Below are 288,358 nucleotides of genomic sequence, written 5' to 3'. Positions count from 1 at the left end.
GAAGGGAGCAGTTCCACCCAAGTCCCTCTGTCTTTCTAGTAACTAACTCTGGTGGGCAACAGTGCATATGCCCATAGAGAAGGCTCTGTGTGCCATCTTTGGCACATGTGTCATAGGTTTGCCATCATGGCTCTAGCTGTTATGGAAGTACTCTCTCCTATTTGTCTAACCACTCCTCTGTCTCTTTTGCTGGATCTTTATCCAACTTTCACCTGTTTACCATGAGAAACCCCAAAGGAAATCCAGAGCTATCTTTTCTTCTATGCTGTTTCACTTGGCAATCTCATCATTGCCCATGAATTCAATTATCATCACAAGGTAGATGATTCTCAGATCTCTTTGCCTCTCTCCTGACCTATGATCTCACATCTCTATCTGTCTTTTAAACATCTCAAATCAGATGTTCTATAAAGGTCTTAAATTCAAATGTCCCAATCTAAACTAATTTTTCTTTGTCCTAAATGCTCACTCTTCCAAATTTTCCTATTAATTTTGAAGGGAACAACAGCATACCAGACACCCATGCTTGCAACCTAATTGTCATCCTACTTTCCTTAATGCCAGTAACTACCCTCAGTATATATGTATGTGTGTATGTGTATATGAATATTATATTTTATTTATAAAATTATACTTAAAATATAAAATTATAATTTTAAAACTAAAATTTTACATTATACTTTAAAATGTAAAATTATAATTTTTAAAATATCATTTATAAAATAATGTTACTTAGCTATATTTAACATGGAGCATATAAACATAGTTTTGTATGTATATATTCATATTTATAGTTAGTATATAGTTATTTTTATATTTTCTTCATTAGATTGTGAGCTCCTTGAGGGCAGGGATTTTTTGGTTGCTTGTTTTTGTCATTCTCTCTATTCCCAAAATTTAGCACTATGTCTGACACATAGTCAGCACTTAATAAATACTTTTAAATTGACTGGTTGAATTAGATAATGATGAGCCTGACTTTCATTTTTAGTACTAGGAATCAGTATTATTATTGTTTATCATCACTATCTTGCATATTGAGAAGCCAGTTCTATTCTACTGCCTTAGTAAGGAATGTCACCTGCCCAAAGGACAAGTGTTAGATTCCCACATTACTTTTTGCTGCCTGGGAGAAGTGACTACTCCAGCAGCTGTTTTCAGAGAATTTAAGGCAGTAAATAGCCTCATTATGGATCACTTTAGCAAGACTACTAGCATGCCATTCCATTAGTCAGTTTCACATCAATTACCCATGTCGGTACAGTGGTTGGGGGGAATCTGACAGTGTCTTTTACTTTCTACAGCTGGTCTCATCCTGGGCTCTGAACATGAAACCCGGCTGGTAGCGAAGTTATTTGAAAACTACAACAGTGTGGTGAGGCCAGTGGAAGATCATCGGCAAGCAGTGCAGGTCACTGTGGGCCTGCAGCTTATTCAACTCATCAATGTGGTATGAGGCATGAATAACAGGAGTACTCACGTTTACTTTGAACATATCCTCAGACCCAGTTCACTGCCTCTTCTTCCCCTTTACCTTGCCCATTTCCCCTCCCAAAGTAATGTTGATTCCTTTTTTCTTAGGATGAAGTAAATCAAATTGTGACCACCAATGTTCGTCTGAAACAGGTAATCCAGAAAGCATTTAGATTATGATTGAGTCCAGCACATTCTTTTGGGTGCAAAGAAAATCAATTTGGAGAAAGATGATCAGTTGTAAGGAAATAGGAATCTGGCCCCCTACTTTTATATTACCTCTTTTGATCACTAAAGGATGAATTTTCCCACTGCTCTCTCTACATAGATACAGTAGCCTTGGAGCTGCTGCTACATCTTCTCTGGACCAATGCTTTAAATTGTAGCTATTCTTTAAGACTATAAAGGTGAGTTTATTTTTTCAATGTGGAAATTAATTCCTGTGTTGGATAACTCTTGGGGATCCTCTCATGATGTAATATTTTAGGCTTCTAAGAATTCTTTTGATTTCTAGCCCAGAAATATTAAGCTCCTCTCTAATTTTTTTTGGAAATGACAAATTCCCTGTCTGCAAGTTAGGGAACACTAACTGATATTATCCTGGGTCAGAAAAAAATAGACCATATTAAAGAGTCTCCTGGGAAAGAGATTCTCTGTCTTCATTCTAGGGACAAGTTGGGGATTTTCTCCTAATTCAAACCCATACTTTTATGTTGTCATTGTTGTTTTGAGTTGTTTTCAATCATGTCTCACTCTTCAAGATCCTATTTGGGGTTTTCTTGGCAAAGATATTAGAGTGGTTTGCCATTTTCTTCTCCACCTCATTTTATAGAGGCCAACAGGGTTAAGTGACTTGCTTAGGGTCTCATGGTTAGTGAGTATCTAGGTCAAATTTAAACTCATGTCTTTCCAACTCCAGGCCTAGAGCTCTATCCACTGTGCCACTAACTGGGTAACTTTTATGTTACTTCATTCCTATTTGTTGCTATTTAAGTTGACTGGTCAATGATTTGAGGTTTGTCTTCAGGACCTGCCAGGTCTTCAACAGGATAAATAATCACTCAACATTCTTTTCATCATGCTGTTTGCATGAAGAGAATATTCAGCTGATAGTCATTCTAAGTTCTTAAAGTGAAAACTGAATTCTTATTCGAACTCTTTCTTACAGAAGCACAATGTCTGAATGAAAAGTGGCCATCCATAGCTCTTGTCAGCATTAGATTCATTTATACTACTGTGAGCAGTGTTTCAACTGGCTAAATTTCTTCTTCTTTAGCAATGGATAGACTACAATTTAAAATGGAATCCAGAAGAATATGGTGGCTTGAAAAAAATTCACATTCCATCTGAAAATATCTGGCGCCCAGACCTTGTTCTCTATAACAAGTAAGCAAAATGGACAGACCAGAGATTGTTCTGTAGAATCCCAAAAGAAAGCCAAAATGCAAAGTCTGCATTTGGCTTTGCACCTGCTAGACTGCTCGGCAATGTTAACATTAAATAAATCTTAAAAAGAAAGGATGAAGTTACCATGCTGATTGCCATATGGTACATCATGTTATGAATAGTAACCCTGATTGGAGCCAAATTGAATCAGGGTTGGAGGGTGGGAGACATTTAATCCTGAAGAGCTACTGACGAGGTTATGGCAAATGTCCAAAGAACCCAAGCTCTATATATGTGAGTTCCTTGGAATTAAATGCCCTTTCTACCAAACAGGCCTGAACCAGGGCTGTTATTCATCACAGTCTACACATCATCCCAAGACATTTAGTGCTGTTGATTGCAAAGGATGCCAGAGTTAAACATCCATTCTGCTCCAAATGATGGACTTCATGTTGTGAAATGATAATGTGATTCTAGACATTCAGATATAATGATACATTCATTATCATATGCCCTTCATTTGTCACAAGACACTCATTTCAGAGAGCATCCCTGTTAGTCTGGAGCATTCAATGTCGGGCTCAAGGATGTAGAGTCTGCCATTATACCACAAAGGACTGGGAAGAGGAGACTGGGTATTGTGTCCTGCCTAGCAGGAAAAGTGGGAAGGGTCATCGCATCAAAAGATGCCCTTTAAAGCAGCCACTCCCCAAGTCTAACTTTCTACCACATATTTGCTTACTATCCCTGGATCCCAAGCTCAGCCAAATTACCTAATCATTTGTGTAACCTTTGGGGACAAATATGCTGAGATAGCAGGAGTATCTTAGGCAAAGTACTTTTTCCAGTAATAGTCAGAAAGAAGCCATTAAAATCCCATGGTGCTTTTGACAAGCTCGATAAACTAACTCAGGGAAAATACATACAGGAGGACATACTGATGTTTTCACAGGAAAAGAGAAGTTTAGCTTATCTAATACCTCTGCATGTATTGCTTCAGGAGCTACAGATGGGAGCTTCCCTCAGAGGTGACTAGCATTTCCAAAACCAGATGACAGTGAGACGTCTATGAGGGAAATACTAGAAGTCTTTTGACTTGTAAGCATGGAGATTTGGAGGCAGGCAGCAATATAACATTAAAGAATTTTTAGTCAAGTTATCAACAACAGCAATAAAAGCCAATGTTTAAATACCACTTAAGATTTTCAAAGTGACATATGTATGAATACTTATATTCAAATTCATTTGATGCTCACAAGAAACCCATAAGCTAGGCTCTATAATGATCTTCATCTTACAAATGAGGACATTGAGACTGACAGAAATTAAGTGACTTATCCAGGGTCATATGACAATAAGTGTCGAAGGCAGGATTTCAATTCCAACACTATCTCTTGAGCTATCTCGTGTATTGCACATCTTTTTTAATTCTTATGACTTCTGCACAAGAAAGAGATTTGGAGATTCCAAACTTTGAGAATCTTTTTTTATCATATGTTTTTCTTAACCATTCCTGAACCTGAAACCACATCATTTCACACTATAAAATCCATCATTTGAAGTACAGTGAATGTTTAACTCGGACATCCTTTACAAACTAAAATCTGTCTTTTTCTAGCCAACTCCTGATTAGCTATGTGAAATGGGCAAAAGGGAGCCCAGAGATGAATGATAACAAGCAGAAGCAGGGGGAAATTGCCCAAATCTCCAAAGCCTAGGGAGAGGGAAAGGGCCACAGATTGAATAAGTTTGTTGTCTATCTCTGCAACTTAATTTTAAAGAAAGAATCATTTGCTAATTTCTCATCACTATTCCTTTCTGTTCTCTTCTCATTCCTAGTGCCAATGGTGACTTTGCCATTGTCAAGTTCACCAAAGTGCTCTTGGACTACACCGGACACATCACGTGGACACCTCCAGCCATCTTTAAAAGCTACTGTGAAATCATAGTTACCCATTTTCCTTTTGACGAGCAGAACTGCAGCATGAAACTGGGCACATGGACCTATGACGGCACAGTGGTTGCCATTAATCCAGTAAGCAGTGGTTGGAACTGGTGAGATTAAAAACAGGGGATGAGGAAACATGATGCCATATTTTTTTAGCCAGGATCAAGGGGAAAATGCAAGGGTCTTTCACAAAATAGCCATCTCCCCACTGTCCCTTTTCCCACCAGCTCTGAATTACTATTAAACTTGGATAGAGGATCCTGAAGGTATCCTTTCCACTTAAGCCCCTGGAGCAGAGTCTTGTCTCCAGCTAAAGAATCAGTGGCTACATGACCATTAGAGAATCTTCATCACTTATTCCTATACCAATGGCATAACAACCCTTCCCACAAACAATATTCATGGATCTCTAGGACTACAGGTGCTTTTAAGTTCAACATGGAAGAGGTCATCCAAGTGCCATGGATTAATTTTTTAATGCCCAAATAGAGGATGAAGGTTGGACTCTATTGGCTATGTCCACCCTGACCCAATATAACACAAAGTTGACTAACTCCAGGGAGAGCTTTGTCTGTTAACTTATAATTACATGTAACCATGGGCCATTGTCAAAAATAATAGCACTGGGAACAACTGGGGGCTAGGAGAGCCAGGCCCAGAGATAGGAGGTCCTGGGTTCAAATCAGGCCTCAGATCCTTCCTAGCTGTCACTGGGCAAGTCATTTAACTATCCTTGCTAGCCATTACTACTCGTCTGTCTTGGAACCAATGCACAATATTGATTCTAAGATGGAAGGCAGGGTTGGTTTTGTTTTTTGTTTTTTTTTTAATATGGCACTGGATTTGGCATCTGACAAGCTGATTTCAAGTTCTGGCCTCTGACATTTTCTATCCATGTGATCCATGGAAAGCCATTTAATATTTTTGAGCCTCCATGAAATATTCATATGGAATAATACTTATGCTGCCTATTTCACAGGGTCATTATAACGAAAGCACTTTGTACACCTTAAACCACTATATAAAATGTGATCTGAAGCCCAGAGAAATTGAATGACCTGTTACATAGCTAATGAGAGGGAGAGCCAGGAGTAAAAGCTAGGCATCTTGCTGGTCAAGCCAGTGCTTCTTCCATTGGGCCATACTGCCTCTCCACTGGCTGTGACATATTGCCTCTATTCCTAGCTATTTTGTTGAGAAGCCTTCGTATTTCCTTTGCACCCTTCCAGGAGAATGACCGGCCTGATCTGAGCAACTTTATGGAGAGTGGTGAATGGGTGATTAAGGAATCGAGGGGCTGGAAACACTGGGTTTTTTATGCCTGTTGCCCTGACACCCCCTATCTGGATATCACTTACCATTTTGTGATGCAGCGTCTGCCTCTCTACTTCATTGTAAATGTCATTATTCCCTGCTTACTCTTCTCTTTCCTCACTGGCCTGGTATTCTACCTGCCTACAGATTCAGGTAGGTGCATCTGCTGAGTTTATTTCTGAATATGTTAATAGGTCTCCTGCTGTTATTTCAAGGGAAAGCAACCAAGAGTCATCCTACTGAGTAATATGCCAAAGAATGGTGCTCCTTGCCTTCCAGTGCTAACAAAGAAAGATAGATAGGTAGACACCAAATTTTCATCCCCCTCAGAAAGCATTAGGGCTTATTACAAACGAATACAGCATTGTTAAGGACAGACATGAAGAAGATGCAGACAAATGGGATGCTTATCAAATATGGAAAAGACAGGAAGCGGAGAAGGATGGCTAATGTGGTAGATGACGGAATTGGTATCCAAATAGATCTTGACAGGCTGGGACAATGTGCTGAATCTAATATGCCAAAACTTAATAGAGATAAATTGAAAATATAGCATTTGGTTCAAAAAGTCAGCCACGTAAGTATAGGATGGGGAAAGACATGGCTAAAACAGTTTGCATGAATAGGGCCCAGGGGCTTTAATGAACAAGTTTAATATGTCAGTGGTACTACAAGATAGTCGAAAAAATTAATGTGATCTGAGCCTAACAAAACAAGCAAAGTTTCCCAAATGAAGAAGACAATTCTGTATCCTGCCCTGGTTAGATAAAAAGAGTAGAAACAGTTCAGGCCACCAGATTCCAGGCAGGAAATCTCTGACTTTGATAATAAGTATTCTCACATACTCATCCCAGCTCTGGATCACCCTGCCTTCTCACTGACCTGTTTTCCTCCTACTCTCTTTTCTCAGTCTAGCCCCTGCCCTTTTCTTTTAGTCACTCATGGCAGTCCTGTGAGTGACAGGAAGAGGGGAAATGGAGAGAGCTAGGAGAGGAGACCACATAGAACATAGAAAGAAAATCCCACACATGAAAAAATAAATTAGTCTTTTTTTTAAACCCTACTCTCCATCTTAGAATCAATATTGTTTATTGGTTCCAAGGCAGAAGAATGGCAAGGACTAGGCAGTGGAGGTTAAGTGATCTGCCCAGGTTCACACAGTTAGGAAGTGTCTGAGGTCATATTTGAACCCAGGTGCTCTCATTTCTGGACCAGACTCTTTCAATCCACTGAGCCACCCAGCTGCCCCCAAATTAGTCTTTTTAAAGTGATGTTTTCACTCTCTTCTCCTCATCCCAGGTTACCAAACTCTTCCATTGCTAGGTTCCCTTGAAAAGTCTTCCTAAAAATGGCCTCAGTGATCTACAGCTTCATTGTCTCACCACACACCCTGAACAGCAGCCCTAATAGATCTATTTGCAGGAGCTAACATTCTTGCCCTTTATATCTGAGACAAATAAACCCACATACTCCCTAGCTGCCAGTTCTTTCCCACACTCTAGCATGGCCAACTCGCTTGGCCCCTACCAGGGAATCAAGCCAGAAATATATTCCACAGGGAAAAGAATGTGTGTGTGTGTGTGTGTCAGCAAGTGTGTATGCCAGACTGCTCACTACTTATCAGCAATTTATAACAGACAAGGAAAGATAAACATTTTTAAAAGGAAGTTTTTGTGAAAGGAAAACTTCAGATAAAGGACACTAGAAATTTACATACACTTACATATATATGTATATGTATATAATATGTATTTACATATTTGCATATGTGTCAAATATAGAATTCCCTCTAGAAATAATGTTGAGATATGGACTTGTGACCCTGATCAAAGGCCAATTTTTCACCAGAATAATGAGAAATGCCATTTTTAATGATTTTAATCAACTACTACTGGTATGTATGTATTCTTTGTGGCATTAAAATATAAAAAGTGTGTGTGTGTGTGTGTGTGTGTGTGTGTGTGTGTAACATTAGTTCAACTTCCAGGCTTCATCAACAATCACTTTAAGCATTTTCTTCACAGTAAGCCTAGAGGTCAGGAATTCTAATATTATTACTAATGAGAAACCTGAGGTTCACAGAGATTACATACTCCAGGAATGCTAGTACTACTGTCCACAAAAATATAAAATATATTAATATAAGACTTAAATTTGAGTCCTACTTAATTTAAGTACTCCTGGATTACTATTATCTATAATAATAACAATAATAATAATAATATTTATATAAGGCTTAAAATTAGATACTACTTAAATTGAGTAATCCTGGATTACTACTGTCTGTAATAATAATAACACATTTATATAGGTCTTAAAGGTTTACAAAGTACTTCATATATATTATCTCATAGCATTCATATATTATCTCATGACAAACTCAGAGAGGTAGCTTCTACAGGTATTATGATCTCCATTTTACAGATGAGAAAACTGAGGCTCAAAGAAGTGAAGGTATCTGTTACAGTCGCACAGCTGTTAAGTATCACAGGGAGGATTCAAAGTCAGTACACAATTCTTATTCTACTTATTTGGGATTCTTGCCTAATTTGTACTTCAAAAGGCCAAAAGATAAAAGCATACTTTGATTTAAGTTGTGGAATTAAAAAGACTTCTTTGAGAAGATTTAGTTATTGTAATTATTCTTCCAGGAGAAGGATTTAGTTATTATAATTATTCTTCAAGGAGAATTTTAGGATCATTTCTGGGTAGTACTTGGAGGTTGGTGCTTGTCTGCTCTGCCACCATCCCCTCGTTGTAAATGTCCCTGTAGCAAAGTCGAGCATTTGATGTTGTCTTTTGTTAAATCAGAAGACAACATAGCATGTATATCCTGTTTACAACTTAGTGCTTACATGAACAAAGCTTGGGAGAGAATGGGCACATGAAGCCATTCAGTTATCTTCTAGAGCCTGGTGTGGGACCATCAAGTCACATAGGTCATTGAGGACAAAAATGGTAAGTAAACTTGTCATCAGCATTGACTACTCCAAGTTGGACGAGGTGCGATGTACCACTAGACCAGGAGATTCAACCTCCCTGAGTTGCCTGCCATCTTATATTGTTCCAATGTAGCTGCATCTCAAACAAGTAAACCCATTCCCTTCCCTTCCCTGTACTCTCCCAGCAGGCCCTGGTCTCTGTTTATTAAGAAGGTGTTTCAAGACAATGGGATATCCTGTCTTGTGAAATTGGGGGCCTTCTCTTTTCAAGAAGCATGACAAAGGGTTCTGCCAACCCCATCCACTTTCCAAACACTCCAGAGCCAGTAGGAAAACAGGACAAGAAACATTTCAAGAACTCAACTGAAAACATGGGCTGGAAATTTCCAAGGATGTGGGCTGGGGTTTCTACATAAAGCACTAGTTAGTAATCAAATTCAATTGGATTAGAAGCAAGCCAGACACTTGAGAAAGATAACAATAACAGCTCATGCACACACACATACACAAATTCACATGAACCCACACAAACACAGAGCACAGTAACTATGTGAGCAAACATCTGCTGACTGCAAAAGCCCTAACATATATATATATAATTTTTGTTTTCTCTCTCTTAGTAATAATTCTAAGTCAAAAGGGCAAGGACTAGGCAATCAGGGTTAAATGACTTGCTCAGGGTTACAAAGCTGGGAAGTGTCTGAGACCAGATTTGAACTCAGGAAGAGTAGTCTTCCTGACTCAAACCTTTCAGCTCTACCCATTATGCCATCTACCTGACCTTTAAGTTGTATTTGAACTCAGGTCTCCTTGACTCCAGACCCAACACTGTATCCACTGCATCATCTAGCTGCCCTCATACCACCCTTAATATGCTCAAATTTTTTGCACTCATCAGCTAAGTAGAAATCTGCATGAATCAGGTCTAGTTAGTACTTGAATGGGAGGCCATCTGAGAATACTGGATACTGTAGACCAGTGATGGGGAACCTTTTAGAGACTGAGTGCCCAAACTGCAGCCCTCACACCATATAAGAGCCCCCTGCTTTAACCTAGACAGGGGAGGAAGGAAGTACTCCCATTGATCTGGTGGGCAGAAGGATGGGTAATGTGAGAAATGTCCTCAGGCATGTGTGGAGAGGGGTAAGGGAAGAGCCCTCTCCAGCACATGTGCCATAGGTTTGCCAACACAGCTATAGACTTAAGAGCAGTGGTTCTCAACCTTTCTAAAGCCATGACCCCGCAATACAGTTCCTCATGTTGCAGTGACCCCAAACCAAAAAATTATTTTGGTGGCTACTTCAAAACTGTAATTTTGCTACAGTTATGACTCGGAACGTAAATACCTGATATGCATTATGTATTCTCATTGCTACAAATTGAGAGGTTGAGAACTGCTGCTTAAGAGGGAGTCAGCATCCTTAGTGATTTAAAAACTGGCCTTAGCATCAAGAAGACCTAGATTCAAGCCTATATCTGCCCCATACTGGTTGGGTGACTTTAGGTATTCAGTTTAAATCTCAATGCCCACAGGTAACTCTCTTGAACTATAAGTTGCAGACAGGTACCAATTTGTACTGAGAGGGGGGAGTTTGTTTTTGTTTTTGTTTTTTATTTGGAAATTTTTATTTAATTAATTTAGAATATTTTTCCATGGTTACATGATTCACATTCTGTCCTTCCCCTCCTCCCACTGCTTTCCCATAGCCAATGAGCAATTCCACTGGGTTTTACATGTGTCATTGGTCAAGACCTATTTCCATTTTATTGATATTTACACTAGTCTGGTTGTTTAGAGTCTACATCCCCAATCATATTAGAGGGGAGTTTTTTTTTGCTGTGATTTCTCTACACAACGAAATTATAGTTCGGAAAAAAATAGAGAAAGAGACAGTTCTTTGTATGCATATACACATATAATATGTAAATATGGTATTTTATAGTTATGTTATTTATTTTATTTATCATATGTTATTATATAAAATATAATTTATTGTCTATACATGTATATACACACACATATACATGGGAAGTCAAGTTGATAGTCTTTCTGCTATGCTCAAGATTGGAATCTATTTTCTCAGAATTGGCTAGGCACTATGTTCATTTGCATACTGCCTATCTTAAGTGCCATAAATAATGAGAGAAGGAGCTATGGTTTCACCAGTGTGGGGAACTCCTATTATGGGAACTCCTTACAGCAACACAAATGGCAATCAATCTACAACTTGGTAGAAAAGTCCTAGAGTTTCACCTGAGGCACATGGAGGGTTAAGTGATTACCCCAGGGTCATACAACTTATCATTAGCATAAGGACCAATTAAAGCCAGGTCTCCCTGACTCCAAGCCCACCATTCTATCCAGTATACCAGATTATCTCTATCTTAATAGTATGGTATACATTAAATACAATGCAATTGTAATGACGTAATGGTCATAAGTATGAAGATGCAATGGTAGAGCACTACCAGGGCAGGTCACTGAAAGTGAAGAAGACCCCAGCTTTCCCTAGGCATCTGTGAAGAAGGCAGGCTAGGGGAAAAAATGCTATGGACAAAATAAATTAGGTAATTTCTTTTCTAAAACTGGCATTCATATAGACCTCACTTCATAAAAGCATGAAAAAAACTAGTTCTCCAAGTCCCTTGTTGCCTTATGTCTTTGAAAGCCTTACACAGGTGCATTTGTAGTTCACCGGATCAGCCAAGCAAGAGTGTCACTCAAAGCTTAATGCTGGGCGGCTGAGTACTATGCTTATCAGCAACTTGTCATTAAATAGTTTTCCCTGGCATTATCCAAGAGAAGCAGTATATGAGCTCATGTAATTACTATAGACACACATCTGCTAGCTGCAAAAACCCCAAGGAATGAGGGAATAAAATGTTTCTAAGGAAGCAAGCAGGTCAAAGAAGAAGGTAGAAAAGGGGATTGTCTAATTAATTATATTCCAGTGGAAGGTACCAGGCAGGGAAGGTAAGAGAGCAAAGAGTTTGTAAAAAATATAAAGAGCCCAAGGAGCCCAGGAGGAAGGTCCCCACCAACTGGTGGGTTATCATCTTTCTGATCACCCATTAAGCATGTGTATCCCCTAGGGATCTATCTTGAGCCTTCTTTTTTGCTATCTTTTGACAACTCATCAACTCTCATAGCTTCAATTATGATTTCTTTGCTAATCACTCCTTTTGAAACTATTCAGTCAGCCCAAAATTTCCTTATTGAGGTGAATTCCTTAATGGCAGGGACTTCCATCCTCAACCACCAGCACAATGCCTGACCTGTAAGAAATACTTTTTAAATGTTCCAATAGAATTGATCATCTCCAGGACACTGTAGTATTTTCATTTCACTGGGCAGCTAAATGGTAAAGTGGGTAGCACACTGAGACTAGTCAGGAAGACCTGAATTTGAAATTTACCTCAAATATTTACTAGCTGTGTAACCCTGAATAAGAGAAAAAAATATATGTGCTAAAGGATGGTAGTATGTGGGATTTTTTTAAAGGGAAAAAAAGTGTATAGGGTTTAAAAAAAAACTTTTTTAACCTATGAAAAACTCTAAAGGAAGTTGTGGAAAGACAAACCCCTCCAAGGTAGACAAGAACATTTTTAAATTACCAATAAGGTCCAAAGATCTCCACTTATCCAGTATATAATTGTGGGGATATTTTTCATGTATGGGCTAGACTCAATAGATAATTTAGACCCTTTCCAATTATTAACATGTGTCATTTTGGGGGTGGCTCTACTAAAAACTAAGGATACACACAACTTCAGGGGTAGGGGAAAAGGAGGCCTTCTTGGCATGGTCAAATCATCATTTTGTCAAGCTCCTTCTTTATAACAATACTAACTGATAATAAGTTTATAATACTATATGATAATAATATAATAATACTAACTCAGTTATGCAAGAGTTTCTGCAAAATACTCAGAGATAGGTATTACATAGATTATTTTTCTTATTTTACAGATGAGGAAATTGAGGCTTAGAGAAGCTAAATAATTTGCCCAGGGTCACTGTAAATGTCCCATTCCCTTTCCATCTGTCCAAATTTATTCCAGATGTTTTGTTCCTGACTCCAACTGTTATTCTCTTTCCATTATATTACATTAGAGATCTGTGCTTCCTCTCCACATGTGGGATGAAAGAAACAGAATCACCATGATTATTTATTTTATTTCCAATTCCTTGATTTGCCCCAGTTTCCAAAGGAATAACTATTTTCATAGGTGAATTAGCACCCTAGCAAATTTTATAGTATCTTATTGGGAACAGGAGAAAAGCTCCACAAAGGAGGATGTTTGGGGGCCTCTAAACTAAAGATCATCTTGGTAAAGTTTTCCTTAGAGGTCCAAAACTTAAATATAGACCAATTTCATTGTCACTGTTCAGTTGTTTCAGCGGTGTCCAAATTTTCATGGCTCCATTTGGGGTATTCTTGACCAAGTTATGTGAGTGGTTTGCTATTTCCTTCTCCAGATGAGGAAATTAAGCAAACGTGGTTAAGTGACTTACCAAGGGTCAACCAGCTAGTAAGTATATGAGAATAGATTTAAATTCAGAAAGATGAGTCTTCTTGACTTTGGTCTGGCACATTCTCCACTGTGCCTCCTAGCTGCCCCACACCACTTACTATAGCCCTTAGTCAGAATGAACAAGTTAATTCATCTATAACCAAATGGTCTAAAGCCAATAATTTGGCAAATTGACCTAGATTCAACAGTCTTATAAAGGGGATGCTGTAGGGAAAGTACAAGAAAGTCAAATCAAGTTTTTCTTTGCATATGACAATTACCTGAGATCTGTGAAATCCTACTCTGAATCAATTTCTTCTTATGATTAAAATTTAAACTTCTGTGTCACACTATGTCTCTCTTTCATTTTTCTTTCAGGGGAAAAGATGACTCTGAGTATTTCTGTCTTACTTTCTTTGACTGTGTTCCTCTTGGTTATTGTGGAGCTGATCCCCTCCACTTCCAGTGCAGTGCCCTTGATAGGGAAATACATGTTGTTCACCATGGTATTTGTCATCGCATCAATCGTCATCACAGTGATAGTCATCAACACTCACCACCGTTCTCCAAGTACTCATGTCATGCCTGAATGGGTGAGGAAGGTGAGTGGAGTTGTTTCCAAATATCTTGTATTGAATATCAGAAGGATGTTCATTCATGATGGCGATCTGTAAGTCCAACATAATATTTCAAAGCTGATAGAATTCTGATATTAAAGAACCAAAAATTATTTCTTGGTTCATCTTTGTGAGAGCCTTTTTCACTTCTTTCTCAACATGCCTAAAACATGTAATATAGATCTCAGAGAGATAGAAAACATGAGTTGAAAATCCCACCTCAATTATAATCTTAAAGAATCTTTCTTATTAGAAATGATTAAATATCCCTTCTCCTCCTACCCACAAGTTGTGAAACTTTTAAAATAACTTTTTATTATCATATTCTTGGTAGAAACCAGTGAATTTCTGCTGAATGGGACCACCTGTTGAGTGATACAAATCAGGTCTAGGGTTGAGGCTAGAAGTAGGAAGAGGGGGCAGCTAGGTAGCTCAGTAGATTGAGAATCAGGCCTAGAGATGGGACGTCCTCGGTTCAAATCTGGCCTCAGACACTTCCCAGCTGTGTGACCCTGGGCAAGTCACTTGACCCCCATTGCTAGCCCTTACCACTCTTCTGCCTTGTATTGTCTCCAAGATGGAAGGTAAGGGTTTAAAAAAAAAAGAAGTAGGAAGAATTTCTCTATGAAAAGACAAGGAGGAAGTCTGCAGGGATCAGCATGGTGACAAGAAGTCAGGGGCTACCAGAGAATGGTTTTATATAGGAGGCCTCACAATGGAAGACAGTCAAAAATGTTAATTAAGGTTACAGGGAGTTTGGAAGTAGTGAACAGTTTGAACATGTAGATTTATTTCTACCTTGCCTAGATTTCCCCTTATATCTCTTCTACTTTCCATATCATGTAGATTTAACAGATGTTTCAGAAGAGTCAAATAAGATCATCTCTTTAAAGCACTTTGCCCACCTTAATGCACTATGGAAATGCCAGTTATTATTATTGTTGACATACAATATTTTAAAAGATATGGAGGAATTATGGAGTCATGGATAGCCTAGTGACATCAAACTAGAATAGAAACTGGGGCCATGGAACCATTTCTATGGACTGTATATTAACATAGAAAATCACATACTATCATTATTAATGTTCTATTGCATTTTTTATTCACTTGTTATTTTATTTATCATTATATGTTGTTTCTATTTTGATTTTTATGTATGTATTTGTTTACATATACATATACAACATTTATTGTCACATTTTTTATTTACTTATAATTTTATTTATTTATATGTCCCAACTACATTTTAATCTAGACCGTAGTATGGAGTGTTGCCAGCTGCACTGCTGCAGTGGACAATGTGTTTGCCACTTCTGGAATCAGACTTGAAACCAAGAGAAGCTAGATTAAGATCCTTCTCTACCACATCCTAGCTCTGAAATCACTTAACCTCACCGAGCTCTAAGCAACTCTCACAGAATATGTGAGCAAAATGGGAGCTAACCAGCATTGGGAAAGAGAATTTCATGACCCAAGAGTTCCCCAAACTGTTCATCACAGATCCCATCTTGATCTGTGCATATTGGACTAGATCTGTGATTTCATTGGTACAGGAAATTTCCAATAAGAAAAATCCCTCAGACTAGTGCTGGGTGGCACCTTCTCTGCAATTAGCCTTAGATGTTAGACTTTCAGCACCACCCAGCTAGACTGCAGCAGAAAAGAGACTTGAATTCAGATCCAGCCAACTCTCTAGCTCTTAAATAAACAAGATCTCTTTAAGCCCGTGTACAGGGGCAGCTAGGTAGCACAGTAGATAGAGAGCCAGATCTAGAGTCAGGAGGACATGGGTTCAAATCTGGCTTCAGATACCTCCTAGCTGTGTGACCTTGGGCAAGTTGCTTAACCCCATTGCCTAGCCCTTACCACTCTTCTGCCTTAAAATTGAAACTAAGAAAGAAGGTAAGGGTTTTAAAGGGCGTTATATTTCAATTTATTTCAATAATAACAATAATTAATAATAGCCAATGTTCTCACAATGCCTTAGGTGTATAAAGAGCTTTTATGTGTGTGTGTGTATGTGTGTATACATATATACATATATAAATAAAATTCTTTTGATTCTTCTATGATTTCTATTGGGGCTATATGACACCTTTTCCTCAAAGAGATCAAAATTCTCCTGGTGCCAAACCCTGCTGCTCATTTTAAACTGAAGCAGGAGAAAGAACCGAGAGAGAAGTGATTGAAATGCACCAAAGAATATGGGAAGACATTGGGGAGAAAGTTAAGGAGACCAGGAAACAGCCTATACAAACCTCAAGCAGAAGGTGAACAAGTCCAAGTCCCAGCAGGTATTCAGTATTCCAAGGAGAGTACTGAAGATTTTTAGGATACCCCAGGTCATTGCCACAGGCTGGACTGCATTCCAGGCCATCTGTCACTCTTAGACTTTATGATCCGTTCAGTTGTTTCAGTAGTGTCTGACTCTATGACTTCATTTGAGGTTTTCTTGGCAAAGGTACTAGAGTACTTTGGCAGTTCCTTCTCAGCTCATTTTACAGATGAGAGAACTGAGGCAAGCAGGATTGAATGCCATGCCCTGAGTCACACAGTTAGTGTCTGAAGCCCAGATTTGAACTCAGAAAGATGGGTCTGCCTGATTTCAAGCCTGACACTCTATCCACTGCAACACTAGCTGCCTCCAAGATTTCATTGCTTCTAACTATTTCCACCCTTCACGTTCCATTCTGTCCCAGAGGACCCTCAAGAAATGGGAGCAGCTTCCCTTATAGATGTGTCCCCATTCACATGACATTCAGGTGATATTTCATCTTGTGTGGTGTTTGTGGGGAGTGTTTCTAATACTGATGCTTTTCTTGCATCTTCCATGGGGCCATTACCATACAAAGCAACCAAGTGGAGGTGGAATTTACTTTGTTTTCCTTGTCTTAGAAATGCCCATGTTATATAAGATGGGGAAGATCTAAATCTGAATCTTTTACATGAAGGAATTTTAAAATGTGTTAAAAAAAAAAACAACTAAGCATCCTGGGGTTTTCTGACAGAACCACACCGTAATCCAAATGAATGATGTCTCTTTTTATGGCATATAAAGGGATTTTGTTGGAGTTGGGGTGCCAGAGTATTAAAATACTCTCTAGGAGATTTATATAGCATTTTTTCTCAATAAAAAGAAATGGGAGAAACCCAGTGGAAGTCTGAGTTAGCAGGTCTTTCCGCAGAACAGATTCCCTCCAGTGGCAAGCATATTAAATTGCAGAACATCATTGTTAACTCTGACATTCTGTTCGTCCCCAGAGTCATTTCAGAAGGGTCATTTCTGATACAATCTTTTAAAGAATATTTTTCCCCTTTTAGGTTTTCATTCACACCATCCCAAATGTCATGTTCTTTTCGACAATGAAACGTCCATCCAGAGAAAAACAGGAGAAGAAGATTTTTACTGAGGACATTGACATTTCTGAGATATCTGGGAAACCAGGACCCCAAACCATGGCCTTCCATTCTCCTCTCATCAAACATCCTGATGTGAAGAGTGCCATTGAGGGAGTCAAATACATTGCAGAAACCATGAAATCAGAGCAAGAATCTAATAATGTAAGAACTATAGTTTGAGAGTTTAAAAATGATTTATTTCTACTTAAGGATAGGTTTAGTGGGCAGGTTGGCTTTCAGGAATATAATAAAAAAAAATTCATCACATTTTTACATTTGTGAGCTCAAAAGCCATATATTAAAAGTCACACATTTGTGAGTCAGGGATAATAATTGTCAACTAATAATTTTTAAGTGCTTTGAAATCTCCAAATTAAATAAAAAGAGCTCTGCAAGAAGCATTAAATGATATGAGGTCTGCTAACTCACTGATCATAGGAAGACCAGATCAGTAATTATTTTAAAGATTTCCTATTCTAACACTTTCTTCCTCCATCATAGGCTGCTGAGGAGTGGAAGTTTGTGGCAATGGTCATGGATCACCTTCTCCTCGGTATCTTCATGCTGGTGTGTATTATTGGAACCCTGGCTGTGTTTGCTGGCCGGCTCATTGAGTTAAATCAGCAAGGATGAATATGAAAGCTGAGCTCTTCCAGCAGAGGTGGAAGGAGGAGATAGAAGAAAAGAAATTACCTAACTTCAAACACTCTCATTTACTTAATATTTCATTTATCTTTCCTTAACTCCCATTGTACCCAAACAGGAGAGTGAAAATTTTTCAATAAATGTACCTGGACCTTAAGAAGAAATTACAATTCCAGTTGGCATACTAAATCTCTCTGCTGAAGATATTCTTTTAGAGTTTAAAACACACACACACCAAGTTGAGAAATGGGAAAGGACTTTGCTTGTGACATTATTCAAAAAGCCAGTCTCTAATTGGCTGTCAGGTTCCTCATTTGTATAAATCAAATGTTTTGTATAAATGATCACAGTTCCATTTATATAAAACATTTGATTTACACAAAGCAATCCATAGTAGAAACCTATAAAGAAAAACTTCCCTGGGAAGGGTCAAGAATAGTTATGGAAGAAGGAAGCTATCAAAGTCCAGGGATTCAGACTTTCACTTTTTTGTCCTTTCCCATCCTCATAGGCTTAAAGCTGAACCCAGAAAAATCCTTACTGTTCCTCCAAAATCTCTGGTCTGGGTTTCATTGTACCTATTTTCTTTTCATTTAACGTACAGAAAATCAGGGCTAAAGAGTTTTGCTAAGGAATTAAGAGAAGAAATAGAAACAAACATAAAGGACAGAAAAACAGGATTTTTGCCCCTGACCTATGGCCAAGCCAATAGTCATTCATCAAGACTTTAAGTACTTATGTCCCAAGCTGTTGTGGTTCAGTCATTTTCAGTCACATTCAACTCTTCATGACCCAGTTTGTGATTTTATTGGAAAATATACTAGAGTGGTCTTCCATTTCCTTCTCCATCTCATTTTACAGATGAGGAATTAAAGCAGAGTTAAGTGGCTTGTCCAGGGTCACAGAACTAGTAAGTGTCTCAGGCCAGATTTGAACTCAGAAAGGTGAGTTTTCCTGACTTCAGGTATGGCACTCTATCCACTGTGCCCCTTTGGGTGTAGGAGATGTTCAAAGAGGACTAGTACCTAGGGTTGGTTGAGCCATTTTCAGGGCCATTCATCTGCCTTTGGTGTCTACCTTTCACCCCACTTGCCTATGGCTCCAAGAAGCTGTTGCAGGCCAGCAGCCATGTCCTAGTAAAACTATCTGGGCTAAACCAAGTTGAGAGTAATCTACAGGCCTCAGACCAGTCTGTGTTAAAGACAAGCAACACGTGCCAAGCACTGAGAATACAAATTCAAGCAACAAGAAAGGCAGAGTTTGTTCTCAAGGAGCTTCTTTTCTCTAATGGGAACAGTCAACACACCAATGGAAAGGGAAGGAGATTATGAGAAATACTTCCCAGGTGGGCATTTCAAGGCTGAAGTTCTTCTCCTGAAGTTGTAATATAACTATAATATGAGGACAAGGAGAGAATGGAGTCTTCCCTCCCTGCTGGGTCAGGACCAGAGTGAGGTAAAGATGGAGTTGAGTCAAATAAAGAGAGAGAAGATGGATTGTCTTCCCTCTCAGCTCTCCCTGACAACCCCCACTCTGATTGCCTTTCCAGACCTTAACTTCTCTTCCCTCGGAGACTTTGGCTAAACAGGCTTGATGCAGTTAGCTTCTTTCTCTCTGGAGAGAGGAATGTCACTTCCCTCCCCCCAACTTCAAATCTCTCTCTAGAGGTGATGGAGTCAGTCATTTGTTCTTATTAAAATTGTTTATTCTAAGGGAACAAGGCAAGGGATAGGGCAGATGAGTTAGGAATGTGACAGAAGGGAAGAGGGAGCAGGGGGGCCTAGGATCACTGAAACCCCTTCTCCTAAAAGTCTGGCTGATCAGGCTTTGTTGGTCTGACCCCCCTGGGGTCAGTTAGAAGAAGCCCTGGCTCTCTAACTGCTTTGGCAATTGTAACCAGTCCAGGACTTTAGGGATCTGGAGGAAATCTTTCTTCTAGTGAACAGCTTCCAGTTGAAGTCCTATTCCCTTAATTATCTTCTTGGGGTACTGGGTCAAGCTTTCACAGGAGGAGATGAGTGCTGGTTCAGAGATGCACCCAGTCCACCTTCCTGGTAGCTTCTCAGACAGAAGAATCTTTCCAACTATCCAGATCGGCTCACTTCCTCTCCTTTCCTCAGAATTCTCTCTCCTTCCTGCCCTTCCCCTGCTCCTGCAGGATTCTCCAGCTTGCCAGATCTGCTTCTCTCTTTTCTGATGGCAGATTAAGTCCAGTCCCTCTCTTGCAAAGTTTCTCAGTCTTGGTGGATACAGTCTAGAGGTTAATCTAGAAAAAAAAAATATTTAATATACCTTCCTAGTTCCACCTCAGGGAAGTACCTCTAGAATCCCATTTTTCAGTTTTATGCTAGTCCAGCATTTGATACCTATATAATAAATGCCACTTAATACTTAAACAGGAGGTAAAAAGATGGTCTTTTTGCCACAGTTTCCAAGAAGAGTCAGCAAATGATGGTGACAATGATGATAACAACTAATATTTGAGGAGCATTTTAGAATTTGTAAGGAACTTTAGGACAGCTAGGTTGCACAGTGGATAGTGTGCCAGGCCTGGAGGTAAGAAGATCTGACTGAGTTTAAATTTGGCCTCAGACACTTTTACTGTGTGGTCCTGGGAAAGTCATTTAACCCTGTTTGCTTCAGAGTTTCTTCATCTATAAAATGAGCTAAAGAAGGAAATGACAAACCACTTCATTATTTTTGCCAAGAAAACCCCACAAGGGATCACAAAGAGTCAAACGTGACTAAAAAATGACTGAACAACAACAAAGTTTGCAAAACATTGTATATATGGTGTCTCACAAGGTGAGTAGGAGAGGTATTATTCCCATTTACATGATGAAATGATTTGTGTCCACAGTAACACGTCAGTGTCAGGGGTGAGATTTAAACCCAAATTCCCCTGATTCCAGGGCTAGCACTCTCTTCTACCCCATAATGCCTTCTCTTGGGGAGGGAAGGGGAGGGCAAATGATAAAGGGCCTTGGAAGTCTATCAGATGGCTTTAGACAAGATTCAATAGAAAATATAGGAAGCTAATGAAGTTGGTGGGGCTAGAGAGTGACAGTGAGAGCAGTACTTAAAGAAAATTCATCTGGCAGGGGGCAACTGGGTGGCTCAGTGGATTGAGAGCCAGGCCTAGAGATGGGAGGTCCTGGGTTCAAATCTGGCACTTAACCTTGTTTGCCTCAGTTTCCTCATCTATAAAATGAGCTGGAGCGGGCAGCTGAGTGACTCAGTGGATTGAGAGCCAGGCCCAGAGATGGGAAGTCCTGGGTTCAAATATGGCCTCAGACACATCCCAGCTGTGTGACCCTGGGCAAGTCACTTAACTCCCATTGCCTAGCCCTTACCACTCTTCTGCCTTGAAACCAATATTGATTCCAAGACAGAAGGTAAGGGTTTAAAAAAAAAAATTCATCTGGCAGCAAGCATCATGTGGAGTAGTTTGGAGGGCAGAAAGACTAGAGGCAGGATACCAGCTACAATGCTGTCATAGTATCCTGGTAATTTTAAATGGCATCTTGGTGTTGTTGCTTCTAAAGGCCTGGCCCTCTGGCATTTCAAGGACTTCACTCACCTTTCAGCACCAATACTGAATTAAGTATAGACATCAAATTTTATTACCACTCCAGGAAAAGCCCAGGCGCTAAGCAAAAGCATTTCAGTGGAAACATTTAGAAAACCCTCCCATCTAACCATGGAATTCCATGAGGGAAGAAGGAATTTGTTAAAGGCATTGTGTGGCTCATAAATTAGAGAGGGCTGTATATTTTTGCATTAAGAAATTATGTTATGGACCAAAAAGTTAAACCTGGTCTTAATTTTCCAAAATGTTTACCACTCCTTCCTCCTTAGACTCATTTGAGTGTATGGGTTTTAATCCTGTCTTTGCCCTTCACTTTTTTCTTTTTCTTTTTTAACCTTTACTTTCTGTCTTAGTATCAATTCTAAAATAGAAGAGCAGTAAAGACTAGGCAAGCAAGGTTAAGTGACTTTCCCAGGGTCACACAGCTAAGAAATGTCTGAAATCAGATTGGAAACTATGTCCTCCTTATGCACTGTGCTACCTAGCTGCCATTTACTTTTTGTGTAAACTTGAACAAGTACCTTTACCTCTCAGCCTCAGATTCCACATGAATGGGAATGTAAATGTAAATGTCAAATGAAGGGACTAGAGAAAATCTCTGAGAAACCAAAAGCTTCTAAAGTCCCTCCCAACTCTACATCTATGATCCTGAAGTCCTATGTTGTTCCCAGTACTATTTTTCTAAAAGCAAAGAAAACACTTGGAAGTATTGCTTTTTTTTATTATTTATTATTTATTATTACTACATCAGGAAAATCAGTTACACATGCAGAAATAATAACTGAGTTGTTGGATGCTACCAAAAACCTAAACAGCTAGCAGTGATCCATTGTAGAAGTCATACTTGTGGCAGAGATTCAGTCTCTAAAGGAAATCATAGAGCTGATATAACTGCTAAGTTTGCAGCTGTGAACCTTAAAAATTCTCAGACCCTACTTCATAAGGTTGGATTGTGAACCTTAAAAAATTCCCAGACCCTACTTCATAAGGTTGGGTTAAGACCATTCCCCACTTTAAACAATGAAGTAACTTAGATCAGGAATGTGAGAACTCTACTTAGATCAGGAATGTGAGAACTCTACTTCACCATACTTAAGCATGCCTTAGGGGAAGATAAAGCTGTAAACTCTTTGCTGAACAATGAAAGTACTTAAACCCATACTTATAATAAGGCAAAAAGTTCTTAAGCTGTGCCAATTTTTAGAACTAATACAAAGGGGTGCTAAGTACCTATAAAGGTCAGGCAACTTGTGAACTTATAAGGAGCAAAGAGGTGAAAACTTACTCAGAGATTCTAGTCTACTCAGGTGTGAATTACTCAAAAGATTAGTCTACTCAGGTGTGAACTAAGAATGGTCTGTCCTTTGAAAAATGTCTACTGTGATTGGTAGATGTGAGAACTTAGGGGAGGAGACATAGGAGAAAATTCCCTTTAAATAGGAGCTCAGATACATTCACATTCAGATTCAGGATTGAGCTGGTGGAGGCAGCTGAGATGAAGCTGGCCTGGTGTCACTAGAATCCTTGCTTGGACAGATCTTGTGGTGAGTGATTAAGGACTGACTGATCTTTCTCTTAAGGCTTAGGCCTGGGTTGGCCAGGGCTACCCTGGGCCGGCCTATCTTTTTCTCATTATTTCCTTTTTCTCTCTTTCTCTCTTTCTTTAATTCCTCATTGTATTATTAATTAAATTCTCTATAAAACCCAGTTGACTTGAGTATATTCATAATTGGGAATATTTCCCTAGCAACCACCTTATATTTGATTTAAAACAAGACACTATCTTGAAACCATATTTTCTGCAGTCACAACTTACTCACCCACTCTTTTATCTACAACAATTTATATCTCCTACTATTTTAATCACTACAGTTTATGGCCTCAACTATTTTAACTCTTACACAGCCCAGAATGTTCAAGTATATGTAATGAATTTGTCAACTATTGAGTCTGATGATTTAGAAAGAGCTTATGTAGACTCAGAAATTCAGAAATGGAAGGAGAAATTCAGAACAAGAAAAGACCATGGAATATGGGTTGCAGACACTGGAAAACCGGTTACCAAAAGACTTATATACCTATTTGTGTCAAGCCATTCACACAAAAGGTAATTTTGGTACTCAAGCTGTAGTAGACTCTATAAAAAGGCAATGGGTAGCACCAGGAATAAGTACTGTTGCAAATAATATCTGTACACGTTGTTCTGTTTGCCAAAAATTCAATCAAGGTACATTCAGATAGAAAGGTTTGGGTGGTAGACCTTTGGCATATTGTCCATTTGAGAGTTTTGCAAATAGATTACATCAGCATGCCAAAAGCTAGAAGATACAAGTTTTATCTTCTAATTGTTGATAGATTAACAAAATGGCCTGAAGCTTTCCCATCTAATACTAATACAGCTAGCTTTGTGGTGAAAGTGTTACTTAAGGAAATTGTTCCTAGGTTTGATGTACCACTTACCATAGATTCTGATAAAGGATCTTATTTCCCACAAGATATCCTGAAAAGAGTCTATGAGAATCTAGGAATAACACCTAAATATCATGTTCCTTATCACCCACAAAGTTCAGGTCAAGTGGAACATGTGAATGGGGAACTCAAGACTATGGTGGGTAAAATTTGTCCCATAGCTTTGTTTTACCTGTGTACAAGACCAAGAGCAGACTTACATTTATCATCTTGTGAAATGCTCTTCAGACATGCTCTACTTCAGGCAAAAACTTGTAAGACAATTTATACATCTCTCTTAGGAGGAGATTGTCAACTTGCTTCTTATTTAAGTACATTACAAAAATGGCTTAGAGAACTGCATGATATGGAAGTATTGATCCAATCTGGTCCATTGGATTATTCTCTTCATAATTTTCAACCAGGTGATATGGTGTATGTGAAAAATTTTGCAAAAGCATCAGCAACTCAAGAGAGTTGGGTAAGTCCTTATACAATTGTGTTAGTTTTACCTTCTTCAGTGAAAGTATTAGGAAGAGATTCATGGTATCATTGCTCACATATTAAATTAGCTCATGGAATTGATAATGAAAATGTACAAATTATTGGAGAAGAAAATGAAGAAAAGGAGTTCTTGGAAAGCTGAGTTTCATTAGTCAACTAGAGTCTTCAGTCAAAAAGATCAGTAAGTGGGGCAACTGGGTAGCTCAGTGGATTGAGAACCAGGCCTAGAGATGGGAGGTCCTAGGTTCAAATCTGGCCTCAGACACTTCCCAGCTGTGTGACCCTGGGCAAGTCACTTGACCCCCATTGCCTAGCCCTTACCACTCTTCTGCCTTGGAGCCAATACACAGTATTCACTCCAAGACAGAAGGTAAGGGTTTCAAAAAAAAAAAAAAAGATCAGTAAGGAGAGGACCATTCCAGTGGAAGAGGATATTCAGATGGAAGAGGACATTGCAGATGAAGAGGAGGATTCAGAAAATTGATGGACATTGTACAAGGTCTGAAAGACATAAATATTAAGCAGATAAAGACTTTGAAGGGAATTTTCAATGAATAGGACCAAGTGATTAATGGACTAATGGTTCTAAGGAATTTGGGTAATGTAATATAACACGACATAACATATTCACATAAGCATTCATAAATACATTTTACTACCATGGATTTTGGAGAGGAAGAATTCTTCAAACAAGTTGAGAAGAGAAGGAATAATCTGAAGTTCTGCTAAGTACATTGCATGCAACAATAACACAACACTAGCACAACAGTAACACTGGCATAACACTAACAAAACAATATAACATAGCATGAATAACAACATAACAAAAACATGTACACAATAACATAAACATGGTTAGGATACATTGAATCACTAGTTGAATGAGTGACACAATGTATAGCTAGGTACTAACAAAGGTATAATTAGCTATAAAGTAGTTCGTTACCAACAAGACAATAGTTAGTTACTTAGTATAGTAATAGTATACATAGATGAGAAAAGTTTTAGGAAATTTTATTAAGATAGAAATACAGATAGATAGATTCGAGTTTAAGGTTGATAAGATAAGATACTGAACTACACTACAAAATACATTGCAATATACATAGCAACATACATTACATAGCACATGAAATATAATATCACATATCACACATAAATGTAAATATATTTAAATAGTGTATATTATAGTTAGGATTGTAAAATGTATTATAGTGTATGTATGTGTATATATGTAACATGTAAATCTGAAGTGTATATATGTATATGTGTATAGCATGTGTGTATATCATATGTATTGTGTATATGTGTAAAACATGTAAATGGATCACTTCTGTTTAATTTTCATCTATTGGTTAAATGTATTTTGTAAAAGTAAGTTTGATGGTTTGGTTTTATTTTTTTTTTAACTTATGCAATGTTGTATTTGTTATTATTTTCAAAAATTTTTGTCTAAGTTTGCTGTTTATGCATTGCAATAGTAGTAGAATTTCTGTATTAGTTGATAAGAGTAGTATTTTATGATTTTAATGTTTTGCATATATTTGTGTTTATCTTTTGATTTTGTGGTTGTTTGTTTTGCTTTTGTATATGTTTGATCTGTATTTTGAACTTTGTAATTGTTCATTGTATAATTCCCTTTTTCCTTTCCTTGATTAAATCCCTAGAATAGGATAGTATTAGATAGGATGAGATAATTGAATGTAGGTTGTTTATTATTTTGGGTCAAAATTTTAGTTTAAGGAAAATTTAAGAATGTTAAGTGCACAAATGCCAAAAGAGTGTTTTCAACACAATTTCATCTTTGTGCAAGGGGGCGGGGTGGGGACTGTTGTAAAGGATTAGCTTTGCAAAAAGCAAGAAGCAAAGAGATCCCACAGGGCAATGACAGGGCTCTCAGGAGGTGAAGAACTGAACATAGGCAGTTGCTGGCAATTGGTGGACTCTGGAGGAGTGAAAGGCTGCGTTTTCTCTAGCTGTCAGGATAACCCAGAGGGTAGCTGTCTGGTTTTCTGAGGTGGACCCAGAAAGTCATTGGTTCCTTCTTTCTTTGGCTGTCCTGATATTCTGCCTGTTTCTACTGCTGCTGGTACAGAAAAGTGATTTCTGCTTTTGCTGGTGACATCTTACTTGGATTGCTATTTGGATCAAAGAAAGGACTTCTGTGTTGTAAGATTTCTTTGGATCCTTTGTTCTTGCCTCTACCAATCCTTCCTTAACTTTAATTAATTAGTTAGTTTGGAATAATTATAGAAAGTTTAGGATTTTAATATCTGGTGTGGGTTAGAAGTAAGTTATTCCTTGATTCCCTTCCCTTCCTTTCTCCCTTTAGTTCAATAAACCTGTTATTTTATATATATATAGCTAGTTTGAACCCTTCTTTTAACCCACCCTGTAACAAGGCCCAGTTGAAATCCCACTTCCCCCTAAAAGCTTTCCCTAACTAATCCTGACTCATATTAGGCTCTTGCCTTCATAACTTCATTGAATAAAGGAATTATAGAGCTGGAAAACAGACCTTAAAAGCTGCTAGTCTAACCTTTACTTGAAACATTTATCTCATGGCATATCCTGTGACTTAATTATAGTCTTTCTTGCAAAGTTCTCTAATTGTTTCACGTTGGTAGCAACACTTAGTATTTAGCACTTTCAGGTTTGCAAAACTCTTTGCAAATATCATCTCATTTATTTCTCATACTGTGGCAAAATAAGCAAGACTTTAAAAAATAATTCAATGACATATGATTTCTTACTTATGCCTAATTTAAATGACCACAATTATCCTGTCTTGAAATTCTTCTAGAAATTTCATAGCTAAGGCCAAGAACAAAGGATACCAAGTATAGGGTGTTGGAACTTATTTCATCAGGTGAAAACAAATGAGTTTACATTAGTTAGCAAGAATAATCTGTTAAAATAGGAAATGATCAGATGCCTTGCTTCCTCTCTCTCCTTCCTCCTCCCTCTCCCACTGACCACCAGAGCAGTGATTTAGAGGGGCACCATTCCTTTCTTCAAATATTTAAAGAAATGTGGAGACGCTGGACTCGTTCTCCTTGTCTCCAAAAAGCAAAGCTAGAAACAAATGGACAAATCAAAACGGATACAGATTTCCTGCCTCAATATAAGAAAGAAACATCTAATAATTAGAGAATATTGTCTAAAGATGGAATGGTGAGCTATCTCTGAAGGTAAGGTGCTTTGGGGAACACTTGAGGCCTTCTAGTAGAGTTTGGGTAACTATTTGTGGAGTTGGAGGGAATTCACCCTAAGGAATTCCGGGAAAAGTAAAGAAACAGGAGCAACATGGCTTAGATAAGCGAGACAGGAGCGCCCTCTTGTGTTAAAGATTGATTACTGCAGCTGCCAATTTAAATGCCTCATTCCAACACACACACTCTCAAATCTGGAAGACACTCCTTGAATCATCTATATTGACACTAAACAGGAAATCCTCTCCGCAACACCTCTACCCAGTGGTCATCCAGATTTAGCTTGAAGACCTCTAGTCATGAGGTAAAGTCACCGTCTTTGGTGGTTGTTGTTAAATTGTTTCAGTTGTATAGGACTCTTCATGGCTCCACATGGGGTTTTCTTGGAAAAGATATTAGAGTAGCTTGCCACTTCCTTATCCAGCCCATTTTACATATGAGAAAATTGAGTCAAGGAGGGTTAAGTGACTTACCTAGGGTCACACAGCCAGTAAGTGTCTGAGGCTGAATTTAAACTCATGAAGATGGGTGTTCCTAATGCTAAGTCAAGTGCTCTAACCATTAGGCAACTTAACTGCTATGCCACTAGATTCCTATAATGGTTGCAAAATTTTTCCTTTATAAAAAGGGGAAAATTCATCTCTTGGTGACACCCATCTCATGTTCCATTAAAGAACCTCTGTGAACTGAATGAATTTTTTTCAAACAGATTTGAGTGAGAAATAGACATTTTAAATGGTCTTTTAGGGGGCAGCTGTGTGGCTCAGTGGATTGAGAGCCAGGCCTAGAGATGGGAGGTCCTGGGTTCAATTGTGACCTCAGATACTTCCTAACCAATACTTAGTATTGATTCTAAGATGAAAGGTATAAGGTTTAAAATGGTCTTTTATTTGGAACCACAATTTTATGATTCTTTTTAATGACTAAAGAATAATAACAATAGGGTCAGCTAGGTGGCCCAGCAGATAGAGTACCAGGCCTGGAGACAGAAGGTCCTGAGTTCAAATGTGGCCTCAGTTACTTCCTAGCTATGTGACCCTGGGCAAATCACTTAACCCCCATTGCCTAACACTTAGCATTCTTCTACCTTGGAATCAATATTTAGTATTGATTCTAAGACAGAAGGAAGGGTTGTTTGCTTGTTTTTTAAATAATGATAATAGTAATAATAAAAATACTTACTGTGTGCTAAGTGCTTTACACATTTATCTCATTTGATCATCACAACAACCCTGTGAAGTAAATATGGAAACTATCCACATAGTTAAAGAAACTGAGGCAAACAGAGATTTTGACTTGCTCAAAGTCACATAGCTAATTAGTGTCTAAGGTTACTTTTGAATGCAGGTCTTCTTGACTTCACACCTGTCTCCTTAACCACTGCATAACTCTGGCCCATTAAAAACTGCTTTTAATATAGCTTTTTATTCCGCAGAGCACACAAGCAGAGGTCATATATAGAATCTGTGGTCAGTTTTTCATTGCTGTCAGAATGCCCATTGAATCTTCCTTGTCAATTTCCTGTGGTGTAATGAGGAACTTTAGACATCCAAGGAGGGCAAGGTTAATTCTAGAATCTTGGGGACTAGGAGAGATCCTTTGATATATCACCTTCCATCCTGTCATGAAAAGAGATTAGATTTCTGAGGTCCTTCCTACTGGAGACATGGCAGGCACCTTATTGTTGATGACTCTATCAGAACAATTTGTCCCCACTCATTCTGCGTCCTGCCCTGACTGGTGATCTAAATCATTCATAGGATCAGAGCTTGTTAGAGCTGAAAGGGACTTCTCAGAGATCACCCAGTTGAATCTTTCCCCTTGGTTCTTTTATTTTACATACAAGAAAATAGTTTAAACTCTTAGAAGCCTTGATTTCTCTATTCTTTAGATGAGGAATTTGAGGGTCAGGACTAGATCACAGGTCTTGGTTAGGTTGCAAAATGAGTATTTTGCATCTGCTTTTTTAGATTCTAGGGTGAATCTTTTCTCTTTGGGCTTTAGATACATGTGGCAGCTCTTTCTAGTTACTGGAAGCTATAATGTATCATACTCCATAAGGTGGTAGGAGGATGGGCCTTCAAGAGCCATCCTGGGGAAGTGTACATTGAATTTCTTTGGCAACTTGTGGGGATTAGTGTGACTCTCCAAACTCATTCTCAATCATCCTCCATCAGATGCAGTGTCTGGTACACAATTTCCCTTTCTTTACAATCTCTCTTTGCTTCCTTTGAGGAAGGAATAATCATTGTTTCCAAGGTCAATTTCCGCCTACATCAGGGCTTAGCAATAGTGCAATACTAATAGTGTCAGGGTTGAACTCATTTGGAGGCAACAAATGTAACTATCCTACATGAGTAGGGATTCGGGGGACTCTGTAGAAAACATAGAGAAATACCATTTCCCACAAAATCCAACAAAGGTAATTTTGGAGATATTGTATCATCAAAAAATTCAGCATTTATTGATTGCCCACTGGGTATAAGGGCATCTTAGGGATGGATAGGATATATTCCTGCCTTCAAAAAGTTTCTAACAGATTAGAGATGATAACAAGTAAACAAATAAATACATTCTAGGTGGGTTTAGGTTTTTCATTTCTTCATTTTGGTTTGGTTTTATCCAGACTGATCATTTCATTGGTATAGGAAATTCTAGGTGAGTCAACTATGTCTACTGATAAAAATCAGCAATTGTCCTCCAATTTATAGACTTAAGTTGCCAGGAGCTACTGGAAATTTAAGGAGCTTGCCCAGGATCATATGCTGCTGACTCTGAAAGCAGAACTCTATCCATTACACCAACACTGTCTTTAATAATGTTAGATGTCATAGGGCAGCTAGGTTGGTCAGTGGATAGAGAGCCAGGCCTAAAACAGTTCTGAGTTCAAATCTAGCCTCAGACCATTCCTAGCTCTGGGACCCTGGGAAAGTCCTTTAAACCTCCCCCCTCCCCCTTTGCCTAGCCCTTATCTTCTATATTATATTATCTTCTGCCTTGGAACCCCTATTTAGTATTGATTCAAAGACAGAAAGTAAGGGTTTAAAAACTATTAGATGTCATATCCAATTGCATAGAATCTATATAAGCATTAAGGTGTGAGAATTACTAGGAAAAAGAAATAAAGGAATGAGGAGGTGGTATCTAATATAGGTCTTAATGGTTAGAATAGTTAGAGAAGTAAACAACATACATTCTAAGCAGAGTAAAGATAGGAACAATTTGAGCAAAACTCCTGAGTAGAAAAGATTAGGACAAAGTCTGGAATCCAATTGGGCTGGAATATAAATTATACAAAGGGAAGTAATGTTAGTTGAAATTGGAAAAGTAAAGGAGACATTAGCAAAGGCCTTGGGACTAAAATCCATTATGCAAAGCCCTTTGCAATCTGGCTCCTTAGTTCTTATCCAGAGTCTTACAGGCCTTCCCTAAATATATATCTCCTTGCTCTTCCTCCATCACCTGACTCAGTTTCTGGCTAGCCTCCAGGGCTGGAATTCTCTCCCTCCTCATCTCTGCCTATAGCTTCCTTGATTTTCTTCAAGTCCCCCCTATGTTCTGAAACAACTCTGAGGTATCACCTCACACCTAGCAGATTGGCTAACATGACAGCAAAGGAAAGTAATGAATGCTGGAGGGGATGTGGCAAAGTCGGGACATTAATTCATTGCTGGTGGAGTTGTGAATTGATCCAACCATTCTGGAGGGCAATTTGGAACTATGCCCAAAGGATGATAAAAGACTGAGTGCCCTTTGATCCAGCCATAGCACTGCTGGGTTTGTACCCCAAAGAGATAATAAGGAAAAAGACTTGTACAAGAATATTCATAGCTGCACTCTTTGTGGTGGCCAAAAATTGGAAAATGAGGGGATGCCCTTCAATTGGAGAATGGCTGAACAAATTGTGGTATATGTTGGTGATGGAATACTATTGTGCTCAAAGGAATAATCAAGTGAAGGAATTCCATGGAGTCTGGAACAACATCCAGGAAGTGATGCAGAGTGAAAGGAGCAGAACCAGGAAAACATTGTACACAGAGACTGATACACTGTGGTACAATCGAACGTAATGGACTTCTCCATTAGTGGCAATGCAGTGTCCCTCAACAATCTGCAGGAATCTAAAAAACACTATCCACAAGCAGAGGATAAACTGTGGGAGTAAAAACACCGATGAAAAGCAACTGCTTGACTACAGGGGTGGAGGGGATATGACTGAGGAGAGACTCTAAATGAACACTCCAATGCAAATACCAACAACACGGAAATGGGTTGGAGTCAAAAACACATGTGATACCCAGTGTAATCATGTGTCAGCTATGGGGGTGGGGGGAGGAAAAGAAAATGATCTTTGTTTCCAATGAATAATGTTTGGAAATGACCAAATAAAATGTTTATTAAAAAAATAAAATAAAATCCTAGGTTCTACCTAGGAGTAGCGCCATCTCTCTGTTATTATTCCCTAGTTATTCTGTATATAGCTTGTTTATACCTAGTGGTTTTCATGTTATCTCCCATTAGACTGTGAGCTTCTGGACATCACAGACTATCTTTTGCATATCTTTCCATCCCCAGTACTTAGCACAATTCCTGGCACATAGTAGGTGCTTAATAAATAATTATTGACTTAGTAAGAGCCTGTACTTTACTGTCAGAGACTGCAAGAAACCTGTATTATCTACACTTCAAAATACAGCATTGGAATAGGACTTTAGAAGAAAGCACTTTCAAAATCTCAAACAGACATGGCCCTTGCCTTTCTACCATGGATTTATGTTCAGGTGATAAGGAATGTTTTGAAACAGCCTCTTAATCATCAGAGAATAGAGTACTAGAATTTAAAACCTTGCAGAGACCTACTCTATTACCTACTCTAACCCCATCAGGGGATATCCAATTAGTTAGAGGAAAAGTCATTACTAGAATATCTAATGTCTCCTGACTCCAAATCAAATAGAGTAATATGTGTTGGGGTGACTCTTGTGTGCAAGACACTCTATTATAACAGGGTAACAGAAAAATAAAGTAGAGTAGCAATGAAGCATCCTTCTAGTCCTCCATTCTCCTCCACAATGCACTTCTTTTCCTTCCCTCTTTTTCTTTTATATGGTCAACTTTCTATGTATAACTGCTATTCAAATGTGTCTCTTAAAAGTCACAAATTATAAGGTTTTGTTTCCTTATTTAATGTTGCTGGGTTCTTTTCATTTTAATATATTGTTTAATCCATATACATTTAAAGTTATGAGTTTGGTTTATATTTTCCTTCATTTACCTCTAGTATTGATTTTTTAAGTTATTATTTTTCCCTTTTCTACTTTAAACACAGTACTTTGTCTTTTAAAATACTTTAATTTCATTAAGGTGACCCTATTCCTACAGGCTCTTTTTCCCTCATCACCAAGTTTCCACTCTCCTATTAATTACCCTTTTCCTTTTGGAAAAGATTTTTTTGGATAAGTTTTTGCTTATTATTAGCTCTTGTTCTCTAATTTTATCTGATTATTTAAGTTTCCCCCTCTATTTTCCCTTTTGATTCAATAGAATAATCTTCCTTTCTTCCCCTTCAACTTGTCCTGTTCAATAGTTTTTAAATTTCTATTTTTGCACCCCTTTCTAGAGACAATTTTTCTCCCTCCTTCTCTTCACTCCCATATGTCTAAACTAAACCCTCATTCTTTATCTTATGGCTCCTATACCTCTATCTAGTCCCTCTCTATACTCTACATTCCTTATGGAATAAAAATTCTGAGGTACCCATCATAGGCTCTACCCTCTATGCAGTTTCTGCCTCTGCCATATAGAGCTCACTACCTTTTCTCATTTTCTCATATCAATTTCTACAAATGTCTGTCACTGCACGACAAAGGAGGATGTTGCCTCATGGCAAAACCCACACATGTACACATTCCCAATTATGCAACACACCACTGACCTTTGCCCTCCCTCTGGTCACCTACCTCTTCCCCATTTGTCTCAAAATCTTTCTAAGTCTCACTTCCCAGAAGTACCCATTGCCCCAAGGAGCTCTGACTCTCCTCTCCTGAAGTAGTCTCTAAGTATGAAATCCACATAAATAACACCTGGCACAAAGACCTCATCTCCCTTAATAGAACATCTCTCTTCATCTATAGGAGCAGTCATCAGTAGCATATGTTCTCACCACCAAAACAAGGCCTCTCTCTTTCCCCCACCTTCCCAATCTCAGTTCCCACCTCTTCACATATTTCGCTTTAGGCACTCTTCTACCTGAGAGACCACAGGAGAAAAATTCCTCATATTGCTGCTATCCTTCTACTTGACCAGGATATATCTTCTTATATCCTATTGTCTATCTTCTATCTTATTCTTCCTTTCTCTCCTTCCCATGTACCCTTCCATTTTGTAATTTAGCCCCACAAAAAGTGATTCATCTGTAAACAGCATTCCATAATGCTGTAGACCTGCCTCTCTACCATTATATCCATTAAAAATTGACTTCCACCTTTGCCCAATCTCCTGCTATACATTTAGGAGAAGTCTCTTTAATAGTCTCTCCACTATCTGTTGGTGTTGGTTGTGTTGTCTTTGGCTGCTGTATTCATGTACTTCTCCTGTGTTTCTGTTATGTGAAGAGCTCAAGAAGCAAATTATATCTTTAGGTCTGGTTTTCTTTCTAAGAATATTTCAAATTCTTCTTTATCATTAAATGTCCATCTTTTCTCATTTATAGTTAAGCTTAGATTTGCAGAATTGATCACCATGAACTGCATCCTAAACTCAATTACTCTTAACATATTATTCTGTTCCCTCTGGTATTTTATAGTACATACAGACTGATGTTATGCTATTCAAATTTATATTTATAACCTTTATATTTGAGACCCTTTCTCCTGTTTGCTTGCAGAATTCATGTTTCTCAATGGAATTGTGAAGTTTAACTGTGGTGTGTGTCTTAGAGTTTGCAACCTGGGAATTTTTAATAGAGGCAAATGATGCATTTTTTAGACTGACACTTTGGTTTCTGGGATTAGAAGGTCTAGCCAATTTTCTTGTATTATTTTTGCACTGATATTTAGTTTCTTGGACTGATGTTCTTTTGGAGAACCAATAATCTTTAAAGTTGTCTTTGTGCTTCTTATCTTTAAGATCATTATATTTTGTTCATATGGACAAAATGTTTTCTTTTACTGTTATTGATTTCTTGCTTCTCTTCTTCAATATTGTCCTTCACTTTTATGTATTTGAATTTTCAAACATTTATTCTCTCTCTCTCTCTTTTTTTTGTGAGACTGATCACTACTGGTTCAAATTTTTCTATCCTGCCAATTATTTTTGTTATATAGGCCATAAATTCTACTCTCTTAATTCTCACTTCTCTTTTAAACAACTTGGGAATAGTTCCACATAGTTCCATGCTCTACTCAAAATCCATAGGGTCCTCTGTCTCATCAAGTGTTCAGATATTTTTCTTCATCTTTCAAATAGGTATCTGAACTCATTTATAAGATCTAGAAACCATATTTCCTCCTGTTATTAATGTCTTCCCTATTAATTTATCTGCTTGTGCTCAACATCTTTAAATTTTCTTCCTCCTAAGATCTTTGGAAATTTCAGTCTTTTTTATCCTTATTTTCCCCTATTGCTCACTTTATGACTCCATCCTCTCTGATGGTGGGGATTTTTTAGACTTGATCCCAAGATATGTCAGTATCTGTCCAAGCTGGACAATTTGTAACTCATTAGCCAAGTGAGAACTGAATTGGCCTTAGCTGAATGCTGGGGTTTTTCATATAGGCTTAGTGGAATTGCCATATAGCCCCTCATACATGGAGTCCTTTGTCATTCTCTCAGGTCTCTGGCCCAGAAAGAGTCCTGGACAAATTTCATGGCACTTGGAAGATATGGAGAGATGGGGAGAGAAAGGAAGTTTGACCTTAATTACATGTTGAGCTCTGTTCTTCCACTCTCCTGAAAAACTCTGCTGTAGCACAGAATTCTGGGATAAGACTGGCTTCTATGGCCTTGGCAAATTTCTGCAGTGAGGCACTTGGATATCCAGATGCTGGAAAGGTGAGAGGGGAGAGAGTGTATGGGATTAAATTTTGTCACAAGCCCATGGGTCAGAACAGCTAGTATAACATTATTTCTGGGAATATGGCAGACAATATGGGAAAGGATACTGAGAGGAGGGATGCAAAATTGGGACATTAATACTACTGATAGAGTTGTGAATTGGTCCAACCATTCTGGAGAGCAACTTGGAACTGTGCCCAAAGGGCACTAAAAGGATGCCTGCCGTTTGACCTAGCCATAGCACTGTTGAGTTTGTATCCCAAAGAGATAATAGGGAAAAAGACTTGTACAAAAATATTTATAGCCATGCTCTTTGTGGTAGGAAAAATTGGAAAATAAGAGGGTGTCCATTGCTTGGGGAATGACTGAACAAATTGTGGTATATGTTGGTGATGGAATACTATTGTGCTCAAAGGAATAATAAAGTGGAGGAATTCCATGGGAACTAGAACAACCTCCAGGAATTGACTCAGAGTGAAAGGAGCAGAACCAGGAGAACATTGTACAGAGGCTGATATATTATGGCACAATCAACCGTGATAGACTTCTCTACTAGTAGCAAAGCAAGGATTCAAGACAATCCAGAGGAACTTGTGAGAAATAACACTATCCACATTCAGAGGAAGAAGTGTAGGAACAGAAATGCTGAAGAAATACATATAATTGATCACATGATTCATTGGGATGTAATTAGGGTTTTGATGTTAAAAGATCACTCTATTGCAAATATGAATAGCATGGAAATAGATTTTGAACACTGATACATGTATAACCCAGTGGAACTGCTTGTCAGCTCTGGGAGGGGGGAGGAAAGAGCAAGGGGTAATTGTGAATCATTTAACCATGGAAAAATATTCTAAATTTTAAAAAATAATAATAATAATTAAAAGGTTCACCGTCACTGACCTATAGCCACTGAACAAGTTGTGGCATATAATTATAATGGATACTATTGTGCCATAAGAAATGATGAACAGGATGATGTCAGAATAACCTAGAAAGACTTACATGAACTTATGTAAAGTGAAGTAAGAAGAACCAGGAGAACAATGTACATAGTAGCATCAATACTGTACAATGTTCAACTACGAATAACTTAACTATAATCAGCAATGCAAGGATCCAGGACAACCCCAAGAGACTCACAATGAAAAAGGCTGTCCATCGCCATAAAAGGAACTGATGGAGTATGAAGGTATATCAAAAGTTTTCCATTTTTTACTTTATTTCCTTCATGAATTTTTTTCTTAATGTGTGATATGTCTTCTTCCAAAACATGATGAATGTTGAAATATGTATTGCATAATAGCACATATATAATTTATGTCATATTGCTTGCCACCTAGGGGAGGGAATCGGGGAGGGAAGGAGGGAGAGAATTGGATCAAAAAATGTCAGAAAATAAATGTTAAAAATTGTTTCTGTATGCAATTGTGGGGGGGGGGGTGAACTAACAATTTTTAAAAAGGAAATTTTTTTAATGACCTATGGCTGGCTGGGTCGCTCAGTAGATTAAGAGCCAGTCCCAGAGATGGGAGGTCCTGGGTTCAAATCCAACCTCAGACACTTCTTAGCTGTGAGATCCTGGGCAATGTGAATTTTAAAACTACTCCACCCTACTCAGACCTTACTTTAGAAGATTTGATTTAGCTATTTCCTGATTTATACCAATGGAGATACTTGATCTAACAAAATCAGGTCTTGGGAACTCTACATTGCTCCACCTTACTTAGTTTAACGAGGTCAGGAATGTCTGCACCCATACTCAAAGATTAAATATCTAAGAAGATGGCCTTCAACAGACATGTGCAGAAACACCTGACAAACCCCTGGGCTGTCCTAAGTCAAGCTAAGCTAGCACTGGTACAGATGAGATGCAGGAAAGTGACATAAAACCATCTATATAGGGCATGTCACTTCCTCTCTTCAGCCTCTTTCCCCGGAGTTCCTACATCTTGGCATGGTGGGAGCTATTTGTCTGGGTTTTGGCGGTAAGTTTGCCCTTGGGCTAATTCAGGTTCAGGCATCTTGGCTGAGCCCTCTTAGAGTTCAGGTTGATTCCTTCCTCCTTTATTCTCCAAAACTTTACCTTCCTAGAGCCTCTAATCTTCCCCCTAGCACTAACCAGGTGGGAGAATCCTACACCCTTTCCTTCTCCCTTCTTCTTAATTTCTTTCCACTATATTAATTAAATCACCATAAATTTCCAGCTGACTTGGGTATTTTTTTTATTTGGGATATCCATGGTGACCAAATAATTAATATAGTTAAGGTCACAAATGCTAAAATTATCCTTTACAGCAAGTCACTTAACCCCCATTACCTAGCCCTTACCACTTTTCTGCCTTAGAACCAATATACAGTACTGATTCTAAAATGGAGATAAGGGTTTTAAAAAATAAAATAAAATGAAATGAAATAAAATAAGTGACATATGGCTACCTCTTCCACCATTGTCTTTAGCACAGAAACACTACTTTTTCTGCTAAATAGTCAATAGTACCAGAATTCCTTCTTTAGGTAGTATGTCCCACTTCTTTTTTAAACATTTACCTTCTATCTTAAAATTTATTATTTTTATATATAAATTTATATATTTTATAAATATATATAAATATATATTATTTTATATATAATTACATATATTATATATAAAAATAAAAAATATATATAAATATATAAAATTTAAAAAAAATCTAAAAACTTAAAACTAAGTATTAGTTCCAAGGCAGAAGAGAGGTAAGGGCTAAGCAATGGAGGTTAAGTAAATTTTCCAGGGTCAAACTACTAAGAAGTGAGAAGTATCTGAAGTCAGAACCCAGGAGTTCTTATCTCTAGGGCTGGCTCTCTATCCATTGAGCCACCTAGCTGCCCTGTCTCACTTCTTCTTGCCCCACTTCTTAGTAAATATAAAACCTAGTTACTTGTCCTATTGTTAATTGCTTATTTAAAGGTGCACTTTAAGAGATTGTGGTATTAGGAAAAGAGCACTGACCTGAGGTTTAGGAAGACCTGGGTTTGAATCTCACCTCTGATGCTAGCTGCATGACCTTGGGCAAGTCTCTTAACCTCTCTGAATCTCAGTTTCCTCATCTGTAAAATGATCCAGTTGGACTTGATGACCTCTAAGGTACCTTTGCATTATGTATCAATAGCTCCATGAATCCTGCATCTCATACCTCCTAGTTATATGAACCTGGCCAATTCAACTTATTTTCAATTATTTCAACTTCATTTAAATTATTGCAATGATTTGATTTCTCCAAACCTCAGTTTCCTCATCTCTAAAATAGAAATAATAACACCAATATCATCTACCTCGTAGGGTTGCTATGAGGCTCAAAGGAAGTATAGACAAAAGGTATTTTGCAATGTTGAAGTATTACATAAATGTTATTTATTACTGCCTAGAGCTAAGCTTCTTTTTAGTGAGCACTTCATTAATATTTTTTATCCTAAATATCATTCTTCTATTCCTTCTTATTTCACTGCATCAATTCATATAAATCTCAAATTTCTTAGAATTCCTAATATTCATTTCTCACCAACCAGTTATATTCCATTATGTTCACATTCCACAGTTCAGTCATTCCCCAAGCAGCCGATACCTGCCTAGCTTCCATTTCTTTGCACTTACCAAAAGCATCTCATTTATTTGTCTAGGTATTGTTGCCTTTGTTTTATAAATAGGAAAACTGAAAAAGAGGAATTAGGTGACTTTCCAGAAGCCATAAAACAAGCCAGTGACAGAAATGGGACTAGAATTTGGACCTCCTAACTGAACATCCAGCATGATTTCCAATTCAACTTCCTTAACCCAGAGCAGGCAATCCTTGTAAGAGATTTATTCCACAGCACATATTACTAGGCAGTTCTGATGATGTCCTTTACCAATCCATCATTCTACCCCTCCAGGATTTGAACAGCTAACTTTTTTCACCTGTCTCCCTTTTCAAAGTTCATTATGTTTGGTGTGGTCCCTAGGGGAGATTCTGGATCTGCAAGTGTCTTGGAGATACAGTCAGAATCCTCCATTGATGATGGTATTCTCTATTGTAGGAGGCTTAGCTAGTCTTCACAATGAAAGATGATACTATCTAATTTAATCAACAAGGTTGGAGCCAGTTATGTCAAACATACTTCAATTGATTTGAACTTGGCAGGGGCTACAGAGAGAAATTTATCTGTGCAATGGATTGGAGGGAGGAGGCGGAAGATGATGAGGTGTGGTCTGAACAGCTTACAGACTATGCCTTTAAGATAGCTCCAGAGATCATAAATCATATGATTATCCTATTCTGACAAGTGAAAAAAGTAGTTTTCTGGACTATGGGAATAGGTTGCTCCCTTAACCTCCATTAAGAAATATTTTAAACATAGTGGCTCATATATGGGGTAGCCTATGATCTGACCACCTAGCTGCTCTGTCTCACTTCTGGGAGACCCACTCCTCTTCCCTTCTGACTGCTTCCCCACTATCAGCTATTTATTAAATCCTAAGCATCACAATTTTCAGAAATCCACTCCTTTGGAGAAAGACTTAGATGATATACAAATTTCTATGTAACTCTTGGGTTTGATGACTTGGTTTTGTGAGATGGAAATCACATTAAAAGACTGATATATATTAATTTAAGGTCGCCAAGGAATTCAGCTATGTAATTCCTAAATGAAAACTCAAGTCAGCAGTCAACCTTTTATGGAGTTTTTAATTTCAAACAGGAAGAAGAAAGGTATTAGAGAGAGAGAGAGAAAAAGAAAGAGAGAGAGAGAGAGAGAGAGAGAGAGAGAGAGAGAGAGAGAGAGAGAGAGAGAGAGAGAGAGAGAGAGAAAGGGGAGAGAAGGGAATAGGGCTTAAATACCCACTCTGCTTAGGCTGGGCCCAAGGCCCAAGGCCTTGGATAGCTGAGGCAAAGAAAAGAGATCAGTCCCTATCACTCACGTGACCAAAATGGAGAAACAGTCTGAGCGCCTCCACTCCAAAGCACCAGGCTCCCACTGCCTCCTTTCCTCCACACAGGAAGTCCCCAGACTCCTCAGCTGTCCTCTACCTCACTTCCTGTGTCTCCCCTGTGCCAATGGTGGCTCTAGCTTAACCCAGGACCGCCCAGAGGTCTGTCCCCTTTGCACATGTCTGTTGAAGGTCATATTCTCAAATAATTAAATCTTGAGCTTTGCTGCAGCCCTTCCTAAATCCTGTTACCCTGAGTAGGGTGGAGATTGTAGTTTCCAAGACCTGATTCTGTCATTCCAAGTATCTCCATTGTTATTGATCAGGAAATAGCCAAATCCCATCCTCTAAAGAATGGTTTGAACAGGGTTGAATAGTTTTGAAATTCACAGTTTCTCTTGGAACAAAACCCTTCTGTAAAATAATATACCTAACCTCAGATTTTTAGATCACCATTATAACCCTATTCATGCCATTATTTACCTTAGATACTAATAATCTGCTAAAGTCATTGGTTTCTAAGCCCCTCTACACTCACTACTGTCAACTACCAAAAAATAAGATGTTTCTTCCTCTAAAGTTTCTGGTTCAACTCATATGGCAGGTCTGATTGTTATGGGTGGAAAGGATCCCTTTGGGGTTCGGGAAGGATACCTTTTGCAAGAATGAAAGACTCCAAAACTTAGCTTAAAAACAAAAAGAGAAATTTATTAGTTTGGGGAGTAATGTTGAGAATGGCCAAGAGGATGGCAAGGTGGGACAACAAGATGGGGAGCAGTTCCTGGGAGGACAGCATGAAAGGAAAGGCTGTTCCTCCATGGGGACAGCATGGATAGAAAGGCTGTCCCCCAGATGACATCAGTTCTGGTGTTTATATACTCTTTAGATTCTATGTCCTGGCCTATGTCCCACAGCATCGGCTGTGGGAGAGGTGGTGGGAGGTTGGGGGGGGGGGGGGAAGGAAAAGAAAATGATCTTTGTTTCCAATGAATAATGTTTGGAAATGACCAAATGAAACAATATTAAAAAAAAGAAAAAAAAGAAAGAAATAGTTATGGCCAGGTAGTTAAGAGCTAAAATAAAAGGGGTTAAGATAGCAGGGAGGATAATAAAGTGGAGGAATTCCATGGAGACTGGAACAACATCCAGGAAGTGATGCAGAGTGAAAGGAGCAGAACCAGGAAAACATCGTATACAGAGACTGATACACTATGGTACAATCAAAGGTAATGGACTTCTCCATTAGTGGCAATGCAAAGTCCCTGAACAATCTGCAGGGATCTAAAAAACACTATCCACAAGCAGAGGATAAACTGTGGGAGTAAAAACACCGATGAAAAGCAACTGCTTGACTACAGGGGTGGAGGGGATATGACTGAGGAGAGACTCTAAATGAACACTCTAATGCAAATACAAACAACATGGAAATGGGTTTGAATCAAGGACACATGTGATACCCAGTGGAATCGCGCATCGGCTGTGGGAGAGGTGGTGGGAGGTGGGGGGGAGGAAAAGAAAATGATCTGTGTTTCCAATGAATAATGTTTGGAAATGATCAAATGAAATAATGTTTAAAAAAAGAAGATAACAGGGAGGGAAAGGCTGTGGGCACAGGGTCTTAGGGACATATCCTCAGTGAATGCCTGGGTCCTAGGTAGCTGGGAATCTGCTTGGAGATGTGAAGGATGTCCAGCGACTGCTTCCCCTGATGGGCAGCACAAGGGGAGAGTCATCCCCTAAGATAGAAGTATAGAACCCAGGACTAGGGGGAGAGAAACAAGTAAAATTAGTACAATAGCAATTGTCATTACACATTTGCATTTGGGTATCTTAACCAACAGACTTCTTCAGAAATCATCTTCTAACAGGAATAGCTCCCTTTAGGAAATCGAATTCCTGAGTTGTTTGCAAAGTTGGTATGTGATGTTTCTGTTAAAGAATATCCTTTTGCAAAGTACACATTAACTATAATATCTATAAACACTTGAGTAACAATATTTTACAGATGAATTTCTTTACTCCAGATGCTGGGGAAAATTCAGGAGAGCTTTGAGCTATTCCAAGCTCAAGATCCAAACTTCAATTAAGGCTGTAAATACAAGCCATCAATTAATAAACTTCACCTACTTCTCAAAGTATGTTCCTAACAATGTGAGAATGTTCAATCATTAACCTAATAGGTTGTTTGGGGAAATGGAAACTTTGATTTTCCAATTTGTATTATGTGCCGATTATGGGAATAGTCACGTAGGAAGAAGGCCCAGAAAGGGAAAATATCTCCTCATGTCACAAAGGACACAGTGAGTGGCTTCATGACAAAGGCTGTCACTGCCATTATTGTTTCACTCAAGGATCGGCAGCCTAGATGGTCAGGAAAACTCAGTCCAAAGTGAGCCTTGGGCTGCCTTCTCTATAACCATCCTAGGACTTTCTCTCTCCTTAGAGCACTTGCCACTGGATCCCAGAAGCCTTCTTTTTTCCTTAAAGGATAAGTCTCACCCATTACAGCTCAGAGAAATTCTGCTTATCAGCAGACCAGAAACAAATTGCCATACCCTCAAACAAGATTTTCTGACCATTTGCCCTCTCTCAGGATTCCTTAAAGCCTATGAGTCTACATTATAGCAATTATTCTTACATATTTTGGCAATAATTAATTTATCACAATTTAGTCATAAAACCTGAACAGGAATGTTGAATTCATTAGCTCTATAGTAATATACAAATCTGGGTTAGATCAAATCCTGACCTTAGGCCTTCTAAAGAACTAAGACAAGACCAGTCAGGAATCTCTCTAAGGAATTTTCAGAGAAATTCCAGAATTATTTGTGATTTTACAAAACTACATACATCAATTCTAGAAATTATCCCTAAGTTAAAGATCCAATTGTGAGAGCAAAACATCTATCTGTTCTCTTTAACCTTCCCTTCAAAACCCTCTGCTTAAAAAGGCAGAACACAACTTCCATTCTTCCTTCACAAATCTGCATACTCAAGCTTTATGGACTTTAGATCAAAGTCCCTCTTTCTTCTGAATTCAAACCCAATATACCTCTTCACCTTCTCTAACTTGCTTTTACCATCATAAGTCAAACAAACATTCTATTGGTATAACTTCAATTGCTAATCGGTAACCAAAAGAATTCTGATTTAAAGGATCATTGAAATACTGTATCTTTAGCATAGTATTCATTGGTTATGAGTTTCAGTTCATAGTACAAATTGGTAAACTGAGGTAACCACCGAGTATTGAACAAAGTCTATGGTAGATTCAGGTTTACAATGAGCTTTTGTTTACATCCAAACAATATTTAAAATACATGTTTCAGCAGCAACTCACATAACATTTCAAAAAAATTTCATAAAGCATTTAGTATTATAGGATCTAATTTAAATTTAGAGATTTGAAACCTTTTAAGGACTGTAAACCTTAAAGCAAGCCTTTTGACAAGCAGGCTGATTATCTATTTTCAAGACCAAGAAGTTAAATGTAATAATAAAGTTAGTCCAACTTTAATACACTGGGATGAAAACCATTGAGATGAAAACCATTTGATAATTTTAAACAAAAATCCATTTTTGGCAAGTTTAAACACTGCTAAAACCTATTTTACAAAATCAATCTGTGGCTTTTCTATACAAACTGAAATTTCACTGTCTGACAAAATTAAAATTAGGATGTTATTTTCTAAATCCATATAAATACATGATCACAATTTTGAAATAAAATACCAATAAATACTTCTAATAGACAAATTTAAGTATTATTTCCTTTTGGCTAGCAGACAGGGAAAGGAGATTTATCAGGTCTTTTTATCTCTCCCTGTTTACCTCAAAACAGAAGATAATTAATAGGTTGTTCTACAAGTTGAAAAAAACCTTAGTTTTAAAAATGAAAGACATTTAAAAATCCCCAAAATAGGGTTTTCTCACCAGTTGTCTCTTTGTTCAGAATCAACCCCCTTCCTCTCTGCAGTAGAGGAGACGGTAGATCCGATCAGTGAATTGATAAACTTCCCAGTTTCCTTCCCCATCTCATCAGCCTGGATTTCTTGGTGGGCCCTTGCCTTAAAATCCAAGTAAAGAGTAGAGTTTGGAGCCTGGGAGCCTGGTGAGGGAATAAATCTAAAAGGTAAGGAGCTTCTGTCCATAAAATATGTCCAATTGCCACCTGGAGTTAGAATTTAGGGTAACAAAAAGCCAATTTCCTCATCATTTGTTTTTGATGGTTCTCAGCTATTTAACATGAGAGAAAACAAACAAACAAACAAAAAATCCAACTGAATTTTCTCTCAGGCTGCTTAGGCTTGATCCCTTCCCAACAGGAGAGGCCTGCAAGCATGTTTCTCCCTTTGTCTTAATTGGGTTGGCTAGTCCCTATCTGGCTTGACCTCAGGCTGAAAAAAAAAATTGCTATGGATAGGCCATGCCTCTTGCTTACCAAGGATGTAACATGGCCAGTCAACATTACAAAAAGAAGTTGGCTGCTTTTTCTTTAGTGCCAATTTTTTCCAATTTTTAAGTATACACCCCAAAGAGGAATCTCGGGGTATGCTCTGTCTTTGTCCCATTTAGATACAGAAATGGCCAATTCCACACCGAAGAATCAACAACTGTGCGTCCACAGAGGTTGCCCAACCAAGAGCACTCAGTTTTAACACTGAGGCAAGCACTCAGTTGAACACCGAGGCGGCAAGACTTCCCACACAACTAGAACTAGTCTTCCAGTATAAGGCGGCGCCAACAGACAGACCCCAAACTCCAGCTGCCAGACTAATCTGAGGCCGATGGGAGAAAGAGCAGGAAAGAGTTCCCACAAAGATATTACCCAAAAAATGGGGATTTCAGGAGTCAAAGAAAAGGCTCCTTCCTACCTGAGAAGCTGTGTCCTCGTGGATGATCCAGAGTACAGGAGGAGCTTTCAGGAAAACCAAAAACGTTGGGCATCAAAATGTTATGGGGGTCAATGTGTACCCCCTGGGGTTTCACTCTTTCTTCTGGGTGCCAAAAGGTTTCTATGCAAACTGAAGTAAACAGAACCAGGAAAAAAAAAGTATAAATAATGACTAAAAATATAAACAAAAAGGAGAAAAAAACCCTAACCCAAACACTATGTAATTTTAATGACCAAGCTTTCCTCAAAAGATAAGAAGTTATACCTCTTTCCCTTCTTCACTGAGGTAGAAGGTGTGGGGAAAGAAGGAAAAAGAAGAAACAAACAATTATTAAGCACCTACTTGGCTCCAAGAGCAACTAAGCATCCCACTAGACAAAGTGCTGGGCCTGGAGTCAGGAAGACTCATCTCCCTGAGTTCAAATCTGGACTCAGCCACTTACTAGCTTGTGTGACCCTGGGCAAATCATTTACCCCTGTTTACTTCAGTTTCCTCCTTCATCAAATGACCTAGAAAAGGAAATGGCTAACCACTCTAGTATCTTCCCAGGAAAACACCAAATGGGATTGTGAAGAATCTGACACAATTAAAAAAACTCAACTAAATAACAACTTGGTTCCGAGCACTGTGCTAAGTGCCTAAATATATCATCTCATTTGATTCTCCCAATAACCCTGAAAGGTATGTAAACGTGTAATCTAGAAGTCCCCAAACTTGTAGCCTAGAAAGATTTAAACCAGAGACTTTTACCTAGTAGCACAAGAGTTCCTCCCTGAGGGAAAGTCCTACTTCAGTCTCACATTAACAATAGACTTTAAGGAAGTTTGAGTGGGAAAAGCTAATCCCTTCAGATTTTAGTTATCTCTCTTGTCCCAATGGTTTTTCCAAGGTGGCCTAGCCCTAGACTGGGCCCTTCCCTTTTGTGTCCATTGTAAAGCATCAGCCCCTCACACTTATTCCTGTCTGGAACTCTTCATTTTCCTTTATTAACATTGTAAAGTCAATCAGTTGTCCCCCTCATCCTCAGTCCCCATGTTTCACCTAGAAAGATACTTAAGCTCCCCAACTTTTATGACTCCTTGGAATTGTCCAATCTGTTATGGGGTTCAGAGGTGTACCCCTGGGGTTCGGGAAGGATACCTTTTGCAAGAATGCAAGACTCCAAAACTTAGCTTAAAAACAAAAAGAGAAATTTATTAGTTTAGGGAGTAATGTTGAGAATGGCCAGAAGGATAGCAAAGTGGAACAGCAAGATGGGGAGTAGTTCCTTGGGAGGACAGCATGGACGGAAAGGCTGTCCCCCAGATGACATCAGTTCTGGGGATTTTATACTCCTTACAACACATGCTATGTCATGGTGTGGACATGACCTAGAGTGTTAGTCCCTCAGGCATTTGGTGGGGTGAGGTGGTCATCTGACTGGGGTCTGTCTGGAGGCATAAAGATTCATCTTTGTCCATCTTAAATCTAGAGGACTATCAAAGAGGATAAACTTCTCAGGACCCTAGAGGGGTCATTGGGTGTTTCTAGGATGCAAAGGCAAGAGAGTTTCCCTGATAATAGTTCTCCTGGGTTTCTGGGGGTACAGTGCCCATGTCACAATCCAGTGCAGTTGGCTTTCCCAGGGGTCAGTGTCCAGAGAGACCAGAGTTCATTTCTCAGACTTTGCATAGGCATGTGGCACACAGCTCTGCGCCGAGGCTTACTATCGCACTGAACCCCTTTCCCTTGATTAAAGAATGGTTTTCTGACTGTTTAATAGTTCTGTGTTTTTCTAAGTCAACAGGTAGAAGCTACTCTTATCTCCATTTCACAATTGAGGAAATTGAAGCAAACCGAAATTAAAAGACTTTCCCAGGGTCACACAGATAGTGTTGGAGGCTAGATTTGAACTCAGGTTTACCTGACTCTAGATCCAACACTTTATCCACTACACCACTGTCAACATGGAAATGTAGAGATCCCCAGTTTATTTAGTTAGGAGGTAGAAAGGCCAGATTTTGACCTTGTCGCAGGAGAGGTTTCCCCCTGAGGGAAGGTCCTTCTTCACCAGACAATAAACATCCACTTCAGGTGGGGGGCAGATCCCATCCAAAGTCAAGTAGCTCTTGTCTCCAGAAGCCTTTCCCAGGATATCACACCCTCCTTACTGAGGATGGAACTCAGGACCTTCAGCTTGTGAGACTGATGCCTACTGAGCCAAAGTTGAAGTGGACCTTTATTGTCTGGTGAAGAGGGACCTTCCCTCAGGGGGAATCCTCTCATTCGACAAGTCAAAACCTGGGGTTTATACCCTTAAACTAAATAAACTGGGGATCTCTAGATTTCTATGTTGATACCACCTAGCTATAGAATGTTGAAGATATATAGATATAGATATGTAAGAAAGGAATTTGCAAAAGAGAGAAATCAGATCCAGTAGTGCAAGGAACATCTCATGCTGGGAAGGGGCAGAAAGGAAAAAACCCAAGATTCCAGTGAGAGAACAGAAGCTGTGAGAAATCAAAAAAACAAAAACAAAAACAAAAAAAAACTGCCATCTCACTCACCTCTCCAGCTGAGAGCTGGAGCTCCCTCTGGACATCAACTGCTTCCTAGTGTTATGGGATTCAGATGTGTACCCTGGGGTTTGGGAAGGATACCTTTTGCAAGAATGCAAGACTCCAAAACTTAGCTTAAAAACAAAAAGAGAAATTTATTAATTTAGAAAGTAATGTTGAGAATGGCCAGGAGGATAGCAAGGTGGGACAGCAAGATGGGGAGCTGTTCCCTGGGAGGACAACATGGATGGAAAAGGCTGTCCCCCAGATGACATCAGTTCTGGGGATTTTATACTCTTTACCATCTCTTTGTCCATCTTAAATCTAGAGGACTATCAAAGAGGATAAACATCTCAGGACCCTAGCTGGGGTCATTGGGTGTTTCTAAGTTCAGAGTCATGAGGATGCAAGGCAAGGGAGTTTCCCTGGTAATAGTTCATCTGGGTTTCTGAGGGTACAGTGCCCATGTCACTAGTGAACCCCTAAAATCTCTTACTCAGCTCAAATATTGTAGACTGGACTTTGAAAGAAGCCATCTACTGAGAAAATCATCTCCAAAGATTATTCTTCATCTCTCTCCCCAACTTGTTCTGAATTCCATTTTTCTAACTAGATTAGATCTAGAGCAGGGACAAACCAGTAGCTGACTAGAAGAGGGGTTGAGGCTGAGAGCTTGGACCCCTGAGATTTGGTGAGGGGAGAGGTCAGTCTGCCAGTCAATAGGGATTCCTGCTACCCACTTTCCAATACCTTCATCCTCCTTTACCTGAGTAATCCCAGTTAAAGTGTTAGTACTTAGTTCAGATCTGCCTAGTTTCTGACACTGAGGAAGGGGACTGAAGATTTGTGGGGAGCTATATCTCTCCTGAAAGAGAAGGGTTAGCTCAAACCCTAGGGATCCAACAGCTAGATCCTGTTGACTGGAAAAAAATAAAAACACAGAACTAGTCAAAATCACTCTTTAATCAAGGGAAAAAAGGACTTCAATAGTAGGACCTCCACACAGAGCTGCATTTCACACATGACCCCTGGGAGTGGCACCAAGCTAGAAGAGGAGTCCTCACAAATTGGAGCTAGAACCCATGACCCTGAGATCAAGAGTCTCACACCCTACCAACAGAGCTAGAGGGGCTAATGCTTTACAAAGGGCTCAAAAGGGAAAGACCCAGCCCAGGGTTGGGCCACCTTGGTAAAGGACTTTAGCCTCAAGGGAGAAACCATAGGGACAAAAGAGATATTAACATCTGATGGGATTAGCTATTTCCACCCAAACTACCAGGAGGTCTATTGTTAGCCTAGGACCAGTGAAATAGGATTTTCCCTCAGGGAGGAGCTCTCAGGTGACAAGGTCAAACCTGGGGTTCCTACCTCCAAACTAAATAAACTGGGGATGGCCAAATCCCTCCAAGCTGCAAGTGTGGGAACCTCTAGACTCCATGTTGACAATCCAAAGAGTAATCTTTTCCCCTGGGCTGAGGAGTAACCTCAGGTCTTAAGGGGAAGAAGTGGGGTACTGGACTGGCCATATAATACAGATGAATATATAAACCTTGTTTTGCATGATAATACATGTATAACTAAGATAAAACTTTTACCATCTCTGGGAAAGAGGAGGAAGACAATTGGGATCTTTCAGATCTTCAGAAAACTTATGTGGGAAATTGCTATTACATGTAATTGGTAAAATAAAATATATTTGCAAAAAAAAAAAATAAGAACCATGGATATATCATGTTAACTTCGAAATAACACAGAACTATTAAATAGTCAGAAAAAAACAAGTCTTTAATCAGGATAGGGACAGAACCTTTTCAGGGTGCAAACCTTGGACTCTGGGGATGTTATCCCTAGGGAGTGCCACCAAGCTAGATGATGACTCAGAGGAACAAAAGAATTTGGGGAACCTATATACCACTCTAGATGACCTGGGGGCTTAGGATGAGAGGGACAGTTGATTGACCTTACAATGGTAAGAAAGGAAAATGAGGAGTTCCAGACAGGAATGACAGAAAGAGGCAGATGCCCTGTTTGTTGGTTGTCTCTCGAACCAAGAATGACGATTGTCTTTGTGCGTTTTTGTGCACAAAGACACCTCATGAAGATTTAAGTGGAAAAGTCGATGCACAGAGACAGTCCCACTCTCTCTCGGTGTTGGAAGCCTGGGTCCAGTGGCACGAAAAGTCGTTACACCTGGAGACTTCTGTGCTCAATCACGCCCTAAGCACTCCTAGATGCATCGCCCTCTCAGCCATTGAACCTTCTTGTTGGTTTCTTCCCTCTGTTCAGCCAAAGCAGTCTTCACATGCTGGGTGAGCAAAGCCCTGGTTCACCAGGGGTCAAAGACCCGATGGCTACCCTCACAAGGTTTAGCCTGCCTGTCGAAGCCGTTGCCCGGGGTGTGGCCCCTGCCACATGCTAGCAGCTACTGGGAGCCACAAGTGAGAGCTGGGTGTCAGGTGAGGGTCAGTGGCTAGAGAGCCCTCCATACCAGAGATATTACCCCTCCCAGAGCACCCCATACACCCCAGGCAGATGCCCTACAATGGACACAAAAGGGAAAGACTCAGCCCAGGGCCTTGGTAATGGACCTTAGCCTAGGGGGAGAAACTCTTGGGATAAAAAGGATTAGCTGCTCCCACCCAAACTACCAGGATGTCCATTGTCTGGTGAAGTGGGACCTTCCCTCAGGGGGAAACTTCTCCTATGACAAGGTCAAAACCTGGGGTTTCCACCCTCAAACTAAATAAACTGGGGATTTCTATATTTCCATGTTGACAATGATCAGATTAAGTTCCTATGCTGGTTGATTGAATTAACCTGATTTTTTCCCCTCTTTTTCCCCTTGTTCTTTGTTACAAGGGATGGCTTTCTAGGTAGAGGATAAGGAAGAGATATATTCAGAAATGAAAGTTACAGGGACAAAGAGGTGGGTCAGTGGTTTGAGAGACAGGCCTAGAGATGGGAGCTCCTGGGTTCAAATGTGACCTCTGGCATTTACAGATTGTGTAATCATGGGCAAGTCACTTAATCCCAATTGCTAAACCAAACCATTGACTTGGTATTGATTTTAAGACAATGCAAAGGTTTAAATAAGAAGAAATGAAAGTTATATAAAAACAAAAAGTATTACATAGAAATTGTGCCTATCTCTCTTGCTTAGATGCTACTTGACCAAGTTATGAATATTTAAGTGCATGTCAGCTTTCTACATAAATCCATTCATTCCTTAATCAATATTGTTCTCTTGGTTCTCTCCAGTTAATATCCCCTGGTTTTTATGCTGACACCATATGCTTCTAACAGCAGCATCTAGGCAGCCTGGTTATTATTACTACACTGCAACTTCTGACCCTGTGAGTTATTTGATCTTGGATTTTTCCATCAGTATTTGTTTATATTTTCCATGAAAATTTTAAGGGTAAAATTCAGTTTTGCCTGTGATTTGTATCAATCAATCAATAAGCATAGATTAAGTTCCTATTATGTATCAAGTACTAGTTGCTAGGGATACAAATACAAAAGATGGACAGTCTTTGCCCTCAAGGAGCTTACATTCTAATGAGGGTATATAGGCTAATAAATAGAAAGTGCACAAAATAAATGTGGAGTGATTTGGGTTTATGTGGACACTAGCAGAGACAATCAGGAAAGCACTCTTGAAAAAAATGACATTTGATCAGATCCTTGAAAGGAGAGTATAAGAGACAGAGGCAGGAAAGGAATAACCTGTATGAGGAAGAATAAGACCAGTTTGGTTGAAAAGTAAAGTATATCTAGGTTGTACACTGAACTTGAAGTCAAGAGAATCTGAATTCAAACCCAGACTCAGACATTTACCACCTATGTGATGCTTATTCCTATTTGTCTCAGCTCCTCATCTATAAAATGCAGATACTCTGGAGAAGGAAATGTCCATGGGATCATGAAGAGCTGGACATGACAAAAATGATCCATCAACAACAAAAGGGCTTGAGGGGAAGACTTGCACATTCCGGAGGGAACCAGGATAAGTCCTATAAATGCATTAAAATGGATGTGGGGGAAATAGAATTATTGCAGCTCTAAGCATGCTGAGTTTGAGATGCCAGAGTTAGAGATGTCTGATAATTCAGATTTAGGAGTCACCTGCTTTAGAATGATAGTTGAAGCCCTGGGGGGCTGTCAAGATCATTAAAAGGGAGAATAAAAAGAGAAAGCCCATGACAGAGTCTTGAGGTAGGTGGAACATACATGATGATCTGTTAAGCAATTAAGAAATGATGGTCAGACAGGTAGAGAGAGAACCAATATAGAGGGGCATATATATCTATACATAGAGAGAGAGAAAGACATACAAAAAGACAGAGACAGGGAGAAACAGAGAAAAAAAAGGACAGAAAGGCAGAGAGAACCAATATTGAAAGGTAGAGAGAGAACTTGTATATATGGAGAGAGACAGAGAGAACCAATATAAAGAGGGAGAGAGACTCAATAAAGAGAGGTAGAGAACCAATATAGAGAGGTAGAGACCGTGTGTGTGTGTGTGTGTGTGTGTGTGTGTGTGCCCACGTGTATATAGAGAGACAGACAGACCCAATATAGAGAGGGGGAGAGAAAACCAATAAAGGGAAGGCAGAAGATCTAGAAGGAAGGATTGTTTAACAGTGTCTAAGAATACAGAGGTATCAAAAAGGGTGAAGCCTGCAAAAAGCCCACTGGATTCTAAGCTAAAGAGAACATCAATTACCTTGCCAAGAACAATTTTAGCAGTGGTGACAGAAGCCAGATTGCAAAAGGTTGAGAAGTGAGTCAGAGGTGAAAAAGAGGAGGTCAGAAATACAGAGGGCTTTCTGCAGGAATTCAGCTGTAAAGGGAAGGAAAGATTTAAGAACATAGCATCAAAGTATCCTGTGAAGGTGACAGTTCTGATAATAGATTTGCGTGTCACTTTGTCTCTCCCCTGGACTTCATCTTATCTCTCTATCCTTGTTCTTCTCTTAGGCTAATGGAGACCCAATTTAGGCCAATAAGGCCCAATGGTAGAGTAGGATGGAGGGAAATGAGCATTTATTTAAGCACCTACTATGTGTTCCTACTAAGTGCTTTTTACAAATACTTTATTTGATCCCCTGGGGTGTATGGGGTGCTCAGGGAGGGGTAGTATCTCTGGTATGGAGGGCTTGTCGTGCCCTCCTAGGGCAGATCTCCAGCCTCTGACCCTCACCTGACACCCAGCTCTCACTTATGGCTCCCAGTAGCTGCTAGCATGCGGCAGCGGCCACACCCCGGGCAACGGCTTCGACAGGCAGGCTAAACCTTGTGAGGGTAGCCATCAGGTAGTCGACCCCTGGTGAACCAGGGCTTTGCTCACCCAGCATGTGAAGACTGCTTTGGCTGAACAGAGGGAAGAAACCAACAAGAAGGTTCAACGGCTGAGATGGCGACGCAGCAAAGCACTGTGGAGTGCTCAGGGCGTGTTGGAGCACAAAAGAGAACACGGCCATCCAATGCAGCCGAGGAAGTCTCCAGGTGTAACGACTTTTCGTGCCACTGGACCCAGGCTTCCAACGCCGAGAGAGTGGGACTGTCTCTGTGCATCGACTTTTCCACTTAAATCTCCTTCACGCACAAGTGTTTTTTGTGCACACTCATCTATGCACCATGGATGAAAACGCACAAAGACAATCGTCATCCTCCCTTAACGAGAGACTACAACTATTTGATCCCGACATTTGTTTCAGTCATGGCAGACTCTTCCAGACCCTATTTGGGGTTTTCTTGGCAAAAATACTACAGTGGTTTGCCATTTCTTCTCAAGTTCATTTTGTAGTTGAGATAAATAAGGCAAATAGGATTAAGTGATTTATCCAAAGTCACACAGCTAGTAAGTGTTGTTTACATATTTGAACTTGGGTTTTCCTGACTCCAGAGTCATCACTCTGTCCCCATGCTACCTAGCTGCCCTAGGCCAGAGGTGCTATTATTGGCCCCATTTTACAACAGAGGCAAAATGCCTTGCCTAAGCTAGTAAATGTCTGAAGCTGAATTTGAACTCAGATCTTCCTAACTCAACTCGTTCATACCTTAAGCCCTATCTACTCCACAGCATCTAGGTGGCTGGTTTCTTTCAGTAGAAAGACAAGAAGAAGGAAAAAAATGGGGAAAAAAAAGAGAGACCTAAATAAGTCACAATTTAGATGTTTGATGTCTGAAAAGTATATTATAATAAATTAAACAAATAATTTATCCCTATTCATCTAAAATGGGATAAATCCACTGAATATTTATCAATCCAGTGAATGCAGTCTTTTTCTTAATTTAACTAGTTAAATTTAAACTAAACTTTTTTTTAATTTTTACTAGTTTTGAATTTTTAAAACCAGGGGAACCCAGGATCAAGTCCCACCATGGATATATACCTGGATAAGCCATTTGACTCTTTCTCTAATAGAGTTTTTTTCTCCAGAAGTTTTTTTCTACCAATGAAATCACAGAACCAATCCCTATCTCTAGGTTGGCACAAGCCAATTTTTCCATCCACTATTTGGCATTTTATCCTTTGCATGCCTAAGTGAAGAAGATATCTATTCATATATGTGCCAAAGTTTTCCCTGAGGATTAGTTAGATTACATGTATCATAATTAATAGGATTTTGCTGATTTCCCTTGTATTCTGATTTTTTTTTTTTTACATTCTGTTCTCAAGAAGCTTTTCAAAATAGTTTGTTGGTTCTGTAAAATCATTACTAATACTCTCATGGTCAGGCAGAGAATACTTTCCAGATGAATCTTATTTTAATATAGTCTTTATAGAAAGTCGTCTAAAATCCTCTAGCCCTCCAGAAGTATATTCAGGCCACAATATTTGCATCAGCCCAAGCCACAGTTATTAGCATTGCCTGCTGCCCTTCCCCCAAGTCCAAATCATTTTTGCCTCCCTCCCATCCTATTACTAAGCTAAGAGAACACCTGTAGCAGTAAAAGCTCTTAGGATTTCCCACAGAGGTTTCCAGTAAAGCTAAACCAAAAAGGCAAGGAAATGAGAGACAGACTATCAATTTGTTTTGGGGTGGGAGCCCACAGCCTGAAATCCATTAGGCTCACTCCAAAGCCTTGGGAGGAGCACTTTTATTGTTCTTCCAATTTTCAAGTATTCTCCAATAGTTGTTCAGTCCTGTCGAGTCTTTTTCACTCTGTTTGGACTTTTCTTGGCAAAGATCCTGGAAGGGATTGCCATTTCCTTCTTCAGCTCAGTTTACAGATGAGGAAACTAAGGCAAACAGATTAAGTGACTTGCCCAGCATTGCACAGCTAATAAATATCTGAGGCTGGCTTTGAATTCAGGAAAGTGAGTCTCCTGACTCCAGGTCTATAAGCTGAGCCACCTCACTGCCTTATTCTTCGATGGTAATGTTTTCTTTTTTGCTTGTTGGTCTGCTTCTTTAGTGTGTTTCAGGATCATTTGTTACCTTTAAATAATTAACAAAATTAAATTTACTTCTACAACAAGTGAGGGCTATCATTTATCTAGGCTTTAAGGTTTGTGAAATGCCTGGCACCTAAATTCCATCACTGGATTCTCACAACAACCCTGTGAAATAGAAGCTAAGGGAAAAAACTGAGACAAACACAGGCTAAATGGTTTTGCTTATCACACTGGTAATAAGGGTCAAAGATCTGAACTGACTTCTTTTTTTTTTTAAACCCTTACCTTCTGTCTTAGAATTAATACTATGTATTAGGTCTAAGGCAGAAGAGTGGTATGGGCTAGGCAATGAGGGTTAAGTGACTTGTCCAGGGTCACACAGCTGGGAAGTGTCAGGCCATATTTGAGCCCAGGATCTCCCATCTCTGGGCCTGGCTCTCAATCCACTGAGTCACTCAGTCCCCACTCCAGCTCATTTTATAGATGAGGAAACTGAGGCAAACAAGGTTAAGTGCCTTGCCCAAGGTCACATAGCTTTAAAGTATCTGGAGCCATATTTGAATTCAGGAACATGAGTCTTCCTGACTCCAGACCTGGCACTCTGTCCACTGTGCCACCTAGCAGCCTGTTCTAGATGTATCCTACCTATATTTATGACTCCCTCGTAGTCCATTGTCTTTGTCCACTCAAACCTGTTTGTATACATATTATTTTTCATAGATAGATAGCTAAGATAGTACAAGTCAAAAAGACCTGAGTTCAAGTCCAGTCTCAGACATTTAGTAACTATGTGCCTGGGCAAGTTACTTAACCTCTGTTTGCTTTGTTTTTCTCAACTGTAAAATGGGGAGGATAATAGTACCTACCTCCCAAGGTTGTTGTGAGAATCAAATGAAATAATATTTGGAAAACCCTTAGCACAGTGCCTAGTACATAGTAGGGTATTATATAGATGTTTATTATTCTCTAGTCACTCTTAAGACTATCTTTGTTCACATCATATCATCTCTAATCACATAGAAAGTCTCCATTTTTCTTTCTGTTTTTAATATTGGTCCTTCTGAATCACATTGATGTAATAATCCTAATGTTTAAGAACTCCACTTTGACACAGTCCTTCCAAACACAGAAAGGCTCCTGTCTCAAAGGAATGAACAAGCTTGTTTACAAAGACTCAAATCCCTCCCCACTGGGGATGGAGTGGCCCTTTGTCCTTAAAACAGTCACCAAACTTTAGAACTGAACAGGACAGGTCAAGAGTAAATATCTCCAAAGTAAATGAAGATTTTTTTTTCCCCTTCACCATATCTTTTAAAATAAAAGACAAACAAGAATTCAGGTAAGTTCCCTGGGATGCTTACTGAAAGAGCTTCTGGCCCACTGCAGGTTTAAATACTAGTCAGCTTATTCATGACCCAAATGCAAGATCTGGCATTCCTATAAGCCCCAAGGATTAGAGATCTTCTTTAGAGGATTTGGGACCTTAAACCAAAGATTGAATTAAACTCATTCTAAAAGAGTGGCTTCCCCTCCCTCCCCTACTTCACAGAAATTCCAAACCAGCTCCCCAGCTTTTTTTTATCCTGTTTTAAATGAAACAACATCATTATGCACTACTGGAGAGATCCCTCAGGCTTTGAGATTTGGCCTCCAAGCAAAAAAGCTACAAGTGAATAATAGGGACTTGGGTTAGACTAATAGATAATAAAACAATTCCTGGAGAAACTGTTGCTGAAGTAGCTAGAATTTACTCTCACAGAGGCCAAGCCAAAATGGAGCAAGATAGAAAGAAAGTGCAGAAAGCTCCCCTTTCTCACACCCCATTAAACAGACCTAGAAAATGCACCAAACTAGATCCCAAAGTGAGTCATTTTCCAGCCCAAGTAGGCCAAGGGAGACCATCAGCTTTGTCTCTCATTACCCAGTTCTAGGTCTCAGATCCCAGGACAGATCAAGGAGATCAATACCGAGGCATTCTGTTCCAGGGTAAGGAGCCCTTTTGGCCCCTTCTCTGACTACCTGCTAAAAAAAGAAGGAAGTTTAGCAACAAGCAGCAGACTGGTGAACCTTTTAGAGACTGTGTGCCCAAGCTGTACCTTCAAGCCACCTGTGAGCCCCACCCCCAATTACCCCAGACAGTGGAGAGAGGAAGTGCTCCCATTGGTCTGCTGGACAGAGGGTTGGGACATGCAAAAAACATCCTCAGGTGTGAGGGCACATAGGCCACATCTTAACCAACAGGCCTCTGGGAAGAGAGCAAGGTCTCAGGTCTAACCTAATCTGAAGCCTTGGGAGGAATAATCAGGGTGGGAATCCCAGATCAAAGGAATATTCTGTCAGTGTTCTCTCATTTTGAACCAAGACATCTGCCCAAAGGGCTGAATCCAGCAGTGTTTTACTATTGTTCAGACCATTGGGAGGGTGATCAGACTGTATACCCAGGACAAGAGCATTTTCGGAGCACTGAAGGTTTACAGGTCCCCAGCCCTACCTACCCCTGAGGACCTGAAATAAAACAATAATATCCAATCCTCTAAGAAGGCAACAATAACAGGACCAGCCCAGACTTCCCCTCCAACAGTGCACAGAGCCTGGCCTTCAAGTCCAAAGTCAAGAAGTAGACTGGAAGAACAAACAAAAGAATTCTACCATGAAACGATATATTTTTAAGTATATATAATACATATATTATATTTTACACGTACATTATTATCATTTTTTAAACACTTACCTTCTGTCACAATCAATAGCGCATATGCCCCAACACTGACCAGCACAAAGGAGACCATCGAGCAGTTCGACTCTGACCTGAGTGCCATCCTGCACTCAGTGCCCACAAATGACAAGCTGATACTACTGGGAGACTTCAACACCCGCGTTGTCCAGGACCATGAAAAATGGAAAGGAGTGCTCGGCAAATACGGCGTGGGCAAAATGAACAACGATGGCCTAATGCTACTCAGCAAATGCTCAGAGTTTGAACTCACCATCACGAACACTGTGTTCAGAATGGCGAACAAATATAAAACAACATGGATGCACCCAAGATCAAAACAGTGGCATCTCATTGACTACATCATTGTCTTCCGGCGAGACATCCAGGATGTAAAGATCACCAGAGCCATGAGAGGAGCTGAATGCTGGACAGACTACCGATTGGTTAGAGTGACTCTTCAAATGCGCATTGCGCCTCGCCATCCAAAATGCACCCAGACAGTTCGCGCATTTTACAACGTGAGTTGTCTTAGAGATCCATCTTATTTGCAAACATTCCAGTCCTGCCTGGACAACAAGCTGTCTGCCAAGGGACCACTCACTGGAAGCTCAACCGAGAAATGGAACCAGTTCAGAGACGCAGTGAAGGAAACATCAAAGGCAGTCCTAGGCCCCAAACAACGCAACCACCAGGACTAGTTTGAAGAGAACAACACTGCTATTGAAAACCTATTGAGCAAGAAGAACAAAGCCTTTATGGAGTGGCAAAATAACCCAAACTCTGCTCCTAAAAAGGACAGATTCAAGTCTCTCCAAGCCACAGTGCAGCGTGAGATCAGGAAGATGCAAGACCGATGGTGGGAAAAAAAGGCAGAAGAAATCCAGCGGTTTGCTGATATGAAAAACTACAAACAATTTTTCAGTGCCCTCAAGACTGTCTATGGGCCATTAAAACCCACCACCACTCCCTTGCTATCCTCTGACGGTGACACTCTCATAAAAGATAAAAAAGGCATCAGCAACAGGTGGAAAGAACACTTCAGTCAGCTTCTCAACCGACCCTCTTCAGTCGACCAAAGCGCCCTTGACCAGATCCCCTAAAACCGCTCCATTGAACAACTTGACGTCCCTCCTTCAATAGAGGAAGTCCAAAAAGCCATTAAACAAATGAATGCAGGCAAGGCACCCGGTAAAGACGGGATCCCAACCGAGGTGTACAAGGCCTTAAATGGAAAGGCTCTCCAGGCATTCCACATAGTTCTGACCAGCATATGGGAAGAGGAAGACATGCCCCCAGAACTCAGAGATGCCTCCATCGTAGCCCTATACAAGAACAAAGGCTCACGAGCAGCCTGTGACAACTACAGAGGCATCTCACTACTCTCCACTGCTGGAAAGATCCTTGCCCGTGTTATATTCAACAGACTCCTGTCATCTGTTTCAGAGCAGAACCTGCCTGAATCACAATGTGGCTTCCGACCAGATTGCAGCACCATCGACATGGTCTTCACGGTGAGGCAAATGCAGGAAAAACACCTTGAGCAGAACCTGAGTCTCTACATTGTCTTCATAGACCTGACAAAGGCGTTCGGCACAGTGAACAGGGACGCATTGTGGGTGATCCTCAGCAAGCTCGGTTGCCCAGCAAAATTCATCAAACTGATCCAGCTCTTTCATGTCGATATGACAGGGGAAGTCCTATCTGGTGGAGCAACTTCCAATCGCTTCAACATCTCCAATGGCGTGAAACAAGGCTGTGTCCTCGCTCTGGTACTATTCAACCTATTTTTCACCCAAGTATTACAACATGCTGTGATGGATCTAGACCTGGGCGTCTACACCAAATACTGACTGGATGGCTCACTATTCGACCTTCGCTGCCTGACTGCAAAAACAAAGACAACAGAGAGACTCATCCTGGAAGCTTTCTTCACAGATGACTGTGCTCTCATGGCCCACCAAGAAAATCATCTCCAAACCATTGTGGACAGGTTCTCTACCGCAACAAAACTGTTTGGCCTGACTATCAGCCTCAGCAAAACAGAGGTGCTGTTCCAACCTGCACCAGGAAGGACAACGAACCAGCCGTGCATTACAATCAACGGCACGCAGCTTTCTAACGTCAACACTTTCAAGTACCTGGGCAGCACCATCGCCAACGACGGGTCCCTAGACCACAAGATCAATGCTAGGATCCAAAAGGCCAGCCAGGCACTCGGGCGGCTGCACTGCAAAGTCCTCCAACACAGCGGTGTAAGCACTGTGACGAAGCTCAAAGTGTATAACGCAGTGGTCCTCAGCTTGCTCCTGTACGGTGTGAGACATGGACACTGTACCGGAAGCACATGAAACAGCTGGAGCAATTCCACCAACGCTCTCTCCAGTCAATCATGAGGATCCGATGGCAGGACAGAATCACCAACCAGGAAGTCCTCGACAGAGCCAACTCCACCAGCATTGAAGTCATGGTCCTAAAAACCCAGCTACGATGGTCTGGACACGTCATCCGCATGGACCCACAGCAAATACCAAGACAGGTATTCTGTGGTGAACTGTCAGCTGGACTCAGGAAACAAGGCCGACCAAAGAAAAGATTCAAGGATCAGCTAAAGTCAAACTTGAAGTGGGCTGGCATTACACCAAAGCAACTAGAACTTGCTGCCTCTGACAGAAGCAGCTGGCGAACCCACATTCACCATGCCGCCACCACCTTTGAAGATGAGCGACGTCGACGTCTTGCCGCTGCGTGTGAACGCGGACACCAGGCCACAACCGCACCTCCCGTAACAGCTGGAGTCCCATGCCCCATGTGCCACAAACTGTGTGCCTCAGCCTTTGGACTTCAAAGCCACATGAGGGTACACCATAGATGAAACTGCACAAAGACAATAGTCATTCTTGGTCACCAAGAGACTACCACTATACTATACTATACCTTCTGTCTTGAAATCAGTACTGTATATTGGTTCCAAGGCAGAAGAGTGGTAAGGGCTAGGCAATGGGGGTCAAGTGACTTGCCCAGGGTCACACAGCTGGAAAGTGTCTGAGTTCAGATTTGAAACCAGGACCTCCCATCTCTAGGCCTGGCTCTCAATCCACTGAGCTACCCAGCTGCCCCCTACACAGATATTATTTTTACACTATTGTATTATATACATATAAATAAATAAATAAATAAATATATATATATGTATATATATATATATAGTATTTGCTTCCCTAGATTCCTTCAAGTCTCAACTAAAATCCTTCTTCCTGAGATTATCTTCAATTTACTCAGTAGTATTACATCTTGTGTTTACAGAGTTATTTACACATTGTTTCTCCCATTAGATTGTGAGCTCCTTGAATGCAGGGGCTGTTTTTGCTTTTCTTTATATGCTCCAAACTTATCATAGTAGGAGGTTACTAAATGCTTATTGATGACTCTTAAATCTTTTCTTCTCTCTCTCTATCTCTGCCTCTCTCTCCATCTTTCTCTCTGAATTTTCATTGATTTCAAAAGTTCCTGTGGGTTCAATGGTCCTTTACCGTTTAATGCCAAATAACGTATAATCTCTTTCCTGAACTATAGTCCCTCATTATCAACTGACAGTTAGATATGCCACAGGTATCTCAAACTCTTATTTCCAAAACAGAATTCATCCTATCTTCCCCAAATGCCACTCTTTAAATTTTGTTATTTCTGTTGAGGGCACCACCATCTTTCTAATCACCTAAGGATGTCTAGTCACATCCTTGGATTCAACCTTAATTCTTCCTTCTCCTTCATCCCTCCTAACATCAGTTGCCAAGGCAGTCAATCAATAAACATTTATTAAGAAGCTACCAAATGCCAAGAATTCAGTGACGAGTTGGAGATACAAGGAAAGGTTAAAAGAAAGTACAAACCCATGAGGAGTTCCAAACAATGGGATAGACAACATGAAAATAACTATGTATAAACACTCTATATATAGATAAGTTGGAAATAATCAAGAACGAAGGCATTAGAAACAAGGGGTATTAGGAAAACTCTCTGGTGAAATTTTCCTCTACAACATGCCTTAAAGCATTTATTCCCTTTTTGTCACTCACAGAGCTTCTCCTCTAATTTAGGTCTTTCTTGCAAATTAGGGATCTATTTTCAAAGTTAGAAAATTTTGAAAGTAAGTTAAATTATATTTCTCACATCAAATTACTTTGAAGTATAAAAATTATCTAAAAAGTTTAGGAAATCATGACCCAGATCAAGAGATGAATATAAAACTGATTGAAGGTTTGTCAATATTATAAAACATATAATAGAAAAACAAAAAAAATTCATTACTTAATGGCTAACCTTGAATTTATTTATGTACATAGAATTAAAGAACCACATACAATGTAACCCAAAAGTCTTGGGAGCAGGTTTAAGATTTAATAGATTTTTGAGGACAAGATTTTGTATTTAGAGCTAGAAAGAAATTTACATCATAAAACTACAGAAATAGGAGGAACCTTAAGGACAATTTAGCCCAATTTTCTCACTAAACACTGAGAAAACTGAGGTCCCAAGGAGTTTAGGGTCTTAAGCAAGTTCACATAGGTTATAAATAGCAGCGTCAGAATTTAAGCCAAAGTTCTCTTAAATAGAAATACAGTTTTCATTCCACTATACCTCTGTGCCTGTATCTCTATAATGGAATGTAAAAGACTCTCAATTTTCATTCTGTGTCTATAGCATCTTATTAGAGTGCCCTTTACATAGTTGGAGTTTAATAAGTACTTACTGAATTGAATAAAAATGAATTAAATCTACTGTTGGTAAGTCTTTCTGCCCTCAGCTAGACAGTCCCTTAGTATTGAAGAAAGGCATGGAAGAAAGGAATACCAGGAAGAGGTTGTAAAGAAACCAACTCTTCAATCCTACTTATAGGAACAGATCAGTAGCCCCCACCCAAAAAAACAAACAAACAAACAAACAACAACAAAAAAAAACAAGGAAGGAAACCAAAGAAAGAGGGCAACTAAAGAACTTCAAAAGAGAAAATTTTCCCAGGTGAGAAAGAGGAAAGGATGAGGAAATTAACAAGCATCAGTGGTGACAGGGAATCCTTCAAGTGACAAAAAATAAAACAAACAAAAAAAAACCCACAAAATATTATGGACTAAAAGAGTTTACAAATAAGCTTTCAGAAACAGAAACATAATAAATTGGTTTAAATAGATAAAAGCAAAACCCAATACAAGACTCATTAAGTTGGAAAATAAATACATTAAAGGAAAGGAATAATCAGTGCCCTAAATAAAGAACTGATGTTTATAAGAAAAGAACTGGCATCTATAAGGAGAAATCTATTCTGTTTAAAAAAACAACAAAAACAGAACAAAATAAATAGATAAAAGTCATGGGGGAAAGTAATGTAAAATGTGAATTAAAAAATGGAATCAATGGGAAATAACCTTCTCAGACTTAAAGATCAGTCAACTGAATCAGCAGAAAATGTAGCAAAACAAGATCAAAGGAAAACTCAACTTGAAAAGGGTTTGCAAACCTTACAAAGATGACAGAACTGGAAGACAGAGCTTGAGGAGATAATCTAAGAGTCATTATATTACCTGAAACATATCAACAAAGAAAGACTAACCACTATTTTTCAAGAAATTGTTGAAGACCCAGTGGAATTGCGCGTGGGCTATGGGAGAGGTGGTGGGAGGGGGGGGAGGGAAGAAAAGAAAATGATCTTTGTTTCCAATGAATAATGTTTGGAAATGACCAAATAAAAATTAAAAAAAGAAAAGAAAAAGAAAATTAAAAAAAAAGAAATTGTTGAAGAACATTTCTCAGAAGTGAGATCAAAAGACAGACTATAATAGCTCAAATGGACTTCACAGGATGACCATAGAGAAGAACATGAATTTCAATTCAAGTAACCCTTTTGCTATCAAACTTCTTGTGATACTTGGGCAAATCATATCTTCCCTCTGGATCTGTTTATTCATCTGTAAAATGAGAAATTTTAACTAAAAAGATCTCTAAAGGTATTGCCAGATTGAAATCTATGATTCAAAATTACATGGATAAAGAGAAGATACTAAAAGTAAAAAACATCACTCAGTGGGGTGTCCCAATTTAAGTTATACAGGATTAGATAGCTATTATAAGAAAAATCTTAAAAGCTGGGAATATGACTAATAGAAAGTTAAGGAAATTAGACTTCTCAGAGTCAGAAATGATGTATAAAAACATCCAAAAAATTATTTTACTCTCTACAACATTTTCAGGTACTTCAACAAAACTAAAAAACATCTGGCTAAAATCTTTGATATTAGCAAATATGATAAATGCTAGTTATTATTATTACTATATACCAAGAAGTCTAGGCACAAATTTCCAGATAATTCTGGAGAGGTCACAATAGTCACAGATGATGTTATACATATCAGTGGTAAACATTAGGTTAAACTCAGGATCAATATATCAATAGAAAGATATTCAATATCAATATCAATAAACATTTATTAAATGCCCACTAAATGCCAATCATGCTAAGTGCTTGGGAAATAAAAACAGAAGGCAGTTCCTATCCTAAAGGAGCTAACAATCTAATAAGGATTGTGGTTTGATCCAATGTGCTTTCTCTAAATCTTTTGCTATTATCTGAATCCCAGAGAAGGAAAGTTGCCTGAAGGATCAGGATACCAAGTTATCTCTCCCACTAACTACACAACAATGCCCTCTCATTTTCCAAATATACATTTTTCTAATAATATCATTTATAATTAATTCTCCTGAATAATTTTTTATTGGAAACATGCTCTAGCCTTCTCAAACCCACTATCTGTCTCATCAGTACCCTTCAAGTGAATTGCAGCTTTGATTTTTTAGAAACATACTCTGATGGGATGATTTCAGAAAGAGCTGGGGTGATCTACATGAACTGATGCAGAGCAAAATAAGCAGAACTGGGAGAACATTGTACACCAAAACAGCAATATTGTGCCATAATAAACTGCTAAAGGCTTAGCTGCCCTCAGCAAAACAATGATCCAGGGCAATTTGGAAGGACTCATGAATAAGAATGCTGTTCACCTTCAGAGAAAGATTTGTTGGAGTCAGATGTAGATCAAAGCATATTATCATTCACATTAGCTTATTGATGGTTTTATTTGGGGGGTTTGGTTTAATAGAAGTATTATCTCACAACAATGACCAATATGGAATTATGTTTTGCAATATAATATGTGTATAAGCCAGATCAAATTGCTTACCATCTTCAAGAGGGGGAAAGGAAGGGAAGGGAGGGAGGGAGGGAGACAATTTGGATGTTATACTTTCAGAAAACATGTTGAAAATTTGTTATTACATGTAGTTGACAAAAAATATTTTTAAATGATGTTATAAAAAAAATGCATACTATAATGAACCAGCTCTACTTGCTGTCCATTCAAATGTACCCCAAAGCCTAAACAATAAATATTATTCATCTATTTGTTTTCCTGTGTGTATGATTAATTTCAATTCTTTGCAATGACTCTGGGTCCCATTTAGGAGGCTCTGCTATAATCAGAGGTCTTGATATAATCAGTCCAATGCCATATGCTAATAGGAACCTTTGAAAAACTTTGCTCATCTAAAGAAAAATTTCTCTTCTATGTTGATTATGTGCACAGTCTCCTCCATGACAGTAATTTACACCTTTTGCAAGCAAGTTTCCTTTTTGTGTGCTATGCTTAATATTTATAATCACAGAGTTAGTGAATAAAGTTATCTTTCAAGGAATCTTGTGCTATTTTAATATATACATTGGAGACACTTTATTAGAAGAGAAGTTTTATGGTGATACTTTTTTATAGATTCAACTTTTTATAATCAATTAAATAATTATTCGAGACAAAATGCTGATAAACCCAAAATAAAAAAATATTAAAATCTTTATTATGATCAAGTAGGATTTATACTAGGAATACAAAGATGGTTCAAAATTAGGAAAAGAAGCACAGTAAGTTCATATATTCTATGCATCTTTTAGTCAATTATATAACTATAAAGATGTGGTTGTTCCTTTTTAGTTTTTTCATAAACACATGATCCATCTTATCCAAAACATGAATGTGTTGGTATATTCATATTTTAAATTATTTTATTGATAAGTTACTATGTTGTTTTTCTAATAATTCCTACTGTAAATCCAACTTGATTATAATAACTATCATATATTCTTATTTCCTATTTGTTAGCATATTATTTAATATTCACATCATATCCCTGAATACAAAAGAGGTTGAAAATAAATAACAGATAAATAACCAAGAGAAAAAATATCATAAATACTGAAGGGAGGAGACTATATTCAGAAGAAGTTGGCCAGTTCTGTCAAATACCCCAAAAAAGACAAGAAGGAAGAAAATGGAAGGAAAAAGTCATTGAATGTAGTAATAAAGAGGTCACTGCTGATCTGAGATTGAGTAGTTTCAATCAAAAGGTAAAACAGAAACTAGACTGCAAAGGACTGAGAAATGAGTGGGATATGAGAAAGTGGAAGCAACAAATTTAGATATTTTTCTAGTAAGTTGACTAAGAGTCAAGATATAGTATGATAGTTTGAGAGGAGGGTAGGGCACATTTACATCTTTATTCTTCTTTGGCTCAAATAATCTGACATTCTTTCTCTAAAATATATTGAATTTAGTCAAATAAAAGTTAAGTGATAATGAGGTAGAACACTGGCCACTGAGGAGTCAATGATTAAGTAAAGAATAAAGAAGAGAGAATGGGTCCCACATGTATAGAAAGAGGCTCCATGTATGGCTTGAAGAGAGGCAGAATAGATATCTTTAGCCTTTTCTCCCCACCTGCCCACCCACCCAGGAGACTTTCATTCCTGCCAGGAAGATAAACAGGAAGTTGGGCCACTTTCTTGACCCCAAGGAGTACAGGACTAAAAGTATATCTATCCATTACCTAAATTTTGTTTGTATAGGGGGTATGATCTGGTTCCATTGAACTTCTGATCTCTTGGTCAGTTTGGAGAAAAGAGGATCCCAAGCCCTATATCTAAGGCTTGACCCAGTTTCCATCTAATACTATTCCACAATGAATACATATAGAAAATAATAAAGAAATATATATATATATATATATATATCCAAATCAGTAGCAAAACAAGTCAGAGAAGATATACATAGAGGAATATATACAAGACAAAACAGAGTAAAGGACCTCTCCCTTTGAGAGCCAGATAACAGCTCAACCAAAAGAATGTTCTAGATCTCACCCAAAGGGAAACTCCCCAAAGTCTCTAGGGTAGGAAACTGAGAACAAGGACATGGCCACCACATGCTCATCTCTTATTTTCCCAGAGTCTTTTCCTTCAGCAACCTGAAGTGGAGTTGGCTTTTCCATTTTTTCTTTCAAAGACAGAAAGCAAATCAAAGCTCTAAAAAGATTCGTACTTGGAGAGTTTCCAAAAGGTGACTAGAGAAGGTCTTCCCCTCACACAAGGTAGGGCATTCATTTCTACCAATAAGGAGAGTCTGATATGAATGGGCTTTGGGATAGGGGTACAAAAAAATTGAAAATTAGGAAAAGGAATGGAAAATGTAAGGTACAAATTCCAGAGGAAATGGGAGCATATGAAAATCCCATCAAATTTCCTTGAAGTTTTTAAAAAAGAAGTATAATTCAAAAAGAAGGTAATCATATGATGAGCATGAGGTAAGAGCCTATCTGCTCCATTGGTACCCACAAAATTTCAAAAGATCTAAGAAAAGTCCTCCAGGATGTCCTGTGAACTTCAAATGTATGAAAGAGTATGAACAACTTTGAGGTTTTTTTTTTTAAAACCCTTACCTTTCCTCTTAGAATCAATAATAGGCAGTGGGGGTTAAATGATTTGCCCAGGGTCACACAGCTAGGAAGTAACTGAGGCCAGCTTTGAACCTAGGATTTCCCATCTCTAGATCTGGTTCTCAATCCACTGTGCCACCTAGCTGCCCCCAAGATTTTATTCTTAGTGCTGTATCATTTTTAATTTCTAAATTATAATGCTCTGTTTCATGGGGCTCAGTAATTTTCAAGTCTCTTTCCTCATTGCTTTGTTCTGAAAATTCTAATAATGATCCCTTCCCCAGAGTCTAAAATTAGGATGAATGAGATTGTGAGTCACATTTTATCTAATAAACAAAAACTAATCTTGGCCAAATATGTCTAAGGGGAATCCTTGGACCCACCCCCCATTGCAGTGAATGAAGGTCACTCTTAATCAGGCATAACTTGACTTCTTCATCTAGACATTGGAATCCTGGAATTGGGCATGTGATTTTTGCATCATCATGAAGGAATCAGGGAGGGACAATAAATTACTGTCTACCTCCTCATTAGATATCCACCAATTAGTGATGTCTTGGGGACGGCCAAATAATGAGCTTTGAAATTATATTTAATGACTCAAAATGTCAAATGAATTTTTTATCACCATAAGAGATCATTGACTAATTAATTTATTGCTTATTGCTAGCCTCATCAATAAATTTATTTTCTTATCTGGAACCCAATTTATTGGAAATTTTGACTGTCATAGCAGTAAAGAATGAGAAGGCATGGATTGGTTTTGATCCATACCATTATAAAGAATCCCCACTAAAATATAAACATATATATAGCTATAGCTATAGATTTCAATCCCACCACCCCCTTGATGATCATAAATCTCTATGAAAGAAAAATACTTTTCATATCTTCTCATCTCTCCATGTCTAACATAGTGCTCCAAACATAGTAAATGCTTAAATATGTGTTCGTTAAATTAAATTCAGTTCATCTGGCATCTCAGTTTCTTAGTCTAATTCCCATAATCTCTATTTTATTCTATCTTACTTTACCAAAAGGGTCATAACACCTCAGACCTCACCAGCCTCTGCCTGCAAAATCCCAAACTCTGAAATTCTTCTGAGGTGATTATCTGCTTTTCATTCATGTTAGTAGTATCAGACTCTCATTGAGACCCCATTTGGGTTTTTCTTGGCAAAGATACTAGAGTAATTTGTTATTTCCTTCTCTAGCTGATTTTGCAGATGAGGCCAACAGGGTTAAGTGGCTTGCCCAGGGTTACACTCCACTAATAAAGGTCTAGGACTAGGTTTGGACTCAGGAAGATGAGACTTCCTGACTCCAGGCCTGGTACTCTATCCCCTATGCCACCTAGCTATCCTCTCTACCTTTCCATGACTCCATCTATGTTCCTTGAATTTCTTCTTTACCATCATATTGTCAGACATATTTTCCCCATTCATCTTTTTTCTAGTTTTATGTAAAGATCCACTCCTAGTCTACATCTAGGATCCTGCATTCCCTTATCAGTCTTGAAGCAGAGTAAACCATTTCAAAAAGGCACTGTAAAATAAATAAATAAATAGATGAATGAATGAATGAACAAACAAGCAGACAAATAAATAAACAAAAACAAAAAGGCACAGTATGGTCTACCTTTAAACCATCTCCTACATATTTTGTTGTTCTGTGACCTGCTAATTCTGGAACCACCCTCCTTCCTCATCTGCCTCTTCCCCTTCTATTTCCAATGACTTAAGGGTTGCTATATGAAAACCTATTAATATGCATAACATTCATGTATCAAACCTAACTGGGCCCTTGCTGCTGTATAGTAATTCTTAGTTCATTTCTGATGGACTCCCAACTGTTCTACAATTTTTCCCATCATCAAACTCCTAACTCTTATACATCTTTTCTCTCAACAAGAGACCTTACCTTCTCCAGAAGGTAAAATCCAGAAGATTGAAACCATCAGACCCAAATCTCATCTTTTCTTCACACAGTAAAATCTTTTCTAATTTCACTCATCCTTTTCTCCTTCCCTCCAGAATAAAAGGGCAGCCCTCTTCCTTATGCAAGTTAACCTCACTTGGGCCCCTGATCTCATCTCTCCTCATCTCTTCCATTACCTTGCATTATTCTTTCATATTTGGTCTCTTCTTTCTCTTTCACTGCCAATTCTTTTCCAATCAGTTTTCCACTTCCTTACCACCTGAGTTTAATCCCTCTTAAAATGGATTTCATCCCTACCTCACCACTGAAATTACTGTCTGTGATCCCAATAATGACCTTCCAAATGATCTAATCCAAAGGAACCTTTAATCAGCCCTTAGCTTAAAAAAAAAATAGTTTTGAAGCATCTCTTTTTTAATATTTTCTCCTTTCTTACCTTCCATGATGTTTTTCTTTCCTGGTTCTTCTGCCTTGCTGATTGCCTCTTCTCTGACTTCTTCACTAACTCTTTTCTTCATCACATCAGATAATAGCCAGAATCTCAGGGCTGGGTATCCCCTAAGGCTCTATTCTTGACTCTCTCCTCTCCTTTATCCTTCTATTCAGTGCTAAACTTCTAGAAAGAGTGGTCTTAAGAATCTTATCTACTTTCTGGTTTCAAGTATTCCCTGTTTATAACTATCACATCTAAATCTCCAGCTCCAACATCTGCCTTCAGCTATATTGTCACGTTACCTGTATATCCACTCAACATATCCAAAAATGGAACTCATAAGCATCTCAGAGAAAACACATACATACACAACTTGCCCTTCTTCCTTACTTTCTTGTTTCTATTAATGACACTATTATCCCATTATCTCCTTCAGTCATCTGGGTTCACTGAAAGTCTGGTAAACACGCATATTTCACTCTTCTCTCTCCCTCAGCCCCCATAGTTAATGAATTGTTCAATTCTGTTCATTGTACCTTCCCCAAATTTCTCTCATCTGTTCCCTTCTTTCTACTTTCCACTAACACCATCTTAGTTCAGACTTTCATCACCTCTTGCCTGTACTATTTTAATTGCCTTCTACCTGAGTTACCTGATTCTAGTCTCATCCTTCTTCAATTAGTCCTACCCTGAGTTATCAAAATAATCTTCCTAATGCATAGATCTGATTATATCACTCTTTATGCTTAAAAAAAATCAATATAACATTTTTCACTACAAAGCACTTGGAGTAAGAAGATCCTTTGGTTCAGATCTCAACTACACTGACTGTGGGACCCTGGGCAAGTCACTTAACCCCTCTGAAATCATTTTCCTTATTTGCAAAATGAGGATAATAGTTTATTGTAACTATTATCAAATGCCACATCAAAATACACTGCTTTTCCCATGTTTTTTTTTCCAATATGAAAACATCTATGTTTATTTTGGACAAGTTTTTATATGATATTTTTTTTCAAAAATAAAAATTTCATAATAAGATACTTTGGCTTACCTGATGCAATGGGCAAAACTCTTCACCTAGACACAGAGGCATGTGGAGTTCCTGCATTCCTGCCCTCAAATCCATACCCAAGTGAGGTGTGGTTGAAGAAGTCACTAGTGGTGTATTAATATAGGATGATAAAGTATAAGTTCCTTATCATGGCATTCAAAGCTAGCTCCAGCCCATTTTTCCAGATTTATTCCATCACACTTTGCTTTATACATATCTATATTTCAACTAAAATGGACTAATGGCTATTTCAGATCTCTTCCTGAAATCTCTTACTTCCCCATATTCCCTTTTCAATGATGAAAGGAAACACAGAGATCATGTAATCCATCCTCTTCATTTTAGAAATAAAGAAATTGATACAGTCTCCCTGCCTCCCTCTTCCCCTCTCACCCCAAGTTAAGTGACTTGCCACGTAGAAAGTGACAGAAAAAAGGATTTTACATCTATTTTCCTATCTCTGGATTTTGTGATATTTTAAACTATATTATTTCTTTCTAGAAAATTTTCCCTTCCTTCAAGACCTAGCTCTTCTGCCACTCTTCTAGGAACTTTTCACTAATCCTTCCTCCTTCTACCCATCTAAGAGATTCCAAGATCCCCAAGCTCTTTACACCTTTCTAATGCTCTAATGGACCTTCCATGTAAAATTGGAAGGGACTTTGAAGATCTAGTCCAACCTCCTCACTTTATAGATGAGGAAATGGAAGCCAACAGATATTAAATGATTTGCCCAGGGTTACACAGCTAGTACCTGAGATGAAATTTTACCCCAGGTCTTCCAGACTCCAAGCCCAGGGTCCAATCTTTATTGCCATAAGTAATAGGCATGTGCATATATGTCTTATCCCCCTATTGGACTATAAGTTCCATGAGGGGAGGACAGTGTTCTTGTCACCTTTAAACCTCAGCTCCTTGTGCCAGTAGGCACGCCATAAAAGTTTGTCGACTAAACAAGGAGAGAAGCTAACTCCAGTCGCCACAGTTGCAGCGGCAGCAAAAGCAGCAGCGGCAGCAAAAGCAGCAGCGGCCTGTTAAGTCCACATGTGGCAGGGCCGGTAGAGGGGGTGGGGGGTGGGGGTGTTTGGAGTGGGAGGGTTTACATCACAGCGAAGTTCCCGGATGGTCGTAGCCTCTGAGCTCGGAGAGCTTTTCCTGCCCGCCAGGGAGAAGTTTCCCAGAGAAAAATGCCCCGTGCGCTGCAGCTGCTGGGGAACAAGCAGGAGCCGCCGCCTGCAGCTGTGACCGCCGCCCTCATCCCGGGAGGGAGCAAACTAGGAAGATTCTAGGAGCGGAGCACCGCCGGGTAAGAGACCCGTCTTCTTCCTAGTCCAGTCCTTCTACCACCCCCCACCCCCAACCCCGACTTTCCGAATTAGACTCCTGCTCCGAAGGTTGGGCGAAGTGGGGGGGAGGGGGTTGGAGTTGGTAGGGAGGGTTGGATGAATATTTTTGTGCGCCTGTCAGCGAGTGAGTTTTGGGGATCAGGCTGAACCTGGCAACTTGGAGCTTACTTGAGTACAACAGCTGTCTCAGGGACCCTCTCCCTGGTCTACAAGGTACATCTGTAGAAGTGAATGCCCCGTTCCTTCCTTCGGGCTGGAAGGGGAGACTTTGGAAACGCTACTTTGGGGCTCAGTGTGAGTGGAAGAGAAGGAGATGGTGACGTGCGATGTAAAGGAGAAAAGAAAATAGTTCGAGATGTCGAAATAGCTCTTATTTGCTCCAAGAGTGGGGTACGTTGTATAACATCAGTCCCTCCCAGGCCCTGCTCTCCCAGATGTGTTCACAGTGGCTCCTTCATCCAGCTTTCACAAAGTGGCTAACTTTTTCCTTTGCCTGCCGTCAAGGCACTTTCTCCCGTGGCCTTGCCTTTTGATTCTTCCCTCGGGGCGGTCCGGGGCGCTCTAGACGAGAGGTGCTGGGAGATCTTAAAGAAAAGGTGACAGTGGTGCTGCCCTGGCGCCCCGGGACAAAGCGAGTTGACCAACCCTCCTCGGCTCCGCCTGACTTCAAGGATAATCTGGCGAGATTGCAAAAATCCAGTGCTGCTCTGTGCAGAGGCAAAACAAATCCTGAAGTAATCTGCACACTACCTGCACCAAAACGAGGAGAAAAGTTAAAAGTGACTTGTAGAGCATCCTCCTTACAACCCCCCTTTTTTAAAAAAATAATGAAACCACTGTTTTCCATTTTATAGACCACTAACATTTCACCTTCCCCAGTCTCTTTCTTAAATTGGACTCCTGCCTGCTTGAATGTCTCCTCCAAACATTCCCTCTTTACATCTGCTGGTATCCATGCATACATGTGTGCATATGGTCATTGACCTTAAAAACATTGCCAATTCCTACCCAGCACTTTTCAAAAATATAGGTATACTCTTCCCAGACTTCTTTTTGACCATTTGTTTCTCCAGTTCCTTATTCTTTCTTTTGCCCTTTTCTAATATCTTTTTTTAATGAAAAATAGGAGGACTTAAAGAAAGTTGTCAGTGCTCTCACCAGGAAAAGGAAATAAAGCTGACCCAGGCAGGAATTTGCCTGGTGGTCCAAATGCAGAACTGGCATTAGATTTGGAAACTTCTTAGTTTAACAAAGGGTGGGTCTGTCTGAAGACAAGCCCTGGACAACTGGTGATGGCCAGAGCCAGGCTAGTTCTGGGTACCCCTCTCTTGTTTCATTTTTGTCCCTTAGTCTTATACTGAGAGTCAAAGGGAAATAGTGGACAAAGTGCTGGACTTGGCAGCAGGAAGACCTGTGTTCAAACTTTGCTCCTGGGACTTATTAGCTGTGCAGTCATTGGCAAATTCCTTCTTCTCTAAGCTTCAGTCTTTTCATCTTTATCATATCTCCTGAACTCAGATAAATAAAGGCTGTAAAGTTGAGGTGTGGCAGAAATAGTAACCCACAGGATACTAAAGACATGGAAATTGTTCTTGTAGAAGCTCTAAAATGACAATTGTCAGGCTAGTATTGGCCTGTTTCATTTGACCATCAGTTAGGAGTGTGTGCCCTCTCCTACTTTAAAGTCACTTATCTTTACATTGTAATTGCTCCTTGTGGTTCACTTTCCAGGAACTGAATTATATGGCTCTAGATCTCAAGGTTTCCACATAAAATCTCCAGGTCACTGAAATGATCAATCTGATTCAACCTTCATTTCTGAATAAGTATTACTAGTGTTGAACAAGCTGGGCATTCATGAGACACCAGATCCACTTAACCACTGCTATGGTATATTTTAAGAGAATATGGACACTTTTCCTGTATCAATTTCTTTTTTTTTTTACCAGTTTCCTGAAGTACTACAATTTCAGTACAACAAAATAACTTTAGTCAAATTGTTGGCATCTTTCCCTACACAAAATGTCTGTTTCGTTGAGTCCAGAAAAGTTTTTACTGCAATTTATTTGCAAATGGCCTATGTGAAGTTTGTCCCCTCCTAGATCACTGCTTTATCATGGCAGTGGGGCTTGCAAAGCTCAATGAAACTATGAGCTATGCCATGTAGGGTTACCCAAAATGAACAAGTCCAAAAACAGGTGATGCCCTGCAGAAGGAAATAGCAAAGCACCCTAGTATCTTTGCCAAGAAAACCCTGTGGCCAGCATTAAAATGCTAAAAGATATGATATTGGAAGATAAACCCCTCTGATCAGAAGGGCCTAGTGTGTTGTGGTTTGTGAAGTTATGTCAAAACCACAAATATTACATTTTGGAGGTGGATGGAACAAAAGATATGATATTAAAAGTAGATATACTATTAAAATATAATGCAATAGATTTTTCCTGGGGCTCAATTCTCTTCCTGCCAGTAAGGTAGGCTCTTAGGCAAGTCCATAAGCTCTTTTGGTCCATTAGGAAACCATTTAATATAATGTGCTTAAACAGAAGAATAAGAAAGAAATAATAGCTAGTAGAAAGAGATGAGAGAAACCTGCTTGTTCTTGACATTTTTCATTTAGCTCTGGCCACAGATAGAATTACCATTCAGTAGTGAATCTGACCCTGTCCCTCACAGCTTTTCATATTCCAGGATGAAAATATTGCTGACCAAGACTACTCTTTTAGTGTGTGACTGGGGGGAAAAATTATGGCCTCTGTGCTGATATTCCACATTCCACACAGGTAAAAAGCACTCTGGCTTGTGGCAGTAGTAGCAGCAAGAATTCTTGCCGATTCAGCTGAATCTGTTGCTGTGTTTCTTTCCATTTGGAATCTTGGACTACTTGAAGCCTTTTGTCCAGCATTCAACAAGCTTTATTTAGCATGTGCTTTCAGGCCCAGTATTGGGTGGAAAACACAGAGATAAAGAAATTATCTCCATGCTCAAGGAGCTCATATTCTACTGGGATGAGGATTAATACATTTCTGTACATAAAGACATGCATTACAATTTGAGGAGAGAAACCAAACTAACAACTGAGATGATAATAAATTTAGAGCTTAAAGGATGCTTAGTGGTTATCTGGTACAACTGTCTTATTTTATAGGGGAGGAAAGAAAGGTCAAGAGAAATTAAATGACTTGCCCAACATCACACAGAAAACAAGTAGTAGGACTGGAATTTGAGCTTATGTGCTGTGATAAATAGATCACTTATTCCACTGTAGAGTTCCCCATTGGGAGTACCACCTGAATCTTGAAGATGGCTAAATACCATAAGTGACAAAATGAAGAAGGGATGTGTTCCCAGCATAGGGGTCAGCCTGAGCAAAGGCACAGAGATGAGAGATGGGAACAGAAAGTAGACCAGTGTGACTGGAACAAGGATATATAAAAGTATTTCTCTTACACTTATTACCTCCCATCAATTTTTTTTTAATGGCATATAAAAGTAAGGTAGCTAGGTGGCTCACTGGTTAGAGATCCACACCTAATGACAAGATGTCCTGGGTTCTAATCTGGCCTCAGACTGTATGAACCTGAGTGAGTCACTTAATCCCCATTGTCTAGTCCTTACTGCTCTTCTGCCTTAGAACCAATACAAAGTATTTATTCCAAGTTGGAAGGTAAGGGTTTGAAAAAAAAAAAGTATGTGTAAATATGAGCAAGAACATGTGAAATAGGTCTAGAAAAATAGTATTTAGTTACCCTGTGAAAGAATTTAAATGCCAAGGTAGAGAGTCTAATTTTACCTGTAAGGAGGGAAAGGGGTTTATTTTTTAAAGGGTTGGATTTATATTTTAAGAGTGTGGTCACCAGGAATTTAATTAATTCCAAAATAATTTCTCTCTGCTCCCCCCCATCCCTCCACCAGGGAGAGTTAGTTTCAGCTGACCTCGGCAAAGCCAAGGACCTGGGGAAGCCTCTCTAGAGAGGAGGTCTTTCCTGAGGCTGGTCTCTTTAGAGAAAAACCAGCAGTTGAGTCAGCCTTTCACTCACCACCTATAAGTCTAATCAGTAGATTCTTTATTAGCCTCACCAGAAAACAGGGTCTCGGGTTCAGGCAGCACTCTAAGGAATGAAGATTTCTTTTTTCTCTCACAGGAAGTAACAGCTCCTTTTAAAGACACTTCCTTTGCATCACTTCCTGTGTCTTCCCCTAATTTTACGTCTACCAATCACAGTTGATGCTCTGCTCTAGGACTGCCCAGAAGGCAGTCAGTTGATTCTGATTCTTTGCCCACCATTGCACATGTGGGTCACAGAGCTCCCCCACTCAAATGTGAATGGAGTGTTTATACCTTTGGTGATTAAATCTAAAATGGGTAGATCTTCATACTCAACTTTAAGTAAGGTGTTCTAAAAATAGATGGGTTACAATTTAATCTTCACAATCAGGGGAGAGTTAAGTATTTTCATTGTTATAATCAGGGGAGTGTTAAATTTAATCTTCACATATCCTTGAAGCAATAGGTTGTTGAAGATTCCCAAGTGGAGACATGGTGCTTTAGAAAGATTTTGGCAATCATATGGCAGACTGATTATAACTGGAAGCAGAGAGACCATGTAGAAGGTTATTGCAGTAGTAGGCTAGGTAAGAGGTAATAAGAACCTGACCTAGTGTGATGGCTTTGTGAGGGAAGAGATGGGAAGTGATGTGAGAGCTGTTAAGGAACTAAAATTGACTAGAGTTGGAAACTGATTGTATAGGAGTAGAGGAAGTGCTAAATGAAAGGAAAGAGATGACTTCAAGATTGGGACCTGGATGCCCGTAATAAAAATAGGGAAGCGGAAGGAAGGACAGATTGAGAGGGAAAGATAATGTTTTGTTTTGGACTTGTTGATTTTGAGATGTCTATGTGATAGCCAGATGGAGATCATCAGAAATTAGTATTATGTTAATAAAAATTGGAAAGGATCTTAAAAGTCATCTTATTTTACAGATAAGGAAATTAAGGTCTAAAGGGCCACTGTTCAACAGGCAGTTGATGAAGTAGACCTGCATCTCAGGAGAGAAATGAGGGTTGGCTCTATAAATTTGGGAGTTAATTAATTCCTAATTGCTGTGCATCTGGACAATCTCCCTGCTATTACTTCCCAGAAATCTAGAGTCTTACTCTGCTTGCTTATCTTGGCATGGAGGTAACTCCAAGTTCTCAAAGTCTAACCAGTAGAAATAAGTATTCACTGATTCTATTGGAGCTATAAAAGGCTTTGAGTACTGGCCAGCAAGATTGTGTGTCTGTTGTCTGAAGAGCATGTTCAATTTGCACAGGATTATCACCAGGGTGGTGTCAAGATGAGAAATTTTTCAGCCACAAGCAAGTCATAGAGGAGTTATAATCTGCTACTCTGAATGAAATCACAGGTCATTGATATCAATAGTATTTCAGTAATGTGTAGCTGTATTTATGGGTGCCACCAGACTCATGTCCTTGTGAGCAATTCTCACTCAAATCTCTGACTATGAACCAGGTCAAAGTAAAGATTGAGAGCTGACATGATAATGCTTATTCATTTATTCATTAGTTCATTCATTGGTTCATTTATTTAGCATCCATTATATGTAAGTTATACAAGGCATATACATGTGGAAAGAGAGACAGGGAGAGGGAAGTGGTAAGTGGAAATGGTGCCTGGGTTTTAAGACCCTTTTGGAGGCAGGGCCACAGGAATTAAATGTAATAAGCTAATATTAATCTTTTTTAAAATATTTTTTTAAATTTAATTAATTAATTTTGAATGTTTTTCCATTGTTATAACATTAACCTTTTAAAAAAGGAATGTGGCTAAAAAAGAGGGAAATGATATAAGACTCTATTTTAGTTTAATAATTATATTTTATAAATGACACACAAGTAACAACAAGCTGCTATGAGGTTATGCAAATAAGACATTTTAATAAAATATTGAATAAAGCTCACGATTAATTTCTTTTTTACTTCTCTGATAAATTAATCTTTAGAAGATTAACTTAATTTCTTCTCCTGATTAACTTTCTTCTTATATATTCAGTTATCTTCATCACATTTAATTAAATTATTCAAGCTCTTCCATCATCTGGGTTCTAGCCCAGCAGTCCAATTTTATTTTTCACTACTCTTTTAATTGCTCTATATTCCAAGCAAACTGGCTATTCATCCATTGCTGAGCACTGTCTTGTGCTTTTCTGCCTTGATTCTTGACATCCTTCCTATTTAAAATGTCCTTTCATATCTCCACCTTACAAAATCCTGTCTTACATGTCACAGCTTAGCCCATGTGGCCCTTTCTCCATGTTGTTGTTATTGTTGTTAAGTTGATTGGTTGTGTTGGATTCTTCATGACCCCATTTGATACTGGAACAGTTTGCCATCTCCTTCTCCAGCTCATTTTACAGATAAGGAAACTAAGGCAAACAGTGAATTGTCCAGAGGAACACAGCTAGTAAATATCTGAAGACAGATTTGAATTCAGATCCTCCTGACAACACAAGGACTTGCTGTTTCCCCAACTAGATCAACATAATCTCTGAATTCTCAGAACTATTAAAGGAAGGCATTGAAGTGTGGTGATGAGAGCTTTGTATTCAAAGTAAGTAGAGACCTGGTTTCAAATTATACCTCTGACAATTACTAACCATGTAACCTAGACAAAACACTTAAACTCTCTCTCAGTGATCTCATCAATTCTCATCATATCAGTTGTCATTTCAGCACAGATGATTCTCAGTTCTGTATTTCTAACTTACCTATCACAACTCATTAATACTTATTAAGTACTTGCTATTTGCAAGGCACTGTGTTATGTCCTGATTATACAAAGACAAAAAAATGAGAGTTCCTGCTTTCAAGGGGTTTTCATTGTGCCAATTTCTTGGGACTGAGTTTTCTAATCTGTAAATGAGGAGATTGTACTAGATGGCCTCCGAGATTCGTGCAAGCTGCAAATCTTTTATCCTATACCTTAGACACATTTTGAACCTTTCTCACCTCACTTGTTACAATTTAGTTTATATTTAAATTATTTTCATTTATGTTTTATCTTCTCTACTACTCATAAACTCCATGAGAACAAATGTTATTCTTAGTCTTCATTCACAACTTGCATCATAGTAGGCATCATAAAAGTGAACTGAATGAATAAAATTTACCTCTCCATTATAGTATCTAAAGGGAAAAAAGTCATCTTGAAGTATTTAGAGGATATGTGTGTGTGTGTGTGTGTGTGTGTGTGTGTGTGTGTGAGTGAGTGAGTGAGAGAGAGAGAGAAAGAGAGAGAGAGAGAGAGAGGGTTCTAAAGTGTAACATGCTTGGTCAAAGTGCTAGAAAAGCTATTTCAGACAAAAAGAGTTAAGGCAGCTAGGTGGCACAGTGGATAGAGTGCCAGGCATAGAGTTGGGAAGACCCAAGTTCGAATCTAGCCTCAGACATTTCCTAGCTGTGTGACTCTGAACAAGTTATTTAAACTCTCTTTGCCTCAGTTTCCCTATTTATTAAATGGAAATAATAATAGCATTGCCTTACCAGACTTGTTGTGAGACACAATAATTGGAAATCAATATCTGACTTATAGTAAGTTCTACCTAATTGTTGGTTAATATTATTAACATTATTATTCATATAACTTAAAGCATGTAGGTGGTGCATTGGCTAGAGTACTGGGCCTTGAGTCAGGAAAATATAAGTTCAAATCCAGTCTCATACACTTATAAACTGAATGACCCTGGGCAAATCACTTAGCCTCTGTATAGTTTCCAAAACTATAAAATGGGAATAATAATAGCACTTATCTTCTAGGAGTTGTGGAGATGATCAAATGAGATAATTTAAAAAAGCACTTAGCATAGTACCTGGCACATAGTAGGTATTATATAAATGCTTATTCTCTTCCATTTTCCATCCCCCTTTTCATATAAGTTGAAGTCAAAAGGCAACTGATTTTTCTATCTTCCTGTAAGATGATATAGCAAATGAGATAATATATATGACTGAAATTTTCTACATAAATATCAGTAACCTCTCAGCAATCATCACCATTAAGTAGATGTGTAGGTCCACCTAAGATGAGTCTTACTGTTGGGGAAGGAATAGTCAATGATAATGTTCACCCCAGGGGATAAGAGGAATACAGTAGGCACACAATCTAAACACGTCTATATTTGTTATCAGTGGTTTATTTTAGTAGGATTAAGGATAATAATACAAAACAGAGAAGTTTCTTCTTTAAATAGCTGAGATTAGAATGTTTAAAAGGGTTGAGTTTGATAGAGGTTCAAAAATAATATCTGATATTTGTACTCAACTCAGTTACAAATGTTTAAGAGAACTCTGAATATTTCATTTTTTTATTGTATCTTCAGCATCTAGTAAAGTGCCTGGTATACAGTAGACACAATAAATTGTGTTTGAGTAATTGATTTTTTATTCACTAACAATGAGTCTTCCCCAGTGTAGCAAGGGAAGGTAAAAGTAGCAAGAGTGTGATTGACAGGCCTAGATTCCAAGAGCTACTGGGTCAGGATTCTAAGCTGTTGAAAGGAGCAGGTTTCCAACCGTCAGTCTAGAGTCGAAAGTGAAGCCTGAAAGGTGAAGATTTGATCTCTCCTGAACTCTCCTGGACATCTTGCAAGCAGCCTCTTTGAATATCATCAAACAAGGCTGAGAGGAAATTCTCTATACCCTCTGGTGGACAGAGTGGAAACTTGGAGGAACCTCTCTTTCCAGGAACATCTAAGGACTAAGCTGGATTCCTGTATCTGACCCACCAAGGACTCTGTGTGTGAGAAATCTGGTTCCCTGTTGGACTTACCCATAGGAAACTTAGTTATTTAGTTTAGGGTAGTTAGATAGTGGGTTTAATAACTAGGATAAGTCAGATGCAACCCCTTCCCCTTATCCTCCCTTACCTTTCCCTTCTTTGTTAATAAATTCATTTTATTTATATGTGATTCTTCCTTTGTATATAACCTTCCTTTCCTTTTCCTAAAAATAATAATAATAACAGTTGACTGAGTTCAGGTAGGTTTAGGACTTAGAAATATAGATTTTATATAGAAAAAATAGTTAGAGAGCCAAGAGTCAGTTACAGGCTGGAAGATTCCATCTAACACTTAGCAAGTGGAACATTCCACAGGGGGGACCAGCAGAACTCTGAGACTCTAACTGAGCTGGGAGAGATATTTAGAGTTTAAATAACCTTCTGCCACTTGGTCTAAGCAGCCATATTGGATTTAAAAAAATTTTTTTCCATTTCTTTACTTATCTCAGGGTTCTGTGGTAGGCTCCTTCTCTTCTCTATCTCTACACTCTCTCTATGACCTCTTCTTCTTCTGTGGGTTTAATTGTCTTCTTTATATAAATGATTCCAAAATCTATATATCCAGACCGAATCTCTCCCCTGAGTTTCAGTCTGACATAACCAGTTGCCTATGGATATTTCAAAATGGATGTCCTAGAGATATCTAAAACTCAGAGTATCCAAAATCATTCCTCAATTCAATTTGTCCGTATTTCTGTCAAAGGTACCACTATTATTCCATTCTTCCAGGGTGTAACCTCAGTGTTAACCTATATTCTTTACTCTCCCTCATATTTAATCAGTTGCTGAATCTTAAAATTTCTACCTCTCCAGCATCTCTATTGCATCCAAACCCTTCTCTCCATTCACACTGCTATCATCTTAGTTCAGGGCCTTATCACCTGTCACTTAGATTATTGCAACAGTCTCCAAATTGGACTTCCTACCTCAAATCTCTTCCCCTACCACTCCCTCCTCCACATTCCTGCCAAAATGTTCTTCCTTTAGCACAGATATGACTATGTTACTCTCATACCTGATAAACTTTGGCAGCTCTTTGTTTGCATCTATTATCACATATAAATGCCTCTTTTTCACTTCGAAAGCCCCTACCTTAACCCATATTTCCAGCTTTGTTGTACATTATGCCTCCTCTTGCACTCTGGCCTTCTCTGTGATCTTCACATATATTTCTCTGTCTCTCTGTCTATCTCTGTCTCTGTCCATTTTTCCATCTGTCTGTCTGTCTGTGTCTCTCTCTCCTCATTTTCCTATCTTTGTATTGGCCATCTCCCATGAATGGAATGTGCTTCCTCCTTACCTGTGCCTCATAGAGCACTCCTCTTCCTCCCAGAAGCAATTTAGGTGTCTCCTTCCACAGGAAGCATTTCCTGGACTCCTTGACTGTTGGTGGCTTTCCTCTCAAAGGACTTCATACTTGGAATTGATTTGTATTTCTCTCCCTTATGTTTGTTCTTCACATGTATAAATGCATATGTTTACACATATAGATATAGACACATGCATAAGTATGTGTGTATATATAGTATATATATATATATAGATACATATATACCTTTATATATACTTGCTTTGCCTGCTAAACCATAGGCTTCCTATGAATAGAGTTTATTTTATTCATTGTAACTCCTAACACCTAGCCTGGAACATAGTACCAGTTTGTTTCAGTTGTTTTTCAGTCATGTCTAACTTTTCAGCACCCCATAAGGAAGAGGTACTAGAGTGGTTTGCCATTTCTTTCTCCATCTCATTTTAGAGATGAGGAAACTGAGACAAACAAGGTTACGTGACTTGCCTAGAGTTATGCAGCTAGTAAGTGTCATAGGTGAGATTTGAACTAAAGAACATGATTCTTCCTGTCTCCACTCTATCCACTGAATGGCCTAGCTGCCAGTTTAATAAATACTTATTAATTAATTAGGAATAATGTGTGATCTTAGACCTTTATGTTCTTTGCAGAGACTGTGAGGTATAGTAGAACTGGCATAGAACCTAGGATCTGACTCATAATAGCTTTGTGACACTAGGAAAAGTCTTTTAACCCTTCTGAACCTTAGATGAGATCATCTGTAAAATGGGAGGACTACTTCATTACCCAACTGAAAGAATTTTGAGGGAAATGCTTTGTGAAATGTGAACACTATAGAAATGTGAGTTGCCATGATTACAGCTGCCTACTGGACATTTTTTCTATGTTGGGAGTGGGAATCCTAGGTTTGGGCATATATGTGAAAAAATGAAAAATGAAGACCATGCCACCTGCGAGGCCTGTGGTATCCTTTAGGATTTATCCTACTAGGACTGTGGCAATCAGCTCACACTGTTAGCTGTCTCTACTAATGCCAAACGACCAGTCAATCCAATGAGTTCATTCAAAACAGCTGGTGTCAGACAAAGACAAAATAAACCTAATCAATTGTTTGGCACACCTCATAAGTCAAGCAGCCAGCTAGTTGAAGATTTCATTTTTGCTAAGGTATGTGCCCCAGCCCTAATTCTGTGATCTGCCAAACATTTTTGTATGAGCTTCAGAAGCTGATAAATTACTGGACAGTTACAAGCAACATAGGGGAAAGAGAAATGTAGCAGTTTCCCGGAATGATAATCTGCTAAAAGTGTTTCACATGTCAGAAAAAAATAGAAAGGAAACGATTTGATTCTTCAGGGATTAGTGAGCATTGTCCTTTGAGAGTCTTTCATTCCCTAGAGTCTGGATCCTGGGTCCTGAAAATCCCAGAGAAGGAACAAATAAATATGAAGAAAGTGGTGAGAAGTGACAAGAAAAAAGCTGGGCACCAACAGCATTCTAAAATAAGTCAAATGAATTAAAAAAGAGAGGGAAGAAAGATGGAGAGAGAGGGAGGGGGAGAGAGAGAGAGAAGCGGAGAGAAGGAAAAAGAGAGAGAGAGAATGGAAAGAGAGGGAGAGAGAAGGAGAGAGGGAGAGAGAGTCAGAGACAGAGAGACAGAGAGAGAGACAGAGAGAGAGAGAAGAGGCTGATTTTGACAAAAGCAGGAGCCCTGGCTATTTATTTTCCAAGGTTATAAATAATTAGTATGTTAACCACAGTAGTCTAGGATTAGAAGATGGTTGTTTAAATAGTGGAGATACAGTCTCACTTCAGTGAGATATAAGAAACATTAATTTCTTCAGCTGATAGGTCTTTAATAGCAAAGCCTGGAATTGGAGTACACAGGGTCTGCCAGTTGTTCAACTTACTAAGCAATTGTAATGGGTGATTTACAGATTCATTGATCCAGATTTATGTGGAAACAAAAAAAGAGGAGCAGAGCTGTACCAAGTTGAAAAACAGGTATAGACAGACACTGCACTCAGCATAATGCCTGGTACATAATAGTGCTTAATAATTGTTTATTGATTGACTGACTGACTGAATGGCAGGAAGGCTGAGATCACTTTCTAAGAAGCAATAAAATTCAGCAGCAGCAATTCTCTGTATAGGAAATTTTGAATGAGTTGGCTTTTAAGTCTCTGGTCCTTAGAAAATTCCACCAAAATTCTAATTATTGCATGGATAAAAGCTTGTAATTTCTAAAGGTTACAAATAGCAGAGGAGAACCAAGTATTAGCAACAATCCCTCCTAGATAGAGATGCTTCAGGTCTTGTTCTGTGTCATGCTGACTGTATGCCTCTCATCTGACAACAGTCATTCAGAAAGTAAACAGGTATGAAGCATCTAATGTGTGCTAGGCACTGTACTAGACACTAAGGATATAAAAAGAGACAAAAGACAGTGCCTGCCCTTAAGGAGTTCATGGTCTAACACTACCTGACAATCAGTCTAGCTAGTGCATGTAAAGAAGACTTGGCAACAGAGAATGGGCCACTAGGTGCTGAATTTTTTCACTGTTGATACCATCTAATAAATGTCTTCCCTAATATATGGAGGGGTTGTTATCTACATTTGAGTGGATAGAGAGAACACCAATACTAAGAAAATCATTTCTTTTTTATAAGTTTTTGAAGTTTCTCTTAAAGCATTTTTTAAAAAGTAACACAGCAACAAAACATTGAGGGAGAATAGAAAAAGTACTGGCTTTAGAGTCAAAGGACCTAGATTTAAACCTGCCTCTGATGCTTATTGCTAATAAGACCTTGGAGAAGTCACTTAAGATCTTAGGGCAATGATGGAAAACCTATGTCATGGGTGGCAAAGATGGCATGCAGAGCCCTCTCTATGGGCATGTAGCTGCCCTCCCCAGCCAACCCTCCCCACCCCAGCCCTCCAGAGTTCATTCAAGACAGAGGACTCATGGTGGAATTGCTCCCTTCCCCCTTTTCACTGTGCCTGAGGACATTTTTTCACATCATCTGCCCCTCGGCCCAGGAGTCCAAATGGGAGTACACAGTGAGTAAGGTGGGCTCACAGATGGCAGAGCTGGAGGAGAGCAGAGCACTCATGCCACTCCTCTCCTCCTCTCTATACTTGCTGCGGCCATTCCTCACTTCACCAATCCTTCCACCCAGCAGCCCAATGGGAGTGCTTTCTTCCTCTCTTGTGTGGGGTAAGGGGGGAGTGGGGAGTGCCTGGCACTTGGTGGGGGGAGGGGAGGGACATAGCATGTGGTCTGGAGGGGCAGGCATGGCACTCTGTCTGGGGGGTGGGGTGGGGGTAAGGCCAGCACTCTGTATCTAAAAAGTTTGCCATCATTGTCTTAGGACCTCAGATTTCTCATCTGTAAAATGGGGGTGTATGAACCAAGTGGCTTCTGAGAAACACCATCCAGCTCTAGACCTATTTTCCTATATATACTCTTGAGTTTCAAGTGTTGTGACTAGTGTCATTCATTAAGAGCACCTAAGGTTTAAAACAAATTCATCATATCAATTTTCAGATCTATGTTATTTTCCTTAATTTTCATAATTGCTCTTTTGTAGAAATCCTTGACAAGAAGAGGAGAAAGACTTATTTTATTTGAGGCTTATTGCTTTTAAATTTAAAAAAGTAATGGATGTCAAAGTCAGGGCTTATATTTCATGGTATTTATGCAAGATCCTGGAGCCAGAATTTTAAATTTTGGATTCAATATCATTTTCCCCTTCGATATGTGCTGTGAATTAGGAGAACTGGATGAGAAAGAAGAATCAAAATCAGAATTTCAGAGCTAGAAAGGAACTTGGAGGTCATTTAATCCAGTTTTTATGGAGGAAGAAACTGAGGTACAGACACTTAAAGTCACTTGATCAAGATTGTGCACCTAGTAAGTGGCAGAGTCAGAATTAGAGCTTGGGTCTCCTAATTCTCAGTCTAATGCTTTTTATACAGCACATGTTTCTTCTCAGCTGAAATTCCCCTATAAAAGATCAGCAAAAGAATGGTCATTTTTAAAAAGTCAGTCAAACATTAGCTTATCCAAAGTGTCTACTATGTGCCAGTCACTGTGCTAAGCACTTTAAAGTCACCCAATTCCTCTCTATAGGGATTTCTTTATGCACCAATTGTGCAGGACTATAATGAATCTGCAAGGTTTCAAAATACATATAATAATTAGGTTGCTTACCATCTCAGGGAATGAGGAGGGATGGGGATGGAGAGAGAAGAAAAGAACTCAAAGCTGGAATTCAAAAAAAATTTTAAAGGAATGTTAAAATTTGTTTTTAACATGTAATTGGGGGAAATAAAAATATATACATACATAAATGCATATATAATGAAGCAGTTTGAAGGTCCATTTAGAGCAAAAGTCAGCCTTTTTATTATTACATCCTCATTTCTTACAGACTTGGATACAAATTGAGCCCACCAATTCATTTGAGATGTGCAGCCTATAATAATTATCTTATATTTTGTTTTAAATGATTTGTTCCATCATAGGCACTAAACACTGTCAGTTTTCTGTGTTTCCCCTTTAGTAGGATGAATCATTCTCTGCCTTCTTTCCTCATTTTTCAAAGTATGGTCTATATGTTTTATTTTCCAGAACAGAAAAACTCAGAAAGAAAACCTATATTTAGAGTACAGAGAGTTTCAGTTTCATTTTAATATGTTAAAATGAAACAAAAGACATGTCTGTTTCATAGAAAAGAAAAAATTAAAACTTTTCAGTTCAATAAAAAAAATAATAAAAATTGTCTCTGGAAACCCTAATTATCCCTTAGGGAAAATGCTTCTTTGAGAACCAGAAATCTTGCTTAATATAAAGCATTCAGAGGAAAAATTAAGTACCAATTTTGGGGAGATTTTGAAGGAATGAAGTCTGCATTACTGAGTTCCCCTCTGGAATTCCAAATTCTACAAACAAGGGTCCTTTCAGAGCTTTAGTTATAAGTTATTCTGAATTAGTTAAAGAGGAGAAAGTGATTCATAGATGATAGGAATTTAACTCTCAAGTCTTCTTGATGGCTGTTGCCTTTATTCCCCTTGCTGATTTTGGAAGGAGGTAAGAGCAGCTGCCACCCTCCTTCCCCTTTTAGTTTAGCGGGTTCGTTGCCAAAATGCATTATTTGTATATGTCTAATCAAAAACAGCTGTGCCACCAGATTGGCTTCTGTGAGCATAAAATAGCAGAATCAGTCAGCCAAACTTCTTTTCTGTGGGTAGGTCTGTCCATCATTCTCCAGACTGGAAGAACAACTCAGCTTTGTAGCTCATTTGATACAGATGACACAATAATTTTGTTCAGAGAGCGGAAGTCAGAATAAGAAAATCCTGTAAGCTCTTGATAGGTGACATAATAATGCATTACGCCATTGTTAATGTGAGTATTTGAAAAATTAAGAAGCATATGAGAGAGACATTCTGATTTAGAAAGAACAGTTTGTCAGAGTAATACTCCCTAACAGCTGGGCCTGTTGAATGAGCCTAAATGTCTGGATAAAAGTCCCTTGGAAGATAAGTTTGGACATTATGCCAAATTGCCAGGGAAATAATAAGCTAGCAGACTCATGCTGTGAAATATGTCATGGGTTAGACATGCTAACTGACATGCCTGATGAGAGGAAGCTGACTAAATCTCAGCAAAGATACAAGTTCCCAAGTGAGGCTGATGCTCTCCTAGGCTGAACATATCTCATAGCTGGAATAGTAAGCACATCAGAGCAATGTGTCCTTGAGAGGAAAGCCTAAGGTTCTCTGGTACTGAATGATTTCATGTATTCCATCTCTGTTCATACTCAGATCATTTCTTTTTAAATGAGGGTTTCAGAGAGATCATAAGATTTACAGATGGAAGAGACCTGGGGAATCATAGTATCACTGATCATAAGTTTTAGAATTATAGGAGATTTCAGAGGCCAGCTAGTCTAGCCCTCTCATTTTACAGATTAGGAAACTAAGGCCCAGAGAGGTCAAGTAACTTGCTCAAGATCAGACGGGGAGCAAATGTCACAGATGTGCTGTAGTTCAATCCTCTTATTTTCTAGATAAGAAAATTTTCCATCACAGAGGTGAAGTGGCTTGCTTAAGATTACAAAGATAATAAGCAATAAAATCAAGATTCAGACCCAGATTTTCTTGCTCCAAATCCAAAATTCTTTCCTTTTGCTTCAGTGGTGATGTTTGGAGAAATCCCTAGTTTTCACTTCTAAAGTCTGGGTTAGGTCTGAGACCCCCAAATTTTTCCCCAATCACTAAAGAGGAACCAGAATGAACTCAATTTCTGAGAATGGCTTAATACCACGTCTTTGGTCTGAAGCTTGATCCCCCACCACTGCTAGTTCAATCAGCAGCATCATTGCAGTGAGCTTTGGTGGGATGTCCAAACTCCCCAGCAGCCCTCAAATGTAATGTAGACTTTAAAAAAAAACTGGACCACAAGGGTGGGTCTCTGACTGTGTTGTTAGCTTTGGATCTAAGTAATGAGCCTAAACCCTTTGCCAAAGTTGCCATCTTTTAAAATCAATTTCAAATTTCCTCCTTTTAAATTTTAAATTTAACTATCATTATAGCATAGTGTCAAAGAACTGGATTAGGTATCAGAAAATTTGGGATCTAGTCCATCTCTTCCATTTACTAGAGATATGATTTTGGGTAGAGTTGTGCCTCAGTTTCCTTATGCCCACAAAATAGTGATAATCATGTATAGACCTTTTCAAGGTGGCTATAAAGCCCAAGTAAGATTATATATATGAAAGAGATTTTAAAAGTAAAGCAATACTAACAGAAGGGAGAAAAAGATAGTATCTCTTAATAGGGCAGCTAGATGATGCAATGGATAAGAGTACTAGGTCCTGAGTCAGGATAGATCTGAGTTCAAATCCAGCCTCAGATACCTCCTCGCTATGTGATCCTGGACAAGTCACCTGTTTGCCTCAGTTTCCTCATCTGTAAAATGAGCTGGAGAAGGAAATGGCTAACCACTCCAGGATCTTTACCAAAAAATACCTAAACAGGGTCACAGAGTCAGACACAATTGAAAAACAACTAAACTGAGCCTTTAATAGCAGTGGAACCCTGGTAAGTCATTTAACTTCCCAGGGTTTCAGTTTTCTCATCTATAAAATAAAGGAGTTATACTAGATGTTTTCTGGGCTAGCCCTAAATATATGATCCTATGATATATAAGAATTGAGGGAGTATAAAAATGGGACATATATGGCATTTGGTTGGCATAAAGCCACAGTCTGAATTCAAGTAGTTTTTTCACCTTTTAATATTGTAGCTTATTAGTTACTAATGTTAGAAATCTTTATGATTTTTTTTCCTTGAAGCCATCTAGTACAAGAGTCTTTTTTTTCTTTAAAAACCCTTGCCTTCTCTCAATATTAATTCTAAGACAGAAGAGTGGCAAGGGTTGGGCAGTTGGGGTTAAGTGGCTCGTCTAGGATCACACAGGTAGGAAGTGTCTGGGGCCAAATTTGAATTCAGAACCTACCAATTCCAGGCCTGGTACTTCATTACTGTGACTTCATTACTGTACTATCTAGATGCCCCTAGAAAAAGAGTATTTAAAAATAACTCGCTGATATTTTTAGTTGGCTCCATGACAGGAGGGGATAACTAAGAGTTGCTGGACTTGAAGTCAGAAAGTCATACATTCAACACCTTTTTTTACTGTTTAACTGTCAGCATGACCTTGGGCAAGTCAACTTTTCTGGACTTCAGTTCTTTGTCATAATAGAATGAGAGCCACACAGAATACAAGAGTGATAGGTAGATTTTTATCACCATATGTACTCCCTAACAAATATATTACTTCCTTTTCTCCCCAACCCACCTGCCTGCTCCTGCTCTCCCTCTCCCTTTCTTGGTCTTTCTCTGTGTGTGTCTCTCTCTGTGGCTCTGTTTCTGACTCTGTCTCTCCCTCTCTCTGTGTCTCTTCTTTTCTCTCTCTCTCTCTCTCTCTCTATCTCTCTCTCTCTCTCTCTCTCTCTCTCTCACAAACACACACATATAGACACACAAATATACATCCCTTGATGTTTCTTCTCCCAAAACACACCTCTCTTCCACCTCTGTAAATCTTACAAGTAATTGCCAAATAATTAGCAAGTAATTGCTAAATCTAGCCTCAGATAATTTTTAGCTGTGTGACCCTGGGCAAGTCACTTAACCTTAATTGCCTAGTCCTTACTGCTCTACTACTTACTGCTTACTACAGTAAGTACTGTTTACTATAGAAGGTAAGGGGTTAAAAAAAACCTCATCTGTTCTGGAACAGATATATCTATCTATATGTTAGGGGAGGCAGCTGGCAACAAGGCCTTGCACTTAAAAATAGAGGCCTGGGGGCAGCTGGGTGGCTTAGTGGATTGAGAGTCAGGTCTAGAGATAAGAGGTCCTAGGTTCAAATGTGGCTTCAGATGCTTTCTAGCTGAGTGACCCTGGGCAAGTCACTTAACCCCCACTGCCTAGCCCTTACTGCATTTTTACCTTAGAACCAATACACAGTATTGATTCTAAGATGGAAGGTAAGGGTTTAAAAAATAATAATAATGATTTTTTTTTAAAAAAAGGAGAGGCCTAAGCTTTGCCTCTTAAAAAAGTTTATTTATTTGGTACATTAAAATACCCAGTTAGTTCCCTCCCTTACTCCTTCCTCATCCCCCATTAGAGAAGACAGCATTTGACAAAAAGAGGTATTTATATACAAAAATATATCTTACTTATCAGTTTCTTTAATGTAACAGTGGGCAAGTCCTCTGTTTTATGTAACTATGGACAATTTCTCTGTGAGTCTGCTTTCAAAGCCTCTTTGAGTGGGCAGCTCTTCTTGGGTGAGCTTCTCCCATCTTCTTCTGTGGGAGGTAGGGAGGCCAAGGGACCACCCAGATCATCCCAAAGCTCCAAGTCCTTCAGCCCTGAGCTCGTGTACCTGGGAGTGGCTCGAATGTGGATTCGGCAAAGCCATTGGCTGTGCTCCATCCAGTACACATGTCAGTATGCGTGAGCAGGAGGCTTATCCTCCTGAACGCTGCATGGGATGTCATCACATATATGCTTGTTCTTTAACTTCTTTTTTTCTTTTTTAGACCAAACTTGCAATTTCACTGGTATAGGAAGCTCCTCCTATCAATTCAGATTTGCAGCTGCTCTTCAAACTGAAGCCTTAGAGAGATGCTTGCTTAGTGACTTACTCCAGAGTCATGCCCTGGGCCTTGAATTCAAGCCTTCCTAACTCCTAGGCTTGTTCTCCATCCACTCCTTCATTAACCTGCTGCATAGGAAACACTACCATCCATCATCTTCCTTTGACCACCTAAGATACAAGGTTTTGCTCTTGGGTGGGAATCTTACAAAAAAAAATCTTCCTGCCCTTTTAATAATAGATTCTTTAGGTTAAAATCTGAAATCTGTTCAGTAACAGGTTAAAAGTCTCATGAGCAGGTATGGTAATAGGAGACAGGGAGGCCAAGGAAGCAAGATGTAAAGTTTGGTGAAGTTTTATCTTCTACAAGTTAATTCATAAACTGATTATTTGAGATTGGGATTCTATGCAGAGACATAGTACTATAAATAGCAATCATACTTCTTGTTCAATTGTGTGACTCCATTTATTGTTTTCTTGGCACAGATACTAGAGCAGTTTGCCATTTCCTTCTTCAGCTCGTTTGACAAATAAGAGAACTGAGGTAAACAGGATTAAGTGACCTGTCCAGGGTCCCACAGCTATTAAGTATCTGAGACTGGACTTGAACTCAGTTCCCTCCTGATTCCAGTCCCCACCTCCAGAGAGCCACCTAGCTGCCCAGGTTCACATTTAGGATAATAGACTTTAGAGTTCTGACATACTCTTGACCAATAGCTCTCGAACTTTTTGGTCTCAGGACCCCATTATATTCTTTAAAATTATTGAGGATCAGGGGGCAGCTAGGTGGCTCAGTGGATGGAGAGTCAGGCCTAGAGATGGGAGGTCCTGGGTGCAAATCTGGCCTCAGACCTTTCCTAGCTGTGTGACCCTGGGGAAGTCACTTACTCCCCATTGCCTAGTCCTTACCGCTCTTCTGCCTTGGAACCAATACAGAGTATTGATTCCAAGATGGAAGGTAAGGGTTTAAAAAAAAAATTATTGAAGATCTTCTAAAGAGCTTTTGTTTATGTGAGATGTGTATTGATATTTTTTTCATATTTGAAAGTAAAATGCCTTGTTATTATAAAAATAGTTCTGATCTCATAGACCCCTTGAAAGGGTTTTAGGGACCCCTAGTCCCCAGACTACCTTTGAGAATCACTACTCTAATCTAATCACTTTATCTGGAAGTACCCCAGAGAGACTGAGTGACTTATTTAAGGAATACTATTAGTAAGGAGTTACAGTAGCTTTTGAACTCAGGTCTACTATGAACCATATTTCTACCCTTATACTGTCGATATATAACAATGCCTCTGCTAACATTATTAATACATTGTAACCAATAGCATTTAGAGATCCTGCTGTAATCTCATTTGACCTCTCACCTATAAATATAATCTCGTTCCTGTAGAATGAACCCATTTAAATAATGTTTCACTTTATATCCTGTTTTGGAAGGTACAATGCACAACAGAGGATGTCTTGCAGTACTTATCACATTATAGAACATAATCACTCATAACATTGTTTCTATAGGACCAGTCTTTCTTTGTCCCATTTTGGATGCCACGAATACATTGTTCCCTGTCCTGCACCCTGCACATTCTCATCAGGAGAGGGAGGAAGAAGGGGAAGCTGGGAAGGAACTAGGACAGAGGGCCTTGGCATCTTCAGTGATGGGAAGGGGAAAGCAACATGGATGTCTCTGACAGAGAAAGAAGGTATGAGCATCAGGAGCATCAGGAAGTGCAAAAGGATGGGGAATCCCAGCTGTGATTGGAAAAAAAAAAAGGGAGAGTCTGGGATGGCCTCAGCCACAGAATCAAGGTGCTAAAATAGGGGTGGAGTTGAGGGCAGAAGCTACAGATCCTAGAGTATTTGGTCCTTTTAAGGGATGGTTGTAAATCAGACTGCCTTGACTCTCATATCTGGGCATGTGGATGTTATTCACATTGCAAAGGATTCCTCTAAATGGTTTGGTCCCTTGGTGCAGTTAAAGCTTTATTTTATGTGTTATTAATTACTAGACCGTGACTCTCTGAAGTGAGGTGTAGGAGATATTTTAAGGTGAAGGATTAAGGTCTATCACCAACTAAGTGTCACAGTGAATAGAGTGTTAGGTATGGAGTCAGGAAGACCTGGGTTCAAATACAGCCTCAGGCACTTACTACTCACTTAATCCTGGATGAGTCAATTAAACCTCTGTTTGCCTATTTTCTCATCTATAAAATGGCCAAGGTTGTTTTGAAGATCAAATGAGATCATTATAAAGTACTTAGCACTCTGTTTGGCCATAGTAAGTACAATATAAATATTAGCCATTATAATAATTATTATCAATAATTTGTTATTATAGTTCAGTCGTTTCAATTGTTTGTGACTCTTTTTGACACCATTTGGAATTTTCTTGGAAAAGACACTGGAATAACTTGCCATTTCCTCTCCAGTTTATTTTATGGATGAGGAAACAAAGATAAACAAGGTTAAATGATTTGCCCAAGGTCACATAGTGAGGCCAGATTTGAATTCAGGTGTTCCTGACTCCAGATCTGACACTTTGTCCACTGAGCCACCTACCAACCTCTTCTTTACATCCTCCTTTTCTTTTTTCTCTTTTTTAAAATTATAAGCTTATTTACTATATGAATTATTTTATTATGTCCCCATAATCTGTGGCTCCTCATTCTTGTCTTCATACTTCTTGTATGCATCTCTACCACTTCCACTAATCTCTTTTTCAAAAGAAGACCTCCCTCATAACAAAAAATGTTAGTCAAACAAAATAAAAGAATGTATTGGCCACATTTGGAAATGGATGTTTCATTCTGCCCATCCCCTCTTTTCTGAAAGACCTGAGGCACACTTCACAGTCAATTAAAGTCATGATTATAGTTGTCAGAATTCTGAAGTGTTTCAGAGTTGTTTCCCTTTACATTATATGAATTTGACATTTACATTAGGTAAATTGAGCTCCTTTCTTTCCACTCTATCATTTCATATCTGTCCTCCAACGATTTCATGAATTCTTCATTTTCATAATTCTTATAGTCCAAAATATTCCCTTATGTTTATATAACAAAAGTTACTCAGCTATCCTCCAACTGATGGCCACCCACTTTGTTTTCATTTTTTTGCTACAATGCAAAGTATTACTACAAATATTTTTGTGCATATGATGCTTTGACCTCTTTGGGGCATATGCCTAATACTGGTATTCTTAGGTCAAAGGCTCAGTACAGTTTAGTGACTTTTGGAGTATAACTCCAAACTTCTTCCAAATGATTGGACTAATTCACATGAACTTCCAAAGTAATTTTCCAGTTCTATCTCTAACACATTACCATTCAATAGTAAGCTTCTACGACAACAGAAGTCATCAGTAGTTGATTCCTGTCTCTGCTGCTGATAACAATTTTGAGACAAGTTCTAGTCCTATGTGACCTCGTTTTTATTCAATGAGATTATCCACCAGGATCTGTTCTGAAGTGCACAGTGCACATAATCTGTGGCTCCCATTCTTGTCTTCATGCTTCTTGTATACATGGCTTTCAAACTACCATATTATGTAACAGCCTTCCCATACAAAGATTTCGTCCATCATCAAGAGAGCATGTTTGGAGGCAGCTAGGTGGCTCAGTGGATAGAGCATGGTTGGAGTTGGGAGCACTTTAGTTCAAATGTGACCTCAAGCACTTCCTAGCTGTGTGACTCTGAGAAAGTCACTTAACCCATTTGCCTAACCCTAATCCTGTTTTAGCATTGTTATTAAGACAGAAAGTAAGGGTTTGAAAGAGAGACAGAAAGACAGAGAGACAGAGAGAATGAGAATGCTTTTTGAATTGTTTTTCTTCCCAGGTCCTACAATGAATTTGTGCTCATTCTTCTATATACTTTTATCTGTAACTTTCCCTAGTAACAGTTAGATGGTACAGTACATGTACTAGGCCTAAAGCTGGGAAGATCTCAGTTAAAGTCTGGCCTTATACACATATTAGCTGCATAATCTTGGACAAATCTCAACTTCTGTCTGCCTCAGTTCCCTTAACTGTAAAATGGGCTAAAAAATAAAATAAAATTGTAAAATAAGAGCACTGGGGTTGTTCTGAGGATCTAATGAAATTATATTTTATAAAGTAAAATTAGTACAATGCCTGGTACATAATAGACACTTAATAAATGTGGGTTTCCTTCCTACCTGCTTTTCCAGATATAATTTCTAAGAACCCTCTAGGACTTTCTGTAGAAATCTTCCCTCAAGAAATTTGGAACTATGCCCAAAGGGCGATAAAAGAATGTCTACCCTTTGATCCAGCCATAGCACTGCTGGGCTTGTACCCCAAAGAGATAATGGACAAAAAGACTTGTACAAAAATATTCATAGCTGCGCTCTTTGTGGTGGCCAAAAATTGGAAAACGAGGGGATGCCCTTCAATTGGGGAATGGCTGAACAAATTGTGGTATATGTTGGTGATGGAATACTATTGTGCTAAAAGGAATAATAAAGTGGAGGAATTCCATGGAGACTGGAACAACCTCCAGGAAGTGATGCAGAGCGAAAGGAGCAGAACCAGGAAAACATTATACACAGAGACTGATACATTGTGGTACAATCGAAGGTGATGGACTTCTCCGTTAGTATCAATGCAATTTCCCTGAACAATCTGCAGGGATCTAAAAAAAATACTACCCACAAGCAGAGGATAAACTGTAGGAGTAAAAACACCGATGAAAAGCAACTGCTTGACTACAGGTTTGGAGGAGATAAGACTGAGGAGAGACTCTAAATGAACACTATAATGCAAATTCCAACAACAGGGAAATGGGTTCGAGTCAAGAACACATGTGATAACCAGTGGAATCATGGGTCGGCTATGGAAGAGGGAAAGGCGAGGGGGGGGGGGGGGGGAGGAAAAGAAAATGATCTTTGTTTCCAGTGAATAATGTATGAAAATGACCAAATAAAATAATGTTAAAAAAAAAATCTTCCCTCAAACTCAGAAAAAAAGCACACTAAAACTAACATCTATATGCCACATCATTTTATAAGAGAAAAATGAACAAAATAGTTAAATTAGCCAAAAGGTTGAGAGCAATACCTATGTGGAAAATATGAGTTTTAATATAATCCTAAATTTTTAGAATTAGAAGGGACCTTTGAGTTAATTTGGCTCAGCTTTCTCATTTGACATGTGAAGAAATTGAAGCCCAGAGATGAGTAATGAATGTTCAAGGTCTCATGAGCTAGTGGCAGAGTTAGAGATAGGACTCAAATTTCTTGACCCTACATTCAGTCCACACTCTCTTACCCTTTTCTACATTAAATTTCCCCTCACCATGTGAGTGGTTGGATTTTACAAAGAAGAAATGACTAATTTATTGACAGTTTGTTTTAAAGTATTTTACCTTAAGGCAGTTAGAGGTTGCCCAGTGGTTAGAATACTGGGCTTAAAATTAGAAAGACTCATCTTCATGAATTCAAATCCAGCCTCAGACACTTAGTAGCTATTGCGGCCCTAGGCAAAATCACTTAACTATATTTGTCTTAGTTTACTCATCTGTAAAATGAGCTGGAGAAGGAAATGGAAAACCACTCTAGTATCTTTGCCAAGAAACCCCTCAAAATGGGGTCATGAAAAGTAGAATATGACTAAAACAACAATTTTATCTTAAATTACTCATTCATCTTCATTTTCTTAACATTTATTAAATCCCTACTATATTCTTAGTAAGTGGATGTGAGGCTGAGGAATTGAAGCCATCAGTCAAGCAAGATGAAGTAATACAAAACCCTTGCCCTCAAGGAACTTGCAATCTGGTTAGAGAAAGAAAACATACATTCAGATAACACAAACTGGCTTGTATAAAGCACATATATAAGGGCCAAGATGCTGAGACTTCTCATTACTGAAAGATCATTTTCAGGTGACGGAATTAGGGAAGACTTAAAGAAAGGGTCACTTCCTTGGATCCTTGAAGGAATGGAATGATTTCAATAGACAGAATTGAAAAGGTAAAGTCTTTAACTGCTTAAGCACAGTTATGGAGGCAGATGATAGAACTTGAGCCTTTGGCATACTCTAGCCCAAGATGATAAGATTTAGAAATAATTTACTCTAGTCTCCTTATTTTGCATATTGCACTTCTATGGTCTGCTTGAAATACAAAACAGTAAGATTTTCAGATTTTTAAGATAATAAGAAAATTTTCATTGACATTCATACCTCTAAAATTCAGGGAAAGAGAAGCAGTCTTAGCTTTCTGGGTGGACTTTTAAGAATTGAAATAGTTTTTTGTCCCATTCAGCCTCTCTTTCTGGATGGTCAAGTAAGTGGTCTCTTTATCTTTCAGTTGAAGGAATAAAAATGACTTCTTTGTCTGGTAGAAGTCAGTGGTCAGGAAAGAAGTAGGAAATGATTGTTTCCCCTTTATACATCAAAAATTCCTCTTATAAAGTCCAAAGCTGGGAGTAAGATGAGGCCATAGTTGAAAGGGAAAGGGAAGCAGGGCGGGGAAGGTCACCCAAGCAGGTACAACTTCCCACAAACCTTCTTTATCTTGCTTTGTGGTAAGAACTGTAAGAGATGTTATATGGGTACATACTAAATTGGAAATATCAGTTACTATTAGTTGCTATTAACTCAAGTTGGCAGATGGCACTGAATGTCGTAACTGTTAGTGAAAACTCTTCATCATGGCATGAAGTTAGAGGGTTTGGGTTCAAATCTTTTTTTTTTTGGCTTGGGTTCAAATCTTGACTCTGTCACTTACCACAGGTTACTTTAGGCAATTTACTACCTAACTCTCATCCTTATTTTACTCATCTGTAAAACAGAGAGTTAGGCAGGATGATTTTTTAAGTCTCTTCCACCTCTAGACATTTTGATCAGGGTAGGTAGGATACTTAGGATCCAATCTTGGCTATGCTACTTACTACCTACATGGATCATAATTATGGAATTGTAGATCTCAAGGCAGAGGAACCTAAGAGATCATCTAGTCCAACATTTATGAATGAGAAAACAAAAATTCAGAGGGATTAAATGCTCAAAGACACACACAGATAGTAAGTGACAGAGGTAGGATTTAAAATTATGACTCCCATGGGACTCCAAATCCAGCACACTTTCCCCCACAAAATAAGGGGACGGAACCAAGAATGGAAGCTTACCAACAGAAACCAAAACCTCTCCAACTCTCCTTTCATAATAAACACTCTTTAAAATAAGCTTCAAATAAAACAGAAATCCAAACTCAACAAGAAGAAGTAGTCATGGGACTCTTTTGCTGAACACAACTTGAAAGGTAGGCACAGAGAGTATCTTCATAGGATAAGGAAGATATGGATTGGCTGAACTCCCTCCCCCACCCACTATGATGAGAACTATGATAAGACCAGGCTATCTGTGTGAGCCCTAAGTAGAGGCTGAAGCCACAAAGGACCTCCTCTGACCCACCACTGGAGACAAAGAAGTCAGGAGTGGCAATCATGATCTCAGACAAAGCTAAAGTAAAAATAGATTCTATTAAAAGAGTTAAGAAAGGTAATTACATCTTGAAAAAAGGTACTATAAATAATAAAGAAATATCAGTACTCAATTTATATGCACTAAATGATATAGCATTCAGATTTTTAATAGAAAAAATAAAGGAGCTTAAGGAGGAAATAGATAGTAAAACCATACTAGTGGGGGACCTCAATCTTCCCCTATGAGAACTAGATGAATCAAACCAAAAAAAAAAACAAATAAGAAAGAAAAGGGGAAGTGAATGAAATGTTAGAAATATTAGAGTTAATAGATATCTGGAGAAAATTGAATAGGGATAAAAAGGAATATGCTTTCTTTTCAGCAGTACATGGTATATATACAAAGATCAACACTGTACTAGGGCCTAAAAACACAAACAAATGTAGAAAAGCAAAAATAATAAATGCAATTTTTTTCAGATCACAATGTGATAAAAACATTAACAAGTGTTCATGTAGAGGCAAATTTTAAATTAATTGGAAACTACATAATCTAATTCTTCAAAACTGGTAGGTAAAAGAACAAATCATAGAAACAATTACTGATTTCACTGAAGAGAATGATAGTGAGAAGACAGCATATCAAAATCTATGGGATTCAGCCAAAGCAGTTCTCGGGGAAAATTTATATCCCTGAGTTCCTATATCAACAAAATAGAGAGGGGGTGTACTTCTTCTCAAATTGGACATGCATCTTATAAAGCTAGAAAGAGAACAAATTAAAAATCCCCAGATAAAAACTAAATTGGAAATCCTAAAAACCAAAGGAAAAATTAATAAAAGTAAAAGTAAAAGAACTATTGAACTAAAAAACAAGATTAGGATCTGGTACTCTGAAAAAAAGAAACAAAACAGATAAAGTACTAGTTAATCTAATAAAAAAAAGAAAGAAGAGAATCAAATTAACAGTATCAAAAATGAAAGGGTGATCTCCCCTCTAATGAAGAGGAAATTAAGACAATTATTAAGAGCTATTTTTCCACCTATATATGGCAGTAAATATTACAATCTGGATGAAATGCGTGAATATTGACAAAAATATAAATGGCCTAGATTAACAAAAGAGGAAGTAGAATACTTTAATCCCCTCTCAGAAAAAGAAATTGAAAGAGCCATCAAGGAACTCCCCAAGAAAAAATCCCCAGATGCATTCACAAGTGAATTCTATCAAACATCTAAAAAACAACTAACCCCAATACTATACAGACTTTTTGACAAAATAAGCAAAGAAGGAATATTACCAAATTCTTTTTATGACACAAATATGTCACTGATGCCCAAGACAGGAAGACTAAAAACAGAGAAAAAAAAAACACAGACCAATCTCCTTAATGAACATAAATGCAAAAATCTTAAATAAAATACTAGCAAAGAGACTACAGCAAGTTATCACAAGGATTATTCACTAATACTAGGTGGGATTTATACCAGTAACTGTTAAAGTGATTTTCTTATTCTCTCCCTTTGTCTCTGAAGGATTTCCAAGTAGAAGGGAACTGAAAGGTGTCTGTGAGAGAGAGCTGAAGATTCCATTACATAAGAGATAAGATATATAAGAAAGGCTCAGTTGGAAAGGGCTTTTTCCTCAGGACTTAGAGAGAGCAGGAAGTCAATCTGGGTCTCTCTGAGTCAAGATCGACTGGCAATTTTTTACTACTGACAATTAGGTTAATGAAATGGATTTAAGGAGTTTGTAGGTGGTAGCTGTTTATTTATTAGCATAGGTAGTTAGTTAGTGAACAAATATCTAGGTAGTCAGTGTAGGTAGTTAGGCCTGGATTGCCAGGCAGAAGAACCTGTTCTGGAAGACAGAGTAGGTTTTTTTAGAAATTTTAGTTAGGATTAGGAATTTAGGTATAGTTATAAGATATTAGAGTAATAATCTCTCTTTCCTCCTTTCTATTTTTCTATCTGTACTTCTCAAATTAAACTGTTTTATCAAACTGCTCTCCTCACTTTTATCAAACTCCTCCCAAATTAACCCTTAACATAACACAAAGATGGTTTTAATATTAGGAAAACCATCTGCATAATTGACCATCTCAATAACCAAACCAATAGAAATCACATGATTATCTCAATATTTATAGTGGCAAAAAATTGGAAAATGATACTATTGTGCTGTATGGAATGATGTATGGATTTCTATATAAATTGGAAGAACCTTGATGAACTGTTGTGCAGTGAAATGAGCAGAACCAAGAGAACACTGTACACAGAAACAGAAACACTGTGTAATCAATGTAATCAACATTGATACTAATAGCAATGCTATACAGCAATACAGAACAATCCCAAGGGACTTATGAGAAAGTATTCTATCCACATCCAGAGAAAGAATTGTGGGAGTAGAAATGCAGAAGAAAAACATGATTTATCACTTGGCTCTATGGGGATATGATTGGGGGTTTTGGTTTTAAAAGACTACTCTATTACAAATATGAATAATATGGAAATAAGTTTTGAGCAGTAATACATGTATAACCCAGTGAATTGCTTGTCAGCTCCAGAAAGTGGGAGGGAAGAGGGGGAGGGAGAGAACATGAATCATGTAACCATGGAAAAATATTCTAAAAATTAACTTATTTTTAAAATTATATGTGGAAATTTAATTTAATTTAAAAGTCAATTTGCATTCATAAGTCAAGGCAATTGTTCTGGATATGTGGCATGAAGGACACAGTCTAGATTCAGCTAAGGCCAGGGTATTCCCTGAATATACTTGCCATCTATTCTCAATTCAACTGGATTGGTGAGAATTGGGACTCAGTCTAGAAAAGGCAAAAAGAAACCCCAGGGGAGCAGATAGGTAACTCAGTAGATAGAAAGCCAGCCCTGGAGACAGGAGGTTCTATGTTCAAATATTACCTCAGATACTTCCTAGCTGTGTGACCTTGGGCATGTCACTTAACCCCAGTTGCCTAACCCTAGCCCTTCTGCCTTGGAACTGCTGCTTAGTATGGATTCTAAGACAGAATCTGGTAAGGGTAAAAAGAAGACACCATCCTGAATATTAGAAATTCTCATTTACTTAATCCTATACCCTCTGTCCCAAAATGAATAGCTTCTTCTAACCTAAACCTGAGATTCTCATCATCTCACTCCTGAATTACTTATTATAAGGAAAAATCAAGTTAGACTCAAAATAGGATAAATTCTTGTGTCCATGAGGTGTTTTCCCCAGTAAGAAAAAATGCGATCCCTTTCTGAAGACAGGCCATAACTTTTCAAGGTTTCTTCTAGTCTAAGTTCCCTTCCCCTGCCAATTGAGATCTCATTTCTAAAATGTTTTTTTAAACTTCATTTTTTTAGTGTCATATATGATATCAGAACCCCAGAATGAATAGACTTTATAGATATACTTAAAGCAACTGAATTTTATTAGATTTTGTTCCCATTCTCCTATTTGAAAAGTTAATACATTGTTATTCCCAAAGTTAACCCAGTCTTTGAGGCCCAGTTGAGAATACATATATATCTGTTACTGATTGGCTTGGAACCAGTGGTTGAATATGGTATCTTAAAGAAAGTTTTCTTGCTCAGATGTGTCTGACTCTTTGGAATCCCATTTGGCGTTCTTTGGCAAAGATACTGGAGTGGTTTGCCATTTTCTTCTCCAGCTCATTTTACAGAGGAGGAAATTGAGGCAATAAGAGTTAAGGGATTTGCCCAGGGTCATACAGTTAGCAAGTGTCTCAGGCCAGATTTGAACTCTGGAAGATGAGTCTTCTTGACTCCATGCCTGGTGCTCTGTCCACTGAATCAGCTAGCAGCCCTTTAAAGCAGATAAGGCAAGTGAATATTGCCTCATTTGCTTTTCCATCTCTCCTGATGACAAACTGTTACTCCCTGTGGGGAAATTTTGGAAATAATGAATCTTCCATCAAGTTTACACTCCGTTCAAGATCAGTGTGATTCAGTATTAAATCACCCCTGTTTTCTTACAGTCTGTAAGAAAAGTGGGTGTTTGCAGCCCACTTTCAAACTGGATCTTTTTTTTCTTTTTTTTTTCAAACTGGATCTTAAATGGTATCTTTGTTCAAGTCCCAGACAGAACCAAGACTAAAGAGGCCATTGAAGATAAGAAGCAGTTCAGTGGCCCAGTAGTACTGGGCTGAGGTCTGAGCTCCTGGCATAATAAAATGAGCCCAGCATCCCTCAGGGGCCACCTTGGAGGCCAAATTCAAATAATTAATCTCTGTTGGGACTATTGAGGTCATCTAGGTGGCAATATACATAGAGTATTGGGCCTGGAGTGAGAAAGACTCATATTCATGAGCTCAAATCTATATACTTAGTAATTGTGTGACCCTAGGCAAAGGACTTAACACTGTTTGCCTCAGTTTCTTTATCTGCAAAATGAGCCTGGAGAAGGAAATGGAAAACTATTCCTGTATCTTTGCCCAAACAACAAACAAACAGACAGACAAACAAAAAACTCCAAATAGGGTCACAAAGAGTCCAGTATGAATGAAATGACTGAACAACAACAGGACTGCTGAACTTGCACCCTTCCACATCTCTACCTGCCTGTGTGTCTCTGTCCACTTGCCCAACTTGGATTTAGATTTAGTCCATCCGTACCTAAGGTCTACGTTTGAATAATAGAAAATGGGGATCCAGGTTGCTGCTCTACATTGAGGGGACTGATTTAGGAAGAGTACTCTCAAGCAAGGCTATTCCTCCCAAGTGGGATATCTGGACACCTGAAGCATCTTGTGCAATAATGGCCTCTCTCTTTTTTTAATTGACTCTTTTTGGGGGGCACACTGGAGGCATTCTCCCAGCCTTGGTTAATATAAAAGTAATAGGCAGAATACCTACTTGGAAAATAATCTGCTGTCCTCAAAAGGCTTCTTCATACACTGAGACCAAAAGAACAGTATGGTTGTTTTGTTTTGTTTTTAAAGGACATCTGATTAATCTAGCCTTTGGCCCCAGGGGAAGGAAGTACTGTGTGTAGAGAGCGTGAGAGAAGCCCAGTCTTTACCTGGATTATATATTTATTGTTCAGTAAATCAACAGAGAAACTAGACACCTAAGCCTACCAAGCAGGCTCTTTGGGGGCATTCTTTATTTTAAGAATTTGCATTCAGTTCAGACTTGATTAGATAAAGAACTGACTTGAATAGGACCAAAGATTTTGGGTGAGAGTAGCAGAGGCGTAGTGGAATACGGAAAACATTTTGTGAACGAAAATCATTTGCAAGGGGCAACTAGATAGCCCAGTGGATAGAGCACCAGATTTGGAGTTGGGAGGACCTGGGTTCAGACACTACCCAACTGTGCAATTCTGGGCAAGTCACTCAACCCCAGTTGCCTAACCCTTGCCATTCTTCTGTCTTAGAATTTAAGTAAATTAATTAAAAGGAATTAAAAGGAAAGAAGGAATAAAGGCTAGAAAACCACTTGCTCTGAAAAGGAGGAGAGAGAGAGAGAGAGAGAGAGAGAGAGAGAGAGAGAGAGAGAGAGAGAGAGAGAGAGAGAGAGAGAGAGAGAGAGAGAGAGAGAGGGAGAGAGGGAGAGAGAGAGAGAGAGAGAGAGAGAGAGAGAGAGAGAGAGAGAGAGAGAGAGGGGGGGGGGAGAGAGAGAGAGGAAGGGAGGGGAGAGAGAAGGAGGGAAGGAAGGAAGGAAGGAAGGAAGGAAGGAAGGAAGGAAGGAAGGAAGGAAGGAAGGAAGGAAGGAAGGAAGAGGGAGGGAGAAAGAAAGGAAGGAAGGAAGGAAGGAAGAGGGAGGGAGAAAGAAAGGAAGGAAGGAAGGAAGGAAGGAAGGAAGGAAGGAAGGAAGGAAGGAAGGAAGGAAGGAAGGAAGGAAGGAAGGAAGGAAGGAAGGAAGGAAGGAAGGAAGGAAGGAAGAAGAAGAAGAAAGAAAGAAAGAAAGAAAGAAAGAAAGAAAGAAAGAAAGAAAGAAAGAAAGAAAGAAAGAAAGAAAGAAAGAAAGAAAGAAAGAAAGAAAGAAAGAAAGAAAGAAAGAAAGAAAGAAAGAAAGAAAGAAAGAAAGAAAGAAAGAAAAGAAAAGAAAAGAAGGAAGGAAGAAACTATCAGAATCAAAATACTAAGTATCTGTTCCAAAAAAAGAGCAGTCAGTATGAGCTAGGCAATTAGGATTGAATGACTTGCCCAGGGTCACATAGCTAGGAAATGTCTAAGGCCAGATTTAAACCCAAGACTTCCCATCTCTAGGCCTGGCTCTCTATCCATTGAGTTGTCTACTTTCCCTCAAATCCCTCTTTTGACAGATGAGGAACTGGAGGTCCTACTAGAAAGGTTAATTGGCTTATCCAAAATAACAGCAAATAGCAGAGTCAGGTTTTGAACTAAGTCCTTTGATTCTGAATCTATCCATCTTCATCGGTCATTCTTTCCATACTACCAGGGGTGTGATAGCCCTATTTTCCTGGGATAGTCAGTTGTTAAATTGTTCTCATCAGCATTTATAACTCAAAAATCAGCAATTGATTAAAATTATAGCTTGCTTTATTGTTTGGTGATTATCTAGACTTTAAAAGGTATTAATGGAGTAAATTAAAAATGTGTGAGCAAACATCCATTGCCCCTACCCCACCCCACCCCCACCTGTTGGTTAAACATTTTACAGGCATATCTTCTTATTCTATGAACACTGCTTGAACTCAGCAGAAATCAGGAGAAAGCTCATAGAATGAAATCATCATCATACTAAAGGTCTGGAGACTATTGGGTAATTAATAATAATAATAACAATAATAGTGACAACAAGCCTCATAACTGTGACCTCTACTAAGCTTGATATTCTAAGATTCTTTTAGGAACAGATAAGCATGCTCTTCCCTAAAATAGCATCAACACAGCACTTTATTATCAGTCATCAAGTACATGTTTTCCTGTCAAGCATATGGAACCAATTTCTTTATTATCCAAGACTTAGAAACAGAAGGGTTCAGTGATGGTAAATGCAAAAGAAAAATATTTGTGTGTCTCCCTAGCATAGCTACTTCTGTATGGACCCTCTTATGATTTTCTTTTATATGTAGCTGGCTTATCTCAAGTTTACTTTCATTATACAGAGGTAGGGCAAAAAAGGAAGAAAAAATAAGTTTTTAGGTCTCTGTAGCCAGCTTGAAGCCAAGTAATGTTTTGATTACTTCTTCCTTATTTCTCATCTAGTTGCATGATTCTGGGACACCTCTGACTTGTCTACTATGTCCTTCATCATCCTTCATCTATGGTACTCCACCTCATCACTACCCTCCACCCCTCTGATTGAATGTTGGAGTCATGAACTCCCCAACCTCCATTTAAGGAAGGAGTTCACCCTAGAATATTTCATTCCTCACCCGGCTGCACTACTTTGGGGCATCTCCAACTTCATCTCTCTTCCCCTACTTCTTGATCTCCTTTTGGGTGTTTTCTTCTGCTGGTAGATTGTAAACTCCTTGAAGGTAGGGACTGTCTTTCTTTATTCATATTTGAATTCTAGCACTTTGTTCTAAGCACATAGCATGTGCTTACTATGTTTATAGACTACTTAGTTTTCCAGAACTGAAAGTAATTGATCTTAACCTACTGTCCTCATACAGAGGACTTAATTCTTTTCTGCCTCTAAGAAGCTGAGGGTCCTGTTAAGAGCAAGGAGGCCATGAGTTACTAGAAATGGTTTTCCTTGAACCTGATCCAGATCTTTCTCTGTGTCTTGTTAAAGATAGAAAATACACTGTAGAATATAGAATGCTCCTTTAGTCTCACTTGTGCCACTTGCCACCTGTAAGGAAGACCTGGATTAAAATCTTGCCTCTAAGGCTAACTTCAGCCACACATAGCTCATTTAACCAGAGTCCGGTTCACCAAATGGGGATAATATTACCAATGGTGCCTACTTCAGAGAGCTGTCCTGAAATACATAAGATCTTGCATGTATACAAAGTGCTTTTTAAATGATATAGTGTGTCACACAATTTTAAGTTTTAATAGCTACATAAAAGTCTGCTATTAATATTTTTTGTTGTTCAGTCTTATACAACTCTTTGTGACCCTATATGGGCTTTTCTTGGCAGAGATACTGGAGTTGTTTACAATTTCCTTCTCCAGCTCATTTTACAGATGAGGAAACTGAGGCAAACTGGGTTAAATGACTTGTCCAGGGTCATACAGTTAGTATCTGAATGCAGATTTGAACTTGGATCAGTCCAGACCCAGCACTCTATCCACTGAGCCCTCTAGGTGCCTTTATATATATTAGGGAACTTTTTACATCTTTCATCTGTAGGATTTTTAATAATAATTAAAAAAGAGGGTAAAGAAAAAAAAGTTCTTTCAAGTCAAGTGAGGAGAGCAAAGAGAGACAGAGACTCACACCTGCAACACTTTACCAAAAGCACAAGCTCTGAAAAAAGAGCCCCACAGCATAGGTCTCTGCCAGATTTATCTCCTAAGCATCCTTATGTAAAATGAGGACGGAACTTAAAAGGATGCTGGGAATGTAGCTCAGGTGTTACAAACTTTCCATCTGCACACATCAAAGACCAGTGTAAAGACAATTTGGTAAATATTTGTAAAGTGTTTCAAAGGTAAAAAGGCAGCTTCCTTTCTCTCTTTTATGGATACTTTCGTGAGAGTAATTTTGGTAGTGGTTAATTTTTTTGTTGTGGGTTTTTTTTTTGCAGGGAGGAAAGAGGGAAGGATAGAATGGTAATTTAGTTGGTAAGGGGACAGGTGGGTGGGGAGCTCCCCATTTGATTTGTTGTCTTAGAGAATCACTTAGGGCAACTTAGAAGTTGGCACTTAATTGTGGCAATACTTGAGCCCCCAGTCTTCTTGCCTGTCAGGCCAGGTTTCTATCTTCTCTGCCATGCTGCCTGTCTCCAAATTATTGAGCATTTCAAACACACGATCATGCCCTTAAATTCAAGAGATGGAAAAAAATTTATCTTGATTTTGAATGTTCCACCAAACTGTCTGTCCCTAGGTTCATTCCTCTCCATAGCTGCTGAATCAGAATTTTCTCTCCTTGCCTCCATATAGTTCTGAATATTCAAATCCACTTTACCTGATCTACTCTCCTACTTAAACCATTTGCATCTTGGGGAAAGATTCTCCCTGAAAGAGAGATGTTAATAAATAGATCCCGGAAGGGCAACTGAGTAACACAGTAGATAGAGCACCAGACATGGAGCTGGGAGGAACTGGATTCCAGTCTGGCCTCAGACTTCCTAACTGTGTGACCTTGGGCAAATCACTTAACCCCATTTGCTAGCCCTTGCCATTCTCTCTTAGAGTTGTTACTAGGATAGAAAATAAAGGTTTAAAATAGATTCTCTCTCCCCAATTTTGCTCTTTCTCCTCTCACTCCTAATCCTCCACTGCCCAACTAAACTCCCCTCTCTTTTAATCAAAGTAGTTCTTCCTAGAAATGAAACCTAATACTGATCTGACAGAGAAATATTTTCCAAACTTGTAAGTTTTTACCTTAATGTTCACAGAAAACCAGTGGATAACCCCTCCTAAATGTTTTCTGGAAAAATGTTCTTTGGACTTTCCAAATAAAAGATCACTAGGGAATAATCCTGAAATAGCTTCTTAAGAGAGACAACAGACATGTTTATTTCTGAAACTTTAATGCAGTCCTTTGAATCATGTCTCCTTAATTATTCCCTTCAGAAAGAATGATTTTCATTCTCTCTCTCTCTCACACACATATACACACACACACACTCTCACTTTCTCTCTTTCTCTTTTTCTCTCTCTCTTTTAAACCCTTACCTTGTCTTCAAATTGATACTAAGTGTTCAGAGCCAAAGAGAAGTAAGGGCAAGATAATTGGGGTTAAGTTACTTGGCCAGGGTCACACTTCTAGGCAGTGTCTAAGTCATATTTGAAACCAGGACCTTCTGACTTTAGGCCCTAGCTCTCAATCCACTGAGATGCCTACCAGCCCCCTTGACTTTCTCTTGATGTTTTGAAATTGCTGCAGAGGTGGGGGGGGAAAAACCCTCCTTTGTTCTCAGAACTTGGCTCCCATTACCTACAGAATAAATTTTAACTCCTTAGTGTGTCATTCAAGGCCTTCTGTTCCTTGGGCTTTATAATGCTCCCCAGGTGTCTCTCTCTTACCGTTCCCTTTCACATACTGAATGAATTAGCCAAACTGAACCACTTGCTATTTCTCTAAACATATGCTTATTTTCTCTAACCTCATTGCCTTTGCTTACACGGTATCTTTTACCTGAAATGCCTTTCTTCGACATCATTTCCTGTTGAAATTCTACCCATAATTCAAAACTCATGTCAAATACCACCTCTTTGATTAAGCCTTCTCTGAACCTACTTCAGTCAGAAATTACCTCCCTCCTTTGTGTTCCAGTAGCTCATTTTATCTTTTAATATCCCTTATCACATTCAGCTACATGTTATGGTTATTTTGTAGATGTCTTATCTTACCTACTAGACTAGGTTTTGTGGGGAGTAGAGCATGTGCCTTATTTATCTGATAGGTGCTCAAGAAAGGTTAATTGAAGGGAATTAAATTAGAGCCTTACCTCTCTTACAATTTCTTTTTTAAAGTATTCAAATTAATTCAATCTTCTTTTTAAATGTTTTGGACATTTTCATCAGTAACTTAGAAAAAGCCATAGGTAGCAAGCTTATCAAATTTACAGCTGGCACAGGGTTTGGAGGGATAACTTGCTCACCGAGTGACAGCATCACAATCCCAAAAGATCCCAATGGGCTGTGACTGCACCAAATTTAATAATGAAACTTGGTAGGGATAATTGTAAAGCTCTACATTTGAGGTGCACAAAAACTTCAAAAAGTACAAAATACACCAAAATACCAAAAATCAATTTCACAAATTCAAGAGGAGAGAGATGGTTCAATCACAGTTTATCTGTAGAAGATCTGGTAGATTTAGTGGAGACCAAGCTCATCATATAACAGGTGACATGACAGCCTAAAAAGTTGGTGCTGTGTTAGGTTACAATATAAGAAGTAAAATACAATGATCCTCCCATACTCTGCTCTTGTCAGACAACACCTGGAGAACTGTGTTTGGCTCTGAGTTTCCAGACAACCTGGAGAAGATCCAGAAGAGGGTCCCGAGGATGATGAAGGGCTTAAGAGATAATGACTACTGAGGATCATTTTAAGAAGTTGGGTGTACTATTTCTTTATTAATTTTTATAAACTCTTACCTTCTGTCTTAGAATCAATACTAAGTATCAGTTCTAAGGCAGATGACCATTATGGGCTAGGTAAATAGGGTAAGTGACTTTCCTAGAATCACACAGCTAGAAAGTGACAGATTTGAACACAAATTTTCTTAATTCCAGGCCTGGTTCTCTATCCACTGTTAACTGCCCTCAATTGGACATATTTAACCTGGAGTAGAGCAGACTTGGGCAGATACAAAAGCTGCCTTCAGTATATGAAAAAGAACCATCATTATAACCTCTGCTTGGTCCCAGAGAACAGAATTAAAATAAAAAAGGCAGACTTGGGATGCTATCTGAGAAAAGTTTCTAATAATTAGAGATATTTAAAAATAGAAAGGACTTCCTTTAGAGGTCTGAAGTTACCCCTTATTCGACGTATTCATGAAAAAGAAGGAAACAGTGACATTTATTAAATACTAAACACTATGCTAAGTGCTTCACAAACATTACCTTGTTTGAGGTAGGTATTATTATTATTCCCTTTTTACACAGAGAGAGACAGACTTGTTAAGTCAGTTCCTGAGGTTGGATTTGAACTTGGGTCTTTCAAACTCCAGGCCCAGCTCTCTTTATCCACTGGCTCTTTGCCATGAACACTTGTCAGGTATGTAGTAGGGGGTGTTGTGAGTTTGGTATAGATTAAATTAGGTAGCTTCTAAAGTTCCTTCCTCTTGAGAGTCTGTCTGTTGGGGGGAGAGGGAAAGAAAGAGCAGGAATGAGCAAACTTTACTATATTTAAATTTTATCATGGGTTTCTTCTTGGTTTTTATTGTTATTTTTCTGGACCGTTACCTTCTGTCTTTGTATTGATACTAAGTATTTGTTGATTCTAAGACAGAATCACAGTAAGGGCTATGCAATGGAGATTATGTAATTTCCCCAGAATCATACAGGTAGCAAGTATCTAAATGCAGATTTGAATCCGGGACTTCCCATCTCCATGTCTAGCTCTCTATCTACTTAGCCACCTAGCTGCACCTCTCATTAGTTATTAGAGGAATTAACTCTGAACTAAACTTTAGAATGAACTTTGCAACTCTCAGAACTCATCATTGAAGGTATTGATTTTAAATCCTATCTCTGCAGGACTCCTTGCTGGGAGCCATTCAGCCCTCTTCAAAGCAACTTAATAGACTTGGTCCCTGCCCATCAGGAGATGGCAATCTCAAACAGACAACTCTTACCCAGACAGAAGTGCAAATATGAAAGCATCTCCATGTAATTAGGCTGGTGTTAATTAATGTATTCATATGGAACTGCTTTGTGCCCAGGAAGGTAATAGTTCATTACCCTCCTAAGTGAGGTCACCATCTACTCCTTACCAGTCTCTTCCCTGTCTCTGATAAGTAGCTCCACAGGGAGACAGGGTCACCCTAGAATAATGACAACCTTACCCTATGGGAGCTAGAGATGGCATAGTTCCCAGAGAGCAGAATTGTTGCAGAGGTGGCATAAGAATATGGTTTCATCTTCCCACACTGCCCCTCCTCACCCCTCAACAGTCTTGGGTTGAATTCTTTTTCCAGGATGTTCAGAACTATTCTTTCCTATGCTAAGCATATTAGACTCTCTCACAACACACCATTTATTAAGATGAAAGAGAATGAACAGGGAGGACTAAACAGCCTCCACAGAGTAAACTGGTCTGATTCCCATAATTCCAGAACACTAGGCAAAGATTTCAGGGGACAATCAACTTCTACTACTCCTTCCTCCTTCTCTTTCTCAAAAAAGTACAAAATGTACTTCTTATCCTGTGGGTCACCATGCCCTCAGAGTACTTTTAGGATAGCCTGCTTCCCCACTGAAGAAGAAAGGATAGAACTCCACAGGTAGCAATCTTGCAATGATTTCACATTTACTTCTCTGTGTACATGAATCCTTCAGGGGGAGCTAAGTTCTTTGAGAATCATGGGATCCTAAATTCAGATCTAAGATCATCAGAAGTGATTAATTTGACTCCTTTCTTTTATGACAACTGTCTTTTTGTCTTTGTATTCCCAGCATCTAGCAGAGTACCCTAATATTTTTAGGTGAAATGATTTGAATTAATTAGCCATAATTAGTAAAGATTTTGCAAGTTAGTCTTTGGAATCCCTAATGACAGATGAGATGACTGGGATTTTGCCAACTACTTGAGTAGATGAAATCTAGGGGGCCTACTCCTGCCTCACACAGAATTCCTCCTCATCAGCTTTGCATGATACCATCTTCTCCAGCCATCACTACTCATCATCTCTCTTCCCCAGCCCTGGATCAGCACCCACAAGGGCCTCATCAATGTAGGTCCCCTCTCCCTGGGCCCATTTTCTACTCGACACTAGAGTTCAGAGGTAGAGGATTAGAGATTTGTTCACTGTGCCATAGGGTTCAGGCTTTACCTTCTCTAGTACCATGATGCACAATCTAGGAAAGCTCTGCATCCATTCTCTACTCAAATGGATTTGTTCTAGGAACAAGAATTCCTAGTTATGACTCTGTTCTCCATAGGCAAACAAGTAAGCTATATTCATTCTCTTATTTAAAATTGTGTAAAATCTTAGCATCCTATTACGAACTAGTATTTTCTTTCAATCTTTCTTGAAGCAGCTTAGGTATAGTAGATAGAGCACTGGATTTGGACTTAGAAAGAGCCATATTCAAATCCCACTTCAGATATGACCCAGGGAAAGCACTTAGCCTCTATTTTGCCTTAGTTTCCTCATCTGTAAATTACTACCTTTCAAGGTTGTTGAAGATTAAATAAGTTGACATTTGCAAACCTTACAGCTCTATATATACTAGCTGTTATTCTTACTCAGAATTTTTCAAGTCCCTTGAGGCATATTTTAAAATAGTTATCTTCTTACATACTTTGGGGTACACTCTCCTGTTCAGTAAACATCTCCTTTAAATAACTCATCCCCTTCACAAACACTACTGAACTTGTTGCCACACAAACAGGAAATAGATAACCAAGCCTTAAGTTTAAAAGTATGAAGATATAGATAATGGCTGTTTAGGGTCAAACAAAATATGAAATGGCATGTTCTGTTTTCTTCAGTTTTTTCTACTTATATTAAGACTGGGATTACATATATTTCAAGGAAATATATTCCTCATACAGCAACACACTATAGTGTTCTCCATTAGAATCAGACACTTTTGATAAGCACATGTGGATCTTGTCACTTTTTATTACAATTCTTTTTTTGTAACTTTTAATCAGGTAACCATGGTCCTTGCCATAGATACCCCACTACCTTGAAAGGGGCAATTACGGTATGACTTCTATAGTTTTCTTCCTCCCAATACTTTCTAGCATGTCCCCAGCCTACCCCCAGCACCTCTTATGTCACCCCCATGTACCGCCCTGTACTAATAGACCTCTTCCTAGGAGGAGAGAAAATGAAGAGTAAACTTCCCCACTTAGAAAGATGCAGTACTTTAGAGCTAAAAAGGGAATGTTACAATCCTCTTAGAATCATAGAACCCAAGCTAGAATCTTGTGCCACCTAGATCAAGGACTGTAACTGCTTTGGGCTTCAGTGTCTTCATCTGTAAAATGAGGAATTCCTTCTAGCAGTAGTGCTAGGATCCAAAATCACTAAATCCTCTCATCTAATCCAATCTCCTAATTTCATAAATAATGAAAATGAGGCTCAACAAAGTTAAATGATTTGACCAAAGTCCCATAGGTAGTAAATGGCAAAGTCAAGATTTGAACCCAAGGCCCTTGACCACTGATCTGCACCCTTATTATTCCTTTAGTCTTGGGATGGGAACAGGGTATAGGGACACAGGCAGAGTAGAACCTGTTCAAGGAGCATTCTAATCTCCTGGTCAGAATGATATCCATTATTTTGTTTTTGAAGAATAATCATTGACCCTTTATCACAGGTTTTGAAAGAGTTCAAGCTAAGTTTCATAGACTAGTGAGGCTTTGATTTTTATCTTAGAAGGTTTCAGTCCTTTAAGCCTAATAATCTAGACTTTGTCAAACCGTAATGAGTTTTTTTCTTATCTGTAAAAAATAAAAGATGTAACTAGCCAAATTTGTTACCTACTCTCATGAAGTGCATTTAATATTTAACATGTCTCCTAACTTACTTCAAGGTTTTGTTGTTGTTGTTTTGTTGTTGTTTTTAATGTTTAACTTCTGTCTTATCTATTTTAAGACAAAAGAGAAACAAGGACTAGGCTTGATTAAATTATCTTGTCCAGGATCACACAGCTAGGAAGTGTCTGAAGTCAGATTTGAATTCCAGGCCTGGCTCTCTGTCCACTGTGCTACCTAGCTGTCCCATGGGGAAAGTTTTAAATGCTACATTTAAAAAGAGTATTATATAGATTTCACCTACATAGGAGTGTCCAGAAAACCCAGACTATTTGCTTTTTGAAATTATTATAGTTGGGAGGATGTTCTTTTCACCTTTGTGGGAGAATGTAGATAATTTATTGAAGAAACTGTTATCATATAATCTACTTCTCTTTTCATAAAAGCTGGGTGACCTTGGGCGAGTCGCTGAATATTTTTAGAGCTTAGGTTCCTCATCTATAAAATGAGGGGGTTGACCTAGATGATCTCTGAAGTCCCTGCCAGGTTTAAATCTGAGATTTTTCCATTGTTCTTCAGTCATTTTTCAGACTTGTTCGACTCAGTGATCCCATCTGGGGTTTTCTTGGCCAAGATACTAGAGTGGTTTGCCATTTCCTTCTCCGGTTCATTTTGCAGATGAGAAAACTGAGGCAAACAGAGTAAAGTGACTTGCCGAAAAGTGTCTGAGATCTGATTTGAATTCAGATCTTCCTGACTCAAGACTCAGCACTCTATCCACTGTGCCACCTAACTACCCTTTCTAATTACTAGCAAATATGTAGCAAGACCAGAGAAATTGAGGAACCCATTTGTGTTTCTTCATTCTACAAATTATCGTGCTAATGTGTACTTCCAATTCTTTTTGTATCTTAAGATAAATTAGTTATAGCATAGGATTGTGTTAATATTTAACATGTCTCATAACTTTCTCCTGTGTGTCATCCCTTTCTCCTGTGGCACAGTATTATTATCTTGGGGTAAGTCAAAATATGTGGATGTCAGGACAGGGTTTGAAGTTGAAGAAGGAAAGGAGAGCAGCTAGTAAAGTACAAAGAAGCTGATGTTTGGTGATCCTGTCTAGTTCTTGAATTCCTAACTGGAGGTCATCAGAAAGAGTAAGCCTGTGCCAAGAGTTCTTAGATCCCTCAGAGGCCTGTGGGCAGATTTCAGGGTTGGGGAGACTGTAAAACTAGATGGGAAAAAATGCATCTTTATTTCAGTAGAATTGGTTTCTTTTATGATCCTATATATCTTATTTTGTACATTTAAAAACATTCTGAGAAGCAATCCATAGACTGTCCAAGGGGTCCATCAACACAAAAAAAAGGTTAAGAATTCTGAGCTAATACTAAAATCTGCCTTCTATTTCTAATTTAGGCAGAGAAGCGAAACTGTGTTCTGGAAGCTAAGATGTTTGTTATTGTTCAGTCATGTCTGACTCATCGTGACCCCATTTGGGGTTTTCTTGGCCAAGATGCTGAAGTGGTTCGCCATTTCCTTCTCTAGTTCTTTTGACAGATGAGAAAACTGAGGCAAACAGGGTTAAGTGGCTTGTCCAGAGTCATTCAACTAACATGTCTGAGGCCAGATTTGAACTAAGGAAGATGAGTCTTCCTGACTTTAGACCTGGCATGCCACCCCCTATGCCAACTAGCTGCCCCAAGATGCCATGGAATTCAGTACAAACAGCCATGTCTTCCCAAGCTGGAAAGGTTTCAAGTGGAGGCCCAGGGATAGACTCTCATCTAAAGATACCTCCCTCCAACTAAATTCTGAAGAATTTATCTTCATAAGGCTGACCATTGGATAATGGGTTTGAGGGGCTCTGTGTGTTTTTTCCCCATATAAAGACCATCCACCAAATCCTAGAAGCTTTGGAATTTGCATGACTGGAGTATGTACACAAAGCAATGAAACTGGAGATCATTTGAATTAATGAATAAAAAGAGTGAGCCAAGGGCTGTGGTATATGTGTTAATCCTGATTTAGCACCTACAGGACTGAAACAGTCCATCCGGGAAACCAAGTCCAACTGACAAAGTAGTCCCTACATCTCATATTCTCCATTTGCCCCAGATAATGCAGCCTCCACTTACTACTTGCAGCTGCCAAATTGCAGAGCTCTAAAAAGGAAATGGAAAGAACAGGGGTGATCCTGCCATGGGTGACTTGAGTTTCCATTCATGAGGTGAATATACTTTACTTAGAGACTATGCCATTCCATCCTTCAGTTGGCCTCCTCTGTGATGAGTTAAACAGACGTTAGTGGTGAGTTCTGAAACTTAAAATAAAAATTCAAATAGAAGGAGGCTCGCATTGGTAAATGTCTTGGAACCAAAGAAAAGAGCAGAGAATCAAAGTGATTATGAATATCAAAAGTGACTAATAAAAGATAGTGGTGTAGGTTCTATAGAATACGGGGAATGCTATAGAGTTAGAAATAGAATATAAGTTCTTTGAGGTCAAGGACTGTATTATTGTTGTCTTTCTATCCCCAGCACCTAGCATAGTGCCTTGCACACAACAAGCACTTAATAAATATGTTTGTGACTTGAAATTAATTGAATAAGAAAGACCCATCTCCCTGGGGGATAGACAGCATGGAGGGAAAGATAATCTAAAGGAAATTAAGAAATACTAGAGGGGCAACTAGGTGGTCCAGTGGATAGAGAACTATGCCTAGAAACAGAAGGTCACTTCCTCAGTCATTTCCTAGCTGTGTGGCCCTGGGCAAATCATTTAATACCAATTGTCTATCCCTTACTACTCTTTTGTCTTTGAACCAATACTAGTATTGATTCTGAGAGGAGATATAAGGGTTTAAAAACAGTTTTTAGTTTAAAAAATGAAATAAGAACAAATTAAAACCGGGAAAGGAAAATGGACAAGTTGAAGCATAAAATAAACAAATGGTGATTTGGGAGGGTAGGTGATTAAAGTTGTATTGTTTTGTTCTGATTCACTCTAAAATGTTTACTTCTTCATACCCCTTTTATAGCCTACTATCATGAAGTCAAGCCCCTTTGGCCTATAGATGAAGAAAATGAGGCCCAAAGACATAAAGGGAATTACTAGTTATCAAGAAAACCAAAAATATACCCAAAGTCTCTTGACTTCTGGGTCACTCTTCTTTCCTGAATCTATCAATCCATGGCTTCTTTTAAGTCCTAATAGCTACAGAAAGAAACAGAATCAGGATAAAATTCAAGAAAGAACCACCTGGATTATAAATTTGAGAGAACAAAGTGAAATTTGGGAGTGGAGTGGGTAGAAAGGTGGCAGGAAATTTGAAGTATAAACAGAATGAAGTGATGATCCTCTTAGATGGAATCAATCTAAGAAAATGAAAGCCAGACAAGGCAAATGAACTAACTGAGGGAAAAAATGGACAAAATAGTAAAAGATAAAGAGGAAGGAGAGGTGATGGAAAATTGTACGGTCTGTTCCATATCATTCTAAAATGTTTACTTATGCATGCCTCCCTTTATGGTCTGCCACTAAAAATAGAAAAGTGAAATTAGCATTCTTGCTGAGTGCCTCAGAGTAGAGAGAAGATCTACTAGAAAAAGGAAGGAAATAAACTGTAATCTTGAGTCCATGTTCTGTGGAAGAAGGGTAAGCAGGCAAATAAAGAAGAAAACAGAAATAAATAGTTACAATTTTTAAAAATAAGAATTTAAAATAGAATGTAGTATTGTTCATTCAAAGTGATTTGTCTGGCAGAGAAGTATCTGTGCCTCAAGACTCTAGAGCTGTCTGTATCCATGATCAATTTTTAATCAACATAAATGGTGTCATAAATTATACATGACAAAATAGCATAAAGTATTGCACAATGAAGGATAAATAATTTAAATGATTAAAAACTGTTTTGCTGTCATAGTTATGAAATGTGGGAACTATATTAGGAATTGGAATAGAATCTGAAAGAAGAGGTGTCATATTTGACATTGTGGAAAAAGAGCATTGAATTTGGAAAAGGGAGGGGGAACCTGGGTCCAGATCTCATTTCTGTTCATTTTTACCTTTGTGACCCTGGACAAGTCCCTTACTCACTGAGATCCTCAGTTCCAATTAAGTTAAGAGGTTTAGACTTGACGAACTCTAAGGCTTCTTCCAGCTCAAAAGCCTAAGATTAGTGAGGTTGGAACATATGGACTTAATTTTTCTCCTAACTTTGGCTTTCCTGCATTTTCTAGGAACCAAAATTTTTACCTGCATATACTGTTTCCCCAAGGGATGAATTATCAATTTGTGATTTTATGGATAGAGCCTGGAATCAAGTACTCTTTTCAGATGTCTACAAAAATCATATTATTTCTTGTGACTTTGGGGAATTCCTTTCCCTCCACAATCTGAGTCTTGCACCATGTTATCTCAGGAAAGAACATAAATGCCACAGTTTGCAATTTAGCACCTTCTTCTACTGTCTCCGCTCTGCATTGCCATTATCTCTATCCTCAGATATTTGTTTATAACTGTCACAAAGCTAGAAGTAGAGACCGTTGGAAGAGAAATCCAACAAAAACATGACCATATTCATACTCCCATACCTGATCTCATGAGGCAATAGTAATAAGACTTGTATTACACTATTTAGTATATACCCTAAGGAAGTCATTGATTTTTTTTTAATGACCCCATAGAGTAGAAACATATTAGGGGCAATGCAGTGATCCTGAACAATGCAGAGGGATCTACAAGAAAGAACACTATCCACATTCAGAGGAAAAAACTGTGGGAGTAAAAACACAGAAGAAAAACAACTGCTTGATCACATGGGTTGATGGGGATATGATTGGGGATGTAGAGATGTAGACCCTAGTGCAAATATTAATACTGTGGAAATAGGTTTTGATCAATGATACATGTAAAACCCAGTGGAATTGTGTGTTGGCTACCGGGGGGAGGGGGAAGAAGGGAGGGAAAGAACATGAATCATGGAATCATGGAAAAATATTCTAAATTAATTAATTAAATAAAAATTTTCAGTTAAAAAAAAAGACCCCATATACACCAACTTATCTATAGCAACAGTTTTTGTGGTAACAGAGGGGGAAAGTGTAAATCTATCAGTTGAGGACTCAATGCATTACTATATGTGAAAGTAGTGGAATTTTACTGTTTTGTTAGAAAAGACAAAAATGATGACTACAGAGAAGCATGGAAAGGGTTATATGAACTGATGCTAAGAGAAGTAAACAGGGTCAGGAAAAAAATATACACAATGATTACACCAGTGTAAATGGAAAGAACAATTAGAAAACAATTGAAAATATAGAATTACTAAGAAAAAGTTCAGCTCCAAAGAAGTTGCCATGGCAGCTTCATTATACTTTACACATGTGAAAATTTTCATATATTGTCATATTTTTATGTGCTAATCAATTTGCTGATTTCCCCCCCTCTTTTAATTTGTTATTTTTAAAAAGAAACATTATTTCTGCCTTAGAATTGATAGTAAGTAGTGTTTCCAGAACAGAAGAATGGTAAGGGCTAGACAATTGAGTTTAAGTGACTTGCTCAAGGTCACACAACTAGGAAATAGCAGAGGACAACTTTGAGCCTAGGTCCTCCCAAGTTTAGGCCTGCCTCTCTATCCAATCAGCCACCGAACTGTCCCAGTTTGTTGTTTGATGTTTTGTTTTGTTTTTCAATATTATAAGGGGTAGCCATCTCTGAGGGGAGGGAAGAATATAGAAGAAATTTAAGCAATGTCAAAAGAAAAATTATCAATGAAAATTATTCTTAAAAACAAGAAGTACTATAATATATCATATTCGATTATATCTCATATATACTAAATGTAGATTTTCTAAGTTCAAAAAAGCGTTCACAATTAGGCATCGGCTACATAGTAAATGCATTATTTATGTATCATCCATTATAATAGCTACCCATTGGTCTAAATAATTGGTTCAATAGGATTAAAAGTATCACTCATCATGTTTTTCTGATTTGTCTTTGGATTAATATCAATACTGCATAATTTGTATATGCTGACTGTACAACATATGATATGGGCTTAAACAGACTCGGCACCATTCTCTGTTAGCTAAACTTATACATTCACTAAGCACAAAAGAGTCACAGATAGTTTCTCCTATGATATCTCTTTTCTTTTTCCTTCAGTACCTATTTAGCAACCAACCACCATATGCTTTGCAGGAGTTCTAGGTGGATGACTTTTCACAATCCAATACAAAAACTCTTAAGTTGGGTAGCTGACATTTAAAAATTGAAAACCTATGTATATTATGTAGAAAGGTAACTTTTACTGGGTTTATTAGCATTCTACAAAGCACACAGGCTTATCAAATAGATGAAGACAAGGTACAGCAGGCACCTTAGGGGCAGTAAGGTCATACAGTGGGCCTGGAGTCAGGAAGACTTTTCTTCCTGAGTTCAAATCTGTACTCAGATACTTATTAGCTGTGTCCCTGGGCAAGTCACTTAGCTTGGTTTGCCTCAGTTTCCTCATTTGTAGAATGAGCTGGAGGAAGAAATAGTAAACCACTATAGCATCCCTAGCCACAAAAAAAAAAAAGCCCAAATAGAGTCACAAAGAGGTCGGAGCAGATTGAAAATGACTAAACAACAATAGGCACCTAGAAGTCCTGAAGATGAATAATACTGGGACTGACATTAGTCACTATGTTTTGTGTAAATTGGGGACACATGTCAAAATCATCATTCTAACTGATATTGAGGAAATGAATTCTAAATTCCCCTGCTCCCCATCAAGAGCGTTATCACTACTAAGAGGCATGATCAAAACACAAAACAGAAAAGAAATTTAGTCAAAGTTGATTAACCGCTTTAAATCCTTTCTTTTATAGTCAGGTTTATTTTTCATCCATGGAGACCAGCAGGGGAATCAGCACATTTATTGCACTGGAGGCAGGATACTAAGCACTGTACTAAGTGAACACTTCCTCTACTTTATAATTTATCTGAATAGATGTGTTTGATAGAAGTTTTTTAATGTTTTATTGATGTCTGTTTTTTATCACATTGTCATTTCCTTTTATACTTCCTTCCCAGCTGAACCATCTCATGTAACAAAGAAACACATTTAAGTAAGACCTACCAACAAAAAGATGTTGACTATCAATGTATGCAACATTTTACTCCTATATTCCTCACCTCTCTACTCACAGGAGGAGACTGGGTTCATTATCTTTTTTCTCCAAGAGTAAAATTGGTTATTATAATTAATCTGAGTTCTGCTGCCTTTTAGTGTTATTTTCATTGACATTATTCTTGTAATTATGCTTATTTTCCTCCTATTTCTGCTTTCTTCACTCTGCATCAGTTCATTCAGATCTTTCCATGTTTCTTTGAACTCTTCATCTTTGGTGTTATTTATGGCACAGTGACAACTCCATTATATTTACATATGACAATTTGTTTTGTAAAAATAGCAAGTTATAAAAATAAAATATTTAGATGGAGATACTGTTCTAATTTAAGTTCAAAACTGTTCAGGTACTTTTGCCAGATGTAATCAAAAGTATTCTCAGTAATGAAGTGAAGCTCAAAGGTGAACTTCTCTTCAGGGCCAGGTACAATGACGCTAAGGAGACTCTTATTATAAAAATAAAGCATTTATTGAAATATATAAGGATAAATAAAGGATTTCTAATTCTAAGGGATTCTAAATCCACCCAAATAAACTCCCAGGTCCCACAAGGAACCACTTCTCCTGTCTTTCACAGGTTAAACTAATCCTCCCTGATCTGACTAACCCAAATTTATACTATCTAAATAAAAACTACCGCTATTATCCTTCTAAATCTTTACTTTGCCTTCAAATGATAAAATAGCAAAGGCTGACTGATTAAGTCTCAGCAAGAATCAAGTTAAGACTCAGAGTCCAAAACAAACACCAGGTTTTTCTTTGGTCTTCTCAGAGTAAAACAATCTATAAAAGCCACAATAGATATTCAATAGTGTTCCCAAGTTGGGAAAGAAAGCACTGAGCTCCTTCAGATCTTTCCCTCAGACAGAGAGAGAGGCAAAGATGTTACCTCCTCCATCCCTGAGAGAGTCTCTGAGAGTGTGTCTCTGCCAACTTCCAGAGAGTAATTGACAAAGAAAAACAGTTATAACTCTCACATCTGAAATTAACATGCTCTCTTAGCTCTGCTTCAAACTCCAGTTCTTTTCTCAAACCAGCCACTTTACTTCTTATCTCTAAACTAATAAAATAATACTTATTTTCCAATATCATCCTTATAGTTCAAACATTCCTCAATCATTAGTTATCCATTTTATTTCCCAAAAGCGCTACTATGAATAATTTTATATATACAAAACATTTCTTTGTCTCTTTAACCTCCTTGAGGTATACAGCCTATAGTGTAATGACTGGGTCAAAAATTTTTAATAGTTTAGTAAGTTTTCTACCATTGTTTTCCAAAACAACTGGACTAATTCATAGTTCCAACAACAGGTATTAATGTGTTCATTAAGTGCCTCCTATATTGACTATTTCCATCTTTTATTATCTTTGCCATTTTAGGTTCTGAAATGAAACCTCAGTTATTTTCAACCTCATTTCTCTTATTAGTGCTTTGGAATATTTTTCACATGGTTATTAATTGCCTTGGGGAGTGTATATATGTATGAGAGTAGGGTACAGGTAAAGGTAGAGAACAGAAGGAAACAGGAAAGGAAGGAAGGAAGGAAGGAAGGAAGGAAGGAAGGAAGGAAGGAAGGAAGGAAGGAAGGAAGGAAGGAAGGAAGGAAGGAAGGAAGGAAGGAAGGAGAGAGAAAAATATGTTATTACTGTCATATAGTAATATTATTAATATATTTTATACATACATATACATATATATATATCTTAGACATTAGATACAAACCTTTATGTTGGGTAACTTTTAATTATTTCACTTAATTTCTCAGTTTCACCAGGGAGAAATACTAATTATTTTCCTATGCTTATTTTTTTGGAACATTGTGAAGATGAATTAGATAGTTTTTTTTTTTAATCCAAACATCACTTAAAATTTTTGAAGTAAAAGAACTACTACCCCCCCCAAAAAAAAAGCCTTATTATGATTACTATTTTTAGGTAGATGGATTATGACAGGAGTTTGACCCTTGGGCCAAATTCTTACATTTCCAGTCTTTGCCAAGCAATCAAATCATTTATAATCCTAGGGCAAGAGCTAGACATGACCTTAAAACTCATTCTTCTTCATTTTTGTCCCTCTAAAGATAAAGAAGCTGCAGTTCCTGGAGGCTGTAACTTAGATAAATATGTTCTTTCTTTTTGCTTTACATTTTTTATTGTTATCCTATTCCTTTTTTCTTTTTTACATTACTGTCATTTCTCATGGACCTTTCCTCTCAAGCAAAGCAAATCAGTATACTGGCCATGCAAAAATGTATGCCTCATTCTAAATCTCTTATCCACCACCTCTCAACTGAGAGGCAGGAGGCATGCTTCACTCTCCTTCACTCTCAATCTTCTGAAATCATAATAGGGCACCACACTAATCAGTTCTGAAGTCCTTTGTTTTCCTTTATATTATTGTACTATTTATATTAATTGTTCTTCTGGTTCTTATTTTGCTCGGTTTCTGTTCATATAAGTTTTCTCAAATTTCTCTGAATTTTTAATATGTCATTTCTTAGGGCACAATAATATTCATAAGATCAAGATCTGGATTTGGAAAAGATCTTAGAAGTCATCAAACATGTTCAAACCCTCATTTTACAGATAAAGAAATTGAGACAGAGAGAAGTTAAATGACTTGCTCAAGGTCATGTAACTAGAGTCTGAGGCTTGATTAGGATTCAGATATCTTTGATTCCAAAGTATTCATTTTCTCTGTTATACTACACAACTTTTCCATTCCATCATATTCATCTATGATTATATACAATTAATTCTAATTAACTATATACAATTGATCCAGCCATTCCCCAATTGTTGGGTGACATTGATAATTATGTTTTTAATATTCATATGAATTCATATGACTGCTTTTGGATCTTGGGAACCCTGGACTGTTCTTCTGAAATTCCAGTGGGTCAAAAATTCAGAGATGAGGTGAATTAGTAAAAATATTGAGCGGGTTTGGTTTGGGAAATTGGGTAAAAGAACTGGAGATCTTTCCCACCCATTAGGCCACCCAGTCTATAAAGCAGTATTGAATATCAGCTTCAGAAAGCAATGCCTGTCACACAGAACACCTTTATATAGACTTTCCATAATGTCCAGGCAAAGTGTTGGTCTCCTTCAACAGAATGGGGATATTGCTTGGGTAGTCACACTGGGCACTTTGCCCAGACATTTCTTAATTCACTACCTCTTGAGAATAATATTCAGGCATGGCCAAGCAGAGGTAAGGACACTGGCTCAGCTATGCACAAATATAGGATGCTTTGATTTCTGGAAGACTTCCCAGTCTGTTTGGATTCCTGTCTTTGTTTTTAGGATGCTTCTAGCAGGTGTACAGTATGTGTTGATAGCCAAATAGAAAACTGAACCAATAAAGGCAATCTTTAGGCATTTATCATTTAGGAGGCTGGTAGAAAACGGTTGGAATTAGAATCTTGGCAAAGCAAAAACTCCAGACAGTCAACCAGCTGCACTAAAGGATGTGCCCGTTGGGTAGAGAGATGTTTCTTCCATATCATCCCAACACATATACTTAATGGATCATCCTGAAATAAGTTCTAATTTTGAAAATTGGATCTTTGAAAAGAAATCTATGCCTTACTCTCCAGGACAGATTGGTAGAGTAGCAAACTGTCTTATTTTGAATAAAAATCAACATTTTCTATCTCAGAGCCCTATCTTGTGCTATGTAATGCACAGTGACCTAGTTATAAAGTGGTATGATGTTTTTAGGTTCAAGCTGATCTAGAATCATAGGTATTTCACCTAATAGCTTTCTATGCTCTCTTTTTGCCACTACAGCTCATCATGTTGTGATGTCAGCAGGTGAATAACCTCAGAAGTACTCTCTAGACTTCTTCTCCTCCCTGAGGCCAGAGCTACAGTTCTCATTTGTTGATATAAGTGCTGACAAAAGGCAAAGTACAAACCTTACCATCTTAGCAAAGGAGCCCAGTGAGCAATTTAGCTTACTTAACAGGGCAACAGAGTTTTCTAAGATGTATTGTGAGAGCAGGAAAAATCATAATTCTTTTACATTATGGATTAATGTAGTCAACTGAAGCATGGGAAAAGGACACAAGACAAAGGAAGCCATTAAGCCAACCCCAAGTGGGCCTAAGATAAGGATTCTTAATCTTCTTTGTGCCATGTCACTATTTAACAGTCAGGTAAAGTCAGTTCAGAATATGAGTTCAGAATATGAAATAAATTCAGAGTGATGTTTTAGATGCATAATAAATGCACAGGATTAAAAAAGAAACCCATTATATTGAAATAATTATAAAAATGTTCATTTATGAAAATTCACAGACCCTAGATTGAGAACCTCCTAGAATTATGCCTGTGTGGATGCAGTACAATTTATTTTATTGTCAATATCCCTGAAGACCAGATTTAACTTAAATCATAGGAGATCACAGGATCCACCTAGAGCTAAAAGTGACCTTTTGAGATCATCTAATCCAAACTCCTTATTTTACAGATGAACATATGACACCCAGACAGGTGAATGACATTTTCAATATGACACATATAAGAAAGTACTAGAAACAGGATTTGAACTCGGTGGTCATCCTACTACATATTGACTGTGTACATCTTCTTGCTCAAGAATCTGGCTTACCATTAATTTAGTTTGCAAAGAAAATTTTGTATACTACTTCATAGTTAATAGTAGTTAGATACAAATTATATTATCCATTGGTTCACCTATTTGTTAAATTTTTTTTTCATTTTCACCTAAGAAACCCCAAACTGGTTAATACAATCCAGACTTAAAGCATAGGCAGGAATTTCCCAAAATCCATATAAGAAAAGCAGGTGGCATTCAAGATAGTAATTGTAGCCAATTTATCTCAGCATTCTATTAGATCTGATCACTTTGTTGTTGTTCAGTCATTTCAGTCATGTCCAACTCTCTATGACTCCATTTAGGGTTTTCTTGGCAGAGATACTGGAGTGGTTTTCCATTTCCTTCTCCAGCTTTTTTTTACAGTGAACAAACGGGATGAAATGACTTGCCCAGGATCACATAGCTAGTTGTAGCATCCCAACTGCCTGATGCCACATTTGAACTCAGAAAGATGAATCTTCTTGACTCCAGGACTGACACTCTATCCACCATGCCACCCAGCTGCCCCAGATCTGATCCCTTACAATTTCACAGATTAGTGACATCAAGGACCCAAACTGCCAGAAATGTTAATATGCAGTTGCAGAAAAAATTGATGAATCAGATTTCAACAGACATATTTATATTATTAGGCACAGAGACATTTAGTTGTCCAGGTCTTTCATGGGTATAAATTGGTCCATAGTAGTAATTAGACACTGGGGATCTTGTTAACTTTTTCAGAACCATTAAGGTAATATAGAGCTGTGCAGTAATAATTTAGGTAAATAACACCCTTGTTTATAAAATTAATTCTCTTCCCCAAGGAACTAGCTTATTTCCAGAGGCAAATTGCATGTAGGGTGGAGTTAACAGAATAAGTTGAATAAAGAAGAGATAAATGACAAATGACAGGCAAGCTCACAGAAAATACAACTTGAATTTTTGCTCTAGGATTACTTATCCAATAGTTGAATCTTAAAAGATACTCTTGCATAAAAAGTTTGCCTTGCTTTCTAAAAAAGCATTTGATTCAGCAATCCTATTTCTCATCATCTATACATTGAAAGGGATAAGTGTGACAACTGGAGTCCCTTGGGTTCAATGAGATATGGCCCCCTTCATTCCTTTTCACTCATCACCCTCCAATAAATGGACTGCATCAAAATAAAACTAGCCAACAGAGAAGTAACATAAGATTTTGAAAAGAACAATGAACTTATGATCAAGAAAGACCTAGATTTTAATCCTCTCTCTGGCTCTTATAGCTTCATAACCATGAGCAAGTTATGTAGTTTTTGAGGCTCTCTTTCCTCATATGTGAGATGGAGATAATAATACCTATATATGAAATTTCTCAGGGATGTTATTAGGATCAAATGAGAAAAACATTAGAATTTTATAAATGTCAGCTATCGATTTTTAAAATAAAATTATGCATTTATCGGACTAGAATGATATAGTACTATGATAAACATTTGTGTGGTACTTAATATTTGTCAGGTATTGTGCTAAGTGCTTTACAAATATTTCTTTTGACACTCACAACAACTCCATGAGGTAGGTGTTATTATTATCTCCATTTTATAGATGAGAAAACTGAGACAAATGGAAATTAAGTGACTTGCCCTGGGTGATACAGCTAGTAAGTAAGTATCTGAGACTGCAATTGAACTTAGGTCTTCATGACTTCAAGTCTTATACCCAACTGTTCTACCTAGCTAAAAGGAAGACAGATTTTATTAAGAAAATAGGTAAAGGTGACTCCAGGCAAGTGAGTCACTTAACTGTGTCTGCTTAAAGTCTGAGAGAGAGGAGAGAGGAGAGAGAGAGAGAGAGAGAGAGAGAGAGAGAGAGAGAGAGAGAGAGAGAGAGAGAGAGAGAGAGATTTTTTGTATTCTCTTGGTTTTATTTGTATAGAGATAAAATAACTGAAGTGAATAGGAAATCTTTACTATGTATCACTATATAAGGAATATCTTCATTATGTGGGACTCACCATTTCTGATATTTTTCACTTCTACCCTTCGCTTTGACTCATATTCTTCCCCCTGCACCATGATGTTATTAAACTTTATACTACTGGTTGGTGGTTGTCCTTCTTGAAGAGGACCAAAATGGCATCACTGGTGGTGTCTTTTAACTCATGCGTAAATTGTATCTTGTACTTCCACAGTTTAATCCATGCCCTTAATCAAGTCTCCTAAGAGAAAGGAAACCATTATGCCACAATAGTGAGACTGAAGAAAAGGAAGAAAATATTTCACTGTTCACAGGTTGGGTACCCCAAAAGTGGGCACTTCTAGAAGATAGCATCTGTGGATGGCAAGAGTTTTTGTCCAAGCCTTCCCCAGTTCTGAATTTTTCTTATTGTTGAGAGCATTGACACCTCCCACATATGTATCTTGCATATACCAATTTATTTACATCCTATCTCCTTCCTACCCTACCCCTACCAAAGACAGAGGTTTGTCTTTCTTTATATCCCCAGTACTTAGTACAAGTCTTGATATATAGTCAACTCCTAATAAATGCTTATTGATTGACTCACCTTCTATGTCATTATTGTTTTTTAGTCCAAGCCTCCCAGAGTAGGATATCCTTCTAAAACCTGCCAGATGAGTGGTCATTCTTACTAAGACATGAATGTCTACAAATTCTGGTGTGCCTTCTAGAATAGACTTCTCTGCAATCTCTTAATCAATGCTTGTTGATTGACTGACCCACACTTCATATGTTATCTTTCAGAGACTGCAGAACCAAATTTTATACATAAGAAAACTGACTGAGAGGTATTTGATGACCTAGCCAAGATCGAATAGATCAACGTGATTCAAATCCCAGTCTTCTGCCTCAAAACCTAGTTTTCATTCTTCTGTGACACTCTACTTTCCCACCCCACCCCCTACAATTAGATCTTACTCTTCCACCCTTATTTTAATCAAGGACAGAGGTAGATGTGTGGAAGTAAGGCATTAATAATAGTAGCTTAACATTTCTTTATATAGACTTTGTTTGCTTTACAATATTATCTCATTTGATCCTCATAACAACTCTGAAAAGCAAGTGCTATTGTTGTCCCCATTTTATAGATGAAGACAAGTTAAATGACTTGTTTAGGTCACACAGGTATCTGAGGCCAGACTTGGCTTTGGGTCTTCCCACTTCAGGTTAAGTGCTCTATCCACTTCACCATATAAGTCACCATATTCCCATTAGATCTTATGGTGACCTTGTGCCAAAGAAGATTGACATAATGGGGCCTCTGGCTTACAGGACTCTTTCTTATGGATTCTTGGTTTTTGCTTCAATTTTTTTTTTAAGTGATTATCATAGGGGCAGCTACCTAGCTCAGTGAATTGAGAACTAGGGTGGTGACAGGAGATCTGGATTCAAATCTTGTCTCAAACACTTCCTAGCTATGTGACCCTGGGCAAGTCACTTAACCCCCATTGCCTGGTTCTTACCACTCTTCTGCCTTGGAACTAATATTCAGTGTTGATTCTAAAACAGAAAATAAGGGGGAGTTGTTTGTTTTATTTTTAACTCTAACCTTCCACCTTAGAATCAATATTATGTATTGGTTCTAAGACAGAAGAGTGGTAAGGGCTAAGCAATGGGGGTTAAGTGACTTGCCCAGGGTCAAACAGCTCAGAAGTATCTGAGATCAGATTTAAACCTAGGAACTCCCATCTCTGGGCCTGGCTCTCAATCCACTGAGCTACCTCCAAGATAAGGATTTTTAAAAAATAAATCAATAAAATAAAGTGATTACCATAGAATACTCTGCTTTTCAACAGTAGAACAAGTTCTTGACCTCATCAACTTCCCTTAAGTTTCTTTGAGACTCAGAAATGTTGTGTGGAATCTGCAGCAATATCGAAAAGTCTCCAGCATGACATAATGCTCTAAAATTTCCCCCCGGGTAAGTGGAGTAACAATTATTCAGGCTTCCAGTTGACCCTCATTTTGAAGTACTGAGAGCCAAGGGTGTGCCTCCCCAGAATTCTTTTGCAAATATCTTCTACATGATGTGCATGCGTTTTAAAAAAATCATTAATTTCCATCAAGGTCAGAAAAATTCTCTTAAAGTCATCTTCCCTTGAATTGTATGTTATAAACCAAGGATCCACATAAAATAAGCTGGGCTCTATCAGTAAGCCTAAATCACCAAGCAGGATGCTATTGCCATGCCTCTCCCCACCCCAACACACACACACACACACACACACACACACACACACACACACACACACGTCTTCTCCTGGTTGGCTTCCCAGCAGGGAGCCCTGAAAAGTTTCTTTGGGTGTCTGCTGCCACCATACATGCATGCATACATGTACACACATATGCACTTATGTACCAACACTGACCAATCTCTCAAGGACTTTACTGCCAACCTTTCCTACCTCCAGTAATATAAAGGTCTTTTGGAAATGCAAAGTATCTCCTTGGTAAAATCTCAGGGAATCCTTTTTCTCACTACACTGCTGCTACTATTTTGTTAGGCAATTTGGAATGATTATCTTGAGCTCTGCAGCAGGTCCAGTCACATTATTCTCAATCCAATTCTTTATGTAGTGCTTTTGGGGGTCAGTCTGTTTACATTCTTTGGCTCATCAAGTTAAGCAGTTAACTAATTCTATGCCACGACTCAAGAAGAATGCTGTAGGATATGGTGGAACATGTGCTCTCTTTTGTCCCATTTTCTTCCACCACCATGATGCAGCTGCTCATCACCTCATGCCTGATCTATTGAAATAGCCTATTGGTTGGGCTCCCTGCCTTTCCCCATTCCAGTCCATCTTCCACTTAGCTGTGAAATTAATCTTCCTAAAACCCCGGTCTAACCATATCATCCTCCCATTCAATCAAATCCAATGGCTCCCTGTTACTTCCAGGATCAAATATAAAATCCTGTTTGGCTTTGAAAGCCCTTTATAACCTGGCCTTTCCTTCCATATTACACCCCTCCAGAAAATCTCAAGTCCAGTGACACTGGCTTACTTGCTGTTCCTCACATCAGTTCCTTGCTTTTCCTTCAACTCCCAATTGTAGGCATTTTCTCTGGCTGTCCTTCATGCCTAGAAACTTCTTCCACTGTTCTGCCTCCTAGTTTCCCTGACTTGCTTCAAATTCTAGCTAAAATCACCAATCACCTTTCCCTGACCCCCTTAATGTTAGTGCCTCACCTCTCTATCTCCAAATTTTTGTATATCTGTCTTGTTTTTACATAGTTGTTTATATGTTCTCTTCCATCAGACTGTGCACTCCTTGAGAGCATCGGGGTATTTTTTTGTCTTTTTTTTCTATATCCCCATTGTTTAGCACATTACCTGGCATATAGCAAGAGTTTAAAAAAATTCTTATTGGTGGGGGACCCTTAGGTGAGATTGAGAGCCTGGCCTAGAAACAGGAAGTCCTAGGTTCAAATGTGGCTTCAAACACTTCCCAGCTGTGTGACCCTGGGCAAGTCACTTAACTCCCATTGTGTAGCCCTTACCACTCTTCTGCCTTGGAACCAATACACAGTGTTAATTCTAATATGGAAGGTTGTTTTTGTTTGTCTGTTTGTTTTGTTTTGTTTTTAACGCTTATGGGCTTGTTTTGGTTAGACTCTGGAGTTGAAAGATTCAGATTCCTTTCTTGATTTTACTACTGTCATGTGTAAACTTGGGCAGTCACTTAATGTATAAGGGCCTCAGTTCCTTTATCTGTAAAATAAGGAGGTTGAACTAAATGGATTTTGAATTCCCATAGCTCTGAACTGGTGAACCAATGGGATACAAAATGATTCTTAGTGGCTGAGGGTTGTGGAGAAAGATGTACTCAGATGCACGAGTAGTGAGTGTGAGACCACCTTACCATCCTGCCCCAAGGCAAAGTGGGCAATACAGTCAGTCTCCCATATATCTAAATTGTTGTGGTCATGGGACTCAGAGGAGTATTCCCTGGGGCTTTCCTAATTTGCCTTGGTCATTAAACCATCAGTTTCCCTTTATGCTCAGTTAACTAAAAACCCACTACAGCCCACTACTACTCTCTTTCCTTCTTCCTCCATCTCCTTCACTACTGCCTCTACAGATTCCCAAGGGAATAAATGAATGGGGATGGGCAGCATGCCTCTGCCACTAAGTTGCCAACACTTGTTCTTTCTCAGGCTAGAAGAAAGGAAATTGTTTCACAATTGTAGACGATAACATTGTATTGACCAAAATAACGAACTGGTAATTCTTCTTGACAGTCACAACCACTTTGACTTCACCAATTGGTAAGGTGTCTTTCCCTATGGTTCCATCTTTCTTTCATTAAGACAGGTTTCTATATTACATTTTTGGATGTGATTCCTTTTAAAGCATAAAGAAGCTGATTCAGATTTCCTCGAAGGTCTACCTGAATGTGAACTATTTTTCTAGTATGAACCTTACATACTGTGCTAGTAGTCACTTCAGGAAATGCAAGAGAACTATAAAACCTGCCCTCAAGTAGTTTATAGTCTTTGTGGGGAGCCAGGACATACATTCCCAGAAACAATTGGCAAATAGAACATGTAACAATAAAATGTTCAGCTGTGTAGCTAGAAATTCAAGCTTCTCACATTCAAAACATTGCCTCTCTAAAAAGCTTTATAGGTGGAGAGTTGGAAGGCACTTTGGGGAGCACATATTGAGTGTAATGTACTTTTTTTCCTGAATAGGTAAAGTGACTGGTACAGAGTCATACATAAGAAGTAGGACTGGGTTTTTATGGCAAGAAGGCTGAAGAGTTGGGAAGACCTAAGTTCAAATTTTTCTTATACTCACTAGCAGTATGATAATGAGTAAATCAAGTAACTTCTCTGAATTTCTGTTTCCTCATCAGGAAAAAGACAAGGTAGATGAACTTCAGTGTTGTAAAGGCAGCTAAGGGCATGGTGAATAGAATACCAGACCTGGAGTCAGGAAGACCTTGGTTCAAATCTGTTCTCAGATACTTACTAGCTGTATGATACTGGGCTAGTCACTGAATCATGTCTGCCTCAGTTTCCTCAACTGTAAATTAAGGATAATAATTGCGCCTACCTCTCAGAGTTATTGTGAGGATCAATGAGATATTGGTAAAGCACTTCTCGTGGTGCCTGGTGCATAGTGAGTGCTCTTCTCTTCCCTTCCCCCTCCAGATCTAATCAATGATCCTAAATATACATTCTTTACACTATACATGTGTATCAGGATACCTTCCTGATGGCAGATGTCTCTAGAGCATGATAAGCATCACAATGGCTTTTTCCCAGAAGGATTTAGAGAATGCATTGTTTGCAATAGCCAAGCTGCCTAGCTGGTTGTCATTAGTGTGTATTTGACCTATGTGTGAGAAGTGGGTATTCTGATATGGTAGAACAACTCACTCTGGCTCTCCAAGCAATCTTATGTAGATAGATGTCATCAAAATAATTGTGGGAGGCCAGAAGGATTGAGGAGACTGACCACAGAGGCCTGGATGGACCCATTTTGCTATGCTCCACCCTGTTTGATTGATTTTCTTAGACAAGGTCCATGTGATGTTTTGTTTCTAAGAAACATTCTTCCCAATCAGCAAATGATCATTTTAGTTCGCAACAAGAAGATAAAACTATTATCCTTCCATCAGAGTCCATTTGCAATCTCTCCATCTTATTATCAAAATCTCTCAATGCCCGGAAGAAAAGCAGCAAAATCTAAAATCAATAGAATGGTGAATTTAAAATAACTTTTTAAAAAATCCTTACCTTCTGGCTCAGGATCAATGTCGGGTATTAGTTCCAAAGCAGAACAGCAGTAAGGGCTAGGCTAGTGATAGGGAACCTTTTGGAGTCATAGTGCCAGGCCCAGCCCCTACCTCATCCCGCAGACCAAGTACCAGGAATGCCCTGCCCCGCTTCCCCCACCTTGCCCCACACAGATGAGGGAGAAAGCACTCCCACTGGGCTGCTAGGCAGAGGGGCAAATGATGTGAAAAAATATCATCAGATGTGGTGAAGAGGGGGAAGGGAGCAGCTCTACCAGAGTCCCTCTGCCTTTCTAGTAATGAACTCTGGGTGAGGAGAGGGAGGTTGCGTGCTCAGAGAGTGCTCTGTATGCCCTCTCTGGCACCCATGCCATAGGTTCACCATCACTGGGCTAGGCAATGGGGATTAAGTGACTTGCCCAGGGTCACACAGCTAGGAAGTATCTGAGGTCAAATTTGAACCCAGGATTTCCTATTTCTAGACTTGGCTCTCAATCCACTGAGCCTCCTCACTGCCTCTAAAGTAACTTTGTAAAAACCTTTCAATGATCAATTTTTAAAATCTGATTGGAATTGTTAGATTGGAACAAAGGTCTAGTTATGGGCAAAAAGTTATTGTTTTCTTTAGTGTTTGAAGTATGAAATATTTAAACAATGTTATTGCTTTTTTCCTTCTCTATTTTTCTTCATTACAAGAGACTTCTCTGGATAGAGGAGGAGAAGGCAAGGGAATATAAAACCAATAAATAAATAAAATTAATAGTAGTGGGGGAGGGGTTAGGAGTAACTTGTCAAAAATGCTGAATTTTGCCATTGATACACATGGGTAAATTTTGTAGGGAGATAAAAATTTTATCAGGCCAGTAGTTTTTTCCTTTTACCAGCTCTTCAAGACAAAAATGACTAAATGGACAAGATGCCAGGTTAAGAACTTTGAGGGAAAATTATAAAGCATTTTCTTAAAGCTTATAAAAATTCCACACAAGGCATAGTTTAAATGGAACAGATGTTGTAACTGCTTAGTGAAAAAATGTTCTGGGACAGTCTAACCCCTAATGCAATACTTTATTTTAAACATATTCATGTGGTGTCTTCACATACTTATACAGAACAAATGTTTGTTAAGCACCTTTATGGCTAACATAAGCAAGACACTTTATTTCCATTGCCCAACTATGGACCTTTGCACTCCATTCCTGGAGTGTACATTCATCCCTTAGAATTTCTGACTTCCTTTCTCATGTGTTATCTTCTCTAGAAAGATGTTTCTCATCTGCTTAGTCCTCTTGTTCTTTAAATTAATAAGTTTATACATCCAAATTAACAAGTTTATATGTATCCATTTATATGTTATGCCCACAAAGTCAAATATAAGCTTCCCGAGGACAGGACTCTTTCATTCTTTTTTAGAACCCCAGCATGGAGCCTACATTATCCCTTGACTTAGTAAATGCTTAATAGATATTTATTGGACTAGAGGGGAGGGATCTAGGTAGCTCAGTGAGTTGAGAACCAGGCCTAGAGATAGAAGGTCAGATACTTTCTAGTTGTATGACTCTGAGTGAGTCACTTAATTCTGATAGCCTAGCTCTTGCCTCTCCTCTCTTGTAGAATTCATATTTAAACAGAAGGTAAGGGTTTGTGTTTTTTTTAAAAGTGTTTTGGAATATTAGAAGGAAAGATCCTGAAAACTTTATAAAGGATTCCTATTTTTAGCTTTCCAGCCTCTCTGCTATTGTTGATCATGGGTTGGCAATGTTTATCATTAAATTACTTTTAAAGTATCATTCTACTTTTATTTTACATTATCCTGCTTTTAAAGTTAAAGAAAGTAAGGACAAGACTGATTTGATCATATTAACTAAAAGGATCAGAACTGATAGTTAAATTAAATCAGAAAATCAGCCATCATTGGTCAATTGTCAAATTGGTAAAACCAGTTCTATGTGGGTGTGTCCAAAGCCCAACACACAATAATTTCATTAAACTTCAAGGGGATTGACCTTTCATCCAGTGCTCAGTCTCTCTAGGCACATTTCTTAGGTCATGTTTTCCTATGGAAATATTCATTTGGGAACTTTTATTATTTTCAGACTTGAAATGGTTAAGCTCTGTTTATCTTTTAGAAACAAATATATGACAGAAACATACTTTTCTTCATTCTTGAGAGATGGACAACTACATATACATAATATCAGTTGAATTTTGCTAATTTTTTTCTTTGTAACAAAGGATTTGCTGCAAAGGAATCAATGGGGAAAATAAAGAGAAATTATTATATATTTTTTAAAAATCAATTAAACTAAAAAAAAACTAAACCGCCAGGGCATCCCAGACGAAAAACATAAATCAAAACAAAGCAATCTCTGGGGGTTTTGACCTAATTCAAAGTTGCTCAGAATTTTCTTCTCACCCTTGCACACCAGCCTTCAGTTCTGTGTAATACCGCTCTATAACCTAAAGGTTCAGTCTTGGACCCTCATGAGAATTAAAAGAAACCAAAGAAAAAGGGGAAAAGAGTCAAAAGAAGAGAAAAGCTTCTTACTTTCAGCATGCCTTCAGCTTTCTGCCAGTCCTACATGGTTAGAACTCAGAGTTTTGATGGAGGAGCAGAGTATGGTGAGGTGGGCAGAGGAAATGAGATATCTCAGTGCTGTGCAGAGAAATAGCCAGTCATGCTATCCAATATGGTTGAACAACTTGGGGGATATTCACTTGAAGGGGTCTTAGGTAGTACAATATATAAATAAGCTATAAGTCATAATATTGTATTCTTTGTACAGGGTATCCTAAAAATTTTGGTCAGTTTTCTCTTCTGTTGCTGTTCAGTTGTTTTGATCGTGTCTGAAACTTCATGTCCCCGTTTGGGATTTTCTTGGCAAAGATTCCAGAGTAGTTAGTTCCTTTCTCCAGTTCATTTTATAGTTCCTTATCCAGTTCATTTTGGAGGAGAACTGAGACAAAAAGGGTGAAGTGACTTGCCCAGGGTCACATAGCTGGTGAGTGTCTGAAGCCATTTGAATTCAGGTCTTCCTGGCTTTGCGGCTAATGATTTATCCACCACACCACCTAACTGCCCTGTTACTAAAATTTTAAAGGGTACTTGGACTTTTAGGACACCCTGAATTAACACTTATATAAGCAATCCAACCAAGCTAAGGAGCTATCCTATTATAGGGAGAAAAACGGTTGAAAGAGCAGTACACTATCATTTATTAGCTATAAGGCCTTGTACTTCTCTACAACACTTCATTTCTGATCTTCAGTTTCTTCTTCTGAAAAATGAAAAAGGTTGGGCAAGGTGTTCTTTAAGGGTCAGCTCTAACATTCTTTGATCTCCCTTTCTGGTCCCTCAGGTGCTCATCTCATACCTGGTTCAGCATTGCCTCTTCCTCCTTTTTGGTGCCAGTATTACCTATACTAATTCATTTTTATATAGTAAGTTAGGCTAGCAGAACACTTTACATAGATAATTTCATTTGGCTTCATGAGGGCAGTGTGAAAAGAGCCCTGGATTCAAAGTTTGAAGACTTGCCTAGGAATCCAGGTTCTAACACTTACTTGCTGTGTGCGGACATCATCACCTTCCTGAGTCCTAGACTCCCATTCTGTGCTCTTCCCGATTCCTCCAGAAGGGATAAGAAGATGCCAATCATCTTTAGCACTGTTCGCAAGGTGGGTAGGAGCAGATGCACAGGATAACAAATAAAGAACTACAAAAGAGAACAGGAGTACAGGATGTCATCAGAGAAATATGTTGCCAAAAAAGGCTGACCACTAGACAGCCTACAGTGTGCATCCCCCTGGTATCCTCAAAATGGCACAAAAGAGCAAGCAATGCCTCTCCATCAACAGACCACCCTCCACCACCACCCCACCGCCCCACCCCTGTTAACTTGCACTAGGATTGAATAAGAATCAGCCTGGATGGTTAGGTGAGGAGGGGTTGCAATCTGCATTGTTGGAGAGAATGCCCAGATCAGAAAGGTCACAGATCCATTTGAATATCTGTGTAATTAATATCTGTACAGTACCACTTTAGTGCGTTGTAAGAAAAGTCATTTGAAGGTGTTGTAAAAATGCAAATTACTATTATTTTTATTATTAGGATAGGTGTCATTACTAACCCAGAGGACACAATGGCACCCCTTCTCAGACAGGACAAACAGAGGAGAGATTGAGGGGACATTGGTCAGAGAATCAGGGAGTGTGGGGGAAGTGACTTCCAGGCATTTTAGTTCCAAGAGTTTAAGGGATACCAACTCATGAGCTGAGGTTTTGGGGTCCAGAGAAATTCTCCAGGGCAGTGCCATAGGGGTTGCCCTTCTATCTACACTGGAATCTTGAGTAGCTGGGGCTGTTCCATTTCTTCCTTAGCAATGCCTAGGGAGCAGGATCACCTGAGGGTCCCTAAGCTTTCCCCTGGAGGGATCTAGAACTGCCTCCTTCATTTGCCCATTGTCCAAGGTGTCCTAGACAGGCAGGCGGGGCTTCCCTGGGGGCCCTCTGAGGCTTTACCCCCTCCCTCTTCCTGTCTTCTCTCTGGTTCCCTTCTCCCCTCCCTCCCAGTTGAGGAGTGGCTTGCTTTGGTGAAACAGCCCCTGCCCTGGCTCATCTCTTTAACTATATTCCAGGAACATTATTACCTGGGGTGAACTGGAGAGAGGGAGAAGGGAACAAGTCAGGGCTCTAAAGACAGCAGGGAAGCCTTGAGTAAAGCTAGAAGAGACGATCTTATCTCATGCCTCTGGCCAGTTTGAGTGGCAAGCTGAGCAAGGTGCAGTGAGGAAGTGTAGTCACATGTAGCATTTACAGGAAACGGGCTACAAGAGAGGAGGGGAACCTTAGAACTTGGGGCTAGTCAACGGATTTAAAGCGACACAGGTCAGTGTTTTTCATTTTAAAAAATCAAACAACCGTTTGCTGCTTCTAATACCTAAAATGTCTGCTAACTTCCTCTCCTTAGCCTTCTTCTGTCTGCTGCTCAAGTGGGAAGTTTAATCTGGATCTGGATGGACCTGGTAGCCACAAGTTGTTAGAGGAACAAATGTGGCTCATTATTGTGAAAATGAAATTCTCAGAATCTCTTGCTTCCCTATTTAGAATTTCCAAGCTCTTTGAATCAGACATAAAACTTTAAAATGTTAAATAAGATTTCAAGTAACTTCATTTCTGTATGTGCCAGACACTGCCTTCCATTCCCAGCAAAACTTGACAAAGCATCTTGGCTCTATCTTCTCTACTAAGGGGGCATTTAGAGTTTAGATGATGCTAATGGATGTGGTGATACAGGAGATTTCATCCAGTATTAAAAGGCTTTTGGCTAGCATTTAATTCTAAAAGTACTTACCCACTACCAGAAGAAGATTCTAAAGTATATCTTTCTTCTTTCTTTTGCTCATATTTTTTCTCCCCTTCCTTTCTCCCTTACTGATTCTTGATGGGAAGGGAGGGAGAGATAAAAGGGGGGGAAGGGACAGCACAAAAACAAAATGAGGAAGTACTGGCTTTAAGTAAGGCTGCAAGCTAGAATAAGAAGAAAACATAATAATGTGCCAATTGACAGATGATAATAAGCATAGCATGTCGAAACTATGAGATCAGACCTTTATTAGAGTACTTTGGGGAGTCTTGGGCTCCACAATTTAGAGAGAGACTTGGAGAACTTGAAGAGGTTCAGAGGAGAGCCATGAGACTGACTAAGGGTAGGAAAATCAGACTTGAGAAAAGTTGGAAGGATGCAAGACTATTCAGCCTGGAGAAGAGAAAGATAAGGGGGCAATTTAATAATTATCTTCATATATACAAAGGTTTCGTACATTGTTGGGTGTGACCAGCTGGTTTTAGTCCCCTTTGAGAAGGAGCAAGAGGAAACTGGTTTAAATAGCCACGTGAGGAGGAATCTAGGTTAGATAGAAGAATTTCCTGACAATGACTGTAGAGAGGAAGAGAGACTGAGTGGCCTTTTGGAAGGTTTTTGAAAACAAGAAAGATTACTCATTTGGCTAGGATGCTTTGGGGGCAGCTGTAACCAAAGTTGAGGTGAAGAGAAGGAGAGCAAAGATAGATTTAGTCTAATTCTGTTCTAGTGCTCAGTATACTGTGATTTGATTGCATAGATAGGTAGGAAGGAAGGAAGAAAAGAGGGGAAAGAGAGAGAGAGGGAGAAAAGAGAGAGGCAGAAAGAAGAGAGGAAGAAAGGAAGGGAGGGAGGTGAAATGGGGGAAGGAAGGAAGGAAGGAAGGAAGGAAGGAAGGAAGGAAGGAAGGAAGGAAGGAAGGAGGGAGGGAGAAAGAAAAAAGAATTTGGGAGTAAGAGGGAGTGCTGGGGGGGGGGGGGGAAACACAGGATCCACATATTGTTTCTATTCCAATGATATAAAATAACCAGAACAGTAATGAAAGAGAAAGATCTTTGTTGCATGTTTCCTAATGGCAGCTCTTTGGATTGTCATAGTTTTTATTTTTATATTCTGCAAGAAAATAGAGCAACTTAAAGGAATAAAGCAGAATTCTGTTAATGGGAGAACTCAACTCAAGAACTGCATATGCAGAAATCTTGTTCTAGTTCTGTCAAAAGCATTCCCATAGTTTGATCCATGGGGGTGCAATGAGCAAACCCTTCATTGGTGGATAGTGCCCTTTACACAGATGGCTAGAGGAGAAACAGGACAGTGAATTGCTATGGGACTGCCTCTTGCTTCAAGATAGCTGCACTTTAGCCTGAGGGTGACTACATACAGCCCAGGGCTGTGGTTTGGCTTTCCTCAAAATAGAATTTTCTTCTTTTGTTCTTTTTGTTTTCCCCAGAGCTTTGTAGTTTTGCAACATTTGTGCTCTATTAATTTTAGCAGCTCAGGGACAGAAATGGCCTTTTATTGTCTTGCAATATTTTTAGGTAGGCAGTTGAGTCGTTTGTAAAAGTATATCTTTCTAAATGTCATTTCCATTTCTTTTGGCAGCCCATATCCCTCATTCCTTCCTCCTTCCTTTCCTCTCCCCATTCCTATTCATTCATTCAGCTGTTATTAGTGTATATGCAAGAAATTTTGCCAGGTCCTGAGGACAGGAAGACCAAAAATTAAAGTGTGTGTCCTTAAGTAGCTTAATTCTGCTAAAGAGAACACAAAATGTACACTAGGTATTGCAAAGTCATTAAAATAATTTCAAGAAGGGAATTTTACTGAGGGAGATCAGTAAAGGACTGCTTTAAGTGGGAGGTGGCACCTGAGCTGGACTCTGAAAGTGAAGCTACTGATTTTATGAAGTGAAGGTGAGGAGAAACACATTCCAGACATGGGGAATCATTAACGAACATAGAGGTGTGGAGGCTGATAACCAAAGACCTAGGGACCCATCCAGGCATCCTTTTATTTTCACCTCCTCCTTCCTGTCTCTGGTCCAATTGCCTTTAACTTGTTAATGCCTCTTTCAACCACCCTGGGCATCACTGAGGATGACCCAACTGGACAAGTCAGATGAAATTGTCAATAGCATATTCCTGTTAGGTAGGGTCATTCTGGGACTTGGACTGTTTTGGTGAAGCTCTCCAAGGATTCTGGTAGGGTCCTGGGCCAGGTGTTAGTACTTTGTGGAAATCCACATCTTTTCTATTGATCCTCTTTCTGTGGCTTTCTGTTTGTGCATTAGAAAGTTTAGGGAGCAAGGGGGCAGCTAGGCAGCACAGTGGATAGAGCACCAGCCCTAGAAGGACCTGGGTTCAAATTCAAGCCCAGATACTTCTTTGCTGCAGAACCAGGAAAATATTGTACATGGTAACAGCAATATTGTATGACTTTCAGTAATACAAAGATTCAAGACCATTTTGAGGGACCTAGGTCAAATTATGCTATTCACCTTGTCAACATGGAAATCTAGAGATCCCCAGTTCATTTAGTTGGGAGTTAGAAACCCCAGGTTTCAGCTTTGACATAGTAGGTAGTGAGTCAGTCTTGAGGCTGAGGCATAAGGTCTTGAGTTCGATCCTCAGAAGGAGGGTGTGATATACTGGGAAAGGCTTCTGGAGACAAAAGAGCTACTTGACTTTGGATGGGGTCTACCTCCCACCTGAAGTGGATTGTCTATTGTTAGCCCAAGACCAGTGAAGTAGGACCTTCCCTCAAGGAGAAAACTCTCCTGTGACAAGATCAAGACCTGGGGTTTCTACCTCCCAACTAAATAAACTGGGGATCTCTAAACTTCCATGTTCACAACCTCCAAAAAAGGAACTGTTGGAGTCAGAATGTAGATGAAAGCATATGATTTTTTACTTGTTTGTTTGGGTTTACGCTTGGGGGTTTTGGTTTTATAAGATAACTCAATTACAAGAATGGACAATATGGAAGTATGTTTTACATGATAATACATATATAACTCAGATGGAATCACCTGCAAGCTCTCAGAGGGGGAAGGGGAGGGCAGGAAATAAACTTGATCCTATAACTTAGGACAACTTGTTTGGAAATATGTAATTGGTAAAATCAAAATCAGATATTTCTTAGCTGTGTGACCATGGGCAAGTCACCTCATCCCAACTGCTGAGTTCTTCTTGCACCTTTGTCTTATAAGTGGGACTCAGAAAGTAAGAGTTTAAAAAAAAGAAAGAAAGTTTAAGAAGCAGGAACAGTTAGGTGGCACAGTTGATAGGGTGCCAGGCCTGGAATGGAGAGGACCTGGTTTCAAGTCTAGTTTCAGACACTTCTTAGTTGTGACCCTGGGCAAGTCACTTATCCTAGTTAATTAGCTCTTACCACTTTTCTGCCTTGGAACAAATACTTAAATGTTGATTCTAAGACAGAAATCAAGGATTTTTAAAAAAAGAAATAAAGAAGTATCTTTAGTCAAGACTCCTACAAATGGATGTTCATAATCTGAAGGAACTGGGGTCCAGAAAGACTTTTAGAAGAAGAGGAGATGACATAGAAAAGGACCAAAGTAGAAATAGATCAGGTGAGGAGGAGATGAGTTGCCCTAGAGCAGGGGAGGCATGCCAAACCCAGTAAAAGAGAAAAAGAGTAATTTTGCAATGTAATTTCGGGTGTGATTTTTGCAAAAATAATTGCAAATGGGAAGACTAGGAACAGAACCAGAACAAAACTGTAAAAAGAGGAAGACCTAAGTTCAAATCCAGCCTCAGACATCTACTAGCCATGTGACCTTGAATAAATCATTTAAGTCTGCCTTGTCTCCTCATCTGTAAAATGGAGATAATAGCATTTACCTCCCACTGTTGATGTAAGGATCAAATGAAATAATATTTCTCAGGTAGTTTCTAATTTTAAACTGCTCTCAAAATACTAACTGTTGTTAATTTTTATTATTAAAACAAAGATCAACACTGACAAAATTCACTGGAGTACTTTTGTGCCATAGTTCTTTCTTTTCATTCTTTTTCACAAGAGGATTAATGTAAGCAATGCAAGGTAAAAGTGGAATTCTCAGCTTACTAAATTCCCTAAGATCAACAAAAGGCTTATCTGGAATAACCCTAATTCTCCTGGGCCCTGAATTACAAGCATATTTGGTTCGCCATATCTTCTATCTTCTTCCTCAATTCCTTATTAAAACTAGTCAACAACTACCATGTTTGGGGCCATTATATATTTTAGGGAAGTAAAAGCAAACCATTTCAGTCTAAGGGAAAGAATATACAGTGCTGGGTGTAGCCTTTATAATGTAATCAATAGGTGGTCAGGAAGTCTTGAGGGCAGATTCTTTGATTAACTTCAAAGAAAAGGATGGTCTATTGAGGCATTTTTGGATTGAACACTGGGCCTAGAGTGAGGAAGACCTGAGTTCAAATCTAGTCTCAGATACTTTTTTTTTTAAACCCTTGCCTTCAGTCTTAGTATCAATAAAAAATTTTCAATCCTTACCTTATGCCTTAGAATTGATACTAAGTATGAGTTCCAAGACAGAAAAGCTGTAAAGGCTAGGCAATTGTGTTTAACTGACTAATCCAGGATCACACAGCAAGGAAGTATCTGAGGCCAGACTTGAACCTAGAACCTCCTGTCTCCAGGATTGGCCCTCTATCCACTGAGTCACCTAACTGCTTCCTTAGTATCAATTCTAAAACAGAAGAATGGCAAGGGCTAGGCAGTTGGAGTTAAATGATTTACAGAGGGTCACACAGCCTGGAACCCAGGTCCTCCTGACTCCAAGCTTAGCACTCTACCCATTGTGCTACCTAGCTGCCTCCAGCTTCAGACACTTATAAGCTGTGTGACCTGGGAAAGTCACTTAATTTCTATCTACCTCATTTTCCTAACCCGTAAAGTGGGGATAATACCTCACAAGGTACCTGTGAGGATAAAAGGAGATAATATTTGTAAAAAGCTTAGCACAGTACCTTGGGCACAATAGATACTTGACAAATGCTTTTATCCTTCCTTTACATATATCTACTATATTACAACTGACATTATAAATAGAGAGGCAGGATAGCCTAGTGAATAGAGAGATACCTTCAGGGCCAGAAAGATTGTGGTTCAAATCCTATTTCTGATATAATTGCTTTATGACTCTGGTCAAGTCATTTAATCCCTCAATGCTCTATGAAACTCTCTAAGACAATGAAGAACAGAGAAGGTTCCCACCTGCACCAGTAGAGAGGGCTCCTTCTTTTGGGTGCTACATATATTAATGAAACCACAGATCCAATACTTATTATTATCAATGTAGATAAAGCATAGGACTTGGAACTCTGGGAAACCTCTATTTGAATTCTGCCACAGATAATGCCTTACCTAGTGTGATCATATACAAGCCACTTAACTTCTTAGACAGTTTCCTCATCTTTAACAAAGGCTATAATATGAATATTACCTCCCTTGGCAAACCTGAATTACATATGATTCTTTTCTACCCTGAAGAATGGTAAATTCTTATGTGAACTGCACTTTCTCCTCTCTCCCTTATGGAAACAGTTGCTTTCTTCAAAGCCCAGCATATATACTTCCTATTTACTGTTGGAGCCACACCCCTCACTTATGTGTATCTCCATTACACTCAGGCCCCATAGTCTTGTTACACTGTGTACATGTTACATCCCCACAGTGGAAGGGAAGCTTCTTTGTCTCAGTTTTATTTTTATTTCATCATTGCTTTGCACATATAAAACATGTTCAAATGAGCTGTTTTCCTTTCACCCAATAATACCACTACTGGGTGGTCTCATGCCAAAGAGATCAGAGCCAGGGGGAAAGGACCTACTTGCACAAAAATATTTTTAGCAGCTCTTTGTGGTGGCCAAGAACTGGAAACTGAAGGAGTATCCATCAACTGACGACTGGATGAACAAGTTGTGGCATATGGTTGTAATGGAATACTATTGTGTCGTAAGAAATGATGAACAGTCTGAATTCAGAAAAACATGGAAAGATTTATGTGAACTTATGCAAAGTGAAGTGAGCAGAACCAGTAGAACAGTGTACACAGTAACAGAAATACGGTACCATAATCAACTCATGATAAAAAATGCAATCCAAAGCCAAAGAAAAAACTGTTTGAATCTAATTATAGATCAAAGCATGTTATCTTTCACATTTTTTTCATGATCTTTTACTGTATGTGTGATATGTGTTTTTTGTTATGGCACAGAGAATGTGGAAATATGTACTGCATGAAAGCATTGGTATAACCTCTATAACCAATCATTTGCTGCTTTGGGGTTGCAATAAAGGGGAATATGAAGGGAGAGTATCTGAATCACAAAATGCCAGAAAACAATTGTAAAAAATTGTTTCTATATGTAATTGGGGGGTAGGGGAGGTAAAAAAATTTTAAAGCAGTATTGAACCTTAAAACACTTTAGAAATGTGAGTTATTGTTATAGGTCATGATAAAAGGGAAATCGTTTTTAAAATAGTGTTGGTGTTTTTTAATGCTTCAATTGCCACCTCCCTAGCCTCAATGAAAGAGTATTCTCAACAATAGCTAGTTAAAGGACTATAGAAAGACAAGTTTTATTTTTTGTTTTTATTTTTTCTCATACTCTTTTTTTTTAAATCGCTTATGATTTATAAGCAGGCAAATTTTGTAGAATTTGGGGTGGTAGGAAAAGAAGACACAGATGCGGGTTCTGTTTTTGTTTATATAGAGCCACAGGTAAGAGTCACCTCCTTTTAAAACTAGCAAACCTCAGAAAACTTTCAAAAGGCCCTGGCTTGTTCTATATTCTGTTTACTGAATTCTTGAGAGGAATCCACACACCCTCCAACTAATATCTCACAGCTCTGCTTTATTAAAAAAAAACAAAAACAAAAACAGAAACATTGATGCTTCTGACTATAGAATTATTATGTGCTTATCTAATGCTTTCAAAATCTGTTTACGTTTTATCTAACAAAAGCCCTCAACAAAATCTTCAGGAAAGCTGTGTTTGTGTGCCCATTGTGAGTTGGGAGTAGTTAGCAGCAAATACTCACAAGGGTTCCCCCTTATTAGAGATTTTCAAACCAGGCTGGCTGACCAATTATAGGATGTGTTGTGAAAAGGATTTGTTTTCAGGTATGGCTTTGATCAGATAAGCTCTGAGAGTGCCTTCCCACTCCAAAGCTATTCTATGACTATCTTAGCAATTAGATACATACTATTATCCCTTTTGCTGTTTTCTTTTACAAACTAGATTTCCTCTCTGTTTATGTGTATGTCTAGGCTTTATTTTTGTACACATACATTTGTTTATACTTCATAGGATATATATCATACATTCTTTTTGGAGTTCTCATATTGCCATGGTTTATAATGTTGGAGAGTTTAAGAACAAAGGAATTCTTCTATGGGAAGGATGGGAGGGTTTTGTTTTGTTTTGTTTCGTTTTAGGGAAGGCTTTTCTAGATTCGTTTTTTTCCCTAACTGAGGTTACATCTTTGGTCCAGAAATTATTTTTTAGAAGAATGTTCCTGGTGTTCTCTTGATAACTGTAGAATGGTAGACTTCCATAATCTTTTCATTTAGAGGATTCATAAGTGATCTGACATTTTGGAAAAAAGGAATCACTGGTTTGTAGTCAGGTTGTTATTGTGACAATTTCTTTGTGCTCCATCTGTCAGCAGTTGTTGAATTTGTTTTTCTTCTTTGTTGACAATAGGGAACTGTCATGTGCAGTCCTGTCCCCTCATATCCTTCTACTGGGAAGTATGTTGTAAAAACAACTCATTAGTCTGCTGAGCAGAAAGGCAGAAGCAAACAGTTTAGGAGACAGGTTGGATTTGCTTTTTGTTAAAAGTGGATCCTAATACATAGGGTATTGAATCTGGAGTCAGGAAGACATGAATTCAAATTTGGCCTCAAACACTGTGTGACTGTGGGCAAGTCATTTAATCTATATTTGCCTCAGTTTCCTCAACTGGAAAGTGAGGGTGATAATAATAGCACATGTTATGGAGTTTTTCTAAGGATCAGATAAGATAATATTTGTAAAATGCTTAGCACAATGCCCGACACCTAGTAGATGTTTAATAAATACTTGCGCCCTTCTTCCCTTCCTTAAAAGGATTTTGCTTTGCTACAATGGTGTGACTTCTTTGAAGCATGGCATAGTGGATAGAAATCCAGAAAGCCCCAGACTAAAATTCTGCCTCAGATGTTTACCAGCTGTGTGACATTGAAACCTCTCTGGTCCTCTGTTTCTTCATCTATAAAATGAAGGGATTGAATTCATCAGCCTTTACCATCCCTTCCAATGCAAAATCTATGATCCTATGACTCCTAGCTCTGGAAATCTTCTAAAGGATTCTGTGTCAGTTACTAAATGAGCTTTCTTATTATACTCATGTCAAACCCCCAGGCATAGTATTTTGTAGTCTTGTTCAAAACAAATAAGTCAACTCTGTAATTTCTCCTAGAAAGGGTTTGTTCCACTCACTGTCTTTTCCACACCAAAATCTCTCTCCTTGGACACAAGTTCTCACTTTTTATGTATTATTCCTCTATTTTAGGATGTAAACTCCTTAGGAGCCAAAAATGTCTGGGTTTCTGTTTATATCCTTAAGATTAGCACTTGGCAAATAGTAAGTGTTAAATAAGTGTTTTTTCACTCTTTCAGATTATGCTTATATTTATTTCACAGTAACCTTTGAAGAATTTGACTAATTTTTATTAAATTTGGTTTACTACTAAGAGGTATTATGCCTCCAAAGTTTCATTTGGACATCATTCTTCCAATGGTAACTTACAAATGTTCCAGAAAGCATGTGTTTCTGAGGGAGGCCCATGGTTCATAGAATGGCTAATTAACTCCATTTGTATTATATTATGATTATATGATTATTATATTATGATATATGATTTTCAAGGCAGAAGAGCGGTAAGGGCTAGGCAATTGTGATTAAGCATCTTGTCCAGAGTCAAACAGGTAGGAAATGTCTTAATTACCATCTCACCTATTTATTTTCTAGCATAGGGCTTGGCACATAATGAGAATAATAAATGCTTTTTATTTTTTCCATTTATTTATCCATCCTACTCTATTCTTGTGTACCAAGGCTCAGGGCCTGCTAGTACTCAGAAGTCAGCCCTTCATCCTTGGGATTCCTGGAACACAATGCATGAACCACTCATTTGGCACCTTATATTGTTATTTATCATTTATGTACTTGTCCTGTCTCTCCAACTGAGATATTAACTCTCAGCCCCATCCAGTAGCAATAACATGTATTTGCGATGGTGACTTACCTCTGTAGCAATTACCAAACAACAAATTTGGAAAAGTTAGCTATATGAGAAATTGAAAGATAATGTTACCTGAAAATGAATCTTGAAGAAGCAACTAGCTAGCTCAGTGGATAGAGAGAATAGTCCTAGAGTTGGGAGGTCCTGGGTTCAAATATGGCCTCAGATACTTTCTAACTCTGTGACCCTGGGCAAGTCACAATCCCCATTGCCTAGCCCTTACCACTTTTCTGCCTTAGAACCAATATACAATATTGGTTCTAAATGGAAGGTTAAGGGTTAAGAAAAAAAAAGAAAAAAGAAAAGGAATCTAGGTACAGGAGGAAAAAAAGCTGGCTTTCTAATTTCATTAAGGTGTCATCAGGAGATAAGAATAAGGGGAAAGGAATTCAAAAGGGTAGAAAGTAATTTTTTTAAGAGGCAAAAATGTAAATTAGCTAAATTAATATATAATATATATAGACAAATTAAATGTATGTGTTTGCACATGCATGCTCATGTGTGTGTGTGGGGGTACAGTGCCAATAATATCTGAATCTGGCAAAAGTTTAGGGTCTAGCCTTTCAAATGGTATTGTCATTGTGTAAATCTTAGAAAGGAAAACTATAGAATCCTAGAATTTTAGAGCTGAAGGTACATATGGGAAAACTGAAGACCAAAGAAGTTAAAGTGTCTTTCCCATAATCACATGGTCATTTTGTGGTACAGTCAACAACAGTAGGCCCAGGAATTTGAGTATTTAAATGATATGATTCCTAATCTAATTCATTTCCATACGAAGAGAATAGGATTTCTCAGGTGAATTCTAAGAAAGGAGGATGAAAGATATAAGAATGTAACTAGGGAAGACTAAGTGGGACCTTTCCCCAGAGCCCTAAGTTTATACAATGTTTATAATAAGCATTGCTCTGGTGTCTCCACTAGAAAAAAAAAGGCGAGAGGCAAGAAATGGCCATGTGCACATAAGCCCTGCATTGTGCAAATGCTGTCACGGCTCATTCATTTCTAACTTGGTTCCACTTCTAAGTTGTGTGTCACAGGGTCCTAGGGTTTGAGAACACTAGGTATATGTGAGGATAAAAGATAGCAAAGGATCAGAAGCCTCTGCCAAAGTGGGAAAATGTTGGGAATGGGGGTACCATAAGGAATTAAATTAAGGGTTTGACTAAATATGTGAGAATTCTAATATTGTGGTCGCTGATTTAAAGTATTATAGCTCAAGTCAAAATAACTTCTAATACCTTTTATTTACAAAGAGGTAGAAAGAGTGAAAGTAGAGAAATACAAAAAGAGGATAGAGAAGATGTCTAGCATATCACACTATATATTGCTCTAGTGCTCAACTCAGAGACAGGGCTTGTTAACCCTCAACAGGAGGACATGTGTTCCACACATGCGGAGCTAATCTTTCTCCAAAAGCCAGGAAAGGAAAGCCAGCTACTCACTCACCCAAGAAACAGTCCAAGAGCCAAGGTCCAAGTCCCAAGTCACCTCCAGAAGACCACTCCCAGAGACGACTTCTGAAGACAACCTCTGAAGACGACCCCCCAGCTGAGGAAAATCAGGACTTTTTATAGTCACTTCTTGTCCCTTCCCCTCTTCACAGAAGCCAATCACAGCTTCCAAACTGCCTAGCACTGCCTAGGAGGCAGTGTCTGTGGGATCTACTTCTCACCCTCTGAAGGTGTCAACTTTTATCAAAGGATTCACAAGTTTCTGATTAAAAGGGTAGAGCTCTCCAATTAAGCAACTTGTGAATTCTCTTACTTGATAACAAAGTGTTAAGTAGGGGATAAGTAAGTGTTAATTCAAAATAGACAAAGAGAATAAAGATTTCCTCTTCACAGTACTTAAAGCAGCACTTGAATCTAGGGTCAATCAGATGATTTCATCCTATAACACCAGTGGTCTCTTTACACAAATTGTCCTATACAAGAGATTATCTTATGTCTGTTGTTTCATGGCCAATGTGAGTATGAGAAAGGCCTGGGAGAAAGAGGGAGCAAGGCTGCTCTGGTCACAAAATATTGCTAGCTATAGCTGTGGAAAGACACATGCCCTGCTGTTAGAAATCATTAACATTTCCTTGGTCACTGGCAGAGCAGATCTTTAGTCTTCCCTATAAGAAATTCATCCTTCCTTGAACTTCTAATGTTCTTTATCACTCCTGGATTATCTCTAGATTTTGTTTGTAAGAACACTGAGAGCAGTTTGATTTCTAGGATTACAAGAAGGGCTGCCAGAAGGGACTTAGAAATAAATTAGTTCAAAAAAATCAGTTAACTTCAACCACTTCATTTTTACCCAAAGATCTAGACCCAGAAAAGTAAGCAAACTGTTCAAGATTGTGCTTAAATATATTTGGACACAAAATATCCAGATGTAACACAGGTAGAATTCAAATCCAGATTCTTTGACTCTTCAATCAGTTCTCCTTCCACTACACCAAGCTCCCAGGGATGAAAATTGTGTGCAATGCTCTTTTGGGGGAGGGCAAGGGCAAAAAGGGTCTAAGGCTCTGCTGGCATCTTGAATTTCATCTTTAAGGGCTTAAACCCTAATGACAACCAGATTCATTTTCATCTGAAGACCAAAACAATGTTGTCTTGCTTCTCAAATAAATGTCTCTCAGAAAGAGACTGAACATGGAAAGAGCCTTGTTTTTAAATATTGATCTAATTAATATCTCAGCATGATTTCAAACTGTCCAAAATCATCTTTGACATGATAATAAACTTGAGGTCTATCTGAACAAGTAGAAACTTTTGGGCCCTGTGGAGTGGCTAGAGGCTATAGAGGCTCCCACCTTTTGGGATTACCCATCCTTTTCCCCTCGATTAGTTGCTTTCTCATGCTCCATATCTCATATCTGAGCTCTTCTGAAATCTCTATAAAGAAATATTGGCTATGAAGGGGGAACTGCCCAAGGGAAAGAAGAAGGAAGAGGAAGTGAAGAACTTAAATTTCTGATGATGGGGAGAGCTAGTGCAGGAAGGGATTCACTATAGCCCTTTGTAGGAAGAGAAAAGGTAGATGTAGCTTTTCTCCTTTAATTTCAGCTTTCTCTGTGATAATGATGAAGGTTAGACTTGCTGTGCTCTAAGGTCCCTCCTGATTTTAAATCCTGTGACCCTTTCAGTTAATCAAAACTATAGCACTTTGTGCCCTATGAGAACTGGGTTCATTTTCAATTGCACTCATTAAAGCATTTTAACTTTAGGGTGTGGTTAGTATATATTATCAATAATGCTGGGAGTCTGGGAGTTTTGATGTGTTAGGGATATGTGTGTTTAAATTCTATCTCCCTTAGTGCTCTTCTGAAGACTAAAGATCCTAGAAATAGCCTTTCATGTGCCATGATAGAGAGTAAAAGGGCAAGGTCTTCCCTTCTAAGGGGTCCTGCATGCTGGATTGGGCTTTTGGAATGGAAGCTACATCTACAACCTGGCAGATACCTGCTATGGTCTGATTACCATGCCTCAGATAGAAGAGAGGCACAGTCTGTGATGGGGAGAAGGGAAAGCAAATGTGAGAGAGACAGGGGGATTGAAGATGAGGAAAGATATAGATAGATAGATAGATAGATAGATAGATAGATAGATAGATAGATAGATAGATATAGAGAGAGAGAGAGAAAGAGAGAGAGAGAGAGAGAGAGAGAGAGAGAGAGAGAGAGAGAGAGAGAGAGAGATGAATGAATACATGTCAGATCTGAAATTTGAACTAGTCCCCTGATTCCAAATTCAATACTAGAATGCTAAAAGGTTATAGAAGAGATTCAGACAAAGTACTTTAGGACATCGTGAGGCTGGGGAGAGAGATCACTTGTAGTCAGGGACATCAGGGAACACTTCATTTAGGGGGAGTGGAAGACCAGGATCTTAAGGGAAGAGAAGTACTTTGATAAGCAAAGGAGGTGGGAGTAAGATACAGGACTGGAGAATTATCTGGATTGTGAAGTGGGCAGAGGGGGTCTTTAGCCTTTTGGAATATCACAGATCCATTTGGTAATCTAGTGAAACTCATGATCCCCTTCTAAGAATAATGATTTTAAATGGTTAACCTTAAGTTCATAGGATCACAAAAGAAACCAATTATTTTATGTAGTTATTAAAATTAATTATTTTATTATTAAATATTATTAAAATTAAAATGTAGTTATTGAAAAATAAGTTCCCCTACTGCAGGTTAATAACCTCCAATCCACACAAATTTAGAGAGCAGAAAATAATTCACTCGGGTATTTCTTAAAGCTGCCAATTCTTTCCCACTCGACTTCTATTTAGGTGCAGACACTGGCTTAATTTTTTACAATCAAGTGCAGGGCAGCAGAACTCCTGCTCCATTGTCCCCAGATTGAGAATCATTGCACAAATAAGCCTTTGTGCAGAGGAGGTCTAGGGCTTGCTTTTGTACCTTCACATTCTGGGGTAAGGAGGAAATGGGGAAAGGTGGGATGGTAATAGGGGAAGCTGAATGGCCACTCATGTGCCATACTTTAGTGGGGCTTCTTGCTTTGGATAGTTTGAACTAAATGATTTATGTGTGTGTGTGTGTGTGTGTGTGTGTGTGTGTGTGTGTGTGTGTTATACTTGTTGAATTGACAGTGAACATTTACTTTTGCCTCTATCACATCATTTGACTAGTTCCTTCCAAATCTGAGTTTCTGGAAGACCACCTGCCCAGAGGAGGTAAAAGGTTTATTGTAGTCTAGTCTTCACTAATCCTAATGTATTAGTGCCAAGCACTTGCATTTTGCAACTGTGGGCACTGTTTTCAGAGTTAATTCACTTCTGAGCTGACTCAACAGTGACACATTCTCTTAACCATGGGGTCTTTCAGAAACACACTTAATACTCACACTTAGTACAATTCCATGGCCTGTTTATGCTTGAGGATATGTAAAGATGCCATTGTGCTCCTCCACAAAATGCTAAGCCAAGTTTTAGAAAGTGCCAGCTAGGCGGTTTTAGAGAAGCAGCCTGTAGTATAATGTTTCAAGTGCTGACTCACTAATGGAAGAAAAATAAGGCTGTCTTGCTTAAGCACTGAAGTATTCCCGGCACTCTCTATTTAAAGGAAAACCTTATGAAGGCATCCCATGCAGATTTTTAAACAGCACAACTCTTATGTCAGCATTGCAGAGAGTATGACCAAATGGCCAACCCACTGATTATTTTTCTAAAACCCTTACCTTCTGTCTTAGAACCAATACTGTGTATTGGTTCTAAGGCAGAAGAGTGGTAAGGGCTAGGCAGTGGGGTTTAAGTGACTTGCCCAGGGTCACACAGCTAGGATTTGAGGCCAGATTTGAAACTAGGACCTCCTGTCTCAAGACCTGACTCTCAATCCACTGAACCAACTAACGGTCCCACATTGATTATTTTTGTTGTTTACCAACCACCTCTTTTGGTCCTCTTCCCTATTTCTTCATACTCATCCACATCCAGACTCTGTTAATAATCATATAGTCCCCAATTCCTCTCCCTTCCACTCAAAGAAATATTCCATGTCTGGATGCCTATGAGTCTCCTAAAGTGGCCAAGGTAACAACAAATATTGACTTAGTACTCATCTATGTTGAACAGAGAGTAAGCTTACCTTACATTTTCCCTTTCCTTATCCTGGGTCAAAGCATCCCATTTTCAGACTCTCCCTTTTCTGGTGAGAGCATTACCATCCTCCCCATACCCCAAGTTCCTAACTCTTGACTCTTCTCTCTCCTTCATCTTCCATTTGCCCTCTCACCTTTCCTTATCCTATTGCCAATCCTTGTTCAACCTCTCTCCACAACCATACTTATTTATTTGCTTACATTCATTCCCAGATCTGCTACTATCATTCATGTCCTTATCACGCCTCTCACCTTGACTGCTATAATAGTCATTTCCCGTGCCTTATTCTTTAGGGTGCAATCTCTGTCACTTCCTCATGAAACCTTTCCCTGATCCTTGTAGTTATTAGGGTTTTCCTGCCTCAGTATTCTTTGAAATGTATTTATTTGGCATATGTGATGTCCTTCTAGAATATAACTAGAATATAACCTCTTGAAGAACATTCATGTATTGTTTCATTTTTTTTTTTGGTACACCCAGGAAAACCAAAGTGCCTTGTACATAGTAACTCCTTAATAAGTTTCATATATGTTATTTGGTTCAGTACAACAGATACTAAGTGCCTTCTCTGTACAAGTCACTGTTCTAGGCCCTGGGGATAGAGCCAAAAAAAAAATTGAATACTCCGGGCCTCATGGAGCTTACTGCAGGGTTGTGAAATGTATATTGATGAATACATTGAGAAATTTAGGAGGAAAGGAGTACAAACAACTTGGGATAGAATGAGTTTCGTGTCAGAGGTAGCAGCAGAGTTAAGTCTTGAATGAAAATAAAAATTCTGAGAGGTGAAAGTGGGGGAAAAGAGCATATTCTTTCCAGCTGTGGATACCTCCTCACAGTAACTTGCCTCTCGAAAAAGACTTCCTACCCCTCTGTCCTGAGGAAGCAAAATAGAAACACCAGAAGCACCTGGTGCAGAGTCCGTGCCCATATTTTATGGATGTCAAGTACCTGGGCTGTCATTAATCACCAGTCTTCAGCCATGAGCAAACAGTAGATCTCCATGTTGGGTGCTCTGTCCACCTACTGGAAGAAAGGCAAGATTTACAGAATTCTGTTCCTTTCAATAGGAGCAACACTAGGGATTGAATCAAGAATAGGAAACAGTCAGATTTGACATTAGAGAAAGAGAGAGAATGACAGATGAAAGAGAATGAGAAGTCAGAGACAGAGAAACAGAGACAGAGGGAATGAGAGAGACATAGTTACAGAGAGACAGAAAGAATGAGAAAGAGAAGAGATGGGGAAAGATACAGAAAGAGACAGACAGAGAGTTAGAGAGAGAAACGGAGAGCGAATTCCAAGCATGAAGAATGATCTATACGAAGGCATAGATTCTTCAGGTAGAATGCCAAGTTTAAGGAACTGAAATTATTATCATCTCCTCTTTTAAAATGAGGAAACTGAGGCTCAAAGAGGTTAAATGACTTGTTCTCCGTGACAAAGCTAGTTTAAGAGAGGAAGAATTCAACCTAGGTTTCTCCAGTCTTCAAAAGTCTAATGTTGGTTCTATTATAACATGTCACTTCCATTTCAGCAGTTAGGGAAGAAAATAGAAGATGCAGTGGGGGGTTTTCAGTATTGGGGGGTATTTTGTAATTATTCCAGAAATGTAGGATATTATAAAAATGTAAATGAATGAATAATTGAAGCTGAATTTTCATGATATTTAGAATCCATAAAGATGATTGTCCTTGATTAGTAGCTGTTAGTATTACCCAAGCATCATTTCCAAAGATTTAGTCCACAAAACAGAGGTTCCATTTTCCAGTATTGATGTTTATGCATAAATATGCAAGGGGGACCCTTTCTGGAAGTTTACCTTAGAAACCTAGAGTTTCAAGTTTTCTTTCTTTTTTATTTTTTTAAATCCTTACCTTCCATCTTAAAATCAATACTGGGTATTGCTTCTAAGGCAGATGAGTGGTAAGGGCTAGGCAATGGAGTTTAAGTGACTTGCCTAGGGTCACACAGTCAGGAAGTATCTGAGGTTAGATTTGAATCCAGGTTCTCTCATCTCCAGATTTGTCTCTCAATCCACTGAGGCACCTAACTTCCCCCTGTTTAAAGTTTTCTGACTTATTTGAAGAAACTGAATTAAGAAATGGCCAAATACCAGCTACTTTTAAAACAATATATCCACATAACCCAATCCTGACTCTTGTATTCCACTCCACACAGACCCCCACCTCCTCACCCCAAGAAAGAATCCCTAAAGGAAAGATTTTGTCTCGACCTAGAAATGCACAATGATCAAGTTATTCTGCAAAACACAATCCTAGTAAAACTACAAGGAAAAAATTATAATTGCTTCTTTGCTTTTAGTCTTTCTACTAGAATTTTCTCTTACTGACATTCTAAAAATGAAATCTGAGCTTGGAGTATGTCATTATAAGAAATGGCAGGCAGTCTTCACATTCTAAAGGTATGTTATAGACTCATCAACCCAGTCACCTCAGGTACTTTCCAGTGTTTCAGTACCAGGAGTAGTTTGAGTGGTGGGAATAGATTCCTATGAAAATTAATATAATAGTAAAGATGGGAAGGAGGACAGAATGGTGATACTTCTGTGGAAACGTTGTGCCATATATATATGTGTATATATGTGTGTATAATATGTATATATAGGCATATATGTGCATAGAGGTAAAAATCTGATTAAAATGAACATCAAAGTCAACCATGAAAAAGAGAGGCAATAAGAGCTCACATGGAGTCAGTGACATGGAATTGTGGGTAGAGAAGTTATGCTAGATAAAAGGGATTAACTAGTAAGTATTAGTTAATTTATTCAACATTCAAATCAATAAGTATTTACTAAGGATAGATTTATAGATAAAAGCAATGATCGCAGCCCCTTATCTCAAGGAGCTCACAGTCTAGGAAAAGATGGGATATTTGTGATATATATGAGAAAAATGGTAGGCACAAAGAAAAAAAAAACTAAGCAAGGTACCATGAGGAAAAATACCCTGGTTGTATGGCACAGAGAATAAGAGTTGTTTAGTCATTTTCAGTTGGGTCCAACTCTGTGATTGCATTTGGCATTTCTTTTGGGAAAAATACTGAAGTGACTTGTCATTTCCTCCTCCAACTCATTTTACAGTTGAGGAAACTGAGTCAGAGTGTTCAGTGACTTGCCTAAGATCACACAGATAGTAAGTGTCTATGACCAGATTTGAACTTTTTTTATTTGATATGCCTGACCCTAGATCCATTTCTCTATCTACTGTGCCACCTAGCTGCCTTATGGAGAAAAGGAGTAAGGGGTATTATATGTGTTCCTTCCTTCATTTAACAAACATTTATTGAGCTCCTACAAAGACAACTAAAGTGTTAAAATGGATTGAGTCTTTTGGTACTCTCTGTATGTAGCTAGGAATCTTAGAATATAATGAGCTGAGAGGAATGAATCAAATGGATCCAGGAAAAATATAGTAGGGGTAGTAGGGAGTCTAAGCAAATATGATAAAACTGAGAAGGGAGAGGGCCCGTTGAGGAGGACAATTAAGGTCAGTAAAGGCTTCCTAGATTGTCTAGGTGAGAAGGAAGGAGGGAAAGAAGGAAACAAGCTTTTCTAGCCAAGAAATTGCCTGCAAATCACTAAAAATAAAAATAATAGTGGATCGACTTGTCCTTCAAGTCTTTCTAACACCATCCAAAAAAGGTGAGAACAAGATGACAGTCATTAATTGCATGCAAAATGATTTTTTCACAACTCTGTGAGCTTGGTAATATAAGTATTAGTGCTACCATTTTATTAAAAAAGAAACTGAGACTTGGAGAAAGGTAACTTTCTGATAGCTAGTAGAGAACAGACCACCCTAGTGTTAGGAGATACTTTACATTCAGGAAAATAGAGATGGATATGATTTAAAATTCAGGAAGCAGAAGAAAACTTCAAAGCCTTTAACTCAGCCTCTAACCTCCCCCTTTTTTAAGACCCTGCCCTTTCAGAAACCTTTTTTCAACTTCTCTATTTCATGAATCTTTGAGATTCAGTTTTCTCTATATGGCCCAGACAAAATTTGGTATATAATTTTATAAACTGTGAATATGCTTAGGAATCTCCTAATTGTTCCAAAGGCTTGGATCTGGCTGTTGAGAAAATTCTAGAAAAGTCTAGTAATAATCACAATTAGGTTATAAATTCCTTGAGATCAGGATCTGTTTTGTCCGTTTTCTTCTTCCTCTACCAGGCATTTAGAGTAACTTATACATCTCTGGGAGACCAAAACTTGGATTTTATTTGCATAGGAATTGATTATTAGGGTGTTCATTTAGAGTCTCTCCACAGTCGTATCCCCTCAAGCCCTGTAGTAAAGCAGTTGCTTTTTATCGGTGTTTTTACTCCCACAGTTTGTCCTCTGCTTGTGGATAGTGTTTTTTCTCCTAGATCCCTGCAGATTGTTCAGGGACATTGCATTGACACTAATGGAGACTTCTATTATGTTTGATTGTACCACAATGTGTCAGTCTCTGTGTACAATATTTTCCTGGTTCTGCTCCTTTCACTCTGCATCACTTCCTGGAGGTTGTTCCAGTCTCCATGGAATTCCTCTACTTTATTATTCCTTTTTGCACAATAGTATTCCATCACCAACATATACCACAATTTGTTCAGCCATTCCCCAATTGAAGGGCATCTCCTCATTTTCCAATTTTTTGCCACCACAAAGAGTGCAGCTATGAATATTCTTGTACAAGTCTTTTTCCTTATGATCTCTTTGGGGTACAAACCCAGCAATGCTATGGCTGGATCAAAGGGCAGAGAGTCTTTTATCACCCTTTGGGCATAGTTCCAAATTGCCCTCCAGAATGGTTGGATCAGTTCACAACTCCACCAGCAATGAATTAATGTCCCTACTTTGCCACATCCCCTCCAGCATTCATTACTTTCCTTTGCTATCATGTTGGCCAATCTGCTTGGTGTGAGGTGATACCTCAGAGTTGTTTTGGTTTGCATCTCTGATTATAAGAGATTTAGAGCACTTTTTCATGTGCTTATTAATAGTTTTGATTTCTTTATCTGAAAACTGCCTAAAGTTATTTTAAAGTTATTCTTTAAAAAAAGATACATCTAAAGATGTAGCTCTGGTATTTTTAACCCATGTAGGCAAAATTAATAAGGATAAAGAATTTATCTTGATAATCTAAAGACTGAGTCCTAAAGTCAAGATAGATGGCAGCAATTTCTTCCATTATCATATAGTCAGTATTGTCTGGAGGTGAACATAAGTCACCTCCCTCCAGCTTTTAAAGTTATTACTGGCTCTGAGTTTCTAATCTAGTCCGACCCAGAAGCCAGAGAGAGCTTAAGGAAGGAAGTAGCTGATGGGAACACGCCTCACCATCCTCACACCTGTCATTTTCATTGTGTCCAGGAAAAGCCATCAGAAAAGAGTTTACCCTACATGAGAAACCCTCCCTTCTGTCATTTCTCAGGTAATTATTGAAATACTCAGTGATTTCAGAATTCATCCTCCTAATTATCCTCTTGCTTTAACTCTAAATTGAGCAGTAGTTATTGTCCACTTGTATAAAACACAGAAAAGGGACCTTCAAAGGCAGAAACCAAACATTCTACACCCCAGTCATCTGGCTCTGGCTAATTTGTACAGCAGACTTCTGGATTTTTAAAATTTGGACCTTGGAGGTCACCAAATCCAGCCCTTTCACTTTTACAGATTAGGTACCTAAAACCCCAGAGAAAGTGAAATGACTTGCTGAAGGTAACAAAATTAATAAGTGGCAAAACTGGAATTGGTCCTCAAGGTGGTGGTGGTAGTTGTTGTTGGTCAGCATTTTTCAGTTATGTCTGACTCTTCGTGAGCACATTTGGGGTTTTCTTGGCAAAGATACTGGAGTGGTTTACCATTTCCTTCTCCAGCTCACTTTACCAATGAGGAAACCAAAGCAAACAGGGTTAAGTGACTTGCCCATGGTCACACAAGTGAGTCCAAATACCTCTAGGTTTGTTATTGTTCAGTCATGTTTGACTTTTTGGGACCCCATTTGGAGTTTTCTTGATACATATACTGAAATGATTTACCATTTCTTCCTCTAGCTCACTTTACCAATGGGGAAACTGAGGCAAATAGAGTTACTTGACTCCAAGCCAAAAAGGGCCCTTATTGCCACTCTATGCTGAACCATTGAGGATTCCAACTTAAAATTTCACTGTAGCATGGAGAGCTGGTTTAAACAAGATATGAAGAATGGTGATGGTGACTTCTGTGGATTCTAACAATTCCACCCGCCAAGGCTTTATAAAGTTATTGCTGTTGCTTAGCATATCTCCTTTTTCCCAGATGTCTTATGATCTGTTATTTTTTCTGGCTGAGAAAGTAACACTGGAAACATTTAACAGATCATTCTATCCCATATTACTCAATGTGTTTTTCCAGAGTAGTCTGAAAGGAAATGTTGGGTTATATGAACCACAGAGGACTGCTGACTAGGGTACCACCTAGAAAGATGATGGGCATGCTATAGAATTAAAGACTCTTCATTTATGTCCTTCTAAAAGTTGAAGTTGAGAGAAGGAAAGCACCCTAGGAAATCATTTCATCATCTGAATTCTACATCAGAATATCAGAATCATTTGATCAGTCAATAAGCTTTTATTAAGCATCTTCCAGGAGCTTCATGCTATGATGGGTAATGGGGATCAAATAGTTTGTCTCCAGAGAGCTTACTTTCTATCAGATGAGTCGATATGAATGTAAATAGACATCTACAAACTTAAAACAAATAAATACAAAAGGACAGCTAGGTAGCTGATAGAGATTCAGGCCTGGAGATGGGAAGTCCTGGGTTTAAATCTAGACTCAAATACTTCCTACCTGTGTGACCCTGGGCAACTCACTTAACCCTAAGTGCCTAGCCCATCTATTCTAAGACTGAAGATAAGGACTTAAAAATAATAATAATGAATGAAAAATAAATACAAGGTAAATTTGGGAGGAAAGGACACTCACAGATGGAGGCATCAGGAAAGGCTTCATGTAAAAGTTGGCTCTTGAGCAGAATCTTGATGGCAATAAGAGATTCTAAATGGAAAAATTGAGGAGGGCATGCATTCAAGGCATGGGGGATAAACAGTGCCAAGTCACTAAGATGGGAAAAAGAGAATGATATATAATGAGGGTGAAAAGGCTAAGATTTGGAAGGGATTTCAGTGTTGTGGAGTAGAATGAGTCCTAGATTTGGAGTTAGCAACTTTGGTATGAAACTCTGACTTAGCCACTCAATGTATTACCTTGGAGAAGTCATTTAACCTTTTGATGTCTCAGTTTCTTCATCTGTAATATGAGGGAGTTGGACTAGATGACTTCTAGTGGGTACTCTAGTGGATATCTAGTGGACTAGTGGATAAATTGCTGGATCTGCAGTTAGGAAGATCTGAATTCAAATGTAACTTCAGATACTTACTAGTTGGATGACTCTGAGCAAGTCACTTGAATTCTGCCCACTTCAGTTTCCCCACCTATAAAAAGGGGTAGTAATAGCACCTACCTCCCAAGATTGTTATGAGGATCAAATGAGGCAATATTTATAAAGCACTTAGCACAATGCCTGGAACATAGTAGGTGCTTAATAAATGCTTGTTCTCCTCCCTACCCTCAAGGTTCCTTCTAGAAATAAATCTATCATCCTGGGGCAGCTCAAAGTGGCCAAAGGACCAGACCTGGAGACTCCGGAGGTTCTTGGTTCAAATTTGGCCTCAGACTCTTCCTAGCTGTGTGACCTGAGGCAAGTCACTTAACCTTAATTGCCTAGCCCTTCTGGTCTTCTACCTTGGAACTGATAGATAATATCAATTAAAAAATCTCTCATTCTAGTATCACCCATATCTGTATTGGCAGGTTCCATTTTTATAAATTTCTAGTTGCCCAAGTTAGCTTATTTGTCCTAGTTCCAGTTGGGGACTGAATAAATACATTTCCAGAGGAGTAGCCCTCTATTCGAACATATGCAGTGATGGAGAACTTCACAACTTCCCAAGATAGCACAGCTGTCTGCCCACTTGAAGATCAGTGGCATGAATTTTTGTGTTTGAGCTCAATCACCCTGGTGCCCCACTTCCCTCCAAAAAAGACCTTTGAGTATGGAGTGAATTTACTGAAATGGCCATGGGAAAAAGTGGGGAGAGGAGCAGTTTTGATCTTTCTTGGTTTGGGAAGGGTTGTTTGTTTTGGTTCAGAGCCCTGATTTCATCAGTATAGAGAGGGTGGAAACTCCATCCATATATGTATATCTAACCTTAACATATTTCCTGGGGCCCTTCAAGATTGAGAGATTAGTTTGTCTCAAGTTATATAGCTGATGTTCATTAAAAGCAAGCTTGAACCCAGTTCACTGTCCCCTATGCCACACTGTAAGGAGGTAGTAATTATTGGACGAATTTGTGTCCTGATGGTCTACCAATATGAACAACCTATACAAAAAATACAGGGATGATTACGAGAGACCTGTCTACCATTTGACTATGAACTCCCCAAAGGATGGAACTATTTTTGTCTCTCTTTGTCTCTCCAGTGCTGGCATATAATAGGTGTCTAACAAATGCTTGTTAACTGATGGAGAATAAAAAAAAAATTTCTTCTACCCAATAATGTGCTGGTAGATGTTTCAACAACCAGTTTTCTGGGGCGCAAGAAATATACACACAACACACTTTAATTTGTATTATTAGTATGTTCTCCATTCATTTTTTAAGTCTAGAGAATTCACAAAACAATAAATCAAGCACTGATTTGTAATATTTGCCCATTTCTAAGGTTTAAATGTCCACACTTAAAATTCAAGAGCCCTGTTCAAATACCATTCCCTTGCTTCTATCCCATGGGGGTGCAGGGATGAATTAATAGATATATCACTGGATTTTTTTTCTCTCTGAATTCTACCCTATTAGAGCTGAAGAAATGAGTCAGTTCTGCGCCAAGCTACTGAACAGTCTGTGACTAAAAGGGCAACTGGGCAAGGAAGATTTTTCCTTCCTTAAATTCTGTAATATCTTTTCCCCAATTGTCTAAAATTTTCATACCTTAGTCTAGCATGACACATTTTTATTGGCTTTAACAGAAATGTAGATGCTTGTACATTAAACTTCAAAGAAATACCAAGTATTTTTCTTCTTTTTTTTAATAAAACCCTTACCTTCCATCTTGGAATCAATACTATGTTTTGGTTCCAAGGCAGAAGAATGGTAAGGGCTAGGCAATGGGGGTTAAGTGACTTGCCCAGGGTCACACCGCTGGGAAGTGTCTCAGGCCAGATTTGAACCCAGGTCTTCCTGTCTCTGGGCCTGGCTCTCTATCTACTGAGCAGCCCAGCTGCCCCCTATTTTTCTTCTTAATTATGAACATTTCCATATCCAAACCCCTCCCCCCCCCCACAGAAAAATAGTATCATATATGAAGCCACCGACCACTAGCTATCTCATTAGATAGTGCTGGGCCTGGAGTCAGGAAGACTTAAGTTCAAATCCAGCTTCCGATACTTACTAATTGTGTGACGCTGAACAAGTCACTTAACCCTGTTTGCCTTGATCAACTAGAGAAGGAAGTAACAAACCACTCTATTATCTTTGCCAAGAAAACCCCACCGACAGTATGATCCATGGAGTCATGAAGACTTAGACATGCCAGAACAGCAGCAACAACAGCAATATGAAACTATGCATCTACATTGTGTATGGCTAATACCAGAACTTTACGAAGTTTAGTTCAGAAATGAACATTTTCTTGTCATTTCATTTAATTTGGGGGCAAATATTTAAAACTGAAATATTACAAATGGACTGTTTTTATTGTAAATTTCTAGCAAAGCTTGGAGGAGTCATCGATGGTGTAGAGAAGAAGACTGCACGAGAAGTCAGAGAATTTGAATCCTGACCGCTTCCTACTACCTGCATGACCCCCAGAATATCCCTTCATCTTCTATGATACCGGTTTCTTCATCCATAATAGAAGAAGAGGACCAGGTAATTTCTAAGGCCTCTTCCAGCTCTATGAATCTATAATCCCGTGATTTATTTATCCTGGATCTAGAGGGAAAGAATACATACATTTCTGGAGGAGTGGAATCCAGGCCAAAGTGCTTCTCTTCAATTCTGTTTATTAGGTGCCAAATTTTCCAGGAAGAAACATCAAGTACCGGAGATGCCAAGACCGTGGCTTGGTAGTTTTGAAAGTAGAGGGGGTCTGTTATAATGGAAATAGAAAGAGTTATGGATTCCAATCCTGTCTCTGACATTACTACAGGTATGACTGGAGCAAATCATTTGAGCTTCCTCAGCCTCAGTTTCTTCATCCATAAAATGAGAGAATTGGATTCAGTGGTCTCTATGGTCCCTTCCAACTCTAAATCTATAATCTTAATAAAAGTGTCACAGGCTGAACTAAAAAAGAAACTGTCTCAGCTCAACCTCTTCATATGTAAAATAGAGATAATAATAATGATGATTATTATGATGATGATGATGATGATGCTATCTACTAGAGGCAGCTGGGTGTCCCAGTGAGCTGAGTGTCAGACCTAGAGATAGAAAGTCCTAGGTTCAAACTGGCTTCAGACACTTCCTAGCTGTGTGACCTTGGGCAAGTCACTTAACCCCCAGTGCATAGCCCTTATCATTCTTCTGCCTTGAAATCAATATGTAGTATTTATTCTAAGACATAAGGTAAGGGTTAAAAAAATTTTTTTTAAATAATACCTACTTCAAACAGCTGAGATTCAAATGAGATAGCATATATAGAGTGCTTTGCAAACTTTAAAAAGCTATAAAACTACTGGCTACTGTTATTATCCACGGATCTTATAAGATAAATTCTAACACAATGATTGCTTAACAACAGACTTAACAATGGGCAGGTAGGGGGAAGCAGTGGATAGAGTGCCAGGCCAGGAGTCAGGAAAACCCATCTTCCTGATTTCAAATTAGGTCTCAGACACTTAGTAGCTGTGTGACCCTGAGTAAATCATTTAACCCTGTTTGCCTCCATTTCCTAATCAGTAAAATGAAGAAGGAAATGGCAAACCACTCCAGTAACTTTGCCAGGAAAATCACAAATGGGGTCACAAAGAGTTGGACATGATTGAAAATGACTAAACAATAGCAAAATACAAAAATATGGGGTATAACATTCCAGAGAGAGTCCAGAGCCCATGCTAAAAAAAAAAAAGTAAATTATATACTATTTCTATATTTCAAAAGATCCATAATTTCATTCTCATGGACACCAATGCAGATAATAAATTCTCACCACTACTGCCACCCTTATGTCATTCCACAGATAGTTTGATGAATTGTTTTGACCAGAACAAATCACTTGCTAGCCGACCTTCTAGAAATGAACTTCTCCAAAATGAATTAGACTGGCCCTTGGACTCTAGACAGAAAGAGTCTATCTGTAAGTTTGTTAATACCTGGACAGTGCTGTCCTCCATTGACTTGACCCTCAATAACCACCTTTCAAGGACCTCTCAAAATCACATCTTAGCCTTCAAGAATCTGGGGTCACTCCCATATAATGAAAAAACTCCAAGGAAGGACTTCAATGGAGATGGAATAGTCTTTAATATACGTCTCAATTCATTCCTATGCTCTGATCAGTTTTCCTATAGTTTGCTCTAATTTGCAAATCACTGAGGTACACATTCTCTAATAACTGCCACTTTCACATAGACCCTTCTTATTGCCCAGATGTAGCCAATGGATGCTGTGATTCTAGGTTTAATCTCTATTAAAACTAACTGCTTCTTGACTTCACAGTCATGTAGAGATATTTTTTAACTTTCTTGTTTGAAGGATTGTTTTTGATGCATCAGCATCCCACTTCCTTCAACTCATTACTTTAATTTTTATTTTTTTGTGGAGAGAGTAATTCCTGCTGGCCACCAGTCTAGCCAAGCAATCTGATGATTGAGTGATGACTGCAGAAACTAGCTAGTAATTTTCATGTTTTCACATGACTTCATGGAACGATTTCTCATTTGCTAGTCTTGGCTCCTTACAAGGCTAGGTTGCCCTCTGAACTCTTTCACATACACACACACACACACACACACACACACATACACACACACACACACACATACACACTGAATTTCATTAATATCCAGGATCCAGGTTCACAAGGATGAATGAGTCACAAAGTTCAAATTGAAATAATGTCCTTATTTCACCCCTGGTCTGCTTCTGAACTTTCTGAGAATTTTATAGAATTTTTCTTGGTGTTGAATTCCAGTTAATGTGTATCATCCAAGATATTCTGCCCTTGGCTAATTAGATCAACTATAAGTTGAATTATTTTTGCTTTCATCAAAGCAGTTCCATTTTCATCTTTTCTTTTTTTAAATGTATATGTAAAGCTCATTTGAATGTTTTAAACATGTTAGTATACAAGCCATATAATATACAGTGTTACTCATATGTTGTGCAAAGTGTTTCCTCAAATAGTTTTCTATAAACTAATATAGTTTCTCCTGTCTTAAAGCTATTAATATTCTGTGAAATCAAAAGGGTAAGCCATCACTATTATTATCTGATTTTTTATCTTTCATACTTATGCAATCAATAAGCATTTGTAAGGATTTTGGGACTGTAAATATCATGAGATTGTGTTGTGTCTTGTTATGCACCTTAAAAATACCTTCCAATAATACACTTTGCCAACTATAGTGTGTTACAATAGAAGAAAGATTGACTTTGGAGACAAAGGACTTGACTTCAAGTCCCATCTCTGCTACTTACTTGTTCAGCCTAAATTTCCTCATCTGTAAAATGAAGGGGGCTTAGCTTTAATATCTGTTGCAGTATTAAAATCTGTGAAACCTAGAGTTTGAAGGGGAAAAAAGATTTTAAATTACTTTTTCTTGGTCTTTTAAAAACAATGATAAAATTGTCTTCTTAAAACGTGTTTAATCATGTCAGTATCCTGCTAAAATTCCTGACAATAACTCTAGGAAAAATATAAAGCCTTTCACCCTGGCATTTAAGGACCTTCTCACTTTGGCTACTGCCTAGTATGTTTGTCCCCTCATCAAACACATGCATAGTCTCTATTCTAGGCAAACTCAGAGCTCTAGCTTCAGTCTCTGGGTCTTCTCATGGGATGTCCTCCATGCCTTAAACTCACTCACTTCTTCATTCAACCTCTTATAATTTCAGCTTCCTTCAAGGCTCAACTTAATTCAATTCATTTCCATTTCAATCCAACAAGTATTAACAACACCAACTATGCACCAGGCATCTGTGCTATAGAAAGGAAAACAAAATTATTGTGCTTGCCCTCAAGGAGCTTATATTCTACTAAGGGGAAACAACATGTACAGGCACAGCTTGGAGATATTGTGAGCTCTCAGTTCCAGACTACCACAATGAAGTGAATATCATGAGCCACAGAAATTTTTTGTTTCCCAATGCATATAAAATGCTTATACTATACTATAGTCTATTAAGTGTGCAATAATTGTAGTATGTCTAAATATATCTTAATTTTAAAATACTCTAGCTAAAAAATGTTAACCATCGCCTGACCCTTCAATGAGTCATCTTGCTTCCATATTGATGGCTACTGACTGATCAGGGAGGAGGCTGCTGAAGATTGGGGCGGCTGTGACAATTTCTTAAAATAAAACAATAGTTTGCTGCATCAATTGACTCTACTTTATGTATTTTGTTTTCCTTTGTATATCACAGATGCCTGGTGCATAGAGGCCATTCTAAGGTTGTTAAGTGGCCTAATTTCAATATTGCTGTGTCTCAAGGAATAGGGAGGACTGAGGAGAGGGAGAGATGGGGAATAGCTGGTCCATGGAGTAGTCAGAACACATCCAGCATTTGCTGATTAAATTTGCCATCTTTTATGGGCATAGTCCGTGGCACCCGAATATAATTAAAATAATAACATCAAAGATCATTCATCACAAGATCCCCATAGCAGACAGAGTAATAATGAAAAAGTGTGAAATATTTCTGAGAATTACCAAAATATAGCACAGAGACACAGAAATGCCGCCAATAAACTTTCTTGACTAAAGGTTGTTATAAATCTTGTTTGTAAAAGACACAAAGTGAGGTATAGTAAAGTCGAGTATGCCTGTACCCAGAAAAGTACATTCAGAATGTGCATGTGGGTATGATGAACCCAAAATAATTTCTTTTTTAAACCCTTCCCTTCAATGTTGGGGTCAATACTGTGTTTTGGTTCCAAGGCAGAAGAGTGGTAAGGGCTAGGCAATGGGGGTCAAGTGACCCTGGGAAATGTATGAGGCCAGATTTGAACCTAGGACCTCCCATCTCTTGGCCTGGTTCTCAGTCCACTGAGCTACCCAGCTGTTCTCACCCAAAATAATGTTTCAGAGGAGAGCTTTAATTATTGGTGAGGAAAGGAGTAGGGCAGGAAAATCTTCCTGTAGAAGATGACAACTGAGCTATGCTTTGAAGGAAGCTATGGGTTCTAGAGACTCAGGTAGAGAGAAAACCATTCCTGTATGGGGGACTGACTTAGAGGCTAGAGAAGAAAGTCGAACTTTTGTTCAGTCACTTTTTGGTCATGTTCAGCTCTTTATGACCTCATTTGGGGTTTTCTTGCCACAGTGGTTTGCCATTGCCTTCTCCAGTTGATTTTATAGATGAGGAAATTGAGGCAAACAAGATTTGCCCAGGGTCACCCAGCTAGTAAGTGTCTGAAGCTAGATTTGAACTCATGAAGATGAATCTTCCTAACTCCAGACATAGCACACTATTTACTGGGCCACCTTGCTGCCAGGGAACAGCAAGCAAATCAGTTTGATTCCTGTATTGTCTCCTTCTGGAAGCCTTTTCTGGTCCTCCTAGTGATTAGTGTTTTCTTCTCCTTTGTAATATGTCTCTTCATATATCTTATTACCTTAGTATGTAAACTGAATGAAGGCAAGGACTTTCTCATTTTGTCTTTATGCTCCCTGAATTTAGCACACTTCATTGGATAAGATTAAAAGTGACCCCAAAACCCTTTCATGAAAATTAAATTTTGAATAGACTAAACAAATAGCAAAAACCAATTAATTCTAACAAAACAAAAATACGTGCTCTATCTTTGGCTAAATAGAAAATATAATAATAAATATAAATATTATACATGATACAACAAATATTATACCACAGGCTAATATCTTTAGAGTTAAAAGGGCACTTTGAGGCTATGTGGTTTGTAAGATTTATATTTCCCTTCCCTGGCTTTGGCACTACTTTTTCAAAGTTCTTAATAGGCCTATAATCTTTGAAGAGCTCGCAATATTATGCTGGCCTGAGCATTTCTTTGGCCCCGATGTGTTTCTCGACCTTGCTTACATCCTTCCACTGTCCCTGCCTATCACTGAATATTTTTAGATGATTTTATCTAGCAACCTGAACAAAGCTCTGGGAAAAATAACACAGGGATATACATTTCTAGTCATTTGCCTATGTGAGCTTGAATGTAAAGATAAAAAATACAGTGATGGGGACAATGGCTAGAAATTGTGAGATGGTGAGTATCCATACAATAAAACAATAATAATATAGTTTTTAATCTTTATCCATGAATAATATTGTTTATTTAGCTGAGAAAGAAGATAAATATAATAGGAATTTCTTTTAAAAAACCACTAGGACAATGATAGAAACACTGAATGATCATAATAACCAATTAGGACCTCAGAGAAGAAACAAGAAAATTTACCTCCTTTCCTTAGAGACTGAGAGTATTGTGGGTACAGAGTGTTGTATGTGGGAGTGCTTTTAGTCGATTCTACTTAAATATTTTTCTTTGTTACAAAAGAAAAAGATTACCTGAGTAAAAATACTGGTGGAAGTATGATCTATTTAGATAGGAATGAGATAGAAAAGCAATAAAATGTTAATTTTATTAATTAACAAACAAAAACAAAGTTCCTTAGCGGCCTTTGCACTTTTGAAAATAATATGTCCCTTTAGCTATTTTCACTCAGGCTTTCTGAAAAACCTTGGCTAGGAAATGATTAATATCTGGAATTTTTTCTCAGTGGCTTAAGCTTCATCTTGACTCTGGGCACTGAGCTAAGATTTTTTTATGCCCGACTGCCACCTTCTTGTGGCGCCAGTGTCTGATGTGAGGAGTGGGACTGTTGTTTCACTTTTCTGGAGACTTTAGACCTTGCTTAGGCCTGTTTTCTGCCAGCACAAGTATACATTAATTAAAAAAAAAATATCAGCAACTTTGTGCCACGTTTGAAAACTTTCATTTAAGAGGCAGCCCTGGTATGGGGGAGAAGTCCTGGACATGAGACGGCAGATGTGACTTTGAGTTCCCCTGCAGGCATTCCCTGGATGTCTGCCTCTAAATAAGGTGCTTCAGCTTGATAAGCTTCAATTTCCTCATCTATGAAAGAAGGATAATATTACTTTCTTACCTACAAGATGCATAATGAGCATAATGATAATTTATGTAAAATACTTTACAATTATACAAAGGTGAGTTATTATTACTCTAAAGTAATTAATAGTGCAAAGCAGTCATGAAAATAAACATGAGCCCGTTTGGTGCCTCTACTGTGATTGCAATGGAAAGAGTTTTGGATTTAAACTCATACGACTTGGGTTCAATTCCCCAATCCTGCTTTTTTTCTACCCCTTTGACCTTGAACAAGTGACTTAAACCCTGTGGACTTCAGGCTGTAAGCCTGTAAAATGAAGTAGTTAGACTAGATGATGAAGGTCCCTTTTGGATATCTAGATCTAAAGAGCATTGAAGGGAAGACTCACATTCCTGGGAAAAATTCTGAACAAGTTTGAACCAAGTTTTGGACAAGTACCTAGTTATTCCAGGTGCCATATCCAGATGCCACCCATGATATAAATCCAATTCACTGAACTATTATGTTCCAGAGATGCAAAGACAAATGAAAATCTGTGCTGCTATCAAGGAGATTGTTGTTGTTAGTGTTTCATTCTTGTCTTACTCTTCATGACTCCATTTGAGGTTTTCTTGGCAAAGATACTAGAGGGAGTGATTTGCCATTTCCTTCTCTAGCTCATTTTACAGGTGAGGAAACTGAGGCAAGTTAAGTGACTTGCCTTGAGTCACACAGGTAGTAGTGTCTGAGGCTGGATTTGAACTCAGAAAGATGAGTCTTCCTGATTCCAAGCCCAGTGCTCTATTCTCTGTGCCAACTCCCTGTCCCACAAGGGGATGGCTTTTACTTAGAGTTAATATAAAGTAAATGAGTAAACATAAATAAATAGTTTGAGGAGCTCAGAAAGCTAACAGCTAGAGGAGTCTAAGGGCTTGTAAGCAATGACACATGAACTAGGCTTTGAAGGATACTAGATATTCCCAGAAATTAAGAGAGCAGATCATCAATTCTAGTTTGTCTGTTGAACTGTGATAACACTTGGGGTCTGTGCCCTGATCTAGGAAAAATACTGCAGTGACCTCAAAAGAGAGTTAACATTCTCAGCACAAAGATAACGTTTAATAAATGTTTGTTGAATTCAACTAAATTCTATCCTTCTTTTGTCTGTTCTTTCTCTTCAACTTTTTCAAGAAATTATATTAAAGAGAAGCAGGTAAGTAGCTCAATGGATAGAGATCCAGGCCTTGAGATGGGGGAAAGGGTGGGGTGTCCTGGTTCCAATTCTGGCCTTAGACTCTTCCTAGTTGTATTTCCCTGAAAAAAGTCACTTAACCTCAATAGCCTAGTCCTTTTGCTTTTCTTTGTTGGGGTAGATCTTTGTATCAATTCCAGGACAGAAGGTAAGAATTTGTTTTTTAATGTACATGTATTTTAGGATAAAGACTAATTTCTTATTTTTTGGTATTTTTCACAAGCTCAGGACTCCCTTTTGAGTCAAATAAGGCTATCCATGGGAAAGGAAACTGTAGACATCCAGTCAGGAAAGTAAGAAAACAGAGAGACTAACGGTTACTCCCTGAAGTGCCATGTGGCCATTTCCCACCCTGACTCCCAATAGACAAGCAGATATAGGGGATGGGGTTTGAGGGACTGCATCTCTTAACAAGGTTCTGCCTCTCCCAGTGTCTTGCCTGAAACCAAATGGATCTGAACAGAAAGACCCTGGCTTTGCAGCTCCATCTGCAAGTCAGAAGATTTGGCCACTCAGTTCTTCAGCTGATTGATAGGGAAAACAGACTGCCTGAAAAACAACATTTTTTTCCCTCGTCTCTTCCAATTTGTCTGAAGTTGGATAATCTAGCAACCCAAAGGAAATACTGTGGAATACTCTTCCAGTTGGAAAGTACTGAGGTAGAAATTCCTTCACCTACAAATGAGAAATAAAGATCCAGGCGAGGACAACATGGCACCCAACACTCATTAGCCAGCAGAGGAGCTCATGGGAAGCATATTTTTTCAGTAGATCTATATTGGTACTGGCTACTTCCTCCGCCTCACTTCAATAGTTAAATGACCCATTTTGCTGTTCTGTAGAATTAACTTAAAGCATTTGATGATTTTCTATCAGTTTCATTCAGGTACAAGGAGAAGTGGGTGGTCTGTTTAAAGAAGGAAATTCCATGACTTCCCTTAAACAGTGACCAGTGTGAGAAAAACAAGCCAAAAAGGCTCAGGGGACCTGAAATGTGGTTTGTGTGTTGCAGAAAGACCAATCAGGAAGATAAATAGTCTATATTTGAGAAATTACTAAATAGACCATTTTGTGTCCCATCTTCCCTCTAAACACACACACACACACACACACACACACACACACACACACACACACACACACACACACACACACACACACATACCACCTCCCCCCTCTTCAAGATGTCAGCTTTCTTTAAAATTGATGTTGCTCTTTACCCTCTGTGAGTCAAATAAGGAACTATAGCTAAGGGGTAGCAATTTATCATAACCTCCTTCCAGGTCAACTACTTCCTGTGGCATAATCACCACAACCCTTCCTTCTCTGAACTACTTCTGCTCCTATGCTTTCCTCCTTCCTTCTTAACCCCTTTCCCTCCATAGCTCTTTAATGTTTGCAAAGCATTTTACACAGACTATCTCATTTGATCCCTTTGTAATCTGTGTAAGGTAAGTGCAATTATTATTCTTATTTTACATAAAACAGGCTGAGAGAAGTGAAATGACTCACCAAGGATCACATAGCTAGTAAGTTATCTGAGACAAGAATCAAACTCAGGTCTGTCCTGACTCCAGGTCAAGAGAGTTCTATCCACTACACCACCCAGCTGCCCTAATAATCATGGATTTTTTCTTTCCTCCTAGCATCAAACTCATTTTCTCCATTTTTCCCTTAAAAACAAAAAAAATCTCAAAATCATTTGAATATTTGTGGGTCTCTATTGATTATTTCATATACTTTAAAATAATTGCCTTTGTTTGGTAGAACTTTGTTTATTGAATCAAGCAACCAGAGTAGTAAAAAAAAAAAGGAAACTACTTCTAAAGCCTCCGTTTTGTTTTGTTTCTTAATTGAATCAAACAACTAGAGTAGTTTTGGGTTTTTTGTTTTTTTTCTTAACTCCTAAAAGTTCCATTTTAGGAAATCACTCTGGTCAGCCATCTCTTCATATAGATTGTTTACATATATCAACCAGATATTATATGTTCTATTATTTTTATATCAACCTAATATTATATGTTCTATTTATTTTTAAATGGCGTTGTGCATGTGGGATGAGTCACTAGGCATGAACAATATGTCATTGTGCTTTCATTATTATGGTTTTGTTACAAGGGAATCACTTTAAAAGACTGATATATATATTAATTTAAGGTCGCCAAGGAATCAGCTATGTAATTCCTAAATGAAAAACTCAAGTCAGCCATCAGCCTTTTTTTGGAGTTTAATTACAATAGGAGTAAGAAAGGAATTAGAGATATATATATAGAGAGAAGGGAATAGGGCTTAAATACCCCTTCTGTTTAGGCTGGGCCAAAAGGCCCAAACCCTTAGATAGCTGGGGCAAAGAAAAAAGATCAGTCCCTAATACTCACGTGACCAAAATGGAGAAACAGTCCCAGAGGCCCCCACCTTCAGCTTCCTTCAGAGCAAGCTTCCCCAGAGCCCAGGAACCACACCGACCAAAAACTCCACCCCCTTCCAGTCTCCAGACCCTCCTATCTTTAAGGACACCATCCAAGTTGCCTCCCCTCAGTCCTCACATCTACCAATCACTCTTCATCAAATTCCCTGTCAATGGAGGCTCTCGCTTAACCCAGGACCGCCCAGAGGTTTCTGGCTTTTGCACATGTCTGTTGAAGGTCATATTTTCAAATGATTAAATCTATACTCCTTTGCTACAGCCCTTTCTAAATCCTGTTAACTTGAGTATGGTAGAGATTGGAATAATTAAATTTTGATCTAGGCTGGAGCCCTTACTCAATCCTATTAGGACTGAATAGGGTGGAGTATCTCCATTGTATCAATTCTAAAATCAATCAAGACTCAAAGAAATTCCTGTTCTATGCTTAAGCATAGGTCAAAGTCCTTTCCATTGTTCAGCAAAGGGTCTCTGTCCTAAAGTAATCTTAAGAAGGGAAGAGAAAGAACCTCCCATGCCAATGGAGTTCCCATTCCAATAGACTATCAGTAAGAAATTTTCCAAGTATGAAATATCCCAATGGTGAAATTTCCAACATTTATAAGTCTAAGGAATTTTGAGGTTTACAGTTTGTAAGTTATAGATGTTAAATAAATAGGCACCATATATTATACATACCTGTTACATATGTATGTAAATAAGACAAATGCTATTCATGACATGTGTGTCATTTCTATTATGTATCATACAGAAATATATATATATATATTTTGTATAGTTTAGTGATATAGTGGATAGGTAGATAGATACACAGATGGAGGGAGGCAGGGACAGATGGATGGATGGAGAGAGAGAGAAAGGAAAAGGGAGGGAAGGAGAGGGAGGGGAGTGGAAAGGAAGAGGGAAAAGGAGAGGGAATATAGATAGATATAGATATATGGTAGTAATGGTACTCACACATTATCAGTATACTCATACTCTGGCCCAATGATTGGAGTACTGGAGTCCTGGATAGCATTCATAGTAAGGAAACCAGTTCAGTCTGGTCCAGTTGAGGCCAAGCCAGTCCATCATTGGAACTCACACTCAAGAATACTCAGTAAACTCTGGCCCTCTGAATAGAAGCCTAGAAGGCAGAGTAATAGTCCTTCCAAAGGTTCAATTCAAAGAAGATTCAGGACAGCCATCTCTTTATATCTTACCAGGTCTACTCCTTTTACTCGATCAACCCCATTAGGTCCCTGAGAAATCCCATCATCCTTCCATATTGCAGTAATTTTGGCATTCATATATTTTCAGTATCAATAGTACACTCAGCCATCTGATGGGAGTGTGTGAATGCTAAGTAAAGAATTCTTTCCAAAGCCAGAATTTTACCAAGGGTCCCAGGCCAGCTATCTGTACCTGTGCATTGCTTACATATATCATCTTTGTGCTGCATGTAATATATTATCTATGAAACACCTCATTGTAATATCTTACTATTGTTGTTTGGTCATTTCTGAGGTGTCCAATTCCTCACGACCCCATTTGGGGTTTTCTTGGCAAAGATACTAGAGTGGTTTGCCATTTCCTTCTTTCAGCTCATTTTACAGATGGGGAAAGTGAGGCAAACAGGGGTTAGTACCTTGTCTAGGGATACACAACTAGTAAGTGTCCAAAGTCAGATTTGAACTCAGTTAGATTCGTTTTTCTGACTTGGGACCTGGCACTCCATCCATTGCACCATGTGATAAGGAAATCACTTTTAAAGACTGATATATATTAATTTAAGGTCACCAAGGATTTTACTTATGAAAATCCTAAATGAAATACTCAAATCAGAATGGAGTTTTATGGTAATTTAATTATAACTGGAGTAAGAAAGAAGGAAAGGGAGAGAAGGAAAGAAAGGGAGAAGGAAAGAGGTTAACTCAATCTTCTGGCAGAGCCAAAGGGAGTTTAGGCCTTGGAGGGCCAAAGCAGGGAAGAGAATAAGTCCTTTGACTCACGTATCCAATCTGAAGGAAAGCTGCTTGTGGTGGTCCTCCCAGTTCAAGCTCCAAGAACAAACTGGCGCGTAGCCCTGTCCATAGGAAGTGAGTGAACTCCAGAGGCTGTTCTCTACCTCACTTCCTGTGCCTCACATGCCAATGGTGGCTCAAGCTTGGCTTAGGACAGCCCAGGGGGGCAGTTAGTTATTTCTAATTTGTCATTAACTAGCACATGCCCGTGTAGTATGGGTGTGCACATTCTTGGGTGTTAGACCAAGCAAGATGGAGGAAATTTAAAAAATCACAATCCCCCCTGATGATGATTGAGGGGACTAGTGTCCCCAATTGATCACTAAACATAAGCGTCCTGCACCCCAAAAAATTCTAACTGCAGGTGTATACAAAATTTTACCTTCTAAGAGGAAAACTACAATAGTTGTAGATAAGGGGAAATAGAGAGGAGAGAGAGACAGCAAAACCAATGTTTTGCTGGGCACATTGGCAAAAGCCAACTAGGGGGCAGTCCCCTTTGGCATAAGAGTGTATATTCAAAATAAATGTTAAATCAACCGCATCCCAAGGTTCATTCTGGATCTTTCTTTATTGTAAGGGTTTAGGTATCTTTCTGCAAACAGTTTATTCTCTGGATTCAGTTAGTTAGCAAACTTCTTCACTTAAGATCTATCTCGAACAAAATTTAAATCTTGGATTTTATGAAAATACAATCCCCCCGAAGAAAGTGTTGAAAAAACAAAACAAAACACCCAGTCCAGATGAGGATGCAAGGTTTAGTTATGGGAATGTGTGAGTTAATTCAAAAGAAAACAAAAACAAAAATGAAAACAAAAGAAAAAGGGAAAAAATTAAGGAAAAAAAATTTAAACCCTTTATATATTTTTTTAAAAAGAATTCAAAATCAGAATCAAAATATCAAAAATCTATGTATACAAAATTTTGAGAAAGCAAGAATAAATTTCTTACAGGCCCCTGTATTAGGGTCCAATTAAAGTAATTTCTAATCCCACAAGTTTGTAGGACAGAATGCAGTAATATTTCACCTACCCATTTGTAGCCAAGGCTACAGGAAGTTTCCATACTATAGGACAGAGAAAAGAACCAGATTTTTATTTTAATAGGGAAGTGTCATTCCCTGGTCTGATTTCACCTTCATTCTCAGGGCTGGAGGGAGCCAGGATGATAGCCAACCTTTGGTACTTGTCTGTAAGTATTTTCATGAAGGGTGTGGAGTCTTAACATAGTTAGTCAAGTAGTCAACTACTAACATAGCTAGTAGTAGTAGTCAAGCATCGCAACCTTGAGTCCCACACTCGGTTCAAGGCCTTAGTATTGGCTTAGAAGTGCATCAATCCTACCTGGATTGGTTTTTGATTTGTTGACCTGTGAGCTCTTTTGGCACTATTCAGGTTATCTCTGTGCTCCTTTTTGATCCCGTTTCCTAGAATCAGACACAAACATTAATCACAGTCCCATAACAATTATCAATAAATGGCAGGTTCCCACAGTCCAAAGCTGTTTGGGTATTATTAATAATTAATAATATAGCAAGTATATATATATTTAAACTAATATTATTGTAGAATAAAAATTAATATTGATTGTATGTACCTTGAGTACATAGAAATGAGAAAAGGGAAAAATAGAATATTTTAATAAAAGAAAAAATAATAAAATAAAGGAAAAAGAGAAAAGGGGAAAAATAAATTCAGGAATTCGATGTGTTAAAAAAACCAAAGCTTCTACTTGTCAATGGGTAATTATCTCCAATGCATATATAGGATACAGTCAATCAGTCTCAATAGAAGATGCTATCTTTACATGTGAGCAATGAAGACCTTTTCTTATATTTCTTCCCTGGGCAAAGCTTGTTCTTTATAATTTTGTAACATTTATTTTCAATTGATTTTTAGTGGTTCTCTATATATTGTTATAGTGTATATTGTGGGGGGGGGGGTTGGCTTTCCTTATTCATTGTTTTGTTTTGCTTTTGTTTTAAATTCTTACCTTCTGTCTTAGCATTATTTCTAAGACAAGGGCTAGGCAATAGGAGTTAAGGGACTTGCCTTCAGTTACATAAGCTAAGAAATGTCTGAGACCATATTTGAACCCATATTCTCATGACTTCAGGTCTGGCACTTGATCTACTCTTCTACTTTGCCACCTCTGTTTATTCACTTTGTATCAGTATTCATTCTACCCCTGCCTAAATACTGGGAATTTCCTTAACTGGCAACTAAGAATACTTGTGACATAATTGAGAACCTTTCTTTTAAAATAATTTCCTTAAAGCTAAAGAGGTAAAAACCAAGTGGACCTTAGAGGTCATTATATTGGCCCCAGGCTTAAAATACACTAAGTGTTGAAGCAAGATGTTACAAAGAATTTAAAGATTTCAAAGAGGTCATTCAATCTAACGTTTTAGAAATATACAAAATATACAATACATGAAAATATACAAAAGTAGTTAGGCAGCATAAAGGCTAATGTGCTAGAGTTAGAGTCTGAAAGTACTTAAAAGATGAGATAAAATTTTAGATAAGATTCATTCCTTGGCATCAGGTATCTTGCTGTCTAGTAATGTGGTCAATGGCAGTGAATTTCCTAGACTTGTTACAAAAGTCTGTTTACCCATAATAAAATGAAATTATAGTACTGTGACTAATACTTGTCTGCTGAGTACATGGACCATGTGGTAAAGGATATTTTTCCTTCTTCCATAGGCAGACAAAATTTTTAAATGAGTTGTTTATTTCATGTATTCTCCCATATAGCTAACATTAGAAACTAGAAGATATGAATTATCTTTTGGGAATTCTTCTTTACCAGCTGAATGCCCTTGGTCAGGTCACCCTCCCTCTCTAGACCTCAGTCTTCACAACTTTAAAAAATGAAGGGAGTAGGTTAAATGATCTCTATGGTTTCTTCCAACTCTAAGAGGATATAATTCATCTCTCTTCCTTTCTTCCTGTCTTTAAGTTTACACTGAGGTATCCCAAGCCAAGCCAACTACATATACAAAGTTCTTGTGCAGATGTTCTTAGGTGTTAAAAAAGGAAAGCAGACTCAACTAATTCACACAGTTGTTAATAGCTGATGACTCCTTGGCCCTCCTAAAGGTGGGTTTTTCTTTAAAAAGAAGTGGCTTATTGATACAAAAAAAAAAATTCTAACTTTAAAAATAAGTGGCTTATCAATGCCCCCTAAAAAAATCAAACTGTTGGGACTTCTGACTTTTCAATAAATGAAAATGAAAGAAAAATAACAAGCATTTGGGGGGTTTGCATTTTTTAGGGAGACAGTAACCATATGTACTTGGCAATGGCATTCTCCAAGAGTTAGCTCCACAGCTCTGCTCCCTTTCTCCACAACTTCTTCCTTTCCTTTTCATAAGTTTGTCTTTCTCTACTTCTTGTCCTTCAAAAGTAGCAAATTCTTTCACAAAGTCAGCCAGAGTTGCAACAGTGAACATTGGGCCCACCCTTCTCATTTGAGTTGCTTGTGCAAGGCTTTCTGAAGGCAAGAGCTTCATGTACTCCCAGTGGTCAGCATGCTTCTTTGGAATTCTCTTACCCTGCAAGTCAAGCAGATGTTGTGAGCTGCTGTGGCCTGTGGGGATCATTGGTGATTCTTAAGTCTCTCCACATCCACATCTGGCAACTGTTCTAGCCAGTACGGAGAGGGAAACTTTTCCGGGCACTGATCCTTCCTTCCACAAAGGCCACATATTGCTTTATAAGCATACTTATTTTTACAAACCTATAAATCTACAGAGATTTTAAATATCAAAGAAGTCTTTATTATAAAGTTCAACCTCTTTCCTCAAAAGCAAGGGAAGTGACTGAGGATCTCATAGGATTGAGAGATAAAAGTGACTCTAATGCCTCTTAAGAAAGATTTCCTCCAAATTAAGGTATAAACCAGGTTGGCCATATATTTCTGCTATATCAGTGTCACCTCTGTCCACATGCTAATTATTCAGTGTGACTACAGTCCAAAGGTAATATTAAAAAAATGTTTTCCTTTATTTGTCAAATGATAATGATAAAAAGTGTGCAATAATAAAAGTTCTTCTCTGAACATAGGTCACTGGAGCACTTATGAGCCACTTAATAATTAACCAGAAGTGCTGTGTGGAATTTTTATTCTTTCCTTCCAACTCAAAGAGCAAGTAATGTGGCAAAATCGACAAAATCACAGAGGTGGAATTAAGAGCTGGTCAGTCATTTTTCAGTCATGTCCCACTCTCTGATACCTTGTTTGGGGTTTTCTTGGCAAAGAAACTGGAGTGATCTGCCATTTTCTTCTCCAGCTCATTTTATAGATGAGGAAATAGAGGCAAACAGGATAAAGTGACTTGCCCAGTGTCATATAGCTAGTAAGTGTCTGAGGCGAGATTTGAACTCCTGATAATGAGTCTTTCTGATTCTAAACCACTTGTTCTATCCACTGTGCCACCTAGTTGCCCAGGAGTCAAAGCTCTGGGGTCAAATTATAGCTTAGCCACAGATTCTCAGAGACACCTTGGAGAAATTCTTTAACTTTAATGAGCTCTAGTTTCCTTATCTATAAAATGAAGAAAATTAGATAGATGATCCCTAACATCACACATTACAAAGTAAGAGGAGACATCAGGATCTAGGTAGTCTTAACTACCCAACCAAGAACTGCCTTTATAATATGCCCAATGAATAGTTATCCAAGTGTAGCCAAAGACTTCCAGAAATGAGGAATTCATAAGCTACATAGTCCATTCCACTCCTTGGACAAACAATTGTTAGGGAATATTTCCTGAATTCAAGCCTAAATCTACATCTCTGCAATTTTTTCATTTCCATTTTTCTTACTTCTACTCTCTGCAGGTAGGAAAAGCAAGTCTAATTACACTTCCACATAACAGTCATTCATTACTTAAAAGATTATTCCCATGTCCTCCTCTATCCCTAACATTCCAAGATAGGAGTACATTTTGAGAGCCATTTTCCATTATTCATTTTTTATTTAAGAGGCCATCAGTCTTTCTAGTTGGGCACCTTGGTCTCTACTCTAATGGACTGGACTTCTTAATAATCACAAAAACAGGGGGGAAAAAATTAAGGAACAGTAAGGAGGGTAGAAGGAGGGACGAAGAATGGTCCAAAAAAAACTAAAGGGAAGTGCCATAGATTTTTGTCTCCTGGCACCTATAGGGTAGAGGGAAAGAATGGCTCTCCTTCAAACTGAAAGGTAAACAATGGACTGGCAAGAAAGAAGGATGAACAGTTCTGCCCAAAGAAATGACTTTTCCCCTCTGTGAAAAGCTGATTTTGAGGGAGACAAGAAGGGGGCTTTCCCATTATCTTGGGCAACTTGGTTTGTTAGAAATCTCTTAGGAAATCCCCTCATGGGAATTTAGCAAAGTTTTGGGGGGTTTTGCTTTTTTTTAATTGTTTTTTTAAATTGTTGTTTTTTTTAAGTCACAAGATCATAGGTATTTGGAGCTGGTCAGGTCCTCAGAATTTGTCTCCTCCCACCAATCGATGACTTGCGTAAGATCATAAAGCTAGTAAAGAACATGTCGGGAATCTAACATTGTTCCTCATACTCCAGATCCACTTTCCCTTCCATCATACCACACTTTATAAACCCCCTGATTGAGGTATGTGATAATGCAGGACATTTTTGGTTAAGCAGCTTGCACAAACATAGTACTTTTAGAAAGCTTTAAACATTGTTAAATGGGTGTCCCTTGCACCCCCAAAAATAAGGCTAACAGGTGCGCAGACCTCAAATCTTTCTTTGGTTTCAAAAAGCATAAGTTTTTGACCATAATCTTACCTGAAAACCTATGGAGCATTTTTCTTTCCCAAACTGGCCTTTTTCTCCCCCTTTCCCTTCTCCAAGTTAATTACTCCATCATTCACCCTGGTCTTTCTGTCATTTTCCCAAGATTTCCAAATGGCTCTATTTAGAAAGGAGACTATATTTTAACTGAGTATTAAATATATTTCTGCATTGTCTTTTCTTCAAGGCCTTGCAATTCAGTGTGTGTTAGGAGTAAGATCACTCCTGATTCTGTATGATGGAGCAAACCTTGTGGTTTGCTGGTTTTCTCCCAGAGAGTGGATTCTAGAGCCAAGGCCAGACCAAGTATGTAGCAGTGTGGCCACAGCCCTGGGCTAAATGAAGTTGAAAATTTATGAAAATATGCTCATATGCTCCCAATTGCTTAGTTGAACATCATTCAAAATGTACTTCAATGAGAGATGAAATATGAAGGATCGAGGAACCTTGAAAGGGAAGTAGGTTTTGTATAATGTATTTGTGGTGGTTGTTCAGTTGTTTCAAACTTGTCCAACTCTTCATGACCTCATTTGGGGTTTTCTTGGCAAAGATACCAGAGTAGTTTGCCATTTCCTTCTCCAGATCATTTTACAGAGGAGAAAACTGAGGCAAAGAGGGTTAAATGATTTGTTAAGTTCACAAAGCTAATAAATGTCTCAGATTGGATTTGAACTCAGTTCTAACTGATTCCAAGCCTGCCACTTTATCCACTGAGCCACTGTATAAGATATTAGTTTGAGAAAATAGCCCTTATATAGGCTCAAGAATACTTAGGCATAATACTTCTTCACTGATTTAGAAAAAACCATAACAAAGTTCATTTGGAAGAACAAAAGATCAAGGATATCCAGGGAAATAATGAAAAAAAACACATATGATGGGGGCCTTGCAGTCCCAGACCTCAAACTATATTACAAAGCAGCAGTCATCAAAACAATTTGGTACTGGCTAAGAAACAGAAAGGAAGATCAGTGGAATAGACTGGGGGAAAACGACCTCAGCAAGACAGTATACGATAAACCCAAAGATCCCAGCTTTTGGGACAAAAATCCACTATTCGATAAAAACTGCTGGGAAAATTGGAAGACAGTGTGGGAGAGACTAGGAATAGATCAACACCTCACACCCTACACCAAGATAAATTCAAAATGGGTGAGTGACTTAAACATAAAGAAGGAAACCATAAGTAAATTGGGTAAACACAGAATAGTATACATGTCAGACCTTTGGAAAGGGAAAGATTTAAAACCAAGCAAGATATAGAAAGAATCACAAAATGTAAAATAAATAATTTTGACTACATCAAACTAAAAAGCTTTTGTACAAACAAAACCAATATAACTAAAATCAGAAGGAAAACAACAAATTGGGAAAAAATCTTCATAGAAACCTCTGACAAAGGTTTAATTACTCATATTTATAAAGAGCTAAATCAATTGTACAAAAAATCAAGCCATTCTCCAATTGATAAATGGGCAAGGGAAATGGATAGGCAGTTCTCAGATAAAGAAATCAAAACTATTAACAAGCACATGAAGAAGTGTTCTACATCTCTTATAATCAGAGAGATGCAAATCAAAACAACTCTGAGGTATCACCTCACACCTAGCAGATTGGCTAACATAACAGCAAAGGAAAGTAATGAATGCTGGAGGGGATGTGGCAAAGTAGGGACATTAATTCATTGCTGGTGGAGTTGTGAACTGATCCAACCATTCTGGAGGGCAATTTGGAACTATGCCCAAAGGGCGACAAAAGAATATCTACCCTTTGATCCAGCCATAGCACTGCTGGGTCTGTACCCCAAAGAGATAATGGACACAAAGACTTGTACAAAAATATTCATAGCTGCGCTCTTTGTGGTGGCCCAAAACTGGAAAACGAGGGGATGCCCATCAATTGGGGAATGGCTGAACAAACTGTGGTATATGTTGGTGATGGAATACTATTGTGCTCAAAGGAATAATAAAGTGGAGAAGTTCCATGGAGACTGGAACAACCTCCAGGAAGTGATGCAGAGCGAGAGGAGCAGAACCAGGAGAACATTGTACACAGAGACTAATACACTGTGGTATAATCGAACGTAATGGACTTCTACATTAGGGGCGGTGTAATGTCCCTGAACAACTTTCAGGGATCCAGGAGAAAAAAAAACACCATTCATAAGCAAAGGATAAACTATGGGAGTGGAAACACCGAGAAAAAGCAACTGCCTGAATACAGAGGTTGAGGGGACATGACAGAGGATAGACTTTAAATGAACACTCTAATGCAAATACTAACAACAAAGCAATGGGTTCAAATCAATAAAACATCTAATGCCCAGTGGACTTACGCGTCGGCTATGGGGGGTGGGGGGGAGGAAAAGAAAATGATCTATGTCTTTAACGAATAATGCTTGGAAATGATCAAATAAAATATATTTAAAAAAAAAAAAAAAGAATACTTAGGCATGTTTCAATCTTGAGAGATGGCACCAAGCAGCTGAGGATGGTCAGGCTCCGAAGATGATTGCCTATAAGGTGAATTCTGACCCAGGAACACCTAAGGGAATAGAGAAAAGCTTAGAACAAGAGTGCTTAATCGCTTTTTGTGGTATGAACCCCGATGGCAGTCTGTTGAAGCCTCTGGGACCCCTTCTCACAAAGTTATGTGCAAAACACAAAACACAAAGGATTTACAAAGGAGACCAATTACATCAAAGTAAAATTATTTATGTGTGTATATTTTATATATATATATATTTTTTAGTTCATGGACTTCAGATTAAGAACTCCTGGTTTTAAAATAATTCCTAAGGGCATACCTGACACTAGCGTTGTGACCTTTATTATTATGGTCCAGTGCTATGGTGTGCTTCACCACTGAAGCCTGGTCAGTTTGTAGCTCCATCTGCTGCACAAGACTTAATTTTTTTTAATTTCATTTTCAGTTACCAATTTTCTTTCTTTCAATTCCCCTCCTTCATCCATTGAGAAGTCAAGAAAAAAAACAATTATAAATATAGTAACGCAAAATAAATGCCCATATTATCTATGTCCAAAAAATAAAGTAAAATAATATATGCTTTCCCCTGGAATTATAGTTGGTCATTGTGTTTATGAAAGTTCTGTCTTTTAAAGATGATTGTTGTACCCTACTGCTTTTGTTATATAATTGTTTTCCTGGTTCTGCTCACTTCACTCTGCATCAATTCATATAAATCTTCCCAAGTTCATCAATTCATATAAATCTTCCCAAGTTTTTTTCTGAACCCATCTCCTTCCTCATTTCTTATAGCACAATAATATTCCAACACATTCACGTTCCATAACTTGTTCAGCCATTGTCCTTAGTTTCTAATTCTTTGCTAATACAAAACAAGCTGCTATAAATATTTTTGTACATATAGATTGTTTTCCTCTTTCTTTGATCTCTTTGAGATATAGCCCTAGATTTGATTTCACTGTGTCAAATGATAGGCTAAGTTCAATAGCTTTGGAACCATAAATCCAAATTTCTTTCCATAATAGCTGGACCACATCACAGCTCTACCAACAGTGCATTTGTGTACTTGGTTTTTCCAAAGCCTTCAGAATTTGACCTTTTCCCTTTTTCTCAACTCTGCCAATCTGATAGTTGTAAGGTATCTCAAGGTTATTTTCATTTATATTTCATAGTGATTTTGAACATTTTTTAATATTGCTATTGAAGCTCGGGTTTCTTCTTCTAAAAAAATTATCTATCCACATCCTTTTGATCATTTATCAGTTTAGAATGGCTTTTATTCTTATCATTTGACTCAGTTTCCTATATGTCATAGAAATGAGACCCTTATCAGATAACTGTATTGCAAGTAGTTTTTCCCATTTTCCTCCTCTTCTAACTTTAGTCACATTGGGGTTTTTTGTGCAAAAACTCTTCATGTAAATAAAATTGTCCATTTTACTCCCTGTGAATTTTTTTTTTACCCCTTCTTTGGTCATGAACTGTTCCTGATCTACAAATCTGCTGGGCAGTTTCTTCCATACTCCTCTAATTTGCTTATGATGTTACACTTTATGTCTAAATTTTGTACCCATTTGAAATTGATCTTAATATACTATGACAGATGATGGTCCACACTTCATTTTTGCCAAGCTATTTTTCCAGCCTTCCCAATAATTTTTGTCAAATAGTTAAGCTGGGATCTTTGGCATGACCAAACTCTGTTATTGTGCTGATCTGTGCCTATATATTGTGTACCTAACCTATTCCACTGATAAACCCCTACATTTCTTATCTAGTTCCTTGTTTCAACAACTACAACTATGTAGTATCATTTCAGATCACATACTGGAAACTCCCCCCCCTTCTTTCTCATTTTGTCCACTGATTCTCTTGATATTTTTTACTTTTTGTTCCTCCACATGAATTTTGTTATTATTTTTTCTACCTCTATAAAGTAATCCTTTGGGAATTTAATTAGTGTGCCACTGAATAATTAAATTAATTTGGGCAGTATTCTCATTTTTATTATGTTGGCTCAGCCTACCTTTAAGCAAGTAATATTTCTCCAATAATTTAGATCTTCCTTTATTTGTATAAAGAGTTGTTTTATAATTATAATCATAAAGTTCCTGCATATGTCTTAATAAGTAGACTTAACAGCATTTAATACTCTCTGTAGTTGTTTTAATGGAATTTCTCTACCTCTTCCTGCTGGATTTTGTTTTGGTAATGTATAGAAATGAAGATCCATTTTACATATTGCAACTTTGCTGAAGTTGTTAATTTTCAATTATTTTTTAGTTTACTTTCTAGCATTCTCTAAAACTATCATATCATCTGCAAAAAGTGATACTTTTGTTTTTTCACTGACTACTCATTCCTTTAATTTCTTTCTCTTGTCTTATTGTTATAGCTAGCATTTCTAGTACAATATTGAATAGTAATGATGATAAGGGACATCCTTGCTTCACTCTTGATCTTTTTAAAAAACTCTTACTTAGTAACAACTCTAAGGCAAAAGGACAAGGGCTAGACAAATGGGGTTAAGTGGCTTAGCCAAGGTCATACAGCTGGGAGATATCTGAAACCAGATTTGAATGCAGGTCCTCCTGACTCCAGAAATGACACTCTATCCACATTCCACCTAGCTGCCAGCTTCACTCTTGATCTTCTTGGGAAGACTTCTAGGTTGTCCTCATTACAGATAATTCTGGCTCTTCATTATCAATAGACACTACTTGCAAATTTATCATATATCATATCGGATTTTCTTTTTAAAAGAACCTGTTAATTTTTGTCAAATGCCTTTTCTGAATCTATTGAACTATTCATATAATTTTTATTATTTTTGCTGTTACTATGGTCAATGGCAATATTGAACCAGATATGCTTTTCTGCTATAAATGTAATATGCAGCATATATTTTTGACATATTGCTGCAATCTTCTCAGTATTTTATTTTAAAATTTTGCATCAATATTCTTCAGAGAAATTGTCCTTTCTCTTTTTTTTTCTCCCTGATTTAGGTATCAAATTCATATTTGTTTTAGAAGGAATTTGGTAGAACCCCTTTACCTATTTTTTCAAACACTATATATAGTACTGGAATTAATTGTTCTTTAAATATTTGGTAGAATTCACTTGTAAATCCATCTAATCCTACGATTTGGGGGGGTGTTGTTTATGGCTTGTTTAAATTCTTTTTCTAAGATAGTTACTTACATATTCTATTTCCTGTTCTATTAATCTTGGCAATTAATTTTTTAAAAATAATTATATATTTCATTTTGATTGTCAGTTTTCTTAGCAAATAGTGTGGGCTAAATAGCTCCTAATAATTGCATTTATTTCTTCATTAGTTGTAAATTCACCCTTTTCATTTTTGATACTGGTGATTTGCTTTACTTTTTTTTTAAAAAATCAAATTGGTTAAGGGCTTATTTATTTTATTGTTTTTTTTCCTTCAAAAGCCAACTTCTTGTTTTATTAAAGTATTCATATTAGTAATAATTTATTATTAGTATGTGATATTAAATATGTTAAATGTGATATTCATATGTTTATTTGCTAGATTTTTACATTCAATTTTTTTAAAACTGCCCTTTGATTTTTAGGATTTCTATTATGATATTTAATTGGAAGGTTTTAATTTGTTGGCTTTCTGGTATTTTTAATTGCATGTCTAGTTCATTGATCTACCCTTTCTTCCTTTTATTGATATAGTTATATTAGAACTATAAAATTTCCCCCTAAGTACTGTTTTGGCTGCATCCCATGTATATGGTATATTTTCTCAATGTTGTCATTACCTTTAATGAAATTATTGATTATTTGTTCTTTGATCACACAATCTTTAGAATTAAGTAATTTAAATTAATCTTTAGTCTATGCTTCAAAGGTCCTTTATTCAATGTAATTTTTATTTTATTATAAGAAAAGGATGCATTTAATATTCATGCTTTTCTGCATTTGTGATGTTCTATGCCCTAATACACGATCAATTTATGTGAAAATGCTATTCACAGCTCAGACAAAGATATACTCCTTTCTATTCCTATTCGATGGCCTATTATATCTAACTTTTATACACTTCTATTAATATCCTTAACTTTTTTCTTCTTTATTTTGTGGTTAGATTTTTCTAGGTCTGAGAGGGATAAATTAAGATTTTATTTTATATTATTTATATTCTATGTCATATATAATATTTTATATTTTAATTTTACTGCCCATTTTCTCTTGTAACCCATTTAATTTTTGTTTTCAATATTTAGTTGATATGCCTTTTGATGCATATATGTTCAATCTTGATATTAATTCATTATCTGTGTTTCCTTTTAGCAAAATGCCATTTTCCTCTTTACCTAATTAGGTTTATTTTTACTTTCTTTGAGACCACAATTGCTACCTCTGCTTTTTTTTTTTCACTTCCACTGAAATATAATAGATCTGCTTCAGTTCCTTATTTTAACTTTATGTGTATCTTTCTGTTTCCCAGGTTTTTTTTGTTTGTTTTGTTTTTTGTTTGTTTGTTTGTTTTTGGTTAACAATATATTGTTGGATTCTGTTTTCTAATCTATTCTGCTATTCTCTTCCATTTTATGGGTGAGTTCATCCTATTTAGGCATAGTTTTGGTTGCTAACTATGTATTTACTTCCAGCCTATTCTCTTATATTTTTCCTTTCCTTTTTTCTATCACCTCTCAATAGTCTGTTTTACTGCTTTTTTAAAAATTAAAATATTTATGTTACATTAAAGTTCCCAGATATCTCCTTCCCTCTCTCCCAAATCCACACACTAGAGAAGTCATCATTTGACAAGATCTATGTATATATAAAACCATGTCTTGCTCATTTCTATTTTTCAGATCTTTCTCTGCAGGTAGATTTTGAAGATTTTGTACCTTTTTTTTTTTTACCAAGCTGTATATTCATTTTTCAGTTCTTCCATAAGTTTCATTTGGTTTTTAAAATCATTTTTAGTTCATGCTTTGACTCCTAGAAATTCTTTTGGAGCTTCTAATCCACTTTTTTCTTTGGGGCTTGCTTGTTGATATTTTCAAGTTATCTTCTTCTGTGTTTGTATCTTGCACTTCCCTGTCACAAAATAAGCTCTTTATGGTTGGGTTCTTTTTTTCTTGTGCTTCCAGCCTTTGGCTTTGTTAGTGTCAGGTTCTATTCATTTCGGGAGTTGGCACAGGAGAGGTTTGGCTTGAGCCTCTGTCCTCTTCTATCCTTCTGCTGCTTTCACAGTTCAGTCTAGAGGCATGCACTTCCTAAATTGTGTGATCTGAAGATAAGACTGTTCACACTACCCTCTTGGTCTTAGTTCTACAGTCTGAGTCTGTTGACTTATGTTGGATTTAAGAAGTTAGGTGTTGGGCTCAGTCATTGTTAGCCCACTAGCAAATTCCACAGATTCATAGAAATTAAACTGCTGGCTCCCCTTTGGTCTTGATCTCTTGCCCTTCCCCACTGCAGGTTTATGTGCTGGACTAAAGGCTAGAACTGAGTTGCTGCTATGCTCCTAGGCTCAGAGCCAAACAGCTAAGATTCTGGAATCTGTTCTGTGGTCAGTACTCAGCTAGGGAGTTACTTGCTTACAATCACTCCTCTTTGCCCTGGGTCTGTGATCCAGAACTGAGTTATGGACAACAGAAATGCCAGATTGCCTGTGTTCTTTCTCCCAGAGCTAGTTCAGGGGTCCCTTGGGTTCTCTTTCCGCCCTTCTGCTTCCTGACCCGGTACTCTGTCTTAGCTCCCTTTCAGTGTCTGGGCTCTAGAATACTTCCCATCCCACCATATGCTCCTGGCCATGTCCCATTCTCAATGTCCACAGACCCCTTCTGTCTATCTCCCTAAGCTCCTTTGGACTGGAAAAATGACTCACTGTGACTTTTTCTTGGCTTTCTCAATCAAAAATATACCTTGTGTGTTTTCTGGATCATTATGGAGGAGGTATGCATGGGGATCTAGACCAAAATGCTTCCTTTCACTGTACCATATTCTCTTCAGTTTCTCAGAAGACTTCTAGGAGTACCACACATGACAACAGACACAGGTTAAGCAGACTCTCTACAGTTGTAATGGTCTGCCACAATGAGGTCTCACCAGGCTCTTCTTTCAACACCTTTATAACCATATTAACATAAAGATCAGTTTAATAACATGGAACCAATAGCTTGGAATTGTGTGTGTGAGAGAGAAAGAGACAGACAGTCAGACAAACAGACAGGATAATCCTAGAGCCTTCTAATGGTGATTGTCATAGAGGAAATGATACATAGATAGTCAATACTCTTAACTATGCCACAGGATACCATAATGCTCAGCGTTCACCTTTCTCTCCTGGGATATTTAACATACCAAACAGTTGCCCTGCCATTTTGAATCTCCACTTGTCTTGGTATATGTGTCACTTTGAGGTCTAGAATAGCCCAGGTTTGGGAGGGTTTTGTTAGTTTTCAAAACAGGGATTTTTAAGCTACCATTAATAGACCCAAAGTTCTTACCTTAATCCTCATCTTTTTTCCCCTACAACTCTTTGGGACTTGGGTCACTTCTGCTGGTCAGTGATGTTTTTGTCAAATGTGAACCAAATCGATTATTTTGAAAACTGATTGTTAAATTCTGTCAACTCTGTGGTCTAATATTTGTTCTTTTTAAATCTTACTTTCTTCTTAGCATCAATAAATACTGTGTACTGGTTCCAAGGCAGAAGAGGTGTAAAGGCTAGATGACAAGGGGGTTAGGTGACTTTCCCAGGGTCACACAGGTAGGAAGCGTCTGGAGTCAGATATGAACTTAGGACCTCCTGTCTCAAAGCCTGACTCTCAATCCACTGAGCTACCTCACTGACCCCATTAATATTTATTATTTCAACAAACATTTATTGAGTTCTTATACAGGAAGCAGTAGGGTTGGTGAGGAAGCAATGGATCCTAAGTCAAAGACTCCAGATTCAAATCCTGATTTTAAACTTATTTCTTGTATGACTAGACAATTCACTGAACTTTTCTGGGCCTTAGATTCTTCGATTGGAAAAAAGATAGAGTTGGACTAGATGATCCTTCTAATTCAAAGTCTATGGAGTAAAAAAATTCTTCAACAGCTTCTTATGATAGTGACATTGATGGTTATGGTAGAGATAAATAGAGGAGGGAGAGGATTAGGAGAAAATATTTCCTAATGGCATTATAGATTTAGAGCTGGAAAAGACCTCAGACAGCCCTACGTGGTACAATGGATAGAGTGCTGGGCCTGGAGTCAGGAAGACAAGTTCAAATCTGGCTTCAGATACTAATTGACTGTATGACCTTAGGTAAGTCACTTAACCATGGTCTGCCTCAATTTATAATTGAGAAAGATAATAGAATCTTCCTCCCAGGGTTGTTGTGAATATCAAACACAGCTATTTGTGAAGTGCTTAGCACAGTGCCTACCACGTGTTAGGTGCTTAGTAAATGCCAGCTATTATTATTATTATTATTATCAAATTCAACACCTTCATTTTTACAGATGAAGAAACTGTGATGCAAGAGGTTAAATTGTTTGGTCAATGTTATAATGGTAGTAAAGGAACAGCTAGATAAAGTAGTAGAGAGAATGTTGGCCTAGAATCAGAAAGACTCATCTTCCTCAGTTCAAGTATGACCTCAGTTACTTACCAGTTATGTGACTCTGGGCAAGTCACTTAATCTGGTTTGCCTCAGTTTCCTCATCTGTAAAATGAGCTGAAAAAGCAAATGGCAGACCATTCCAGTATCTTTGCCAAAAAAATCCAAATGGAGTCACAGAGTCAGAGAGAACTGAGAAAATGACAGAAATGGAGCTGAAATTCAAGCTCAGCTCTTCTCCCTCCAAATCCAACACACTGTATAATACTGCTTCTCAATTAATTTTTCCAGAAAATTTCAATATTATTCATACATATTTTAGTCAGTCTTCAGTGTCTTACCACATGCTATAACAAATGCCATACTTTAACAAATAGAGAGATACAGCTCAGAATATCTAAAAATAAAGCTTAAGACTGCACTAAGCCTTTTGGGACGCCTAAGTAGACCACTCTTTAAGGTTTACGGGGTTCATTTTCATAACAATGCTGTTAGACAGGTATGAAAAATATCATTATTCCCATTTTGCATTTGTAGAAACGAAGGATGAGAAATGATTTGTTCATGGTCACAGAACTGATAGATAAGCATATAAGGCAAAATTAAACCTCTAGACCGGATCATTTTTTTGCTACACAATACCCTTGCTCCAAAGTCCTAAGCACATCCTGAAGGGGCTTGATTTATATTTTATATGTATAGCTTTGACGATTTTAAGTTTCCCTGAATCAGTAGAAGCTGATTTAGCCCTCAGTATGATGAACTGTGACCACTCCTGTTTCCCTTTTAGAAAAGTGAATATAGCATAATTCTGATCATTTCCAAACTGTTCCTTTCCTTTTTGTTTCTGTAAATTGTAAAAGAGGTGTCAGTCTTTTGACCACTGACCATCAGGGTCTTTTAGCTTCTGATGCAGGTGTACCTGAGAGAAGGAATTACTCCAAAGGTGTTGTCATGGCTCTAGAAAGCGTTGACATTGTGACATAGGTTCACCACCACCAAATCCGTTGGTATTCTCTGTGTCTAAGACTTCAGATGGCTTGAAATGTAGTATAGCACACTGGGTCCTACTTCCCCAGGTTACATACAGTTTAGGGAAATACAGAAGCACCCTGGAAAAAATTACCAAGGGAAAACCCACTCTTTTCCCTCCTTGCCACCAGAAAATCCCCACGCTACTCTCCCGTTAAAGAAATCTCCGCTGATGTGATGCATCTGATGTACAGCCTAGAACATCACTCTAGAGGGACTTCTCTTTTCTGTCTGCAGATGGTCCCAGGGTAGGAGAGAAAAGGGCTGGTACAGTCATCAAGTCTGTTGCCTCTATTGCCCCTAGTTGCTGCTTTCTTGCCCCTACAGGTTCACCTGCCTTTGTTACCCCAGTCTGGTAGCAGAAGACGTGTTGCTGTAATTTATGCATTCATTGCCTGTAATACTCAGGGCATTTCTGACCTCTAGTTGCTTTCAACCTTGTGGCATATTTGAGTTCCCATTGATTGATGTGAGTAACTGGGAGAGAAATATGAACATAAGATAAAGTTTTACAACCCTAAACTGAAATTTTGAAAATTGTCTCAACGTTTCAATCCTCCCACTGTTGACGTCTTTAGATTTTTTATCTTTCTATATGTCCTTCCCCTCATTCCTCTTCTCGTAGGGTTTGTTAAAAAAAAAAACAAAAAAACAGGGTCAAAGTCAAGTAGGGAAGTGAAATTAAAGACACAGCCCTAGCCTCCCCTTGATTATACAATTGCTGGGTCTTTTTAATATCTTCATAAATTAACTTCACCATACCTTGCACAGGCTGATGCTACCTTAATTAGCATTATAGAATAGAATATTATAGAATATATATATATATATATATAGCATTATAGAATAGAAACTGTTGAGTTCTGTAATCACGGTTGCATTAGCTACAAGAGCTTTTGGCAAGAAGGAAAGGCAAAGGGTTGGGAAGCCCAACCACTGATTAAGCCTCTAATCTGTGCTGGGAACATAATGCTCATCTCTTTATCAATATTATCTCACTTAAACTTCATAACAGAGTTGGGACATAAATACTTTTATGATCCTCATTTTTAAATTATATTTTCCCCAAAACAATTTTTAACATTCATTGAAAAAGATTTTTGATTTCCAAATTCTTTTCTCTCTTTCTTATCCCTCCCCATTCCCTGAGATGGTAAGCAATCTGATAAATATTTGACAAATGCAATCATGTAAGACATGTTTCCATATGAATCATTTTGTAAAAGAGATTTCAGATTTTTAAAAAAGGAGAAGAAGAAGAATGAAAGTGAAATATAGTACTTTTCACTCTGCATTCATACTCCATCAGCTCTTTCTTGGAATGCTCATTGCATTTTGCATATAATCCTCATTTTACAGTGGATGAAGTGGAGACAGACAGCAGTAAAATGAGTTGCCCAGTGTCACACTAATTAGAAATATCTGATTAGATTAGAAAGATCTGATTAGATTAGATTAGATTCAAACTGAGGTCTTCTGATTCTAGGCCCGGAGCTCTACTTGCTATACCATCCCCAGCACTTCATACCCACACCCATAGCTGCCTCTTGAGCATGAATGACTAAGATAGCACAAGAAAAGATTTGGAATGATATTCTCATTGCTAGCCCAATTAAAATAAAAAAAAAATATATATATATATATAGCCTAGAGAATAGGTAGGTAGCTCAGTGGAGAGAGAGAGAGAGAGACCGAGAGACTGAGAGACAGTTCCCTGGAGGTGAGGTGTCCTGGGTTCAAATGTGACCTTAGACACTTACTAGCTGTGTGACCCTGGGCACTTAACTACTTAATTACTCTTCTGCCTTAGAGGAAATACTTAGCATTTAAGAAAAAAAATTTTTTTAGATACAGACTAATTCTAACTTGGTTGCTAGAAGCCAAGGGTGGAGAAATCAGTAGTGTATTACTTCATTCCCTGAAACAAGAAGCCACAACATGTAGGAGAAGAAGGAAGGAGTGGGGAGGAGCAAAACGAGCTTATTCCCCTTTATTTGACCAGCTGACTTTGAGATTTGTTTCCTTAAACCCAACCTGCTTTTCAAAGATTGTTTTAGCCCTTCCTCTGTTTCTAAACCCACAGATTTTTTAAAAGCCTAAAGGGTTTTTTTTGGTGTGTTCCCTCTCTTTCCCACCCTTATTCCCACCTTCATCAGTGCTTTCTCACCTGCTGATCAAAAAGGTCATCTTTTTCCAGATCACAACCACTGTGGATACACATTAGTGTAGCTACAATATAATTATACTAATTTCACTGGCTTCCTACAGTGTAATTATATGAATTCCCTTGTCTTCATGCCAACATAAGGTTCCCAATCCACATTTGGTACAGATTTCTACACTAGCTTTTACCCCTAGATTCTAAAATTCTGATATTTCCCTCTAATCCATTGACATTTATCAGGGGAGAGAGCCTTCTTACTGATCCAACACTTCATAAAAACATAAAAATATCAGTCACCCCATTAATTGCCTACCATGTTCCAGGTAACTGGGCTAAGCACTACATCTGAAAGGGACCTCAGGGACCTTCTAGTCCAACTTCCTCCTTTTTATCAATAAAGTAACCAATTCCCAGAGAGGTTAAATAATTTGCCCAAAATTAAAGCCTCCACCATTTGGCTAATCTGTCCATCTCCTTCTGACTTGCCTCCCTATACAGCCTGGACTATTTAAAAAATGCCATGGAGATCACTCTTGAATACTTTGCCCCTTGAACTCCGCCCATCTGAAGTTGGAAAATCCCCAAGCCTCGGAAATCTCCACCTCCCTCCCAACTCGCTATTACTACAGAAAATTATAAATTTATGCTTATTTGATCTAATATAGATTCATGCAGGTCCCTTGCAGCTACTCAAAATTTATTCTGTTTATCTCCTTTTGGTTCTCTAGAAGGCCACCAAAATCTGTTGTGAGACAGTTTTTCTAGAGGCAGCTCAATGGCACAGTGCTGGCCTTGGAGGTAGGAAGACCCAAGACCTACATTTGAATTCTGCCTTAGATACTAACTGTGTGATCCTGGGAAAGTCATTTAATTTCTTTTTTGCCTCCATTTCCTCATCTGTAAAACAAGAATAATAACAGCATCTTTCTTCCAGGGTTTTTGAGGATAAAATGCTATATGTAAAGTATTTGCAAAATATAACGGGCTGAATAAATGTTGACCATTTTGTCCTTGATGCTTTAAACACCTCTGACGTGAGGGACTGCTGAGCCCCTTCAGGACTCCTCATCCACTTCTGGTGTCCACCTTCCCCACAATTCTCATCTGTGGCTCCAAGAAGTGGTCACACCCTAGTAAAACCATATGCTAGTAAACCATGTTGAGGGTAACCAACAGATCTCAACCCTCTCAGTGAGTTGGTGGTGTCTACCCCAAGCATGTGAAAACTTCCCCAAGTAGAATGGACAGAGGAGAACAATTTGTTCCAATGGTTCAATGGCCATGAAGGCAGCTGAAGCAGGCACTGTGGAGTGCTTAGAACTTGGTCAGACATTGAAGATGCTGCAGTTATCCTCTGCTTCCCAGACCATCATCAGTTATCTCAGTTTTTGCCTTGTCACTGAACTTCTATGGTTCTGGAAGAAAGAGTGAGGCGGACGACTTTGTGCAACTCTGCCTCACCTAAATCCCATCCACACTCAAGACTCCGTACCCCATGATGGCACTGGGTCTCTTCAGAAATTGTTCATCCTTAACAACTACATCCCCACCCCTAATGTACATATTGATTCGCTCACTTTGCTCCTTATTTTACAGATGATTGAGACCATCCACTGTGAACCTCCTCAACATGGCTTTTTCCTTCTGTCTCAGAGGAAGAGGGATTCCTTTTCCATTAAAAGAACAACCTTTACATCTTGCCTTGATTCCACCCCATCCCACCACCTCTGGGGCATAGGATATGAATCTCTTGCAAATTTGATCTCTCCCTCTCCACTGGTTCTTTCCCCTCTGCCTCCAATTTCAAAAGTCTGTACATCTCCCCAATTCTACGTAGGAGGGAAATCTTTCCTGAGGTCTACTACTATCCCTCCTCTCACTTTCCTTTCATTGCTGAACTTCTCAAAAGGGTAGTTTATACCCACTAGTTCCACTTCCTCATCAGGCACTCATTGCCTTAACTCCTTGCAATCTGACTCTTGCCCCTAGGATTTGATTGCACTTACTCTCTTGAAGTCTGCCAATTCATTTCATCACAAAGTTGTTAAATTCCTACTTAACGCAAAGTATTGAGGACAAAAATGAAAGACCTACCCCGCTTGCCCTCGAGGACCTGATATTCTATTTGGTGGCAGATAATAATAGCACTTTTTAACGCTTACCTTCAGACTTAGAATCAATACTACGAATTGGTTCCAAGGCAGAAGATCAGTAAGGATTAGGAAATGGGGAGAACCCAAGACCTCCCATCTCTGACCTGCTTCTGTCTCCCCTGAGCCACCTAACTGCACCTAATGAAAGCATTTTAAGGTTTGCAAACACTTTACTTCGGGGCAGCTAGGTGGTATAGTGGATAGAGTGCTGAGCAGTGTCAGACACATATTAGCTATGCAATCATGGGTAAGTCATTTAATTCTGTTTGACTCAGTTTTACCATCTGTAAAATAAGCTGGGAAAAAAAAGTAAATTACTATAGTATCTTTGCCAAGAAAACCCAAATGTGATCACAAAGAATTAAACATGACTGAAGCAACTGAACATACACTTTACAAATATGACCTTATTTGATCTTCATGACAACCCTGAGAAGTAGGTGCTATTAATTATTCCCATTTTACAGATGAGAAAACTGAGGCAGACAGATTGAGTGACTTGCCCAGGGTCATGTGACTAAGAATTGTCTGGAGGCTAGCATTGAATCTGACTCCAGGGATCAAGATCAAGGCAAAGTTAAGAGTTTGGCCTTTTAATGGAAAAGGAACACTTCCTTATTCCAGGTCGAGTGCCCTATCCACTGTATTACCCAGCTGGGTAAACGAAATAGCCATGTAATAAAATGATCAAGGAAAAGGTCAGAAAATAAAGGGACACCAGGACAATTTGTGAGGGGAGGAAACACTGACTTGGAGGTTCAGGGATAGATTCAAGGATGAAGTGGTGCTCCAGCTGAGCCTTGAAGAAATATAAGGACTTGGAAAGGCAAGAGATACAGAGAAAGTATATTTCAGCTACAGCTTCTGGCTTGTGAAGATGTACATAGGTGGGAGTTGGAATTTAAATTCAGGTAGTGACTAAAAGTTCATTTTGGCTTGAATATAATAAAGGCTCTAAAGGAGAATAAAATCAAGTGAAAATGGAAAGATGGAAAGCCCTAAATGTCAAACTAAGGAGTTTACAATCTTTTCCTAGAGGTCATATAGGTTTTTTAGCCAGGACAGACCTGTGCCCTTAGGAAGATTATTTTGGCAGTTATGTGAAAGATGATTTGGAAAAAGTGAATGCAGGAAGTAGGAACACTAACCAGAAGACTAAAATATGGTGGATGGAAAGATGTCTTAGAGGTCAAATTGGGGGTGCCAGGCTGGAGGGAGGGGTGGCTAATCATGAAGTGGAATTTTAGGCTGTTTGGTTTGGGTTTTTTTTTAAGATGAATTATCTTAATACCTTCATCTTTCTACAGATTTGGGGCTTTCTGAATTGCAGGATCTCTGAGATGGATGTATGGCTAATACATGTTTCTCCCTTCCTCCTTTCTTTTATCTTTTTTTTCCTTCCTGTGTCCTCTTTTAATTTTTCTTTTCTTTTTTGCCACTTAGTGGCACCTAGTGGTATTCTTGGGCATCACTGGTAGACCAAGGGAGTTGGAGATTTCTGCTTTGTGGGATCTCTCTTCTAGAAAACTGTAAAGCTCTTTATCAAACATCTTTCATTCTCTTTGGTTAGCATTGTCACTCCTCTCTTGGAACATCTGTATTTTCCATGATTGTAAGAGCTTAAGAATTTTATACTATGGCAAAGTTTATGGGTTGTACTATATATTCTTTTTTTTTTTAACCTTTACCTTCCATCTTGTGATCATTACTCTGTATTGATTCCAAGGTAGAAGAGTGGTAAGGTCTAGGCAATGGGGGTCAAGTGACTTGTCCAGGGTCACACAGGTGGGAAGTGTCTGAGGCCAGATTTGAACCCAGTATTTCCCATCTCTAGGACTGGTGCTGAATCCACTGAGCTACCTAGCTGGCCACAATGTACTGTATATTCTTAATATTAAAAGTACCAAGAGTGTTGATTGCCTCAAATGATGCCAGACATTTTTAAAAATAATTTAAACAATATTTTGTATAATTTACTAGAATTTTACTCTCTGGGAAAATGTACTTTAAATAGAAATAATTATGAGCAGATATAATTTTTATTCAAATAACATTTTTCATCCTTCTATCTCTATTATGTGCAAATGTCCTGCCACCTCAGTTGATACAGCTTGATCCTTTTCCACTCTTTGTTACTTCCTATAGTACCAGAACTAGTGCTTTGTGTTTGACAGACACTCAATAAGTTAATGGATGTTATCAACATTTTAAAAACTAGGTCTATTATTTCAGTGGTGTAAAACATTTAAAATAGTTTTTTTTGTTGCAGTTTATGGACACTAAGTTAAGAAGCAGAGACATATTTGAATGCTGGGGAGAATGGGATGGTTTTGAGGGAGAAGGAGATATAGTTTAGATATATGGTATATATCAGAGCAGGTAGGTAACACAGTGAATAGAATGCCAGCCCTGGAGTTGGGGAAATCTGGATTCAAATCCAGTTTTGGACACTTCCTAGCTCTATGTCCCCAGGAAATCCCTTAATTCCAATTGTCTAGCCCTTGCCCTCTTCTGTCTTTGAAGTGATATTAAGCCAGAAGTTATGTAAGGGTTTAAAATATCTATTTTAATATATATTTATATAATTGTATAATTATATACAAACATAAATATATATGTATATTTATATAAATAATATATTTAATATTATTATATTTTAATTTAATTAATAAATTAATTTTTATATATTATATATGCAGTATATCAAAGGGACTTTGGCAATACCATCCTTGTGGATCTTTAGAATAAAATAGGAAACTTAAAGGGAAAATTTCATCATATTCCTCAGATAGATCAAAGATTTAGAACTAAAAGAGGTCATCTACTCCAGCCTCTTTTCATTTTATAGATGAAGAAGCAAGAGCCCAGAGAATTTAAGTGATTTTCCCCAAGATTACTTACTATTGGTTGACTATCTAACAGGGGTATTCAGGGAATTTACCCTAATTCATCTGCTTCAAGGTTTTACCCCATGGAACTAGGCCTTTCTTCCTCATGAGTGAATTTGTTTTCACAAAGCCAAAGGACATTTATAGCAGATTTGAACTATAAATTCTTCATCTGGGTCAGGGGAAAATTTCGCCAGCATTTTAAAATTGTTATCCCTTTGTTCCATATTTATATTTTCATTTTCCACTTTGATTCCCCTTTCTAGTCTCTAAATAGTGACAGAAACATGACTTTTCTCCATTTGTTCTCTTCATTTCTGCACTTTTTCTCAAGCATCTCTTAGTAGGTATATTGTTTGTTTAGCAACTAATCCTGGAACAGTACCAAATAAAGCCTTTCTGACTGACAGTAAAAATAAACAAAATCTAGTTTTGCTATGGCTGTGCAGCTGATTTTCTTCATGTCTGATTATACCCCAAAACATAAGCATGCTTGTAAAATGTAAAAATAAGAGCACAAATTTTATATCTCAAAATACCTTGTCTTCTCATTGCCTGCCCTAGAGTTTTTTAATCATTTAATTAGAGTTTCCTACTTACCTCCTCCTCCCTTGGGAGCCACTGGGAGGCACTGAAAATCTTGGAGTCAGGGAAGCCAGGTTTGAATTATGATTCTGCAACTTACTTCCCTTATGACCTCTGAACTTGAAATTTCCTTATCTGTCAAATGAGTGGGTTGGCCTAGCTCTTCTAGCTCTAAACTGGTAATTCTTAAACGTAGTTCTCTGTACCTGGCATGTTTAGGGATGAATTGGGTTTTGATTAATTTCTTGGCTTTTATATCCCCTTGAAGGACTAAAGAACACTTTAATTATTCATGAAATTAAATGTTTTATTCCTTTGGCAATTGTCCTAGAGAAACATTTTCAAACAGACTTCCCTGAAAGGAATCTCAAGAGCTGTGACTGTTATTTCTTATTACTCAATACTTACTGAAAAAGTTGTGCCCATTCATAGCACAGAGGTGCATTTGGATTACTGGAATAGATAGATGGAAAGGCTGGAGAGAGGAGAAACATTTGAAATTTTTTTTATTCTTTTTTTTCTTAAGACAAACCAATTCAGTGACATTTTCTGCACAGTAGTTTGTAGTAAAGGAGGAAGGAACAAACAACGAATTAATCAGACAGGAAGCAAATAACCACAGAAGGATGTCTGTCTCTGACTCAGTGTGTCACACTTAACCAGAAGTCCATATCTTGTCTAAAATGGCTGGTTTGACTACACTATGTTGGTTCTAGGCGTTGATTCGGTTTTCAGCGATGGTTGTTTTACTTATTTTAGGGCTCATATATCCTCTCTGCCTGCACCCCCGATCATGCATGTGCCACAGAATCATTTGACGGTAAGAGAAACTGTGTTTTAAGCTAAATGTATTTCCTTTATAAGGTCCTAGGGAGAAAATGGCTTTTAGTGGGACATCTGCTATGTCAAAATGAAATGGCTTGGTTTGTAAGGAAAAGATCTCTTCTCACTATGGCTTCATCTGTATTTCATATCATGGTAGTGTTCACTAGTCATCCCTGGGGGTGACATTATAGAACTAACTGCAACTCTAAACTATAATGAGCAAAAAATTTTACTGTTATTATTTTTCCTTTTCATTGGAGAAGCCTTAACTGCTTTGAAATAGGTTTACATTCTGAAATTGATATTTATTTCTGTATTTGTATTTTTCCATATGTGCTAAAATATAGCCAAATATTTTTTACAGGGCAGTTGTTTTAGCATGTACCTATTTTAGACCTCTGATGAAGGAAGGAATTGGAAACCTCCAATAGGAAGACATACATTAGCATGATATATGTTGCCACAGAACTATAGTAATATTGTTTCATTTAGTTACAGGAAAAATAATCTTATTCTCAAGTCCCAAAGAAAATTATTTTCATAAAAATTTTCTGGATATTAGATACTTCATAAAGTTCTCCTTCCAATATAAAAAAAAAATTGAGATGTTAGTACTTTGAAAATTATTCCCAAATTGTTAACAAGGATTTACTAAACACTTGAAACACCAGCTTCCTTTATATTTTCAGTCCAATCTGGCAAGCATTTTTTAAGCAACTATTACTTTCAAGATACTAGGCACTTTCGATAAGAAAGAAGGAAAGGAGAAGGGAAAGGTGAGGGTGGGGGGAGAGACATAGAGAGAAAGAGAGGGAGGAAATCAAGAAAGAAAGAAGGGAAGGAAGGAAGGCAGTCAATAACTATCATCCCATTCTTGTCCTCTTGGAGATTGCATTCTACTAAAGGGATACAACACATAAACAGTGAAATATGTATATGATCCTTTGACTAGGAAAGAGTACCAACAACTAAAGTGTCAAGAAGCCCATTAGGAGATGGCTCATGATCTGATCCTTGAAGGAAGCTAGGAATTCTAAGAGTCAGTGATGAAGAGGGAGAAAGAGTGCATGGCAGGATTAAGGGGCAGGCATAAAAAAAAAATGAGAAATACTGAGTTCAGAGAACAGAAAATAGGTGGGTTCTCCTGGAACATGTAATATATGAAGAGCAATATAATGTAACGAGCAATGAGTGTGGAAAGGTAGGTTGAAGTCATATGGTGAAAGGCTCTAAATACCAAGCCAAGAAGGTTATACTTTATTGGAGGATCCACTGAAGACTCTTTGGCACAGAAGTGTCAAGGTCAGACTTGTCCTTCAAAATGTCATTTTGGCAGCTGTGAGGAGGATGTTTTGGGGAGTATGGGAGATGAAAGTAGAGGAAATGATTTAGAAACTGTTGAAGGGGAGAGGTAATAAAGGCCACACCTAGGTCCTATGAGTGAAGAGTAGACAACAGATACGAGGAATGTGTTAGAGGTAGAAATGGCAAGAATTGGCAATAGATTGGATATGGAAGATGGAGGGAGAGGAAAGAGTTAAAGATAATTCCAGAGTTGGGAGTTTGAGTGATGGTGCTTTCTATAGAAATAAAAAAATCTGGAGGAAGTCTAGATTTAGGATATGAAGATAACAAGCACCATTTTGAACATGTTGAGTTTGAGATATCCATTGGATATCCAGTTTGAGATGTATAAGAGGAAGCTAGTGATGCCTCTTATAGATTGATTTTTAACCTCTCTGTGTGCTGGGAAACTCCCTATGATGTATTTATGCTTTCATAGACAGTTGATAGGCTGACTGTCAGTAGAAGGAGTTCCCACATGGGGGGTTTCCTTTTTTAAAATTTTATTTTTATTTTCAGTTCCAAATTCTCTCCCTTCCTATACCTCTTGCTCATCCGTTGAGAAGGCAATACAACACCCATTATATATGAAGTCAGCAAAACATGTTTTTACATAAGCCATGTTCTGGGGGGATGGGGAAGCAAGAAAAACAAAGGGAAGAAATATGCTTCATTCTGCACTTTGAGTTCATCAGTTCTCAGTTTGGAGGTGAATGGCATTTTTTATCTTTAATGTTTTGGAATTATACTGGATCAGAATACTAAGTCTTTCACAGCAGGTTATTACTGTTACTATATGCAATGTTCTCATTCTACTCTCTTCATTTTATGTCAGTTCATATGTCTTCCCAGATTTTTCTGAAATCATCTCCTTCATTCTTATAGAATGATGATATTTCATTATATTCATATACCATAACTTGTTCCACCATTCTCAGTTGATGAGTATCCCCTCAGTTTTCAATTCTTCACCACCACAAAAAGAACTACTATAAATATTTTTGTGCATTATAGGCCCTTTTACCTTTTCTGTGATCTCTTTGTGATGTAGACCTGGTAGTGGTATTACTGGATCACAGAGTCTGCCTAGTGTTATAACCCTTTGGGCATAGTTCCAAATTATTCTCTAGAATGGTTGGTCCAGTTCACAACTCCACCAACAGTGCATTAGAATACCTGTTTCCCCACATCCCCTCCAGCATTTGTCATTTTCCTTTTCCATCATTTTAGCCAATCTAATAAGTGATGTCCCAGAGTTGTTTTCATTTGTATAGGTAGTTTCTAATAGAAGTTTCCTATACTAATAAAATATACTTTCTGAATTCAAATAATGTGTATACATAAAATAAAGTTCTATAAAATTTGCTTTCCTCCTCAACTGACTCACAAATTAAAAAAAAATTCTTAGGAACTAACACAAAAAGAACCTAAACTCAGGATGTTATTTTTTCCTTTAGAAAAACATAAAATGACCAACTTAATCAACAAGCATTTATGGGAATACAAAAACAAATAGAAAGAAAGATATTCCAAGAAGCTTATGTCCTAGTGAGAGAGAAGGAAAAAAAAAAACATATAGGGGAAAGGTACAAGGTATGAGGTAGAGAGAAGTCCAAAGGATAGCTTAAAGAGGAATGAGATATGGCTGACCTGGGTAACCTCCTCAAGTGGGGGTTCTGGGAGGAGCTCTCTAATCCGGAGAGGCCACAGGGGTAGAGAATTCTTCCAGTGTACAAATTCTAGAGCTGGATTGAGGCTTCAGGATGAAGAGCTTCAGCCTGGAAAAGGAAGCCTGGGGGAAAGCCTGGAGAGCAGTGTTATTGTTGTCATCATCACTATCTTATTATCATCAATTTTAAAAGTTAAGACTAGAGAGCATGTTATTAAAAAAGTATAACAAATATTAAACTACTTATTGATTTGGGCTATGAGCTTCAGAGTACCTTCTGATGCCCTTTGAGTTGTGGTGATCTAATTAACCTCTCGTTGGCTTTTTCAGTTCTTAAACTTTGAGAAACAACACTCTGAATGGACTACTCTGCTAAAAAGCAAGTGATTGTACTGAAAATTATTCTCTGGTTGACTGACCAAAATCGTATTGCAATGATGGCTTTAGGTAGATCTGGCCCCTAGGCTCTAAGTTCCCATTACTCTGAAGTTCTATCTAGAGCCAAGATCCAGAAACAAATTTTTCACAAGAAATAGTAGGAGCATCAGCATGGATAAATAGGGTTGGCTGGCTTCTGCTTAAAGCTTTTAAAAACTATAATTTCTTAAAGATTAGCTAATAATTCATTAATTTTTCATATACTTTTGATGGCTACTTCATACATATTTAAACTGTGATCCACTTTCATTTCCTCAGGCCACTCCAAGAGATGTTACCACTTGGATTTTTAGTCTTTTTTTGTGTTCTGTTTCATCAAATTGTTACCTATAAAGAAATTTTTCCAGGTACAATCCCTTTGGGCTTGTTAAAGCCAACAAGAGCTTTAGAATGTCATCCAATCCCTTCATTTGGTAGATGAGGAATCAGATTAAGTGAAAGGTTAAGGGACTTGGCATAAGTAAGAGAGAAGCAGGATCCAAATTCAGGTATTTTGATTTCAGATCTAATACTATTTTTTTCTGTGCCATACTGCCAAGTATGCCAAGGAGGATTCCATTTTAACTTCTCGTTGTAATTTTGTTATGTCGTTTTTCATTCTAGTCTGACTCTTTGTGATCCCATTTGAGGTTTTCTTGGCAAAGATACTGAAGTGTTTTGTCATTTCTTTCTCCAGCTCATTTTACAGATGAGGAAACTGAGGCAAACAGGATTAAAAAAACTTGTCCAGGGTCAAACAGCTAGGAAATGTTTGAAGTTGGATTTGAACCCAGGAAGATGAGTCTTCCTGACTCCTATGCTTTCTCCATTCTGTCACCTAGCAATCTTTAGTTTGGTGTTCCTCAAAGCATTTAATTCAAGACTTTAGGAGGATGCAGGATTTAATTAGCAATAAGGTTCTTGGGGCAGCTAAGTAACATAGTAAATAGAGTGCCAGGCCTGGAGTTGAGAGGACCTGGGTTCAAATTTGGCCTCAAACACCACTCATGTGAACCTGGCCAAGTCACTAACTCCTATTGCCTACCCTTTGCCACTTGTCTTAGAACTGATACTAAGAAGCAAGGTAAAAGTTTAAAAGAAACTAAAAGAGTTTCCCAGAAACTATACATTAGAATGAATGAATTCACCCTATTTTAATAGCTAACAGTTTTAACAGTGCTTTCAGCTTTAGGTGTTATATCTTGTTAGAACTTCAAAGGAATCTTGAGAAGAAGGTGCCATTATTTTAATGATGAGGAAGCTAAGGCTATGAGAGGTTAAAGGACTTCCTTGGGGTCGCATAGCTAGGAAGTCTCAGGAGTGAGATTTGAACTCAAATCTTTCTGATGCCAGGCACAGCTCACCATCCAATATATCACCTAGCTTCCCCCTTTCACCATTAATAATAATAATAATAATTTTGTTGTTGTTCAGTCGTTTCTCAGACTACTTTTTGTGACCCCATTTGGGGTTTTATTGGCAAAGATACTAGAATGGTTTGTCAGTTCTTTTTCTAGATCATTTTACAGATGAGAAAACTGAGACTAACAAGGTTAAGTGATTTTCCCATGGTCACACAGCTAGTAACTGTCTGAGGGTGGATTTGAACTGAGGTCTTCCTGACTCTAGATCAGTGGTCTATCCACTGCACCATCTAACTACCCCAAAAATAATGATAGCTAATATTTATATACCACTGTGTACCAGGCACTACACTAAGCACTTTACAACTATTATCAAATTTGATTTTCACAACATCCCTTGGAGAGAGGCACTTTTATTGTCACCATTTTGTAGACAAAGAAACCGGTAAATAGAAGTTAAATGACTTGCCTCACTGACCTGAGCTTGAGAATTACCTAGAGCACTAAGAATTCAGTGGAGCTAGTATTTATCAGAGGCAAGACTTGAACCCAGATCTCTAGTTTTCTATCCCTACAAAGACAAACATGAAAAATAACTCATGACCTCAAGGGGTTCTATTGAAGAATACAACATATAAACAGATAAGTAAGTACCAGTTAACTTAATGGGAGACAGAGACAGAAACAGAGAGAGTGAGAAAGAGAAGTGGGGAGTGAGTGAGAGATGGGGGGGAAGGAAAGAAGGGAGGGGAGGGGGGGAAGAAAGTCAGAGAGGGAAGGAGAGGCTGAGAGACAGACAGAGAGTCAGAGAGAGAGAGGAAAAGAGAGAGTGACATGGAGAGACAGAGACAGGAGAGGGAGCACTGATGACCATGGGCATCCTTCCCTAAAGAAGTGGAATCTAAGAAGATCCTTAAAGGAAAGGATTCTAAAAAGTTAGAAAGGGGAGCGTAGATTTGATATTATTAAGCAGTGAAAAACCTCTCAAACTAGAGAGTAGCGTGATAATATCCATGGTTCAAGATGACTTTCTTGGCAACAAAGTGGCACAGTCAACAGAGGACCAGGTCTGGAGTCAGGAAGACCCTAAGTTCAAGTCTGACCTCAGGCACTTCCTAGCTATGTGACCCTGGGTGAGTAACTTACCTTCTTGCCTCAGTTTCCTCATCTGAAAATAGGGATAATAAAAGCACCTACCTCCCAAGGTTGTTGTGAGCATCAAATGTAATAATAGCAGCTGGCATATAGTAGGCACTATATATAAATGTTAGTCTAATATTCTATAATATATATATATATATATATATAAATACATGTGCATATGTTTAGATACATACATGTATCTTAAAAGAGAGGATAATGATGAATAGAAAAATGCTCTTTGAAAGTCTTTTTACCCTTTCAGGGAAAAGTTTGGTGATTGTCTCCAAATTTTTTACCCTTACCTTTATCCAGTATATAAAAAGGGGAAAAAAATTACACAGTGAGGCAGATCATTAAGAAACGTCTTTTTAAATCATTTAAAGAGAGAGTATTAAATGCCTTCCCTCCTCACCTCCACCCACCTACAAGTTTCCCTTTTGTTGTTCACTTGAGTCTGACTCTTCATGGCCCTATTTGGAGTTTTCTTGGCAGAAATTCTGGAGTGATTTGCCATTTCCTTCTCTAGCTCATTTTAACAAATGAGGAAACTGAGGCAAACAGTTAAGTACCTTGCCCAGGGTCCCACATTTAGTATATATCTGAGACTGGATTTGAATTTAGGAAAAAGAATCTTTCTCACTCCAGACCCTGTTTGCCACCTACCTGCCCACAGGCTTCCCTAGCTTGCTTCAAAGACTCAGCTCAAAGGCTGCCTTCTGCAGGAGGCATTTACTTTTGTTTCTTCCCTCCCCCCCCCCCCCACCATTCCCCATTGCCTTCCTTTAAGATTACCTTCCATCAATTCTATGTATAAATTGTTTGCATCTTGTCTTTCCTCTTAGAATGGGAGCTCCTTGAGGGCAAATATTAGTTCCTGCCTTTCTTGGTATCTCCAGTGCTTAGCACAGTGCCTAGAATTAATCAATCACTTAATAAATGCTTTTTGAGAATCAGATAGGTTGCTCAGTGGATAGAGAGCCAGGCCTGGAAACAGGAAGTCCTAGATTCAAATTTGGCCCCAGATACTTCCTAGCTGTATGACCTTGAGCAAGTCACTTAAGCCCAGTTGCCTAAGCCTTACAGCTCTTCTGCCTTGGAACTGATATTCATCATGTATTGTAAGAAAGTAAGGATTTGAGGGGTCAGCTGGGTAGCTCAGTGGATTGAGAACCAGGCCTAGAAACAGGAGGTCCTACGTTCAAATCCAGCCTCAGCCACTTCCTAGCTGTGTGACCCTGGGCAAGTCACTTGACCCCCATTGCCTAGCCCTTACCACTCTTCTGCCTTGTAGCCAATACACAGTATTGACTCCAAGACAGAAGGTAAGGGTTTAAAAAAAAAGAAAGAAAGTAAGGATTTGAAAAATAAATAAATACTTGTTGACTGACTGATATAAATAACCAGTGGAGAGATTGAGAGTTTGATTAGTTACTTAAAAAGAACCTTTTTTTGTTGTTAGACCTTGTGATGTCATTGGCATCAGGAATTCCAAGTGAAGAAATTCCTTCTAACAGGCTATATTTGCAACTGTGATACCACTTAAAGACCTAGTGTTAGAGGTAAAGTGGCTTGTTCAAGGTCACACAGCCACCGCCCATTGGAATCAGGACTTGAACCAGCTCTTCTTCCCTTCCTATGTCAGTTCTCTATCTGCTTCATTCACTGTCTCTCAAAATAGACTTCTTTTCCCAATAATAATTCTCCCAGTTAAGAGCTTAAAGATGGATGTGCCCCTCAGCTTTTACTCATTTATACTTTAATTTTCTCCAAAGCTTGTAGTTTTGCTATTGCCTGCTAAGTGAAATATGGAAGGGCAAAGGACCCCGGTGATAGCAGCACCAGAAAAACAGTGGGAATTTTATTTCGTTCCAAGCTTAATGCTTCTGGAAGCTTTTCTGACAGTAGCATTGCAGGTCCTTATGCAACCACAAGGCTAAATTTAGTAACATTTTGGAGCCTTCAAAGTGACTTATTTGAAAAATGACTTGTTCCCCCTGCTGTTTACTTTATTTTAATGAATCTCTCAAAAATAACCTAGAAGGCTCGCCAAATATAGTGGATTAAAAGTAATACAGTGCCAAGGGAATCAGAGGGGCAGAGGAGAGGGAACAAGCTGGCAATTAAATTATTTGTTTTAAATGGCTTAGGAGTGGAAACAAACAAACAAACAAAAAAGATGAGGAAAATTGAGTAGCATTTTCTGTGAGTTGGGCTGCTCATGTTTACTTATATAATTTCATAATAATAATTGAAGCTTAATATAGCACTTTAAGGTCTACAAAACACTTTCCAAGTATTATCCCACTTGAACCTTTGGACAACCCTACAAAGTTGGTGCTACCAGTTTATCGATAAGGACATTGAGACTCGATGAGGTTAAATGACTTGCTCAGCATCACATAGCTAGTGTCTTAGGATTTGAACTTGGGTCTTCATGACTATACTATTCTTAAGATCGTAGAATTAGGATGGAAGGGATCTCAGAAACCATCTAGAGCAACCCATTCATTTTATAGTTATTGAAAATGAATTCCATTGAAGTAAAATTACCTGTCCAAACAACCATTACCTGTAGCTACAATTTAATTTCACATTAACAAAAAAAGAACCACTATATTTTACCAAAAACTCTGATTGTGAAAATCTAATTACAATAATAAATAAAATAATTTATATGAGAGTTTTTTAACTCATCTATAGAGATTATACTCATCAAAGCCTTATAGGTCAGTCACTTGTCTTAGCTAAAATGCTTCTTACATAGGAATGACTTCTTGATTTGTTTCTTTTCATTCCACAAGCCAATTTAAAAGCAAATCCCTGAGCATGAGAGGTCACTAAACTCTCCCGCCACTTGACCACCTAATGAGCTGAATTAGTCTCCCGTATACCATCAGTGGTTCTATATTGCCTTTAGTATAATAAATCAGCTAAAAAAAAATCAGAGATTAGAAGTGGCAGAGCCAAGATTCAAAGTCAACTCTTCTGATTCCAAATCCATCACTCATTCCCTCTACCCACTACATCTCCTATGTGAAATTGAAAGGTTGTTGTTGTTGTTGTTGTTGTTGAAGAATCATTTTCAGTTGTGTCCAATTCTTTATGACTCCATTTAGGGTTTTCTCGGCAGAGATACTGGACTAATTTGCCATTTCTTTCTCCAACTCAACTGAGGCAAATAGGCTAAGTGACTTGCCCAGGGTCACACATCTAGGAAGTGTCTGAAGCCAGATTTGAATTCAGGAAAATGAGTCTTCCTTACTTCCTTACTTACAATGCTCTCTCCTCTTTGCTACCTAACTGCCCTGAATGGGAAGATACCCCTGATAAAGAAGTAACCAGGGTCATCTGGTTCTCTACCGACAAAGGAAAATGTCTTTCTTTTGTATCTTTCTTTTGATAAATAAATAGTTGATAAGAGTATCTATCTTTTATATCTTTTGTTTCCCCTTTGGTTAACCTAAAACTTTCAAATTGATATATTTTGCTTTTATGTCACATTCATTTCCAAACATCTCTCCTATTCCCAACTCAGTAAGTCAGTTAACATTTAAGTGCCCACTGTGTCACAGGAACTGTGCCAAACTTCGGGTTATAAAAAAAGGAAAAAGAAAGTCCATGTTGCAGAGGTTCAGTGGGGAAGACAACATGAAAATAGCTAAGTACAAACAAGATACATACTAGATAAACTGGGAGTAGTCATGGGAGGAAACATGAAGATTAAGAACTGAGAAGTCTTTCCTTGTAACAAAGACTAAAAAGCTTTTGCTTTTTAAAATGGTTCTGTAAAACCAATGTGGTTGGCTTCTAAAACCTAGCATTGTTCTCCTTGGGGCCCTGTACTGCTTTATTGCATGGAGCTAGAAGCTTCTAGGGCCAACCCATCAGTATTTGTTAGGTTTAAAAAAAAACAAAACAAAAAAAACTATGGAACTGATATTTTCTCCCAACAATGAGTTAAAGTATTATAAATGGCAACTCATTGAGTGGGGATTTTTTTTGACCGGTATCATAATATAGAAACTACAGACAAATGCAGCTGTGAAAAGTTTGTGTTAAAGAAACAGGATGACTGTGGTTTTCTGTGAGCATTAATTTTTCCTGTTGAGCATTTTTTACAGGAAGTTCGAGAACAAAGCAAATTTCATCTTAATTGGTTCTGATAGATTTCAGCTCTTAACCACCTTCAACTTTTAATATTCGAGTGATAGATTCCAAAGAGATTCATTTCAGTGGTGGATTCTGCACAATAGAAACAAAAACAATTAAAGAAAGAATACAGACACTTAAGGCTTTTTGGTTCTGGATGGCAGCAGTCATTGAAATCTGCTTTCTTTTCTTTCCCATTGTAATTTGGTATGTGTTCTGGGCCTCAGTTTCCTCTTCTGAAAATGAGAGGACCAAGCTCAATAACCTTAATTCTCTTCTATCCCTAGATGAATGACCCTGTGACCTATTGCCCCAGATCCTTAATCATTCCTCCTCTCTTTCCTTTTCATAATGAGGATGCCCCATTCATCATTATTTATGATAATTTAATGTGAATTTTAAACTATGAAAATTTTTAATATAAAACTTAAATAAATACTTTAAAAAATGTTGTCAAGTGGGTAGATAGGTGACTCTGTGAATAGAGAGCCAGGCTGGTAGACAGGAGGTTCAGGGTTGAGATATAGCCTCAGATGCTTGCTAGCTATATGACTCTTGGCAGGTCACTTAATCCTATTGCCTAGTTGTTCTTCCTTAGAACCATGGCATAGCATTGATCCTAAGATGGAAGGTAAGGATTTTTTTTTTTTGTAAGCAGCTTGTCAGTCTAGGATTGTTGAATTTAACTGTAGAAATTAATTAGTCCACATCATTCATTTTTAATGCTTTTTTTTACATTACTATCATTTCCTCTAGTATCCCTCTACCTCCCTCTTCCAAATACCATCCTGTATAACAAATGGTATTTTTAACAGCCAAAATAAAAAAAAGGCAAGGAAAAAATCAGCATAATTGATCCCACTTTCTACAAAAAAACCTTTCCTGGTCCTTCTTAATAATAGTGCCTTTCCCTCTATTGATTATTTTTACTTTGCCCTTATATATCTTCCTTTCACTTATCACAGTCCTGGCACAAAGTAGGTAATTAATAAATCTTTATTGACTGACCAATAAACTAAAGATATATCCAACACTTCCCTCTTCTGCCAAGGGAGTGTTTGTATGTGCAGTGAAGGAGAATGGGATGGGATGGCATCTTCTCATATCTCTTCTTCTCATATCTCTTCTTCTGAACTATATTTGTTTTTTATCATTTGACAACATTCTATTTTGATTTTGGAAATGGGTGCTTATCCATTTGTGTTGTTGTAGTCATGATGTATGTTGTCTTCTTGGCTCCATTTACTTCACTCTGCATCAGTTTAGGTAGACCTTTCCATACTTCTCTGTGTTAGTCCCATTCATCATTTCTTATAGCATAGTAATATTTCATTATGTTCATGCACCATAGTTTGTTTAACCATTCCCCAATCAATGGGCATCTACTTTATTTCAATTCTTTGCTATCACAAAAAGTGCTACTCTATTTTGCTCAGTATGAGAATTTTCATCTTCTTATCAATGGTTTCCTTGGAGTAGAAGTCTAAAAATGGATCCAAGGTCAAAGATTGTGAAAATTTTGTCATTTAATTAGACTAATTCTAAACTGTTTTCCAAAATGGTTGGATTCCAAAACAGTACTGATTCATACCACCAACAATGCACCAGTGTGCCCATCTTCCCATAATCCTTCCAATATTGACTATTTCAGTCTTTTGTTATCTTTGAAGCCATTCATTTTATAGGTAAGGAAACAGGATCAAGGGTTAAGCAATTTGCTCAGTGTCATCCAGGAAGTAATGCCCAAGTCCTCTGACTCTAAATCCAGTACCTTTTTCATTTCATCACTATTTCTCTTACCATGATAGTCAGCAATATTTTGATCAATCAACAACTTGAATATCAATGAGGTGTTCATGAAAACATGAAATCACATCTGGGCATCAAAGGAATGACTGAATTCAGAAATGGTCCCTGTATACTGATAACTATCCTGGTTGCTTAAAAGTGAGGATTACAAAAGAAATTATGGTCATATCACAATCCTATGAATTTCAAGGAAGTATACAAATTATTTTGTTATACTAAAATATTATTATACAAAATACTACTCTGATAAGTGACCCCATTGCCAATAGCATAGAAATCTTAGCTGTGTAATCGATTATAGGCAAGTTACTTAACCTTCTAGTCCTCAATCTCCACCTCTATCAGATGAAAGTGTTGGTTTGACCAAAGGTCTTTTAAATGACCTTTAAAATTCTTGATTCTTCTTTAATGCTAGTGCCCTCCCTTTGTTTATTATCTCCAGTCTGTTCTGTCTATAGCTTATTTGTACATGACTGTTGTCTTCTTCTTTATTCTGTGAGCTTGTCTTTTACCTTGTTTTGTATCTCCAGCACTTAGCATAGTGCTTTACACATAGTAGAAACTTACTTAATTTTTATTGACTGACTGAATAGTGAGTTAGATTTGAGATTTGGGAACTGAAAGGGACATGGTAGGTCATCTAGCCCATCCTCATTCTTTCAGATGACCAAGGACCAGAGACCTTAAGTATGAAAATTGACTTGTTAAAAGTCACACAAGTATAACAAGTGTCTGAGACAAGAAAAAAAAATTAGCAAATCGGATTCCAAAGCCATTGTTCCTTTTATCATATCTATTGATGCTATGATTTGTTCAAGACAATGGAGGAAGGCAAGAACTACAGTCAACCAAATAGTTTGTTTGGGCATGCATGAAATATGTACCTGAGAATGATTGAATGATATTTATGAAGTGAAAAATCAGTAAGTACAAAAAAGTGTGCATAGATGTTGATGGCAAAACAATAATCAGAACGAATGGAGTCAGTCAGTGAATTCTTTCTATAACTGGTAACTTCATGGTGGGAATTTGGGAATTTTTTTAGTATCCTGTTATTTATAAGGATAGGAACTGTCACAACACTGAGGGTGCCCCCAGAACCAAATTAAAATGTAATTGGGAAATAGTTAACAAAAGAAATTAAAATACAATAAAACATAGATAGTATATTTTGAAGCTAAATCAGTATACTGCAGCAGAGATCTTTATGTACCGATGAGTTTCCCAGTTTCTATTTAACCTTTTCACCATTGTCATGGCATTTTATGCTAGAGCATAAAAGCTTAATCAGTCTGGGCTGAGATCGCATAACCATTATACATCAGATATAGAATTTGAACCCAGTATTTCTTGATTCTGAGGCTGACTCCCTATTCACTACATCATGACTGTCCCTATCATTGAGTATTATGTTGTGGTTCAATTGTTTTCAGGCATTGCCAAGATCCTATTTGGGGTCTTCTTGACAAAGATATTGGAGTGGCTGGCCGTTTGCTTTTTTGGCTTATTTTACATATGAGGAAACTGAGACAAAAAGGGCTAAATGACTCCAGACCCAACACTGTCTAACCAATGTGCCATCTAGCTACCTTGAATATTATATTATAGAACTATTTAATCCAGTGAATTTTATCCATGCAACAACTATATATTGCTCTGGCAGTTTAACTTTTGAAAATGGTTTAGATTTTCAGTGTCAGAATAGGGACTTCACACAGGATGTTGGGCACCGGGAATGAGATAGGGACCTAGTTACTAGAACTAAAAGACAAAGCAGATATCAATCACAAGTCTCAGTGCAAGAGCCCAGACCCTTAACTAGGGTAGAGGGTCAACAGAACTGGCTCCTTTTTAAACCCTTGAACTGTATAGATTCATGAGTCATTACAGCTTTCTTTCCTGTCCATTTAGAATAACTAAGCATAGGGTTTGAAACCTCTAGGCTTCTCACACACACAGCACACACACACACACACACACACACACACACACACACACACACACACACACACACACACAGAGAGTCCTTCCTTCTCACATCAGGGTTTTTTAAAATTATTATTATTTATAAGTGATTCTCTCAACTCACCACCAAAATCGTTAATGTCTTTGTCAAGCAGGTACTCAAAGACTCAAACTGATTCTTTTTTCAGTGTCCTAGTGATATCTTGAAAAGGGAATCAGTTGGTGATTATTAAATTTGGGAATTACTATTTCCTCTGTGTTTAAAGAAGTACCTGGGGAAAGGAATACATGTTTATTAAATGCCTATTATGTGCCAGGCAAACACTTTACAAATGTTTTCTTATTTGAAGCTCACAACTCTGTGAAGTAGTGTTACAATAGAAATAAACAAGACATACAGACAGACACAACAAAGGGGAATATGTGATAAGACAGTTTTCAGTTTGATTTCCATTATAGGTTTCATACAGTCATAGTCTAAAAGCATTGCACATACATTACAAATAGAATGTAAGGGATATGCAGAATGTAATCCCACAAGATCTCAATAACATCCATTATTATGTCCCCTGTCAGATTTATATTCATTTGTAATACAGTATACACTGGTGAAATAGTGGCATTAAACTCCACTGTGATCAGATTTTACAATAAACAATCACAAAATTGAAATTTTGAAAAAAAATTCCAATATGGCCACCAAGAGCACATGGTAATGGCCCTTTAATGTTTTTAAATGTCCCACAGCTTTCCCAGAGTCTTAGAATTCTGCTGGCCTCCCCCTCTGGACTGTACTATTTTCAGAGGGTCTTTAAAATGTTCCATTCTAGCTGCCTTATCTCTATACTCTCCTTATAAAATCACTAAAAAAACTATAAAATTTAGGTTTTACAACCTAGCTAATTCAGCCAACTGAAATATTACAATGGAATTGAAGGGGTTTTAGGGAAGACACATAGAAGGAATATACAAATATTTTTATTAAACAAGGTAGGGGAAAGAAGGGAAAAGGGAGAGATCTTAATTATTTTACCCTCTAAATTATGAATTATCTGACTACAACTATCTTATTTCTAAGTACATTAAAGACAAAGTCTTTAGGGATTAGTAATCTTACAACAGAGTCTTTTGGTGGGCAAAGTCCAAAAATCCCTAGAGAAATATCCAAATCTGGTCTGTTCTATCTGCCCAGCAGAAGAATGAAGACCGCCTTCTTTTCCACAGCCAACCAGGCTTGTAATTTGAATGATGGTTTCTCAAGCTGCTCCAGGAAAATACTCTTCCTCCTTCATCCAGGTTCAAAGAGATTGTCAGCTGCTTAACTATTTCTCTGGGATTCTATTCCACCAACTCCAGGGAAAATTCTAATCCCATGCCCTGTCAATTACTCATGTCCTAAATCTTATTTCTATTGTAACAGTAGGAGGTATTATTCAATCCCATTTTACAGTTTGCGGAAGAAAATGAGACAAAGGCAAAATGATCTGTCCAGATACAAAGCTAGCAAGTGACAGATATTCCTGATGCTCTAACCACCATGCAACCTAACTGCCTCCGTTTATACTGTACTTTTCATAATTCTTTATGTGCACTGAATGTTTTTCAGATGGGTACACTTTTTTAAAAAATTCATAAAATTGATTTTTTTGTATAAAGATAAAATGACATTAATATAGCTTGCATTTGTGTGGAACACACTCATTTACAATGAGCTTTCTTGTATATTATCTCATGTTCCTCACTCTACTGCCTTATAACTTGTGAAGTTGGCAGATCAGGAGTTGTTAGCTCCATTTTATACATAAGGAGTTGAAGACTCATAAGGGTTAAATTCTGATTTGCCTAAAGTCACATGACTAGTAAATGGGAATGCCATGACTAAAACCCAAAGCTATAGACTTCTAATCCAATACTTTTTATGCCAAATTGTACTGGTATTGTGGCAGTAAATTCAGTTTAACTTCCTATAATTATTAGAGCTACTTCAACATGGAAACCAGCAGTGTAGTTTTTTTACTTTAAAACTTTACCTTCCATCTTAGAACCAGTACTGAGGATTGGTTCCAAGACAGAAGTAGGGCAAGGCAATGGAAGTTAAGCCCAGGGTCACACAGCTAGGAAGTATCTGAGGCATATTTGAACCAATATGATCTTTAGAAGGCAATCCATAGTGGAGGAGAAATTGAAAGATAAGAAAATTTGAATACCTGGATATGAAATAAATTTCTTCATCCTAATATAGTTGTACCCCATGGTGTATCATTTCTCTAGGTGTACAGTGGAATTTTCTTTCAATGTGTTCCAGATCTTCCTCTTCCTAGTTGAAGAGTAGACCAGACTATGAAGCAAAGAATAATTGGAGGTTAAACTGTGGTGCTAAAGATAACATACAATGGAAATAGGTTTTGATCAAGGACACATGCAAAACCCAGTAGAACTGCATGTCGGCTATGGGAAGGGGTGGGGGGGAGGGGAAGGAAATAACATGATTCTTGTAACCAAGAAAAAATGTTCTAAATTGACTAATTAAATAGAATTTAAAAAAAATAATGATAACATGCAAGAAGAGTTGAGAAAAGGAAAAGGCCAGTATGGAAATACATTGAATCATGCAGGAAGTGATACTACATCTGACTGGCCTATAACCTCTAGTGTCTTCATAGAGAAGAAATGGGAAAGTTCTTCCTTAAAATTCTCCTAATTTTTATTGTCTGCATCAGACATTTAGCATTTATCAAATATTAGCTCATAACATTCATGTGAGTAAGTCATCTCTTACCTACTTGATTCTAAACTCTTTGAGGACAGAGATCTTTGCTTATTTTTCTTGCCATCCATGATAGTATCTAATAGAGAATCTAAATAGAAGGAAATTCAGAAGTCATTGAGACCTGTTTCTTAAAAAGTAAGGTCCATATAAGTTACATGACGAGCCTAAAATTGGTTGGTTGTTGGTTGTTGTCCTTCATTCTCAAAGAGAACCAAAATGACATCATTGTGTGATAGTCAATTTATAGTGTGTCCAACTGTGGTTGATCAGACCAGTATGAGCTTTAGGCTCTACGACAGGTTGGGCACATATAGCCTGTATGAATATCAGTGCATGCATCAACCTCGTCATCCATGTGGACATCCCTGGAAAGTATATTGCCATGGTAAATGAATTTATTCACAGCATTCAAAATCTCTCAATGATTCCGCATAGGGAAGATGCGATTGATGCTACTTGCTGGAGAACCTCTTCTTGGTGGTAATTGTGAGGACAAAATTAACAGAAGTGGCAGAAAATGGATCCATACTCTAGTGCATCTCAATTTCAGAGGCTGCATTGAATACATAATCATCTTCAAATAGAAAGTCGTGCACCAACTCTCCCTCCACTTCATTCTTAGCTTATAATCTTTTCAAGTTAATTAATTTACCATCATTGTGGTAGTTGACCTTACTGCCATTTCTGTCCTCATTAAAAGCATCAGACAACATTACTGCAAACATCATGCTAAAAAAAAGCAAGGGAGCAAACACACGCCCTGCTTTATTCCATTGGTGAATGGAAAAGTATGGGAGCATTATTTGTTATCTAGAATCTGTGCATGTGTGGAGCTTGCATACAATACTGATGAACTTCTCTGGGCAACCACATTTTGCCATGATCTTCCATAAGTCTTCACAACAGACTGTATCAAAGGCCTTAATCACTTTGACAGACATTGCATACAGACCTCTGTTTTGCTTCTCTTATTTCTCCTGGAGTTGCAGGGTAGTAAACACCACATTGACCATTCCTTTCCCCTTTTTGAAGCTACACTGGTTCTTGGCTAGATAACCAGGTGGAGGATCAGCCTATTAAGGAGGATTCTGTCAAGAATCTTGCTGGCAATGATTAACAGAGAAATTCCCCTGTCATTGTCACTCAGTGACCATTTTTCCTTTTCCTTTATAGAGGTGGATAATGGAGGCATCCTTGTTCTCCTGGGGGATGACCTCCTCTTGCCATATGATCCAGATTTCAGTAGCTTTTGTAAGAGCAGTGGACCTTCAGCCTTGTAAATCTCGGCTGGAATGGAATCAGCACCAGGCACTTTGCCATATAAGAGGAGTAATGGCACTCAAAAATTCTCCTTGGTTGGAAGTTTGCCTTTTTTAGCCAAGGGATATAAGAGAGGGATTTATTTCAACCTGAAGTATATGGTCAGTGGTTTCCACAATGATTGGTTACAGTCTGTTGAGAACCCTGTGGAAGTATTCACCCCATTTCTCCAGGATCATGTTCTTATAAGTGACCAGTATGACCCCATCAGTGCTGCGATGTACCATAGGTCTTTGGTCCATAAGTAGTCTTTAGAGCAGGGGTTGCCATTTCCTTCTCCAGCTCATTTTCAAAGATGAGTAAACTGAGGCAACCAACATTTTACCTGGTGTCCCTCAACTAGTAAGTTTCTGAGGCCAGATTTAAACTCAGGAAGCTAAGTTGGCACTGTCTAGCTGCCCCAAACAACAGAGATACAATCTAATTTGCTGACAGTTATAAGGCATCAGCCAGTCATCAGAGGACACTGGATCTTAAAAGTCATAGATTGGGTTCTTAAATAAAGACTGAACATTTCCAACCTTAGCTTTGTGTTCAGCTCATCTCCTTCTGTTCAAGGAAATCATTACTAACTACAAGTGTTATTCTAGTGTCAAGACCTGGGATGGAAGTGATGAAGTCCTAGAAAGGAGGGAAAAAAAATTATGTGATTCAAAGAATTGCCTTGAGTGAAACGTGCCTTAAAAAGTAAGCAGGTAAAAAGCTTAGACCACTTGATAAAGAATGTTTGTAAAGTGGGTACAGTAGATGAAGGAGAACAAGTCAGACAATTGTACTGCCACCATTTCTGTCACTTGCACTCTTTTTATTTTCATTGTTTTTATTCTATGTCTTTTTATTCAGAAACCAATCTTTTTCTTTTAATACAGATTATTAATATTGGCTGCATTCTCACATTTGAGTTTTCTCTTTTTTCACTTGATTTTAATATAGGTATAGCCTCAATATGTTGCTCCAATCAATATCATTTTATAAGTATTGGTTTCCCCACCTTGCCCCAGGATGAAAGTACAAGAACTAGTCTTGGAATGGATCCCATTATTAATAAGAATGGACACTTTTGACCTACTTCATTTCTGTCCTGAGTCAGTTCATCCTTCCTTGGGCAATCTGATATAGTACTCCCTCTGCCCCTCCTCCCACCTCCTGGACTCTCACAATGTTAACGCCAAGCTTAGTGTACTTACTCAGTGTACTCAATCACTGTAGCCTGCTGTAGCTCAAAATTCTTTTTTTATGTCTTTAATATAATTTTTAAAATATTTTTCCTTGGTTACATGATTCATGTTCTCTCCCTCTTTTTTCCCTTCCCTCTCCCAGAGTTGACAAGCAATTCCACTGGGTTATAGATATATCACTCAAATCCTATTTCTTTATTATTCATTTTTATAATAATTTTTTAAAACCAACACTCCAAATCATATATTCATATAACAAGTGATAGGTCATGTTTTTCTTCTGCATTTCTACTCCCACAATTCTTTCTCTAGATGTAGCTGAAAATTCTGGATCTCCAGAGATCCTCCAGTCTCAGCTAGAATAACAGATTTTCACTTCCATGACAATTCAATGACTCAACTCAAGACAACTCAAAATTATTTCTCAAAAACTTCATGAATACTTAATAACCAAACCTGACCATAACATGTAAAACCGTATACGATTTTGCTTGGCTTGATATGCAAAGTCTATGGATTATATACCTATGACATATCGTCTCCTGTAACATCTGGCTTAATAGGGAACTAATACACAATGTTTTGTGGAATTTGCCTATATATTAAATGGTTGAATTTATTTCCAGGAGAAATCCATTTCTGATTTTATAATGAAAACCAGTGGGAAAAAGAGGAGTGTTTTAACAGAGAGCTGCTTTTCAGCTAGAATGCATCTCTTCTGTAAACATAGGGTACCAGAAATTTTTGAATTCATGCCAATCTCTTGCTGAGTCCCTATTGTGAACAATGGCACTCATTTGAGAGAAGAGGTCAGGTGTGACTGTGGAACAGGGTGAAGTTCTGGTGGTTTCACAATAAATTCTTGCTCATGGGCCAAAGGTCCAGGTTCCATTCCACTCCACAGTGATTCCACTTGGAAACTAGTGGAACTAAGTGATTGAAGGAACTGGAAGAAGGCTGGAATCCTAGCAAACAAATGAATTCCAGTTCCATTGTTGAAGGCTTTGGGGCTTATTTTGTGACTTAAGGGGAAAATTTTTATTTTGATTTTAGACTTTTTAAAAAGTTGCCCAATTTTCCTTTTCTAGTGAGGGGGGGAGTGGGAAGGATAGAGATATCTAGGAATTTTAATGTAATGAATAAATTTTTTAAAATATATTTAATAGGAAAAAAGTTGGTGATATACTTCAACTTTAATTTTGTGGTGTGGGGAGGAGAAAAGGAAAAAAAAATTAGGATGTATTGCCACACAAGAGCCTAATAAGTTTCTCTCTCTCTCTCTCAGGTTTAATAGTGATAATATTGAAGCTTAATTTTCCAAGATGCCTGTTCCTCCCCCTCCAGCACCTCCACCACCACCAACATTTGCCCTGGTGAGTATCTCTTAGTGACTAGTTAGAAAAAGAAAGACAAGTTTGTATTTGTTTTAAACATATTTGCTCCTTCTGCTTAAATAAAACATGATAAGATTGACTCAGGTGCACAATATAAGCAAACCCCAAACCAAGTTGGTACAAATAACATAAAACTTTTTTTTTATAGTTTCCACTTGTTTCAGTTTTTCTGTAACTGTTTTAAAACTTACATGTAGTCTGATTAGATCTCACTCTGCCCTTGTCAGCTATATTACCAAAATAGTTTCCAGAGGACACAGTGTTCCAAGGGCTGATTCTTCCCATCACTCATTGATATACTTTGTCCAGTTCTAATTGGTGGTAGGAGGCAGCTAGTAGAACTGCCATTCATTTTGAGGCCTGTCCTCAACTCCTGACCTACTTCCTTCCCAGAAATGAGATCAATTCCAGTTGAATTCAGTGGCACTGGTGTGATGAGGGCTTATCTTTCACTGTCTTTTGCCTTAAACTTTCTTCAATTCAATTGAATTTAATAACCATTTATTAAGTGTTTATTTTGTGCAAGACAATGCAAAATGTTGGGAATTCAAAAACAGAAAAATCCCTGTCTTCAGAGGCTTTACATTCTACCTACCTGATACTATGTAGTCTTCTACCAGGTTCACTATAATCCTAAATTCATGGGATCATAGATTTAGACCTTGGAAGTACCTCAAAGGCTAGGAAGTACCTCAAAATCTATTCATCCCTCTTTTTTTAAAAATACTTACCTTCCATCTTCAAATCAATACTGTATGTTAGTTCCAAGGCAGAAGAATGGTAAGGGCTAAGCAATGGGGGTTAAATGACTTACCCCAGGCCATTAGGAAGTGTCTGTGACCAGATTTGAAATCAGGACATCCTGTCTCCAGGCTTAGCTCTCTATCCACCAAGCCACCTAGATTCCCTGCCATCTCCCTCATTTTATAGATTCGGTGTCTCTGTGGAATCTGAAACCCAGGAGAGGTTAAGTCAATTTCCCAAGATCACACAACTAATAATCATAAGCAGTACACTTTGAACCCACATCCTCTGACTCCAGAGCTAGTGTACTCCTCACATTTCCCCCCTCTATTCTGTCCCTCATATTTGATTCTTCCAATCGTAAGAGTCAAAAGACTAGCAGTTCAAAAGTACCTTTTAGACCAGGTGATCTTCCAGTCCTTCCATATTCAAACCATCACATTAATTTTATGAAGGAAACTCATTCATTTGCCCCAAATCACACTTAATTAAATTAGCAAAAGTAGGACCAGAACCCAGGTCATGTTACTGCCCTCCTGGTGGTATCTGCTTTATTTTGTTTTTCATTCATTCAGTCATTCAGCTGCGTCCAAAGTTTTGTGACCCCATGGATGGAAGCGATCTCTGGGGTTTTCTTGGTACATTATCACCACATTAGATAAGTTCTCCTGGTGAGTGCCTCTGAGATTCAGCTGTCTCTCTGGCCATACCCTAAACCAGTTCCATATCACTTTACTTCTAAAGTAAGTCAAGAGGCTAATATATATAAATATATATATATATATATTTTTTAAGTTCCAATCCATTATTCACACTGCCAACAGATTAGTGTCCCTAGAATATTGGTTTTATTATGTCAATCCCCAGCTCTGGAATTTAACATTGTGTTCCCTCTCACTATAATATTAAATCCAAGCTCATCCTGGCATTCAAGGCTTCTTGAAGAATGGTTCACATTTTACATATGGAGTCTCATCTTCTAGTCCTCACCAATGTAGTCCTCTCCTCCTCCAATTAAGACTAGTCCATTTTCAACACATACCCTATTCCTTCATTCTAAACTTGCCTTTCCTCATTCTGGTCTGGCCTGAACCCCATTACTCATGGTTCAGAGGTGTTCTTGAGTTTGAAGTAATTCTATGGTCACCCTATTATGCTTACAATTCAGATCACTCTCCAAGATATAGTCTTTAAAAAAAAAAACAACCTTAACTTCCATCTTGGAATTAACATTGTATATTGGTTCCAAGGCAGAAGAGTGGTAAGGGCTAGGCAATGAGGATCAAGGGACTTGCCCAAGGTCACACAACTCAAAGTATTCGAGGCCTAATTTGAACTCAAGACCTCCTGTCTCTGGGCCTGGCTCTCAATCCATTGAACCACCCAGCTATTCCCCCCAAGATATATTCTTCCAAGTTGGCTGTGGATACACATAGGGACTCTACAGATGCAGGTGATTAAGATGACCTTATGAAACACAAACAGTCTACATTTCAGCTTCACATCCATCAAAATAGCTATTATTAACACACTGATCCCTCGTTTTTTGGGGCCCTGTTGCTTTCTTTCTCTCTTTTTTTTCCAATTCTTTCCCCTTCTGTCACATCATCAGCAAAAAAATAATTCATTTGCTAAGTTAGAACCCTTCCTTTTCCACCTTCCAGAAAAAACTATTGCTAACTCCATCTCCCCTCTCCTAAATAATAAACGAAAACAGAGAGACAGTATCACTTAGTAGTTCAGGACCTGAAATCAGGACCAGTATCACTGGACCTGAAATCAGATTTCCAACTCTGATAATGACTGAATAGGGAGTATTCACTAAGCTTCAGCTCCCTCATTAATACTGAACACTCATATAGTACTTGACCGTTCACAAAGCACTTTCACTTACATTGTCTTAGGGAAAACTGAGGACCAAAATTCTCAGCAAGAATCTACCCAGGGTCACCTAGCCAGTAAGTAGCAAAATGAGGACTAGACATTATCATTGATAACCAAGTGCTCCTTCTCTCACACTCCTTTCCGTGATGGCCATACTCCTTTCCTTTCTGGTTTCCTTCTTCTTTAATAGGTTAGCATTTACCCAAACCCACTATCCTCATCCCAAAGTAACTTTCACCCATGGTGGAAACTGGAATCCGCTTCCTCCTGTAGTAGTTTCAACTTGACTATGTACATGGGGCAGCTAGGAAGCACAGTGGGTAGAGTTGGGAAGACTTGAATCTAAATCTGGTCTCAAACACTTCCTCGCTGGGGGACCCTGGGCAAGTCACTTAATTCTGTTGGCCTAGCCCTTGCCTTTCCATCTTAGAGTTGTTACTCAGAAAGAAATGTTTTTTTTAAATGTACATTCCATGAAGCTTGGGATCATAGACCCAGTAAGAGCTTAGAGGGATTAGTCTGTACCCTTCCCCTTGGATGTATTTTATATTTAATTTTCTGTGTACATGATGTTTCCCTTCTCCCTAGCCACCACCACAACCACCACCTCAGAATGTGAGATCTTTCAGAATGGGCACCATTTGGGGTCTTTGTCTCTGTGTCTCCCGTGCCTAGCATAGTGCCCAGTGCAACATACTTGTTGAACAGTTGAAAATCAAACAACATCTCCTTATTATACAAATGGTAAAACTGAATCTTAGTGAAGTGATTTGCCCAGAATCATATGTACAGAGCCAATATTAGAATATACATTTCCTAATTCCCAGCTCAGCGCTTTTTCCACTATACAGAGAAGTTAACACATTATGTAATCTGGGAGTTAGCTAGCTACTGAATTGAGAGGATCTGTTTTTCTCATTAACTCTGTACTATTCATTATTACCCAGTTGAGAGTAGAGTTCAGAAGAATTGAGATAGAGACCAAAGGAGAGATTGGGCTGACTCCATCCCATCTAAGAGCAACCTTCACAGTCATAAAATTTGCAAGGACTAACTCTTGGGTCCCCACATTACTATATCTAAGATCTATCATCTCAGAAATTGCCAACCTGGAATATCCATCATCATTTCTGTATCACCTTGCTATTTCATTTTATCCCCCTTGATAACGCTGAGAGATAGGTGCTATTATTAACCCCATTTTATAGAGGAAGCTAAAGCCAAGAGAATGTACATTGCTTGCCCAAGGTCACAAAGCTAGTAAGCATTTGAGGCAGGATTCCAGGTCAGGTCTTTTTGACTGACTCCCAAGTCCAACACACGAGCCATTATGCCACCTGACTACTGTTAAAATTAAAATTCTCTAGAAACTGTATTTTAATTTAAAATTATTTATTCAATAAGTTTTAAAAGCAGGTGGGAGAAAGAAAAGGTGCCAGCCACCTGTGGCCGGCTGTTCCCTTTGCCAGCCTTATCACCCAATCCCCTTTCCCAAGTTTGCTGTGTGGTTTCCCTACAGATACACCTCCTCACACTGTGACTCCAGGGCCAAAAAAGAGGCTCCCTTCCTTTTCAAACTGAAACTTATATCTTTCCATGATGTCACTTTTTCTGAGTCCCTCTGATTTGTCAGCTTTAACTCAGTCTGGATCAGAGGTCAGTCTGCAGGATGCTAGGAGTCAAGTGAGACAAGAGCCAAGTATCTTTCAGGTGCCAAGGAGCCAGGAGGCTTCTGGCATCTTCCCAGAGTGCATACATCCCCCTTATATATATATAAGCCCCTGGCCTTGTTCTTAATTCAACCAAAAGATGGGGTTGAATTGCAACCTCAGAAAAACTCTTCCTTCAAAACCCCCAAATTGGTCTTAGAGTACCAAGGACTAATATTAAATTCTCACACTACCTTGTCAGTCCTTGGCCTGGACTTTAATGCTACTAGGTATTATTTTTTCCATATATAACTGGTAAACTTGACTAAACACTTTGCCTACACAATTAGAAAATTGACAAGAAGAGGGGTCATTTCTTTTTTAATCTTTTTATCTCCTCCAGTCATATGGGACCTGATGACAACAAGTTGTATGTCTATTTGAAAACTAGCCTAGCTAAATTCAAAAGAGCTCAAGACCAGGCTGGCCACGGGGTGACAGCTTTTCCAAGCCCCTTGAGTCTCAGAAACTATCTCAGGAGTCATATTGTGATTGGGATTTGGACCATTAGAGGGAATATGCACATTGATGAAATCCTCAAAGTCCTCAAGTCAATCAATAAGCATTTATTATGCAATTTGCCAAGTATCATACTGAGCACAATTTTGAAGCTTCATCCCCAGCAGCTACCATAATGCTATGCATGTTTGTTTTTCACCTAGATTGGCATCTGTTCTACTCTGTCTTTGAAAGTTGTCTAGGACTCTTGCACGATTTCCCGAGTATGGTCAGAGATGGGACTGGAGCCTAGGTTATCTAGTCTCTGAGACCACCCCTTATCCACTGTGACATTCCACCTCTTGCTGAATGTATACAGGCACTTAATACATGCTTATTGTATTGGATGGATAGATGTAGCAGTTCCTGAATCTGTCCTTTCAAGATCAAATCCTGGAGGCCTCTTGCAAAGTTATTTCTACCTCAATATTAAAATCCCCCAATTTTAAAATTCCCTTTTGTTCCTAGTCAATGAAGCCAGGATCTGGTCATTACAATCCAACAGACAATGACATGAATTTTCAGAGTCTTGTATCTGGAAGCAACTTGCCTGAACTAAATATAAATGATATTTATTGCTATATTTACCCCCAGATAATCTCCATCTTAAAAAAAAAAAAGAACTACATTTGTATTATCGTCAAACTTCCTCAAAATTTATAACCTGTTACCAGCCAGGCTTCTTAATTAGGAGTTTCCTCTACCCCAGCTGCCCACACTGAATGTTGCAGTTCATGGTCTTAATTCTCCTGATAAATAGCAAGCTTACACGGTTACTTTTCAGGCAAACACAGAGAAGCCTTCCTTGAACAAATCGGAGCAGGCTGGGAGAAATGCTCTCCTTTCTGACATTAACAAAGGGAAAAAACTCAAGAAAACAGTCACCAATGACAGAAGTGCACCAATATTGGACAGTAAGTAGAAAAATATATATATTTTTCATGCATGATGAATGGTTTATGATCTAATAACCAAATCCAAACAATTCTATTAATGCCAGCTGCAATGCTGGCAGATGGAAGTACTCTATTACTCATTGGGTGCCAGGGTCCTCGTGGCTTTCTTCCCTGAATGCCGCAGGAAGCTGGTATAATCATTCTTTGTCCCAAGCACACAGGGACTCCTTTCTGAGGAGCTCAAAGTACTTTCTAAATCTTAACTCATTGCTCCTCTTGCCCCGAGTCAGGAGCAAGGAGCCATCATATTCTCTTTTAGAAATCGAGATGATAGAGCCTATGATGCAATGATTATCTTATCCAGTGTAAAGTCTATAAAGCCAGCCAGGAAATCTTGATGTTTTGTTTCTCTTGCCCTGGTATACTTACCAGGCACTGCTACTCAATAGCATGATCCTTGGATGGAATCTATTACTAATGCGTGGCTTGCCTTCAGGATTATTGGTCCACACCACCAGACCTGTCTTCTCTACCAGTCAGAAATATTGGAGATATGACCTTAGTTTACATAGCCTCTATAGATTCTAGTTGGGCTGGGGTTGTACTTCTTACAAGGTCCTAAAAAATCTTTGGAGACATAAAATTGACTGAAGTGGGCAGCAAAACTAAGAGTAGGAGGAAAATTTGTAGATGTCTTGCCTGCCAGATGGATAAGAAGGTAGAAATGTCAGCAGAAGGGGAAGAACATCAGTTAAAGGGCAGAGGAATTGAAGAGAGAAGGAAATTGGAGAAGAGGAAATTGATGGAGGTTTTTGACTACTGCTCCTCGGCTACGCAATTATTATTGAGTAAGAGTACATTCTCCACCCTTCGAAAGGGAAGTACAGGGTTTTTCAACTTTTGATTTGAAACTAATCTAACCTCTAATCCCAATAACACCCTCCTGAGAAAATGTCTCTTGTGACAATGAATTCTGTCCACCTCCACAGAAAGAACTGTTAGAGGCAATTCATACTATTTTTCACTTTAGTTTATTTGTGTTTTTATTTGAGAAGTTTGGTCAACAGTGGCCAGTATGAAAGTATGTTTTGCATGATCATACATGTATCATGATACATACCAGATCAAATTGCTTACAGTCTCCAGAATGGGGAAGGGAAGGAAGAGAGGGAGACAAACTAAATCTTACAATTTAAGAAAATGCACACTGAAAATTGTTATTAAATGTAATTGAGAAAAGAAAACATTTTTTAAAAAAGAAAATAAAAGTCAGAACTTGATATTATTTTTTTTAAACCCTTACCTTCCGTCTTGGAGTCAATACTATGTATTGGCTCCAAGGCAGAAGAGTGGTAAGGGCTAGGCAATGGGGGTCAAGTGACTTGCCCAGTGTCACACAGCTGGGAAGTATCTGAAGCTAGATTTGAACCTAGGACCTCCCGTTTCTAGGCCTGACTCTCAATCCACTGAGCCACCCAGCTCCCCCCGATATTATTCTTTTCTACTGAGGCTTATAAACTTGTTTTTTTTTAATATTTTAATAACTTTTACAATATGATTGGTTTTCTTTGTAATCTTGTATATTTTGTTTTACACATTTATAAGCATTCAGAAAAAGGGTCCATAGGTTTTACCTGATTTGCCAAAGGGATCTAATATGATGCAAGAAGAAAGCTAAGAAGCCTTGTTCTAGAAGAATAAAGTGATGGTCTCATTGAATAGAGCTAGGGAAAATTCTTGGAGATTTCCTGATCCAATTCCCAGATTTTATAAAAAGCAGGGGCCCAGGTTCAGATTTCAGATGTCCGGCTCTTTATGGCCCCATTTAGAGTTTTCTTGGCAAAGACACTAGAATGGTTGGCCATTTTCTTCTCCAGCTCATTTTACAGATGAGAAAACCGAGACAAACAGAGTTGAGTGACTTGCCCAGGTTCACAGAACTAGCAAGTGTCTGAGGCTGCCTTTGAACTCATGTCTTCTTACTCCAAGCCTCATGATCATTGTGCCACCTAGCTGCCCCTTTCATAGGATTACATAAATGGCTGATGGAAGAGCTAGGATTAGCACCCAACATGCTTAACTCCCGATCCAATATTTTACCTATTTTAGCTATTAGCCTGCTTGTCCTTTTCCATATAGGAGGATCCAAAATACTAAAAGGCCAGAAACTAGGATATTTCTAGATCTTTGCCCATAAAAAAGGGTTTTCTGGGTAAATTAATAATAATATGTATAACCCAGTTGAATTGCTTGTCAATTTCAGGAGTGGGGAGAGAAGGGGGGAGGGAAGCAATGTGAATTATGTAACTTTGGAAAATGTATGTAAATTTGTTATTGGAATAAAATAAGGATAAAAATTAAAAATAAAAAAGACAACATGCTGTCCATTAAAAGTAATAACGATGATAGCAGCAGCAACAACAAAAAACATTTATATACTTAAAACTAACATTTTTATGCTTTAAGGTTGACAGTGCTCTTTACATTTTATCTCATTTGATAGTCACAATAACCCTATGAAATAAGGACCGTTATTTTTCCCATTTTATGATGAGAAATCTAAGAGCCACCAAGGTTAAGTGATCTGCCAGAATCATATAGCTAAGTGTCTTGGGCAGAATTAGAACTCAAGACTTTCTGTCTCTGAGTCCAGCACTCTCTCCATTGAGAAAGAAACTTTGTGGCCAGGTCCAGTAGACCCAAATTTCTTCTGGCTGCCCCAAAGGGGAGGGAAATAGATGATCAAAAATCAAGCTTATCCTGTAAAACTATACGAATCATATAAATTTAGTATACTGCTATATAACCTTATGGAAAATGTGCTAATTCTTTGAAAACCAAGGGAAATGTATTATTGGAAATGGGGGAAAATAGCATTTTCAAATGCATGTTCAGCATCTCTGACATTGTGCATAACATACTTTCAGTATCAGGCAACTTGTTAATTTGTAAATTCTGGGATTTTTGCAAATGTGTTACATAGTTCTGCAAATAGCAAAAAATCTTGTTTCTAGATTCACAGCTCTTGGTGACATGGACAAAATTCAGTCTCTTATTTTCTAGGAACCTCATTACAACAGCTTCTCAAATAACAGCGACAGTTACCTATAGAACTGGGAGGAACTTTTCTATTAGGAGGATAGGCTAGATATAGTTCTAATACAAGGAATAGATTAAATCACCAGAGAGGATATATATGTTGAGGGAGCCCCCAAATGGGTCAGAATCTAAATCTGCCACTGCTGTCAGGGGTCCTAGGTGGCACAGTGGATAGGGTACTGGATATTGAAGTCTGGAAGCCTTCCTGAGTTCAAATCCAGCCTCAGACACTTACTGATTGGATAACCCTGGGCAGGGCACTTAACCACATTTGCCTCATTTTCCTCCTTTATAAAATGAGCTGGACAAGAAAATGGCAAACCACTCCAATATCTCTGCCAAGAAAACCCCAAATGGCTTCAGGACGAGTTGGACAAGACTGAAAAACAACTGAACAAGAACCAGTGATGAATCCCTGAATCCTCCCTAGAAGTAATACAAGAATCCTTAAAGGCTGGAGGGGAAAATATTGGATCTCTGAGTCCCTCCCCAACTCCCTCATTTTCAGATAAAGTATCTGAGGGTCAGAGAGAAGCAATTTATTGAAGGTTATATATCTGATTCATGTCAGAGCTGAGCAGAAAGCTGGGCTCCTGGTGCATCTCTCTTTCCATGGCAACAAGTTGACTCCTTGTCCCCTTCCCACCAGCTTCCTTCTGGTAGTTTAATCTGTTATCAGATGTTGTTTTGATTTTATTGTTGTGGGGTTCTTGGAGGGGTTCTGTGGGGCAGAGGGGAAGAGAGGTCAGGGCAGAAGTCTAGATTTGTGATTTTGTGTGTAAGAACTGCTATTCCTCTGATACAAATCAAAATCTCATCTGTAACTTAGAAGTCTTAGAGTGGACAGAACACTAAGCCTGGAGTCAGAAAGATCTGGGTTCAAATGTGGCCTCAGACATGTCCTAGCTGTGTGACCCTGGCAAGTCACTTAGCCCCAGTTGTCTAGCCCTTGCTGCTCTTCTGTCTTAGAACTGATATTAAGGCAGAAGGTAACCATTTAAAAAACAAAAGTCTTAAAAGAGTTGACTGGTATCACTGAGAGGTCAAGTGACTTGTCAAGCAGCAATTATGTATCAAAAAAAAGACGAACATAGGTCTTTCTGATTTCAAGGTCAGCCCTTTATCTACTAAGCCACACTGTGTCTCACTTAAGGATGCCCACTTCTTTGGGATATTTAAAATGTGTTCTGAGACCTGTAGGAACAAGACTCCATCAAATAAGTATTCTCATATTCTGTGTGCCTTAACAGGCAGGTAAGTATTTATTCTTCTGTTTGGAACTACACGGGCTTTGCAAACAACCAACAAGACACAGTCCTGTCTTGAATCATAGAATCTAGAATTTGGGGGAGAGAGGGGTTAAAAGGGACCTAATTTGTCACTGTACCATCACGGTGCTCAGCTTGAAAATGTTGGTCCTAACTAAATTGTAGCTCTGTAAGTCAAGCCATAAACTGTTTCATGGTGATCATTATGGCTGTAACAAAACTCTTTATAGCAGCTTTTTGTAGTGGTAATAAAAAAAAACCCCTAGAAATTAAGGGATACCTTAGCATTAGTTGGGGAATGGTGAATAAATTACGGCATATGAATGTGACAGAATAATAAGAGTTATCATTGTATAGTACTTCATGTAGTTGATTCAGTCTCTTGAAGCACATCAATATGGTACTTTAAGATTTTTAAGTAAATCACATTACAAATATGAATCTCATTTGATTCTCACCACAACCCTGGGAAGTCACACAGCTAAGTGTCTGAGGATGGATTTGAACTGAGATCTTCCTAATTCCAAGTCCAGCACTCTCTCCACTATGCCACCTAGATAAATAATTCTTTTTTGCTTAAGATAGGAAGAGCCTGGAGCCAATTTTATCTGAACTATATATGTGTGTGTGTGTGTGTGTATATATATATATATATATATATATATATAAAGCTACACGAATAATAATTGTATGTTTTGAATTTTCAACCAGTGGCTGCCAGTGATTTTTTTTTCCAGCCACAGAAACTCAAGAAAGCATTCTGCTAAGGTGTGGTGGAGGAAATGCCCACAAAGATTAAATCACAGTTCCTCAAGGTGTTTGAGAACAAGTAAAATAATGTCCCTGGGGCAGCTAGCCAGCATAAAGGATAGACTAGTAGACCTGGAGTCAGAAAGATTCATCTCCTAAGTTCAAATCTGGCCTCAGACACTTTCTAGCTGTGTGAGCCTGGGCAAGTCACTTAATCCTGTTTGCCTCAGTTTCCTCTTCTATAAAATGAGCCAGAAAAGGAAATGTCAAACCCCTCCAGTATCTCTGCCAAGAAAAATCCCAAATGGAGTCAGGAGTTGAAACCAACTGAAACAATTTAAAAACAAAACAAGAAAATGCCCTTACTAGGAAAATGAAGGCTAAACATGTGAATATAATTTTCTTTCATAGATCAGTGTGTTTAAGTTTGGTCAACTTTATGGGGGGAAGTTGAAGAAAAAATTTGGGGTTTGTGTTTTTCATCTACCAAGAACCAGTTTTCTCAGAATGCATGGACTCAGGCAATGTGTTACTGGGTAAAGAATTCTGAATTTGTAGGCAGAGAACTTGGGCTCTTTCATTTTCTAACTTGGTGACCTCAGGCAAAATGAGAAGGCTATGTAAAGTGTTTTGCAAATCTTAACTATATAAATGTCATCTATTGCCACTTAACCTGTCCTGACCTCAGTTTCCTCACCTGTAAAACGAGGATGTTGAACAAGATGACTTCTGAGGCTCTTTCTAACTCTAAATTCATAATCCCATCATCCTATGAAACTCACATGCATTATTTAGGAAGAATAGCCTCCAGATTATGAGCTTTGCAGACCTAGCAATGAAGTGATGACAAACACCACAATGTGAACTTTGTTTCCTCAGCACAAGTAGCTTGCTTCCCAGCACACTGAGAGGCAGGCATCGGCCAGAGAAGATTTCACAGAATCCCAGATCCACTGCCTTTTGGTTGAGGAAAGAGAAAGAAAGAGGGAAGTCAGTGTATATTCGATCACCCACTCCTTTTTCTACTCTGTACTCCTTTGTTATCACCATCGAAATTGCTGTGTTTTCATAGCTGCTATGGAAGGAAGAGAAATGTGGTATTTGAGGTGGGGAGGAGGTAAAGATCTGGGCTTTATTATTAAGGCCCTTCAGAGAAGAACGACAAAATATAGAGAAAGATACTGGAGTGATGGAGACTCCAAAGGGTACTCATCATCCTGCTCTCCAGGTAGATCCTTGTTTTCTTGTTTTCCAGTCTCTGTTGTTTCATACAGTCTAGGGCTTGATGAAAAAGCTAGTTGTGAAATAATTTTCATGTTTTCTGTTTGCATTAAAGATTTAATTTTCTTCTCTCTGCAGAACCTAAAGGATCTGGTGGTGGAGGCAGTGGCTTTGGAGGAGGAAGCGGTACTGGTGGATTTGGTGGAAGTTGTGGTGGTGCTTCTGGAGGTGGTTTTGGAGGGAGTGGTCCACCTGGTTTAGGCGGATTATTCCAGGCAGGAATGCCGAAGCTGAGATCGACAGCCAACCGAGATACTGGTAATATAATTCTTTCTTCCTAATTTACTGGGTTAATGTATCTCCCCACCACTTTAATATTTCATAGGCTCATAGTTTGAAGGGACTTTGGGGGCCATCTTGTGCAATCCCTTCATTTTAGAGATAAGAAGACAGATAATTTAACTGAGAGTTGAAGTGACTGCTCATAGTCACATAGGTTGTAGCAGGAATGGGATTTGAACCCTCTGACCTAATTACTCTTTCCATAGTACCATGCTGCCCTATTTCAAAATTATAGCCTAGGCTGTTTTTAAGGAATAATCTATATTAAGCAATATCCTCTCTACCAATCTGGTAATATATGAAATAGACCTGTTCCTTTTATAAAAACAAAGTGTATTTAACATTCTCCCTACCAAAATTAGTGGTAACATATGGAGCAGCCTTATACTTATGGAGGATAGTTTTCCAGCATAAGCTGAATTGGGAGAAAATACAGCATCTATGGCCCATTATGGAACTCTGCTTAGTGGCTTGGCATCCTGGGAATTTGCCCTTTCTACTTTTTGGAAGTTGTCTGACTCTGCTCTCCAGTATATCTTTTAGATCACTTTCTAAAATCAGTCTCTTGCACTTATTGCGCAAGGATCGAATGTGGGGATGATCTTCTAGAAATTGCAGGGGATTTGCCAACCTCTAACACATACCTAAAACAAGATCTGGTCTGTGGGAGGCATTCATTGAATTCCTGATGATGATAACAGAATTTCAATCCCCCTTTTTAAAAATCAGAATACAATTGTTATGGATATTCTGATGCATTTGCTTATTTTTGAGTTACCATTTTTCTTTTATATGTCTAGCAAAGTAATATGTTATAGTGAACATAATACATGTGATTTGCTGTAAATATATAATAAATTATAATAAATATGCTTATGATGCTAAAAATATGATGATGGGACCGTCCAAAGCAGCATCTACTATGAGTTGATGATAGCACAGTAAAAACTTAAAATATGACTCTGAGTTGAACTCAAATGAAAACTGTAGCCTACTATAAAAGATTATTTCCTGTCTATACAGAGACATAAGAAAATGCTCTTTAAAATGATCACTTAGATGGGGAAGGGAACAGGAAGAATAAATTCTACTTTCTGACCTAACCCACTTTAATATCCTTTGTTGTTGTTGTTGTTGCTCAGTCCTGTCTAACTCTTTGTGACCCCATTTGGGGTTTTCTTGGAAAGATACTGGATTGGTTTGCCATTTTCCTCTCTGGCTCATTTTAGAGATGAGAAAATAGTAAAAAGGGTTAAGTGACTTGACAGGGGTCACATAGTTATTAAGTGTCTAAAGTCAGATTTGAACTCAAGTCTTCCTGAGTGCAGACCTGGCACTGAATTCACTGTGCCACCTAGCTGCGGTATCTTTTTTGGAAAAACATAAAATACACTCCCTCTCCCTCTCCCTCTCTCCCTTTCTCTCCCTCCCTCTCCCATATTCAAGGCCTTCTCTTGCCTCTCAGGCTCAGCAGAGGGTCTTCCTATGACCAATTCCAGAATTATTACTGTTATTTTTGACTTCGTTCACCTCTCTCCTCCAATTAATGTCATTTCACTCAAGCATTCTTCTTCCTGTAATGGCCAACTCTCTGGCCTATAATCCTGTGTAAGGCACTTAACTTCTCAGCCTCAATTTCCTGGGGCTGGGGATAACAGTAGCACCTATCTCCCAAGGTTATTTTGAGCTTCAAGTGAAATAACTGAAGCAAAATACTTTGAAAACCTTTAATAGCATATATTTTTTTACCACTGTTTGGATCTTCTTAACTTCCATTTTTCTCAGATACTCAACTCCCTCCATATGTATTCATGATCTCTAATCTGTAACAGCTGACCTAGGACCCAGCAGGCCCTTCTCAGGACTGATTACATTAATGTTTCACTTACTGCTATGTTTTGTATGGTAAGACCTCCTGGTCAAAAGCAGTGTTTCTCAAATTGTAAAACTCAGTTTCCAAAATCTTCAAGAGTTCTAAGAAGATGAATATTTGTTCAGTCATTTCAATCGTATGTGACTCTTTGTGATCTCATTTGGGGTTCTCTTGGCAAAGATACTAAAGTGGTTTGCCATTTTCTTCTCCAGCTCATTTTACAGATGAGAAAACTGAGTCAAAAAAAAAGTTCATTGACTTGTTCATTGTCACAGCTAGTAAATATCGGTGGCCAAATTTGAATATCAAGAAGATGAGCCTGGTACTCTTTACATTGAGCCACCTACATGCTCTAAAGAGATGAATAAGATGAGAAATAAAAGTATTATTCACCTTTGTTATGTCATTTGATCATAGATTTAGAGCTGGAAGGGAATTCAGTTTGTCCAACCCCTTCATTTAGCAGATGAGAAAATTAAGTCTCAGAGAAGTTGACATTTTGCCCAGGAGCACATAGTGGCAAAAACAGAATTCAAACCTTGATCTTCTGATTCTAAATTGATGGATGATTCCAGTGTACTCTTGCTGATGGCCCCATTCAGTTCATGTTAACTATGTAATAAGGCTGTCCTTATCTATCTAATTTGTAAAGAAAATAATCCATCAGGAAAGAATTCAGTTGTCCATTTCACTCAGTCCTACATAAAGGTACCCCAGTTCCAGCTGCCTTTTCTTTTCTTTCTTTCTTTTTTTTTTTTTATAAACCCTTACCTTCCGTCTTGGAGTCAATACTGTGTATTGGCTCCAAGGTAGAAGAGTGGTAAGGGCTAGGCAATGGGGGTCAAGTGACTTGCCCAGTGTCACACAGCTGGGAAGTGTCTAAGGCCAGATTTGAACCTAGGACCTCCCATCTCTAGGCCTAGCTCTCAATCCACTGAACTACCCAGCTGCCCCCTCCAGCTGCCTTTTCTACCCCATTTTTGTTTGCCAGACTTTTCTCTGACAGCCTTTGCCAACCTCCATTTTTCCTTGTTGGAAGACACAAATTTGTAGTATTTTTTCACCTACCTCTAAAAGAGTTCCTTTGAAACCAATGAGAAGCTCTGATAATCAGAGTATGACCATAGGAAAGTAAAGCACAGTCTTTATGCTGGGGAAAACAGTATTTTTTTTTAACCTTAAAAGTTTAAAGGATAATTGTTTGGGTTTTTTGTTTGTTTGTTTGTTTGTTTGTTTTTATTTGGTTTGGTTTGGTTTGGTTTTAATAGTATGAACTAAATAATAACTTTAGCTCCCTTGAATGGCCTGCCCTTAATGGCAACTCATGTCTAATAATTGTGTTGAGAGATTGGTGCAGAACCTTCCGAAACCCACTGAGTTCGTGGGACTAGAAGGAATTTAGAAATTATCTAATCCATCCCCCTACCTAGATAAATAAATGGATGGCCTTATTTTAGAATTCTGTAGAAAAAGAGGTTCATATTTGAGGAAGTACTTTGGGTCTTCTTTTTCCTTATATTAAATATTCTCTAATAAGCTATTATCTTCTCCAGTTTCAGATTCAGGAGGAATCCGTCCCCCCATTTTGCCCCCAGGAGGAAGAGCTACATCTGCCAAGCCATTTACCCCTCCAGGTGGTGTAGGGCGATTTCCCACACCTTCTCCAGGCCACAGAAGTGGTCCTCCAGAGCCCCTGAGGAATCGAATGCCTCCTCCTCCCAGGCCTGACCTGAGTTCCAAACCCGACAGTGGGCCACCTCCCGTGCCCAGCACACCAAGACCAACACAATCCAATCTCCACAACCGAGGCTCTCCCCCAGTACCCAGCGGAATACACCGACAGCCCAGCCTGGGGCCAACCCCTCCCCCTTTCCCTGGGAACCGAAGTGCAGGGTTTGGCGGTTCTGTTCGACAGTCATCTCCAGGCTCCTCATCCCCTTTCTCCAACAGGCCTCCCCTCCCTCCCGCCCCCAGCAGGGCCATGGATGACAAGCCTCCACCACCTCCTCCTCCAATGGGCAACCGGCCAGCCATCAATAGAGAAGGGGCTCCTCCACCTCCTCCTCCTCAAAACAATAAGCCTCCAGTGCCTTCCACTCCCAGGCCATCTTCCTCTTCCCAGGCCCCACCGCCTCCTCCTCCCAGCAGGCCGGGTCCTCCTCCTGTGCCTCCAGTTTCCATTGGCAATGATGAAACCCCCAGGCTTCCCCAACGCAACCTATCCCTCACTTCTTCTGCTCCTCTCTTGCCTTCACCCGGGAGGTCAGGTCCACTTCCTCCCCCTCCCAATGAGAGGCCACCTCCTCCGGTGAGAGATCCACCAAGCAGATCAGGTAAGGCAAAATCTCCAGAAACTGCCCAGGCAGTCCATCAACAAACACTTATCCCTGGAGGCACTTACATTCTAAAGGGGATCCACAAATCATGAGATAATATTCAGGGATGGGGATAAGAATTGGACCTTTGGTTCTCCCAATTCTGGTCAAGGTCTTTGCTATAACTCTTAGAGCAGAGGTGTATAACTCGACGTCAGTGAATTTTAAAAAATATTTTTCGTAACTATTTCATTATAATTGGTTTCCTTTGTAACTTTATGAATTTTATTTACTCATTTGAAAAAAAAATCTTGGAAAAGAGACCCACAGGCTTCATTTACCTCATTGCCAAAGTGGTTTATAATTTTAAAAACTCTACTATCCCATCTTAGAGTTGCCTAAGATCACTGAGGGGTTATAACTTTTTTTCAACCAAAGAGTATTTTATTATGTGTTGGGTACTTTGACAGATGATAGGAATACAAATACAAAGAATGAAGCAATTGTTTCCTACAAGGGGCTCATTCTAAAGGGAGAGACAAATGTATATAAAAATATATACAATACAAATATGAAATGTATAAATACAAATACACAGATATGCCTTCCACATCACAGGGGTTAGGGGCCCCCACCATCTAGAAAATGCACGTAAAATGTTTTTGTCCTTCCTTTCATGCCAGAGAAGTCTGAATTTTTTTTCTTTTTCTTTTATGGGGTCATTTCTAGTACCTTATTGTAAAATTTGGGTTAAGCATTTGGCCACAGGCTATGAAGTTTCTAAACTTTTTCTGTGTTGTCTGCTGGCCTTCATGTGTCATTTGCAGCTTCTGTAAAACTTCCTCAAATTTTTCATTTAATTTCTTATATGTAATATATCAAAACCACAATGGGGAAAGTGGAAATGTGGAAGGGACATCTGAATATACAACATAGATAAAAATTCTAGATACATAGTTTAGGAGAAAAGGCACTGAGGGAGTCAAGAAAGGCCCCATGCAGATGATGGTCCTTGAGCAGCCTCTTAGAGGAGGAAACAGCCTCCCTATGAGGCAGAGATAAGGAGATGAAGATGTCCAATGCAGTCACACAGCCAGTATTTGTCAGAAGCAAGCAGAAAACCAGGGTCCTTCTGGCTTCCAGCCCACCTCTCAAGCTACCACACCACTTTATCTTTGCAATAATATTAATAGCTTATATTTCTTTAAGACTTTCATAACACTTTCCTCAAAAACAACCCTATGGGTTAGGCAGGATAAATGCTTTTTACTCATTTTAGAAATAAAGAAACTGAGGATCAGCGAGAATAAATTACTTCTGTAATGAGAGCTTGGATTGAAGCAGCTCTTCCAGAGGTGGGCATGCATACTATTCCCTCCCCAACTATTGGAAAGTCCAAGGAAGAGTTACTTTTGGCTGTGTCCCAACAAAGAGTTCTCCTCCAAAGAGATTGGGAACTGGCTCTCCTTGTTCCTTCTTGCTCGATTGCCAGTCCTCATTGTCACAGTATCCCCTATCCACACCCCATTACAGGAACCAAATACTAACCAAAAACCCTTTATGAGTATGCCCTTTATCAAGGAGACAGAGCATGTATGTCCCTCCCCCATAGAGGCAAGCTCTGTAGGAAGTGATCTAATCCAGTAGTGTGAAGCTCAAGGAGAAATGCATCCTTGCTAGCCACATATTGACTTAGAAAACTACAAATTAGCATTATCTAGAGTGTATTGTGTTTTTATTTCTTTTCTTAAACATTTCCCAATTACATTTTAGTCTTGATTCTTGCCACAGTCTGAAATTTTGAAGTCTGCTTATTCCCCTTAGGCTCCAAATTTGATGGCTCTGAATTTAATTCATCCCTCATTCCATTCTACTCTATGGAAGGTTATTCCAGTGACTGTGCTAAGCACTTGGGGTTCAAAAATGAAAATTAAATAGTTCCAGTCCTCAAAGAGCTTGCATTCTGTCAGGGAAGTTATCTATATATATGTATGTGTGTGTATATGTACATTTTTATGTGCTTAATCTATGGATCTTTGTTTATGGTTCATTTATGTTTGATTAAGATGGGGACTAGAACTCAGACTTTCTTCCTCCTTAGTGATCTTTCCCCTATATCAGTATTTTCCTCAACTGAATAAGTTTTTCTTCAAATTGGGAATTGAATCTCAATCTTCGGTGGGATACAATGCCATTAGGGAGACAGTTTTTCTGGGAATGTTTAATTAATTTTCAAGATGCTTCTCATTCTGTCTGTCTTTGGGGCCATTTAACTGTCATTAGCAAAGGACATCCCTTGAAATATCAAGGAAAGCTCAGAGGTAAAACTTGTTTTCCTATTTGTTAACTCTAGCAAAGAATACAAAGGAGATGACCACAGAGATTGAAATTTTTTGTAAAAGACTTGTCAAAGGCAGTTCACCTGCTTCATTTTTAAGAGTTAATTACAGTGCATATTACACAATCTGCAGTTGATATAAGAATAAGATCTCTTTATTTTGCAGTTATAAAAGATTCAGGGGACCCTTTCTGAAATATTTGCTCAGGAGGTCCATAATTTTTACCACTACATAGAATCGTTTTAAAATAATTTATTAATTTTTTTATCAGTTGTTTATACCTTTAGATTAGCCTCTGTAGTGAGTATTACTAGCACCTAACTGAAATGTAAATGAAGGTTAGTCTGCTTTTCTTAAGGATAGGAAATTGTCTGATGCTTTGTTCTCAGGCAAACATTGATTTAACAGATTAAAGCTTGGAACACCTCCCTCTGAAATTTACCAGCTAATCTTTTTTTCACCTAAGTGTCCAAGGGCCTCTCTGAAGGGGAAGACCAAAGAGGGAACTTCTCTTTTCAAGATGTCAGCTGGTTGGTTTCCTAATGATACTGCTGTCAGGGACAGATTGTGGTTGGAACTGTTCATTACAGGAATGTGCCTATGAATGAGTCAGTGATACTTTGTATTAAAAAAATCTTACTTCTATGTATCCCAAAGGACTTTTTGTTAAAGAAAAACATCTTTGCTTTTTAGCATTCAAACATTAAATATCTATTAAGTGGCTACTGTGTGTCAGGCACTTGGGAATGTGCTGAGAATACAAAAAGAAGCAAAAGACAGTCCCTGCCTTCAAGGAGCTTAAAATCTTTTAGGGGAGTTGATGGGCAAAAAATATACAAAAATATACCTCCCAAAATGCAAAGCATATTGTCTCAATACACTTACCTGGGTTCCCTCTAGGTCTAAATCTCTAATTATATTGTCTACCAAATAAAATATCTTATAAAATGACTCAAAAAGAATGACAAAACATTTTTTCAGGATCTAAGTATCAAATAGATTAAATCATTAAAAGGAAAATATTCCTTGACTAAAGTAGAACATTGTCTGATCTCTAGCAACACAACTAACGACTTAAATAACCCCATATAGCCTGTAAGTGTATTAATTTGTATTCATATCGATCAATAAGCATTTATGTTTTGGGACAGCTCAGTGGCTCAGTGGATAGAAAGCCAGGCCTGGAGATGGGAAATTCTGGCTTCAAATCTGGCCTCAAACACTTCTTAGCTATGTGACCCTGGGCAAGTCACTTAACTCCGTTGGCTAGCCCTTACTGCTCTTCTGCCTTTGAACCAAGATTTATTGATTCTAAGATAATTAAATTTATTATTATTGAAACCTCTATCACAATTCTAAAGTAAGGATTGTGTTTTTATTTTTTAAATAAGCATTTATGTGCTTGATACTACACTAGGCACTGGAGATACAAAAACAAAAATAAAGTTGTTCCAATCCTCTAGGAGTTTACCTTCCCTCTGGGTCGATACTTAAGTATAGATATATATTTTTATGTACTTAAATTAAGGTGCGTCTTTGCTAATGGTTCATATATGCTTAGCCATTTTGTATTACTTCTTAAATTATAGCCTCCTGAAATCATCTCCATGGGAGGTTAGATTCAGAGCTAAAAGGAACTTTAGATTACTAAAATCCCTTTACTTTACAATTGATTGGATATTCTTATTAATTTTCTTTTAAAAACAAGATGTTTTTAGTTTATAAGAAAAATGAGGCCACAGGAGATTAAGTGAATTGCCTGAGTTCCTACAGTGGCAGAGCTAGGATTTGAACCTTTATCCTCCCAGCTCCAGAATATAACATTTTTTCCATTGCACCGCATAGCCTATCATGATTGCTAACATTTATATAGCATTTTAAGGTTTTCCAAGTATTTTACATATATATATATATAATATATATGTATGTATATATATTATATATATAACAAATATATAATCTTATTTGATCTTCTTAACAACTTTGCAAAGTGGATGCTATCATCATCCACATTTTATAACCGAGGAAACAGGCTAAAAGAGGTTTAGTGATTGGTTCAGGATCCCACAACTAAACAGCATCTGAAGCAGGATTTGACCTCCTTTTCCCATTTCCCAAGTCCCCACTTCGTTCTACTCACTGCTTAGCTATCTTAATAGGGGTATGTTGCATGTCATGAAACTGATGAAAATTTTCTTACTTATTACTGTTGATTGTGATGAAAATGTGAGATGCCATATTGTCTTCCTTTATTTTTAATGCTTCAGGACCTCTCCCACCACCTCCACCTATAAACAGAAATGGCAATACTTCCCGAGCACTGCCTTCTACTCCTCAACTGCCTTCCAGAGGTGGCTTAGAAAACCAGAGAGGTGGCCCAAGGCCTCCTCTTCCTCCAGACAGGCCTGGCTCTGGAGCTCTACCTCCCCCACCACCCTCATCTTCAATGAGAAATGGCTTCCAAGATTTATCATGTGAAGGTGAGATATGATCCCCATTTATTTTTATGGCTGCCAACCTGTTCTTGTTTGTGTTTGCAAATCATTGATAAATAATAATGACTTTTTAATGCCTCCCCTATTCTTAATGATTCTGGGACCCTAAGAGTGTATCCTCTATAGTGACTTAAAACTAAAGATAGGAAGGCCAGAATAAAAAGGAGGGAGACAAGATAATTTTTCCCAGAGCTTGTCTTTGCTTCTCATTGTGACAAGATAATTTTTCCCTCACCTACATAGTCTTTATTTGCCATTATAGCAAAATGGAGAATTACATGAGTCTAAGAACTTAAAAGAATAATGATTTTCCACCCTGTATTAGGTTACTTCTAGACAGTTTGCAAAGAAGGAAGAAGCCAAAGGAGTCACCCCAGTAAACTGCCACTGTTATGGGAGTCACTTCAGTCAATCATGCTCCTTCTTTGCCCTTTGGGAGAAAAGATGACACTGGCCCTGACTGGCCCAATACCTGCATTTCGTTTACAGCTGATCATGTTAGTTATCATCCTGTGAATCTATCAGATGTGGCTGTCTTAGGTAGTGGTTGACTGATGGGATCATTAGCAAATCTCTTTTAGAATATTTGCTATACTGGATCTTTGTTTAAGTGCTTTTCTTATATGAATATAAACCCAAAAGTAGTTTGGACCTAATTGTATCTGAATTTCATTCAGTCTCTTTGGTTGAGTTATTCTTGTAGCAGATTGTCTTTTATTGACAGTATCATTTGATTTTTCCTCAGATGAGTGGGAAAGCAGATTCTACTTCCATCCGCTGTCTGATTTGCCACCTCCAGAGCCATATGTACCAATGACCAAGAGTTACCCCAGTAAAGTGGCAAGAAATGAAAGCCGAAGTAAGTATTTTCCTAAATGTCCTTGAGTGATTTAAACATGGGACTGACGATAATTGGCTTTATTGTTAGCAACATCCATTTGTCTTTACTAAAAGAGAGAGCTATTAGATGGGGAAAGAGGTGAAGGATTTCCTTTCAAGACCATTTGAATTGATTATCCTTTGGCAAATGGATAATTTCTTCACAAAATGATATACCCTGTCTGTCCCCCCTAGAAAATTAAGTTTTCCATTTAGGGTCAGCTAGGAGTTCAAATCTGGTCTGAGACACATCCTATCTCTGGGACCCTGGGCAAGTCACTTAACCTGAATTGCTTAGCCCTTACCACTCTTCTCTTTCAGAACCAATATTTATTTTTGAGTATTAAGACAGAAGGTACAGGTTTTAAATGATTAAAAAAAGAGATGCTTTGGTATTGGAATCATAGGACTTGGCAGATAATTACATGGGATAAAGAAGAGAGAGGAAGAGGCAGGGAGGACTTAGAAATTTTGAGTCAGGGTAATGAGGAAGACCATAATATTATCAATTGAATAGGAGAGTTGGGAGAAGAAATCTATTTAGACAGGAGATTGATGCTTACCTGCCTCTCTCATCCCTATATACACCATCCAGCCTCATCTCCAATCTCAGAAATAAAGAAGAAAGGCTTTTCAGTATCCTGACATAGTTGTCAGAAAACTGTTATCCTAAAAGTAAAAACTTTCATCTATAGGGTAGGCCATTCTACTATCGCTCAAGCCTATTTATTCTTCCTTATGACATATTTTTTTTATAATCTTGGTTAATTGCTTTTCCACCCCCTTACCCATTAGAACCAGCAGGCTAAAAATAATAAGTGACAGATGGTTAGAAGCCCGAACACTGACTTCAGGTAGAGGGGACAGGTAATAATCTCACATCAAGAGAAGAGACAAAAAACTAAAAAGTGGAGAAAGCGAGGTGGGTCATTGGATAGAGAGCCAGATCTGGAGATGGACATATCTGGCCTTCCTAGCTGTGTGATCCTGGGCAAGTCACTTAACCCCCATTGCCTAGCCCTTACCAGTCTTCTTCTGCCTCAAAAAACCATACATAGTATTAATTCCAAGACAGAAAGTAAGGATTAAAAAAAAAACTCAACTAAAAGTAGACTCAGAATTGTACTGATTATTACTGCATTATAGAATAATAGATGTTCATAAAGATAATGATAATAGCTAATATTTATATAGAACTTACAATGTGATAGGCACTATGCTTAACACTTAGTTATTATCTCATTTGCTCCTCACAACAACCCTGGAAGGTAAGTGCTACCATTATCCCCATTTTACAGCAAGGAAACTCAGGCAAATACAGGTTAAGTAATTTGCCCTCAACTCCGGTGGACCCAGGGGTCTTTCCACTGGGCCAGCTGCCTGATAACACTGAGCTAGTAAAGTTAAAGGATTACATAAGGTTCAATTAAAATGAACTTCAGGTACTTGGAATTCACTTATTAGGACAGTTTCTCCCCCTGAATGAGGCATCATTTTTCAATGCTTTTGTCAGACAAATACAGTGCTTGCAGTTTGGGGGGCAATAATAAATCTTTGAGGGAGCCATATGCCTGCTACTATTACACATCTTTATTACAGGAGAGAACTTTGTCCAATAAGAAAGATATCATTGGATTACTTCCCTTTGGGGGTTATTACTATGTTTGGATATTTTAAAGAAATAAAAGTTTTGTGTCCAAGAGTAGACAGAAGGCCTGAATATCTTCCCTTGTTCCATCAGTCCTTTTTAAAATTTCTTTTTAGTTTTTAAACACTAAACTCTGTCTCAGAATCAATTGATTCTAAAACAGAAGAGCAATATGGGCTAGGCAGTGGGGGTTCAGTGACTTGCCCAGGGTCACACAGCTAGTAAGTATCTGAGATCAGATTTAACCCTAGGACCTCCTGTCTCTAGGCCTGACTCTCAATCCACTGAGCCACCCAGCTGCCTCCATTGAAACATTCTTAATCCAATTTAAATATGATTTGTCTTTAAATCAATTGCCCAGTCAGTTGTCTCCCAAAATGAAAGATAGAATTGTATATGGTGTTTGGGGGACACATACTGACATAGTTCTGCAACCAGGGTGCTAGCTAAGTCACTGAACCTCTCAGTCCCTGCCCTGCAACCAACAGGCAACCTCTCTAAGGTTATTATTTATAGATTATGTTATGCAGAACAAAACAAATACATACATATTGCATTTTATACTTTATAGACATTGACTTTATAAAGCCTGATTTTTTTTCAGTATTGCAATTATTTATCTATTATAATATATACCAGCAAGCAGTTCTTCTAAACACCTGTTGTCCCCACCTAGATAGCAAGACCAGCCTAGAATCAGAGATGCAGAGCTGAGAGGGACCTTAGAGGTCGTCAGGCTCAGACCCCTTACTTTACAAGTAAGGAAGCGAGAGCCTGGAGCACTTACACAAGGTCACATAGCTAGGCTATGTGGAGTAGAATCTGAACCCAGATCTTCCTGACTTAGAGTCAAGCACTCTAAGCAGTCTGCTAGCTCCTGGAAAGGAACTCAAGTCTATTGCTGTGTCTCACTCAGTTATAGGCTGTTGTGTGCATTGAATATCAACAAAATACCATTTTGGTGAATTACAACCCATTTTGTGGAAGCTCCCTAAGACAGTTCCTCCATAATGTGCCTGCTGGTGAGCATGTCCCTGTGACAATCCCTGAGGATTCCTTGTTGGCTTAGTCCCATTTTGTGAAAAAACCAAACTCTACTCCCACAGACCCAATTCTAATCATCATACTAAGAAGCATTAAAGTAGCACTTTAAGATTTACAAAGTGTTTTACTTGCATGTTTTTCATGTGACCCTTGTAAGAACCCTATGGGATATTATCTTTGTTTTTTAATTGGGGAAACTAAGGCAGCAAGAAGTTAAATGACACGCCCAGCTCTCACATCTAGCAAGGGTCTCAGACAGATTTGGAACTTGGGTCTTTTTCTGGCTCATGGTTATATTACTGTAACCATGACACCAATCGGATGCTTCTGCATCCTAATATAGTCTCATATCAAGTAAAGTGGGCAGCTAGCATAACTATTGAGATAGACATCATAGGGGATAAAAAGAAAGCCAAGCCCCAATCATGGGGACTCTCAACTAAGGCAGACAAGCTCAGCTGCCCTGTGGTCCATGGCGATCCCGGGGATTTTTAATTTTTAATTTTTTAAATTTTTAAAAAAGACAACCAATAAATGCTTTAGTAATTAAAAGGTAAACAAAAAAGAAGTTAGGATCCCATCTTCCTTCTTTTAATAGAGATTTTTAATGGTGTCACACTGGTGTTATCCCTAATGGTTGACCAAATTAGAGGGTTTTTAAAGGGATTTTCTTAACATTAGAAATGGGTTGAATTGAATTGGCTATGAAACATAGCAGCCTTGTATATACTACACACACTTATTAAGTCCCTGCTGTGTACAAGGTACTGGGTTGGACCCCAGGGCTCCCAAAAGCCCTTCCCTTTAAGATCCTGGAGTCTATTTCTGTTCCCTTCACTTATTACTATATGTCAAGGGTTTGTTTAAATTGTTGGGTCAGCGGGTCTATAATTATCCTACTGGGGGGCTACTATGTGGCTTGGTGAATTGAGAGTCAGGACCAGAGATGGGGGGTCCTGGGTTCAAGTCTGGCCTAGGACACTTCCTAACTGTGTGCCCCTGAGCAAGTCACTTAATCCCCATGGCCTAACCCTTACATCTCTTCTGCCTTAGAACCAACATATAGTATTGATTCCAAAACAGAAGGAAAAGGTTTAAAAGAATAATAATTGTCCTACTGTCACTTTATTTTCATATGGAAGAAATTAAGCATTCTAACCTAATCACTCTTTGACTTTCCCATCATCTTTCTTTTTTCCACCTTCATCTTTCCAGGTGGCTCCAACAGGAGGGAAAGAGGTGCTCCCCCACTTCCCCCCATCCCCAAGTGAATGGGGTGGTCGACCTGCCTCAGCCAATCGCTATATTTACCTGAACTGAAGAGCTGCTTCTGTTGTCACCGTTGGAAAATCTGTCCCTTCGCTCCCCCTCTTGCCCCCATCATTGCCTCTTTTTTTATGCTCCCTTCATGTGGCTGAAGGGTAAAAAATGGGGATATATTGGCTATATGTATAGATTTTTGTGGATTTACCAAAAACCAAGTAATAAAATGCACCTAGCATTTATGACCAGTATATAGATATATATACATACATATGTATGCATATATAGAATATGTGTGTGTGTCTGTGTGTGTGTGTGTATACACACACACACAGACACACACACATACACACACACACATATGTATTATCCTCAAAGCTAGTGCTTACTTCAACTGCTGCCTGCATGTTGGAAAATAACAAGTTTCAAAATTCTTGTTAGCAGAACAAAGTCTGAGCATTTTCTGCCTATTTGCCTTAAACCTGTACTTGTTAAAACCTTTTCACTCATCTTAGAATGTCTCTTTCAGAAGGCGACTTGCTTATTTAATTTTTCTTCCCCATCTTTGCGTGCTTGGCCTACTTCCTGCTTCTCTGAACCACAGACCAACCGAGGAGAGTTTACTGAGCTCAGGCTCAAATGATGCTTTCATCCCCAGCACTTCCAGCCCTTGGCAGTCTAAGGTAGGGTCTGGGAGATAGAAGATAACACAAAAACCTCTTTTTAAAAAACATTTGGAGGGCAGCTGGGTGGCTCAGTGGATTGAGAGCCAGGCCTAGAGACAGGATGTCCTGGGTTCAAATTTGGCCTCAGATACTTCCTAGCTTTGTGACCCTGGGCAAGTCACTTAACCCCCGTTGCCTAGCCCTTACCACTCTTCTGCCTTGGAACCAATACAAAGTATTGATTCTAAGTCACAATGTAAGGGTTTAAAAAAAAAAAAACCAAAACAGTGGACCACAGTTCCATTTTTTAAAAAGACAACCAATAAATGCTTTAGTAATTAAAAGGTAAACAAAAAAAAGTTAGGATTCCATTTTCCTTCTTTAATAGAGAACTGAAGGCTAAATATCATGTTCTCCCTTTTTTCCTACTGTACCCCATGCACACATACACACACCACACCACTATCCAAATTTTTATGCATAAATTTGGTGAGTACCTCAAGGTAGAACTTGGTTTGGTATAGTTTGTAGTCTTGTGGAAACCAATCACAAGAGAAAAATTGAAGGTCTTGAGTCTCCCTGGCTCAGAACAAGCTGCTTTATCCATCTGTATGTCAACTGGACTCCTGCCACACCAATTTGAAGCAACTTTTGTCTTTCTCCCTTTGTGAGACAGATTCCATGAAATCTGTCTGGCATAAGTCCAGATTGATGACGCAGAGGAGAAAAGGAGAGAAAGTGAGGAAAATGTTGCATCGAATTCTATTATCTGAAACATGCACAAAGAGAAACAGATTTGAGTAGGTGAGCATGGGGCCTTGAAAATCCAAGGCTGAAGCTTATTGAAATTAGAGCATTTTGGAGGGATGGAACACTGGAAAATAAAAAATGTTTGTAAGAAAAATTCATATGGAGGGACCCGTTGTCTTGGAGCCCTGTGAATGAGGCTTCAACAAGAACTATAGGAAAATGATTTCCTTTTTCATAGTTTTGTTTACAGCGCCTTAATAAGATTTTTATCTTGAGATGAATGAGGGGAAGGGGAAAGGGGGAAAAAAGATTTCCATCCAAATGTTTTATATTATTGGTTTTGTCTAAAATTGTTTCATATGTATTAGTTGTTTCTTAAAAGCACATTAATAATGAGAATCTGTGGATCTACCCAAATTTTTTATTAGAATATCAATTTATTATTCACAAGTTATTGGTAAACTAAAAATCAATCCAAGACAGATTCAAAAGATGAATTCGTATTTATAGAATAAAGTGTCATCTCATTAATGTCCAATGGAACTTAGGGGTATCTAATGAATTATTAAGTTACCAATTTGAATGCATTGTGTTTTTTTATGCCTTTCCTTGCCAAAGTCTTGGATTTCACACATGTGAATGGTTCTTCTTCCCTCTCGTGTCCCGCATATATGAGCCGGTCAGTAAATGCCATCTGCCTGCCCTGCAAGATTCAAGGACTAAAGAGTTATTGCAAGGGTTGGGCCCAATATGTCCAAAAGCGTGATCTACAATGTTTGGGGAATTTATCTACTGAACAAAATCATCTTATTTTGAAATCCTCAGAGAGGATGCCACCTGAAAAGAGCACTTCTCTGGAATCACAGGACCTGGGTTCAAAACCCCCTTCTCTCCACTGATGCTTACTGAACTGTGTATCAGTTCATTTTCCCTGGGTCTCAGAAGGCTCATCTATAAAATAAAGGGATTGAAATAGATAGCCTCTGAGGTGCCATCCAGCTCTCTTTACACGTGGTCTTGTTCTTTGAGCTCATTTTGACAACATAGTATCCTTATGATGAAGAAGGAGGTCGAGCTTTTGAATAATGGCCCATGACCTTCAGTATAAATGTGTTGAAGAAAAAAAGTTGCAATAGTAAAAATGGTCCAAGTTTTGTGAATGGAACAGTTGACTGGTTACATTCTGTGGCCCAAATTTTCAGAGAGCAGCTTAAGACTGAGCATCTTAACTCAAAGTTGCCAACCACCTGAAACTGGTATATTTAGAATGTATTTTTTTTAAAACAATGAATGTTTCAATATTCCAGGGATCTCCACTTGCTTTCTTTAGGGGGGGGGGGGAAGCAAAAAAAAAAAAAAAACAAACCAAAATCCAGTTCCAGCCAAAACTTCAAATAGCACCTCAATGGTAAAACTACAAAAACAAGACAAGAAAATACTACTGCAAAAATCAGCATTTTTTCTTTCCCAAGTCTGATGTTATGGTGTGTATTTTCATTTTCTATAAAGTTTTAGATATATTCAAGATGCAATACAGTATTTTAACATTCATCATATCATTTTATATTAAAGTGTATTTACAGTATTAAGAGTCAGTATTCAATATTTATTTCACTATGCATTTTGTTTAGTAAAAAGGGTAAAGTAAGAAAAAAATCCTTAATCCAATGGTGCCTTACTTTGGGATTTCAAAGAAATCAACCTTTTTGTGTGTCTAAGTAGTATATTAGAAGAAAGAAAGAAAGAAAGAAAGAAAGAAAGAAAGAAAGAAAGAAAGAAAGAAAGAAAGAAAGAAAGAAAGAAAGAAAGAAAGAAAGAAAGAAAGAAAGAAAGAAAGAAAGAAAGAAAGAAAGAAAGAAAGAAAGAAAGAAAGAAAGGTTAAACTTTGGTATTTTAACTTGTAATACAAATTCTGAGACTTTCTTATATTTCTTTAGTAGCACAAATGGGGTGATTTTTAAATGCCCAATGAATTTTTCTTGCATGAAATTCACTTTTTCCTATTTTACAATCAGAAACTGTAGAAGGGCAAATGGTAAATTTTCATAGCACTGCACTGTAAACATGCACATTTTGATATCTGTACATTGATAGATAGCTTAAATGATGGAGCCTAGTCAGCAATAGTGATCTGCGCCTTTTAAAATCAGCCAGATGATAAATAAAAACAGAATGATCAAGCATCAACTGGTGGTTTTTCTCTAAATATTTTTCATACAACAACAGAAGAGTGAGTGTCCATTTTGTGCCTTCCACCATGGAATCAGGCCAAGCTCCCCACAGAAATATAAAATGCCCTTAGAAGCAAAGGGATCTGTACAAATGGGCTACTATTCCCTGGCTCTGCATTCTCATCCCACTTTATATGTTTGGGGTTTTTTCTGATGATCTATCCTGTCTGGAAAGTCAAAAAGAATTTTCTTAGAGCAGCTGCTCATATTCGCCTAACATTATAATACCAGGAACAGCAGGACAAAAGAAATTTGGCAAATTGTTAGCTTCCTAACATCGAGAGAAAGTGAGAAAGCCCATCAGACACACATGACCTCCCGTTATATTAGGAGAGGGCATGGACAACAGTGGCACAGACTGCAGAGGTATGCATGGGAGAGAGCACACACAGATTCATGGGATTGTTAGAAGGACGATTTTTAAAACTTTTATTTATTCTGTATTGTAGTTTAGCTAGACTGGCAGATCATAGGGAGACAGTGGTAACATACACACATTGCCCAGTTAATCTCATGCTAACTTACTTTGACACTGGATGGGCATGGGTCTGTGTAGATATCCTTTCCCCATCCTTAAGGAGAGACTTTCACTGCTGTTCTAGCCTCAACACTCAGGGCAGACAGTCCCGAGAGCATGCAGCGAATCCTTCACAAATGAGACCACTAGTTGGCGCAGGGGCCAATGGGTCCAACCTAGAGTCAGACAAGTTCAAATATGGTTTCCCCATCCTTGCAGAGACTTTCACTGCTGCCTTTCTAGCCTCAACACCCAGGGTAGTCAGTCCTGAGAGCATGCAGCGAATCCTTCACAAATGAGACCACTAGGTGGCGCAGGGGCCAATGGGCCAAACCTAGAGTCAAGAAAAATTCAAATTCAGCCCTACATATTTTCCTGGCTGTCATCCTGGACAAATTACTCAATTTATTTCAGCATCAATTTCTTCATTGGCAAAATGGAAGTGATAATACCTCTCTGGTAGTGTTGTAGCAAATAAAGTAATATTTGTAAGGTGCTTTACAGTCCTTAAAGCACTATATAAATACTGGTTATTATTACTATTGAAATTAGTTTATGACTCATTGATAGGTCTGTGCAGAGAGCAGCCCACCCAAACTTTTTCAGACCCCAAATACCTACATGTTGTTTTTTTGGTAGAGTCTTATAGACCAATTTATTCCCCTTTTTACCTCCTCACCCCCTAAATAAAAATAAGAAATAAAATCTTCAAGGCTAAAATCTGGAATCAGTTGTACTCTAACGTACTCTAATCGCTCACATCATCCATGTAACAGCACTGGACACAATCAGATCTGATTGACACAATCAGAACGAATCTAAAATCCTGCGTGAACTTTCAAAACAAGAAAATTATGTTCAGTTCAAAATCATGGATTTGTTGAGTTGCAAGAGGTCTTCAAGATCGCCTCATTTGACCCTGTCATTTTATTGATAAGGAAACTGAGACCCAGAGAATGTATTAATTATTCAGGGTCCCAAAACCAATGAATGACAGAGAAGATCACAGAATCTCAAGGCTAGAAGGAATCTCAGAGCCAGAAGTAGGTGAGCTCCTTAATATGGAGATTTTTTTTTTAATTTTTGTCTTTGTATCCTTTGGTGCCTGGCATATAGTGAGTCCTTAATAAACGTTTGTCACGTTAAATGTACACCAATCCTTACTCATATAAGAATCCCCTCTATAATATACCTGAAAAGCCTTTGCTTGAAGACCTCAGTGAAGGGGCATCTACTTCTTCCTAGGGGAGCATGTTCCTCTTTTAAATCACTAATTGTTAGGAAATGTTTCTTTATCTCAAACCTAAATTTGCAACTTCTTTCCATTGTTCTTAGTTCTTCTACCCTGAGACCCATCAAAGCTAGATTTAATGGCCCTTCCACATGATAGCCCTATAAATATATGAAGACTATACAGACTTTAACCTTCTCTTCAAAGTAAATGTCCCCAATTCATCAAATGATCTTTGTAAAGCATGAATTTTAATCTATCTTATCCTTCTCAGGTGGTCTTCAAGTTATCAAAGTCCTCCTTAAAATGTACCACAGTACAATTGGATTCAATATGCCAGCTATGTTCTGACCAAAATATAGCGGTACTATTATGCTGTTAGTCCTAGATATGATGCATCCCTTAAAGTAGCCTCAGATTGTATTAGCTTTCTTGGTTGTCATGTCACACTACTACATTCAGTCCAAAAATAACAGCAATAATAATCATCATTGTTCAGGTGTTTTGGTAATGGTTGATTCTTCATGACACAATTTGGAATTTTCTTGGCAAAGGTATTTGAGTGGTTTGTCATTTCCTTCTCTGACTAATTTTACAAATGAAGAAACTGAAGTAAACAGGGTTAAATGACTTGCCTAGACACAACTAGTAAGTGTCTGAGGCCAGATCTAAACTCAAGCCTATCTCTATCCACTGTACCACCTATCTAGCAGTCCACTAAAACCCTCATATATTTTTCAGGAACATTGTCCTCTAGAAGTCTCTCCCCTATCTTGTACTTGTTAAAATGACTTTTATAAAACAATTATATATTTATCCCTGTGAAGTTTTATCTAGTTAATTCAGCTCGAAATACAATATTCTAGTTTGTCAAGGTTATAGTGCCTGGCACATAGTAGGTACCAAATAAATACTGACTGACTGACTGCTTGATTGATTTTGTCCATTGCATGGAAACCTCAGGTTGTATCAGGGGCTAAGGTCTTCACTGGATTCTTGGAAACCTCTCCTCCCTCAGCACCCACCCACCCACCCACCCCCATCAATTACCCTATCTTTCTGATTGTAACAGTAGCATAAGTCTAGAGCAGTGATGGCACACTTATGGGATATGTGCCAAAGATGGCACACAGGGTCTTCTCTGTTGGTACGTGGCCACCCTCCCTCCCCAGAGTGTGTTACTAGAAAAACAGAGGGACTTGGGCAGAGCAGCTCCCCTTCCCCTCTCCACTGTGCCTGATGACATTTTTTCACATCACTCACCCCTCTACCCAGCAGCCTAATGGGAGTGTTTTCTCTATCCCCTGTGTGGGGCAAAAGGGGGGCAAGGTTCACCCAGCACTCAATGGGGGGGAAGGAGCATGGCATGCAGTGGGGGGGGGGCAGGCACACACTTGGTCTGAGGGGTAGGGTGGGGGTGGGGCCCAGTATTCCATCTCTAAAAGGTTCACCATCAATGGTCTAGTGGGTCCAGGTCTTATTTATGAATTGGAAGTTGGAAATTAAAATATGGAACTTGGGGCTTGAGGCTTGGAATTGGGAGTCATGAAAGTAAAGATAATAGCTGAAGCCAGAGGAATGGATGACACCACCAATGGAGAAAGTGGTGAGAGAAGATTGAGGACAGGCCCTTGACGTGAGGAGTAAGCGGAGTCAACAAAGCAGAATTCAGTAGAAATCAAAAAGATAAGAGGTAGGAGAAGAGTCAAGAGCATCCTGAGTCATGAAAGCCAATACAAGACACTTAATTGAAGTACAAAATTATATTTTAGAACATTTTTAAATAACAAAAACTGAATTAAAAAGGCTAACTTAAAGGGGGGAAAAACAGCTGGAAGGGCTCATTCCTTGACCGTTTCAATTCAAAAAAGTTTTACTGAATATACTTACTATTGTCACTGTAGTAGTACTCCTACTTCTCTGCTAACTATTATTCATTTTCTCCATGCTTCAAGTCAACAAGCATCTGTTACACCTACTATATGCCAGGCACTGCTGGATAAGCAAAGGAAGATGCCCTCAGAGGAGTTCATAGTCTAATGTGGGAGACATTAACATTCATCTATTTCTTTGATTCAATGATTGGTCTTCAAGAGTTGCTGTGGCCAGACAATTCATCACCCTGCATTCACTCTAGTGGCAATTTAAATAATTTTGACGACTATTTATTGACCTAACTATGTACAAAGCATTGTATGAAGAGCTAGAAACAAAAAGTGGAGATAGATAATCAGAGGGAAATTAAGGCCAAAGAGAGTACAGGTGGTGGGGAGGGAAGGCAAGGATCGGGGAGGGCTCCTGGAGATGGCACCTTAGCTGGGGCTCTAAGGAGACAAGTATTGTCTTAGCTGGATATTACTGAATTTACTGAGAACCCTGACCTCTAAGGAGAATACTTGAGTAGATTCAAAATGTAGTATTTCTAGGGCATGGAGATGCCACCAAGAATTACAGCATTACTCCATACTTACTGATGTTTGGGCAAGAGCCACCTTCACCTTTTTTTTTTAACTATTACCTTAGAATTGATACTAAGTATTTATTTCAAGGCAGAAGAGCAGTAAGGGCTGGGCAATGGGGGTTAAGTGACTTGCTCAAGGTCACATGGCTAGGAAGTATCTGAGACTGGATTTGAATCCAACCCAATCCAAATCTCTCCTAGCCAGATGGCTCTATCCACTGAACCACCTAGCTGTCTCCCACCTTAACCTCTTAACTTGTGATTTAGAGTCTCAGAAGAGAGAGCAGATATAGAGACTGATGATGATTAAGTAAGTCTCTTGGCCAAGTTCAATTGAAAGAGGACAACTTCCCAACTATGACCTCAGCTCAAAAAGGAACGCATGACAATATGAAATTCAAGTGTGGAACCACTTCAAAACCCACAATCTAGGGGACAGAATCCTAAGAAAATTTGATCTGTGGGTGTTCTGGATGTGGCCCGACTCAGGTCAATCCATTGCTAGTAAGGATTTGATATTGGAATAAATGGGACACATCAAATGTCTGTTGTGCCAGAGTTGGTATTTCACAGGACACAAAGGACAGTGTCCCTTAATTATGATCTCCATACATAATCTTATCACGCAGTTACATACAATAGCTAAATGTATAGGTCTCATGTTCTTATAATATTAGTATATGTCAAGGAACTATATATCTGTAGCATATTCCAAATATTATATTTCTGTATATATGTCAAAACTGTACTCAGTAAAGAAGCAGTTTCATAGCAATTAACACAAATAAAACATATTACAGTAGCTTAAAAAGCACAAACTACATATATTTCATCCATTTTTTTGTCTGGCTTTACAAGTAATCATTTCTCCTACAACCCCAATGCATCTTAAGTAAATCTAGTCTGGTGAAAGAAAACTATACAATGAGGAGATGTCTTGGCCTTCTCCCTTCTGAGATCAATGTACCACAGACCTTGGTCATTTGCCTTCCTCTTAAAGTGAGGGGGATTATCTAGAGCATCCAGTGATTTCCCAATCACCATAATGGCTTTTTCTCAGTCCTCATTTTTCTTGACTTCTCTACTGCCTTTGACCCTGTTGGTTTCCTTTTTCTTGACATTCTCTTCTCTCTAGCTTCCCATAACTCAACTCTTTCTCCTGGTTCTCCTCCTACCTGTCTGGCCTCTCCTCTGTTTCCTTTGCTTGGTGTCCATTCTGGACATGCTAATTCATTGTATCCCCCCAAGGCTCTGACGTAGCCCCTTTTCTTTTTTCCCTATAAAATATTTCACTTTGGGAACACATCAGCTCATGTGTATTCAATTATTCTCATTCATTCAGTTATTTAATTATCATTATGTTGATGGCTAAATCCTGTTAATTCTACTAGAACATTATCTCTTCTATAAGCTACCCTACTGGTACTGCCACTACAACGATATAGAGCCTTATCACCTCACTCCTGTACTTTTCACAATATTTCTGCCTCGACAGTCCTTCTTCTACCCTAGTGTCAAACAGATCTTTCTAAAGGATAGATCTAAGGACACATGTAAAACCCAGTGGAATTGGGCATCTAGGCTAAGGGAGGGGCATGCGGGGAAGGGGAGGGAAAGAACATGGTTCTTGTAGCCATGGAAAAATACTCTAACTAATTAAATAAAATAAATTATAAAAAAAATCTCAAAAACAAATAAATAAAGTATAGATTTCATCTCCCTATTTAATAAACTCCTGTTGCCTCGAGAATAAATATGCAATCTTCCATTTGGCTTTAAAAGTCCTTCTAAATTTCCACTGTTCTTCTGCCTTATGCTCTCTTCTTCCCCTTCCCTCCCCAATCACCCAACCTCCCTGCTGTTCCTTCTATCTCCTAACTCCAGACATTTTCACTGACTATCCTCCATGTCTGGAATTCTCTCCCCCATTATCCTATGTCTTGGCTTCCTTCAAATCTCAGTTAAAATTCTATCTGATCTCCCTTAATGCTAGTGCCTTCCAACAGCTAATTTTCTCTCATTTCTCTGGTATTTGTATTGTTTGTACATAATTGTTGGTATGTTGTCTCCGTCATTAGATTATCAGATCCCTGAGACCAAGGCCTGGATGTGTGTGTGTGTGTGTGTGTGTGTGTGTGTGTGTGTGTGTTTTGCTCTGTTGTGTATCCCCAGCATTTAGCACAATGCCTGGCACCTAGAAGGCACTCAATAAATTCTGGTTGGCTGGTTGCCTCAATTCAACGTTGTGAATTTTGAAAGATCAGAAAAACAAGTCTCTAAGTGTTCCAGCATTCCAGGATCCCAGTTTTATAAGCCCAGCCCAAGGAGGCAGAAGTGACCTTTTAAATAGAGGGAGAGGGAGAAGAGATGGGGTGAGAAAAGGGATGAAAAAGTAGGGGGGATGGGACAGAGAGGAGGAAGAAGAGGGAGAGAGACAGAGAGACAGAGAGAGAGAGAGAGAGAGACACATACACACACACACACACACACACACACACACACACACACACACACACACACGGGGTTGGGGGAGGGGGGGTATTAATGAAGGTAAAAGACAAAGGAGACGGCCCAATCTCTTTACAGCATCAATAGTGCCAGTTATGCTCAGTGAAGGAATTAAACCAAGGGAGAGTAGACTAAGGAAAAGAATATCAGAGGTTGACCAGACATTTTTTTTAACCCTCACCTTCTATTTTGGGATCGATACTGAATATCAGTTCCAAGGCAGAAGAGCAATAAGGGCTGGGCAGTGGGGTTAAGTGACTTGCCCAGGATCATATAGCTAGGAAGTATCTGAGGCCACATTTGAACCCAGGACCTCCTATCTCCAGACCTGGCTCTCTATCTACTGAGCCACCCAGCTACTCCTAAAGGAACTTTTTAAAAGGTTCATCTACTTCTAGTTTCACAATTATGACCAACTGAAAAATCATCTCCTCCCAGCAGCTAGGAGACCAGAAGAGACTGATTCACATCAGATGATGGAGCATAGACTTGCTGCTGCAAGGGACCTTAAGGTCATCTAGTCCAACTCCCCTCATTCTACTGGTAAGAAAAGAGGAACCGGAAAGGGGAAGGAAATTGTCCAAATCCACACAGGTAGGCAGCAGAATCTTGGATTCAAACCTGAACCCAAATTCTGTGTTCTTTCCACTGAACTATAGTGCCTCTCCACATTCTGTATTTTTATCCGATCAAGTGTGTACGTGAATTGAATAGGAGTAGGGCACTCATTAAATTGATTAACCTCTTTATCATTGAGTTTGGGAAACAGTTCCATTTTGGCTGAATTACTGCTGTGAGATGTTGAAAGTTAACAGGTTTCTATTTTATTTCATATTGTGTTGATCTATCTTAGATTTGGAAACTATGTATAGATGTTGTTTTTATCTCATCCTCAGTAAAGATTTTACTTCCTTTCTTAAAAAAAAGAAAGAAAGAAAGAAAGTTAACAGGTTTCTGATAGCTTTTATGATGTTCAAGATTATGGAAAGGTGGCACGTGCTTGAAAGTAACTTTGCAATGTTGCGGCCCAAAAAGGTAGGGACACCCTGAATAGCACCCACATTTTCTTCTATCTTATTGAAGTTGTCTCTTGGTACATTCCAAAAGATTGACAGTAGATTCTTGTGCTGGGCAAAAGTCTCCCATGTTGCCCCAATCACTCCCCTTCCCTTTTCTTGAAACACTAGATAAGCCTGTACCCTCCTCTAGTCTCTTTGGGGGTGCCTTGGGTCTATCTAACCCCCACCAGCACCACCACATGTGTGCTTTTTAACTCTCCCAGGGGAAGTAAACACCTTTGCTCCAGAGCTGTATGCCTGATTGGTTTATTAGAGCCCCATAATTATTGCTTGTTTGGTTTTATGGTTGACTCTGCATAAAGGGCAGTAATCTAAAATAAGTTTGGAAAGGTAGTTTGAATCAAGATTTTGGAAGGCTCAGCCCTTTTGCTACTTTCTATTTGTCTTTATTTTAATGAGGAAAAAAATCATTTTTTTTCAAGTAAGGATTTCTCATTAAAATGTTATTTGTTTCAACCAGTCTCAGAAACATAGTTTAGTGACTAATGGAGAAACCTAAAAATCCAAAGGTTGGGTTTCAGGAGATAATACGATGTTGTAAATCACATACTTGGAATTTATGTGGTGAGATTAAATTCCAGGCTCCAAAGTAGACTTTGGTCTGTGGGCCCTTTGCCCCTACATGTTCTCAAGCACCACTCCCGCCTCAGTCCACCCATTTTCTTGAATATCAAATACTTTAGGAGTGACTGGAGTCTCTGGCATGACTGTACATAAAGAGAAAGGCATTCTTTTATTTACTCATTAGACGTCTTCACCTATGGGAAAGGTGTGGAAAAGTCTCATCATCCAACCACCCAAAAAAGGAGGGAATTATCATATTAATGAGAGAAAAAAGAGAATGTTTCTATTATCAAGGCTTGAAGCACAGTTTACTTGGGACTTACCTAGATCTTGGCAGTACTTTATCTTGCAGCCCTTAGAGACATATGAAGGGAAACAAGATTTTTCATCTCGAGTTTTTGGGGGAGGTTGAGTTGAGGGGAAATGGCCCAGTCTATAAATAGTATAGGGAATTCTATTAAATTGAACATTATTTATTGAGAAGCCACTATGTGAAAGGGATGGGGACGACAGAGGTAAGCCCAGTCCAGTAGTGTGCCAAGAAAACTTCAAATGCAGTCGTGAAGAATTGGACACAACTGAAACAACTAAATAACATCTCCTTCCTGGATCACTGGAACAATCTCCTCCCCGATGTCTCTCCTTATCTCTTTTTGTTCCAATCCCTCCTAGATCTCATTGCCATATTGATCTTCCTAAAACACTAATTTTTATCATTTTTTGAACTCCGTGATGCTATGATACCGAGGTGGTGTCGTGCGATATCTCACTTCATTCTTCATTGCGCTCCTTACATGCTGTCTTCCTTGCTTTCTTCATGCTATGCCCCCATCTGAAGAACCATTCTCCTTCTTTCCTGCCTTCCTTTACTCCTTCTTTCCATACATTCACAAGCACCTGCCTGTTATGCACTCTGCTAGATGTTGGTGGAGAGATAAAGATCAACCAAACATAGTCTTTCAGAAGTTTGTGACTTATTAGAGGTGAAAAGAGATGGACATACAGTGTGATACAAGTGAAATTTGGCAATGCCTCAGACCTTATCAGAAATGCAGGCATCACTAGCTCAGAATAGCCTTAGCATCACAGACTCACCTCTACTTAAAAAAAATAGCTCCAGGGAAAGTACTGAGCATAATCAAAGCACAAAAGATTCATGTGAAAAGAAAACTATAGACATAATGAACAGCTTCCCCCTTGCCCTTCCATAGATCAGCAGAGTGGAAGAAACTCAAGGACATGCCCATATTAGTAAAGCTTTCCAAGGAGCTTCCCCACTGCAGACTCCTCATTCCCAATCCCTAGAGCTGACATAAACTTCCTTTGAAGCCTAGAGATGGGAGGTCCTGGGTTCAAATCTGGCCTCAGACACTTCCCAGCTGTGTGACCCTGGGCAAGTCACTTGACTCCCATTACCTAGCCCTTACCACTCTTCTGCCTCGGAATCAATACACAGTATTGACTCCAAGATGGAAAATAAGGGTTTTTACAAAAAAAAAAGGAGAAGAAGAAAATCTATTAGATAAGGAAATAGGTTTTGCATGATAATACATGAATAACCCAGATCATATTGCTTGCCAGTTCCAGAAGGGGAGGAAGAGAGACAACTGAGATCATATAACTTCAGAAAACTTATATGGAAATTTATACATGTAATTGATAAAAAAGTAAAAAATTTAAAAAACAAATCTCCACTTTCAAAAAACATTTCAAAAAAGTCTATTATAGAGCAATACTTTTAAATCTGCCTAATTATTCCATGAGGCAAGTAGGTGGCACAGTGGGCAGTGTTGAGGCTGGAGTCAAGAAGACTCATCTTCCTGAGTTAAAATCTGACCTTAGACCCATACTACCCATATGATTTAGTCATTTAACACTGTTTGCCTCAGTTTCCTCATCTGTTAAATGATCTGGAAAAGGAAATGGCAAAGCACTTCAGAATCTTCGCCAAGAAAACCTTAAATGGGATCACAAAGTGTGGGCCAGAACTGAAAAATGACTGAACAAAATTATTCAATAGTTGCAAAGGCTGCTTCATTTTGACCTGCCCGACCTTCTGCTTCATGCAGTCCTAATGCTGACAATATTACTCTTCTCTGAACACCTCAGGAAAGATTGGACATCATGGCAAGAATCTAATAAAGGGAAAGACGTGACCATTGCTGGTTAACTCTTCTATCCAGTCCTCTGGGTCACGTTCTTCCCAAACAACCTGAAGTGCCACTATTCCACTTCTGTCCACCACTCCTCATTCCTCCATTTCCCACTTACATCGAAGTGGATCATTTCTGTTGTTTCCATGGAAATTTGGAGAAACAGAATGGTTTATTATACTAGAAAACTGAGTGAATCTAGTTTTGTGGTAGTTGCAGCTCATAGACTATAAGCTGTTATCTAGAGATGGTGAGCAGGCATGGATCTGTCCCCTAAAATTTAGGAGAACCTGGGTACTTGATCTATGTGTTACAGTCAGACTTGTTCTCCAGGATACAAGGGAGCCTTTGTTCTTTATCAGCCCCCTTTATCAATGCCTCTCTTGCCTTACCTACTTCTAAAGACTTGCTTATTCCATAATGCTTGCTTAACAAATTGGATTCCTTTCTACGGGGATTTTTCTGGATTCCTCAAGTGCATGACATGGTCCTAGGCAAACTGTTCATCAGCAAAAAACAGATCCGGTCCTACTATAAGTGTGCTGTGTAATAGGACACTTACGCCTTGATATCTTGGTTTGCATGTGTTATGTGTCCATTGTAGAAGGTGGAGGAATAGCAAAAAGAGCAAGAAGTCAAGAAGACTTGGGTTCGCATCCTGATTCTCACACCGGATTGAGTGACTCTTGGCAAGAAATTTAACAGCTCTAAGCCTCAATTTCTTCATCTGTAACACGAGGATGCTAATAGTGTTAGTACTTAGTTCACCTGGTCATTGTCAGGATTAAATGACACACATTAACATTGACATAGCCACTTAAACTCTCTAGACTCAGTTTCCTCATCTGTAAAAACCCACAGATTATTGTGAGGCTCAAAATAGACAATATATGTCCAAAGCTTTGAACACCTAAAGACATTGTATGAATGCAGCTATTATTATTATGCATATTATGATGATGCATGTAAAGTAATATACAAGCCTTAAATTAGTACTAACTGAATTATGAATTATCACAACTATCATTGTTATTGTTATTGGGTTGTGGTGAGATCTGAACCTCTAACTGTTTCAAAGTTCTTTCCAGGTAAGCTCCTGCCCCTCTCTGATATAATTTGTATAGAAATCCAATGCAGATATATGATCTTCAAAATACAACACACATTGTGCCTGGAGTAGACTATAGTTTGGGATTATTAACAGTAGTAGTAGTAGCAGTAGCAGTAACAGTAGCAGCAGCAGCAGCAGCAGCAGCAGCAGCAGCAGCAGCAGCAGCAGCAGCAGCAGCAGCAGCAGCAGCAGCAGCAGCAGCAGCAGTAGTAGTAGTAGTAGTAGTAGTAGTAGTAGTAGTAGTAGTAGTAGTAGTAATGGTTGTGTTATAGTTGTAGTAGCAGTAGCAGCAGCAGCAGGAGGAGGAGCAGCAGCAATATAATGGCTTATAAAGCACTTTACAAATATGTCATTTGATCCTCACCACAACTTCAGAAGTTAAATGCTATTATCATATCCATCTCCCAGATAAGAAAACTGAGGCAAATAAAGATTAAATTACTTGCCAGACTCGCCTTGCTAGTAAGTATCTGAAGCTGGATTTGAACTCGGTTCTATTCCAATTCCAGGTTCAGCTCTTTAATCTACTATACTACCTAGCTGCCTAGAATGAACTAATAAAATGTTCTCAGTAAGTGATCCACCAGATGGTGGTGTTCCTCTATAAAAGTGGGAAATGAATTCTATAGGAAAGTTCTACCTGATTCCATTTGGATACAGGAGTTCATATGGTTTGTGACAGGAGTTTTTCATGATACTGATCCGAGCCTGGATCAGTATTGACACTGGATAGCCAATGTTTAATCAGGACATCAATAGTATAACTAATTTATCAACTCATTCCTAGCTAAATGCTTCCTGAAAATCTTGGTACTCCATGAGAATGAATCCCTTCTATTATGAGAAGAAATCATCGCCCAAATGGGAATTTTGATTACCTGCTGGGTATGCCCCATAAATTCTTATTTGAGAAAACTAGAAGAGATTCAACTTTATTAAATGTTGGGATTATATGATCTTGGTCAAAGTAGGTCAAATATCAACTCAACTACAATGAGATATATCTATATCTATATCTATATCTATATCTATATCTATATCTATCTATCTATCTATCCATCTATCTATCCTTAGTGTCTATCCATTGGGTCTCACACTCCATTCCCTGAATCCCCTAAAGACCCAATTCCCAATCAGGCACTCTCTTTCCAAAACCATCTAGGTGAGCAATACGAATAGTACTGACAGATTGAATTTTAGGTTTTCATTCTCCCAAATGTCCATGTTACAGAGCATCAGGGAGAGCCTTCAAGACTTCATTTTGATAGTATGGTAACTCTATAACCTAGATGAACCATAGCTGAGGTCATCCCTGATTCTCTACCATGACTGCATATTACACTCAAGAGAAGCAACAGTTCTTTCCTCAGGGTTTCAAACTTTAAGAAAGTCTCTATTTTTTCATAGATTTAGAGTTAGAAGGAACCTTAAATGTCATCTAGTCCAGGCCCTTTGTTTGTTTGTTTAATTTAATTTTATTGATTAATTTAGAGTATTTCCCCAGGATTACAAAAATCATGTTCTTTCCTTGCTCTCCCCCAACCCCTTCCCATAGCCGATGCACAATTCCACTGGGTTTTACATGTGTCTTTGGTCAAGACCTATTTCCATATTATTGATATTTGCACTAGGGTGATTATTTAGGGTCTATAATCCTAATCATATCCCCATGTGACACATATGATCAAGCAGTTGTTTTTCTTCTGTGTTTCTACTTCCACAGATTTTCCTCTGAATATAGATAGCGTTCTTCTTTCTCATAAGTTCCTCAGAATTGTCCTGGATCATTGCTTTGCTGCTAGTAGAGAAGTCCATTACATTCGATTGTACCACAGTGCATTAGCTCATCCTACCCATGAGCAATTATTGTTTTTCCAATTATTTCAATCTAGTTTTAATTGTGTGGATAGTGTTTTGTAGTAGTGTTCAAATAGGCCCTTTGTTTTAAAATTGAGGAAACTGAGGTCCAAGGAAGAGAAATAACTCTCTTATAAGACATACAAGTTATAAATGACAAAACTAGATTCTGAATTTACTTCCAGTCTCTTCAAATACTACACTCAACTAAACCAAGGGCTTCTCACTCTAAATACATGAATCATCCAAAGAGAAAAAACCCCACAATACTCCTTAAAACAATTTACACACAATGCTATACTAATAAAACTACCAAAAATACAGCTTTGCAAACTCTGTGAAGAATAAGCTGGAGAGAGAACAGGCAAATCAAGGAGGCCAAATATGAAGTTCTTGCAACAGACCAGGTGAGAGGTGATGAGAACCCTAATAGGACTTGGACCATGTAAATAGAGAGAGTCTGATGTGTGTGATATAGAAGTAGAATCAGTAAGACATGTTCACTGATTGGATATGAGGGGTAAGGGAAAGAAAGTGAAGAGTCAAGGATAATCTTGAAATCAGAAATGTCAGAAATAGGAAAGTTCAGAAATGGAATGGGTTGGGGGGAAGGGGGGAAGGGGAGGGGACAAGATAATGAGTTCTGTTTTGCATATTTTGAGTTTGAAATGCCAAAACCCAATAGTCAATTAGTGTTGCACTCCCACCTGCCATATTCCCAGGCCATCTCTTATGCCACTGTATTGCAGTATCTGCAATACAGAAGTACCCTCTGCACAGAAGATCTCTTCCATTTCCTGAGTGGAAGAGCCTTTTCCTAGAATGACAAGGCAGCACCCTGCCTCCTCAATGGGCTCCCCTGCCTCCTCCTACCTGATGTAAGATGGTTCCCTTATGGTCAAAGAGGACATATTATCTCCATCGACCAGGAGATTAAATCTCAAGAGAAGCTATCTGACCTCCTAATCTTGTGTCTCCCTCAATAGACTTCTCTCCAACCACTGATATTTTTTCTGTACTCACTGATGATTGGAAATCCACTTATATTCATATCCTTATATTCATCCCTATCCCAATGATCCTAAACCCCAGGTGGTGAATGTACAAATCACACTCCCCAACATCAATTTACCGCTCTCTCACACTATTCATCTCAAAACAATCCTTCACTTTTCCTTGTCGTAGTTCAGATCTTTCTACCCTTTCCAATGTGTCTTCTGGAATTCTTTCTCCATAATTAACAAACTTTTTACAGTGGTATGACTTCATCCTGACAACATTACTTCCCTTGTCACCCTTCCTATTACTGAGTACTCTTTGTCTCATACTCTCAACTCATTGATTATGAGGGGAATTTGGAATACTCTTTGCTCCCCATTGCTACTTTAAGATCTTCTCTTTACCTCTTTTCTCTTGAGGTCCAGGCTATCCTGTGGTTTTGTTTATTTTTTTAAAATATATTTTATTTGATCATTTCCAAGCATTATTCATTAAAGACATAGATCATTTTCTTTTCCTCCCCCCCCCACCCCCCATAGCCGACGCGTAAATCCACTGGGCATTAGATGTTTTCTTGATTTGAACCCATTGCTTTGTTGATAATATTTGCATTAGAGTGTTCATTTAGAGTCTCTCCTCTGTCATGTCCCCTCAACCGCTGTGTTCAGGAAGTTGCTTTTCCTCAGTGTTTCCACTCCCATAGTTTATCCTTTGCTTATGAATAGTGTTTTTTTCTCCTGGATCCCTGCAAATTGTTCAGGGACATTACACCGCCATTAATGGAGACGTCCATTACGTTCGATTATACCACAGAGTATTAGTTTCTGTGTACAATGTTCTCCTGGTTCTGCTCCTCTCACTCTGCATCACTTCCTGGAGGTTGTTCCAGTCTCCATGGAACTCCTCCACTTTATTATTCCTTTTAGCACAATAGTATTCCATCACCAACATATACCACAGTTTGTTCAGCCATTCCCCAATTGATGGGCATCCCCTCGTTTTCCAGTTTTTGGCCACCACAAAGAGCGCAGCTATGAATATTTTTGTACAAGTCTTTTTGTCCATTATCTCTTTGGGGTACAGACCCAGCAGTACTATGGCTGGATCAAAGGGTAGATATTCTTTTGTCGCCCTTTGGGCATAGTTCCAAATTGCCCTCCAGAATGGTTGGATCAGTTCACAACTCCACCAGCAATGAATTAATGTCCCTACTTTGCCACATCCCCTCCAGCATTCATTACTTTCCTTTGCTGTTATGTTAGCCAATCTGCTAGGTGTGAGGTGATACCTCAGAGTTGTTTTTATTTGCATCTCTCTGATTATAAGAGATTTAGAACACTTCTTCATGTGCTTGTTAATAGTTTTGATTTCTTTATCTGAGAACTGCCTATCTATGTCTCTTGCCCATTTATCAATTGGAGAATGGCTTGATTTTTTGTACAATTGATTTAGCTCTTTATAAATATGAGTAATTAAACCTTTGTCAGAGGTTTCTATGAAGATTGCTTCCCAATTTGTTGTTTCCCTTCTGATTTTAGTTACATTGGTTTTGTTTGTACAAAAGCTTTTTAGTTTTATGTAGTCAAAATTATTTATTTTACATTTTGTGATTCTTTCTATGTCTTGCTTGGTTTTAAAGCCTTTCCCCTCCCAAAGGTCTGACATGTATACCATTCTGTGTTTATCCAATTTACTTATGGTTTCCTTCCTTATGTTTAAGTCACTCACCCATTTTGAATTTATCTTGGTGTAGGGTGTGAGGTGTTGATCTATTCCTAGTCTCTCCCACACTGTCTTCCAATTTTCCCACCAGTTTTTATCGAATAGTGGATTTTTGTCCCAAAAGCTGGGATCTTTGGGTTTATCATATACTGTCTTGCTGAGGTCACTTTCCCCCAGTCTATTCCACTGATCTTCCTTTCTGTTTCTTAGCCAGTACCAAATTGTTTTGATGACTGCTGCTTTGTAATATAGTTTAAGGTCAGGGACTGCAAGGCCCCCATCATATGTGTTTTTTTCATTATTTCCCTGGATATCCTTGATCTTTTGTTCTTCCAAATGAACTTTGTTATGGTTTTTTCTAAATCAGTGAAGAAGTATTTTGGTAGTTCAATGAGTATGGCACTAAATAGATAAATAAGTTTGGGTAGGATGGTCATTTTTATTATATTGGCTCGTCCTATCCATGAGCAGTTAATGTTTTTCCATTTGCTCAAGTCTAGTTTTAGTTGTGTGGCGAGTGTTTTGTAGTTGTGTTCATATAGTTCCTGTGTTTGTCTTGGGAGGTAGATTCCTAGGTATTTTATTTTGTCTAAGGTGATTTTGAATGGGACTTCTCTTTCTAGTTCTTGCTGCTGAGCTGTGCTGGAGATATATAGAAAAGCTGATGATTTATGTGGGTTTATTTTGTATCCTGCAACTTTGCTAAAGTTGTTGATTATTTCAATTAGCTTTTTGGTTGAATCTCTAGGATTCTTTAAGTAGACCATCATGTCATCCGCAAAGAGTGATAACTTGGTCTCCTCCTTGCCTATTTTGATTCCTTCAATTCCTTTATCTTCTCTAATTGCTACTGCTAGTGTTTCTAGTACAATGTCAAATAGTAGAGGTGATAATGGGCATCCTTGTTTCACTCCTGATCTTACTGGGAATGCATCTAGTTTATCCCCATTGCAGATGATATTAGCTGATGGTTTTAGATATATACTGTTTATTATTTTTAGGAATGACCCTTCTATTCCTATGCTTTCTAGTGTTTTTAATAGGAATGGGTGTTGTATTTTATCAAATGCTTTTTCTGCATCTATTGAGATAATCATGTGGTTCTTGCTAGTTTGCTTGTTGATGTGGTCAATTATGTGGATGGTTTTCCTAATGTTGAACCAGCCCTGCATCCCTGGTATGAATCCTACTTGATCATGGTGAATGATCCTTCTGATCACTTGCTGGAGTCTTTTTGCTAGTATCCTATTTAAGATTTTTGCATCTATATTCATTAGGGATATTGGCCTATAGTTTTCTTTCTCTGTTTTTGACCTGCCTGGTTTTGGAATCAGTACCATGTTTGTGTCGTAAAAGGAGTTTGGTAGAACTCCCTCTTTGCTTATTATGTCAAATAGTTTGTATAGTATTGGGATTAACTGTTCTCTGAATGTTTGATAGAATTCACTGGTGAATCCATCAGGCCCTGGGGATTTTTTCTTAGGAAGTTCTTTGATGGCTTGTTGGATTTCATTTTCTGAAATGGGATTATTTAAGAATTCTATTTCCTCTTCTGTTAGTCTAGGCAGTTTGTATTTTTGTATATATTCATCCATTTCTCCTAAATTGGTGTATTTATTGCCATATAATTGGGCAAAATAATTTCTAATGATTGCCTTAATTTCATCTTCATCGGAGGTGCTGTCCCCCTTTTCATCTTTAATGCTGTGAATTTGCTTTTCTTCCTTCCTTTTTTTAATTAGATTGACCAGTACTTTGTCTATTTTGTTTGTTTTTCAAAGTACCAGCTTCTTGTCTTATTTATTAAATCAATAGTTCTATCACTTTCGATTTTATTAATTTCTCCCTTAATTTTTAGGATTTCTAGTTTGGTTTTCTGCTGGGGGGTTTTAATTTGATCGCTTTCGAGTTTTTTCATTTGCATTTCCAATTGATTGATCTCTGCTCTCCCTTGTTTGTTAATATCAGCATTCAGGGATATAAATTTACCTCTGATTACTGCTTTGGCTGCATCCCAAAAGGTTTGAAAGGATGTTTCGCCATTGTCATTTTCCTCGATGAAATTATTAATTGTTTCTCTGATTTCTTCTTTAACTAAACGGTTTTGGAGTATCATATTGTTTAATTTCCAATTGGTTTTAGATTTGGTTTTCCATGTACCATTACTAATCATTATTTTTATTGCCTTGTGATCTGAGAAGGCTGCATTCATTATTTCTGCTTTTCTGCATTTGTGTGCTATGTTTCTGTGACCTAATGTATGGTCAATTTTTGTGAATGTCCCATGTGGTGCTGAGAAGAAGGTGTATTCCTTTTTATCCCTATTTATTTTTCTCCATATGTCTATTAATTCTAATTTTTCTAAGATTTCATTCACTTCTTTTACCTCTTTCTTATTTATTTTTTGATTTGATTTATCTAAATTTGATAATGGTTGGTTTAAGTCTCCCACTAGTATGGTTTTATTGTCTATTTCTTCCTTCAATTCTCCTAGTTTCTCCATTAGAAATTTGGGTGCTATATTATTTGGTGCATACATGTTGATTAATGATATTTCCTCATTGTCTCGAGTCCCTTTTAACAAAATATAATTACCTTCCCTATCCCTTTTGATCAGGTCTATTTTTGCATTGGCTTTATCAGATATCATGATTACCACTCCTGCCTTCTTTCTATCAGTTGAGGCCCAGAAGGTCTTACTCCATCCTTTAATTCTGACCTTGTAGGTGTCAACCCGCCTCATGTGTGTTTCTTGAAGACAACATATGGTAGGGTTTTGGATTCTAATCCATTCTGCTATTCGTCTACGTTTTATGGGTGAGTTCATCCCATTCACGTTCAAAGTTATGATTGTCAATTTTGGACTCCCTGGCATTATGATAGCCTTCCCTAATTCTAACCTTTTCTTCTTCAGCTCTACCTTTTAGTCCAGTGATTTACTTTGAAACAGTCCCCCTTGTCCCCTCCCTTGATGTTTCCCTTTTTAGTCCCTCCCTTTTTGTTCCCCCCCTCCCCCTCTCTTTCCCTCCCTTTTTGTTCTCCCTCTCCCCCTCCCCCCTTGGTTTTCCCTTCTCCCTACCCTTGTTGGGTAAGATAGAATTCAAGATCCCAATGGATCTGGATGTTTTTCCCTCTCAGAGTTGATTTCCCTGAGATTAAGGTTTAAGTAACCCCCCCCCCTTCCTCTCCTTCTTATAGGAGTTTTCTTCCCCTCCCCTTCCCATGTGAATCTTTGTGTGAGAAAGATTATTCTATTTGGTCTTTCTTTACCCCCTATTTATACATTACATTTTCCCCACATATTAGTATACATAGATTGATATAAATGTAGTCCTTATAGAAGAGAGTTTGAGTAAAAGAAGAAGATAACATTTTTCCCCTTTCCTTAATATTTACCTTTTCAGGTATTCCTTGCTCTTTGTTTTTCGGTATCAAACTTTCCACAGAGCTCTGGTCTATTCTTTGCAAAAAGTTGGAAATCTTCTATTTTGTTGAATGCCCATACTTTCCCTTGGAAGTATATAGTCAGTTTTGCTGGGTAGCTGATTCTTGGTTGGAGATGCAACTCTCTTGCCTTTCTGAAGATCATGTTCTATGCCTTACGATCATTCAGAGTAGAACTTGCAAGGTCTTTTGTGACCCTGATTGGCATTCCTTTATATCTAAATTGTCTTTTTCTGGCTTCCTGTAGGATTTTTTCTTTTGTTTGATAGCTTTGGAATTTGGCAATTACATTCCTGGGAGTTGTCTTTTGGGGGTTTAGTGTAGAAGGTGTTCTGTGAGCTCTTTCAGTGGCTGTATTACCCCCTTGTTCTAGAATCTCTGGGCAATTTTCTTTGATTATATCTTGTATCACCATGTCGAGTTTGGTGTTTATTTCTAGCTTTTCTGGGAGTCCAATTATTCTTAAATTATCTCTTCTCCCTCTATTTTCCAGATCTGTCACCTTGTCGGTGAGATATTTTATGTTCTCTTCTAATTTCTTGGTATTTTGGCTTTGCTTTATTAATTCTTGCTCTTTTACACGATTGTTGTCTTCCAGCTGCCTGATTCTGGCCTTTAAAGCCTGGTTTTCCTTTTCAGTTTCATCACACTGGTTTTGTAGATGCGTGAATTTCTTTTGCATTATTTCCAACTTTTCCTCCCAGAAGGCTTCCATCTTTTTGGTCATTTCTGATTCAAATTCTTCATGGGTTTGTGGAGAGTTTCCATTTCCTTTGGAAGATTTTGAAGCATTTTCTTGTATATCATCTTCTATCTCCTCTGTATTTTATATTTTGGCTCCATAGAATGTGTCCAAAGTTGCCCCTTTCTTCTTATTTTTCTTGGTATTTTGGGGCTTCTGTGCTTCTGTGGAGTTTGCCATCTCTGAATGTGGAGGATTAGCTTTTCTTATCTCTGTCTGGTGTTCAGAGGCTTTAGTCCTGGGCAGACTGTTGGTTCTATGAGCTTTCCCTGGGTTAAATTGAGTATGCCTCACTGGAACTGGAGTGGAAGGGTCAGACCAGGGGGCCACACTCTCCCCCGGCTCTCTGGGATGGGTTGCTTTCCGGAAGTTGCCTTCAGAATAGCTGGCTGTGAGGCTGTTTCATCGGCCTGTGGGGGGATGGGCTGCGGCTTCCCGGAGCTCGGAGGGCAGTGACTTTCACTGAGACTTGGATAGCAGGATCCAGCCCGTGAGGCTATCTTGCCCGCCCTGAGGGTTGCTGTTGTTTTTTCAGATGACCCTGCTCTCTGAGCGGGGCGGGGCTGCGGCTTCCCGGAGCCTTGGACTCTGCACTCCTACCCCTTAGGTCCAAGTGATCTCGGGTTCTGGCTTTTGAGGGGGGCCGTACCTTCTGATCCAGGTCCAGGTCCAGGAGGAGGATTCCCAGGGTCTATGCTGTTGATCATCTTGAATTTCAGCGCCTTAGGAGCTTATAGTTTGAGATCGGTTGGGAAGGGTTTTCCAGAGATCTGAACTTTAGCTTTCTCTAAGCCGCCATCTTGACCAGAAGTTGGTTTTGTTTATTTTTTTTATTAAACCTTTATTTCTGTCTTAGCTAGATTAGAATTAATACTAAGTATTAGAGTTCCCATAAAGCTATTCAATTGGGGTCAAGTGATTTGTCCAAGGTCACACAGCTAGGAAGTGTCTGAGATCTGATTTGAACCCAAGACCTCCCAGCTCCATGTCTGGCTCTGTATCCACTGAGCCACCTACCTGTCCCACCTTTCTTCTTCAACCAGTAAAATTCTTGGCTCACAGTTTTCCTCTCTTCTCTATCTCTTGCCTTCGTGTCATATAGATATTCCTTCAAATGCCTATCTCCCCAGTTACTCAATTCCCATGATCTACTCCATTTCACCTCAGTTACATGTAGAGAGAGTTACATCCTTATCTTTGCCATCACCCATTTTCTTGTTCAATATAGCTTAAAGACGCCTTTTTCTGATCACAATGTCTTATTATTCCATCTTTCTCTATGTCCTATAACTCCTAGCCCTGTTTTCTCTCATCTTCATCATCTTAAGACCACTCTACCTGCTCTCCTGATGAAGAAGCTTGATGATGAGCCCTAGTCATACTCACCTTATCCCTTGGCCAAATTACTCTGGATTGCTCCATTTGCTCAGCTGTAGCCTTGCACACTTAACTATGTACTGGGACTTCTTTCCAAAGTGATCCATGCCTGGCTGAAATCACCCTTTCATAAGGGACCCCAGCCAGGCTCTTTTCAGTCCTTCATCAACTGACTCTCCTGCCTGCCCCATCTTCTTATCAGCAACCTTGTCTCTGTCCTTCATTTCCCACTTTAAGTCCCCCCTCCCCCCGGTTTTTAATCTTCATCCATTAAGCTCCTTGAAATTAAGGACTATCTTCTTTTCTTCTGTTTGTATCTCCAGCACTTAGCAAAGTGCCTGGCAGTTTGGAAATGCTTAATAAATGCTTTACCTATCTCTCTCTATCATTGTGACCTTTATTCCCTCCTCTCATGAGTCTTCCCCTTTCAGATCACCTGCCCATTACCATCTATGTATTTCATATGTTCCTATTAAGTTACATGTTGTCTTCCCCATAAGAAGGTTTATGCCTTCAGGTCAGGAACTATGTTTTTTGAATTTCTTTGAATCACCAGAATTTGACACTATTCTTGTTGTTGTGGCTCAGTTATATCTGACACTTTGTGATTCCTTTTGGGATTTCTTTGCAGAGATACTGGAAAGGTTTGCCATTTCCTTCTCCAGGTCATTTTATAGATGAAGAAACTGAGGAAAAAAAGTTAAATAATTTGCCCAGCATCACACAGCTAGTATGTGTCTGAGACTGGATTTGAACTCAGGTCTTCCTGATTTCAGGCCCCTGTGCTCTATCCACTGTATCACCTAGCTATCTAGCACCATGTAGCTCATTGTAGCTCATAGCTCATTGTAACAGTTCAGTAGAGAGAGTAGGACTCAATATATCCATCTGGGAGTCATCTGCTTAGCGATGACCATTGTATCCCTGAGAGCTAATGAGATCACCGAAGGAGTGTAGAGAGAAAAGAAAAGTAGTGCCAAGGCAAAATCCTTGGGGGATAACCATGATTAGCGTATGGAATATGAGTGGAATCCAATAAAGAAAACTGAGGAGTCACCAGAGAGGAAGGAGCACCAAAAGAAATTAGTATCTTGAAATCCAGAGGAAAAAGTATGTAGTGTCAAATATTGTAGAAAGATCAAGAAGAATGAGGCTTGAGAAAAAGTAATTGGATTTGACACTGGTGACTTTGAAAAGAGTAATTTCAGTTGAAAGATAAGAGGAGAAGTTGAATTTCAAGTGGTTAAGCAGAGAGATGAGTGCAATTGGATACTTCTCTGGAATTTGGCATAAAAGGGAAGAGAGATAGAAGAGAATCTTTCAAAGGGATGGTAGGGGCAGCTAGGTGGGCTGGGCCTGGAGTCAGGAAGACTAACATTCCTGAGTTCAGATCTGGTCTTAGACACCAGCTGTGTGACCACTGGGCAAGACACTTCACCCTATTTGCCTCAGTTCCTCATCTGTAAAGTGACCTGGATAAGGAAATGGCAAACCACTCATTTCTTTGCCAAGAAAATCCCAAATGGGGTCATGAAGAATCAATATAATTGACATGATTAAACAAAGGGCCTGATGACGGTTTTTGTTTGCTTGGTTAAATTGATTTTTTTTTTTAAGGATGGAGGAGACCTAGGCATGTCTGTAGGCAACAAAGCTGGGACTGATAGATAAGGAGATATTAAATTGGGATGGAGGGGAAGAGAGGAAAGAATGGAGAGGCAGCACAAAAAGATGGCAGGAATTCTATTAGAGGAACTATGAGGGCATGGTATCAAAGCTAAAATTAGAGGACTTGATCTTGACAAGAAGAAGGGCTACCTTTTCATCAGATTCTTGAGTAAAAGAAGAAAGAATGGTGGATGACAATGGATTTTAAGACAGAATGGGGGATAAAGAGAAGTGCATGGCTAATGGCCTCTCTCTTCTCAATAAAATATGAAAAGAGGGGGAAAGCTCAAGGAGATAAGAAAAGATCTGAAATAGTCACTATACAATAGAAAGACAAGAGAAAATAAAAAGATAACTTGCTGCATGACAGACCCTGTTGAAATTAGATAATATAAATTTATAGCAAATCCAGTCAGCATGGTTGTGAGACTTCTTTTATGTACTGTGGCATCCCATAGTTTATCATGGCCCCTAACACTTACCTCAAACTTTTCATAATTCCTTGAAAAATAACTCTCCTCCTTCATTAGAAGAGGTACGGATCCACCCCTTCTTCTACCCAAAAGTCTGGACCTAAATCTGACTCCACATTACACCAAAGGGCTATTGAGCTATAGACAAAACACTCTTGTTATTCATCAAGGAGAGTCACCACATTACCTCATTTTTAATATTCTAATTATATATTGTCCCTGTTCTCCAAACATGGGAGTGCAAAATCTATGGACCACTGGTAGTTCTGGTGATTCATTGCCATGGTTCTGACTGAACTCATCTGCTACCAGCTCTGCCATTTGGCCTAGCCATAGTACTGGCAACCCCTCTACTAAGCTGTAAGTTTCTTGAGGGCAAAAATAGTGTGTGTGTGTGCTATTTTTATTATTATTATTATATTCCTAATATCTGGCACAATGCCTTGCACAGAGTAGACATTCAATATCTTTGTTGAATAAAGGAACTTCAAAACCTCCTATTGAGTGCTAATATTAATGTTTTTAGATATCATTTATTTTTATTTTTTATATAACTTGATATAATATGTAACATAATATAGTATACATAATTTTTATAAATATATAATACATTGTAATAAATACACTTATCCAAGAGAAACACATTCTCATAAGAATTATGTCTAAAAATCTATGCCTTGTTCTTTTTTATATAAATATAAAAACTTTAACGATTTCAAACACAAGAGAAGCTTTTATTGTTGTTGGGTTTAGTTCGGAAAGGGCAGAAAGATACTACTAGGATATCAGGAATGCCAGCAGTGGACTTGCGGAATGTGTCTACTCCCTTTTGTGCCCCCCAGCACCTTCACACCTTCTCAAAGTTTATCAAAGTTTCAAGAACACTTGTTTGAGAAAGATCATCATAGGAAGAGAGGAGGAGAGGAGAGGAGAGGAGAGGAGAGGAGAGGAGAAGAGAGGAGAGGAGAAGAGAGGAGAGGAGAGGAGAGGAGAGGAGAGGAGAGGAGAGGAGAGGAGAGGAGAGGAGAGGAGAGGAGAGGAGAGGAGAGGAGAGGAGAGGAGAGGAGAGGAGAGGAGAGGAGAGGAGAGGAGAGGAGAGGAGAGGAGAGGAGAGGAGAGAGTTTAAGAATCTGATAATGGGAAGAGAAGGGAAGGGAAGGGAACCCATTGGATGATAGTGAAAAACCTGAGGCAAGCAAGGACAAGTGTATGTGGCAACCAGCATTCCTGGCTTCCGCTGCATAGGGGGAGCTTCAGTGATTGATGTCAGAGGAAACTTTGGGATGGAGTGACATATGTGGAGGTGGGACTCTCTGTGATAAAGTAGTGGAGGCAGAGCTGAAACAATCTGACAACCAGAAGGCAGTGGTGTTATTATCTGTCATTAACAGCAGCAGAGGTGAACCCTCACCAGTGACAGCTAGGGAAGCCAAGAGCTGCTGGGAGCCCAATTAAACTGACGTAAGGCAGCCACCTCTTTCATATCTTTTAGAGAGTGCTTCTTCTTTCCCAAAAGATATTCTTGACCCAGAAGAAATTGACTTTCTTTTCTACTGGAGGAGGGATTTAGAAAACTGTTTTCTATTAATTCAGGTGGGGTTAAGAATGAATTTATTCCAAGGCATTTCCTGCTAGTTATATTTAGCTAGTTTTAGTATTTGATTTCTGGATATGTTCCTTTTCTAAGCTGAGTCTAGACTAGCCAAAGAGTTGTGAACCTTCTTTCTTAGAATAAATATTGTGCATTGGTTCCAAGGCAAAAGAGCAGTAAGGACTAGCCAACAGGGATTAAGTGACTTACTAGGAAGTGTCTGAAGCCAAATTTGAACCCAGGATTACCCATATCTAGACCTGGTTCTCAATCCACTGAGCCATCTGGCTGACCTCTCTTGTGAGCTTTTAAAATTACTTAGCATTGTTTATTTGACACTCAATCATAAAATCTATTTGTCTTTAGGGGTCCTTACAATCTATTCAGCTATAGAAAAATAATCCAAATATTGATCATGGATTTTAAATAGTCAAAACAAAACATCAATTCTGTACTGGATGAGGGCTTTAGTTGAGAATATATGTCCCTTCCCCACAATGATGTTGTACATAGTACAAGGATCTCCCTATTCCCTGGCAAAGTGAAAGACCTCTAATACTCAAATAATGGCTGTCCTTTATTTATTACAAAATTGTCAAATTTATATGAATATTGTCATTCTCTAATTGGTCAAAAGATATGAAAAGTCATTCTTTGAATGAAGAAATCAAAGCTATATATAAACATTTGAAAAAAATGCCTTAAATCATTATTTTTTTAAAACCCTCCCTTACTTCCTGTCTTGGAATCAATATTAAGTATGTTGTAAGGGATTTTACCAGGAACAGGAAATCCTGCAAACCAGGAGGTCATACAAGGCAAACCAGGAAGTACTAGAGAGAAAAAAGGATTCCAGAATATTGGGGAAGAGAGACTGCTGCTTTTCCCTAATAGTCAGGAGAGAGCCCAGAGAGTTTTCAGGCAGGTTATTCTGGGGTGGACCCAGAGAGCCAGTGATTCCCTCTCCTATGGGCTTTCCTTTAGATTCTGCCTATCTCTGCTGCTGCTGAGGAGTAGATGTTCAACAGAGCTGCTGATGACTTCCTATTGAGATTGCTGATTGACCCAAAGAAGGACTCCAGTTGTGTGAGATCTACTTTGGCCTTGTTCTTGCCCCTACCAAACCCTCCCTAATCTCAGTTAATAATTTAAGGAATTAGTTTAGAATAATTATAGGAAGTTATAAGGGTTTCAATATCTGTTTTGGGGTGAAAGTTAGTTATTCAATGATTCCCTTTCCTTTCTCCCTTTAGTTTAATAAACCCATTATTTTGTTATATATTTATAGTTTTGAACCCTTATTCTGCTCACCTATTTCAAGTATCATTTCCAAGTCAGAAGAGTAGTAAGGGTTAGGCAATGGGGGTTAAGTGACTTGCCTAGGATCACACAGCTAGGAAGTGACTCAAGTCAAATTTGAACCCAGGACCTCCCATCTCTAGGCTTAGCTCTCAGTGAACTGAGCCACCTAACTGTTCCTTCTATATCCTTTTAAAAAGTTACTTATTTGCTACATGAAAATTCTCAAAATGCTTAGCTCTTACCACTTTTCTGCCTTGGAACAAATACATAATATTGATTCTAAGACCAAGATGAGGCTTAAAATTAATAAATAAATAATTTTAAAGGATGTAAGAGTGACAATATTCTGATCACCAATATGATTCATTTTTCACAACAGGTTTACCAGTTTCAGGAAAGGATTTGAAGTTTTTCTGTCTTATAAACTTTGTAACCAAGGCAAACATTTATATGACGGCTAACCAAAGTCAACAGACAACATGGCAATGATATGTTTCTTTGTAAAGGATGGAACTTCCAGGAGATAATGAAGAGTGAAATGAGTAGAACCACTAGACATTAAATACAGTTACAGACTTAATATTGGAAGAATAACTTGTAAATGTCTACATCGAGAGAATGAACTGAGAAATGGAAACACAAAAAATATAATCTATATATTGCCAGATGATACCTTCTACAGTGTGGGAAGGAGATGGAAGTGTTGAATTTTTAAAAATAAAATTTTCAAAGTTATGTCAGGAAAAATATACATATGTAAAATATTGAACTTCAAATGTTAAATTGTCTCATTCATTAGTGCCACATTCTAATTATTTGAACAACTTCACCTAGAGTAGTCAAAGAGTTGTGAATCCATTGGCATGACTTTCTTGACCCTGAAACATTGTTGTGAGCTTTTAAAATTACTTAGCACCATTTCTTGGACATTTGGTGATAACATACCTGTTTGTTTGGTTTTTTTGGCTTTACAATCTATTCAGCTAAAAAGAAAAAGTCAAATGTTGATCATGAATTTTTAAAAAATCAAAACAAAACACCAAAATCATGAAAGCCATGACAAGCCTTCATCCTTAATCATCATCTAAAGGTTAAATAATGATCAGATTTCTTTCAGTCGAAGCACTCATGTTGCATCTTGATCTTTTACCATCATATAAATAACTTTGCTATTAGGTGCTATTTTTCCTTGCAGATGAAATTGATGTATCTTTGTAGGGTGTATTCTGACATAGTAAAATTGTTACTCTGGAGGTAGGATATTCATGAAAATGTAATTATCGTAATCAGAACAGTCTTTAAGCACACAAGAGGGGATTGCCAGATTAGTGATTGGCAGTTTTCAATCATTTCCTTTATAATAAAAGGACTACTTAAAGCAGCATTTAGAATCACTAATGCCTCACAGAAAAAAAGCTATTCTGATCAAACAACAAAGAACATTGAGAGATGGCAATTAGAACACAAGTCAGTTCCCTGTGTCTCGTCCTGCAATGCTATTTACTCATACTGTTTAATATCTCTCCTTCTATTTGCCTATCTCTTATTTGTAGACGATGCTTCTTGGGAAAGAGCTCTTTAGTGAAAGGGATAATAGAAAGCAATTTTTAAGGCATTCATCAGAAATAAAGTTACTTATTATAGAAATACTTTTAAGCAGGTACATAACAACCTGAAAGCTTATTTTCAAGTTTCTTTGATGCCAAGGACTCAATCTCATGCTAAGTGGTAGTGCTCTATGAGAGTAAGACCTAGGGCAACTGTTGGGCCATTCTTCTCAGTGGTCTATGTGAAAATATAAGAAACATGCTCAATCAACCAATCAACAAGTATTTATTAAGCACCTATTATGTGCTAGACATTGTGCTAAGTCCTTGAAATACATGTATGAATAAAATGTTCTCAACTCAAAAAAAGCTTACATTCTCCTGGGAGAGATGAAATACATAAAAAATGTACAATATTAATATAAATTGAATGATTAAATAAATATAAAAAACTAAAATACAAGGCAATTTGAGAAGTAGGGAGTTAACATGGGAGGAAGGAGTCAGAAAAGGCTTCATGCAGAAGACAGTGCCTGAGCTCTATCTTCAAAGAAGAGAAAGTTTCTATGAGGCAGACATAAGAATAGAGTGTATTCCAGGTGTGTGAGATGGCCAGTGGAAAAACACAGAAATAAAAGATGGAATGTCACATAAGAGGAACAGAAAGAAATCCAGTTTGGAAGAATGAAGGGGTTCAGGAGAGGTAGTAATGTGGAATGAACCTAGAAGGATGGGTTGAGCCCAGTTGTGGAGGTCTTTAAGAGCTAGAAGATATAGCTAAAATATACTATAATAGAATTTGACATTATATTATATCATCAAATTACATTATGTATATACTCTAGGTGATCTTAGGGGAATAGGAAGTTACTAGGATAAGGATTGAAAAAGTAGGGAAGTCACATTCATATCTGGGCTTAAGGAAAATGACTAGCAGCATTGTGCAGGAGGGACTGGAATGGGGAGAGCTTTGAGACAATGACACCAATTAGGAGGTTGTTGTGATCATTTGGTAGGAGGTAATGAGGGCCTGAACTCGGGTGCTAGCTGCGTAAGTGGAGAAAAAGGAGCAAATGTGAGAGGAGATGGGAAAGTAGAAATGGCAATAATAACCAACTGACTGGATAGGGAAAGGTATAAAGTTGAGAGTGAGGATTCTTGGATAATTCCAAGATTTTGAACATTGGAAATGGAATTAGATGAATTTGGAAGGGAAGATGGTTGGGGCTGGGGGTGGTAAGATAACTAGCTTTGTTGAGTTTATGTCTTCAGAATATCCAGTTCGAAAGGTGCACTAGACAATTGGTGATTCAGGGCTGAAGCTTAGGAGAAACTTGGGCTATGTGTGTATGTGTACGTACATATATATGAATCTATACACTTATATATCTCTGTGTATATATGTAAATATATATACATATATGTGTGTCTGAGTCATCTGAATAGGGATGATAGTTAAACCCTTAGGAGCTGAGATTTACTGAGAGTGTAGCCAGGAGGAAAAAAGGGAGCCAAGATTTAAGAGATGCCAGCTACATAGGAGGCAGGATAGCACTTTGGAGAATAATTTGCCTTGCTAGATTAGGAAGCAAACAGAACAAAAATTAATAGGCTGCACAACTAGAAGAGAAAAATAGCCAATATAAGTGCAACAAATTTTTTAAATTTAATTTTTCCCCAATTACATGTAAAAAGTTCCTAACATTTTTCAAGGATTATTGAGCCTCAAATTCTTTCCCTCCCTCCCTCCCTCCCTCCCCCACCAAACCCCTTTCCCTCTTATGATAGTAAATAATCTCATATAGATTTTACATGTGCAATCTTGTTAAACATTTTTCCATATTAATCTTTTTGTGGGAGGAAATTCAAATAGAAAAAAATTAAGAAAGTGAAAAAGTTTGCTTTAGTCTGGATTCAGAGTCAGTTCTTCTACTCAAGTAGATGGCATTTTAAATTATTTTTTAAATTTGTTTTTAAACCCTTACCTTCCACCTTAGAATCAATGTTGTATATTGGTTCCAAAGCAGAAGGGCAGTAAGGGCTAGGCAATGGGGTTAAGTGACCTGCTCAGGGTCACACAGCTAGGAAGTGTCTGAGGTCAGATTTGAACCCAGGACCTCCCATCTTTAGGTCTGACTCTCTATCCACTAAGCCACTCAGCTGCACCCCAACATTTTTTATAATGAGTTCTTTGGGATAGTTTTGGATCATTGTGTTGCTGAGAATAGCTATTATTCACAGTTGTTCATTGTACAGTATTCCTGTCACTGTGTTCGAAATAAATACTTAAAGGCTAATGGAATAACCATGAAAAATAAACAGCTACTTTGAAGAACTATTTCAGGGCATGTATACAAATGGCAAAACTAAGAAATATTGGAGGAAAGGAATTGGGATTTGGGGTAGGAAAAAAATGAGTGTTGTAACGTGATTGAATGTATTAGTTAGAATGTTAAAACAAACCTCAGCACAGTGATTATTTAATTAAGTAAATAGTGTACATAGAGCCCAGATCCTACTGCAATATCAGTATGCTGGATCCTGGGTCCAGAGTGGGGCTAGTCTCAGGTACCTGTGAAGCTCCCCAAGTTCTGTGCAGGGCAGTCCTAGCCAGGGCCTAAAATTAGGAAGCAAGAGTGAGTAAATATAAGAGTGACTCTAGATTCACCCACTTATGACCAAGGAAAAAATTACAGCCCTTCAAATATCTTTTCCCCCTAATTCCCAAACTTCCAGTTGGCCTGACATTTAAATAGTTTCAATGGAAGGAAAAATCTCCTTTAAATGGTATTTTCTTTCCAAAGAATACACCTACCAATAAAGCCCCACTCTGCTCACTCTGAATATTTCTCCTGAAAAGCAGTTATGAGGGACCCGACAGTCTGAAAGAGTCTTGGGTAGGATACAGTTCTCTGGGCAAATGTCCCATTTATTCAGCTGCCCTAAGTACTCCACCGGGCTTAAACCACCTCCTTACATTCACAGGAAGCTGCAGGGTCAGTATTTAAAAAGCAAAGAAAGCCAAATCCTTACAGTCTAGTGATAGATGACTATGTAATGGTCTTTTCAGTTCAAAAGAGCAAAATAAATTCATTTCTTATTATGGAATAGATAGTAAACCTAAATATAGAAAATAATTCATTTGATTCTATAAGTACTTAATGAGTACTTTCTAAGTACTGGTCAAGTGTCAAAAATAATGCCTTTCAGGGGACAGCTAGATGGTTCAGTAGATAGAGAGCTAAGACCGGAGATAAAGTCCTGGGTTCAAATATGACCTCAGATACTTCCTAGCGGTGTGACCCTGGGCAAGTCACTTAACCCCCATTGCCTAGCCCTTTCCTCTCTTCTGCCTTATAACCAATAGATAGCATTGATTCTAAGATGGAAGGTACGGGTTTAAAAAAAACCCAACAACTAATGCCCTTTATCCATTTTGGATAATGAATGTATTCCAGTTTAATTCTAAGTCCCAAGGCAAAGCCCTGCCTCAATGATCCAATAAACAATATTCAACTGTGTCCCAGTGGTGTGCTGGCAAATATTTAGCAACTGGCCCTCTAGGGAGGGAATGTGCACACTACATACTTTTATGTTTAATTTGCATTATTTACATTTTCTCCAATCCAGATAATCAACAAATCACTAAATCAATACTGGGTTTATTTACCAATTTCTGAAGTATAAATATAAATGCTTATACTAAAATTTTAATAATTAGCTTTTAAAAATTTGGCTTATTTAAAGCCAATTTGAGCCAACAGGAAATGCTTTACTTTATCTAATCTTAGAGTAATAAATCTTCATCCTTCTAGGCAAGTCCCCTGGAGGCAAGGCATATCCAGTAAAAAACAAGAGGAGACTACCTTAAAAGAGTGGGCAAGGGAGAAAAAAGAGTCCTAAAGAAAGTACCCAAAGAAATGAGACCTAAGGGAGAAGATCAGAGATGACGAGTAACTATGAAGGTGTGCAGGCCATTTCATCATGGGTATTGGAGTCAATTAGCCTCTGAAGCTATTACAAACAGAAGTAATGAATGAAACTCTATAAACTAAAAAGACCAAAAGGAGTCAGTACGAAGATTATCGATAGTCTCGATTTATAGTAAGAACTCACTTACAAAAATAAAAAAAAGCCATTTAAAAGGGACTTCCTACCATCATCACCATCCTGCCTATTAAGGCAAAGATGTAACTTGATTGAGAAGGTTCAACTTTCCTAGAATGAAGTATTGCTAGTCTGATCCAAGAACCACAACTTAAAAAGAAAAGGTAATACTAATACTAATACCAATAATAATAACTAATATAGAGTTAAATATTTGCCAAGTTCTGTACTAGATACTGAGTAGGGGTAAGAACAAGGTAAAACCTCAAATATACTTTATTCCTCTAATTTGATTTTTTTTTCTTTTAAACTTTAAGTCACTTTTTCAAATGGAACAATTGTTCCATTTGAAACTCCTACGTGGCCTGTATGTTCATTCACAATTTGCATGACATTCAAAATTTCCACCCTGAAAATGGTTTCCTTTTTGAATTTCCAAAACCACCAGGAAAGATACTTTATTTAGAACACTGTATATACTCAGAATACATAATTCCACTGGAGATAAGTTTCACCACTAATTGCCAACACCCAAATGATATAAACTTTCAACTACTGCATTATGAATTTTCCTGAGCAAATTTTAAATCTCAACTTGACTTTTTTTAAATAAACTTTCTGTGTTAGTAACAACTCTAAGACAGAAGGGCAATGACTAGGCAAACAGGGTTAAATGGCTTGCCCAAGATTACACAGCTAGGAAGTGTCTGAGGCCAGATTTGGACCTAGGACCTCCCATCTCTAGGCCTGCCTCTCCACTATGCCACCTCACTGCTCCTTGACTTGACTTCTTGCCAATACATAGAATTTTTGGAGTTCTTTTCCCTAATTCAAAGTCACTGTGTGGTCAGAGAATGATAATTTTCATCTTAGCTTATTAAAGATTAAATTGGTATGAAAAATAAAATCATAGTCAATCATTAAGAAATTACTAAATTGCCAACTAAATACCAAGGACTGAATAAAAAATAAAATCATAGTCAATCAACAAGAAATTATTAGAATGCCAAATATATGCCAGGAACTATGATAGGCTTTGTAAGTAAAAAAGGCAAAAATTAAACAGGCTCTGCTCCCAAGATGCTCCTGCCATATTTATATAATGTGCATGGTGGGTGTGAGCAAGAATTTGGAAGGAGAATGGGAGTCAAAAGGAAATATATGGTGAAAAAAGGTGTACTTGACATATATTTAGAGTGAACATCCAGTTGTTTTTGTAGTATCAGGAAAAGCAGGGAAGACCCTAGCATGTTGGCTGATGTCCCTTTGATAAACTATGGGCAATCACAAGCAAGGATCACATAGATTGTTATGTCCATAGTAGAGTAAACATCTAAATTGTTTATTACATAAATTTATTCATTACATAAACATATATAAAACATTCCATAATCTAAATTAAATGCCTTCTGAATTAATCTGATTTGAATTAGCTGAACCATTCTTCCCCATCTATACCACTTTCTCCATTATGTGAATAATTTTTTAAAATTATGACAAGCTCAAGACAAATTTCCACTGAGTTGTCAAAATTGGGAGCAAGTGCACATCATTCGACGCATCTTTTCCTTTAAATAGCATAAAGGAAAAGAAGAAAGAAAAGAAAAGCCAGATCCATCAACTGAGTTCTGTTATACTAAATCTGAAAAGAAGCTATAGAAAGAGCCTATTTCAAGAAACAATATGAGCAAAATGTTCTAGTTCCATTCAGTCAGACGGTGCTGAAATACAAGACCAAGTGAAATGACAGATTCCTCTATCTTAGGGAAAGTCAAGGGACAACCCTCTGGGATGGCGAGTATTTCTTCCTAGAAGCAAGGTCTGAATTAGATGAACACTAGAGGTCTCTTTTTTCTATGTAATCAATGAAGTTCTAAAAACAGTGATCTCTTCTGTATTAGACTTTCAAATAGAGACCAGATTTCCACTTTGCCAAGCATCAGTCAATCGTGGAACACTTAGCAAACCCCTCGGGTGGAGAGGGTGTTCAGGGAGACCTTGGGGGACTGCTCGTCTCCCCTGGGTGTCTGTGGCTCCAAGAAGCTGCAGGAGGCCCAGCAGCCACACCTTGGTAAAACCATCCCAGCAGACAAGCCAAACTAGGCTGAGGGTAAGCAAGTGAAGACATCCCTCAGGCAGAATGGGCAGATGAGAACAGTCTGTTCCAGCAGCCATGGAGGTGGCTGACGCAGGCACAATGCAGAGCCAGGAGTTTATTCAGACATTCAAGATGCCAACATATCTGTATCCTGGGCTATCACTGATCATTCTGACTTTGGTCTTGTCACTGGACTGCAATGACTGTGGAGGAGAGAGCAAAACTGTGTAAAGATTAAAATTAATATACAATAACTAAATACTATATTTTATAAAGTTTTATTAATAATAACTAAACCAAAAGAACTGCCTAAATTCAGCCTGGTCAAAGTTCAAAAATAAAAAAAAAAGCCTGGGAGGAGCATACCAATAAATAAACATATAAATAAATAAATAAATAAATGCCAATAATGTGATCTCACCAACGTGGAGATGCAGGAGAGATTATAGGGAATTTTGGGAAATTTCTGGGGAATGAAGTCAAAGGTTCAAAATCTCCATTTATACAGCTGACAATTTTGTGCAATTCTGCCTCAGTTAACCCAACTCATAAACAAGTCAAGACTGCCCTGTGATGTCACTGATCCTCTGGAAAAGAAGGACAAACAGCCACAACTACTACTGGGAATATAAAGCCAGAAATGAAATAGTCACTTAAAGACTTAAGTGGAATAAAACACATATGAATATATGTATGTATATATATTCACATGTGTATTTACTCATATTATTACATATATAAGTATGTGCAATATATACACAA

General features: G+C 38.4%; 2 protein-coding genes across 8 annotated transcripts in view; both read left to right on the top strand.

Annotated features, from left to right (window-relative positions):
• Positions 1-18,431, top strand: part of CHRNA1 (cholinergic receptor nicotinic alpha 1 subunit) — a 25,740-nt gene extending 7,309 nt beyond the window's left edge. The window contains exons 2-9 of the mRNA XM_001376625.5: positions 1,305-1,450; positions 1,582-1,626; positions 2,750-2,859; positions 4,699-4,894; positions 6,037-6,274; positions 13,957-14,180; positions 17,520-17,759; positions 18,099-18,431. Coding sequence (XP_001376662.1) covers positions 1,305-1,450; positions 1,582-1,626; positions 2,750-2,859; positions 4,699-4,894; positions 6,037-6,274; positions 13,957-14,180; positions 17,520-17,759; positions 18,099-18,230 — 1,331 coding nt within the window. The 3' untranslated portion in view covers positions 18,231-18,431. The remainder of the gene's footprint in view (positions 1-1,304; positions 1,451-1,581; positions 1,627-2,749; positions 2,860-4,698; positions 4,895-6,036; positions 6,275-13,956; positions 14,181-17,519; positions 17,760-18,098) is intronic.
• A 54,342-nt stretch (positions 18,432-72,773) lies between these two features.
• On the top strand, positions 72,774-253,001 carry WIPF1 (WAS/WASL interacting protein family member 1). 7 transcript variants are annotated; one of them, XM_016433715.2, is made up of 10 exons: positions 72,888-73,098; positions 164,854-165,013; positions 202,545-202,605; positions 223,024-223,111; positions 228,752-228,881; positions 235,340-235,519; positions 238,970-239,749; positions 244,338-244,550; positions 245,311-245,424; positions 249,352-253,001. In XM_016433715.2, the coding sequence occupies exons 4-10, from the start codon at positions 223,061-223,063 to the stop codon at positions 249,405-249,407; spliced, it is 1,524 nt and encodes a 507-aa protein (XP_016289201.1). In that variant the 5' UTR covers positions 72,888-73,098; positions 164,854-165,013; positions 202,545-202,605; positions 223,024-223,060; the 3' UTR covers positions 249,408-253,001. The 7 variants fall into 7 exon arrangements, with proteins under 7 accessions (XP_007494465.1, XP_016289201.1, XP_016289202.1 ...); XM_007494406.3 differs by lacking the exon at positions 202,545-202,605 and adding an exon at positions 160,410-160,470 and having other exon boundaries at positions 72,891-73,098; XM_056794020.1 differs by lacking the exon at positions 202,545-202,605 and adding an exon at positions 79,547-79,752 and having other exon boundaries at positions 72,891-73,098.
• The last annotated feature ends 35,357 nt before the right edge of the window (positions 253,002-288,358 follow it).

This window comes from Monodelphis domestica, chromosome 4 (genome assembly GCF_027887165.1).
Source record: "Monodelphis domestica isolate mMonDom1 chromosome 4, mMonDom1.pri, whole genome shotgun sequence".
NCBI classification, from domain to species: domain Eukaryota; kingdom Metazoa; phylum Chordata; class Mammalia; order Didelphimorphia; family Didelphidae; genus Monodelphis; species Monodelphis domestica.
Note: the sequence above shows the minus strand (reverse complement) of the source record. Positions and strands in the feature narration are given on the sequence as shown.

Bases quoted from the DNA above. Each gene is read 5' to 3' on its own strand.
- WIPF1 (XM_007494403.3), top strand. From the start codon at position 223,061: ATGCCTGTTCCTCCCCCTCCAGCACCTCCACCACCACCAACATTTGCC. The intron at 223,112-228,751 runs GTGAGTATCTCT...GTTACTTTTCAG, and splicing joins CACCACCAACATTTGCCCTG to GCAAACACAGAGAAGCCTTC. The intron at 239,750-244,337 runs GTAAGGCAAAAT...TTAATGCTTCAG, and splicing joins AGATCCACCAAGCAGATCAG to GACCTCTCCCACCACCTCCA.